At 38.1% G+C, this 261,717-nt stretch overlaps 1 protein-coding gene across 7 annotated transcripts; it reads right to left on the reverse strand.

Annotated features, from left to right (window-relative positions):
- Positions 1-17,185: 17,185 nt before the first annotated feature.
- Positions 17,186-236,706, reverse strand: LOC124171836 (serine/arginine repetitive matrix protein 1-like). 7 transcript variants are annotated; one of them, XM_046551189.1, is made up of 18 exons: positions 236,561-236,706; positions 213,301-213,415; positions 192,089-192,262; positions 143,417-143,553; positions 109,423-109,689; positions 100,819-101,080; positions 81,154-81,289; positions 69,134-69,416; positions 59,675-59,805; positions 57,172-57,298; positions 55,694-55,781; positions 53,808-53,933; positions 50,420-50,617; positions 42,144-42,326; positions 41,178-41,492; positions 35,773-35,799; positions 32,031-32,171; positions 17,186-23,235 (listed from the first exon to the last, which is right to left on the reverse strand). In XM_046551189.1, the coding sequence occupies exons 1-18, from the start codon at positions 236,615-236,617 to the stop codon at positions 22,724-22,726; spliced, it is 3,279 nt and encodes a 1,092-aa protein (XP_046407145.1). In that variant the 5' UTR covers positions 236,618-236,706; the 3' UTR covers positions 17,186-22,723. The 7 variants fall into 7 exon arrangements, with proteins under 7 accessions (XP_046407145.1, XP_046407147.1, XP_046407148.1 ...); XM_046551194.1 differs by having other exon boundaries at positions 23,095-23,235; positions 32,140-32,171; XM_046551191.1 differs by lacking the exon at positions 192,089-192,262.
- Between the last annotated feature and the right edge of the window lie 25,011 nt (positions 236,707-261,717).

The following is a 261,717-nucleotide window of genomic DNA, read 5'->3' on the forward strand; positions in this document are numbered from 1 at the left end:
AAAGAATAATCAATGAAGAAAAATATGTCCAATAAACTTGACAGACTATAAGGGAGCAGAAACGAAAAATACCCATCAGCCAGAAAAATAAGTAATTTTCGATTATTTGCTAAGGATTGATTAACTATTCTGGGATAAAGATGGACTCCAGTGTAATTTATTTCACGCTTTTATCCTGCAGTTTGAAATATTTTACAGCAGACCTCAGGATGAGGTCCGAGTCGATGCTCGAAACATTGGCAGAATGGGTGTTTTATAACCAGGTTGGAATCCCAAGAAAAGTTTACCCACGTTATTCGCCGAGAAAGCATCAAATTTCATTTCACTTAGACCCTTTACCCACTTAGCTACCGAGGCCTCCAAGTTTAACAGTAACGGTTACAGAAAAAAATAAAGGGGGGGGCGCAAAAGATGTTTTCAGCTCCCTATACTTTTATCGAAATGAAAAATAATCAAGTGAATAAAAAATTTAAGATAGTTTTATTGAAACTGATTACATGCATATACAATACATTCCTATCTCATGATACAATAAAGTAACAATAGTGGTTCTGCAATGTTCGGCAATGCGGGCAGCCCCGCAAGGGGGGGGGGCGCCCCCGCCGCCCCCCATATGTATCCGCCACTGAAGTTTACTACATTCAATATCAATAAATGCTGGTCGTAATAGATCGCATTGTTCTCCCGAGATTAATTTGTAAAACGATAGGTTTCATCAAGTATTTTGGCTTTAATTTTATGTATTTAGAGATAATATCTTGATGGAGGGCCGTCTTAATTTAACCCTCACCAAAACTTTTCAGGCTTGGTCCATGTTATACGGAGAGGTCAGCAAAATCAGAAATTCAGAGTTTGCTAAGTATCCACAAATATTTGAATTTGTGGCTGCTGAGTATTCCTTGCCTCTGCTTCCTTATTCTGTCAAGTCTACTGGGCATATTTTCCATTTTTTATTACTCTTTTCTGCCGCAAACTACTTCTAATTCAATTTTTATACTCCTGCGAAGTCAACACACATTTATATGTATGTACAGTGAAATTTATTTCACCATTTTATCCTTCAGTTTGAAAAAAATTACGGTCTAATTTCTCACCTTAGCCGTCAATTGTTATACCCATTGACATCCATTTTTTTAGACGCGTTTTCTTAACATGTTTCGTCTGTTTCTCTGTCTCATCCAAGGAATCTTATAATAGAATGTTTACCAACTTCCTATTGTTGGCTAGAAATTTTCATTATAGATCAGAACCCAGTGACAATGCATTGTTACACTATTCCTAGGTTATTAGAGGAAGTTTGTCTCACCTTTTTCGACAGTTAATTCGCATTTGTATTAATCGCTGATATTTAGGTTACCAATTATTTAATTAATCAGGTGTCATCTGGCGCAACAATCAACGAGTCTGCCTAACTATTAGAAGATTATAGGTTCGGTTCCCCGGAAAGTCGGAAAGTTTTCTTTAAAATATATTTTTAAATGCTGTTAAGAAGTTTACGCGTCTTCTATCGTTTTATGCTTTTCTATTTCGCACTTAAGTGCGAAATAGAATGTATATAATTTTATATGAAGAAGTATTTGGTAGCCTTAAAGACCTCACTTTTATTAAATAAAATTATGAAAATAATATTAAAATGGATTAAAAATAATTTAAAATTCTCATTTATCTTACAACTAAACGGAATAAAATGAAATTAAATAATGAATCTTTAAAAAACGCGCTTTTCCCTAAGACATCATCATTAGTCAACAATCCTAAGATTGGTTTGACGCAGCTCTCCATTTCTCTCTCCTATTCGCTAACCTTTTTATAGCGACGTATTTCTTCTCTTTTACATCCTTGATAACCTGTCCTATGTAACTCATTCGGGGCCGTCCCTTGCCCTTCTTCCCTTCCACCTGTCCTTCTACGATAGTCTTCATTAGGCCATTATGTCTCATAATATGGCCAACTAAGTAGTCCCGTCTTCTGCTTAAGGTTTTTAGGAGGCTTCTCCTTTCTCCCACTCTCCTTAGCACTTCCTCGTTACTTACACGGTCAATCCATTTTATCTTCATCATTCTTCGGTAGCACCACATTTCGAATGCTTCCACTCTTGAGTTTTCTGCTGCTGTCAACGTCCAAGCCTCGCTTCCATATGTAGCATCGTAAGATAGTAGATATAAAATGGACTAAAAAGTAAAAAATAAGTGTTCCATCACTAGTAGAATGAATCGTGAGTGCCAATCCTTACCTATCAGGCTATTCAACACTCATTTTTAATGAACCTACTCACCGAGTTAGTGACTTTAACTAGGAATATGCTTTGGGGGGACTCCCCCAGGCAACAGGAGGTCCGGGAAAATTATTGAAAAATGACATGCCTGGAAATACATTTTGCATCATTTTGGTACTAAAAATTTTGCTCTAATTAGATGCAGCCATTCTATATGAAAGCTAGACAATAATTTTAAATATTTTTTTTATTTCTCTGAGGATTTGGGGGGTCCTAGCCCCCCATCCTCAGTGTAGTTACTCCACTGCTCCGGGAGATGAAAAGCATATTTTTTTTACTTTTTAGTGCATTTTATACTGTTTTTATAAAAGGCGTGTCTTTTCAAATCTTCTTTTTTATTTTTATTTATAAAAAGTAGTTAATGTTTTTAGTCTCTCGCAATTTTTCTTTAGATCCAATAAAAATGGATATTTTCTGTCGTAAACAATAAAAGTTATTCATTTTTATGACATAAAGTAGATGTTGAAAACTAAATGCAATTTATATAACCCTGAAGATTTCAGCATGCTAGAGCAATCAAAAGTACTCTTGGGTAAGACATAAGCATAAATCAGTTTGCGAATCACCCTGGCCCTGCTCCCATCTTGAAATTCCCTGTTTAATTCACTATCTGGCCTAATCCCTCCCATTCTATATCCGAAACCCATTTTCTTCCTAACCGCTCACCCTTACATAATTTCCTTTAACGCAGTTTACTTATTTCAATTCCGCTTAATACTCCAGGAATGAAGACAAAATACGATTGAGAGTACGGCGAATATGTCCACTCTAAACGGATAAATACAGATGTAATCAGTGGTGGATAAAGAAAAAAACGCAAGAGGGCGCAAAAGATCTTTTATTTGAGATACTCCGAATAAGCTCAACTGATACAGGTTTATATGGTGGAAGTTCGAAATATTTAAATAAAAAATAATGGCACTTTTCCATAATATTTTAATGCGTAAGACGCGTTTCGGCTCACAGAGCCATCATCTGGTAGATGACACTGTCTTGCATTTAAACGTCACCTTTATACACATCTACTCTAATCTCTATATTCGCTCGCGAGGATGGGAATAGACGTAACTAGGGAATCTGTGGCATCACGTATGTACGTGTCAATTAATGAATTATTATGTATATTTTTAAATTTAAATTTATTTATGTACCATAATACAAATTATTTTTTAATTTGTAAGATAATACATAAAATTAATTTTTACGCATAATCTTACAAATTAATACTTACTGAATATGTTGTTTATATGAAAAATTATGCTATGGAGTTGAGATGAAATACACTGAAAATCTAGTTTCAAATTGTATTTTTGTTTTAATTCGCAACAGAAACCCTTAAGGGTACCAAGAAACAACAGAAAACCTTTCAAAGCTTCTTTTTTATTCTTATTTATAAAAAGTAGTTTATGTTTTCAGTCTCTCGCAATTTTTCTTTAGATCCAATAAAAATAGATATTTTTTGCCGTAAACAATAAAAGTTATTCATTTGATGATATGAAGTAGATGTTGAAAACTAAATGCAAATTATAAAATCCTGAAAATTTCAGCATGCTAGAGCAATTAAAATATATACTAAGTCCTGCTAGAATAAAAGCAATTAAGGATTGCAAAAAAACTTTGATTTAAGCTGCTAATATTTTCACAAAAAAAACTGTATTCCAAAATGTGTCTAGGTCCTCCCTAGTCTCCCCTACATTAGTGGAACGAACAGTTTTATTATTCATGATGGAACTGTTCCAGCAAATCTCGCTGAAAACAACCAGCTGGAGAATTCAGTTTGAGAACAATATCTATTTTCACTATGAAACTAATGTCTTTTTGCTAAGGAAATAAAAACTTAAAATTAGCTCCCTTTTATCGCATGATTTCTGCATCATATCCATCATCATACTCATAACTATAAACTCTCCCTGTGTAGTAAAAAACTGGGAAAGCATTCCACATGCTAGATTTTGATAAATTCTATACTCTTGCGCTACCTCTCTCACATTTTTACCATCATCACAACTTCCAGAATGGTACAATTTGGCACTGATACCATCTCTGGATATTTTACCCTCCACTGATGAGGCGTAATTACCTTAAAAAAATGACTTATAAAATAAAACTTAATAATAGTGATTGAGAATAGTGGGACACTGTCCCATTCCTTCCAAATATCTGATGTCCCAGGCCTTCCTTAGGCGCTATTTTGTATTTCATAAGTATTCATAGGCTTTAAGAAGCAACTAGATGTTATTAAAATTACCCAAAGGACATGCACTGTAACCAGTGCTTCCAGTGAGGGGGATTCATAATTAAAATAATAGAAATTTAACGTTAAAACATCTCACGAAAGTTACCAAAATTGGTGTGAAAACAAATATCCTCTTCTTTACTTACTTTCACAGAAGTGAACCAGGAGCCATTTTAGGAGGACTTGTAGCTGTTTATTCTCATGCATGTGAGAAAAGCAAGCTGAAAAAGTTAAATCGAGAGAGGGAAATTTGAACTGCCCCATACCTCCCACTGCCCCATTCCTCCCTTGCATCCTCAACCCTCTTTATGGCCCAGACCCAGCTTGACTACCTGTTCAGAATCACCAACCAATGGTAATGAGCATGGTCCTTATACACAGGCCTTATATAAGGACCATGGTTATGAGTTGGAAGTAGGGCTACGCGGGCGTAGAGATAAATGGACCTTTCCTTTAGCCTTTACGGACGCCATAAAATGTGTGCAGTTCCTATGCGACTCAATAGGCAATTCCGGATTAACACCCTTAAAGCGATGTAGTCAGCAAGGCCGAAGACCAAGGCCGTAGCCCGGTAACCCCATAACTACGCCAATGGTCCTTGATCAATAAGGCTAGCTTAAAAGGATTTTGCCTAAGACCTTAGATTGAAACGAACTCATCCGTATAGGTTTCCCTAAAGTAAACCTCATATATCGTCGTCATCTATCTTTCCTTCGTTTTATGATGGCGACATCCCCGTTTTCACCCCCTCCTCTTGGCACTGGGACGGCTTGGCATTTGGCACGGCTTCTCACACTGTGGGATCGGGTTCGAATCCCAGCGGTGGCAGAGAAGTTTCAGAAACTTCCCGATCCCTGCTTAAATGTTGAATGTAGGACCAAGGGCGTACCCAGGATCATAACTAGGGGGGGCATGCCATTGTCTAGGGGGGAGGGCAAGCCATGGGATTTATGAGATAATTTCCTTGAAAAATGGTTTTATTTTAGTTACATATCTTATACTAATATATGTCATTTTTCGTGAGTTTAAAGAAAATTTGTTGGATACTTTCGTTTCAATTCACTACTGATTTTGCTTAAAGACTTTGGCGATTTTTGCTTCTGGGGGGCAGATGCCCCCCCCCCTGCCCCTCGTTGGGTACGCCCATGTGGAGGACATTCCAAGCTTAACACTCCGTCCGTCGGTTGGGACATTACGCCCGCGCCGTGGTAACCTTAGTGCCTTTTGCTAAGAGCAGGCTAATGCCAAAGCCGTGTTATATTCTTTTTTTATTTGAAAGTTATTAATAAGAAATTAAATGATCGAGTTTCCTTAATACACAAAACAAAACGGACGTAATGATAACCGTATTAAAAATCTTGTCTATTTTTTTAAGCATCTTGGGAGAGGTCACGTGCCCACGTGCCCCTCCCCCAAATCCGCCTATTACCGTACCATACCTCTTGACCGTGTTTCTGAGCACTCACCCGTGACACGCATTTCTGACGGAGGGCGACAGAGTAGTTTTTTTAAAACTTATCCACCAGCATTTGCTCTAATCCAGCCCCAAGGTTTTGCAGCTTTTATATCATGGTGAAGCGTACAGACGTAGCCAGTCTCACCAGCCAGCACGCACTCAGGGGGCCTCAAAGTCGCAAATTCGCAGAAACCGATCTTTTAATTCGGATGTGTGTGAAAATGAAGGCTTCACATACAGCCCTCAAATAACAAGCAATTAATTTATTTCTGTTTCACAACGGGCCCATTTCCCATCCATTGAGGAATGTATCCTTCAGCTGCGTAACCATTCCCTTTATAGGTGAATATTATCTTCTTTTTCAGGAATATTTTCTTGAATACTCACCTACCCACCAGTCCTTCTTGAAGAGATACCCAACTGTTACCTTTTGAAGAGATGATCTCAAGGCAGTGAAAGATACCTTTAATTTCTGCGCCTTGAACGGTGCACTTTATTTTAGCCCACATTGGTGTGTTTTTTCGATGGGATGAGGTAGTGATAAATTCGGGTAAAGGCAATCGTTTGATGAAGGAAACAAAGTCTCCGCTCTGCTCTGAGTGATACCATAGAGTAATAGTAGTAATAATACTTTGTAGTGATACGCATCAATGGCTCTTTGCACTTGCCATTTAATCATGAACTTTAATTATTATCTTGCCATATTTTTATGAATCTGGGTGGGTGAACGATGTCTATTGGGAGCATCAGGGGCGCAGCTAGGAATTAAGGCTAGGGGGGGTTTCAGGTGCAACTAATACTGGGGTACTTAAGGTATAGCATACCCGCCAGGGTTAGCGGGAGGTACGGAGGCCTTCCGGCGGAAAAAAATTAAGATAAATGGTTCAAAATGGTGATTTTTATGGCCTTCTGAGGGATATTTTATTAATTCTCACACTATTCTATAAGCAATATTAATCCAATTAAGTAAAATAGATTTAACTTAAAAATTTCTGTGAGCTCTGGGGGGGGGGGTTATCCCCCAATACCCCCCCTCGCTGCGCCACTGGGGAGCATTACCTGCAAAGATGTTTCCCGGGACACTATAAGGGTATACTGAAAAAATAGGATAGGAGATGAAAGGGAAAATGGCGTGAAAGTCTAAGATGGAGCGAGTTTTGTCTATTTTTCCCCGAGCACAGCCACTGGTGGGCCGCCCCCGCGGTCAAAGCATGTTGTCGTCAGTCCTGCATATTAAAGTGGCTGTCCCTTCATTGAGAAGCACATGGCGAACGGCATAGGTAAAAGGACTTATAGGGTCAGTATAATGACCGTGTTGACCATGAGGAATTAATAAAAAATAAGCGTGCTGAAGAGATCTGGAGAACCGACAACTTAACAGTGCGTAACTCCCGCAGATTAATCATTTGCCTCCACCGGGATTGGCAAATATTTTTTCCTCTGATTGAATTCTCGCACTTCTAGTGCACTTGCGCGCCGCTGCCTATTGGTGATGCGTCTCGTCCACGGTCAATTCCTTGGGTAACGATTACTGAAGGTTCGGTGGGAGAGTTGGAAGCCGCGCAGCGGCGGCGGGACACCATCATGATGCCTTCACTCAATTTGTTTTCTTTCCTGAATGCTACGTAAACCCCGAAAAATATTTGAAAACTTGTTTCGGAGCATCGCTTCTACAACATATTTTTAAAAAAATAGAAAAATCAAGGCGTAGGTACATCGTCAAAAATCGATTTGAAAATTTAAATTTCTAATAAACTTCATTTTGGTTTTAAAATTTGAAATAAAAAGTAGGCATTAAATATCTTTGTTTTGGGATCTTCAAAAATGAGAAATTGCACACGTTTTTTACCTTACTTATTTCCAGGGATATAACAACTATTACGAGGACGCTTTCGTAAAATTCAAGATTCGTTACATTTCAAAAATTTTTAAACCGCCGCATATAATAGTGATATATTTTTTCCAGATTCGCTACACTTATAGTAATTGGTCAAATTATTATCTGGAGTTAGGTACCTCCATGGGAAGAAGTCCCGCTGTGAGGTCACAGACTAAAACATTTAAATATGAATACTGAATGAATAATGAATAAATGCAAAATACTTTCTTCTCTTACGAGAAAAATGAGATTACAATAAGGTCCGATAGTTGAAATTTACAGTTCTAAATTTGGAAGTTAATGTATGTTACATTAGAAAAAATCAGACAGTCATTGTAATAAGCTGGAAAATTTTAATTACCCAGTACTAGAAACAAACTCCAATGCGCGATACATGCTCGTAACGCAGCACGAAATATCCTTTATATCACTTAATATGGCTGGACTGAAGTAAATCTGGTTATGCCGTATCCCAGACAGATGTTTTTCTGTGCTTCCATTCATAGTCAATAGGCATAATATTGTCCGGCCCTTCCGACCATAGACGAGCCCTCCACGATCGGGGCCTTTAACAACAGAGAGGTCCATCTATTTTAATGGGAATAGAATTCAATGGAAACCAAGGTTATCATCGGAATAAACATAGTGAAAAAAATCGCTATCGCCGTAGCCGTCCAATCGGACCCGTTGCGTGATAAAGGATTTCGACATTTCAGTGTGATGCGCAGAAACCAACACATCGTGTTTGCTCATATTCATATACAGTTCACCATAAAATACGAAAAGGATTTATTTCCATTATTGTTCCCCTAAGGATAACTAATGATAATTAAATGGGAAATAATGGGGTCTTGTTTGGTTGACGGTAAAAATCCAATTTTGGTTCAGGGAATTTCTTGGGTCTCAAACCGGGTATACGAATATGAATACCTACCATTGTTACATTTTATCAGCAATTTTCTCATTGGGGTAGCCTCATCGCCCCCACAAATCTGCTGCTGAATATATTGGGTGAATTAATGCAAACCAACTAGCAAGAAAGCCATCCCTAGCTTTGTCCAGGGTTAATCCTTCAAAATATGCCTTGTCAAGGAATGCCTATATTCGTCATCGCGAACTAAAATTTGACGTAGGTACTTTCTAACTCATCGGTTGTTCGCCGAGCCAGGCGTTCTTTGCCGTGCACTCATAGCGCATTCTCTAAATAATGAATAAAGAGGAAAAAATGCGAGACATTTAGAGCGCCACGATAAGGGACATATTTATGTCAGTCTGGGGGCTAAAAACTCGGCGCAGCACAATCTTGTGCGTGAGTCATATTTCACCGCGTTATCATGAAAGCAGAGTTTGTTGCACGATCTATTCAAATGAGATAATTTTTACTCACGAATATTACAGAAGAGGATCCTCAAGTCTGCCGCTAAAAGTGTAGTCAACCACCACGCATTTAAATGCGTTTACAAAAGTCGCCATTAGCGTCGCTGCTGGACAGATTAATCCGAGAAATAAGTTATAATTAGCGGTTTTAACTGAAATTTATATGCATGATGATATGATACTTCAAATTTATTACTTATCAAAGCTATTCCTAGCGAATGAAAAACACTATAATGCAAAATATTGGATAAAAGTGGATCGCATTGCTCCCGTCGTGACCACGCCGCGGACATTTATGAAAACCGATTGAAATGGCAATGGCAACAAAGTGGCAACAGAAATCAGACTTCTATGGGATGGAATTGGGCCTCATTTATGTAGTCCCCTTGATTTTTACTTGTCAACAACAAGTACCAAGTAAACGCTGTAATTTGCCAAAAAGAAAATATATAGTAGTATGAAAAAAAAATCGTAAGTGCCATAATGAGGAAAATTAAAAGAAAGAAAAGCACAGGTCATTGAAAAAGCAGCAACAGCTGGCCAAAATCGCAATATTTTATTGTTTTTCGCGGTATTCCACCACCTAAATGTTCCTTTTTCATTACATTAGCCGAAAGGTATTAAAATACTCCTTCGAAATACATTTTTTTTGTGGCCCACTCAAAAATATTTTATGAAAACTAGCGTTTCAAATTTTCAAATCGACGCCATTTCTCCTTAAAAGTTGTGAAAAATTTTTTGCATTTGCTTCATTAAAAAAGTCATCAAATGGCGCAAACTGCATTGAAAAATATGATTCCTATCCCGAGATATTAAAAAAAAACTGTGGAAATCGAAATTTCGAGCTAGCTTAGAACTGGTGGGCCTCTAGCGGGCTCGAATTGTGGGGAGGTTAGTCCTTTTTGATCCCAAATCCTACGCTCAAAGTCCGAAAAAAAATTCCGGAGGGGGAACTTTTAAACCTCTTATTCGGCTATGCCCTTTCTAAAAATACCTTGTCCATTCTAAAAAGCGACGGGATTAACCGAATTCAGTCATTTAAAGAAGTAATCGATGAAATAAATAAAGAATAACGAAGCCGCGTTATTTTCGACTTAGATAATTTATATCTTAAATCCCGTAGTTGACAAATGGCGCTAAATGTTTTGATCGGACAAAATTAATTTCTCCCTACGAAATGAAAAATGACGAAGTCTTAATGTGATGCGTACGTTATAGTATATCGATGACATTGGATCAAATGGTCTCGAGAGATATAATTATTGTTATTGACTCACTGCCAGCTGCTAAAAAATTTGGCGTTGTGGAATTTAACAGAAATAACAGAAATCATGCCACTTTGTTCTCATACTTTCGTATTTTAGTGTTTTTTTACAGCTTAAAAAATATCGGCAAATTCAAACTGAAAAGGGGCATAACAGAAATGAAGTAGAATGCGCACATTAATCATAGCCTTCGATTTTTTCTAGGCATCAGAAGGGTAATTAATGAAAATATGGCTGAAGTTTTAAGTCATAATTAAATAAATAATATTCTTATATTGAGCCAACATAAAATTTAGTGGTGGCAAGAGACGCCTGATGACGCCCTCCACATTCATCTGCCTACTTATGCTACTTAATGAAATGCCCGCTGTATAGGGATACATATATTGACATGAAAAAGGTTTCCAACACCCTCGACGCAATTTAACCAAGATAGAGGTTTTCGCGCCCAAAATCGTCCTCATTGGCCTTCCCTTACATGGAGCTCTTTATCAGCACCTGAATGGGTCAGCTTTTGTGATTTTTGCATTTTTCTTTTCATTTCACCAGTCATTTTTGGACTGATTTTACAGTGGTTTGATTAGATAAACAAAAAAGTCTCAGCAATCAGGGCCGGATTTACCGTAAGGCAAAAGAGGCACGTGCCTAGGGGTGTCGCAGTCCAAGGGGCGCCTTCTGTCACTTCATGGGAGTGGCTATGCCTTATCATAAAAATCGGGGATAGGGGGGGGGTCAAGTGAGGAGGGGCGCTCAATGGAGAGGTCCCCATAGCTTAACTTTGGGTAAATCCGGCCCTGTCTGCAATAAGGTGGGAATTGAGAACAACTCCTGAAAATCACCACACACATTATCCCAGAGGTACGAAAAGCAGTACGCACTACCAATATCTGCATACAAATGGGCCCAGATAATCCACCAATGGTATGCTTCCTTATGGAAGTAGAAAGTAGGTGCGGTCTGGACAGGTCGGCTGATCGGCGAGGGTCCCGAGCTTGGGGGGGGGGGGGGGGCACAACGCTCGCTCGCATCTTTCGTGAAGCATGTAAGAAAGGTGTCATCAAAAAGACTCAAATTATTTTAACCAAATCTTCTTGCAATTATAACATTCTACGTTTTCATTAGTTGCTTTACACTGCATGCACACTCAGTGTAAAATGATTATATACGAAAAATAAAATAAAGTTATCAGAAGATTGAAGAGAACCTAATGCTTTATTGAAAGAAGCATTCGAAAAGATTATTTTACAGTTTTTTTGGATTTCAGCGCAGTTTCAGGGAACAAATTCAGTGAATAATAGTTAATAGAACGATAATGTATTATTAAATTTTATAAGCTTTGAAATTATTACTTACTATAGAATTTTTCTTTCGAAATGGCGATTTTTATTAAGTTTTATATGTTTTTTAAGAGCCAGAAGAGCCTCAAAATCTATTCCTAAGCATGCGGTTTCCTAAATTTTCCAAGATGAGTCTTTTTTATTTATCTTAAGCCGAGGGCTCCAAATCACGCCAAACCGTCCCTGGTGGAAAGGAATGAATTTTCCGACACTTATTGAACTTAAAGTTGTTACTCTCCCCGAAAGGCTCAGTGCTGCACCCTAAACTTGGTGATTGCACGGGAGAAACATGTAATAATAGAGGCTCAAGAGGCCAGCTTCTACGCTTGGCAGTGAGTCCCATAGGACGACAACACAGCTAGTCGTGGAAACGTCGGAGGAGATGGATATATTGACCCGGGAAGTTACCCTAGAGACCTTGATGATCATAATCCCCCGGGAAAGCCTGAAAAATTCATGTCTCGGAATATTTCGGAATTCCCTTCAAATTCACGGGCGCTCATAAACCCAGAAAACATCTCTAAAAACCAATACCGTCTTGTTTGTTATTCAATGGCTGGCAGAGGCGTAGCGAGGGGAGGGGCCCAGGGGGTCCGGAAACCCCCCAGAAATCTTAAGGCACATAAAAAATAAAATGCGTATGAAGCAAGAGAAAGTATACAAGTAATAAATTATCATTACGTTGTTAAGAAAGGTTTTTCTTTTGGTTAAATATTTAATCAAAACAAATAAAATGTTGAAAAATCATGAATTTACAAAATATTACTTTGGAAAATGATTTTTTTTCGACAAGGAAAATTTAAAAAAGGGGTCAGAAATTCTCTTCTTAATACCCTGTTTTTCTAAAAAATTTCCCCAGACGGTTTTGGACACTCGCCCCCCGAGCGAAATTCCTGGCTGCTTCACACATGGCTGGCTGGTGATGCCTTATCTTGATCTCAGCCACCAATTCCACATAAGGCGTCAGTACTTCAATATTCTATCATCAGGAAGTAAATTTTAGGGCATTTTTCAATAAGTAGGTTCTAATCAGTAGCGGATACAGAAAAAACTTAAGGGGGCCGCAAAAGATACCTTGAGTTACTTTTACTTTTATCGTAATAAAAAATAATCCAGTTACATGTAAATTTTAAGAAGGTTTCGATTAAAGTGATTATGTAAAATACAAGGCAATCTTATGATATAAAAAAGTTACAATCTTGGTTCTGCAATGTTTGGCAATACGGGCGGCCCCACAAAGTGGGGGGCGCGCCCCCTGTGCCCTCCATCTGTATCCGCCACTGGTTCTAATAATGTGAAATAGTACTTGCGGAATTATTATAGATCGCTAGTATCATTCCCCATTGTTTTTCCACATCCCCCCACTTATAACAATCAGTTGCAGCTTTTTGGACAAGTTTACCCTTTAGAATATCTGGATCACTTTAACGTGCCTTTTAATCATAAGTATATCCGTACACATGGATCCCTAGAACCCATCATGGCCATATTGATTATTGAGACTTTTCTAGCACCATGGCCGCTAGTTACCAGTATGGCGACAATAACCGGTGAGTTTAACAGAACCAAAGTACATGACACTTAAAATGCCTCTCTGGCCCGTTTATAAGATTGAAAAAATATTTTCTGTTGATCCCGTCCTGCTTTCCCAAAATGGGGGCCCGCGTGGTCATTCCGTAGTGTGCTTGGGTGATATCGACTCAATAGGTGAAAAAATGCATATTATAACCAAGCAATACTGCTTGCTGGTATGATAAGTTGTGACAGATTTCTTGTTTTTGTCTTGTAACCACAGATTTGAAGATAGAAGTTTGTTGAAGATAGTTTTCCGAGAATTGTAGTCTTAAAGAGATGAGTAATTCAACAATTGGTAGCAATATTAGGGAAAATACCTTTCCATATCTAGAAAATATCTTTGAGTTGGATGAGAATGGTTCGAATGAAAATTTAGCCATTCGCAGGAACTTTGAGTTTAAAAGATGATTTTGAAAGCGGGGAGGAGAATATTATTTAGCTTACAAAAAAATTTAACTGAGAACCACTACAAAAACAAGAGAGAATTAATTGAAGGAAATTAAAATATTGGAGGACCGTTTCTTGAAGTTCGCGGGGGATCCCGAAAGTAATCTTATTGGAACATACCCGCAATCGATATTTTGAAAGCTAGCTGATACTTCTGAATCTGAATCACTACTGAATCAATACGGTAAATTTTGCCTACGTTAACTGCAATTTAGCCCTACCATTTGTTTCTGTCATCAGGCCCTAGAGAGCAAGGAGGTATGGGAGATAGTCTTGTGCAGTGGCGTAACTAAGAATTTGCTTTGGGGGGGGGGGTATGGAGAGACATGGGAGAGGAACCCCCCCCAGGAAACGGGAGATCCGGGAAAATGTTTGAAAAATGTGCCTGAAAATATATTTTACATAATTTTGGCTGTTAAAATTTATCTTTCAGCAGATGACATTATTATATTTCAAAAATAGACAATGTCTTTAAATATTTTTCTTGCCTGAGGCTTTGATCTATCTCCTCATCCACCGTAGTAACGCCACTGGTCTTGCGTACTTCCCTTTCAAATAAACCTCCTAAATGTTCCTCTTCCCCTCAAAGACCTCCCTGATTTTTTTTTCTGGCAACTGCTTTGGTAAGCAGAGAAAGCCGTATAAGAGGCTCAAATATGGATACTCATACATGAACATTTATGAACCCCTTCCCAAGAATGTCGGTAAAAAGTGTACGATGCTGAAAGATTGTATTAACGATTGTATGGGCACCTAAAGAAAACAAACGTGAAATCGACGGTGTGAGGTGAGATAATGTGGAGCATACTAACGTATATTGAACACGTAAGGATGTTTTTATTGCAGGGGCGGTCTGGGATGATTGGGACCCTCGACTGGGGCTCATAATAGGGTCCTCCTTAATGGGGAATCCGGAGGTTCTTCCCCCGGAAATTTTTAGGAAATCGCATTCCCTAAACTGATATTAACAAAAAACAATTCTGATTCTTAAAAATCGGATAAAATTTGATTAAAAAAATAGCAATTTGGTAAGAAAAATACCATGAGCAGTCAGAATTTTACAGCTTATAACATTAGATAATGTATAGTGGTTCTATTATCTATTTTTAAGGAACCTCTAAAATAAACTTCTCGAATAAGCCTGTCTAAAATAGCAACTTGCTCTCTTTCATCTTCTAACACCTCGAATTCATTTATTTTTTATATAATTTTGTTCTCTGAGTACGTGGTAAACAAAGCAACAAATAAAAACTTAGAATTTTTTAATTACAAAAAATACATCACGCGAGCATTGCTGGGGCCCTCAGCGATCGCCGACAAGGCGGCCTGGCCAGACCGCCCTTGAGTATATAAAGTGGAGATACACTGCATCGTTTACGTATTTCATTTTAGCAATCATATTGTGTAAACAAGAAATAGTTTGCCGGCCGCAGAGCGATCGAAGAATTAATAATGAAAGATATGTTCCCCCAGGCGAGACACCACTTTGGTTTTGACACACTATCCTTAAATTCTAATTATAAAGGTATGCAGACAAGACTGGATGATAATAACGACTGCAAATTACGGTTTCGGATCAGATGAATGCACATGACCCAATTTCTCCATGCTAGCATTCTACTCGGAAGCTCTATCATCGGTTTCTCTTGAAGAATTACGACATAAAGAGGAGTCTGCCGAATTATATCAGACCATTGACTCCTCCAGCTCTCCCAGCTCTGAAATAATTTCTACTCGCTGTTTCAATTGGAATTAAATGTGAGAGAAATAGGGTGGTTTCCTATTATTTTTTATTGCCTAAATCGAAAGATTATTACTCCTGGAGTTCGTATTTCACGCTTTTAGATTTTTAAATGACCATATCCATTTTTCGCGATTAAATGAAAAGTGAAAATTTTCAAGCGCGCGAAAATGCGACGGGTAAGTATCAATGCCGGGAAAACTCCGTGTGACGTCGTTCTGGTTTCCGCTGCCGCAAGTGAGGTGACCTTGGGGCGAGACTCTGAGCGCTGATACGACGCAGGATGCTAGCAGGTAGTAGAGTACCCTACTAGTAGGTAACGCTTGGCTTAAATAAGGATTATCAATACCCTATCAAACGAAGGAAACTTTCTTACCATAGGCAATTATAGTAGGTGATTATTAAGAAATGTTTCCCTGAGCTCTGTGCCACATGCATGCATTGGTAATCTCAAACGATGTAAAACTCCTGACAACTCGTATAGAATCTAGGTCCCTGTGACGTCACGTGGAGCGGAATCGCATGGGCGCCAATCCGGCCTTTTTCAAATGAGAATAAAATTGACCATTAACAATGGTCTAAACTGGGATTTCTAAAACCAAATAATTTGTATATTATGAATACACTAATGTTGGGTAACGAATCGCAATCAATGCCTTTCGTTTTCTTTGATGAAGGAAACTACCATATTATAAAATTCTAAGTTTTCATTGGTTGCTTTATTAACAACATTCTCAGGGTAAAAAGATCATGCAAAAAATAAATAAAATAAAGGTATCAGAAGAATAAAGAGAATCTGATCCTTTTTTGAAAAGGTTATTCGAAAAGGTTAATTTAGAGGTTATTTTAGATATCAGTGCAGTTTCAAGGAAAAAATTCATTAAGTAGAGAATAGAACCATAATATATTATTAAATTTTACAAGCTATGAAATTCTTACTTTTCATAATATATTTTTCTTATGTAATTATTATTTTTTTATTTAATATAATCCTTTTTTTTCAGACTTTATAAATCCTTTTCCAGGCATGCAATTTTCTAAAATTTTCCTGGGGAGGACCCCCAAATCCTCCGGTAAGGAGAGCTCCATCATGGGCTCCAGCCGAGGGCCCCCAATCACACCAGACCGCCTGGTAATAATAGATCCCTTAATACAAGAGGAATTGAATAAAAATAATCAGACACAACGGCATTTTTCGTCATTCCATTCTTAAGCATTAATTGATCATCCTTCGCCCTAGCATGATTTTACATTGCAGCAGAATTACTCTCCTCAAAAATAGACACTAAATATTTTAGCCATCGTTATTGCGCTGGAGTTAATGATAGTGATCATTTTTACGAAGCTTATTGGACGTTTGTTCCTGGATGCCCATTCGTAGGTTTTGGTGTGAAAGTACAGCATTACGGGGTGAAGGAAACAAATATTTGGCAATTTTTTGAAGGGTATCCAAAACCCGAGGATAAGCTTTAAAGAAGAAACAGTCGATTTGATATCGATAAACCTTTATGAAGCTATCAGCAAGCGCTCGTCTCGTCCTAGGAGATGGTTTCAAAACATCATTCGTTTCACCCAAGGAGGTAATGAAAAAAGTTACTTTTTCATAACAGCTCATACGCCTTGAAGTGATGAAGGCCATTTAATCTTTTTCATTGAACAATACAGTTTTTTACAAAGACACCAATGGTGGTCGTTTATTTTTAGATAAAAATCTGTTATGGTCTATTCAATACATCTCACTGTAAAAAAAGCTCTTTACATTGTCAAATTTTCTTAGCATAGACACTAACCTTTATAAGAATATTTCAACATTACCCTTAAAATACAGACTGATCTGGGATCATATCCGACCAAAATTAGTTCGCAGGAGGTGAAATAAAAAGATAAGATTGCATCTGCAGATTGGAACATAGCGTTGCACCAAAATTGAATTCATCAAGTGGGCTCTTCTTTTCTAACCATATAACTCCCTTTACTTCAAGACCATTTATACTAATAATGCACTAGCATTTCACATAGGTTTTTAAACAATGGTAATTGAGTTCTCTTTTTTACACACGAATTACATACTCTTCAAGCTCTTTTCGATCAAATGTAATACATATACATCCATACACATGAAGCTGTACATTTATTTAAGTAAAATATGTCAATAAATACAGGAGCCATTATTCTGCGTGGCTGCGCTGGAAATGTATAATGTATACAGCACACAATTAAATAATACAGCACAAAATATATATATTCTGTGGAACAGAGAAATACTCTCAATTGCGACACAAAAATTTTAAATGGCATTACATTACTTCGAATAATTTCAAGGGCTGCAGACGTATTTTTAAAAGGATTAAACCAACAGAAGCAAGATCGAGACGAGTTTCTTCTTCTCCTTCGTACTAAATATGAAGGCGTTCTGAAACAGGAGTGAACCTAAGCGTTTGATAAGCACGTAGGATTTTTTCATCAAGAAAGAATAGGTGGAAAATTCATGCCAACGGCACCATATATTTGAAGGTGACATTTCTTCTGGAGTGTTCTATGAATACGCACGTATGTGCTCGTGTGCGTGGGAGTGCAAACCATTGATTCCTCTTTACGGGAAGGGTTGAGCGGTATTATAATTGAAGGAAAGATAATTATTTCTAGGAACTTGTTTTTTATCCTCGCCGCCACAATTCTGGAGAATCTAGCATGAGACTACAAACCTTTGGTTAACAAATTTAGGCATATTGTAGCTGAATCGAGAAAAGAGCTTGTCCTCGTGTTTACGCAAGTGGGCGTTACGATTCCAGCTAAGTATTCCATAGTGCCATTCACATTTGCACGCGTTCATTTTATATCCGCCGGAAGTGGCCTATCTCAAAGGTTATCGATTATACTTCGCAAATGAGTTCAACGCATGTGGTGTAAAATTCATGTGTTCGTATTTATGCACATTCAGAACAACGAAAAAACTTCCCGAGAACCGTTGATTTCCACAACGCAGGCGATTTCGCTGTAAAAATTAAGGTTGCCAATAGCAACCGCCAATGAATACATTAGACGCAATTCATTTGTTGAATGACAAAAAAAATACCATGCATCGCACAGTAAGCACAAAACACGTGTCATGCATAATGAGATTTACCAAAGCGAGAGTGTTTGGGTTAGCGGGAAATACGAGAAATTCCAAAGGAGTTGTAAATTGATCGATTGTAGCAAGTAAAATGTAATTCAGGGTAGTGATGGACGAAGGATTAAGTGAGTATTATTAAATAAAATGACACAGTCAATCGATTTGAATAACTGAAAAAGTTGAACAGAATTTTCCCCGCTATCCTCTCCATAGTCGACAAATTAAATTTACATGACAGCGGAGGAGTTAACACCATGATGAAGATCAGATACTTCGCATTGGAGAAAAGTATTAGAAATCATAGCTTTCGACGACACTTTGGTAAGGTCATATATTCCTGATGGGCATGATTAACGATAAAGGGTATTATAAATATTCTATATTTGTGGAATAGCCTGTTCAATGACGTGGAGCAAGATTTCATGCTTAGGAGTATGCCCTTAATTCAACACAGAGCCTTAAGCTTGGCAATGAATATAACTTTCAGCATCCTTGAGGTTTCTTTTTGACATTTTCTTACACCATGGGAGCAATAAATCACAAACTGCGGTAAGAGCGGGTGGGAGCCAGCAAGAATTTTATAATAAATATATTTGGCTATAATAGTGGAGGATATTAATTGAAACCTAACGGTATTGAAAGGTATGAACTCAGTTTCGCTGATGATGTAGTGCCTAGACTGCTTTTAAAGAATTTAATTTCAGAAAATCAAAAGTAGCAGTGAAAAATGGATGCGAATCAACCAACAAAATAGCTGCAGATGGAGGTTTGAATGAATTTGTTCCCTAGAGGTTTCTTTGGGGATTAAAAGTAATAAAAGGTGCTCGAAGGAACCTGGATGCGCTATGCCTAACTCATTTTTCTTCATCCCCGAGGTCGTCTAAAAACAGGATTCTATGGCTCAGCAAGAAAAATTTGATTAAATTTATTTTTATACAGCAAGGGACAAACTTGGATCGGTAAGAGCAGAACATCCCATTCACTTACCACGTAGCTTGCCATGGAAAAATCACTAACAATCGATGGCTTTTGCGCAAGTTTAAATTTTCAGCCACATTTTATCTGTAGTGATTAACTTGCGGTCTAAGATAACTTCGCCGTTTTTTTATAAAAATTTGCACCTCCCCCGGAAACAGCGCACATAAGTCTTTAAATTAGGGTGTTCTAGCATTCAACGAGGATGATTCAACACAAACGCTCAAACCCTGGATAGGGGTAATCTACCCAGGCGGGAATCGAACCCGCGACCATCAGTTTGTATAGCGAGGACGGAACCCCGCTGCTACCGAAGCCGGCAAATGTCTATTAACGGCTTTCTTTCCTCATAATCACGAAAACGTGGTAATATTTTGGTGTAGCAAACGCGAAAACATCACTTCCCTAGTCTCTTTAGTTAATAATCAGGTGAGTAAAAATTTATTTCGAAAGATTTGGGAAACCGCCCAACCCACCGAATCCTTATATAACCACAGACCCATTCTCTAAAGGCCTGTTTACACGATACATTTACACGAACGAGTTAATACCTGATTGCATGATCTATTTTTGTGGACCATAACGGAGCATATACAAATTCATGAATTGCATTTGGAACCGGTTCTTATTTTCCGCTCGTGCATTTACACAAGTTGTGTGGTTAGACGGTAAATTTTGGAGTTCATTCTCGCGTTCATTCATTTATATATTAACTCGAACGAGTTGATGTAAACAGGCCTTAACATTTGGAAACGGGAAAGGAAACATCATGTACATGCATTGGCAGGAAACACACCAAAATTCCTTTTTTATTATATACTGGCTGCAAGAGAATTGAAGAAGATGGTATCATCGCTGGTTATAATCGCTGTGAGGTATTATAGCCATAGGGATCCAGAAGAACAAGCCGAAAAAAGATGCGCAATTCTCATGCTTGCTAGCGAAGTTAAAACAATAGTTAAGGCGTGAAATGAGTTTAACAGATTCAGGCGTTACATGGTGGACGTTCGACAGATTTAAATAAAAGATGGTAGCACCTTTTCCACAATATTACAATGCGTACGGCTCGTTTCGGCTCACAGGGCCATCTATCGAACCATTCGTTCTTGTACCAGATGATGGCTCAATGAGCCGAAATGCGTCGTACGCATTAAAATATTGTGGAAGAGTGCTACCATCTTTTATTAAAAAAAACGTGAAATGCTACGATATTCTTTCATGCGATATCCAATATACCTTCGGCGAGAACTCCTCCAAGCATGTTTTGTAAAAATGTTCACCCTCATCTTCGTCAGAAATGACTATAATGACAATTTCCGACTTTCTCAAACTTAAATTCCTGGAATGAAAGCTATGAAAAAGCATTGCTCACTGGTCAAGAAAAGTGGAACCCTGTATTTCTTTGTTTATTCGCGAAACTTTTCAACTTCATTTCAGCTGTAAATTATTAGTACGGACTAATTATTCGCAAACCGCATGCAAAAAGCTAGCTGTATTTTGAAACATAAAAGTCGTGAAAAATTATATTTTCAAGACTTTATCAAGATAAACTCCTATCGTGACAAAAATTTAAAATAATAATATAATACCCACGCATCGATCAGACCTGGCCGGAGTAAATGGCCCATGAAATGGTTTTTAGATCAAGTCAAAAATAAAGTAATTGCAGTAGATTGCACATTTAGAAAGATGTTTTTGATTTTATGCGTATTATTTACTAATTTTGGACTGAAATAGAAGAAAATGAAAGGACGAATTCAATATAAATAAAGGACGAATTCAATGATAAAATATTCATGACATGGAAGCAAAATAATGCCACTTGCTATGGACGTCATTTAAATCAACGGCCTTCCTTCTACAGTCATCTATTTTATATGACTAGATGTACAAAATAAATTTTCGCTCAAATTTATTGGGCTTTGGGCGGATAAATATTCAGGCAGGAAAAGAAACTACTGTCACAAAGCAGACAAAATATGCGATAATCTCTCACACCCTTCTTAATATTAGCGAAGACCATGGGCCGCGCTTAGTTACCAATTAGAAAGGCCTTACAAATTGGATTTTTTCCCTTGTATAAATTGTTGGTGCTTTAATAAAGAGAAAGAACTTTAATGATTTGTCAAATCAAGTAATTACAAAAAAATTACTCCTGAAATCGTTCGATTTAAAAAATCAAAAGTTACCTACGTCAGGCAGTGTTTATCATATTTCCTCTCGTTTTAAGCAGATTTCATTGAGAGACTAAAGGAATACATTGGATATTACGCCCTTTCCCACCATCATTTCAAATACTACGGTTGTTAACCGACAGTAATAAATATATTTTTAATCACACAGGTCGTTCAATGAAGACATCACAACAGTAATACCTAATGAACAAGTCGCGTGAAAAATACACCGATGAAATAAGATGTAGTAAATTTAGTTAAATTATACGTATTTTCTTTCAATATAAACAGTAACTGTAATTGTAACGAGAACTATGTAAAAATTGCGGCTGGAGATTTAAGAAAAAGGTGACTTAGGTTCCTACTCTCGAAGCAGCTACACAGTCGTTCGGTGAGGCGTGGTGGGCGTTTGAACATAAGATTAATTTGAAGAACATTCATGATCTATTGAATTATTTACTTTTTAAATGCTTAGTTAAAATCCAAACAAAATTCTAGTTTAGTAGGAGTATCATTATATGTAAAACAACAGCTAAAAAAAGATTCTGCCGACATAATGAGATCTAAAATAACCCTTTTGCCACTTAAACTCCATTTGTACGCAAAAAATTAAAAATTCATTGTTCTCATTCAATTCAGGAGTTTAATATGGTATTCTTACAAGTACAACAATGATATTCAGTCTTTTAAACTATATAATATGCAAACATCCAGTGGCAAATCAAACAACACAGTCGATAACCCCGATACTAATTCGCATACAAAAAGTTTCCTTTTAATCATGATATCTCCTCAAAGGGCACTGTAAAATAAGTGAATTTTTAACTATTTCAATGGATTTTTTTGATGTCATCTCCGTCTCATTCCTTCTTTAAACTTTCCCTTCCGAATCCTTACCCTTACCCCAAAATTTGTCAAATCTGGTCCTTGCCTTTTCCAAGACATCAGAGGCTAAGGAACGACCAGAGGAGGGGGAAACTAGCGGAGGGAGTGCTTTCATGGGGGAATCTTCGCATTGTGGGGCCTCAAGGATCCTGTAAGGGCTGGCTGAGGCCTCGCCCACCGAAGAAGATGGCTGCTGCGCTGGTGGTGGTGTCGGCTCTTCTGTCTCCGCTCGAGGCTCGTCCTCAACCGCTTTCCCTTCCTCGTCCTCGGCGGGCGGTGGGGCCTCATCGGACGCCCGTCCTTCGCCCGGTGCTGTAGCGGGGGTAGGCGGTGGCAAAGGTTCGGTCTCCGCTTCGGATGATTTCGGGGTACTCTTCACTTCCTCTACGATCTCCGGCGTGGCAGCATCGTGCTCATTCATGTCTTCAAGGCGATTCGCTGTATCTATGTTAGGTGCTGCAGAGCTAGCAATGGGCTCACTATCTGGGGACTTCCATCCTGTAGAAATGAAAGCAGTTGGCGATAGAAACAAGCATGTATTCCCTTAGTTAAGCCATAAACTTTAGAGTGTTTTATGAAAGCTTGGTGAGGACTAGAGTGAAACGTTAAAATCATAACAAAATTCCAGGAATACGAAATATTTTTATCCCTGCAAATAACTATTCTTACAGGTGAGTGATTTCCGTATAGAAAAATGTACCTATTCTCTATCTGATTTTTATTTTAAATACTTATCGATCATTTCGCCACCCTTTGTGTTGGGAATATACAAATAAGGCACATAAATTCTACTCGGTAGGATTAAATAGGCACATAAGCATTATGCGTAAGTACGTGATTTCGACAAGCGGTTGCAAATCATGAAGCAAATAAAAATTTAAAAACTCAAATTAACCAATTTTATGGAGTCCATGCATTCATATCATTACTAAAAACGTCAATGGGTGTCATTTTTATGCTGCGCAGTTAAAACATGAAAGGCTCTACGGTGGCACAGGAAATAGCTAATCGGAGAAGCACAAATAAAGCGGGAAATTTGAAACGTATTTAATGATTTCATTTATTTTAGATTTAATCGTGAAGCCGGAATATTCTACTTTCAATCATGACATAGGAAGTAATAACCGCTAAAAATTAAACATTTTATTAATCATATGTTCGTATTTAATGAATTTAATGCAGTCGTGAGATTCCCTTTCAAAAAATCAATCAAGTTGAAGATGGCTTGTAAGCCAGAAAATATAAAGGAACTCTCATATAGTGAATGCCATATCAAATGCTTAATTTGACGACAGTTTATAGACTTTTGTCTGACAGTCGAAATCACACATTTAATCCTCTTTTCAGGAGCATTACTTAAAATTTGTTCTATTAATTCCTTTCAGCCAGATGGTTCACCAATCGCAACCTATTCATTGCACTTGTCTTTATGGCGTCCAGAGGCAGTTAGAAGGCCTTCATCTCATTCTGTAGATGGCAAACTCCTCCTGATTCCTAGATTTTTCTTCTTGGCTTTGTTATTAATTTTAATCCACTACAGCAATGATCTGACTCAATACTTTCTTCACTCTTATTATGCTCTTTTATCCAGTAAAATTGGACAGCCTTCTCATGATGATATAGGTGTACAGTAGATGCTTTGGAGAAATTATTGTTTGTGCTTCAGATATCAAGCAGTTGAATGCCTGACAATCATTATGGGAGATATAAAATTGATAAAATTGCTCAGGGACGACTTTATATTGCTGTCTCCTATGTAGTCCCTCAGAAACATCCATCAATAGTTATAATCATAGGCTTTTTGGTATAGACCATGGCTGACGTAGATCTGATGAGACATCCAACTTTTCAAGTATCATCAGTTATTGGAGGCAGGCGTGATTAGTGGGGCTGTGAGCCTTTCGAGAAACCCAGGAGCAGTTCACAGTAAGCCACATCTACTGCATCCTAGTTGACTCGCAGAAAGCCATAAAAGAAATTGTTCATCAACTATCTCTTCCACTAAGCACAAAAATTTTAGGTATGCCAGCCAAAACTTAAGTTAGATATTTGAAAAGTAGGATATTGTATGCTGATCATTCATGGTTTTGAAGTCTGTGGGAGAGGAGTTGTCTGTGGGAATAAAATTCATTTAGTAGTAATAATTTACTCTATTAACCATGGGTTTACAAAAAGGTAGGGCACGCTAAGCAACCCATGAGTGATAAGATGAAAGCTATCATGAGGAGCTGCTCATAAGGAAAATTGTCGTAAATGGCCTGCCATGGATTAATATTTCTCTCACACTCTTTTCTCTTCTCCTAAAGGCATAACGGGGTCTGAATTATACTCCGTATAGGGCTCCCTTGCAGATGATTCTCTCTTTGGAGCCCACAAGTTGATGACAAGATGATTTATGCAGTGAAGGAATCATCAGCACAGTTGTACAATATAGACTTACAAAATGACTTGATAGAGAATGGAAATATAGAAATAGAATTGTGACAAACCCGGTATCGTAGACAGGCCATGTAATTTGAAAAATGTGATGTGTAGCAAGTACCTCCATTCATCGCCACCAAGCATCAATAAAAGGATTAGATCTTGACTGCAAACGCACCAGAAGATGGAAATCCTACATAGGAATTTCAGCATATTTATCAGCAATTTTCGAGGTGCCCTGAAAACACTGTTTGAATCAGAAGTCTAAAATACTGTTGCCAACCATAGTCGATTTTGTCTGTATGGGTCACTGATGAGCACCATTAAGTGGGCTATTTTTGCATAAAACCAGCAATATAGATATAAAGCTACTTTGAACGTGATCTGAAAGCAAAATATTATAAAAGTGGCTGTGAGAGTTTAAAAGGAAGGGTAGAAAGAAAATCACAATTTGTAGCCTCCTGCCTTAACGAGATATGTAAAGGAGGCCACATTTAAGTGGTCCATCCAACAGAAGTTGCGCAGCACATAAGACCTGGAAATAATGCACCAAAGAAACACTTAGTTTAAATTGACAAACCTTTCCTGGCGTTATCACTGGAACACACGCCCAACAATGTGACTTTAGCACTTCATCCAGCTGGCTTCCCATGAACGGGAAATGACCACTCCAGTTATGTATATGTAATCCTGTCTAACTCCAGATTGCTTTCTCAAAGCAATTCAAAGTTCTCTTATACTTGCCATTCATGTGACATGTTTTGATGAGCATAGTAAACCCTGGTTGGGAGTTGAGTCCTAGGATCACCTGCTGTAGTTCACTTGAAGTAAGGCATTTTGCTTCATCCAGGTTGAAGTATACTGCCTGCCTAGTCAAATTTGGGGTCTCACTAAGCTTGGAGTACCAAGTTCTTGAAAAGTGGTGATCAAATAAATAAAAGGACTGAACCTTATCCGTGGAACAGCAGCCAACAGCATTAATAGTTTGATTTCTCTATGATCCTCCAAAACACTGCCTACATAGATTATGGAGGAACATCAGCAGCGGTTTCTAAAATTGGGTGTCCTCGGTTGTAATTAAGTTTGAGGCCCCTTATTTCATAGATCAAGGCAGCTGACGACATCTCCTTCAAGGGCCTCTTTAGTTGTCTCAGGTCAAGGTCCCTCTTCCACCGTTGACCAGCCGACCTAGCCACCATCGAGAAGTATGTTTTCCAGCATTCCATGACCACCACGCTTCTTATGTGGACAGATATTCTGATAATGATGGCCAAATATTTTCAGGAAATTTTTATTATGCAGGTTTACGTAGAAAGAGTGGGACATTAATTGGGACTAACGAGGGAAAATTTAAGCATGGAATCAGTCAAAGGGTATGGAGGAAAAACTTCCTACTCCAGCTTATGGATCCAAAAAATAACCAAAGGTGTGAAATATTAGGGAGAAAAAAATGACAAATTGTGAGAGTTAACCACTGCAGAAAGCTAATCAGAATCCGTTTCTAATTCTATATTCCCAATCGCCTGCCCAGAAAAATTCAGTTAAAGCTCTAAAAACTGGCGCTCATAGAAATTAATTTTCCAATCATCCCAAGTTCATCAGGTAAATAGTTCCTATGGATGCCCCAAATGTTCATTAAGCTTTTAAATGGTGGAGAGGATGCTATCTCATAAAATAATATATTTTTGGTTCCAATGCTGTGCCAATAACTCTGCCCATTTCCCCTTGGAAGATAGTAGAAACAAAATTGCCTTAAGGCAGAGAGAGAGGCAAGGTCCTTGAAGGTTTTTTGCTAAGCAGATACCTTACAGGTAATTAAAAGAAGCATTCAGAAATTAATACAATAGCAACAAGAGGCCATGAATTTCCCGACATGGGATGATAGGACCATAATAGGTAAGCTTGAAAATTTTGAACTGGGACAGAATAAATATAATATTGATATTTTGGAACTGTACAAGGTATGATCAGAGAATAGTAAGGCATAGATTAATATTTTCAGTAGTGGGTACGGAAGTTATGGAAGGTACCTACCTAGTTTTGATTTATGAAGGGAAGTTTGGTAAGAGGTTGTAGGCATAGATCAGCATAGGTACTAGGCACAGATATCAATTGGATTCTAGTGGAGAAAGATGAAACAAATCAAGCAAAGCCAAAGATATACAAGAGAATATGATAAGAATATGACTTAAATGATGGGAGTCCACAAAGGAGCTGTAAAGGATGGGGATAAAATTGGGTAAAATGGATTAGGAATGATAAACGACCAAAGGAGGGAGTTGAAGTAGACATTTGAAGAAGAGACAGATAGTTATATGCAACAAAAAAAATGTTCAGACCTCATCGTAGGCATAGTTACACATGGAATAGTCCAGGAAGTATGAGGAGATGTCAATCAGATCATATCATTGTAATTGTAATAAAGGTTCAGTGACAGCGTAAAAAACTTGTGTTGATTCCTGATGGCAGATGAGGATTTGGACCACAGTCTCGGGCTAGTGAGACGTAACGTAAGGTTTAAAAGACTTGAAAAAGCTAGAAGGGCCAGAAAGTAGAACATAAACATGCTCTAAATAGGACTAAGGAAAAGGAATACTGGGAAATAGTAGATATTAGTATACGGCAGAGATGGGAATGGGAATTGTAGAAGATGGGAGACAGCAGATCCAGGAGAGGGAGAGCTATTGATTAGATAGGTAGAGAGCAGAAAGATTCATACAACATAGATCATGGATGAAATGATTAGAAAATACATACATATGACCAAAGGGAGTGGAGGAAAGAAGGCACACAAGAAGGGAGAAGCAAAGAGAAATTAGCAAAAATTTACGGCAAGAAATGATAAAGGCTACGGAGGCTTGGTAGACATAGAATTGTGAAAATGGGTAAAAGTTTTGAGGGTTATATAGATGCACTCTATGTCTACTAGCAACAAGAAGACAAGCCATGAGAAAAAATAGGGGTTAATATAGGAGAAATAAACAGAATAGGAAAAGATGCAGAAAAGGTGGAAGGAATACCTACTCTAAGGTTTTGCATGACAGCAGGAATATGCCAAAGAGATTGAACATTGAGAAAAAAAATAGAAATGTAAGGAGCTCTCCAAAGCATACAAAGGAGAGAAATGGGAATTGAGCAGAAAGTTACCCCTCTAAGCTTATTAAGAATTTTGAAAAAAAAAATTGAGAGGAGAGGGTTTTTTGAACATGTCCACAGGAAAAATTATGAAAGGAATTGATCAAAGGATTTTGTGTCCAATGACTAACATGGACTTAAAGCTTAAATTTTGACAAGTTAAAAGCCGTTCTGACGGTTATAAATCAATACATTGATGCGAGGGCACATGAGGATCTGAGTGCCTAACAATTATTTGAGATTTACGAGCAGAAAGTCAAGCAGTGGTATGGTAGCAGTTGAGGGGACCTTAGAATGAGAGGAATTCAGATTTTAATCAGGACATGCTTATTTACTTTGTGGACTTGGAAAGAGTGGATCAAATAATGAACTGGGTAAAGCTGAGGGACATTATAAATAAAAAGGAGTGAAATGAAAGGATATGCGTAAGGCTTAATCTAAATTTTTACCTAGCCTAAATTTCACTGACTGCAGATGAAGGTAGCTGACAGGGATAAGGGTGAGTAAGCATTTCATTTCATTTGGTCAGTTGTCAATTGCCACCAGTTCTATTTCACAAGTATATGGGTCCCTAATGATTAATTTTTAATGTGGCAGGAAAATGCTATCAATTTACGGTCAATTCACAAAGGTAAACCATCCCAATAAAAATTCCAACATGAGAAAAAATAAAGTCTCAAGAAGCCGTTTCAAAATGGCCTCTTTTCATGAACACTCCATAGTAAAATTGCCATAAGAGACATATGTAAAGAATTAAATCCAGGGTTTATAATAGGTTGGTTGAAATTTTCTTCATTTTCGTTGATAATCTGATGCTGATTACCTAAGCAGCAAAGCATTTGCTGGCATTTATGGATACCTCAAGTAAACATGTTGAGGAATCATATAAATTTATGACATTGTTTCGAAATTCACTGAATTAGTTTGTGACAATTCACAACATTTTTATAAAATATGCCATGATGCATTCCCACGCTTGTGCTCAGATTGTTATCAGTCTGAAAAATATGATATTCATAACTTGAAAATAAAATGTCTAAATGTATACCGAAAATGTTTTCATCTCTCACGAAAATATTTACCAGCCTCCAAGACCACAAAATACACCAAGACATTCAATCAAAGAAATTTAGTACAAAATAAATAATACTTGTAGTATCACATTTTATAAAGTTTTTCAGCATTTTTCAGCAAAGTCTCATCTTAGATTCAAGTGATTAGTAATGAAGAAATTACAAGTAAATAAATGCCATTTAGAGAAAGAATATAATTTTGAAAGAAAGACACATAAGCTAAGACATATGCAAGCACCAGAAGGCCATAAATACCCATTTAAGTACTTTAATAAGGCTTAAACTAAGACAAGCATATTCACCACTACTATTCAGGCTGGAAATATAGCATAGCATTGTCGGCCCTTAACATAATAGAATTTCCTTTAAGTCACCCCTATCAATGTAATGAAATCATTTTGTTTGTAATTTTCCTACTTCAGAAGTTTTCATGATCCCTGAAATGACTAGATTGAGCACAAATTACATCATGCATATTAAATCGAAAATTCTTCATAAATCTCATCTATACACCTAGAACAGCAAATGTCTCTTTCTTCAACTAAATATGCTTAAGATTTTTAAAATTAACCATTTGTGACCCCTTCCCATTTACAAAATACTATGATCATTGACAATATTTCATATTATCTTCCTCAGCCTTCTACCTTTATTCTTCACTTGCACTCATTTCCATGCATCATCCATCATGCCTTCCACTCCTATTCTTCCATACACTAATCTTCCAAAGTCTCCAATTAGGCATTAGTTTCATTTTCCAACAAAACATAATTTCTGGAAATTATCAGAATTGGAAAATATCCATTGCAAGAGATTCAAACTATCTGAAAGTAATATATTTTTTGTAAAGGTTGCATAGAATACAGTTGCGAGTTCTTTTCTATGAGTCTCCGCCTCTTTACTAACGAGAAGCTATTGCAAACCTATAAAGCTATAAACACATGGAAGCCTAACCTCCACTTGGGGGTCTCCAACCCAACACCTTCCCCCCCTAGCACCCACTCCTTCCACCCTCTCTCCCCCATCCCCTTCAAGGAATATATGTGCTTGTTTAACATTCAAAATTGTTGTATGTACTTGATAATGACCTCTATGGACCTGAAACATGTCGTACCGAGGAAATAAATCAGTGAAAATCAATGAAGTATTCTTTTCATTTTCAAATATCAACTTCCATATAGTTGAGCTTGATACCATTGAACGAAAACATAAGTATTTATTGCCACAATCTTAATAGAGATGTTTGCCTATGGAAAGAAAACTTTATATGTACCAGGGAAGAACAATTTTTGTGTATTTTTTAAATAATTATTCAAAATAAATTCTCTATGGAAATATTTAGTTCAAAGTTATTGCTTGTTATGCAGGTAACGCTGTGGCTTAATATGACTTTTGGGATCTTCATTTTGGCACTTTGGGCATCACCATGTTCGCAGGTCTAAAAAAATCACTTAGAGTGCATTTCAAAACACTCGTAAAGCATTAAAACTTACAGTGGTCATTAAGAACTGAACATATTTAAAACTGCCCATACAGCACATAAAGGTGAAAACCTTCTGTTACTCAATGTGAAATATATCAGCAACTAAAGAAGTACTATTTTTATTTAATCCATAAATATGATCGTCTCAAGCAAAACTTATTCCTAGAATTGTCTTATATGACCAAATATTCATATATTTGCAGAAAATACTCATAGGCAGATCTAGGGGGGGGGGGGGCTTGGGGGCTACATTCCCCCCCCAGCACCTTAAAAAATTTGGAAAATTTTAATAAAGTCCCATTATCATTGTGTTCATTTTGTATTACGAGGTATCCTTGTGCCCCCCCAGAAAGAAATCCTGGATCCGCCTCTGAAAATACTTGTTTTTAGAATAATAAATAAATGTTCAATGCAATATTGTTTGTAATCAATTCCAGCCATATATTCTTTTTTTCCCCGTGTGAATTTTGATTGTGCTGCATGGGTTGTAAGTTGAGGGATGTGCCTGTGAAAGATTCACTGAACCAAGGACTCATAAAGGCAATAGCACAGCCACATTCATTGGTCAAGGCAACAGGTTAGTGCAAGCATTGTGATTTGTGTCATTTATTGCATTGTTTTCCGTGCAGTTCAATGAACACAGCAGTTCATCAAACAACATCAACCATAATATCAATTGTAAAAGCAGAGTTGGTGCCTTGAAATTAGGCATGTATATTAATTACGTAAATGGATAAATGAATGCCATACCAGCCATATGAACTACACTACAATGATCAGCATGATGAAATGAAGCTAGCCATCACAAAAAAATGGTCATTATGAACCAGGTAAGAAGCTACTTATGGGAGGAACAATGCGAAAAGTGATGAGATAAAAAGCAGAAATCAGTATTTATTCTTGCAGAGAAGCAAAAGCTGTACATTTCTTCAGTAGAACATATACATGAGATTTATTCTCAATTGGAATCAATGAACAAAGGAAAATGAAAAGTGACAGTCGATGAAAAGCTGATACACTGATTCAAAGAAAAATACAGTTTAAGTTACAATGTTGTGCATAATATGAGCGATTGAAAATGTTTCTGATGACACTAAGATAAATAAAATGGCCCTTTTGAAGACTGACAACTGTTATTTAACTCGCCATGGGCGCATTTTTTAATCCTACACCGAAGATACCTGGCATCTCATCTACTTGGGCAGGGCTGTCACAGGGCACTACGCTAGCTTGCTCTTTACTGGTTGGGATATCACCCGGCAGGGAAGACGGGCCCGGAGGTGTCCATACCTTCGTCTCACTGTGGGGCCGACTTAGCTCACCTGTGAAACAAAAGAAAATCAATTTAAATTTTCTTGCCAATTTTTTTTATATTTAAAAATTGGTGACATCCATGTAGATACCATCTAATTATGAGTACACTCAGGGGTACCGAGGTAAAATATGAAGTAAAGGGTTTGGAACCCAAAAAGAAATTGGCATTCTCATCCATTAGTATTGGAAGCCAGTGTTCATTCGTTGTAATTCAGGATGCATGTAAGGTTAAAATGGAAGCTTTGCTGTTGAAATATAGGAAAGGAATTGGATGACAGAATCATATTCTTAAATTAGAAAAATTGACAATAGTACAACCAGAGAGAACCAAACCTTAATATTTCCTGTGATAAAATAAAAAGTTAATAGCTCTAATATGTAAATGCACCAAAAACATATTTATAGGAAGTAGATTTTCATTATCATCACTGAGAGGCTGATGCAAAGTTAAGTCCACACACTTCATCATTTGCTTACAATGTATATTCAGGTACACGATTCAAGGCTTACATTTTCAAAAATGTATGCCAGTTAAAAAGGAAATACTGCCCCAGTAACTGTATGGCTAGTAAAAAAAGACACTTGAACACAAAAAATGAATTTGCGAATAAATAGAGGTGATTAATTGCCGAGTTCCATAAGTTTCATGCATACATCCTCCATGCAGAATATAAACTGTGATTTAAAAAATTATATAAACTTTCAGCTTGCTGAAAAGAAATTCTGTTGACAGAAGAAGCATTCCCATAAACGAAATATTCAAATGATGTCTGATGTATGCACTAAGGTGATTTCCATGTCCTCCTTAAGGCAAAACTTGAAGATAATAACAGAAAAGAAATGAAGGGAAGTTGAAAGGTCAGGTGTCTAAAAAAGCGTCATTGCCCATAGTGAAAGCAAGATTAAACAATCAAATAAGGCATTGACAATGTAAAAATGTATTTGAATATAAGTTTTATATAATGTTTGGGTTGCCATACAATTCAGGTAATGCAAATAAATCATGATGCATATTAAAATTTTATTACTCCACCATCATTCTCATGCTAGAAATCAGCCAGATATAATCATAAAATGGAGAAAAGTGCTAGTTCCCTAAACGCTTGGGAAATAGAATCATATCGAATTTTATGTCTGAAAAAAACACTCATTTAACCTAAGTTCCAAAAAATATCATACTGGAGAGTGAAAGACTCTCTAAGTTAAAAGTAAACTACAAAAGCCTATGAATATTCATATTGGATATAAATGCAATTCATTCTTATATCTTTAGAATAAAAATTAATATCACCATTTAGATCTTTCTTTTTAAATTTTGAGTTCCACTGCTGTGATGAGAACCTAAGGTAAATTCCAGCTTTTTAAGAATTGGAGAAAATTTGACAAGAATTAGACCAAACATCATATGTAGCCTAGAAAATCGTTAATGGTCCAAAAACTTAGATACCTAGAGAGTTGTAATGGCTAATTTATTTCAAATGGTCAATGGCACCCCTTAAAAGGTATGGCAATAAGCAAATAATGTCAGTATTATGGGTATATTTTGGTTCAAGGAGATACGGCGAAGGAATAGGTTATATTAACAGAAACAGACTCTGTTAGCAAATCTTCGATGGAGGGTCCGTTTTGCACCCAATTCAATCAACAAAGAACTGATAAGATATCACTGTCTATTCTAATGTTGTTTTTGCGCAGCTTTCTATTTAAAATTCTATATCTTTAGGGTAATCTTCTGGTAACATTTTTCTTCATCTGAAGTATGATTTCTCTGATGTTGCAGTTGGCATCCTTTAGTTTAATGAACCTTTGTCTTTCAGAAGCTGAAATAACCTTTGATGTGATTAGTTGCCATTTGTGGCTAGATATAATTTTTTCAAGAGCTGTCAACCTTATATCCTTCTTTTGAAGTGAAATTTATCATGTTTCTACGTATTTCAAAGGATTCTACCCAAATCATGCCTGCATAGTAACTGTCACCTCTCCTACTTTTGTCTTTATTTTTGGGTGTTTCTTGGAATCCAAGGTATTTTTTCAACCCACAATGTATTACAATATTCTAAATGATATTTCAGTGCATCAACCACTGTTAATAGTATAATGACTAATTGTAAGTATGGGCCCCTGGGTTCATCTGCGTATAGTCAAAGCTTGGTTTCTTATGAGTGACTGTGGAAAAGTTTGTTGGTTTCAGCAAAACATAACAAATAATATGGGCCCTTACCAGATGAATAAATCCTTAGTGTGACTTCATTATTTCTCCAAAGCTATATCAGCTCCAGTTTATGGCAAATATATACTTGTTATGAGCACTGATACTACTATTGTGGTCAGTGGTGCAGTGAGGGGGGGCTGGAGCTCTGGGGGGATGACCCTCCCCCCAGAGCTCAGAGAAATTTTTAAGTTTAATCCATTTCACTTAATTGGATTAATATTACTTACAGAATAGGGTAAAAATTGATAAAATATCCCTCAGAAGGCTGCATAAAACTCACCATTTTGTACCATTTATCTTAAAATTCCGCAATTTATTAATCTCGCATCTATTGATTATACAGAGTTGTTAGTTCTCATTCCTTCAAGTCTCATAATTTTTGACAAAATACTGGCAGTATCCCATAAAACTATTATTATTTCGCTTTTGGATCGGATTGAGGTAAAGTATCCTGGGGTGTCACCTACACCCCACGCACCCTTCTACGTTCCTCTTCCGAGCCATTGGGCTTCCCACGAGCATTTTTCTTGCATGAAAGCTAATCATTTTTTTTGCTTTTAGAAGGTAGAACATTATATTCAGCATATTTACTAAGATATTACATGCCTTGAAACCTAAAGATGTAAAGTATGTTACCGTATGTATCAAATATGTTACCGAACATCAAATTACCTACAGAGAAAACTTCAGTTGAATATTTTTCTCCCATTATCAATTATATGGTATAGTCGTAAAATTAAAAGTAGGTATCAATTGAACGTGGTGGATGTATTTAAAAAAATAACAGAACATAACTATATCATTCTAAGGAAAGAGAAAAAAAATATTTTCTTTGGGGTGACGATAACACCCCACGAGCCTTATACCATTATATTTCCCCCGCACGCCCTCTCCCACGTTAATAACCTCGTTGCTTTTAATAAGAAGCACATTTCTCCAATTAACTTATGAATTATCATACAAATTCAATTAGAGCTGGGCACTGAAGGAACCCATGTATCTCAATAGCAATGAGAAAATGATTGCCTTTTACATTATTTTTAATAACTACATACTTAATTGACAATTGCTGGTTAAATGAAAAGTCGAATGAGTTTATGCCAAATTGATAACCAAGGATTCATGTCAAATGAAAACAGCATTTCATTTCAGGTTTCCAGTGAAGCTTTTTTTCATCAATCAATACATTTGTTTTTACTCAATCTTCTTCCAAAATGCCCACCAAATATTCTTGTGACAATGCCGTTAGGACTCTCCGGAACTTAACCTCAAAAATTTGTCGCTAAAGTATTTCAGCGTTAAGTTGTGCTAAGCAGTAAAAGATATTCCGCCTAAAATGCACTAAAAGCAAACCAAAGTAAAAGCCAAAAATACATCAAAATTATCCAGTTTCATACCTCTGTATAGCTTCACATTTGGCATAGCTACAAGAAAATGATCACTCATGACAGCTCATATATGCACACCTTAAATGATCCATGCACTCAAAAGTCTTATTGTTTACCATAAATTAGTATTATATATACAAATTTTAGGGGCATAATAATCTAAACATACACATAAATCAACACAAGCCAATACTAAAGGAAGTTTGGTAGGTTATTCATCAATGAACATTTTTTAATAATTCGTACTCTTTGAGCAATTATTACCAAATTCTCAAAAATTTAATTAATTAGCTCTTAAATGAAAATATGACATTTTATAACAGCCATTTTACCAATAAAAAGTATCAGCAATCCAGATTCAAGCATACTTTTCTATTTTCACTCATTCAGATTCCTCTCATCAAGCTGTTTCACAGGATTTCATCAGAACAAATTAAGAGATCAATTCATTAATTTTTTTATCCAGTTAAATATATTTTTAGACTTATACAGATGCTCTATATTAAGTATGAGAGCTGTATTGAGAGAAAAATTTTCATGAACGGATGAAAATATTTCTTTCTTGATAAAATAAATGCTTTCCCTGGCTGTGGGAACAGGAATTTCTTTCCTTCCCAGAACTTAGGTAATCACACAACCCAACCACTTCCCCACCCAGTGGCGTAGCCAGAGGGGGTATCCGGGGGTTCCCCCCCCCCCCCCAAAATAGAAAAAAACAACCATTTTCCTTCATAAAAGAAAACAAAATATTGAAAAATCATGATTTACAAAACATTTCTTTAAGAAATTAAATTTTTCGATTATGAAAAGTGTTAAAATTAGTTTAAAACCCATTATTTAGTACCCTGTTTCCAAAAATTTCCTCCCCTAATTTTGGACCCCCCAAACAAAATTCCTGGCTACGCCACTGCCCCCACCCACCCTCCTGCTCTACCCCAACCTCCACTCTCCATAACCCATCTCCCTTGATCATAGCACATTTATATATTGTAGTTTGATTGTCCTGTAAACACTTTTTACGAGAGAATGATGTCTTAGCATCGAAATGCGTCTTGCCTGATAAAAAATCTGTGAATATGTATTTACAAAGGTTGTATACCTTCATTAACTGTGTATTTTCATCAAGTGGAAGCCAAATCCATTGAACTCTTTATGGTAGCTGTTTATTATGATAACTATATACTTCCGATGCCTGATAAAATTTAGCAAAAAATTTAATGTGACCAATAATCCTAAAGAAAATATTGACTATAATTATTATTCCGTCTGATGTATAAAAGAAAAGTTTGCACAAGTCCAATTCCTATGGGTACTGCAACAGCTTTTGTGCACCTTAAACTCTTGATTTTCCTGTCAGTACTGCCTTGACTTGACATATTCCCAATAAGTTGAACCGTCCACCTCTAGCATCGCAAAAGAGGATCGCTATTGGGTGGCTAAGTGAATGAAAATCTTATGTGCAGAGTTGTTATCAAAGTTTACTCCTTTCACCTGGATACTGCTGAATACTTTTTACTGGTGACTGGCTTCTGGTTTGGGCAATCTTAAGGCACAGTTACAGAATGCGGAAAGCTTTATCATAAGCTAATTTTTCCAAATATTATAGAAAGCAGATCTCTTGAATAAAATAGCACTTTGTAAATCCCACGACTACACTTTGAAGGCTACCGGTTCATAACAAAGTAAGAACATCAGGAACCAAAATCTGTAACAAGCCAATCGGCATTTAAATATTTTTTTCTCCTGCCATAGTTATTTTTTCATAAATGTAGCAACAGTTCACACAGCCGCAGGCTAAGATGAAATAAGCACAGTCTGAAAATCCAGCGGTAAAGCTGTGTTCTACTGCCGCTCTTTAGATAGTACAAAAATTAATTACTTAATGAAATGGAGATCAATTTATTCTAATCCTTACATTCAAAAAATGCAATAAAAATCAATACAAAATGTACAAAAAAATCACAAAAGTCTTATCTCTGCACAGTAATTGCAAGATGTAAGGGAAACTAAAAAGAAAGTAAGCATGACATAAAAATATTGAAACCTGCAATGCTCTATTTTTTTATAATACATGGTTTGTTTTCAATCAAAATTAACGAAAGCGAGAATTCTATCCTTAGAAAAAAGTTAAATTCCCATTAAGACAAATCGGATCACACCTCAAATAAAATGAGTACTTTTATGCTGGGATTGATTGCTTTTCATGATGTTTAAACAAATTGTTAATAAAATATTTCACCTTTTCAGAATAATAATTAAATTCTTACTTAATCATTAGGGTATGAAAATTAAGTCATATTAGCTGGCTCTCCAATCAAAATCTTCAGTGCAGATCTCATGTATTTTCGTGTTAGCATAAGCATATTGCTAATAATACAGATTGCAAATATTGGTAGCATTGATAGTTTTAAGTTGAAGCTTTAGGTTATATTAATATGGTCTGGGGTAGTTATCACATCCCCATAATTGTATTATAAACCTATGGTATGCATTTTTATGTATAAGTTGGAATGCCACATGGGAGAAAAATGCAGATGCAGAAAAAGTAGATGCATGATTATAAAAAAAATCCATTTCTTAGTTTTCATTTAATTTCATCACTGGCATGATTAGGTAGATGTAGCTACATTATAAAATTCAAGTTTGGGCCATTTATGATGAGGCATGTTTGACGAAAGTTAATTAAATTTAAAAAAATATTTAGGTATAAAAATAATAGGAAAAAGTATTAAATTAAAATTCAACATATTCACCGCCTCACGAAAATCTTTAGCTTAAAAATTAGCCTTAAAAGATAGCTCTGCTACAATTTTGTGGTGAAATAGAAGTAATTTTATGATTTAAGGCATATTTTTAGGCAAAAATGGGCAAAAATTAAAATGCACTCAAAACGGAAAATATTTTTTTTTGCAAAATAGTCTCAGGGTATTTCTCACTATAGGTCAATACAGATATTTTCATTGAAATCTCAGACCCCAAGGGACAAATGCTTGTTAATTTGACGTACGACCCATTGGTGAATTCGAAAAGTGTTATTTTATCCAAGTGAGATCAAGGAGGTGTTCCACAAGGTTGAGCATTGCATAATTTCTTATACTGAAAGAAGCTGTGATTCACATCTTATTTTTATTACGGTTGAAACACTCATCTTATTACGGTTGAAACACTAATAAACACTAAATGAATAGATAATTTTCGACAAGGCAGGGGCGGATCAACGATTTTTCTGAGTTTATGGCTCCAGCCCTTGACTGAGTGGGCACAGTCAGGATATTTTTTGGAGATAATGGATTTCGCTGTGGATGACATTGTGAGGATGACTCGTTTCCATTACGCTCACCTCACCCTACTGAGCACTGACCAGTTACCAGGGCGGAATTTCTCCGAGAAACGGCCGGAAATTATCCGTGTTGGCTAACGCGTATTAACTGGAAACGCGGTGTGTAAACCGTGAAAGGAGCCCTTGTTACAATCCAGACGGCTCTGGCGGCCCACTTTACCTCTCGTACTTTCTCAAATCGGCCCAAGAACTTATTTCGATATTTCTGATCGTCGCGGTCTTATCGAAAAAACAGTCCGGTTACGCGGGTTTATTTGACCCAATTTGGGACCTAAGTCGGGTTACCATCATCCCCTAACTGCTTCACAGCTCGCGTATTGGAAACAAGGGACGTGTGACAGTGGAGATGAGGGAGTGGTGAGCAAACTCTTCCCCCCCCCGGACAGGATCCGCCCCTGCCAAAATACCTGAAACGTATACAATAAAGTGACGAAGATTCAAGTCTTAAAGGAGTAGTGTGTCAAATGTACTGGAGTAGAGACATGTATTTGACTACCCAGACGGAAATCGATTTAGGCTTGGTTACGCGGTACATTAACATGTGCGAGTTAATGTCTTCTTGTATGAATGCTTTTTGTTGACCGGAACGGAACATGTACGAATGCATGCAGCAAATTAGAGCAGGTTCTATTTTCCGTTCATGCGTTCGCACGAGTTGGGTGGTTAGTGGTTACACGGTGCATTTCCGTGTTCATTCACGCGTTGATACATTTAGACATTTAGCTTGTACGTGTTAATGTATCGTGTAACCAGGCCTTTACAAGAGAACATATCTGAGAACTCGATCACCGACATAGGCCCTCGAGTACCTATTTATTCATCTGGGTAATCGTGAGCTCCGGTGAAAATGCAGATTAGCGGTGTTATTCGCCCAGATACTCGTGTTGTCTTTCTTGAGTGACCTCTGATACATTCAAGCAATGCTATCTGATTGAGAGGTTTTTATCTACTTATCTTGGCAATTGAGTACTCATTCTAATATATGAGTACAATAGTACTTGTTTGGGTAATCGATCACCTTTCTGGGGATTATTAATCTGTATTGAGAGCACTGTAGTATAGTGGGCTATTTAATTTCTGGCCTAGGGGTCCCGGGTTCAAATTCTTAGTGAAGCCTTCGATGATCCCCAATAACTCTTCGAATAGTGAGGGGATCCAGGTAATGGAAATGGCCCCCTAACTATTAACATGATTTATTCGCACGCCCGTAGCTTAGTTTGAGGCTCGTCTCAATCGCAGACTAACCCGCCAGTGGCGGACGCCCCCCCTTGCGGGGCTGCCTGCATTGCCGAACCGCTATGGTAACTGTTTTATGTCATAAGATAGCACTGACTTGAATGTGCGTAGAGTCAGTTTAAATAAGACTATCTTAAATTTTGCATATAACTTGATTATATTCACTGCGATAAAAGTATAGGTAGCTCAAAATATCTTTTGCCCCCACTTGAGTTTTTTTTGTATCCGTTATTGCAACCCACAGGCTTGTCCAGTTACCTTGTATGATATGCGGCACGATGTGGTGGAAGTTCTTAAATGAAACATGGCAATATTTCCACAGGATTTATTAAAACACGACGCGTTTCGTTGTTGCAACAACATTATCAAGTTGTATTATTATAAATCTGTAATAACGAAACGTGTCATGTTTGAATAAATCCTGTGGAAATATTGCAATATCATATGTAACTAGCGTCCGGTTACGTTGGTTTGGATAGGAGGGGTGCGGTGACCCTGACGTATCCAAATCAACCTTTGGGTTGGAACACGGGGTGAGTGATTTGAATCGCCTACGCACTGGAATATTTGTACGTGGGTACCATCTGGATACTCAAATACTTATCCTCGAACACACAAATGTAACACAATCACACAGGAAGGAACTCGATAACCCATTATGGTACTCGTTTACCGAAAAATTCATTCAAGTACTTGTACTCGAGTGCAAGTTTCTGAGTACCGAGGATAAGATTACCCTAATGGGTACTCGAGTACTAATAAGTGTGCAAGTAGAACGCTCCCAAACCCAAGCATTTTCAAACCAAATCAAGTGACTCAAGCCGAAACCTAGGCTCACCTTCGAGCACGTTCTGCGTGACCGTGAACGTCTTTCCCGTGTCCAGCGGCACGGTCCAATTCACTGGCTCCGGCGAGCGCATGAGGATCTGCTCGGGCGATTTGACGCGCGTGGGCTCAGGGGGCGATTTCACGAGCGGCTCATGGACGCCGGCCGCTGGGCCTTCCTCTTCCCCGGCCCACGGTCCCTCGCCGTTCACCTGCGATGCCTCGGCGGGCCCGTCAGAGGGCTTGCTCGGCTCTGCAACGTCCGACGCTGGGGCAACCTCTTCTTTCTCCGAAGGTTTCTCCTCCTGAGAGTCTGTAACATCCATAACTAAACGGCGGGAATAATGAGTGAAAACACTGGAAACTTCAAGTCACGTCATCAAGCCAATCATTCCTTAAACTATATATTTCTTTAGCAGAACATGCGGTGTATTAATAACTTTTCAATGAACAATATAATTTAGAGCATAATAGTAAGTCATTGTATTGCAATTTAAGGGTTATAAGTATGTAAAATAGGCAAAAAAGGAAGGGCTTTTGCTCTGATTACAAATGTTGCTACAAGCCAACTACTCTATGATGGAATTAAATTTTTTGAAGCAATGTAGCATAACTATAACTATTTCAATAAGAATATCTGAAAAAGAGGAATATACCTACTCTTATTATATACACATAAATGTTAATAATTTATGGAGTACCTATGGTAAACCTGTCATGAAAAGAAGTGATGAAAAACCACTAATAAATGTGGAATTTAGGAAAATTTTAATGGATTATGAGCAACTACTAAATTTTTCTAAAGAAAACTAATAAAGAAGAATAAAAATAAGCAAAAGGAAGGAAAAATCTTACAGTGAGTGTTAATTTCTCCTATGACTTCCCTTCATTCATATATCTCTCTTTTTCATTTTGCAGACATTCGGGTTTTAATTTCAGCTTTACATGAAATAGTTTTAATTCTAAGGCAACTACTTACTAGTATCCTTTTTCTCCTGATTTTTGCTTCTGTCCCCTTTCAATTTAGCAGTCTGCACTCCATTCACAGATTTGGCAGGTATAGTTTTAGGTTTCATAGCATGATGGGGTTTGCTTTCTTCGTTTCTCAAAGGAACAGAGCTACTTTTGGGGCGGGTTTGGGAAGTGTGAGTGGTCAGAGAGGCTAGAAGAGGTGAGAAGCAGTTATAACAAATTAGCTTTCAACTATAAAACATAGGTATGCTGACTATCTCAAATATTTAAGTAACCTACTTGAAAACTACCAATGTACTTCTCAGAAAGTATTCTATGAATAAAAAAGTGGTACACCCACAGGAATAAGATTCTTAAATAAAAAAATATGTAACCAAGGATTTCAGCAGTTCAGATGTTTGATAATAAAGAAAATGACCATTCCTGCGAAAAATGTAGCTTGAATTTAAACTACTCTATCATTGATTCTAAAAGCTATGTATTCATTAAACGATTTTAAAACCGTAAAACATGAAAAATGAGTACTCATTTTCTAGGTTAAATAAAATTCACATCTCCAGTAATGAGTAAGAATGTTGAGATGAAAAGCTACTTTTTAGTATTTCGTTACAATCAAAAACATAATTTCCTTAGTGTAAAACTACTTACAAAACAACAGGTAGAGACTTATATTTGAGACTTTTGCATTTAGTTATGAGCAATTTTTCAAGAACTAGCGAACAAAACCCATGGTGTAAGAAGGCGTTTAACGCCATCACGCAGGTTGTATCCCAGCAGAAACTTTTGAAACAATATCTATGATTTATTATTTATTGAAAATTCATACGATATAGGGGCAAAGGAAAACGCCAGATTCGCGATAGTCGATTTTTAATTTTTGGCAGCTGCTCGCATCATCATTAATTAATTTTAAGTTCTCCATACCTTACATCTACGTACGTGACAGTGAAACGAAAAATTAAGACATTTTTGAATGAACTTTTTTTCACCGCATTGATTAATTTTAATTTGAAATCGTCGCAAATTTGGTTTTATGACCTCAAAACCAATTCATCGTACAAAATGAACTTATCCTAAAAATATTTCATTGATGCGCAGACAAAAAGTACTTGCGAACGCTATAAACAATTTTGTTCGGCATTTCAACGAATAACCTCGTTGAAACGCCATCAAAATTGCCGTTGTTATAGTAAAAAAAGAAGTTATCGACAAGGAATTTTCTCCAACCGCATTAAACAATTATGTCTTTCGTAAATGGCTTAGCCACTTATTCGATAAACTTTCTGTGGCAAATTGAAACAGAACACCATTCATTCCAAAAAATTGTACGGCCTGTTTATGCCAATATTTAACACTCGTAATAGTGAGTGATTAATTTTCCACAAATAGTTTTATTAACAAGGTAGTTGGGAGTGCGATTGCTTTACAAGTGAGATGCGTACTATAGCCGAATTTCGTCGTATTAATAAATTATTTGAAAGATATAATTGTTTAAAACTTTTTAAGTAATCGGTAATGAATACTAGTAAAAATCGTTGATTTTTAGGTAAATAAAGTTATACTACCTAAAACCAAGAAGAAAACGCTCTTAAAATGATTAATTAATTTGTTTCTTTAATACCATACCAAATTTTACAAATAAACATAGTCTTCTGCACCAGAGCCTTCGTGGTTGGGAGATTTACTTCAGGAACCGTTACGGGGAGGGGATCTGAGGGATAATGTCTACGGCTCTTTAAATAGCCGCTCATATGTTCCTTTTATAGCTCACCTCGAGACATGCTCTCATTCATCCCTTATAAAAAATTGAGAAACAACAAGTTCAAATGTAGCCGATGCTGTGAACACACCAGCACGTTTTGGGGTGAGTGATGTTCACAACCAGACGGCTTTTCGTGCTGTCAATATGCTCCAGGACAATATGGGTACGATCACCAAAAGAAAGCATAAACGCAAAAAAACGACTCCTTCCTCTCTAGCCCCACAGGGTATTTTAAATACCGTAGTTTCTGTTAAAAATTTCCCCGACGCAGTAATAAAGATCGACTCTGTCACTGTATTGGAGAGTAATACTTAAAATTTCTTGTGAAAACATCAAAATCATCTAAGCTTTCGTTTTGGGAATTAGGATTTTGAGCGAAAAAACCTTTCTGGTAGCTACCTCCTGTTTGGAACAACCGGTTTGGTGGCCAATATTAATACCAAGGCCGAAAACAGCACGAAAGGCCTCTTGAGAGGATGGTCGAACTATTGACGATAAACAGCTCACGAAGCATCCTGAAATTCATTAGGCACGTCAGTCCATCGCGAATGAGATTATGGGATAAAAATTATGCGGAGCACTGACTCATCCGATATTTAAGGAAATCTCTCCTATGGAGGATGATTGAATAACAGGATTACACAACCATGTGTAAGTCAAAAGAGACCCGTGGGAGCAGTAATTGGATTGGAGGTTCTCCCGCAAGCGAGGCCGTTTCGTACGTGAGCGAGAACTGTCCTTGCAAGTGCGAGGTCTGCGTCACATGAATGTCCCAGCGATCACTTTATAATCCTTATCTTTCACCAGGATTAGGGAATTCAGCACAGGACGGGAAGAGCACCGTGAACATCAAAACTTATCGAGGTATTTTGCGATGACATTGACGTGGGATGGTAGCAGGCAGTGGCGTAACTATGGGGATCCGAGGGGGATAGATCCCCCCCCCCCCATAGTTTCAGAGAAATAAAAAAAATATTTAAAAATATTGTCTAGTTTTGAAACATAATAACTGCATCTGCTAACGGTTAAATTTTAAGAGCCAAAATGATGCGAAATGTATTTCCAGGCATGTAATTTTTCAAACGTTTTCCTGGACCCCACTGTCGCCTGTGGGGGGAGGGGTCGCCCCCCTTAGGCCGCTCCATCCCCCCTAAAGCATATTTCTAGTTACGCCACTGGTAGCGGGCATTCAAGAAAAACGGGTCCATGGATATTGATCAGACAAACCATGAAAGAGGTCGAGAGAATCATTTGATTAACAGTGAAAACCTTGAGGCATTTCAACGACGGACGGTAATGCTCTATTTATTCCAACCATTATTAATATTTAGCCCAGGTAGTTCCTGCTCCGAACATGGGATACGACCTATTTAAAGCCTCGTTGGTCATATGAATGTATTTTGGTTAAAATAAATATTTCATATGTTGGTGGAACTGTTATTTAGAGAAGCACGACTCAGGATGTGGGGAACAAACAAGAGTGTCTACTATTGAGTGGGCAAGAAGCTTCGAGGCTTTTACTACACTGAATAGCTTTAGATTATAAATTATAGTCATGCCTGTGATTGCTTCATAATCTTATAGCTCTTGTTCCGCTGTCCCATTTTTGAAGATACTGAAGGAAATATATCGTTGTTTCTAGGCATGGTCAGTGTTATTTTCAAATATGCATGGAAGAGGCGTCAATTTTCACTATTCAGGCACTCTTTAGGTTACTAAATAAATATGAAGAGCATAGAGAAAGTTGGAGAAAAATCCGGCGCCAAGTTCACCACGTTAATAATAGAAAACACTTCTAAAAAAAGGGGTCTACGGTTGACAATCAAATTAATCGGGCGAGTCTAAACAGTTTTCTTAAAAGGGAACTCAATATTGAGTGCGAATCTAATGACAGTGGTAAGGGAGTCGAAGCAGCGAAAGAAAAACATTATGAACAGACTAAAGGCTCCAATAAGCGAATTCTGACACCGTTCTGGCATCCACGCCTGGTCATCGCCTCCATCTGGTAAAGCATTGCAGCTGGTGTACACTTCCATATGATTTGCAGCGCCAGCTGGCTGGCTGGCGCTGCTACTGGCTGACCAAACTCCTCCTTTACTCCTTAAGGATAAACCGGATCAGACGCAATGGGAAGGCTTTCTTTTCAACGTTAACTTGACAGAGAGTAACAAGACCATAATATCAGACAAAGGTCGTGCCTGCCTAAGAGACAGAGGAAGACCAATATTGAAAATGCAATATGCAATTTTGGTTGAGCTGGAAATAAATCTACGGATTGTAGATCATGAAGAAGATACGACGCCCTAAAGGCCCAAACTTCTTGCAGATTCAGGAAATAGAGGGAAAAAGAAGGCAGAAGAGGCCATTATGCTGGCTGCTTCGCACGTTAAGGAAATTGGCTTCGAAAGCCAAGAGAGAATTTATTGAAACATTCAGTGCATTTAGTTCACGCTGAGAATCAAATAATTGATTTTTAAAGTTATAAAATTGTCCCAGAGGGTGAGTTAGGTACATCTCTCATCCAAGATGCCAAATCCTGGTTTCCTTGGTTTTCGTTTCCCGAAAAGTGATTAGGTTAAAGTGGCCTCAGACGTTATTACGCGGTTTTGCATAGCAATGAAGTAAAAAGCATTACTATCCTGGTATAAATTTGCACTCTGGTGAAAACCGTCGCGGTTAAAAGGCACGCAGGGAGTTTTTTCCATAATATATTTGTCTTTACCATTAAAGTTACCCTTCTTTCTTCGCCAGCACTGCTCCAAGGACCTCGACATGCCACACTGGCCGGAGGCGGATGAACCGGCCATGGAACAAACCTCCGGGAGCTTAAATAGTACACGATTAACGAGGAAGAGGTCACTCAATGACCAATTGCATATACAGGGAGTGTGAAAAAATTATTCATCGCGAAATTTAGGCTGGGCAAATTTTTAAAAATTTCATCCCGCAAAAAATATACCGACTCCAACACAATGTTTATCATGTCATGAGGAGGTTTTCTTTTATTTTTATTCATGTTGCTCAACTTAGCTTTTCTATATGCATGGGAAAATCTTGTTTGTAGCCTAACGCAAGTATTTTAGCGGCGGTAGTAAATTAAACGCAGCTTCCAATTTGATTCCATCGTGCTGATTATGAAGGCGGACAATTTTCAATTTCAACTACAATCGTCTTCATGGAATAAATCCCGTTAATCACTAATTGTTAGATATGTTAGAAATGATTATCTAGATAAAATTCAATACAGGGTTAATGAATCTGAATTTTCGGTCAAATTATGTGTCTAAGGAATTAAATTTGGCAGTCGTGAATTCCTTGAGAAAATTCTCCGACCGTTACAAATATTTCTCTCTCCGCTGGAATTTAGTCAGATATTAGTAAACATTTACGGCCTATTATATTGCCATTGTAAGTTTTAAATAATGAAATTTTATGGCTTCCAGGGATTACCTAATACATACCTTAACAAAATAACAGTGAGAGTTGGTAAGAGAGTTGAAGGGCTCACTTAATATTTTTGCAGATAATTTTTAAATACAATTAATCTAGATCGCATATGCTATACATGGCTCAACGCTGTTTTAAGTGCATTTAACGCAATTAAAACTGGAGTGCAAACGACGGCGGGTGTAAGTTTTATCAGCTCAATACGGTTGATCAGCTTACCATCAACACATGGGTCAACAGCATTAACCGTTATTTATGTGGTCACATAAACCGTAATACAGCCTTAAATTCTTGTTATTTTATTTACCGTTCTACATTTTAATTTAACAAAATAATGATTCGATTTTAAATTTCCACGTGCAGTAAAATCATTGATAGAATGCATCGTTCGTCAACCTTTCCATTTCTCTCTGAGTTAATAAGATATTTTGTTATTTTTTTCCGCCAAGCATTTTAATGTACTTGAGAGATATAGATCGTTTGGATATAAATTTCAAATTTTTAAGTTCCGAGACCTTACAAATCTTAGAATCACGTTAAATATAAGATGAAAGAAAGCTGCAAAAAGCTATCAAGTGATATTTAACTGTTCATAGTGATTTTAAGAGTAAGCAAATCGGGGAGAGGCTATCCAGGCGTTTTCCAATGAGCATAAAAGTAACGAATTTTATCTCAAAGCCTCTAGAATTAAATGGTTCATCAGTTTGAAGCAAAAAATTGAGATTTTCTCGACTGAAATGTCATGGAAATAAATCAAGCATTCTCCAATGCTGGATCCTAGCCTCCCGCGACAGTTACCAGAAAATGTAGAGATAAATTTAACTAACTCAGAACCCCAACTTTGGAACTCGAATTAAATGTCTTAATGAGAAAAATCAACAAAATGTAGTATGCATGAACCAAAACAGTAATAATAATGGAAATTATTTTCACCATGCTAAACGTAATTATGATGAAACTAAAGCCAAATACATAACATAAGAGATCACTGAGCATGGCAATGATGTCCTGTAATTTAAAATTAAATCTAAGCTCTAAAACCATCTATTTTCAGAAATGCTATATGTTGATTCAATTATAAGCACTAAAAGAGATCATGTTGACATTTTCCCAACTAAACGAATCGATGGAATTCAATTCGGATTAGGAAAAGATCACAAGATCCCATGTATTTTGATATTTTAATTTCTCTTACTGGCGTTTTTGTCTAATAGCTATCAAATAAAACACTATCGGGGATAAGTTGTATGATAATAATGTCATATTTATTTTAAATCGAACACAGATTTTGCCATGGCAAAACGACTATGTATTTTCGACATCAGCGTTAAGAGATCCTTAGTCCACAATTCTGCAGGATATGAATATGCAGCAAGAATAAAATTTTTGTGAAAGATATGCTAAGGAAACATGTTGAAAACAGATATTTTCAAGCAACGGTAGAAAAAAAAACTAGTTTCTTCCTTAAATTTAGAAATGTGTGCCAATATTTTTGCATTGTAGCATCAAATTTTCGGGCAAACCGAAAGAAGAGGCACAATCCAAAGAAAACGACAACAATAGAAACTTTTGAAAATTGTAATTTATTCCACTGGGTGTCATGAAGCAATTTATTAAAAAATCATGCATTTAACTTTATAACTTACGGAACAACATGACAACTTGATTTAGAATTTACCTTTGAAATGGAAAATCAAAAGGAACTGTAACTTTTGTTCTTTTATCGATTTTTGCTAAATTTAATTTTTCTCTGGTCCATTAATTTAAAATTCATGGGCTATATTCCCAGCAAAATTTAAACAATCACTGTATTCATGCTAATTTCTATCAGTTCCAGCACAATATATTCGTTTCACAGAAAACACAACAATAAAACTGAAAAAGCCCCCAAAATTTTCTGCTCATGACATTTCTATGTTGAACTAAAGTGAATGAATACATGTAAAAAAAACTATGCTGATATCTATCAAATCTAGCACAAAATATTTTTCACGCCTTTCTAGCACATTAAGAAAATTGAAAAAAAAAAACGCTCTCAATAATTGAAGTCTTGAATTCCGAAACAGAATATGCCCTTTTAGCAAAGTTTAGATATAGACCAATCTATTCATCTCCCGATCTACCAAAGATATTACTTCGAATACTCCAATAGATAAGATACCACACATGCAATCGATTGCGATAAATAAAACTTTTTGTAATGTCCACTGTTTTTAAAGGCGAAAATTAGTTGCAACGAGATTCAAATGTTTCTTTCACATTATTTAACCTGGGGATGACACAATGCACCGAAATGCGTTGCAACTAACTTTGCATGGAACAAAAAGTTTCATTCACCTCAATACCTCATGTTGCACCACCATAACTCACCCAGAACAATTGATCGCGATAGGGATTCACAGAAATAATGTGGAAGCAAAGGCTTATGTATCCAAAAATTTGGCCAAAAAAATTCAACCCAAATCACCGACAAAAGATGGAAATCTTCTCGGGCTTTCCATCAGAAGAGTTGCGCATAGGCCGATGTTTCGGCTATCGAAACTTTGGCCTACAAGCAACTCACCCGGAGGAAAACCCGAAAATATTTCACCGGTGTCATACCCAAACCGGGATGTAGCGAGCGAGAGCCGAGGCAGACAGTAGGATGGGGACCGGAAACTGACGTCACCATAGGGAATTTACATGGAGTTCTGGACTTAGAATCTTCAGAGATCTTTAAAAGTGAATTTTCCGGACGCTCATAAGCTATTCTAGTGAGCGTCCGGGCGAAAAATTTTTCTAAGTCCAGAGAATCCAAGATGGCGCTTGGCGTAATAACAAAAGACAACACGCTATGCGCATGGAAATGAAAGAATGATATAATGTAATACATTATTTATTAACCTTTAAAATAAAATTGTACATCACCAAACACACCAATGGAAGCTGCTAAAAGGACTGGTTCTATCGGAATTCATGACTTCAACGGCGGTTCATTACATAGCTATTTCCAAATAAAGTGAATGAATGGATATAAAACGACTCTATTGAATGAAATAGACCACGGGAGGATTGAAGCAGTGGGTTGTACTTACTAGGACGCGGTCTCCGCTCCGGCTGCGACGGCGCGGCGGCGGAGGATGGAGCCTTGGGCCCACTGGCAGCTGGGTGGCTGTTGGCAGCGCTCGGCCCCTGAGCTGGACTCGTCGACGACTGCGACCCCTGCGACACGACCCTCGGGTGGCGCTTCGGGGAGCGGCTCTCCGCCGCCGGGCCCACCGAGTGGGACCGCGCTGAGGAGAAAGACCGTTGACAGAGGCATTCAGAACCGTCAAAGCATGCGGCATAAGCCGGAAGACATGCTCTGCGGCTCCAGCGAAAGGTTACCCAGCGGACGATTTGAGAATGGATAAGTCTCTTCGCTACAGTCCAGCCGGCGAGAGGTGTCCGATGGAAGTTTAAAAAGAGGACTGGAGAACCTTGCGCCAGCACGGTTTGCAGCCAATCGCTATCCCCCAAACGCACCTTACATCCTCGCCTAGTCATACGGCGTTGTTACATGCATATGAAGTACTGAGATAAGCCTGAGCCACCAAAACAAGCCCTTTCATCGAATTACCGAAACAAGGGATTCTTCCTCTGGGTCCTTCACGCTCGTAGTCCCTCCCGGCTCCTTTATTCACGGAGCCCTTTTGTTTACATGTGATGTGGGCGTTTCCCTTTCTTACCTGGCAACCTTGCCACCTACTCAGAACTAGACCCTTCTAAAAGTCATCGGACAACTCTCGGCGGCCGGACTGTAAGTAAGCTATTTTGCGTAGAATGATATTACCTAGGAATTTACACTATGCTTTCAACGAATCGCATAGAGCGGTAGAGCGTTTGGCTGCTGATTGAAGTTTCTCGGATTCAAATCCAGGGGCCCAAAAACACTCCCAAATACATAATCCTCGAAGTAAGGTGGCCCAGTGAAGGATATTAACAAGAAATTTACTGTAGGATTTCAGCAAAGCCGTAGGGGCGCGTGGTAGTCCAATGGGTAGAGCGCATGGCTGCTGATTCAAGGCTCTCCGGTTCGAATCCAGGATGGAGCCTTCGGACACCCCCAAATATAAAATTCTCGAAGTAAGGTGGCCCAAGGAAGGATATTACCAATAAATTTACAGTATGCTTCCAATGAAGCCGCTGAGGAGTGTGGTAGCTTAGCCACTGACTGAAGGCTCTTGGGTTCGAATCCAGGATGAAGCCTTTGGACACCCCCAAATATAAAATCCTCGAAGTACGGTGGCCCAGGGAAGGATATTAACTAGAAATGTACTGTACGATTTCAGCAATGCCATAGGGGAGCGTGATAAGCTACTGGAATGCGCGATTGGCTCCTGATTGAAGGCTCTCATGCTGTGAAGCCTTCGGTCACCCACAAATATATAGTCCTCGAAGTAAGGTGCTTCAAAGTGACCAAAAGGGTGGAATGAAGAAAAACAAAATGATTCAACTTGCCCAGAGAAAAGCCCCTCTATCCCGAATGTGTGTTATTCACACGCCTATGAATTTATTTAGTGAGCTCTACCCTCAGCTTTCTAAAACAACTTTCGAATGGAATCACTGTTTGAGTGAGTGAACGAGGCCGCAGGCAGAAAAAAAATTCTGCGTGGGATTTGAAAGATTGTGTTTCAAGGGTATTGAAGGGTTCACTTGGAGGGAATACTTTTGAAAGCGTATCATTCCAGCATTGTGGTTGATATGGATAGGAAAATGACTAACTTTGAGCAAATTGACTCATTTTTTACACTTCCACTTCCTATATATTTTCTATGAAAGTACATCTCCGTTGACCATTTTCCTCGCGACTTTGGTATATTTGGATACTTATTTTACCATTGATACTAATTTTATAATGTCAATCCTTAATGGATACTGTACTTGACGGTAAAATAGTAATAAATTATCGCTTTCAGTATCGATTACCTGACATGGTGATTGATTCAGGCAATATTACTTGTAGGAAATCGATCAAGGGGGAGATGATTAGAAACGTTTCGTCTACGAACTCAATAATTTTATAAAATCTTCCATGGCATTGAATAATTGAATTACTAATTCGTATCAAAGCTTCATTTAGTTATTCGCTTCTGAATGCCCAACCCATTTTTTAATATGGATAATGAATTTGGAAGGAAATTTCATTCATGATGATCGCGTATGATACCTATGCACTACTTAATTAACTGGCACGATAGTTCTTGTAAGATTATGATCTAAGATAAAATTATCCAGTACCAATGTTTTCTAATCATTAATATCGCGGTACCTTTAATATTTATCTATGATCAATTATTAATCTGTGCCTGGTATTAAAAGAAATTTCATTTCAAGTAGCTAAGCGATAGAAGATTTTTCATCATTTCAAGAAAAAAATCCAAATTATCATTTAGAATACCCAACGTCGGCCCAACTCTTAGTGAATATTTAATAAGTACAACGTTATTTTAAAATGCGTTTGAAGCTGAAATCAACAAAATGACATACTGTAGACCTAGTTGAAGAATATATCAGAATTATGTCAATTAACCACTGTTAATTATTTGAATTTACAAACTTACATTGCTTATTAGGCTAGTTTAGTTTCACGATGATCATTATCGGTTAACTATTTCCTATTATCATAACCGACAGTTCCTTCAATTGGCATTTTAATATACCTTAAAATAGAGTTGGCCAAAAATATCTTTGAATCGAAATCAAATTATCCCTGTTAGAAAAAGTAGTGGACTGATTTCAGGGTCTAAGATTCGAAATTTCCTTGAAATTTTATAGCTGCTGCCAGAGTCCTAGAATTTTAAATTGTTTAAAAATCAGGCGGATTTCAGAAACAAACATCTATGGCGACAAAATCAAAATAACTACAGCCTCTTCATCTGTATCACACGATGCATTTAACTTTCTAGATTATGTAAACAATATTTATAGCTTTTATAATGAAATTTTTGTGTTTCCGATGTTCACGAATTGACTGGACATTATAACTACAGTCATCCCAACCAAGCCCCCAGAAGCGAATTTCTGGTTGGATACACTTGAGTGAGTCACAGTTGAACGTCCCGGCCATTGAAGGAAAGAATTGCTCACCAGAGTGTCAATAAAAACTAACCACGTGTGACTGATTCGCGTGGCCAAGAAGTAGATTCCAAGCGGTGAGCCACTCCGTAAGAGTTAGTGACGTCATCTCCTTATCTGCGAATAGGTTAAAACAGTCGATTTGTCGTTAATAGCCCGATAAACCGAAAAATTCTGTTTTTATTTACTTTTCAAACTCTATTACAATTGACAATCAAGAGAAATCGGTAAATCTCGTCAGTATCCATCTCTGGCAACAATTATTTATTTATCTTCAGCGTGTAACTATGTGACAAAACCTTTTCGCTCCGCGGCATCCTAACATTTACGCTTCATTTTGTCTTGGGTGCTAAAGAGCTCTCTCACCTGACCGTGGACTGCTCTTGGGGCTCGCTCTAGGAGGGCTCTTGATGGACATGTCTTCATCTTTCCGCCGTGGTAATATCGGCTCCAATTTCTCTCGCGTAGGAGACGGCAGCAAAGCTCCATCAACTGGAAGAGAGGCATTCACTGCTTTAGTTAGTCGTTTTGGCCAAGAGTTGTTAGTTCAATTAGATCGAGATGCTAGCATGGGCATACCCAACGAGGGGCAGGAGGGGGCAGCTGCCCCTCCTTCCCCCCAGAAGCAAAAATCGCAAAAGTCTTTAAGAAAAATCAGTAATGAATTGAAACGAAAGTATTCAAAAAATTTCTTTAAACCCACGAAAAATTATATATAATAGTATAAGATATGACTAAATAAACAAAATAAAACTATTTTTTCAAGGAAATAATCTCATAAATCCCTAGGCTTGCCCCTCCTTAGTTATGATCCTGTGTACGCCCTTCGATGCTAGCAGATCCCCCTGGGATACACTATAGGGCAAGGGTATTCAATCCGCGGCCCGCAGGCTAATTTCTTGCGGCCCCTTGAGGCTAAAGAAAATGTATCGCGCCACACAATATGAAATATATATCGGCACACTTATCAAAAATAAACGATGTCAAAATTCGCATTGATTGATTGATCTTTTTAACCAATTAAGGTTATTGCACTTTGAAATTGTTTTATTTTTAATTTTAATGATGAGTGACGTGGGGAATTATGGCCCTCCGGACGATGTCAAATCGATTTTTGGCCTTTGCATTAAAAAAGGTTGAAGGCCCCTGCTCTAGAGGCTGGGCTCACATCCCGCACCCCAATAGGAAGAGGGAAGAAAAGGAAAAACAAAGGGATCAAAGGAATTTATACACCAGCATCGACTTACAAAAGGTAATGAATCTCTCATTAACCGAACTCGAACAATTTCCCATTATATCGTTGAAGTATACTCATTGTATACTCGAAATTGACTTCAATTAAATGGAGATGGATCGATGTGTCCGTAATTGAGTGAATTAGGCAACTGGATATTCCCAAGGCAGTAGGAATTATCTCCTGGTGTATGTGCATCAAAAAGTTACCATTCTTCCTTATTTAAGGCATTACCACCATAAGAATCAAATTGGCAAAAATCCTCTTGGACGAGGGGCTGCCGTAATCTCCGAGGAAGTTTCTACCTCATTGGACCAAAATTGAGGTACTTTGAGGCCACGCCATTTCAAGCTGCGGGGGTTGTCTCAGATTACGAGAGATTTGGAGATATGACCCTTCCAAGACTCCCTACCCATATACGAGGTGGAGGCCTGGGCAGCCTCGCAATTTCATTTTGCATTGTCTGGGCGTTGTAAGTGAAATTCCTAATTACGGCACAAAAACACATTGCTTTCCTTGAAAACAATAAAAAAAAATTATTCGTCTCCACTGTATTCGTTTGCTCATTATTTTGCTAAATTATTTAGTCTCTCCACGTTGTTTATATTTTATTAAAAATATTCTTCGATTTTTTTCCTTTCGGAGAGAACGGTTGCTTGACTGTTATGACAATCAACAGCCCTCAATGATTAGAGGTTCAATTTGGAGGAGTGGAACTTTTTCGGTTATGCATTGAATTATAAAATTCTTAAGGTTATTCTTTACAAATACTATTGATTTTATTCCATTTTGATATTTATTTGTTACTGAATAGTGCTTTTCATTTAGAAAACCCTAATGATTAAAAACAATACAATTCAAAAACGTTACAAAGAGAATAGGTTGAGTTCAAAATATAGGATATTCATCTATCTCCAATAAATTCAAGACAATAATTAATTTAAAAATTGAGGAAATTTTCATCCTTCATATATTCGTGGGAAGAGTTTAATAAGAGGGATTAGTGGCATTTTCTTACTTGCTCCCGTTGTGCGTTCCAAGTGGTGCCTGATCAGATATTCTTTCCTGGAGCGAGGGAAATCCTTCTTCTCCTCGGACTTGTCCATCTTTTGGGAGAAAAAGCATTGTAAAAATTAGACACTCAATTTCAGCTTGATGTATGAATACAAATTGTTACACTCAATACATTTGTAACAATGGAGGGAAAATGATTCAAGCTTCACTATGCGGAGAAATATTTCATGCGGTATAGATTGTTTCAACATGATGTGATAACTGACTTAGTATTTGGTATTTCATGGGGGTCGGGTTGGTGTGTTGGCTTCCCTCCCCGTGGGCTCCAATTCAAATCCCGTCTGTGGCAGAGAATTTTCAGAGACTACCTGATCCCTGCTTGAGTGTAGTTTGGAGGATATTTCAAGCACAACACTCCATCCGTCAAATGGGACGTTAAGCCGTGGTCCCCTTGGTGCCTTTCATTAAGAGCAGTCTAATGCCTACGCTAGGTTTCCCTCCACCCTTCCTTACCTACCCTACCCTCATGGCGCAAATGACCTAAGGTGTCGGTCGCCTCCTCCAAATACCATACCTTGGTATTTCATACCATTAAAAACATTCTTTGTCTATGAAACCAAGATTTCAGCCCCGCATTTACAGTAGTAATATCGATTTATCATTGTGAGAAAAGTGATATACTCAAGAATTGTTCCATTAATTCAATGGCTTACTCCAAAATTTCCATATCCGTAGATGCTTTTAGTAAAGGTTGCTCGGGTGCTCCAACGGGTAATCTCCTCCATGGCTGCCGACGTTTCAGTGTACGAGTCGTACTCCATCATCAGGGCTGAATGATGTCCGGGTGGAGCAACACGAGCAAAATTCACTGGCAGTATACGCCGGGAAAGCATCATATCTTTTTTCCCATGCATGCTTTCATTTAGAATTGATATTTATAGTGATATTTAAGCACATTATCTATTTAAGTTTTAAGTATAAGCATATTTTTACTTCATCTAATTTAGCCTATTGTAGTCGCACTTTTTAGCAGTTTATTATTCAGGAGACATTCTAGTGCTTAAATCTTCCATATTCAGAGGCTAAGTAGTCATAAAAAGCTAACATTAAGCTTAACATAAGCCATAAAATAATATAATGAAATATAAAGTATATAATGAAAAAATAGTGTAAATCCATAGGTTCAAAGTGAAATGAGCACTACAATATGCATATTAATGAATAGGAGCCAGATTTATGCCATTTAAACGAGGCCAATATAAACATTAAGGGGAAAAAACTTCCCATTTGTAATTCAAGATATGTTGCCATTCATAATAGAAGTAAATTCCATTAGCGTTTGTGAAGAATGAAACCATGATTTATTTCATTTGTGAATATGTTAATCAATTCATTGCTCCACGTAACTACACCGATAACATTCAAGAAATTGCCGACTTTCAACTCCTTGCAAAGGAAATTGGGAGAAATTTGTGTCCTTACCTTCTTTTTATCCATCTCAGGATCAAAAGTTCCTATTGGCTGAATATTTGAGGCCATTGATGATATACCCTTCACTGGAGAGCTTTTCTTATTATTTTCCTTTTCCTTCTCCTCCTTGGAAATAGGTCTGGGAAAGCAATGAATTCAGCATTTTAATAAATCTTGTTACAAAATGGGCTTCACTGACAAAAGTAAGTGTCATTAGTAACCCGTTTCAAATTATTTTCTTTAAAAATTATTATAAACTATTCATAGTCTTCCAACCACATAAAGGTTTGTAGGATCATCACAAAATTTTTATCGTATAATCAGTATTATTTTTTCCTTTTCACATTCGATACATTCCGGATAATGGCAATGACTTTTTATTCGTAAAATTTCCCGTATAAACAGCCCATCAGACCTTAGGATAATAAGAGTTCATGTTTATAAAAATAAGAATCAAACCCAATCAGGATTTTAAAAAACATGCTTTTCTCTACAAAAAACTCTTTGAAAGACCTCGGAATGGGGTTTGCAATGTAAGACAATATAGTTTTCATTAAACCAATGGTCAGATTTATAGAAACTATTGTGGGCTACAGGTAAATTTTCCCCGCAAGAGTTGCGTAATATTAGGTGTCGCTAAGTAATTTGAAAAAGATCTAGTTACCATCAAATCAAAATTCTTTTTATCACACCCGTTCGTAAGAACTTAAAATAGGTCCTAACACAGGAAATCCAAATGCTAATTAAAGTCAGATGGAAAAATATCACCCCCGTGGATGATTGCCTTAGGTAATCGGAGATATTTTTCCTTTAAACTTTAATTGGCATTTATATTTCCTGTTTTTGGACTCGCCCAATCTTAGTCAATCAATTGCACAACTTAACTATTCCATAACCTTTCAAGATCCGAGGTCAATGCATTCTTTGAGTCTAGTAAACTATACAGAACGCTTACACAAACCGCACATTACTGAAATTGAAATAAGAAACATTGCGTTGGAAAATAAGAACGTTGACAAAAGTTGACAACATATTATCTATTAAGTTATTCCGTAAGGTTACACTTCACATGAACACCCAAAAAGAAGAGAAAAATATTTTTCCATAATTTTTGGACTGCTTTAAAGATATTAACGTCTTAAATTTAGGACTAGACCTAAGTTAAACTCCACAAAAACCATCTAAACCGCAATGCAATACGTAACTATCACTGAATTCTTTAGGATTCAGAACGAACAGCTTTTCACATACGATTGAACGACAAGTCGGCTTTTACGATAATACTAGAAGATGCATAGGAAAATATTTTTTGTCCTGGCTTCCAAAATTTTAACTCACTACCCAGAAGAAGGAGGAAAAGATTAAAATCTGGCGTAAACAGAAACAGGCAATCCATTTTTCGTTCACTTTCTGGCCTTATATTGCCAAAATAAACTACTTCCTTCATCCCGCTTCTTATTTACGTATTGATTGCCATTATATCTCCTTTAACATCTACTCCACAATCACTTTAGTCATCAACCTCTGTAAACGAATTCTCAAGTGATCTCAAGTCACAATGCTCATCCGACGAGTGAAACTAAATGGGCTTTTAGCACATTAATCAGCATTTTGTATACAGCAATTCTCAAATTCGTACGGATATTTTAAGTGAAAAATAACTTTATATTGAAGTAAATAAATGGCAAGAGTTTTAAAGCGATCGTTAATTGTAGCAGATAGTCAACATTTTCCCTTAAACACCAACTCTCCCTAGAATTCTCGAACGGATTCATTTACTGATCATGGCTTTGATCCTTTCCCCGTAGTGATGATTATTGACCTTTAAATACGCCTCGTTTCTCACATAAATATAGTTAAAGAACTTCTTTTGGAGAGTGTGGAAAATATTTTCACAGCACCAGTTTTGAAAGAGGAATACGGGGTGAAATTAGGAATCTAAGTGTATCATAAAGCAATGCCACTTTTTCGGTCGAGGCCAATGATACCAAACACTAATTTATTTTTATATTAACTATTAATTGCAATTTATTCGCCAGAAGATCTCTATAATAGGCTTGCGATGCACCGACATCTCCTCCACTTTTCGTCACCTTTATTCATATTCACCACATCGTGCCCTAATGCAGGGGCGCAGCCAAAAATTAAGGCTAGGGGTGTTTTAGGCACAACTAATACTTTGGGGTGTGGGGGTATTGCATACCCGTCAGGGTAAGTGGGAGTTGCGGCGGCCCTCCTCCAGAAAATATTTTAGATCAATGGTTCCAAATGGCGAGTTTTACGGATTTCTGAGGGATGTTTGATTAATCCTAACACTTTTCTATAAGTAATACTAATCCATTAAGTAAAATGGGTTAAATTTAAAAATTTCTCTGAGCTCTGGGGGGGGGTTTAAGCCCCAAAACCCCCCTCGCTGCGCCATTGCCCTAATTGATAAGTCACACAATTTTATTAGTACTTTTCACGTCAAATTATACACATTATTATTGGATAGTGAAGCAAGGATGCAACCTACCTGGGTGTAGTTGAAGCCAAGGAGAGGGCAGATAGAGAACTCCTTCGCGACACTTGCTCCCATAAGGCCATTTGCTTGTTGTAGAGTTGAGCAATATGCTGAGGAACTAGTTCGGTACCCCATCCTCTATGCTGAAAAAAAATATACAAACAAGTTCATTAGTATAAATAAATGTGTTGGTACGGAATACGATCTGATGTTATTCCGAAGGCAACATCAACCGAAATTTGGGCTTGAAATAATGTTAGGGAAGTTTCTGATGTAGGTTTTTGCGACTTTCATGTTCGCAGTAGGGCAGATTTTTGGGTTTCGTCTGCGTTTTCATTTCGATGGCGACGTTTCGCCTACTGTGCTGTAGGCATCCTCAGGCCAGGCTGAAGTGAAGAGTTCTTCTAACGCGTCCGATATTTATACGCTACCGTAGATTACCCATTTTTATACGTTTTATAAATATTAGACAAGGTGGAAGAACTCTTCCGCACTATGCGTTAACATATAAATATCGGACACGCAGGAAGTGCTCTCCACTTCAGCCTGGCCTGAGGACGCCGGCAGCACGGTAGGTGAAACGTCGCCAGCAATATGACAACACGGACGAAAACCCGGAAATCTGCCCCACTGCGAATGTTAAGGCCGTTTTACAAGGTACACGGAATTGCGCAATCTGACGTACGTGCGAAGGTGCAATCAAAATTGAGTCGTGTAAAGCGATGAATTGCTAGAACACATGCGAGAATGCGTGGATGCGAGACGGCAAAATAGCCCCTGTTCTAATTTCGTCCATGCATTCGCGCAATTCCACGCCATTTTAGAAATTAATGCAGCTCTAACCTGCGCAATTCCGTGTACCGTGTAAAACGGCCTTTAGGGAAGTTTCACCTGCTCATTTTGATGGATCAAGTAAGACCCGCAGTATACTGAAAGCCTCAAATCAAGAATCGCTCCATGGCAGAGGTGGCTTTTACTCTTCGGTATCGGAGCTCGAGCTCGCCGCTATATTAGCAGCATATTACCGAGGGGAGAATTGAAAATTTTCGCCATTAGCGCCATCAAGGTTTTGAAGGAATGAAATTACTAGTAATTGGCTGGGCACGATAAAAATACAGGAACAAGTCTTTGGCCTTGATGACCAAGGTAAGCTAACGGTGGCCTCCACTATAGATTGGAGCTCAACCGCTCCATTCCGAGATCTTTGTTCCAGCTAGATAAACAAAGGATGCAGACTAAAAAGAGTATGAGGAACAGGATACTTACTTTTATCATGAGCATAGACTCAAGAATACACATGACTGCTCACTGTCACAGAGAAATCGGGGTAATCATCCTTCTAAAATGTATTCTTTTGCTGTTTTATGGAAAATCATTCGAATACAGTGCTAAAGACGAACTAGTTATCGCGAGCCGCGTAAAGATGTTTGAACCAAGCGCGCCAGGTTCGTATTGGAAATTCTTTTTCAGCTCGTTTCCCTCGTTTTCGTTCAGTAAATTTTTTTTCAAGTAGGTATGTGTAGCTTACCGCGTACTAGTTCTAAAAATATTGCTTTATTGTAGGATTAATTAGGATTGAAATGCCTAATTATTAGAAACACAATGAGAAGCCCTCCTAGAGATCGACATTTAGTCATCATAAAATAGATTTATATCCTCCAAATCCTTCACTAAATACACGATCGCAAATTACGGAAAAAGATATTCAATATCAGGATGTGGCCAACTGTAGGCCATTTAACTTCCACCTAACAATAGATATTACAATTACCAAACTCAATTCTAATGCTTTTATTGCGTTTCGAAATTTATTAAAGCATTTTCATATCCCGGCACATGTTTTACGCTGCATCAGGATGCGATTTTTGAGAGCTAGCATACGATCTGCGGCAATTAATGAAAGAAAGAGTACCAGCAGATATCGAATATCACGTATTCGGTTCAAAAAGCTTTTCGTGGCACACTGTAGCTAATTTTCGACAGTGAGTTCGAATGCGCTGCCACCTTACAGCCATAATAATCATAGTTGGAGACCAAATTACCCGCAGGCAGGAAGTAGTCTAGAGTACTCCTTAGCCTGCGTTACAAGTTATATTCGATTACTCGACTAGCGCTTGGTGGTAGGGTGGAGAGATTCCCGGAAATTTAATGAACATGCAAGTCGCTGAACGCCGTATCCAGAAAAATTTCAGTGAGGGGTTCATCTGGGGGAGATTAAGTTGATGAGGGCTGGGCTATGCCCCTTATATCAGCCACAAATAACGTCCATTCTTTGGTACTGGCATAGCAGTTAGAGAACAACAAGGCTGAAGCAAAAACATCTTCACAAGTTTCACTGAAAACTGTACCTCCAAAAAGTTTCGGAAAGGTTTCGGTACCCTTCCCGAGATCACTATGGTCTTTTGCGCATTTTTACCAAAGTTTCTACAAACTTGCATCTGATCCGGTGAGCAGAGTAATGAGCTAGGTGAAATTACTGCATTCAATGCAGATAAATATTGCATTCAATAACATTTTATTATCGCCTGTCGTCTCGTAATCGTAAGTTATCACCAATGTATATTGCCTTTTGTCTATTAAAGGAATATTTTCGATGAGCCAAGTTTTTATTGATCAATTTTTCAATATCACTTGAATTTTATGAAACTACAAACAGCGGAAAGGTATTTTATTCAAAGTTTACTGAATAATAACCACAATTTTTCGTACAATCAATGTATAAACTAATACCTCTAATACCTACTCGTTTAGCAATCAAATTTGAGTCAACACTTACCTCCGATTGGTCAGATACTTGGCAGTCAAATGATCATAAATACATATTTATTTTACCGAAATAATTTCAAAATTCACAGCGAGCTATCAAGAAATTTTTCTTTATGGTAAAGGGAACAAAGGAGAAAATGAAGATCCCCACCCGACCTGAAGAAGAAGGTCGGAATGCCAGCGAGACTACCGTCGCGGAATATATTTAGACGCGGTGAAACCCAGAAGAAATGGAATCGGTTCAATACTCGTGGCTCGAGGGAAGAGAAGGGGAATTCAGGGAAGAAGGTTCACTTAGTAATGAGTTTTTTTTAGCCGTTGTTCTAGGCAGAAAAGTTGTGGGTCACAGGTAGCGAGTATTGTCCACAATAAATTTTACGCAATTGCGTAAGAAACAATTTTGGGATAGCAAGAGTTCATCTTCAAAAATCCTGCGGCCGCGGGTGGGTGTCCTCACGATTGACGTCGACAACTTCGAAATTTTTCATTTCAACGTATTTTAATTCCCCCAGTCAGGAGAGCATGGCAGCATCTAAGAGCAATGTTCTCCTGGATCATATGAATGGGAGAATAAAATTTTTTCCTGAACTCTGTTCTATATAAGGGGGCTTGGGGCGGGAGCTTCACCTTCTCCATTAAAAATTTTTCGCAGCGTTTAAAACCAGATCGGAGTCACTAGGGATGAAGGCGAGAATAATATTGCAAATCGGGTAGCGTCTATTAAAAGTGGGCCACTATTTCTGATTTCTGATAGCTCCACCCCACCAATCGTGCTTAGGGAAATGTTCCCCATGCCCCTGCCCCGTTGTTGCGCCCTTGTCCTAAGCTAATCGCTGCTTTTCTAAACCGAGCTGGCCTAGGGAGAAAAGGGGAAGAGCCGGTACCTACTCTATGCTGCAAGTGAGGAACTGTCCGATGCGGCACAGAATTCCCGTTCCACTCGAAGTTATGATGGACACTGCCTGCCATTTGCTCAAGTTCCCCTTCGTTCCTTTCCTATTTTTTCCGCACATTTCGACTCCCCCATTCTGAGCATTTGAGGTCAAAAGCTGTCGCCATAGAGTATATATGTTACGGCTATCGCTGAGATGAACGAAGGTCGGGGAAAATACAAGGCAAGGCCAACGGTAGTGAATAGAGGAAACCCCAACCCGTCCCGTAGAATTTTAATTTATACTACTTTGCTCGCTTTTCTTGATCTCGCCCGATCGGTTTCCAAAAATGACCGCTTGGCGTCGCTGGCTTCAGCGAGATGCAATTATTCTCAATATTAGCAATGAATCATTTGAAATAGCGAGGAATAGCATTAAAAATCTACGAATTTGATAGTTCATATAATCAAGAACATAAATGTCGGTGGACTGGCTTGATTACTGATTATTTCTTAGTGAATTTCGGATCGCTTTGCGGTCAGCGACGCCAGTGGCGTCTTTTATGAAACCATCTGAGTGCGCGGCGGATGGAATCACATCTACTGGCCGACTGGAGAACCCTCTATTGTGAAGTTCGTGACATGGGCAATGAACACAGAAAAGGTATCTGAAATCACTCGTGAAATGCGTCAGCGCACGGAGGATGATCAATTTTAGATCATTCTGCAAATTGACCCATGAAACGTAAGGTAAGTCAGGCAATGCACCAGCTGTTGTTTCACCCATAAAGCTTTACATGTTGCACGGTGCCCCTCCATAACTAACTTCTTCTTGGCCATAGGGTGGGCACAAAAAAACACTTGGTTAGATAGTAAAAAACTAAACAATAATTTAAAATATTAACGGGGTTACGGGGTAGAGTATGCTTTAATTTTCGATGGGACGCCTTTCTCAAGAGAGGGGAGGAGCCGCTAGAGAATTTTTTCCTCTGGCAGCTACACGTTTGCTAAGATGACTATTAGCCCAGAGGCAACCAACCTCTGACCCTCCATCTTTCGACATATAGATAAATTTCATAATGGCGACCAATAGCCCGCGATGAATTTAGCTTTAGGTGTTATTCAAGGGGAACATACAGCTGATTTGATGAAATATTTTTGTTTCCGAAAGGGCGCGAATCGACAACAAAATAACAGTATATTCAACGCGCATACCACACCGGTATCTCAAAGCATATTTTTAGAAGATTTATTGAGTGAATCTCGACCACCAAAAGATAAGATGATCTCCGAAAGAGATCTCCAAGAGCCGAGAGCAAAGAAAATTAAAAAAATCGCAAATATCACAGAAGAAGATCCACGGTGCTAATAATGCTGTTCAACTATACACGGAAAAGTTAATTTGAACATTATCCCACAAAAGATAAAGATAGCTCTGAGAGAATATATGAATATTATTGTATCTTGCCCCCAGCAGACATAGAAAAGTGGAGAAGTTGATAAATGTAATCCATTCCGATATCCACAGTCACTAATAAAAGGCTGCCGAACAAATGGCTAACGGTTAAAGAGACTAACATTTTCAAGTCACACAGAAGGAGAAACAGCCTGATCAGGCGGGAGTTGCTTCTAGAAAGCCTAGGTAACGGATTACAGAGCGGTAATTTTGCTAGTAGGGATAGCGGTAAGGGTATTGAGGAGAAGTAATGCTTAATTCGTCAGGAATATAAAAATGGGAGAGAGTGTCATTGGAGGATACTGTTAAAAGGAGGAAAGATAATTTTTTCTGAAGATAGGAGCAATGCCAAAGCCAATTTTAGCAGTAAATACAATATCCGAGACCGATTTCGGATATTTATATTCCTGCCTAATTTGACATAAGAATAATCACTTTCTTTAGAAGTGCATTTGCTTTCTTGATGCCAATAAGCAGCCTACCAATATTCCCAATACCAATAATACCAATATTCAATAAAATAAAATACATTAGGAAAGACTGACGACGCATAAATTAGTGATTTCATCCATCTAAATATGGCTATTGTAACACTATGAATTAGCCTAAACTCTTGAAAAGAAAGGTCAGTAGAGAAAAGTGGGGTTTAAGTTTGGAGGTAACTTCACGCATATGAAGGCTCGTGAGAAGTTTTTTTTATTCGTTTCAGTGAAACAAATGAAAACTATATTATAGCTATCAGTAAGTTTGTTACTTAGTTGAGCAATATGTATGTATTCACCATATTAAATGTTTATAATTGTTTGTAGACATATAAAACACTTTTTAACCACATGTTTCGACTGTTTGGAAGTGCGATCAACGTTGAACTGTATCGTGGGTAGTCGTCACTAAGGGAAATATTTCGGGCTGATATCCCAAAAGGCCTCTTCCTGGCTATGTGCCTGACCAAAGGGCAAAGTTATCCCTAATTAGTGAGTCCAAGATCGCAGTCTAGCAGCTAGCGCATTCATACAGTAAGACAAAATTCTGAATTCTTTCACACATGGCAAGCATTGGAATGTTTGAAAAAATGCCAGAAATTAATCAAAAGATGCGTACTCGGTTTATAGGAAATTTTAAAGACGGAAAATAGTAGTCTATAGTGGAACCACGTTCCCAGGAAATAAAAGGCAAAATATAATAGCAAGTAAAATTCCTTGATAGATATCTGCACAATTTCCCCAAAAATTTATGAAAAAATAGGGAGATGGTATGGTATACGTTTTAAATAGAAAAAGCTGTGATTGACGCATGGTTTTTTGTAAGGTGGAACAACAGCGCGCCTGCAAAAAATAGTTTAAATTTATCGAAAGAAACTTCTCATTACACATGCACCATAAATGGGGCCAAATTTCTTCTGTTACTTCTTGGCTAAAAAGGTCTAAATAGTCTAAGGTCTCTTGAAGGCTAGAATTATAATAATATTTCTTCTCAAACAGTAAATATTTGGGAAAATGTTACGTGATTGGGAGCTTCTTCTTACAAATCCAGATTCCTCTCGTCCAAGACAAGATATATTACACAATTTAATCCAGAGGTTAAAAAATAAGAACAAAATTGCAATTCAATGTTTTTGATTTCATCATTAAATACTGTTGGGAATAGACAAGCTGCTGACGTTGCAGATAAAATCGTCAATCAATAGATTAGAGGAAACAAAACGATTGATATGCCAATGCAGGGGCGCAGCTAGGAATTAAGGCTGGGGAGGTTTAGATACAACTAATACCGGGGTGTGTGGGGGTATGGAATACCCACAGGATAAGCGGTAGGTGCGAGATTAATAAATTGCGGAATTTTTAGATAAATGGTTCAAAATGGTGAGTTTTACGACTTTCTGAGGGATAATTTATTAATCCTTACACTATTCTATTAGTAATATCAATCCAATGAAGTAAAATGGATTTAACTTAAAAATTTGTCTGAGCACTGGGGGGGGGGGGGGGGGTTTATCCCCAAAACCCCCCTTCGCTGCGCCACTACTTTGCCAATGAGTATTCTCATACGGCACAGAGATGGATCCGTATAACTCAACGTCCCATTATCGTTAGACCTCACTTGTGCTGTAAAAAAATTAGCAAAATTTATGAAGACAAGAAAATTTTGCATTAGGAATTGAATTCTTGTTTTCATTGATCCCACAGGCAAGGTAGTGAATTCCATTTTTTTCTCGAAGAGACCTCACATATATCTGCTCTCCGCATACCCTCATTTCATCATTCACAGGCAATGATACAAATATCTCAACGGGACGAAGGCCTATTGACTTTCACTGCCATTATTGTGCATTGGTACCGTAATTATGGGAGAGCCTCTTTCTGTTAAGGAGGTAAAGTCATAAAGCGTCCTTGAAAACAAATACTGGAAATAAGTACAGTACAGTACTAATTTCCAGCGACACATGGATATTATATTCATTAGATACGTAGTGAAGCTACGTCGATGAAATTGAATACACAAGATAGGTGTCAGAATTTAAAAAAATCTTTACGATCACAGACCATACCCACCGTTGTACAAAACCAAAATAAAGCTTCACGCAATACAGATCATTCAATTTTTCTTAATTCTTCATACTCTTTCCAGTAATTAAAGCCGACCACATTTGGTTGCATATCCATGCAACCAACGTGATTTCACTTCAATAATGACACTCATTGTTCAACTACTCAAAAAGTGGTATGATGATGTATATCGTGACGTAAAATTTTCTAGTAGTCGAAATGGGCACTAGTTTCTAACGACACATGGATATTATATTTAATAGCTACGCTGTGAAGCTATGTCGATGAAATTGAATACACACGATAGGTATCAGGATTTTAATAAAATCTACTCGTTATTATTTCATTCACAAGCTATTACCATTTCCCTCAGCAATGCAGAATTTCCAGTTTCAACTTTGGCATCAGCTTTCGTTTCTGAGACGCCACTTTGAGCACTATAACCTATATTTAATCTGATGGTGAGGACAACATGTACTACGTGCTGAGTGGCAAAAAACACGGCATTTAAAACCTTGAGCCCCCTTGCTCGTTGAGGCGGAGGTAACAATGTCGTGAACGTAATGATTTGAGGTGCAGTATAAAAGGTGAATTGTTGAAATATGCCTCCTAAAATCTGACACACTTCTCCTTCACATTCAAGAGGTAATCCAGTCCAATTACACTTTAGGGGGTTATTCTTTATTGCCGACTTTGGGCTCAAATTCGGATGAAGTCAGAGTTAGCCAATTACGATCACTGTCTAGAAGTTCATGTGTGACCGTGTAGGGCGTGAGAGCAGCGGCTCACAAAATGCGAAAATCGTTACCGCAGCCGACTTAATGAGATTAGTATGTCTACCCGAGATAAATGGCAACAGAATTCCTGCAGCATTTGTTAGCATTCCGTAATCCTCGTATTTCATGAATACTCCTACTTATGCTCAGACCGTATTCATTGGTATTCCTCCAGTATTTATTGGTATTCCTACTGTATTAATTCAATATTTATCATTCAAAGAAAAATCATGCATGCAATATGTAGCTATTATATGCGTAGTATGGACTCAAGTTTTAATTTTTGATTTATTGTCATCAGGTAATCATCACGGCTAGGTTTTAAGTTACCCTGATTTCCACTAAAAAAATCAGATAGTAGTAATGCTAAGTAGGTGCTTGTTTTACAAGATTTGAAACTACCAAGTAGTATTTATATTAAAGACAAAATGATACAAACTAATGTAAATAACACCAAAGTAGGGAAAAGTAGAAGGAAAGATTTTGCATCGCAGTAGTCGGTGCTGGATGTAATTTGATAGGTGCACTTGCTCACGAAGAAAATATGAAAAACTAATGAAATATGAAAAATGAAATATTTAAAAAAACAAAATACATCTCATCTAACTCGAAAGCAACATCTATTGCAAATTCATGCGCATATATTCTAACACACTGGTGTAAATTACACTCTTTTCAGGGATTTTTTTACATTGCTTCATCTTGATGCAGCATATTGAATGCTCGGTGAATTTAAAGAAAAAATACTATTGTACTCAAGGATACGAAATTATTAAGCTCCAACCGAAATTCAGTGGTTAAATAAGTCACTTAAAATCCAGCGAGTCAAATAGATTCCGTGAAATAAATATGCATAGGAATACTCTCTACTTGACATAAAAAGCCATTGGTCAACTTACCAACCTTAAAATTCCAAAGTTTTCTTAACATGAAATGAGTTTCACATCATGCTTTAGTATTGAGAATAAACACTATGATTGAATCATATTTCCCGGCTTCTAGCACCTTCACACTTTTTGTCACACATTCCAACAGACTGTGTAGCTTGAGGGTTACCTTATATTCCCCAGCTTTCCTCCGAAGTTCTAGCACTTCCCGGTACCACGAATTTCCCTCACCATCTTGTAACGGAAGGATATGAGACGATATTGAACCTTCGGTCGGCATTGCTGCGGCTATTAACGGAGGAACTGGCTCTATTAGCGGTGAGGGTCCAACTACACCACAGCTAGTCCCAATATTATCCGTTCCATCTTTCTTTTTCTGGAATCGGCCTTCAACATATTCATACTGGGAGAATGGGCGGAATTTCTTCTTATATTCTGTCTTGTACTCCTTCCTGTTAAAAGAGTTAACAAGCACCACGTCAGGGATATAATTAGCACAACTTATATTTACCCCTTACAGCGAATATTTTGTCGAAGGTACGTGGTGCAAATTAATGCCATAGATTCAACGTAGATAAATATAAAACTATCCAAACTATTCTGAATTTCACTGGTGGCTTCTTGGCTAGTAATATATACTTGCTTTTGGGACTAAAATCATTTTCTTCCCATTGTGACACAATACCTTGTGAAAATTTTCAGCTGGATAAAATGTAATTTTGGAATAAAATATATTTTGTCCAACTGGTTTAATGAGAGTCATTAATAACATTATATTTAAGGCTTGATCTATTGTTAGACTTAATGGAATCAATAATTATCTCTTTTTGGGGAAATGTTTAAAATTATTCCAGAATCTAAGCCCTTAACTTCACCGCCTCCAAGCAGAATCAAGACCACCATTATCGTCTAAAAAATTGGTATTATGTATTTTTTTATTAGCCTGTAAGATTTCCTTCGGATATTTCCACCTAGCTAATTAGCTTCAGCATATTGACTGCGAGTGCTGATTTTAGGGGAGACAGATGCATCTATTGTACTTAAGAATACCAAATTTATAAGCACTAACACTAAAACTTCAGTAGTTAAATAGGTTACTTAAAATTTAGGAAATCAAGAGGATTCCGTGAAATATGTATGCATAGGGAAATATTCAATGCCATATCTCTCTGGTTGCTATGTTGTTGAAGCGAAAACAAATATTAAGTAAATAATACTATACGCATCATCGTAGTCTGTAAATGTAGATGCGACAATAAAAGTCTGTGTGATTCATCCGTATTGGCCGTATGCATTTATTGCTAAGTTTACTACACAGCTGCGCTGACTTTGCCGGCGGCACAAAGCTTTTTCTAGAGAAGGCAACAGCTGATTGGTAGATATGATTGAACCTCAGTTATATTGCGGTTTCTGGTAGTCATTGCAAATGGTTCATAGTGATATTGATACATAAATAAATAGTATAATCAAAAGATATTAGTTGTATTGCTATAAATCAAGAATTAATATCGTACTACGTGCAGCAAGTGTACTTTTTGTACATGCGCAAGTAACGCTACCGCTTTGCTGTCTTATAATTTCACTACATTTAAAACAGTTTCATCCATAATCAATATAATTTTTGTCATGGTGTGCTTTTTATGGAATGGATAATTATTTTAAATATTTGAATGCTTCGTAGTAGACCGAACATGAAAATTTTCTAAGAACCAAAACGCATACTTGCATAGTAAAATACATGGGAAATATCCGTACGTATTAAATTTACAAATGACATATTTCTAATGAAATTTTACGCATTACTTTTGCCAATAACGGTTTGCTATCGTAGTGGGCAGAATCGCGATTTCTTCCACAGATTTATATAATGCAAAAGTTCATGAATTCTTAATGAAATCCTATACCCCTGAAGTGGTTGCGCTCGCGTTCAAAAGACCAAATTTTATTAACAAAAGACCTGGCTAGTTCTCGGTTTACATCTATTCTGAGTGTCCTACGGGATTTTTACCGGCGGTTAATGCTATTTCAGGCAATTCTCATGGCGCTATCATCTCAAAGGTGATGAGCAAGGTTGCAGGTCTCTAATCAATTTCCACCATGACACACCGTATCCATTTGGTAATCCGAGTGCTAGACTTATATCATAACCCACTGACAGATTCTCGCCGAAGCTTCGTGGTGCAGTCATTATCTTCAATGAAATCATAGAGCATAAATAACCACCAACGATTAAAATAAAGTGCCTCTCTATCTTAATGAGTCGTTTCACTTCCACTCGACGAGTTTTTTTTTCAGGGGTATTAAGTTTTGTGAATTCAAGTTGCCATTTTGAACTTTCGATGGGGTTATGCGGTAAACCGTTTCCAATATTTGTCTACCCTTGTCAACCTGTTTTCACGGAGAAATATGCTATAATTAGGGCTGCCAACCGAAATTTATATTCTTTATGATATGTCCTACCAAATGCATAGATTTTCAATACTATTCTCCGCGATTTGAAATGCTTTATTGCAAATATTGTGTGTTTGGATCTCTCTGCAATCATCACCACCTAGCGGTCATTTTTGGAAACCGATTAAAAAGCGATCAAAGTGTTATCACCATAAATCTACGGGATGGGATGGGGCCTCCACTATCCATTCAAACAATTGAAGTTGTGAGATTTTTTTCATTGATGAGTTGTATGCAATGAAAATCTCCATGATAACCAGCATAGGAAATGTCCATGTCGCTAGCTAAAAATGAAGCTGTTTACACTGTCACATAAGTGCCAAGGCCGTACGCTTTTGTTCGTAAGCCTGTGGAATATCTGAAGCAAATCTGCATTTGCTACGTTTATTTACGCCCAAACAGAAACTGTCAAGCTAACAAGTAGGGTAACTTCAAGCGTGACTTACAGGGATTCACATATCGAATGGAATGCTTTTTAACTATCCACGCGAAATAATTGGCATAAATACTGCTACACATCGGAGCGAGATATATATTCCTACAAAAATGCGCGGAGAAATTCGTTGGTTTTAGGGCAAGAAAAATATTTATGGTTGAACAACGATCCACGAGTACTTCGTCACCACAAGTTCTCGCGCGTTTTCATGGCATTTTGCTTAATTTTGGGCTATGGTTAACAGAAATGCCAGCGCAATTTTTGCTGCAATTTATTTTCTTCTTTCTGGGTGGCTAGTAAAATGTCATTGACCGAAATGCTGATCCATTTCTTTGGTAGCACAGGGTATTTTACTATAAGGTCGAGGGTTTTCAAGAATCTATCATTTACCTTGATTCCAAACTAATTGGCACAGACTTTCTCTCATTGTCACCTTCATAATTATTTGAGAGGCAAATATTTTATTCCGAATTAACATTCATTCTTCCAACGTGAAAGAACTATCAGATAGCCATTCAGCCTTCCCATTCAATGGCTACGAAATATTAATACGCAAGCATCGCTACTCTGCCGAATGAATCTCCGCTACTGCGAGTTAAAGAAAAGCCCTCCTGAAGCCCTTCTATACATATATCTGATCTCTTCGTAGTAGGAGACCTTAATAAATAATCCATTAATATATAGCCTTCGGTTTTCAAAGAATAAACCCTTTAGATCCCCCTTTTCAACGGTTTATTAACCATTCCTTGTTTGCCTTTCTCTCCTCTCGGATCACAAATTTTCCTCTTTTACGTTTCCATATCAAAAAACACCTTTTTTGTCTGCTCTCATCCTTTGTATTCATTTCCAATGAGCACAAATTCGAATTCTTCAACCTTTTTTTGATCTTATTTGTGAGGAAAACTACCGACCAATTTAGAGGAAATATTTTGCGATGGTATGACATGGCAAAAGCATTAACCTTCTTAATTTATTCTTTCTCCATCATAAGTTTCACGTATCATACACTGAGCATTTCAGCAGGGTCAGTTGAACATTCGCACCTCGTATAACTGATCACCTTAGGCTTCGCTTCGGGAAAGATTATGGCACCCACAATGAGATATATTTGACCTCATTCCATGCTTAATTACAAACCCTTCAAGGTATCAAAACCACTCTAGTAGCATCTGTTTCCAGCCAGTAAAGTTACATTTCTAGACGTGAAAGGAGCATTAAAAAAACGGTAATAAGATTGGATTATGGGTTTTTAACTAAATATTTTCATGGAAAAAATACGCTGTCGAACCGTAGGACTACATCCCATATATGCACTGAAAAATCAGCCCTAGTCCATTTCCTAACCATTACCGCCTTAATAGCTTCTAAAATTATATCAGATATCTTCAACTCTTTACCATGAAAAATAAGTGAAATGTTTTGTACAGGTCCTTAAAACAAAGTACTTAAATGTCCATTCACAAATGTAAATTATCCTAACCCCCATGGCACAGTGACCGTGACCACAGTGATCGTCTAAAAAGAAACAATGAAATAAGATGACGACACAAATGATGCTTTAGTTTCATTTCTAAACTAAAAAAAGTAAATGCATCTAAAAGTTTTGACAGGGCCAGTTTCTACGTTTCAAGAATTTAGTGTTCAACTAAAGAGTAAATAAAAAAACCTTTAAAAAATTACATAAAGCTTTCCACCGGCTTATCTCAAAGTACGCCTTACGTTGAAATATCGTAGGCTATAAAATGGGGAAATTGGAATCCGCCCCTTTTCAACCTAAGCTTCCTGAGACTCAGATCAGAAACACTAGAACTCAAAAAGATCTAATTCTGAAAATTCCTAAAATAAAACTAAAACTTTTTATCCCGGAATTCCTTGCTACAATATTTCCAATTCGATGTTTTTCACTTTTTCGTCTCTGAGGGTCTCTATTTTATAGTCACAATCAGATTAATAAGTGTCAAAAGAAAATCATTATCCAATTTAGAACCGAAATCATAAGATAAGCTCTCACACACACTTATGTGAACGGTTACTATGAGAGGGATACAGAACGGACTCCAACGTACGTGTTTTAAGTGTAATGGCAACCTATAAATACATTACGTAACGTTGTGAAAAAATAAGATTTACCCTTTTGTAATTATGTGAAATGGCTTCCGCTACCGACCAACGTACTTCGACCGGAATATTGATTTAAACTACTAAAAAAGCAAGCATGTGAAAAGAGAAACATAATACCACCGTGGCATCAAAACGTGTATATTTATCTACCTTTCTGGTGCTGAAAACATTAAAGTTTTGTTTTTATATTCACGGGTACGTAGTTAAAAACAAATTCAAAGCATTAAAAGCAATCATGTTAACTGGCATATTTGACGAAATAGTTTTTCCGGCAAAGAAGCAGAATGATGTGCCAATAATTTTGGACTGCTAAAGACTTTACTTAGGGATATTTGCCATACACCAAAATTATGTAATCAGCTGCAGCTAAAACTCAATATACTACATTTCCAAGAAAATAGTTTCCCTATAAAATTGAAATATCAAATGAAATGTAAATTTTGTAGTGAACAGAACACCGGAATTTATTATTAATTTTTAATAATCATACTTTATATCGTCATGACTCCAACGAATTCAAATTATTTTCTGATTAAACTACGGTTATTAGAGCACGGTTCAATGAACAGTTATAATTAATAAAAGCAATAAAATTTTCAGGAAAATATTCCTCAAATTATTCGATTTAATCGATACCATGTTAAATTACTTTCAGACGCCGTGTACTGATCTTTCATGAGGCTTAAGTTGAAAATAATTTTTTTTTCATCAACCACTTTAAGTGATCACTAAAAAAATTTTATTCATTCGGCCTGGGATAGCATCAATCACTTTTATTAAGAGCTGAATGACACAGATTCTGCCAAATATTTCCACCCCATACCTAACAATGACTCGAAACTGTATATATCCGCATGGTCAACCAAGTCAAAAATTAATCTTGAGAGCCATAATGTTAAATGTAGCTCAATGCTAGTACCATCACATAGACTTCACATTGGCTCTATACTGGTTAACAAAATGTTTATCACATGGCCTCCTGATTTTTGTTACAAAGTTGCCCAACAGCCGGAATACTTGATTGGCCTTACGACGACTTGCTTTATACTCCTTAGCATGAAAAGTGGGAATATTAAAGGCATTTCATGGAGATCAAGGGGGTAAGTGAAGGCAACAGGTAATACAGAAACCTATTGCTTTAACGGCTACAATGTAGTGAAGTGTCAAAATATCTATCCTGTAATCACTTATTTCGATGAACTAATCACCTTCTTAAATCAATATCCTGCCATATTTTGAGACTCCTTTTGCATAAGACGTCACAAAGCAAAATGGGCTACAAAAAGATTTCAGATCACTTTTGTGATACATTTTTGTAAATTCAGGGCGACAAATGATCATAAAAAGAAAATTAGACAACACTTTTGCATCTTAATAGCGATAGCGAATTCCTGGCCAATATCAAGGAATTATCCATTATAGATATTGACGGGCTGCCTGAGTCACATGAAACATTCATTAACGAATGGAATATCTCATTTTGTTGATATTACTCATTCATGAAAAGAAATATCTCGAAGGGCCTGAAATACCGGCACTAAGGGAACTGGAGGCGTCTTTCCTAAGCTACACCCTAACTTTCTGAGTGCCAATCCTCGCTAGGGAGATCGCGCTCCATTTCCAAATTAAACAAAGAGTTTCAGAGCTCGGTTGCTAATAATTGAGTTACCGACTTGTGCAAATGCAATTTTTTTATTCTCATCGTTCCTGAAGTCAAACTCGTTGGCAGACTTTGATTCGGCATTAATTTCACTTAAGCAATATACATAACCAGTTCGAAACCTTTGATAGTTTCTTCACCATGCTTCAGAAGCTTCCTCTGCACAAAGAATTTTATGTTAGTGTCAAAAATATGTTTTTCTGATATTCACTTCTGACTCGTTTTTTTTTATTGTTCTTTCCGTACTAAATTCTTCATATGTATCATTCTACATAGAACCCCAAAATTCGGTCTCAATGGGCTAGTGGCGGGAGATATTGGGGTCGCGTGGTGTGAGTTTTAGCAACTTAAGTCCAATCTAAAATTTATTTTAAGTATTTCATTATTCGTGGGGGGGGGGGGGGGGGGACGAGTTCATGAACTAATTCGTTCGGCAAAATAACTTTCTAGTTTTATGGTTTCTGTCGGATCGTAAATTTTTAAATAACGTTTTATTTACCTTCACTGCCCCGAAAACAGCGAATTATAGGTCTTTACATCCAGGGGGAATCAAACGAGCAACAACGCGCGCCGATTTCAAACACACATGTTCTGGGTAGAGGCAACCTACCTGACCAGGGCTCGACCCCATGACCTTCGGTTTGTCAGGCCTTTACCCCACCACCACCGAGGCCGGAGATTCCCTTCGCATACTTTGAGGTGCGGAAATACAGTGAATAATAATGTACATACTACGATTGGTATAATATAGAGCGGCCCTAGGATGATGTTCTTCGTGTCACTCTGAAACGTTCTTGATCGCTTTAGCAATATAAGCTTGGCTTGTTTCAGGATTTTCGTGATATATTTCCAATTTCTTTTAGGTTCTTATAGTGATACTTGCTTACGAGAAGAGCAAATCCAAAGTGCAATTAAAGGACAGCAATTGTTAGGAGAAGATATTAGGTTCTCCAAAGAATGAAAGCCGTTACAAAAAAGGAAGCAGGCATTTTGAACGGTCGTCTGAGTTATTGCCACATTATTGCTTAAGCTGAAATTAGAATATATAACTTCAACAAAAATTGGGATTAGCTTAGAAAATTGTCGGGAAAAATATAAATTGTAAGGATGTTTTAAAAATTCATCTCCGCATGGAACGTGGTGGCCTCGTGGCAAGAGCATTGGATTACTGACCGAAGGGTTGGGGCCCCAAATCCCGGGTGAAGTCCTCGGACACGCCCATACAAAAATCCTCGAAGTGCGAGGTGGCCCAGAGAAAGGACTTTCCCCGTACCCAGAATATTTTAAATTCACAAAACTTTGGCTTACAATTAGTCAAGGGTGGACTCTTTCCTCACCTATCAAAAACCAAACTTCAGATTGAAGCACTGAGTGAGTGACGAAATGTGCAAGTTAACTAGATAGCCTAGCTAGTTATATCTCAATTCAACGGACCTCAGACCTGGAAAGGCGGAGTTTAAAAAAATAATTTTTACGAACAGTTAAGTTTGAGTATTTTTTTCAAATCGATTGATTGGTGCGGACTCAACTAAAGAAAGAACGTAATCAAGTAAGGAAACAGCCTCAAATCAGTTCTCCGGTCTCAACTCCACTAATCCCTTCCACAGTTCATCTTTACACCTCATTCACGCTCTTCTTTCTCATTTTTCATTTACACATTCAGATCATGCAAGCAGTAGTATCGTTTCTGGGGAAAAACATCACTCTCTTCATCAAAACTTTTCCATGCGGAGTTTGGATTGTACCGGGGAAGGCCCTAGCTCCTCAGGCACATCGGTTCCCGCAAGATCGCAAAAGTTTTGCAGCGTTGGACTTGGACTTTGGTTGATTTACCTTCCCTCGGTGCTCTTGCTTGCTATCTGCTAAAGATCAGCACAAAAACCCAAGAATGGTCTGGCAGCCAGACGCCTTATGAAGGCCCCCACGCAAGTAATCAACCAGTATTGGCCTCGGGCACTTGGGTCATATGCTTCATGAGTCGTGCAACGCATGCAGGACCCTGATAAACTAGCTAAAAACTGATTCATCTGGTTAATCGCGTGACACCAATTGTCCTGGTTGATATTAGGTTCAACTGCTTCAATGACGAAGTTGAAACTGGGCGTACGTTTACGTGGGTGATTGAATTCTCTTTACTTAGATCCAGCACGAAAACAAATTTCCCAATTTGTTCACTTCACCAAAGAGACAGCAGATCCAAACACCAACCCCAACGAGAGACGTCACACTGTTAACTTTTACACATGGGAAGCCTTTAAACCAGATATTTTCATAGGGTATTCAGTTAGTTGTTTAGTTTTTGCGCATGTCCAGCACGACTCCAAGGATTCGAAGCTCACTGATGTCGAGGACACATAAGGAATGTAACGTTAGGGTTCCTGTCCAAGCTTTCCATGACTACTCATGAAAAGGTTTTGTTTTTGGAACCAATGCCGCGTCTTAGCAACGTATCTGCTTCCATTACTATCGAGATCTTCACACCACCCCTCTTCTCAATGTTCTCCATGACAGCATCTAAGCATCCTTCACTCACTCATTCTGTAAATCAACCCAAAGGTTGGTTTCATAGGTGAGTGTAGAGCTCACTCCAAACTAAATCCACAGGTGTGTGACTATCACACATTCGTATTATTCCTGGCTAGTTCCTTTCCCTGGGCCAGGTCGCGCTTCGAGAATTTTTGTTTTTGCCTGTCCAAAGACCTCACCTGAGATTTGCCCGGTACCCAGCTCTACCCGCTCCGCTGTCACGCTCTATCACTTCACTCCCATTATCCACTTTCTTCTTACACAACAATTCGTTTTCACGTCTGTCAAATATTATGGCACAGAGTTTGGCTAAATATTAGATGTAATGACATTTAGATTTCATAAATTTTTTTTATCACGAGCTCTTATCTATAAAAAATTGATTTTTTTCTGGAGATATTGACCAACTATGATATATTTACATACTTATGTGAAATTACAGTGCTTTCTCTACTTTTCACTACGTGAAGTAGATTCCATAAAGTCACGCCCGAGACAACGAATTATATGTATGATGGTTTTACATAAAAAAGTATCCCTGAAGGCAGAATTTCTTCTATCAAGGCTTATATCACGTATGCAACAATTTTTCACGCATGATTTAAGCATGGAAGCATTTTTTGCGTTTCCACATGGATGTCAATCTTTTTCTGACAAGAGAAGCAAAATTTGAGCGCTAAAACCAACTGCAAAGTTTTAATTTGAAATCACATTACACGGTGACAGCTTATCAATGGACGCATGAGCCACTAGCGCCACAAAGTGTCAGTAAGCCTTTTGATAAGATTAAACAGACTGACAGAAGTTTTTCAGCCCAACTCAATATTGAGAAAAAATATTTTCCAATCATATCCCATAAAAATAAATAGTGCCAATTATTAAGCATTGAAATGTAAGGTGGTTAATTGGTGGTATATAAAATTAATTGCTCCTAAAATAGTCAAATCGGTTGAAATTATCCACAAAATTTCGGTTAAATAGCTGAGACATCTTACTCTGAAATGTTAATCTGAAAAAGTTTCACAGTAACTGAAATGCTTAAGTTGGAATAGTCATTAAAGCTTAGGGGGTAACGAAATTAACTATGCTTTAGCGTGGCAATAGATTCTGAAAAATACTGCGCAGTTTATTGCCTATTATAGAAAACAAGAAACGTCTACAATTATGTGCATTGTATCGCATTTAGTTAGGTGGTGAAATTGCAAATTAAACAGGAAATATTTGAGCTAGAATGGAGAGAAAATCCACATCCATCATTTACCAAAGTATTTTCGAGGGAGCCGTGACATTTGCTTTCCCTTCAAACGTTTATTTTGACACAAGATGCAGAGTTCGACATACATGCGTAGGTTTGGTAGAGTCTATTTATTGACTACATGAAGTTAGCAATGAGCAAATCTAGTCGGCTGTTTGAATTCGAGAGCTCAGAAACCCTAACAGTAATAAGGCCGTTGCGAGTGGGAGGGAGGCCAAGGAGATCAAATTTCCTCCCGAAATATTTGCGAGATATGTTATCATGAGAACATCCTCATAATGAACTCCCCATCTCCTGAAAAATCCCAACTTTTTTTATAGCCACGGAAAAATACTACACTCTTCGTGTACCACCATGGTCCTCTGCTACGGGATCAAGTACAAGGCAGTAAATAGCGAAAGCATTGTGTTATGTATTGAAATATCTGAAATTAGGGAAGTAAATCGTAAAAGAATGACGCGGCCTATCGTGAATGAAATCGAAAGGCAAATAAACTGTTAATGGTAATGAGTAATACAGATGGGTGTGTTGTCAATCTATCTTGCCGTAAGAGGATTATTATGCCTTTGTTAGGCAATAGGATTAAAAATCTCAAAGCGTACTCAAAATCCATCTAGATGGGCTAATATTCATCCTAGATAGGCTTAAAGATCAAAACACTAGCGCTTTTTTTGCTAGCCCTTGCTACTACTCTAATGTTTAGAATCTCACCAGACTTTTATTAGGAGAAGCTACGTCGCCAATGTATATCCTATAATAAAATACAATTGTAGTATTGAGCTGTTTGTGGAACCAGAGAGATATGCATTTTGCGTTTTGAAAGGGAATGATATACCTTTTTCCTAGTGATTGATATATCAGTATGTTTAGTAGCACCCACAGAATCAAAAAAAAATATAATACCTCCGAACCATGATAATACCTACGGCCGCAGAAAACAACCATTAGGAAGCTGCACACCCTCTTAGGAAAAATGATACAGGAAAGGCAAACCATATTCTAAAATTATTAGAAACATCGTTGAGCTTAATAATATTTACGTATTTATTTTTTAAATGCATTTCAATTATTTATTGAAAATATTGATTGAGTTTATGGATCATGTCTTGAATAAGTATGCAAGCATTTGATGCCACCTTTTAACGTTCGCTGATTATTAAATGCAATCAATAGATATCAAACCATGAAACCATAAAATTTATTATAAAACTATTATAGGAAAAAGTTACTATTAAAGAAGTCTTGATTAAGAAAAAAGTAGTTTTAAAGGATAATTGCAGCCATTGGTTCCCATATACTAGTTCGAGTTATGCTGAAAGTATGACTGTAGCAAATAAAAGTTACAATTTATCTCCAAATTTATCACTACCTTAACAATGGTAATAATAATAAGGGTCCAAATTTCTACTCAATTATTTTTATAACTAAAATGATAAGGATGACTTGATATTTGTTAATTCCATTCCCATACGAAATATTTGTTTTAGATATTGGAAAGTACATTTATCTTTATGACGAATGATGATGCCAATTCAGAGTTAAAGGAACCAATAAATTAGAAACCTCCCCATTAATTTTCACTGTCAACAAAATGTTGCCCTAAATCATTAAGCTTCTGAAAAGCCAAGGAAAATATATTGACATATGTCAAGGGCTCTGTTCAATGGTAAATTAACTGTCTATATGAATAGATGGCTTCCAGCTATGACTATATTTCCAGCCCCTATAAAGTTTTCTCACCTTCTACGAAACTTATCTTCTTTACTCAAGGCCTCCTCCAACTGTATCTTCTCCTCACCCCTGAGTTCATCACCTGGCAAATTCTCTCCTCCAGCCTCAGAGTCCGGACCCACCAGAGGTTCCAGCTCTGATGCTCCTAGGGACAGCAACAGGGACACATTTTATGCTTCTACATTGCTTTCCTATTCATACGCTGGCAAGGACACTTTATGATTGTTTTAAAAGTGCCAGTCCCAAGGTTGGATAGCAAGAGCAATTTTTAAAAGTGAAAAAACTTGTCCTCATGCTATTCCCTAATGTTTATACTATAGATTCAAAACACCTGCAGACATATTTTCCAATTATTTAGAGTAAAATACTGTCTAAAAATTGCTTGGGGATTACTTTCTTGTCTGAAATAACTTAAATATCTATTCATACACTATACTTAAACACACATAATAAAAATTTACAAACTGAGGATTTTCAAAATAATAATAATCATTAGTATTATAATAGGAAATAATTATCTCATAATAACATTTAAAACTACTTGTATAGTTAATTTTTATACATAAAATACATCGAAAACAAATAAAACTGCGACAATAATGGCAATAAATTAATTTCAGGTAATAATTCAAGTCAATCATTAGAAAGAAATATAAATCCCACTAGACCCCAAACAACAAGAAACTAAAATATATTTACATTCTACACGCTAACTTACAATTAATGTAATTATGAATGTGCTTAGAAAAAATTTCACTACTTATAAAAAATTGAAAGTAAACCCGAAAATACAGAACCAAATGAACATATATGCAACAAAAAAATTAATGTTTGTCTCGCACACTGCCAGGTTCGATGTCAAACAAGATTCCGTTCCCTGATTTAACTGTCAATAAAATTCATTGCAGATGCTCAAATCAGGAAATAAAGGTACAGGAAATGCTCAGATAATGGAAAGCCACCGATATGCAGACGTTATATTTCAGGGAAAAATTCGTAAGCTCTAAAACGCAGTAGAAATTACCAGAGTCACCATCCTCCAGTCCTCCAATATCTATGACCAGAAATTGCAACATGATAGTGATTGGCAACTTCGATGAGAAGCCTAAATTTTTTAGAACAAATAATTATTATCGACAAAAACCTCAACCCAGATCTGGTTACCGGTAGCACCATGCTGAACGCGTGGGCTACTTGAACTAGCTCCGAAGACGCCTTTCCTCGATGAAGAATTGTGTTGGTAGCAAAGAAGTTAGATGCTACTAGTAGAAAGCAACAAGGTGCCCACAGATGTCAGCTAAAAAGTAAACCTTTTTTTAATTTGTAGGATGACTGAAGCAGTAGGCGTGACACCAAAAGAACCTGAAACTTTCGAGTTGTATGGTTGATCATAAAGAATTTCATATGCCCTTATCTAGAGAAATTTATATTCATTCACGCATGATGCTACAGAGATAATACCACGACAGTTTTGCGGTATTATCAAAGCTCCAAATAAAAGGCATTGTAATAAATATTCAATACTTCAGAGGAAGCACCTAAAGTTCTTTCAACAATGGCTACCCTTTAACATCCAGGCATCAATGCAGGGAGTAGAGATGCGGGTTATACGATCGCTAAGATCGATTCAAATCGATCGAGCATTAACTTCACCGAAAAGAATGTTTCAACAAAAATACATTAATGGCATTTAATAAATAGACTGCATAAAATGATACAATATGATATTGGAAAGAAAACCTATTGCAAGGAAAGGTATTATTCGATGAACGCAAATAGGTTGCATGAAGCATTTGCGAATCACCTCAGCCTGTACCGCATCCCACATTGAGCTTTCAACTGGCTACCCTGGAACGGCATGGTATCAATGCAGGAAGTAGAGAATGCGGGTAACTCGACCGCCAAGATCAGTTTCCATAGCTCGAAGATTAACTTTCACTGAAGAGAACGCTTCATTCAAAATTAATCAATGATATTAAATAAATACACACATCATAGACTTCAATTCTCAATAAGACTCATGCCCTTTCTTTTCCTATACGCGTTCTATTCTCTTAATCTCCCTTCTCGCATTCCCAATCATTATTTGCTCTCCGGTTTATATCATGCCTTTAACATGCCTATAACATACCTTTCCGCTTGATACTTCTCAATACCGCCTCCAGCAGTTATCCAACCTCACTCATATAATTCCGAGAACTTCCATGTTCATTTTTCTCTGTCCATTACACCCTATCCATTCGTTCCCCCCCACTCTGTAACGCTTCCAGCCTTTTCTCAACTCTATTCTTCTGTATTCAATTTCCGGTCCGTGAAGCGCGGGACAACAGATCCGACTCTTATCGTTTATTTCTTTTTCGTATACAATCACCGATATAGTTCCGCAGATTCTTCACACAGAGGAACACCCCTCTTTCTCCACTGGCATTACACATTTCTTGCATCAAAACCTATAAGATTCATCTTGAAAAATACTGTTTTGCTCTTTACATTAAAAGAAGAATAGTATCAATATGATGGATATCTCATTTCTTTCCTGAATTATGATTTACAAGAAAAGCATCTTTTTGATGCTTCAAGGTATGACTGTGGATATAATGAATACAGGTTTACTGCGACATAATGACGTAAAATTTCTCATTCAGAAAGACGCATTCAGAATGACGTTAACTTTTTATCCAAATATATATCATCAATTACCTCCACATTTCCTGCAGCAGAGGGAAGAACAATTCTTGATTTGTTATAAATAAAATGGTCAGTATTGGTGACACAACTAAGACGCCGACTGTCATTCGTAATAAGATAAACGGTGACATGAAGCGGCGGAGTAAAAAAACGCCAAATTTCGGGTCATTCGGAATATATTTAGTCCACAGACCCTTATTCTGTGCATTTATGTCAATCTAGCTCTACTTCTTACGGCAGACACGAAGATTAGCGAAAACGTTCCACAAGTTATTGAAATGGAAATAGGTATCTTGCATGACATCCTTGTACAATACATGTACATAAAAATTATAATGTAGAATGTAAATTTCTTATTCAAAACTGTACTGGTAGTTCGGAGTGCGAATTTACAGCTTCAAATGTCGTAAATCGCATATAATAGCCTATATATGCCTAAGAGTTCCCTTAATTACCGGAGAAAAATAAAATCGTGCTATAATTCTTACGGAACTAACAATACAAATCTTCATATTTCATATTGTTGGGTATAAATGTATAAGTAGCGCAACTCGTTTTTTTGCAAAAACCCAAATAAACTCCATAACTTTTGATAAAAAAGGACTTCTACGAAAAAAAACGAAAAACTTATCCGAGAAGAAAAGAGGGGATATGTAAATAATTAGAGTAAGAGATTGCGCAAAGTTTAGGAAGAGAATTCTAACGTCGCAAGATGGCACAAAAAGCAAAGAATAGAAGCACTTTTCTTTATAGAAGCAGCTGTTATTTATACCGTAGAGGAATACGACGCAGGGTAAAAACTGTAAATATAAAAAATTAAAGGGTCGACCTTTTATTTAATAGACAGAGACCGGGTCAACGGTTACGGTAAGAATGTCCTACAACGGGTCACAATGATGCTCGGCGCCAACAAATAATTTAATAGCATGACTAGGGCTCAGAAAACTTATGAAGACGCATCACTTCCTCTATAATGATCTTGTCTCCTTCGATATAACTTATTTACCACGCTTACATCTCTAAATTCTCAGGATGCGAACGGAAGACCCTCGCCCACATTAAAATACCTCAAATATGAAATAAAAAATCCGTATTTTATCATAGGTGAACTTATATGTACATTTAATTAACCGGTGGTGCGGTCTGAGAGACCGTTGTGTATCTAAAATTATGAATATTTTCAAAATTGCTATTTCAATTGGAAAAACCAATAAACGTAATGCTGGTGGAAATAATTCAAAAAGTTGTTAACAAAAATTCATAGTGATTTTTCAAGAATAGTAATAATGATCAATAATGTGCTAGGAAGCATTTTTACTTTTATAACGTGTATAATTAAGTATTTAATTACGAAAAGTACGATAATAAAAAGAACTCAAGTGTTTTTGTTACCAGTTTTTTGATCCTCTTTCAAATAACAATTTTTACTGAAAAAGTTGGTTCGTATTGGGAATGCATAATATTAAATATAAGTTTTATATTAGTTGAGAAGTCAATGAAGCATTAAACTAAGCAATAAAAATGACTTTGCATCGTTTTATGAATTTTTGTTTTATCGCGGTCTCCCAGACCGCACGTCGCTGGTAGTGTAACAAGAATTGCTCGTCACTGGTTAAGGGTTAAATGCACATAGACTAGATTTCTCGTAGAACGGGCCGCCGATACGCATAGATAAATAAGTGCCTATTTAATTTATCACTAATTCCCTCTACCAGATAGGCTGCGTCTGCCAAGCCAAGCGTCAATCGTCGTGAGATATTGAGGACGGAAACTCCCGCGACTCAGCAGTTGCGCCAACTCAATGGGTTACAGGGGGCCCAAGCCCCCGCAAAATTTGTTTGAAGGGGGGAAGCCCCAATAATTAAATAAAATTAAATAATTTGAATGTAGCAATTTACTCTGTTAATGATAGTTTAGGATTTATTTAAATATAATTCCAGTCTTTTCAAAGCTACATATTCACTGTTCTGTAATAGTCTATTCTATATGGTAAAATTATTACGGTAAAATTATTACTATATTTTACATTAGCTTTTTATAAAAATACGGCGCTTGTTTATGATCTGTTTCTTTTTTAAAAGTCAAAAAATGTGTCAGCCTTGTCGAGTTTCCCTGAGTGTCGAGTTATAGAGAGTCAAGTTTTCGGGATTCTAATGCTGATCATATGACTCTTCTTAAATGGTGTTATAAAACATGAAAATTCACTATTAATATTTTTTAATAACTCGGCGTCCCTGGACTCAAGTACACGCTACGGAGACTGTAGTGAACTCTTCTAACCTCACCAGTGACCACTAGTCCTCAATGACCCTCATTACACCGGTAGTCGAGCTTGGATCAACCCTCACCTTCGAAGCTTTTAGTTACTGTTGGGAGTCCCTTAGTGCCTTCTTCCCCTACGTTCAGCGTGGTGCACTTTCAATGCATAACTTATGAAGGAATGATGGTCACAGAAATCGTTTTACCTGTGATAGTATAGTAAGAACAGTATATCGAAAAAGGATATTCTGCAATTTATTCCAAAGAGGCTACTCTTTTCAAACTCTTTCAGAATTTCTGTTTGATTTGAGAATAAAGAATATTCAAAGAATCTGTGATTAATTTAAATAACATTCCAAATCCTATATTTTGGTCAATGCAAGGTTAGAGATCTTATCATAACATTGAGCATGAAGTAAAATAATTATGATTTTTGCTGATACATATCTTGCGGCCCAGACCAACCAGAACAGCGCTTGATTATCTAAAGATGGGAATTATGTTTTCTTGCACATCTTATTTTCACTAAAAATTGTACTTCTTTACTAAATCTGAGAATGAGAGGGTTTCTCTCAGCAAAGGAAGTTGGTCGAACACACAGGAATGCTTTGTTATTGGATTCCACCAGAAACTCCAATTATTGATGGAGTATTTAATAAAAATTTTAATTGCTTTTTTATATAAAAAGATTTATGATAACTTATTGATTTTTTATGATCAACTATACGATAATAATCTAGGGCTAAGGTTAAAAATAAAGTTGTCAACAAATGCGACCCGAGGGTATTACAATGAAAAGGGTGGACTCAAAAATGTTTCTCTCATAGAGGGGCTCCAATCCACGACCCTGATATTAAGAGTTTCAAGCTCTACCGACTGAGGGAGCCGGCGCACTGATACTGTTTCGGATCCTAACTCTACAACTTCATATGTCCTACTCATACATATACTCCGCTACCGTAGAGCATTAAACAGAGTAATAGCCTTAGATAACTACTTAGTGCTAATGATGAGAAAAAACTTTAGATATACAAAAAGCGAATCATAAGTCATTCTGTATTCAAATGAACCATTAAAGTTCATACTGATGGCATACCACGTAGTATAAAAAGGATCCCCACTACGAAGCAGCACTGCATATCTACCTATGTTTCCTAGTAGTAAAAAAAAATCTTGATTTCAGTCCGCTTCAAATTTCATGGGAAAATAGTATACAGCAGCCGAAGAGATCCGTAGAGATTGGGCATCCCTTAAAAATAGCATTGATCATAACTATGCGTCAGACACCAGGTTCCCGACAAGAGTTTCGGATTACCCAAAGAATACCCAGTTCTCGCGCGCCTTAGGGTTCAGAATTAATTAATCCGCTGCTGATGGGGGCAAACTTCTGAAACAAGTGACATGACATTCCAAGTCTTCCTATACAAGACGAAGCATCTATTCCTTAGGCGTCTGGTATCGGATATGACGTAATTAATTTGACGGTAATTATGTTTTAGACTAATTTGGCGCTGAAAACATTAATACAAAAGACATCAAAGGGGAGGGGAAATAAAGAACTACTGCGAGGAAACAAGGTATGTTCTTCAGCATTTACAGGGATTATGTTCGGAGAAACTATAGGACCGGATGCTCCTTGCAGGGCATATATTATTTATAAAGTAAGAAGAAGAGTCAAGATAAATTATCAAGATCAAAAGTTGAATTAAAAAATCAAGATCTTTAAAAATGAAACAGTGGACGTCTCAGAGGATCTTATAATCGCTTAACCCTGAAGCCTATGATCATTTTCTTTTCATCCCTCAGAATGATAGCTCCAGCGATAGGTTTTCAGGGATCAAAAGAGTGATCCCTCAACGCTTTATTTTCTGAATCACACGGTCATTCCCAAGGTACCTTTTTCGATCACTAATTCCGTCATTTCGTATTAACAACAGCCGTTCTCCTAAAAGCCAAGCGTGGCGTTACAATCACTGTTAGCGGCCGTGCGTTAGAGGACTGAGTGTGTAGTGTAGTTAGAAATCACTGTTAGAGGACTAGAATCTTACATTTATATCCGACAGAAACAAAAGAGAGATACTTAGCCGAACGGATGGGTATAGGAATTCGGACAAATGACGTTTGAGAAGATGGATGAAGCCATGATTTAAAACCTATATTAAGGTTCTACTTTAATTTTCTCATTTTCCGTAGTATTATCGAAATTTACCCGGCGTCGTGTGATTTCGATGTTGATCTCAGCTGCACAGTCTCTTGGAGTGCTCTGAATATATTTTTTTCAGGGGTATAATGTACTAGAATTTTGCAGCAAAGTCATTTTAAATATAAGTGGCAATGTAATTTTAAATATAAGTGAGAGGCATGATAAAAAGTGGACAAATGTATCATAGTATTCTTCGTGACCGGTTGCCGTGAATGCATTTAGATGCCAATTATGTTATTTTGAAGCTATTGGAAAAATTGAAAATTGATGCGAAAATTTTGCGTCCTTACTCCTTAATGCAGAAATCCATTGAATACTCCATTGATAATAAGTTTTCCACGGGAGGGAATATTTTTCTGGAATACATTTTCCGACAGCTTTACCTTGAATATTCCTTTTTCGAAAAGTGCTATAGTTTTTTCTACCTTTTTTCCCCACGATCTATCAATTTTTGCTATCGAAACAATAAGATCAAGCCAGCGCACAGTGGTCCGAAATCGGAAAAAGCCGGACAAAATTCCAAAATAGCGTTTTTTAAGGTAGGACTTGAAATTTGACATATATGCTCAAAAATGATTGGTGATCATGAAACAATAAGTCGTTTTTCATAGATCTCATCCGTTGCTAAGATACAGAGGACCAAACACGACCGAATTTATAAAAACACGCCCGATCTCATTTTTCTTCGAAAAACTTAGAAGTTAAGCTGCTCGTAGAGTTTTGGAAGGATTTTAATGCAGTAAAAAACATTATATTCCAGTAATATGATACCTTATCTACATTTTCCATTATTTTTAAATATTTTGGTTGATATCGATGTGGTATAATGTCGCAAAATGGCGGCTCAATTTTTATGGCAAAACCTGACATAAAGTAGGCATTATCTTTAGTTTGAGAAGTAATAGTTCTCCAATTTTTACTGAGAGTATTAAGTAGAGATAGCTTAAGAGTATAAAGCAAACATCTTGGAAAAAAGTTTGCAGATGCGGAAATGAGCGCAACTTTTCTATCGCACTTCACGTCCCGGCTCAGGGGTGGGGACAAACTTTTCAACCCCCAGCCCAAAAATGTTTAACGAGCAGAGCATTAAGAAATTTGCTCAAAATCAATACAGCCCGAGCGTCCGTATTTTTCTTCATTTTCCGGGGTAATAATTATAAAAACAAAACGTTTACTTTAGATATGTTCACGGTATAGCACACCCTAATCTAGAGCCACCAGTATTTCAAGTGTGCAAATACATATACTGAGAAAAAAAATATTCTGTGATACAGTTCGGTGTTCAGTCTATCGCATTTACCATGAAGGTTTCAAGATGATGCAATTATTTATTTAAAGGAATAGGTTAGAAATCAAGGCCAGTCGAGTGTAAGTGATATAACTTTTGATGAGAATGGATCACTCCTGATCAATGGATGCTTTTTCAAACGCTAAATTTGCTTAAAAACAAACTGCTATCTTAAAAATGTCACTGTATTTTAAGTAGACCTTTGTTAAAATTTCCACGTTTTTCAAAAATGAAAATTTTAACTCGGTATAGACACGAAAAGTTTCGTACCTAAGATACACTGAATTTTCTACTTTTGACAGCTAATCTATTCTCTTACGCCATTTCAGGGCTCGTAATTTTCTCCATTCTACAAATTAAAATGTATTAACCAGGTAGTGCATCTCATAAGCAGTATGAATAGTTTGGTTCAAGTTAGGTTGTGGTCCAAATCCGCGTCTGCCATAGAAAAGCTTCGCAAGTTTTTCCTCCTGTTCCTACAGCTCTGTCTTAGCCGATGCAATCCACATAATTGGTATTTTCTTGTATCACACGAACTTTTCAAAATTAATCTACATCCGTAGTAAATACTGTACAAAGATACAATTTTACAATAGTAATTTGTCAATTTTCCCAAAAATATTGTAATTTTAATGGAGAACATGGTTTCTTTCAGTATTTTGTCGCAGTTCTCGTTCTAGCAGATGCGTCCGTCCGCGTCTCATCCTAACTTTTTCCCATGTGCAGCTGCAACCAAAATAGGAATGATAGGAAACTTAAACACATTCAAAGGAACCAAAATGATTAGTAGACATCTAGCACCTCTTGTCATTATTGAATTCCATACTCAAATGGAACTAATACACCAAGTGTTTTTACGTAAAAAATATCTTGATTGACACCAGGTAACTTAAACGGTTCAATTTTCAATGAGGAAAAATGGCGATGATATCTAAATGGAAATCATTGTTCAACAAAAATTATGTGCTTCCTATCACTTTGATTCCTACGAAAGAGAAATGAACTGCTGAGTGCAAGAGTGACCTATTCATAGGCGAATAATCTTTTTGCGTTAAAATGTCTAGCGCTCACGATATTCCGTATCACTTACAGTATTTTCTTTGATGTCGTGAAAATAAAACCGCACATAGGTATTTAAGTTTTTGTAAACAAATGGGAACTTATTTTAGCATGTATTTCCTTTTATTCTAGTGAAGATCACTTGAAAAATTAATTCGAACACAGGACAGAGTTTTTATTTGACGATTTGCAAAATATTCTGCGAATAACGTCCTTTAATGCACTTTGCAGAAGGTTTCTAGATAGGTTTTTAAACAAAATCCATCAGTGAATGAAATTATTTTAGATAGTTTTCCTAGAAAATTGGAGATTACATTGAAAAATACTTACAACGAATCTCTGCTTTCGCTAGGGTGATCGAAGAAAATTTTTCTCTTTCTTTTTTCGTTTGTGCTTTGTTTTTCTTTCGCATCCTTCCGGATTGCTCCCTTCTTTTGTTACTAACCTAGTATAGGTAAACTCATTGCCATTAATAGCCACCAGCTTGTAGTTTAGCTTTATAGAGAAGCGTTTACCTCCTTAATCTTATGTGATACGGATCAATTTATGCTTGCCTCGTAGAAGTTTACAAAAGGGTTGACCAATTAGAATTCATGAGATCTAGTCTTACAAAAAAACGATTATCTACAGAAACGATGTATTCAGTACAAGCAGCTTGGCTCTTAATTTATGGACACCACTGAGTTCAATAATCAATTTTAATATATTAGAAAATAAGATATAAATACTTTTCACATTAAAATAGTATCTTCGAAATAGACTCAATGTTATAGCATAGCAAAGGTTGTAAAAGCAATCAAATAGTTAAAGCGTCAGAGTCTATCTAAGTACGTCAAGCTCTTTCCTCTAATAACCTCTATATTTATTCTTATCGGTATACCCCATCCACAAACCCTGAAATTTTCATCACCAATCTAAACACGGATCAGCAAATACAGACAAATGCCATAGGATTCATCCACCACGTCTCTCTCTACCATTCACAGGGCCACGAGGAAAATCAACAACAAACACGCTCTCCCACTCACATTTGCTCATCATTGCGAATTTCACGAGCCACCGCCCTTTATACTCATGCTTGCAATGGCGGAGGAACATCCCGAAGCATTCTAGTAGAAATACTAGGCAAAAAATAGCCTAGAAATATGTGACTTTTTGTGCCTTTTTTGATTCCCTAGTATTAAAAAGAAACTGAGGCTGGGAATATATTGTGGATGGATACCCTGAGTTAATAAAACAGATAGGAGTTTTCCACAAATTTATTGTGTAACGTACGTCGCGTGCCGACCGTTAGGCCATTCTCAAGTGCCCTTGCATTAACTTATAGATAGAATTTTTAATGCAAAATTAATAATAACACTTTGACATGAAAGAGCTATACAAATGTATGGACCCGGTGCTGAATATGATGCTATGATATGACGATAGAAAAATTTATGCATTGTCCATAGATTTTTATTTACCGACCCAACTTTCAGCTATGTTCGCAGCTTGGCTACCGGATGGTCATATGCATCGATTCATCTTCGTACGACAAATAATTCAAACCTGAAGACGCCTGCTGCAACACTGACGAAACAGTCGTGCGAAGATGAATCGACGCGGAGGACAACCCGAAATCCAAGCTGCGCCTACCGCACCACTCCGCGAAAGTCTCCATCAACATTTCAACAATTTTATGTAAGCCATTGTCCAAATCTTAATATGTCAACATCCACTATGTCATTTTCAAGGTAACCTTAAAAATGACATTGCTTTTTGAAACCTGGGTCAGTTATTAAAAGTCTGTGGGCCATAGCAACTCTGTTCTGTCATTTTATTACCTGTTAAGCAGTTAAAAAAAATATCGCAATCTACTTAAAGTTCATGAGGCAATAAGTCATGATGAGAAATACCATTTTGGTTTTCCACTGTAATGCTAGTAACACTTCTTCGACCATTCGCGTAAAAAACTTCGTAGCAATCAGTTATTTAAAAGCTTGTTAAAATAGTGTATATAAGGAAATAAGAGAGGATCAACGCAAATAGGCCAAGGATTCGAATAATTTCAGATATAAAATCCATATAATTCGGAGGATTTGAAATATTGTGCGATGTTATCCTAACGGAAAGTGTGGAACAAGCCAATGAAGGGGAAGATTAAATGGTGATCAACGTCGAAGCAAATTATCAATACTCGCTGCCTGAAAGTTTCAGCAAGGATATCAAGTGAGCCATTGATAGTCAAAGTTTTTGTGGGAAGTTTTTCCTTAATTCTGATATTTTAAATTAGTGTCCCACCACTGCCTTTGCAAAGACAGCGCATGATGACAAAATCTCGAAACTTCAAACGAGAAGCCAGACATACTTTATTCATGAGACAAATTCATTGAACGTCATTTGTCTTTAACGCAGCGGCATAGCAGTAATCGGACATCCGACATGGAGTGAATAAAACAAGGAAGTGTAGCTTCAACGTAATTAAATTTCATTAAATTATGGGTTCTCGACTCAGATTTTAGCCAATTAACATATGAATATTATGGTACAACATGGAATTCATTGACATTCTACATAAGAAACTCAACGGAACGAAATCACCTTCATCAGTGATCAAACGTTGAGATTAGTTCGGCAAAGCTCTCCATTCTATTATCCTCGCCACTAATCTTAACATACTTAGAACATATGTCTTATCTTCCGTATGGAAATAATATCGTATAAAATTTTACCAATCAGGTTCCAATTACGAGATTTATTTATTATAAAACAACGAATACCTTTATCTTCAGAAGAAAGCGATCGAAATACTGGATCTTCAATCTTACGCAAAAAATTAGCTAAACTAATGGCATTGATATTGGCTGTTTTTTTATTAATCCATGATTTACCATATATTATGAACATTACATTCACTTATAACGGTAATTATGCCCAGAAGTCAGGAAAAATATCTCGTGGTGCAGATATCCCCGAAGTCCTGAAAAGTCCTGAATACTCAGGTGAATTCAGAATTTTTCAAGAAAGTGAAATAAAATATATATCATAAAATAACAACTCAGTCAACAAGTCATCGCATTAATTTCGAATTTTACAATAACCCTACCTTTAACTCAATGAATATCATGCCTACAGTTGATTCGATACTGAAATCATTCTCACGAAGCACTAGCGATGAAATTTATCTCGAAATGTAATTGAAAGTCAAGCAGACAATATGGCAGTTTAAGGAAAAAATATCCATTCAAGCAAACTATCTACACGTGATAGATAAAAAATGACCGCATACGGTGATCACAAGTAAAAAGGCTGTTGAAATTCCCAGCGTTTCATCTGTCCTAACCGGAGAACTCATCAGGTCTCATGATTACGCTCATGGAGCGAAAATAATTAACGATGGAAGAAAAACGTAAGTCCTGAACAGGTATTTGGCAGTACGAGAAAGGTTGGCTAATCTGTCAAAACCTGAGCATATATCGAAATATACTGTTGTACACATTTACATATTCTTTCTCATCAGAAAAATTTTAACCTGAGTGGACCTTGGTGCATGTCATTTCATTAGCAATGGTAAAAGCATATCATATTATTTCATCACCTTCAATTACATACTCTGTCCAAATTTATTAAGGCTTGCATATATAAAAAAAAATGGAGAACTAACAATTAGTCTCCTTCGATTTAAGAGCTCAGTGAGAATCCTTTCGATCCTGCACAAAATATTCATCAAAACTTATAAGAAGGTTCCACCATTCTACTGGATTCTTGATATCCAGCTGATCTTAACAAGATTTAAACTTCTGGGACGTAAAATCCAGTTCTAAGCAATATCATATTATGGAGGAGACGAATTCGCCTTGCTACGTCCCGAGTTAGTCGTGAATGCATGGATATGAAATAATAGTGAAGTTTAATGCTCTGAGGCTGCCGAAATATCAACCAAGCATAAATTATTTCATGACTCGTATGATACACGACCCCGATATCACAGCTAGGAATAGTCCCTTCACCGTGAACTGACCTACATTCGACGAACTGCATCGTGGACGGGATTCGCCCATCTCGGAATACACGGGGGAGAAGCACGTGATTGGAGGTAAAAAAATAACACAAAAACTCACTGCGCATGCTTGATGACGCATGTTATCCAAACATTCATTTCAATTTCCACTTCTCACGTAGCAACGTGAAAGATGTAATCCGCTGATTGTAATTAAAAAAGAAAACGATGCGTCTCTGAATTAAATAAAAGGACCATACAAATCAAACATTCCTCCATTTAAGAGATCAGTATAACATACAAATAGCAGATTTTTTTGTGAGAATCTATGCAATCCTCAACATATTTATCAAAGCAAATTTTAAGATTCCACCCTTCTACTTGATTCTTGATATCCAGCTGATCTGAACGAGAACTTATGGTAAGTAAAATCCAGTTCTAAGCAATGTCATATTATGGAGGAGACGAATCCGTCTGGCTACATCCCGAGAAGACCTTACACATCCAAAAAACATTTACCTGCCGAAGCAAAACTTATAGGTATCTTCTAGTAGATGGCATATAAATGTGGTATGGCATAGCATTGTGCAGAGAGAAATGATTCGGTGGCCGGATGCTGTAAATTTTTAACATTACTAAATATCCAAATAAGAAATAAGATCTAACCGACAAGTAATTTTTATTTTCCCTAAAATGACTCCACAGTAGGGAGATAGAGAGGCAATAAGAATTTCAGTTCTTTTACGTTAGATTTTCAGGCGTTCCTGTTATTATGTATTTCTGGATTTACTTCATATTCTGAAAGAGTTCTGCGTGGTATTTCTTAAACTTGTGAAAAGCCGTGAAATTCAAAGTGAAAGAATTATATACGTAAGTGTAGGTAGCCAATAAGTTTGGGGTCAAGCAGGTAATGCATGGACTTTTACAAACCTTACGCATCAGCTAAGATGCATTTATCTAACATACTTTTGTGGCGAAAACATTACTTTTTAGGTTATTTCTTCAAAATTTAAGGGTATATAATAATGGCTGGTCGGGAGAATAATAATTGAAACAATTAATCGTGCAATGAAGTTGTTTCCAAGCATCAGTGAAATTACAAATATCGCTTCATCATGTCTACTTGCTTGTTAATAACCAAAATATATAAGTAACAGCTTAATTTAAAGATATTTAAGCATAGGCTAAGCCAATCCGAAATGAAGGAGCAATGTATATGATTTATTCGAACTGCTCGAAGGTAGACACCTCCAAAAATATTGATTTAGACTTCTCAGAAATATTGCAAAATAGGACAGAGTTGAAATTCAAGTTACTTTTTAAACATTCTTCTCGCAAGATAATACTGTTTGTTTAAAAAAAAAACAATTAAAATTACTAGCTCTGCCTTATTCTCCAGCGTCTCAAAATGCAACCTCGACCATATTTTATGGTGATCAAATCAATGCGTTAGTAATCCATGTTCCCAAGGTTCATCTCTGTGAGCATTATGAACTTACTGATTCCAAAAAGCGGGTTCTTTCGAAAGTATGTTAGAATTTTTGGTAGTTATATTTTTTATAAATAAGGAGACCCCATTCGTACCCTTCTAAATTCGTCACCTAATTCTCGAGTTGTTCACCTTGAAACATCTATGGTCTTAACCCTTTCGCAGAAGAGCTTATTACGTCCCGAAATATTGCGGAACGGGTCTTCTCCGCTATTCCATCGCCTCCCGCATCGGCCTCTCGTAGTTTTGTGTTTTTTACTACCTTGCGAGAAATTTCTTTCCGCCATGGAATGTTTTCCATGCTCCGAAGGCGTCTCCAACTACTTTCCCTCCTACCTACCGATTGCTTTTAATCCACTGCAATTTCAATAAAGAATGACTGCAATGGCGCGAAAATCCCACAGTGAAGAAAATCATTCGCCCTGTCCGAGATTCGAACCCGGATCCTACGATTTCCAGTCGAGCGCTTTCAGCTAGTTTAGCAACCAAGGCGTCGATTCCCGAAAATGTTTCCGCAGAGGGGAATGACGCCTCGGTAGCTTCAATGCCTAAAAGCACTAGACCGAAATTCGGGGACCCGGCTTCCAATCCCGATCAAGGCTAATGATTTCACTCCCAGAGGAATTTACGCACAATTTACGCAGTGCGGGTGACTCCGTAAATGTATCACCGTGGCATGCTTAAAATGACTACAACAGTTTCTAAAAGCCGAGAACATAAATTCCGCACACTAACTAACGAGGATATTTTCAATCAATGATTAAGGCAATCATTATTACATGATAATTATTCGTTTCAATGCATAGTTTGGCCTTTCTGGATAATATCTCATTTTTTAAAAGGATCGCATCAGTATTCTGTCAACAGGCCGTTCCCATGACCACCCTAATTACACCTCAAAGCAATTGCACGTGCTGTGAATTTGGATCATAAATTCATAATAGCAAGTAATCCAAAGGGAACCCCTATCTGCAATAATTTAGAAGCTAGTAATTATAATAATAATGAATATGTAACAGAACTTAAGGTAATTAACATAAATAATTATAATTAATACCAGATTTATTCTATTTTACAAGTAAACTGACATTCAATAGATATCATGGGCGTGAATAGTGCCACATTAGCTAATCATTAACCAGAGAGAGAGAGATAAATTACTTTTGAGTAAGTTCTAGACAGCATCACCTCTTGTTCCATTTGTTCCAATATCCTGTTCTTACCAATTCATCTGCACACAGGTTTACAAAGACGAGACTCAATAAACATTCTCACACACGCGACAAATACAGCCAAGCAAATCCGAGGTGAAAAGCACACAAATAAGAAAGACTGAACATTGAGCAAAATTATTGGTAGTCACTGGGACTCGAATCTGGATATTGGGAGGAAAATTTGGGGTAAAAGCATAGAATTAAGTTGACCTTTGAGTTGAAAAAGAGAGGTCTACCCTAATTAATTGCCTCAGGCAAATGTGCATCTCAACGTCAGTTATGAATGTATTCCATCGCGATCCAAGTTCTGCTTGCCCAGAGATACGATTTGGTTTACTAATTTCCACAGACAATGGGCTTCCTTCATGATCATCAAAAATTATGATAGGCAATGGCTGTTCCTTAGCACCTATTTACTGTAACTTAGCCAGTATAAAACTGCGCCTTCGCGGTATGTGGTTTTACTCATTTAAAATAGAAAATAGATGCATTGGCAACAGGTATGCATTAGTATATGTGCACGATTTCTTTGCAGAAATTCTTGGAGAACCCCTGCCTCAATTAATGTCGTCACGGAAAGTTTTGTACCTACTGTCATACGAAATGAATGAGCTATCATAATAACGCAGAAATAGTAGCGCTGGGGACGTCATTGTCTGATTTAATATGATAGTATACCATAAAGAAAGCAAAAAACAATCAAAATAATTCAAAAGTGATTTATTTCAATTGTCCCAAAGAATAGATATTGATATGTTTGGTTGGTATCATTAAGTGGTTTCGTTACTTCGATGGTGACTTAAATGCATGATAGAATCAGAACTTGATCAATAAAAAGAAAGTCAGAGGTTTTTGATTATTTAAAATATATTCGGAAATGAGTCAGTATCACGCCTCTCAAACGCGGACATAAAAGCCAACTGGAATTGGGTATATCATATACGCCAATTTATTGCGCAAGTATCATTACTTTTCATAAATACTCTGCTTTCTTAGAGAAGTAGAACCCACGTCTAAAATTTGAAAAAGTAGCTCCCAAACTTGAATAAAATGATATCATTCGATGCGATAAAACATGAGTTATTGAAGACACGAGGAAATAATATTTAAGTCCATGTAGGACAGTTCTCTAATAGTTGAATAGTAGATGAATCAAAAGGTATATTGTATTTCTGAAATGAAGTCATTTTCATGTTTAAGGTGATCCTTAAAGATGCAGTATAAAATGCCACATGGTAAAGGAAAAAATGTTCCCTAAAAATTGCGGCATTTGATCTTAAAGTGGTTATCTTAAAGTTTGTCACACTTCTCAATGTAAAGATCTTATAGGTTTTCACACTTCTCAATGTTTTATAATGGTTGGCCAGTGAGGGTGAACTTTCCACTCACTTAACTTCATATCACGCATGCTTACACCAAATATACTTTGTCATTTTTCTCTAATTTTTTTCTCGCTTAACAGAAAAAACGGAGTCTAAATGGGTAATCAGTAACCACACATGGCGAAGTCAAAAAGCAACCAGAAACCAGCTAAGCAATGTTGTGCGGCTGAAAGTAGCACAATATTTGCTGCAATTATTCCTCGGGAAGCTTTTGGTAATGTGGTGGAGATCCTGATCCGAGTCCCAGAAACCCATTGATGACCTTTGCTAGCAAAGCACATAAATGGGCGGAGATATGGGTAAGTAAAGGAGTACACCAAAAGCCAGGGTTATTCGAGGAGGAGAAGCCAAGGGACATGAGGCCCAGGAAAAGCCTTATGGCGAGGCAGGGTTCTGATAGCTGCGACTGGTAGTTTAGGTGAACTGAGGCCACCTTCACTACTGGGACAAAAACTTGTGAAATGGTGATCACATCTGAATGAGAACACGTAAGATTTGATAGCACATTGACAGGAATCAATTAACACCAGAATAGCTACTGGAATTATACAGTAAAAGCAAGCGCCTAAAGTCTATTTCCATGCAGATTACAACATACTACGTAGAAGAGGACCATACTACTACGGGCTTGAAAAAGTGGATATTCTCTGAAGCCACGGAGAATATAGGACGGTAATCTTTTTGACGAAGTGGCTGGAAATGTTTCACCACACAATATAAGAAATAATTGACATTAATATCGGTGAAACAACATGTCTCGCTTAAGCCCAAGTTATTCATCCGTCATCAGTGTTTTGACAGGATTTGTTTATCAGACAGGAAGGAGGAGAACTCGAGGAAGAAACTAAGTTGCCAGCTTAAGTATCCCGAGGTGAGGAGCTAAACCAAATTTTCTATGGCTCTTATTCACGGATTTTTACTTGCTTTAATGCATACGGTATTCTAACTCCAAGGCCTTACCGTCTACAAAAATGACGCAAGAAAGCTATCAGGAAAGCCTTTATAGGCTAGAGAAACGTCAAAATATTTGCAGAAATGAGACGAGAAAAAGTTTTGCCTGCTGAACTAAAAATCGCGATCTATGTAACTTAAATTGGTGCCTAAGGTAACATATTTTAGTCTCTCAAGGCATATTGGATGTTTAAGAATAGAATTCATCAAATGAAGCTATGAAAATAAGAATTATCAAGCGTCTTCAAAAATTACAGGAATATACAAAAATATCTCACGTGAAAGCAGACTGTAGAGTTCTCGAGAGAGTGGAGATCTCTTACGAATAGCAATAACTGGAAATTTGTGCTAGAAAGCGCACCCTTGACTTATTAGTTCTAATGGTTCTAGACTCTAATGTAGGAGAGTTAACAAAGGCTACGCTCATAACTATGATCATGAGATTTTTCAAATAGTATATGTGCTCTCTCTACTTTCGATGCCAGCAAAACTTTGTTATTTACTGTAATGAACCGGTTTAATGAGACCTTGGTTAACAATTCTCATAAATAAATAGCCTGCCAAAATGGAATAGAGTCGGATTTTAGGAGACACATGGAGTCTGACAATCGGAGGACGCATGATTCCCGATAGACTGGTCTGATTTCATAACGAATTAATAGATTAAAATTTAGACTTTCACGTTGAAATTTCCAGGATATATAGAATGCCCTGTAGACTGGGCCGAAGTCAAACTAATGTCAGAGAGCGGATTACTCGGATAGGGATGCATTACGGGGGCGCCTCAGTTTGGCGACCGTAACTTCAGCATATCTCGGAGGAGGGTAACACCAAGATACTACTGCTCACTGCCATCAAGCCAGTAGAATAATACAGAGGTAATTCTTTATATGAAGGATTTAAATCTTGTAGGGGTCTATACTATACACCCAAAAACATTCAATGCTACTGCGTAACTTTGAGAAAGTAAAAGGTCGGGAAAGGATAAAAAATACGATTGGAGACTAATAACTGAAACGTTTACTGGGGAATGCAATGCAAGGGAAGCAGGAAGGCCGGGGATAGAAGGCTCCAAAGCTACTGTGCTGGCACGACTGGTTCACGATGGGGCGTGGGAGGGTTGTGCATGCGGAGGGAACAGCGGCTGGGCACTGGGACCCACCTTCGTCGTCGGCGCGGTGGTCCGGCCGCTTCTTGTGCGCCGGGTGCACGGCGGGCCGGATCGCTCCCATGGAAAGCGACTTTCGTGGCGGAGGGGGCCCGTCCGCGGCAGCGGCGGCGGCGGCGGCCGCCTCGGCTGCGGGGCCCCTTTTGCCAGCGGCCCCCCGGCCGGAAGCCTCCCGCGGCCAAGCAAACTGCAGCCGGTACTCGGTGCTGATACGCGTAGGGTGGCCGGGTGCGGCAGGAGGGTAGCTGGCGGTCATCTGTGCACACAACAAGTGGCCCGCCTCTGGTTATGCCGGTGCGCGGGGAAAGCGCGGGCCGCACCCGCGGGTGTGGCGGAGAGAAGCAGCTCACCACGGAGGACCCTCGACTCCGTTAGGATACTCTTCCGTGCTTATCAATACTAGTGTCTATGCTTAACTGTATTTTTCTTTGAATCACTATTTTTTCAAGTATCTTTTTGTCTGAGAGAGTGGCTACGGATTTTTGAGGTTAGGGAAGAAAAATTCTACGGGCATATGTCTACACAAAGATCAACTAGAATCTAAGATTGGCACTACGTACCATTCGTATTTATCTAAAATATTAATGTATCATGTACTACTTATTGAGGGGTTCTCCCTTTCTGTTACATCATTAACTACCAGGATTCGCAAGATATAACATAATGCCTCTGACACTCTACCAGTGAAATGTAGCTTCGGTATCTCAAAATGCTGGCACCCACTATGTACGGCTGGGCGACACCAGATCCAGGCGATGGTATCCACACAAGAACTAGAGTTCTTTACCATGATGTATTACTGAGTATATATTACTGAAATAAGTGTAAATCTAGTGGATTCTTCTTTAAGGTAAGGAATGACTCTATCTCCAGTTTTACTGATTTTACAGTGAACAAAATTATCGAACTGAGTGAGCTGGTTGATTCTTGATTTCTTAAGGTATAAGCCTTTCAAGGCCTCGTTGCACGACACATTACAACGCGCGAATTAATGTGCTATTGCATTGACCGCAGGGTTGAACACCATAGGACACCACATAATCGCCCAGTTTGAACGAATCCATGAACATAAAATAGAACATGTTTAAATTTGGTTCATCTATTCATACACGTCCCATTTCGAGACACCAATATTATTTATGCATTCATAAATTTATTCATGCATCATCAGATCACCGTCAGGGCGTGACAAATAGATCTTCTTCCTTGATACGGTCAAGAAAGCACAGAGCATGCGAGAAAAAATGTTCAAATTCGTAAATCAGGTACAAGCCACCTTTTAACGTCAAACAGAACTCTCGCAACAACCTACCTCACGTATTAGTGTCACGGAAGTAGCTCGCGGCGCCCCTATCACGTTCTCTCTTCCCCACCCTTCCTCACCTATCCTACCCCCCAAGGGATTTGTCGTACTCGTCGCGTCGATACCCCTGAACCGTGTTGCCTTTCCCAATCCCAGCCTCATCAGAAAATGCAGGGAAAAGAGAATGGGAGTCCCGGCTTCTGTGCCTCTGAGATTGTAAGATTTCGGATTCCACTCTCGTTTACATTCTAGTTAATTTCTGCGAAGTTATGCACCGGAATACTTTCCTCTTACATGAAAATCCTAACATCTCTCTCAGATGAAAATATATTTGAAAAAAATGCGTAATATCCTAAAAATTTAAACTTGATTCTATATCATCAAACGAGTAGCCAGTCCATTTTACTTCTTGAATCCTAGACCATCGCGCTAAAACGTTTGGGGCTACCATTAAAAATAATTATCTTATTTTACACGCCTTTGATATCAATTGTTATCATAGAGTCCCGACAATACTTGTCGACCGCTCTAATCTCTTACGGAGTACACTTCCACTTTTACATAGCTGCCTCAGACTGGTCGCCTGGCAATGGGCCATCTACTGGTAATGTCACAATAAGATAATTTTTTTTAATAAAACCAGAGATATACGTTTATTTTTGATAATCCAGAACCTGCTCAGTTACTAACACTGCATTCACATTTAAAATTTACCTCAAATAATGACCTTTTACATTGCCAACAAGTAACCTCGAGTATGTCATCTTGGGCCTTGAGATGCTAGAATGTCGGTCTCTATTAAACTCGGACCAACTGGTGGCACAAATGTAATTAAGAAACTCAATGAACCCCTTAATTATCACTTTGGAAAACGTTTTTACGCCGATGCCTAAACGATTCTGAAATATTTACCCATGACGACTTTTAAAAAATGCTAATGAAATTATGAAACTGATCTTGCCAATTTGTAGAGTATAAAAGCTAAGATATTTTGAACGCAGAAATAATTCGTTTTAGATATGTAGGAAATGCAAAAATATTATGAAAAAGTCATCATAAGCTTAAGGCATTACTAATTTCAATAAATAAATTCCTCCATATGATCTAAATACATTGTTTCATCACGGAAGTTACAGATGGATCGTTACCAAACGATTGGCAGCACATACAACGATAGTGACGTGTTAATTCAGTGCTAACATGAACGACCATATTATTAAAAAATTGTAAAAATTTAGATATTATTCTAGAAAATTTATAACAAGCATCTTCCACAGCAAATACCGCTTCTTGGAATACGCTTATATATTTTAAGATTCCTCGTCTATTTATGGATGGCGGATGATAAAATCTTCATTGATACCAATTATTGAAATTTGTTGTGGCTTATTAACTAATTCAAAGAGGAAAATGTCCAAATGGAGGCTGATTATGAAACCTTATTGTTAAGGAGTTAATCATTTACCCAACTTAAATGGCACCTATGAGCGTTAAACCCTTGATTCCGTACAAACGCCATGGGTCTAAGTCATTTTTCCTTATATTTTTCCTTATATTTTCCCTTATTTTAACCCGTATTTAATCTCATTCACCTTTGCACAATTTGATTTAAACCGCATGGAATTATCTATCCAAGATAGAGCAATCAGACGTAATGATTAATTATTCATGATTGAATACAAACTATAGCATGCGATTTGCTCAAGGAATTATCAATAACTCTAATGGCCATTCAATTTACCCTTAATGATTAATTAGGGAGGCGTTTTTTGCGGCAAACTCGCATAAGCAAACAGCCGATGGTGGTAAAGAGGGTAAAATTATATTTTTGCAGCCGTAAGTTACACATTTTAACGTCATATGACATCTGCATGCTCTTATGGATTCTTCTTAACAATTAAAAGTATTTCAGAACCAATTAGTCCTTAGCAAAATGGGAAATCTAATTTTTAAAATTCTGGTACTCGTTTTTAGAAAAAAAAACAAAAATAGATTTTTACATTTTGAATATAGCTTTCTTCGAAATATATACAGAATGTATGATTTTCATGATTACCTCCATAGGTAAAATTTAATTTAATTCTGGAACCAGGGTGCATAGTGTTCTTAGTTTTACAAATTAGTGATTCGCGAACATTCACACACTATTGAATACGTGCCACGAAAATAGAGTAATTTTTATGTGAAAACTATTAAAACACCTCAAAGCTAAACATAACCATTATTTGGTAAAGATATGAATAACTAATACATTGAAAGAGCTATAGCTACAACTTTTGATTTGTATTCGAGGCTGTTTCGTGCCAGGAAACTCGTGTCTTGAATACAACAATTACATATTTTTAACATTTTTGTTACAACAAAGTTATTACTTGATTAATAATTGAATAATATCTCTAAAACTGAAATAAAATCTTAAACACATGTGCATAAAAACACGATCAACGAAGGATAAGAAGAGATGAGTACTAAAATTAAATATCCTATTGACTGTAAAAACAAGTGCATTTAACGGGAATATATATAAATCGGCTAATGATCAGATAAAGAAATAAATTTTTAGTTTTAAATTCCAATAAATACAAGTTAATAACATTTTCAAGCATAGAGCTTGTTATATTTTCTGTAAAAGTATGTATTTATGTTCAATAATTGCATGATAAATGAGTTGGGTTTTTTCATAAGAACTGATGGTTCGAGGAAATTAAAATTTGACTCAAAGAAAAGCACATCTGGCGCAACAAAGAGGCAATATAATTCGAAAAAAGCCGCTTTATTTTTTTTTGAAGCTATACGAACATAAAACATCCATGCGGCCTATAACATTAGGGTAGGAATATGATAAGATGATTTTAAGCACTTTACATCCTCCATCGAGATATGTTTTTCGTGAATGAGTAATCGTTAGCTGCCATGCATGCTATAACTAAAAGAGTTCGTATACATAGACAAAGGGCTACAGACGCAACTTTAAGCAACAAATATGCAAATTATTTCCCACCAAAACATTAATTAGGATTGAAATATAGAATTCAAATGGTAAATCTACGCATCATATTAAATCAAATCAAATCTAGGCATAAAGAGCAGACAAAAAAGAAACAAAATGACAATTATTGCAAATTACAATCATGTCTGTCATGATTCTTGCGGGGATAAATATGCACATCTCTAAATATGGCAAGAATGATGAGCATCTGGTGTTTGCAATGTTCTAATAAATCTTGGGCCGAAGTAGGAATTGGGCAGTATAATAGTGGTCAGAAATAAGAAAAAGCTGGACAAAAGTCTAAAATTGATTGTTTTCCTTAAAATACAGACTCCAAACCTATCAAATTTACACAACACAACTGCTTATATTATATAAATTACAAGCTAGTTTTCACATTGCTTATCCGTTATTTAGAAACTGAGGATTACGAGAGACCAAATTTCCAAAATGGCGTACGATTTTGTTTTCTTCTAGACTACCCGCAGCTAGCATGATGGCCGAGACCAAGATGGATTTTAATGAAATAATGCACGATTTATTCGGTCATTATCGTCGTTCGGACATGGAATCCTAAGTTTTACAAGATTTCCCCACTGTTGATTTGTATCACTGATTGGAAGATACATACTTCATACATATCTCGGGAAAAAGTTGGTATGAGGTAGAAAACATTTTCCATTTATGAATACGTGACCCAAAAAAAGCTTATAATATTATCATTAAAACATATCGTAATAAGAAAAACCATAGTTTTCAGAAAAAAATTGAGAGCGATTTTTGATCGCGTATCAAGGCCTTGCCACACACATCAAATCTAATAAATACAGTGACTTCGTGGGACTGATGCAGTTTTGACTACAACTCTTGGAAATGGCCGATTTTTGCTAAATGCTCCAGAAATGATATATTCAGATATGTAACCATCTGGTACTAGAGTACACAGGTATTCGTCGGAGTAGTGCAGTAATCAAGTACCCTTGAATGTTGTTCCGAGTACTGAAGTAGGAATACATGAATACCCAGACAACTTCAGTTTCCCAAATTGAGTCGGATACTTTAATATGTTTATGAGTATCGATAATCGCGGCGTATACAACACGGATATCTGAATGAATAACGCCGTGTATCCATACTTTTGTCTCGGCACTCAAGTGTCCAGACAAATTTATGGGTACACGAGTACCTATCTGGATAATGAACTATTATGAGTATAATTGAAGTGTAGCAAAAACTTAAATACATAGACTGGAGTGCATTAGTAAGCCTCGAATTCAGATCATTACTTAGTCCAGACTTGATCTGGTTCAATATGCTGAACAGAAATTTTAAGCACTTCCCCTGGCAGGCAAAAATCGAGAAAAGTCGAAAATATTACAAGTTCTTCTACCACTGCTGACCTCGCACCTCAGTCAGTTCAAGAGTGGGACGGAATAAAGCGGTTGCTAACTTATGACTGATGACCATTCCAAGCTGTGGACTATTTCATAATGAATACAGAAAATGTCATGAGATTCTGGTGGAGATACCACTCAATCTCAACACTTAATGATGAACACGGAGCCTTAGCGATGAATCTTAAGGTTATACTGATAGGCTCCGGCATTATTTATGGTCATTATTTGCATCCAAAGATGACTGAGTATTAAAACCAAAAATCGCAACATAACAAGGATGCAGTCAAAGGGGTGTCCAGGATACGATATCTCCCAATTGTTTCGTAGGGTTAGAATCATTTGACCCCCCCACTCGCTACGGCCTTGTTGCAAATATACAACGGTTTGACAAGCAAGATAAAGGGGTAGTCAATGAAGTCTGGAGGCCATTTAGATCTTTAGTATCGGGATTACTGTCACGTGCCGCCGTCGCTCCAAACTCCGGCAATTATGTAAGCGTAAATAGTGAGCATGCAATATTGAAATTTAATGGGAGCACATAATTACGAACTAGATCTATTTTATAAGGATTGTAAAGGCCATTATGCGTGTAAAAAGAACTATAAGAAATGAGAAGTATAACAAAACAGTAAATTTTCGAAATTTAGACGCTTGGGTAGAGTAAATATTGTTATTTGCTTCATTCGATTCATTGCGCCATTCTCACTTCAACATATTTCCAAAGTCTCTAGAAGAAAGATGAAATCGGAGGCGATGAGGAAATTTGGTCATTAATAAGCCTGAATAACTAATTAATACTATAACTCTGTGAAAAATGACATACCATTAATAATAAATTATTTTTGTATATACATAACTGTTTTCCACCCAATATTTAAAGAATAATAATTTAGCACTTAAGTCCAACATATTTCGATTTTCAGCCACTATGCGTAGTTGATAGGGAATCTGTATGTAATGAGAGTACTCCGCTATAAGTGGCCCCATGGTCATTTTGTTAACTTGTCATCTTTGGTGAGGTAGGCAATTTTTATTATAACTGATTGAAGTAGTATCCTACAGCATTACCCGCTTGAATCGGTGGGAATATATAATGCTACTACACGAGTGGTGAGAAATACAAGCGTGCGTGAAAACAGATGCGATCACACACAGACAGACAGTGTTTGAAGGACCTCGCCTTGTTAACATGAGAAGCAGCCGAAAGTACTGTGACCAGTCGCTCCATGCAGCTCATCTGATTGAGTTCTGACAGAGAGTGCATTGCTCACTTCTGTTCCGTCCCACAAAATTCTGTCGAAAGGTGGAATCGATTACCGACACGCACGAATTGGCGATATATCGACAGAGGATATAATAGTTGCCTACAAGATGGACGGGCTCCAGGGGAGATTCACGTGAGAGAATTCCGGTAAATATGGTGGTGCTGGCTAAAATAATAATTACACACTGCCTGATGTGGCATGAAATTGAGACAACATCGGCCTACTTACACGGGATGCACAAAAAATTAAGGTCCTTTCGTGACATCTTGAATATACGCAGTCAGTTACCTGGCGGACGAATAAAGAGCAAGTGATCAGGAAAGCTTCGAGGGAAATATTTACTTCACTGAACATTTTAAGAGGTATATTCCACTAGTTCTTCTCGTCGTCATCTATAGTTAACTTTATCACAAGTTCCACTGGTTTTACCAAGTAGACACACACGATGAGAATTAAAGCCCTATCTAATAGCGTTGAATGGATGCAGATGCTATTAGTTGTGTCTCCATTTCCACAAACATATTTTCAGCTAAGCTGCCTGACCTGAAACCTGTGCTTGGCAGGAAGAATGCTACGCAAGAAAAAGGCCGTTGTAATCTATTTCCTTCAATTTACAGTTCCTGAGAAGGTCTTACCTCGTAAAATTTTCAGGTACTCATTAATTTAATGTTCTCTGTTATCAACACAACGTTTTGAATTTAACTCGTACTATTAAACATCATTATTATTTTTTCAAGCTCACTGACGAAATATTGTACTCTAGCAAGCGACAGCTTAGCTACAGAAAACTGTATAATATCTCAATTTTGGGTAATAATATCTTCTCACACGGATGCATTGCTTTAATTTCAGCAACTACCAAGAGAATCGATTTTATTTTCTCATGGTTTGATGATTAACTTCTCGCCACGAAATTATTAAATTTGGAACAAGAAATAAATCTGTTTTGATCTAAAACGAGTTTTATATTTGAGCAAAAACCTTACGTTATACCAAGGATGTCCTGTAGGTAGTGACTATAGAGCTCCACTGCTTCAGTATAGGAATGCAGTTGAATGAAAAGGTCTCCTCTAACAATCTACTCTTCCGAACTGGCTCACATGAAAGCTCCGAAATTGCACGCTTTCATATTCACATGCCACATAATCCTACACATGCGTCCAGAATCCTACGCTACATGCGTCCAGAAAATACAATATTCAACCTACTGTACGTCAGGCTTTGAGCTACATGAAACTGGATGTAGTGTCGACATTAGATTGCGTCAACATCTAAAGGTCATCTTTGGCACTCCTTACTTTGGAAAATGTAAAGCATATGAATGTGCTAGCTAAGTAAAAGTTCGAAATACGCGTTGAGACGTCAAGGCGCAACTGAAGAGTCTCCTGTTATTTACGACTGAACATTCATCTCTTCGAGTAGCAATATCGCCTAAAAATGAGATCGGAGAACATAACTATCTCGCACAGTTCGATTTTGCTAGACCTAGCTAGTTCTTTTTCTCTCTAGTGAAAATCTCGGAGAATAAAACTATCACGCTCGGTTCGATAATGTCAGATCTATCAAGTTCTTTTTCTCTCCAGTGAATCGCCCGTGGACGGCCGCCAATGTAATTGCCGAGGGTGTGACCGGTTAGTTGCGTACCATTTCGTCGTCGTGGCACTCGTCGGGTGCGGCGGCGGGTGCGGCGGGAGCGGCGCGTGGCTTACGGAGCGCCGGGGGCGGGTGTGGTGCGGGCCGGGGGTGCGCGGCCCCCCCGCCCGCCCACTCACCCACGAGGTGCGCCGCGCCCGGCCCGCACCTCCAGTACCGCACGCGGCACTCGGATTGGACTAGCAGGCGGCGCGCGGGCGGGGGACCCTCTGACTTGCTGCGCCGCGCGGGAGCCAGGCGTCGTCGCCGCTCCTCGGGCTGCAAGGAGAGAATGGCGCGGCGCCGTTGAAATTTGAGCCGCGGCGCGGAGAGGGCACACCTTTTGAAGGAGTGCGGCCGAGGCGCGGGGTGTGTGGTGCGAATCTCGTGGTGGTGGGAATGTAAGGGTGCTTAGAGATTGTCGGCTGAAGGATTTGATTCTTTTCTACTTGAAGATTTCACGGCTCTGGATGGCAATTCTCTCCATAGTTTCCGGGTTAGCTGCATCGAAGCTGATTTCAGATGACGTAACGTTCACTCAGACTGAACTGAAGATACGGCCAGCAAAGACCACGAAACGTTATCTGAAATCTACGTTCTTTATGGTTTTATTTCAGCTAACCCGAAAACTATGGAGACAACAGGTGATTTGATTCTTACCCGGCGAATGGAAGCTCTGAAAATTTCTCGGGCTTCCCACCGGGTTATGCACTCCATTTCTACCGACGTTTCGATGAAATTCTTCTTCATCTTACTCAGGGGGTCAGGTCGAGGGCTTATGCACAATCTAAGTCAGTTGAGGCCGGTTCTGATAGGAGGAGCCAGAGCTGGTATTTCCCGCCATTTTTATGATGGGATTCCAGGTGTTGTTGATGCTGAGCCTTTTTCCCCTGTTGAAATTATTATTGGCTAGTGATAATACTATTGCCTCCTTGGTGATTTTATCCCTCAACCCTTAAAAGTAGTAGAGCAGTTTTGTCTCGTCCCATCTTATGGCATGACCTAGGTCAATGGAATGGTCGGGACTGCTGACTTAGTACCCGGGATCAACTAGTCCTGAGGACAATGAAAAGTATTTCATTGAAACGTTGGCAGAAATGGAGTGCCTAACCCGGTGGGAATCCCGAGAGACATTAACAGCCAGATTGCCGGCTGCGCTATATCAAAGCGAAACTGAATGGAATTTGAGCTCAGAATATGCACGTCTTGAGAATGCATGATTGGGTATTACTTTAGGTGGAAGAGCTTCTGGGCTGTATTTGTAATGTAGAGCTCCATCTTGCAGCCAAAAAATAAATTTAGGGTTTGAAATCAATGATGGTTTAATAAAAATGAGCGCGTAGAATCAAGGGATCTGTGTTGAGGCCCATACATGAATGTGGGTGTTGAGAGCAAGTGGGAACTAAGACTAATGGAAGCGGGTCACTGACCAAGATATACAATCTCGTCCAGTTTGGCTTGGTAGATTTCATGGTTGGATAGTATGTCAAGATGGCGAGTTGGACTTTGGTTGGTGGACGTGGTTTCAGTGTGTGCTCATTTTGTTAATACATGCTGGCTCAAAAGGCTAGCTGCCAAGGGTGCATATCGAGTTAATATTTAAGTAAAATTGCTGGCCCGGATTTAAGAAACCGGGAAAGACTACGTGAGGTCTAAAAGTATGTGTAGTAAAGATGTCGGCTTCAATTTGTCGGTGGCTGGGGGGTTGAGTTACCGCATAAAAATGGGCCATTTGTTGTTTTCAGCTCGACTCGCTGGCTTGAGGTGTGTAACTTTTAGAGGAAATAGATACCCCTTCGTTTACGAATGTCTATTTCTACTAAAAATTTCTGAATTTCAGACAAAAATGTAAAACCCTGGCATTATTAATACCCCATTAAGATAGCTACGCATTTAGAGTACATAGGACTCATATCCCTTGCAAGCTACCCTGGGCCCAAATATCCCAGTTAAGAAAGGTTTCACTGAACTAGCCTCTTATTCTTAGCAGGAGTGAATGATTTGATTTCGGGAATATATATAATGAGATAAAACGCGTATAAAGCTTGTGTTTAAGTATTGTAAGGTGCAAATTTAAAGAGTACGAATATTATTTGGAATTGGAGAATCATTATTGGGAGTGGTTTACAATGCATTAGAATGATGTGTGTTCTGGTGAAGTATAGTGTTTTAATTCGAGTCATTGAAGGGGTTTTGGTGGAGCCATGAATATATTTTTCGGTACACAAGCGGAAGGGGTGGAGTGATAAGACGAAGGATTGGGGTGTCAGTAAACGGGTTTTTGCTTTCAATTAAGAATGATGGGAAGTTGAGTTTCTGCGTAGCGCAATTATTTAGAATTGAACTCAGGATTTGTAGAAGGACCGTGTGTAGTTGTGTTGGGATAACATGGAACACGGTATTTAAGCTGCATATGAATGTTTTCAGGTTGGGAATTAAATATAGCGTCACGTCGTATAAAGGATCAAGGGATGGAAGGGATCGATCCAGGTGTACGGCGAAAGTTTTATATAAAATGGAGGATGAAGGGAGGTACAGTTGCAGAGTACCGCTGGGTAGGTAAGGATTTCGTAAAACTTAAGACTGTTTAGAGAGGAATGAGAGCGATTGAGCTGCGATTTTAAGCATTCAAAATTGCATTAATTAATAACTCATGATTAAAGCACCGAAGTTCTTGTCGTTCAAACAGCTTAAAGCCAAAAGAACTACCCAGGCATATGGCCATTTAGCCGCCATTTAAAATCATATTCCCATACCATTGATTATCATATTTTATCACAGGCAGAAATATCGAGATTTAAATCTCATACCTCTGTGAGCCTTTTGTGCCTACTCTGTGAGCATTTTTATTACTCTTTGAGTCTCTATACTGGAAGTGACTAGTTTTTTATAACGTAGAAGAAAACTAATTTTTCCTGAACTGGATCCTCGATGCCAGGTAAAGACGAGAAAATTTATTCACTATGGAGAATTGATACTCCACCGGAAAATGGTTTCGAAAAGACTTAAGGCCAGTGTTCATCACCTATACTTTGCGTATAACTTCATCGTTTAGTTACCGGCAACAATCAAGAGAAACTTTAGTTTTCTTTTCGAGTAGAAGTGACGCGGAACTGAATTCAAGAAGCGAAATTCGTACCAATCCTATACCATGACTGTCGGTTCATTTCATGGACATGAAAGCTCAGGATGGAGCGGTGGTACTAGAAGTGACAATCCCCGGACGCGGTATCCATGAGGAAAGGCTGATCTGACTGGTATTCCGTGCGCTCTCGCCTTCCCTATGAAGGTGGAAACGGCAGTGAGGAAGCGTCGACAGCCGTTAGGGAGCATAACGCGTAAGAAAATTTTATCCATTTTTGACCCCCTAATCCCCCCTTGCAATATAAAATAAACATTTGCCGAACCTATATCCTTCCTATACTTTGTCTCGTAAGATTTTTCAATTTTATATTTGCATCACATGAAGAAAAGTAAACATTTTATTCTATTTTTGAACCATTTCTATATCAATTTTACATTAATACTATAAAAACTCGTGCTGTCCATGCCCTGTGTATGTAATTATTAGTGAATTGTTATTGCTACGCGTAAAGCAGTATACCTACTATCTGAGCGCTTTGAGTACCGTGCGATATGCTCTACTCGTCACCCCTCATCCCTAGGGGTGCTTACGTAATTCTTTAACGACTACTTAAATTGCGCATCGAATGGCAAGGAAACAATGAAACCAAATTTAACATTAGCGGGTCAGAGATACTCCACCCGCGGTCACGTTATCGGAAGAACCCGGTATTATTGTGGGACTGATATAATTCATGCTTCACCAGTCATTTCAGAGTTTGTAGCACAAATGCTTGTCAGCATTTACCTATCTTTCGACCATGAAATTTTATCAGTATTTTCTTCAGGGAAAATTTCTCACCCTTGAAATACAATTTGAAAAGGGTGTACTCTATTTCCCATAACCTTGATAGATTAATATTAAAACAAGAAAAACGTTCGATAAAATAAGGAAACAAAGCAAAAGGATACCGGTCAAGCAGGAGATAAGTCCCATCTTAGCTCCACGTAAGTAGACCCTATTGATGATACAGGAATAATTTCTTCCGCTACATACTTATAAAACAGAATTGTTGTATACCCAAGGAGAAATTCTTGCGGAGAAAATACAGACCAACAGATTTTCAGAATGGCTATCTTTAAAAGAATCTAAAGCCCAAGATACATGCGCTTGAACTGAAATAAGGCTCTCTTTTTCATGGGCAACGACTGGCATAGCCTCTTTCACTCCACCCTATCATCGCCGACACGAGCTGTGGATGGCTGAGAGGAAGAAATATTTGATGAAGCTGGATGAAAGGGGGGACGAGTGAATGGCTAATGGGAGTCACGGGTTGAAGGGGGCGCGAGGATGACCTCCACAGTCGAGATCCAGAGAAAAAGACACCGGTGAGTTGGGTGCTCCAACCACGCACACGCGTACAGGAACAGTTTCGAACCGTGTATCCCAGACTTTTCTGCGATTATATTCAATGCATTCTCGTCATCACATTGAATACACTCAATTTTTTCCACATATTCTAAAAGATACCCCTGCGCCTGAGTGCATAATTTGAATTCATTAGCTGAGTTGAAATATGGGGACTAAATTTTGAAATATTGAAAACCTAGCTTCTTTAATAGGCAATAAAACATTATGCCATATTTTAATGTTAGTACCGTGCTTCATATCACGTAATCCGTGAAACCCCAGTTTCACAATAAATTATTGCGACGGAATTTTTTCAATTTCCAGAAGTATTTTTGCATGCGTGCCACAAAACGCACTTATATTAGCGCTGTTAAAATCTTTACGAATGCAAACGGTTTATTTCCACGTCTTGTCGGTTCTAAATTTTCAGTTCTACATACTCAAAATTTCCACAATCAGCTCACTATACCATAAATTGCCGTTCAATACCCCTCACTGAAGGCAAGACAATGTTTGTATATTCTCTATGTAAGAAATGGCTCCAAGATGTAATTTAGGAAGCCCACCTCAATCCTCACTGTGTTTAGTATGAATAATCATCATGAATGGCTTAAGACGGAAGCAACAATAGGTCACTAACTCAGGTGGATACATTAGTAATGTCTCTTTAATTCATTTAATCGTTAGTATTTACTGTCATAGAGGTTTTATAATTTTAACACCTTCCGTGAAACATTTCCGCGAAGCTAATTTTTAAACTCGTGTGCCAAAGGAAGAAAAACTTGCAAAGCTCTTTCTCAGCCATTAGTATGGTTGGGCTCCAGTTGACATATCCATCACTATAGACATCGACATTTTCAATGAATGCATCGATAAATTAAACGAAGTGGGAAGTCAGTTAAAACCTATCGAGATGAAACCCAGAGCATTTTTATATAACCCGGATATATAGTTCAAATTCCATCAATGATTTTACACTATGCAATTATTACAGAATTAGTGATTTTAGGAGCATAAACTCTTTTTAAACTAACCAAACAGGGCAGCGGGGTAGAGTCATCCCCTGTTCAAATGATTTACGATGAGAGAGCGGTGACTACTTAAAATATTTTTCAAAACCTTTCAAGCATTGCAATTTGATTGAATTGGAAACTACTTCCGGATCAGAGTGTTATACAAATGCGAGACCATCTACTCAAATATTCTACGAATCCTCGAATGGACCACGAAATTATTTTACGTATTTTCCTGCTTTTTCTAGAGTGGTTTCATCATTTACATTTCCACCGTATCTCTTATCCGGATTATCTTAAGAGAATTACCAGTATTTTATTACTAGCTTGTCGAACTTGAAAAATACCACTTGGCTCTACTTGCGTATTGCTACTAAAAATTCTAGTACGAACACTTTTCCGACTGATTACCTGCAAATATTAATATTGAAGGGATATGAAACTTGTCACTAAAACCATTATGAAAATAGATATGAAACGCAGGCATTTCTTAAGTTTTATGCCGTAGTTCTCCTTTAGGACACTTTTTATGCCCATCGATCCCATATCCATTTTTCCCCTTCAGCTTCTTTGAAGTAACCCTCACTTGAGCGCATTTTTTGTAGAAAACTTTTCCAAAGTTGAATGATACTTATAAAGTTTTATTGGATCATATTCCTATAATATGTTTTAAAAATTTGATACCTAATTTCCTCTAGAGGACGCTGTCTTTGCAAATCCATGTGATAATTTGATGGCGCAGAAGAAATTACACTTGCAATAAATGAAGAATCACAGCTTAATAAATATTATAAGAGGCTACTCAAAACAAAACTGTCAGCTTTCATGCTGTTCGTGTGTCACAATCATGATAGTTACGGTGACTAAGAAAGAAAAAACGAGTTTAAAAAAATCTGAGTTAAATATCTTATCTTGGCTGAAATTTGGTTCGCAGTTAAGAATGATGGATCAACCCTACGTGTAAGTGATTCGATGGGATGCGTATATCAAGCTCATTCCACATATATACCGTATGATTATTTTCTTTATAGTTTTCTTCTAGGTAACTGAAGGAAATATCATCTTCAGTGGTCTGTGAGCGAAATATCTGGGTATGGTGCGATCGTTTTGAAAGCAAAAAGAAAGAGGTGGCTCACAAAAAAATTAGCGTGGAAGCTACATTGAACACACATAATTGCTGTGTGAAGTAGATTGTGAGGGCAGTTATTGGGTGATGAGGACAAGGATAATGGGAGCACTAAAGAGAAAGCAGAGGAAAGAATTGTATATAGTCCTAAATTTGGTGAGCAAACTTTGAAAACTTTAGTTATTCATCGGTTAGGCGCCGCTAGATACGTATTCAAATCACAACATGGCAAAACATACTACTAGGAGAACGAGTACAGAATATAATTCCGGAGTAATCATACTTCGGTTATAAATTGGATTCCAAGTAGAATTGGAGAAAATTTGGCACCATACATATTCTCTGTTCTCTTCATGATATCATATTCTCTTGGATATTATTTATATGGCTATTTGATTAAGGTGCGGGTGATTTTGATCTTGTTGACAGGAGACTCGAGTCAGTTTAGAGTCTGAGGTATTGCCACATGATTTCCCATGCTAAAATTTCAATAAATTTCCACCCAGAATCACTCTATTACTTGTATTTGTCCTATTCATTGCTTTAAGTGAACCAAAAATTCCCCCAAGCAAAACGAAGTCAATATTACTATGTTCGTTCCTAAAGATAGAAAAATGTTGTGCCAAGTACATTATATATCTAATATGAATGCCATTTCTAGAACAATTGTCTAAAAGGGTTAACTCTTCTGGCAGATTAAAGACGTCCATTTAAAACTTTTCTACGGCCTAGAAAGTGTCGAGAATTTGTAAAACTCTTTCATTGTTTATAAGGATTTCCTCAGAACGGTACTATACCACTGAAAGAGCGGGAATGGTAGCACTATTAGTCCTATTGAAAAGGATTTTTTTGGAAACTTAATAGAAATGAGGATTAGTTCGGCAGCCAATTATTGAAGATATCCTGAAGTTTTGATATTAAGATATTTCCTAATATCAAAGAATCTCACATTGAGGATCATGGCTCAACGATTCAAGGGATGGTTTAATTCAAGACAAGGTAAACTGTTCTGGCGTCGACATACTGAGATAATATAAGTTAGCTTTATGTTCTGGTTAATGCTTATGAAGGCACAAAAACGGAGATATTATGAACGAATGAGCCTGCAAGTTGGCATATAATTATTAATTGTAAGTATAGATAGCTCTTCTTAAGTAAAAGCAGAGGCAGACGTGATGATAGTAATTTCATTCACAGGTGGATAGCATCGATATGATCCCAGTATCTGTATTTCGAGGGTAATTAGCAGGAAATGACAGCCCTAGGATTTCCCTGCGATGAGAAAGCAGTAAGCATAAAAACCTATGGTTCGCCATTTAATTTCACACCGAGATCACTCTCCACCCCACCGTGATTGTAGTATTTATATTCTTGGAAGTCTGTTGCACCCCAAGGGCGCATGTTACTTTTATCTCGGCCAAATTCCGACACATCAATGTGTAAATCTATATTCTGTATGCTCCATGATTTAAGCTTCTTATAAAACTGATCCCTAAAGCGTGAATGTTCATTTTATGGAAATATTCCCAGTGGATGGTGTGGGCTAGCTATGAGTTAATGGACGTTGTACAACAGGAAAAATGATTTTTATTCCGTGCTCTTCTTGGTAACCAGAGCGTAAAAAAGCATGAGCTATTTCAGAAACAGTACTTAATCTTCATGAAATCACAACCAGCCAAAGCAAATCAAAGTGTAAAATGCGGCTGGGACCGACGGCAGAAATCAAAAAAGGGCAAAGAATGCGCCAAATAACCAGAGCAACAAAGAGGGAAACCAAGATGGCTCGCGAAACAACTGGTCCCAACGGAACACACGATGATGTTGCGCGCACCGAAGCCGCTGCGCACTTGTCACGGAGTTCGTGCGCTGCGCGACGGTGGCTGCGCAGCGAGGTACCTGCTGCAGGTCGGCCCGGCGTCGCGAGTGGATTTACCGCGTCCCCGGGTGGGGCTGAGCCGCCGTACTTACGTGTTCCAGAGTCGCACCAGGCCTCACGTCCGCCAATCACCTGTTTCTCTAGCCATGCGTCTATGCAATCGAATGGGGCGAGGTCAGTGACTACGCTTACGTGCCCTCGGCAGCGCGGAGGGAGGGCGGGAAAGTGCTCCGGCAGTGAATTCATGCGAGGGAGCAGGGTACAACGGGTTTGCTATGATCGCGATATCCGAATGAAATGTTATACACTGAAATTTCGCCAGGACTAAGTATCCATGGACGGCTTGATATCAAACTTAAATTCGTCATCACAAAATGGAGTTGAGAATGTCCTGAGTTTTTATGCTATGGTGCGTGTTTGAGAAAAATGGGATGTAGAGCTTATTTGAAAATCAATCGTCATTAATGGACCCATATTTTAAAATTAAGTTCGGGTACGCGTATCTGAAATTACTTTAAGAACGGCCACGAGAAAAAAGTAACACGCTGTGATAAGATTTACGCCTACCCTCAGGCAATTTCCCGGAGAGCAAACTTTTGAGACGCATAACGCACATTTTGAGATTGGATATTGTGAAATATGAAAAATGCACCAGAACAGGAAGTGAAACGAAAAACCAGTCGACAAAAATGAACGCGATTCTACAAAAGCCGAGGCACTCACGCTTAGATTGAAGAGAGAGCTCCTTTGAGAGACAGAAAAAAGTGCTGCATTTCACAAAGACCAAGTTACAAATGATAGCCTCCGTGCTCCTAAATTTTAAGCGATATGAAGAATATTATTTCCATTTTTACAATGAATTCTCGAGATTTTGAGTGCAAAAATGGAATGAAACATGGTCGAAACGCATAGTATTCTTCCCTTCCGTGCCTCGAATAAGCTTTTTTTTCTTTCCACCACGCTTCTGCCGAATTTTCGAGTTAATCTCGAGAGAGTTGGCAACAATGATACTGCGCTGGGTATCCCATTTAAAGGGATAATAAAACACAAGCAAATGCGGGATGTGGACATTGGGCATCCCGACCAAATCGACGACAATCCGCAGCAGGAAGGGAAGAACACGGGGAGCGCCCTGGACACTGAGAGTGGGAGGCTCGGGCTCGAGGCGCACGTAAACGTAGCTGAGTGGTGAGGGTGAAAGCAGAATTGGGGTAGGGGCGGGCAGGGATTTCGGCGGTGCGGCGTCGCGGCCGGGCGCGGCAGATTTCCGCCGCACCCACCGCCCAATGAGGGCGACCTCTAATACAGCGTGATGCGTGCAAGGTATGGGCGGGACACGGGGGGCTCTTATCCGGGGGACTAGTGAATCTTCTAGCGGGTCATTTAACGCAGCCGGAGGAATTACCCAAGCGAAAGAACACAAGTTTAGCAGAATCTCAGTTACGTTTTCTCAACACAACACAGGGAATGCAAGAACTACGTTTAATCGCTCAATAGCAAGTCTCATTCTCCATGAGTATGGTTTTGAAATGAACAAATGACTTCGGGTAGAATGAAGGCAGTTGTTGCAACAAAATCATGATCAAGGCAGCAAAACCCTGACTTCGGAATGAAACATAATACCTGGAATGAAACCAAAATCTTGGCGTCGAAACCACGAATTTGGAAGCAAATATGGGTCTGATTAGCGGTCTTGATCCAGCGGGCACGTTGACCGGGTTATGGCTCAGTCAAAAAATGAGTAAACGACAGTTTCCTCTCTAAATTCAAGTTTCAGGAGCAATGCCAAGACGCAATAAGCAAAACTATGGACATGGCAATGAAGCCTGATGAAATGCGATTTCTGCCGCGAAAATTTTTAGTGATATTTCTTTGAAATGCCAATGCATGAATTTTTACGAAGCTAGTCTCGATGCCACTGTCTTTCCCTTTCCCTAAAGGAGACATAAAAATAGCGAGGCTTGGCTGATGAGGGAACCTAAAAGACTAAATTTATCCCATGAAATTTCGTTAAATGGTGATGCCATGTTTGTATCTCATTTGAATGACCCTGAGCGTTAATGCAGTTACTATAGCATAGCTCATTTTCCGAGCATATCTAAAACAGGCCATCACATCAATAGAATGATTTTCAAATGTCCCACTTCTGCTGGTTCACATTTCTTATTTCGTTAAATGGAAGCCTCATTTCTTTCAGTTATCTCGTCATGAAAAACGCACAAAGTGTACGCATCAATGGCCGACAAACAGCAGTATCGATTTTGAATTGTGCCTGCCTTGTCCAACTTCAGTAAGCGGGGAGAGAACTCCAACTCAAAGAATTACCGTACACAGTTACATACTCAGGGAGAAATTTTAAGATAATAGCATGTTTGCATCAACTTCTCCAGTATTATTGTGGGTGAGATAGATGAAAAACTGGTAGAACTCAATAAAACATTTATTGCATTGTCATGCCAAAGATTTTTTACCCTACCAAGAATAGTGGTGTCCTAACAGGCAATTGTCTCAAATTATTAACGACAACTGGTCCTAAGAAACAACATTATTGACTAACTGTCTCAGCCCCTCAATGCAAACAACGAGTTTAATTGCTTTGCCCAATTTTCCCTCACGGGTCGCATACCAATCGATCGAGCTATGTCATTTGAGTGAGCTGTGACGCTGCCCTGGAAATCCCAGTAACGAAGGGTAATCATCCATTCAACGACTCCTTTCGGCTGTTAAAACTTAAGTATTGCTCGGTTGAGTTGAGCTAAAATATTCAAGTTTATTCGGATTCAAAACAGCGAGTTTAAAAATGATTGGGCCTTGCATTTTTACCGCTCCAAATTGCTTTACATAAATATCAGCCTAAGGGACGTCTATCTTTCGCTCAATTGGATTTTTTCATAACAGATGAATGGCTAAAAAAAAGAAATCATCTTGAAATTTTCATGGTAAAGAGAATAACCGTAATGAAAATCTGCCTGAATCTCAAAATAGAAGATTTTACTTCAGTAGTTTCACGGATGGAATTCTTCTGCATTAGGGAAACGGAAAATTTTGGCATAGGCTTACTTCAAATACACTGAAAAATTCAAGTTGATAGTGCAAGTATTAAGGGAGAACTGGATTACCGAAAAAAGACAAAATACGACTGATTGATATGGAAATATGTCCTTCAACGAGAGGATTAACCCGTATATTTTTCTCAAAAGCCTTGAATTGGATTTTAAATGACCTAAAAAGGGAGTTCATTATTCAATATCTCCCAAATAAGGATTAAAGTAGGCATATGTATTATTTAGTTAGCCAGCTCCATTTTTACAGCAAGCCATATACCGATGGCTGGGTGTGAAGTTCAAGTCCTACTTCCCCCTGCCTTCAGATGCTGGGCAGAAATTACCCCTTAAAGCGGCAGAGGCACAGTGGTCAGTGGGATGCTGACCACTTGCCAAACAGCACGCATAAGAAGGCAAGCAGTTAACTTGTTGCACTGCAGGAAACAAATTTTGGGCTTGGTTCCAGCAATCTCTGTCGCTTATCCAGGGTTCCAGCCAAAATGGATTTGAAAAATAATATGAAACGACTGCTACGGATTTTCTCAGCCCGGCTTTCTCAAAATGGAACTCCCTAGGAAATAATGGTGGAGTGCTGATACGATATTTCCATCGGTTCATACACAGATTGCATTTAACGCTTTACAAAACCGTTTTGCCCTTTTGATGCAAGAAAACTGGCTGACAATACGCTATTGAGTTCTCGTCTGGGGAAGCCGGGAATAAAGATTCCATAATAGGTGGATATTTTTTTGATATAGCTATCCCAGCCACAACTTCGCATCGCGAAAGTATGTTTGATGCAACTATTAATAGCTAATATAAACTCTCTTAGGTGACTTCAAAGATTCAAGTCATCACATTAAAACTCATTGCTGTCGCGCCGTACGATTTAACTAAGAAAACCTTCCATTATCCGATTTGAAATTCAATTAGAGCCGAATCTAGAAGACGCCGAAGTTATCCCAATTTCCCACATCTTTGGGGATATAACCTACCTTTTAACTTATATTAATGAGAAAATTTTCAAAGCAATAACTTAATTTAGAAAGGGAGTAAAATTATCCAACTATGAGAACATGCAAAGTGCCGAAGTAACCTATGATAAGTATGAAGCAGTATGAAATTATATTCGAATAGTCCCCAGCCGACACGACCACTTTCGAGAAAGTTTCAACCAATCTAAAGAGCTGGCTCCAATACTATCTTCCTCTTGTTGACTAACTTCCGTGTAGTAAATAACTTGAACGAAAACAGCCTGGACATCGAGATAAACTGGGATTTTACCCTTTCACCCTTCAAAATAAAAGCTAATATTTCGTGTTCGTAAGAAGAACGTTTCGTGTAAACAACTTTATGTTTTTTACGCTCTCAATTGTTTGATAGCTCGCAACCAAGCGTCGCATACTGAAAATATGTAGTAACCATAAAGCATATTGACGCAGTTGCATGACTAGCCACCGCATCTACAGCTTATGATACAGTATTGGAAATCCAGTTTTTTCATTCGATTCTCATTACATGATACAGGAAAGTTGCTATAATCGATATGCACCATTTTTTATTTAAATTTTCTCAAGGTTGATGAAAACCTCCAGCGCCAAATCATATATTGTACTATAAGGAATGAAGTGCAATAGTTCTCCATCGAGAGCTTGCTAAAAAAATTTCATTTCTTTGCAGTACATAACTTCGTTTGGGATTAAGCTCAATGCCAGAACATGGAACATTCAGCAATATTCACTCTGGATACTACTATCAAATCTTGTACACTACTGAGTCATCCATTTGAAAATTACAAACAGCTGGATGCTGATTCTTTCGTTTTAGAGACTCCAGGTATCTTCCTTGAGCGTAAACAATAATATTTAATATTAGTCGTTGATGTGAACAAATTGCCGCCTATTATCTAGGAATAAATTAATCTCCAATTATTTTCTATTTTAACTACTTCCAAAACATATTTCCCCCAATTTTGGGTGGACACAATTACCTCAAATATTTGCCGCGTTTCGAAGTAATGAATTTGAATGTATGAATTTATCTCCGTTCTACCCTCCTGCGCCGAACAAAGGGTCCATGACCTGGAATAAGGCAGTACTTCGTTCACGGCTAATCTGCATCGATCCTCCTCACTTCTCGTCACCATTTTCGAAAATTTTATTAAATTTTCAAGATAAAATCACTTAAGCCTCATAATTCATCAGTTCGTCACCTTTCCATATTTCAAGAAATAAAAGTTTTTAAATTGATCGTATCCAAATACCAAAAGTCTACTACATTTTTCTTTCACTTTTGATGCTATCTCACTTGGGCTCATTCACCTTATCCCTTTCCATTAAAATAATCTCTTGAATTTACTTGCTATGTTTTTTTTTTGCTGAAAAGGCCCCTCTCAAACTGGAAATTAATTTCATTCATTCTTTCAAAACCCATTACTTTCAGAAATAAGATACTTGGAGCTCCAGCGAAGGAGTCCATTCATCTCTTGAAACGAGACTCTCAGTGTCCCATTGCCATCCGAAATTGAAACTTCAAAAGTTACCTTCAAGCAACTACGCCTCATAATTTTTTCTCATTAAATTGAAATCCATTAATTGTATTTATCGCATAACACAGGTTATCATAATGGAATGCGGCAGTTCCAGCTAAGGTAGCTGGGAAACCACATAATGTTGCATTTATATCCCTGACAGCTAAAATTAAAAATAAATTAAAGATAAATAAAGGACCTTAACCACTTAATGAACTAGATTAATGAAACTATGGCAACTATTAACGAAGAAATGACGACTAATGCTTGGACAGAAGTTGATTGTCTAAAGGCGTACATATATATATATATATATATTTATTACTTTAGTAAAAAATCTATCTGAGACGACAAATAAAAAAATGTAGAACTTTAACTCTGAGTAGTTCAGTTTTTTAAACCACATTCAATGCCTCATCATTCTTTTACAAAACTTCAGTAAAATAGTTGCGGGACAGGTTAAGCGATTGCTAAACCATTGAATTTTTGTCGTATCATTTAACTCCCAAATTAGGTATTGCATAATGGTAAATATGGAATGGTGAATTTCTGGCGAATTTTTAAATCGCAGGGAGCGATTAAATTTATGATAATAACGGCGCCTTTTGTAAAAGCTTCACATAGAGCAGTGATTTTAAACTTCGAAAAAAACTTTCTTGAGATTTTCTTCACCTCTCTTAACACCCAGAAATACAAGACACAGCTATACAACACACTAATGGCTTCCTAAAATGGTGTTTTACGTGTTCTTTGAAAGCCTCTTTACCAATAATTACGCCCAAAAATGCGTAGCTGGAAGCGACCGTTAGGGTGAAAATTATTTGGTTGCAGAATAATAGCGAAGTCTTGACAAACAATTTTATACAGTATATTGCTATTCCGGCCCATAGTCATTTTTTCCCTCTTAAAGGAATGTGACCATCAAAAAGCAGATGGGAATTCGACTGTTTTAATTGTTCCACGGTCTGATGACAACGGCCACATCTCTATGTCGTAAAAACATTTTTGTAACGATGGGATGAAAACTTTCATCAAAGTCAAAATTCTTTACCTCTAAACCACAATATGGTCGATTACTCAGATCGAAATCTCAATGAATCGCAATTCAATTAAAAAAAGCCGATATACGGAAGGAAAAGATAAGCTACAATGGAAAAATCTTTGCTATCTACTTATTTATTCGCAAATATAGATTCAGGCAACACGAAATTTACTGCTCCTTTTCTGTAGTTGGCGACGTCATCAGAGTCTTGGTTCATTTACTCGATCAGGGAAAAACTCTCGCGGGGCAAAGAATTGCTAGCAAGAGTGCACGCAACAACGAACCGCACTAGACCCCATAGACCCACGCACAATGTCGAGGAGTATTTCAGAAGCGTTGAAACGCTTGCTATGACTTAGCGACGTCAGCAAATTATCTGCGAAAGGTAAAGGCCATAGATTTTTTACCGGGAACACTCCTGAAGTGGGCGAAGGATAGAAAATCGGAGAGACACGGATCTATTTATTTTTTAACTACAACACAAGACACGATAAAAGATGAGCTAACGAGCCCCTTGCCGCACCTCTCACTCCGTTTCCAAAGGTAAATGTCCACAGATGAGAATGAATGGGTCGCTCAATCATCTCACCATGGGCGTACCCAGACACAAAAATAGGGGGGGCAGGCCATGATCGTTAAATTTGTAACATTTTTATCGCGAAAAGGTGAATGAAACCAGAATTTTACGAAAATTATAACAGCGCTTTTATTATTTTTTTAAATTATTTGCTTGAAAAAATTATTTTTATTTCAGCTACATGTCTTATGCCAATATCATTTTTCGTGGGTTTACATAAAATTTGTTCAAGACTTCCGCTTCGATCCAGTCCTGAGTTTGCTTAAAGAATTTCGCGATATTTGCTTCTTGGGGGAGGGGGCAGCTACCCCCTCCTGCCTCCCGCTGAGTACGCCCGTGTATCTCACCCTTCCTCTGACCCCCTAATTCCCTCTTCTTTCAATGTTCTTTATTTCTCATGATCAAAGATTCTTTAAAGGTTTTAACTCTAAATGAAAACCTTAACCGCACCGTGCCTTTCCACAAGCTATTACACCGTAATTTACATTGAGTACGTGAGAAAAAAATCAACTTTGCATGGTTTTCCAGAAAACTTAAATCGTTTCTTATGACATTTTGCTCTGAGAAGGCTTATCTAACTTCCGCTCGATCTTTATCGCCTTTCGTGCTTCTTTCTTCGAAAATTCCTTTTCTTTCAGGTGCCCCTTTACTATTATTATTTATGCTGGCTTTACTATCCTTTCACCATTCAGTATCGAATATTTTTTGGCTTCCTCCCTCAGCCATATCTCATTCAACGCTATCCATGTTACCTCATTTATTAATCTACGATTCCATTCCTTCAAAAAAACATTCAAGAATCAAAATTGATCCCTCTCATCAGTGAATTCATAAATCTTGCAATGCATCCCTGGGTTATATATAATACTGAGGTTTTTTCAATCCCTATCACTCTTAACCGTATTTAATGGATTCATCTTCTCCAATCGGAGAATCTATGGTTCCCACAAAGGGATCATTTTTGACTTGACAACGGCCCCCTCTATGGTTCAGTCAGCTCCCCACATGAGATGATATTTCAAGGTTTTAATTCGAAATGCTTTTGTCAAAAACAAAAAGGGAAAATTTTAGTGTGACGAGGGACAATTAGTACACAATGTTGCCACCGAAAATATGATAAGTGTAATTAATACTTTGTACAACGAGTTATGACTACGCGCATGCCTTTGACAGTAAAGGAATAAAAATAGCAAATATCATGAGCAGGAATGGAGAAATGAGAGAGGATCTAGTCAGTCACTTGACAATTTCATGCACAAACTTTAAATGAAAAGTTAGTCAATTTGTATCTCTGCTTCATATTTAGACCTATATATCATATATGATTCATAAACCCTGGGAACCAAATGAGCTGATGATTTGTTTTCCTGTACCTCAGGAGCAGCGGCGCAGCGAGGGGGTGGTTATGGGGGATAAACCCCCCCCCAGAGGTCAGAGGAATTTTAAAGTTTAATCAATTTAACTTAATTGGATTAATATTGCCTACAGAATAGTGTAAGAATCATTGAAATATATCTCATAAAGCCGTAAAACTCACCATTTTCAACCATTTATCTTAATTTTTTCTGGGGCAGGGCCCCCGCACTTCCCACTTACCCTGGCGGGTATTCCACACCCCCAAACCCTTCAGTATTGATTGTGCCTAAAACCCCCCTAGCCTTAATTCCTAGCTGCTCAGGTGCACAAATCACCCCATTGTTATAAACACCCTAGCCTTATGCCGAAAGAGCCTCATGCGAAACTCTTACCCGCGACCCCAGATTAACCCTTCGCTGAATTTTGCATCATATATGATACACTACACTCATTACCGGTTATTTCTAAAGGGTACAATTCTTCCTCACTAATGCATGGTGTATTAGATATGATACATCCCGTCGCTATACTATGCGGTTCTCGAAGCAGTCAGTACGTGCCAAAGGTGATCAGCTTCTAATAATGTAGAAGGAAGTCAGTTCCCCGCTTGAGAAACTAGTAAGAGGGCTTACCCGAGTGATATCTATACATGTATTTAGTAAAGGTACGGGCGCCAATGAGAAGTTTTCGATGAGTATGTGAAATGATAACCTTTTGTGGAACATTGACAAATCTGTGATACGCATCCATTTAACACTTTCAGCCCGAAGGTAAAAATTTTAACTTTGCCGTGATCCGAAAACTTTTTTTTGTTATTTAGACTTAGAAGAGTTACATTTTTTCAAAAATGATCGAAATAAGTTGGTATTTCAAAAAATGTATACATTATTTAAGATTTTTTGCCGTCATTTATAGATGACGCTCCGATCTGGCGGAAGGAAAAGGCTGCAGCGCTTGCAGTAATTTTACTTAGATCGCTCGTGTAAAATTTTTGAAGTCTATTTTCATAACTATTTAAATTTTTTATCCCTATGGTTGATTTATAAGGTTAAAAGTTATAAATTTAGTCATTTTTTTGTTTTAAGGTTTGCATTTTTTATTTTTCATACTGATCTATTATGCCCTTTTATTATAATATAAAATAAAATATAAAATAAATATATGTAAAAGTTGTCTATAACCATAATGTATCATATGAAATTCATATTAAAATATTTCCTTAAAAATTAAAAAAAAAGCAGAAAAGGTTGTTAAAATGTAGCAATTGAAGCGTTTCTCGATATATTTTATACATAAAATTTTTTGGCACGTATCTAGAAATTCATACAGCTAAGGGTTAAGAATATACTGACTGCCCCAACGCACCGAGAACAAAGTCTCTCTTATATGATCACTCAAAATGGTGATTATGAGACACATGATGTTAAACGAAAAGTGAACACATTGGGTTCTTTGAGTCGCTGAATCGTTGTTGAAATCTAATCAGTCTTCAATTCAAAGGCAAAAACGAGATCGATGACAACATCTGCGGCTTTGGCTTCGCTCCGAAACATATATAAATCACTTTCCCAATGATACAACCAAAGGATATTTGTGGGTTACCGTGACCCCCTCACTAGGAGAAGTTTCTTGGACGAGTTATTTAGTAGTTAAGGTGTATAATATGGCCCCATGAATAGTAAAAATATGTTTGCAGGATAATTTTAAACAAAAAGGTTAGGTTACCCGCTATTTTTGCTGCCTTTCGAGTAGTCTTCGCTTACTGTCGCACATGGCGGGCTTCTATGTACAAATCCTGCTTTACATGAGTGAAATGCCACCATCCATAGTGAATTAGCAATTAATCGTGACGGACTGACCACTGAGGAACCAATTAAGGTATCTGCCCATTGCGAAAATTAAATTTCAACACATATCATCCACTCACTCATGGCTTCAACACCAAGGCTAGTCTGGATATGTGAGGGAAGAGCTCGCCCCTTTCTAAGCTACAGACGTGTGAACAACTTGAATTCAGAGTAGTAGGACCGTTGCTTTCTCTAAGCCACCTCGCAATTCAAGGTTTAATTTGGAGGCGTCTGAAAGCTGACGAGAGTTTTGAACCCGGGAATCTTCCGCCAGAAGCCAAACCATAAACCCAGTAGGCTACCATGCTCCAAAACAGATTCAGAAATTAAAAAATACTTGATAGATCTATTGTTGGATGAAATCCAATTCTTCTTATACACTTTTTAGATCATCCTTCAATGTAGAATAATCTAAAAAGTGTAAAATTGATTTCATTCACCAATAGATGGCGGAACAGTTCCACCATATCGAATTCAGTACCTTTACATATTCTTGAGAGATTTTAAGAACCGTCTGCCCTAATAAACCCTAAATGAATGATTATGAGTCCCTCGCTCTGCCTCTACACGAAATATTTACTTTGAACTCATTCAATAAACTCACATCATCTCCTCCTAAATCGATCGTTATTAGTTCAAAACAATAGCTGCAATCGTCTTCAGGGCGAAGATGATGGCAGAGAAGGCCATTGAAACGTTGGCAGCAATGTCCATCCTTACCCGGCTGACTTCCCGTGAAGACTTTATCAACAGCATTCGCCGGGAAAGCACCAAACCCGTCATCAATGACACTCAGGTTATATCATCTTAAGTAAATACAAGGTACTTCGTTATAACTGCGCCACTCGGCCGTCGCCTCAAATCTTTGCTACAACTTCAATAAATACGATGCTAACTTTCCTGAGCCACTCATCTCGAGCATATAATCTTCAATGTTTCACGCTTTTCTGATGTTTTTTCAGCTCCTTCACGCACCCGTGTTTGGGTAGTTCATTAACCACTAACAAGCCGAGTAAGTGGAAATGAGATGCAGTCGCCAACTGAGGTCCTTTTCCTTGAGGAGTTTAAGGCCCAGTTAGTACTCCCTACCCCAGATATTACCCACTTTACTTCCACTCGAGTGCGGACGAGTGGAGTTTAAAATGTAACCGCCAGCCTCTCACAGGAGCATTTAAATTATCCCAGTCCGGTCGCTGATGGGCATTTACCCCGAGTACGAAGCAAGTTTTTTTTCACTACTTTACGGCAGAAACGAGGAAAGTTCCACTCCTGCTCTTTCCATAGAAAATAATTAAAATGGAAAGCCTACATTAAAAAATAAATCAGGTGAGGGGGAAATAAATAAATAAATGAGTCTCCCTCCATATACATATAAATATGTTAGCTATTGCTATAATATTTTTTCCCGTGTGAGTTTTTCTTTCTATAATTTTGTCTCTGTTTTAAAGATATATATAGATAAATATATAACAGTTCAACACATATTTAATAATATATGTTTATGCAGGGACACTTACTGTTTTAAAAATCGTCACGAATTCCGCATACTTAGAATGATACATATGTCTACATGGGGTAAATACTAGGACGAGTCTTCAGATAGACGACAACCCAGATGAGGCATTCATCGCAGCTATTCACACGCTGCCGAGCCGCGGATGACTCTGCCCGCCCCTCCCCTCTCGTACCCCGCCGGCTCCGCGGAGAGCTGTCCCCTTAAATCCCACTTGAACGAATCGGCCGCTGAGCACGGCGCGGCGCTGCTGTCGCCTTCAAGTGAGCAGACAAAGGGTCGGCGCCCCTCGAGTCGGCCCCATTGTACGCCTCTTTGGAGCGCTCACTCTTGAGTGGGCTGCGTCCCCGCCGTTGCCCTCGAAGGGGCAGCCGCCCCGAGCACTGGACCAACCCTGTCGCCCCAGATCGACGCGAATTCTTCCGTGATTTCTGATGAACGAGTTATGCACATTTCGGCTCTTTCAATGTGTTATTTCTTCAAATGAATTTTTACGTAAGTTTTAGTGCATATTCAATAATCTGAAGGAAACAAATCATGTTCCGAGGAATAGGGTATAATTTTGGAAGGGAAATATCAGAATCGATCTTTTTAAATGGGATAAAACACTTCGACTTCAGAAACTTTACGTATACGGGATACATTTTAAGAATTGTTTACCCCAGAGAACACTCAATAAAATTAGTATGGGTACCTCACGATAAGTGTCATCGAAACATTTAAATTGAACAATATGAATCGTAACATTTCAATCGAAACATTTACTTCGAATTTATTGATAACACTCACACCATCTCTTCCCACATCGATCGCTATTAGCGCAAAATAATTGCCACAATTTATTTGCACAATTAACCGACGTCAACGTATCTGTCAAATGAATGACACTCAGATTATGTTATCTTAAAAAATTACATAAAGGCGTAAAGTGGGGCATAGTGGGTCTCTCTAATGATTGACTTTAGAAGCAAGACACCCTAGACATTCCCTGGACTTGGGAGATGGATGACTTGATCACCAGAATATACGAAAGAATGGAATCGTGAGAGGGCGAGAGCTTTGGCTCCTGCCCCGGGCCGCTGGCAGCTCTAGGGCATCGGCGGGGACGTAGTCATCAAAAGACTCATCGCTCCCAAGAGACGCACGACTAAAATGTGAGAGCTAAGAGTCAACTATAGATGAGTAGATGAGTCTAGATGGCTCAGAGGCACAATTTTCTCGAATGTTAAAAATGTTCTTGACTTGAGCCGAAAAAGCCTCAACCTACTGTCTGTAAAGAGACTGGTTTCGAAGTTAGCAGAGGTTTGCGTTGTTTACAACAACTCCGTTAATTTAAGTGGTGTGACCAATTCGTTTTCGGCAAACTGCTAATAATAGATGTGGCTTCTTTATATCAAAATTGCAAGTTACAGGAACGACGGGAATTCCAAACGCTCAAAGTCGGGCATCTTGATTTTACGCGCAAAAATCGGGTACCTTTTTGAGCAAAAATTAAGTATAGGAAATACTTTTAAGCCGAAGATTTTTTAAGTACATGATACAACGTACAAATAAATTCTCTTTCATATGATTTTTGTTGCATTGAAATTGATTGATTCGTTTAGACGCTAGAGCTCCTCAAACTCGGTTATCTTGCTTTTTTTTACAGACAGTAGATTCGATGGGATCGGGTTGGTATGGTGGCTAAAGTTTTGGCTTCCCACCCCGTGGGCTCTGGTTCAAATCTCGGTGGTAGCAGAGAATTTTCAGAGACTGCCCAATCCCTTCTTGAATGTTATGGAGAGATTTCAAGCGCAACACATTGTCCGACGGATCCCCTCGGCGCCTTTCGTTAAAGGTAGGTAAATTCGTACGCCCGGTTTCTCTCCAACCATCATTCAATATCCTTTCCTCATGGCTCAAGTGACCTCAGCTGTCAGTCGACTCCCCAAAAACTATACCACCTAGATTAGCCAATCTTATGCCTATTCAAATATATTCTTGGATTTAACCGAAAAAGCTTCAACCAGGATACGAACAGTCGACCCCAGGATGGGAGACGATACCTCCTGCCCTACGATCACCGAGTCCTGAATATCTCATGCAAAATGGTGAAATGATGATATCGTTCGGGACATCTAAAGCCTGAATCACACGATCATTTGAAAAAGAAAAGAAGACATCGCTGACTTCCACTGATTTATTTCCTCGGTACGACATTTTTCGATCCATAGAGATCATTATGAAGTGCCTGATAATAAAAAGTACCTAATAAGAGGTCAGTAATAAGTACTTGATATTGACCTCTGTGGATCGAAACATGTCGTACCGAGGAAATAAACCAGTGGAAGTCAACGAAATCTTCATTTTCGAATATCAACTTCCACATAGTTGAGCCTGATACCATTGAACGAATTAAACACGATAATTTTTTTCATTCCTTTGGAGGGACAGCTCCAGCGATGGCTGAAAAGGTGACCGTTCCTCGCGATCATTTTCCGCGATGGCTCGAGAGATGGGATTTACATCCCTTTTGCGATCACTCGGCACGTCCCTATAACCATAGCTGAAACGATAGCTGGCGCCATCCTTCAGCCAATCAGAACGCAAGGCCGCTGAGAGCGATTGTGACACCACGCTTGGCTTTTAATTGAATGACAGTTTTAAATACGGAAAGTGATTTAAATAGCAATGGAAAATGGGACGGTGGGGAAGACCGAGTGATTCAGAAAATGATGGTTCAAGCAATCTCTCGTTTGGTCCCTGAAAACCTAACGCTGCGCTCTCAGGGACGGAAAAAATGATCGTGAGATGAAGGCTAAATCGATCTCTAATTCCAAGGCAATGACGTGATCAATGGCAAAATCCGCAGGTTTTAAATCCGCTCCGAAACTGACCCCAATTATTTCCTCGATGTTACAAAGGGTAATGTGGGTTTGCACGATTCGCCAACTAGGAGAAATTTCTTGAGCGATTGATTTAATAATCTTGACGTAAAATATTTCCCCATTTATAATACTCCAGCGTAATTAAGTAATTTTTGAAGTAATTTTACATTATTTAAATGTAAAAGCAGCAATTTTCTGTCATATAGTTGTAAAAAAAGCTTATTTCAGGAGTTCTTATTTCAGCCGTCTCACCAGCGCCGTCCTCTAACGGTTGTTTTTCTCAATTCTCAATACAACCTCCACAAAGGTTTTCCAACCCAACACCTTCCCCTCCCCCTCCTGACACCCACTCCTTCCACCCTCTCCCCCATCCCCCTCAAGGAGTATATATGTTTGCTTACCATTCAAATTTGTTGTACTTGATCATGACCTCTATGGTTCGAAACATGTCGTACGGACGAAAAAAATCAGTGGAAGTCAACGAAGTCTCCTTTTCATTTTCATGCAATATTTCAATGTGTTATTTCTTCAAATGATTTTTTACGTAATTTTTACTGCTTATTCAATAATGTGAAGGAAAAAAATCATGTTCCGAGGAATAGGGTATAATTTGGAAGGGAAATATCAGAATCTATCTTTTTAAATGGGATAAAACACATAGACTTCAGAAACTTTACATAAACTGGACAAATTTTAATAATTGTTTACCCCAGTGAACACTCAATAAAATTTTAAAAATCAAAAACATCAACTCTTATTTCAGGAGATGATACTTCCGTGATAGTCATGACTCTGTTAACAAAAATTACGATCAATGCACGGGGGCTAGCGGGCTGCTCCCTTTCCATGAGCGACTGTCACATCGAGGGCATCGCAGAGCACGCTACGTTCTCAATAGTGAGATAAAATGTGTGGGAATGAAGGAGAGGCAAGAGTACTCTCCGCAATTATTAGGTTGAATGTTCGTAAAAAAATAAATGAATGCGCTTCTTGACCACCAATTATTATTTTCTATGCCGACGTTGCGACAACTTTATTCGTCATCCTCGGGGCTATAAAATTCGTTGTAAAACTCGCAGATAAGGAACGATCTTTCAGTAATTCAGAAATATGTAAAGTTATAACGTTATTATTCATGATTTTTTGTTGCATAATTTTTGAGTTACTAAATGAAGAGTCACAAGTTTCGACAAATTTATTTGGCATTCTCAGGGCTTCGAACTTCATTTACCAACTCAACATTTATGCAACAAAAATATATAAATTGATAATGAATAATCATGCATGTTTGTTAATTACTGGATGGTCGTCTCTCATCGGCGAGTTTCCCAATGAAATATCAAGCCTTCAGGATAACAAATAAATTGTTCGATGCGTGGGAAAAGGACTGAAGACTAACTTTTATTGACCAAACCTCAAAATAAAACGAAGCAATCCTATAAAAAAGAACTTTCGACGTCGGGGAATAAATGATGGACCACGCCTCTAATCCGTGCCGTGAAAATTTATTGAAAATCGGATTACTCCTTGAGCGCCTCGTGTAGAGAACCGGAAACGTTGAGACCTCCCCTTGGGATAAAGTGGCCCCGCCGTCTAGCCGCAGTTTATGGTCTGCCCCAAGGGCCCTGTCCCATCGCCCCTTGCTCTCAGCCCATTCCACCCAACCGTCGACTCCCTTCCAAGAACCCTTTCTCCCACAGACTCCAACAGGACTTGATTACATGAATTAAATATATACTCAACGTTTGCCGAGTCTCCGGTGCTCCAAGGACAACCCTAGAACGTTGCGTATGATGCATGTTAAACCGTTCCAACGTGAAAAGATGTTTTTTGGCTCTGAAGTTGGCCGATTCAAAATTTCATTACATTGCCATAAAAAGTTTTCTTTCTACTTCAACAATCAACCTCAACTAGAAAAATTCAGCATTCCCTCCTGTATCTTCTGGGCGTTTAAAAATTCAATGTAAAAGGTCATCTAAACTGTTTTTGGATTTAATGCAAATAAATGAATATTGCACATAAAATTTAGAATTTTATCATAAGCTCATGGCAATGCTGGCAGTGAAAGTCATAATAAAATGGTGATTAAAACTCCGATATATTTGCTGCGTGCTGAATCCACTTTTTTCGCGGTAGGTCGCCAGTATCCTTTATTTAGCCACGTATTAAGTTTTTATGCCATAATTATCGTCATGAACTAAAATTCCTATAAGTCACCATATTGTCTTGAGGGTTGTAAGTAACTGAAAGCGAAAATTGAAACCAAGTGACATTAGTTTCATAAAAATGCCTATGCTCCACTCATACTCCTACAGTATGCATGGTCTAAATAGAGAAGCAATTAATTGGCCTCACACTTGAATTCATTATTCTCAATATAGTTTTCTTTCACAAAACATTAGAAAAAACGTTTGAGTTTTTCAGTGGCGAAGAAGCTTCCGTAACGCATCACATTATGTTGAATATTTAAGTAAATAATCATTCAATAAAGATCTAAAAGCGATGGTGGCAACTTCCATTATGAGACAAAAAAACTTATGACCACTCATGGCTCCTCTATAGAGCAAGAAATGAGGAAAATGTACTGAAAAAATGAAATGTACTGTCGGAATAAAATATGGCAAGATTGTGCACTTTTCCTTATCGTTTTTTCAAGTTCATATCTAATCGAAATATCGTTAAAATTATTGAGAAGGCTATTGGATCAGATGTGACAGCGAAAAATTAGCACCCGTTAATTTCCTTATGACATCAGAATCATAGCAAAGACCGGGAAAGATTTGAAGAGAGCTATGACAGTTATGATAAGAAAAATGCCCAGATATTGAATGAACATAAAAAAAGGAAATTAAAATGCTTCAAAACTATTAGCGTTATTCAAGAGGCTAAAACAAATAGAAAACTAGAAAAACAAAACCTGTTCGTTTACAAAGTCAGCGATGGGCGAGGCAGGAAAAAATAGTCAGTGAATAGCCAATTATAACTAGTCCGTGGAATTCGCCGTACTTTTACTGTAAATTGTACGCAATATTAAGGTCCGAAAGCAGCGTGAGAATACATCACTCGTGCTCGACCAGTCTTTCAGTTACGAATGAATCGTCTAAAACTTAACTGTCATCAAAATTTTTATATCTAAGTTAGAGGCAAGTTTCAATAAAGGTCTACTCGTACACCTTGAAACTTAAATGATGATAGTTATATTTTAAATAAGTAATTAGCAAAGGGAAACAACCAATCGAACCTGAGTTCTAAGTCCTCTACACTCCTCCAAGAATTAATTCATGTAAAGCCAAAGTTGTGACTCGCTACCCCATTTAAAAAGGATAAACTGGCTAGGTCAGAAATTTTGAAATTTAAATCAAATTTAGTGCCTCCAGAGCAGTCGTGATATTTCTTATTTATTAAAGAATCGGGCTTGCATCCCTGATTTGCCTATTGCTGACAATACCTTTGCAGGATTGCATCATAAATACCCCCCTAATAGAGGACGAAAATAAAATGTAAATATCCTTTGGGTTTTAGGGTAGAAAATACTTTTAAAATAGGCAATGCCGGCCTCGGTGGCAGCGGGGTAACGTTCTCTCCTGCCAATTAAGAGGTCGCGGGTTCGAGTCACGCCTGGGTAGGTTTCCCCGGTCCAGGGCATGGTTGTTTCTGTACGTTTACTTGGTACATTTTTTTAACACCCCGGTGTAAAATGGCCAGTAAGAGCTGTATCCGGTGGTTTGAGAATAAAATAAAATAAAACAATTCATCATGAAATAAACATCCATTGAGCTGAGGCATCAACTGATCGGGAGGAACCTATAAATATTTAAAATATGGAAAAGTCGTAACTGCTGCCCCCCCCCCCCACCTTAGCATCATCTCGGCCTGTTTCACGCCATCACGCTCATCTGGTTGTTAGGTGGAGAGTGATCCGGATATTCATGTCGACGACGGTCGTCGACCGGTTAGGTCGCACGCGATGATCGCTTGAGGCTGTCTGCTCACCAAGAGCTTCACGAAGCCCGAGGAAAGGGGAGCAGGGGATTTGCAGCCGCAGCAAAGTTTTATGGTTGCCACGCCGGGAGCAAATTGATGGCACGTTCCGCGGACCGAGAGAGAGGCTAATCCCGGCCGAAGTGACGGTGGTCGTCCACCAATAGCACGAGTCCCCTCGCGCGAGCATCGGCCAATCGCCGACGCCCCATGAGAAGCCGCGCGGGAAACAGCCTTGCCAGCGCTATGCGTGTCTCTTCATGCTCATTTTTTTACTGCGCCGAGGCAAAAGATTGTCTGGGTATAATAAATGGATGTGGAATGGTATCCTGTCGATGATAGGGTTCATGTTTGCGAGCTGGTTGCACCTCTGGCTTCCATTCTGAGGTTTCAAATTACGACAGTTGTGGAGATGTGCCAAGGTAGACCGATCCAGGATGTTTCTATAGAGTATTTCAAGCATAAAAAAGATAAAATTTCCAGTGAATTTCATTTTTCGTGGGGTTTTCTGAGAATAAGATCATATTGGGTAGATTTAATTTAGTCGAAAACGAATTGCTAATTTTAGTAGTAAGTATTACCGCACTTCCAGGACAGTTGGCCAATAAAATAAATTGTTTACAATATGCCTTAATGAAATCGCTTCATATTTAAGTTTTAATCATTCTAAATATTATATAAATAACGTTAGTAAGACGAGTTTCGCCGCCCAGTCACATCCTCAGGATACATATTCTCGGAACGAATACTAACCGAATAAGTGTTGCTCATTGGAATGCTACATAGCTACGAAATTTATAGCAGTATATTCAAGTGAAATTCACAACGTTTCTCTTCAAAATGTATTGAAATAGTGGTTTTTGATTCTCCCGTCCCATTCTAACCATATTTCTCTTTTTACGTTACATATAGTTTTGACATGGAATAAATAATCACATCAGTCAACGATTCTCCTAAATAATCAAAAAGGTAGCGCGTAAATTATTTTCAAGTAGTATATTTTAAAGGTCCGAATTAATTCACTCGTGTCACCCTTGTTAAGCACCATAACATTTAAGTAATCCATAGGGTTTTGAGTTGTATTTTGCCTTGGTTCTAAGAGTTTTAAAGAAATCAAGTAACTGTAAACACGTTATGCACCGCAAAAATAGTCTAAATAAGAAATGAAATTTTATTCTGCGATTTTTATGATCCCAAAGTAATTAACTGAGCCTGAAAGATACAAAATAATAGGTTAAGATTTTAAAATATACCACCTCTGGGTTCTACTAAGAATAATTCTGTTAATGGTCACTGAGCATTAACTCTTCGGGCTGGATCTTTAATTACTTGTATTCACGGCTAAATTTATACCTGGGACTTCTCTTAAAATATTTTCAATACATGGTATTTAAGATGCATCGCAACTACACTGATTGGAAAGAAAGAATGCATAACACATAGTTGGTTGTCGCAGCTAGCTAAAACGGATATTGGACATCTTTTCATTTTCAAAACTGAGACCATAACTATAAATGAATGCCTCAGCCATCAGGAAACCATAATTTTTAAACCAAAAATTTTATCGCTCCAAAATTTATATCAAAATATCACTTCATAGATACTTGTTACCATTAGTATCGTAACCAACTTGTAGCGGGTCAATCAGTTAGTTATTCAGTATACATTTTGTTCTTTTCTCTCTCACGTTTTCAGTTACATTAATGGAATTCGGTGCATTTAAACTGGAGTCTTTGTCTTCATAATTTGGCTTTAGTTTTGATATTTTTTATCGGTTGCTGCAAAATGTAAAAACCATGGCATATAAAGGCCTGGTTACACGGTGCATTAACCCGTACGGGTTAATGTCTAAATGTATGAACGCGAGAATGAACGGAAAAATTCACCGTGTAACCACCCCAAAATGTACAAATGCATGAACGCGTGAACGGAAAATAGAACATGTTCTAATTTCGTTCATGCATTCGCACAAGTTGATAACAGAGCCACCTGGTGGGAAACGACACATTTAGTTGTCATCTGCAGGGCTATTCCACGGCCGTCTTGGCTATTCAGTAACTCTTTACGCGTATTTGTTCATTTGTACTGTATCGTAAGTGCTTGAATCCTACCACAAACTCACCATTTGCATCTACACTAATATTCGCATAGATTATCCCTGTATGTATTCCGGACATACCTAGTTTATGCCTATGGTATCTTATTGGTTGTATTATGCCGGAACAAAACAATCGATGAGGTTGTCATAGAGTTTTCAATACAACATTTGTGAAATACAACGGCTATCATACGACTTATAGAACACATTTAAACATAATTAATATCATACGAATTAACGACAATTCTACCTTTTATTCGTCCGAGGTGGGAATGCGCTGGCCCACCACAAAAATACGACTCACATTACGCAAGTTCATAAATCGACAAGACCTCTATACCAACATCTTTTCCATCAACAGCAAATATCTTCTTAACTTTATAACCGTCCCGGACAAAAGTAGAACACAGTATTAAAAATATCTACTCTCATACATCATCTACACTCAGTGAAATAAAAATGGCAGAAAAATGTCTAGTGAACACGGCTTAAAAACAAGATGCGTCTACAAATTTTCAGCCTAAGTATTAACTTTGATAACGGTTTGAAATAAATAGAGTACTATTGAGATATAGCATTAAGCGAGCGTTAACGATAAATATTAAATATAAATAAATATTACTGGCACGAAATGAAACAACATCGGCAACTACAATGAAAACCACTGTTTACACGGCAGCGCAAATATATTACCAGTATGTGTAATTTCCTGGTCCTACAGGAAACAACGAAAAGGGAATTATTTTCTGGTAGGTATCGTCTGCTTCCTACCTAATGATACTGTTTTCACATTTAAATTTTGCGCACTGTAAAGGGAATAAACAAAAACTAAACGCCTCGCGTTACGAGAAAATGTGTGAAAACTTGTGCGAACGCATGTACCGTGTAACCGCTCATTCATGCTCCTCGTTCACGCAAACGTCCATGAATTCAGACATGCAAACAGACACGCATTCATACATTAACCCGTACGGGTTAATGCACCGTGTAACCAGGCCTTTACAGTGGGAGATACTGTGGCTGCCTTCATGGTATGCACCAGTCACACACATATGCGTACCGGGCAACAGACACTCCGGGCGTTCCTAAATCTCTATGTGTATTACATTTTTGGGGTAAAATTTACATTGCCAAAAACATTTACCCACTTCCTCCGATTGCTCATGCTCAAAAACTAGGTTCAATTGATAGCACACAAGGTGCAGTTTGCCTGAATAGCAGACAGCCGGTCTACCAGTGGAACTGTAAAATGTTTCTTAAATTTTACAGTTCCACTGGCAAGCTGCATGAAGCAGAATCACACCTCCGCAGTTCCTCCATTATACCAAATTTCGTGACAGGATTTTCTATTTCCTCGATCGCTTGAGAAATAGCGGTGAAACATGAGATTTTCAACATTTGGATAGGAGCGAAAGGCATGAGTGGTGCAAACAACCAAACTTAATTCATAGTCCAATCCACGCAAAACTTTAAAGGATTAAGGAGTAAAACAAGTTCAGCGCTCAATATTAAATGCAATCCCGTTATTTACATATATTCGTATGAGGCACTTGAATGGTATGCCGTTTCTCCCAATTATTGATTAAACAATCCTTAGTTCAACTTTTCTGTTGCATCTGCAGCAAAAGCTAAAAAGAAGCGTTGCAGACAAAGGATTTCCACCGAAAAGTTATCAAATATGTCGTTGTCTTCCAGCACCTAGATGGTACTTGAGCACTCAGCAATGTAACCGAGCACACAAGCATTCATCAGGGTACTTAAGTAGCCAAACGAGTATACGAAAATCCAAATAAGTACATTAATTCCTTCTAATCTGACGTGGATACTTTTTTGTCTGAGTAACTCGACGAATACAACAAGTGTGTCCAGGTAAATACCACAACTTGTCCATATATTCCTCTGGGTAAAAAAACAAATAAACAGAGAATTGAATATTTGTCATAGTACTCGAGTAAGTAAAAGGTTACACGAATATTACATGTATACTCCTGCTCCGGAATTTATATCGGTTAAATGACCTATCCCATCCCGTTTCGCTGCCAAGAGGGTATCCAGAGCTATTCATTGCTTATTTTTTCACGTAAAACAATCAGTTACATTGATGAACACTACAATTTTATCCAAATCCATAAACACCTCAAGGTTATGGACCGATCTTTCATCTAGTTTTAAGCATGAAAAGGGAAGTTTCCGACTCATTCTCTAATACTAATAGTTCAAATGTACAATAATTATATCGGATTTATATTCATTCAGTTTCAGACATTGAATGAGTCATTTCTACGCCGTAAGTGAGACAATAATCTTGTCAATAAATACTGATGGAACTAGTCCACTTTGCGAATATCATTGAAACTCACGTCTTTGCCCATGTTTAGGTCACAAAAATACAACCAACTTCACTTTTCAAATCAAATGAGCGGTCTTTACAGTAATTCCGTCATCTGTTGGGAAATGAATGTGACGGCACTATCGCGCTCATTATGATTTTTTGCCACCCTAAATGTTTCAGCTATAATTAAGACTGCTACCATAGTTTTTCAAGAAAGGGCGATTCCTATTGGTTAGAATGATTTCAACCGTAGAAGGCAAGATTCGGTAGAGAATTCTTCAAATAAATATCTGAAGGCAACTTTTCTGACATATTCAGGAGTGAATGCTTTCATTGGGCTCAAATTCAAAAGCCACTGTTCCCGGTATCCTTCCGTATTCTTGTTGCATTGACGACAAAACAACAAGAATGGGGGAAGAATTCCAAGAAGAATGCAGTTTGTACTGTGACAGACCACTTGATGGATATCGCAGTCCTCTAATATGGTGGAGTGGAGTAGGAAAACGTTTTTCTTGACATCAATAAAAACATTTATTATATATAATCTACGCCATGAAAACTTCGTAGCTTTGTGCTGTTCACAAACCTATCACTTGGAAACAAACTACTCTTGTTTCAAAACTATCGGGTCATCGCCAGTTCTAAAGAACGCATAGCTCTGGAGAAAGTATAACGTTTGAAACATTTTGCTGTTTGCTTCCGCGTAGTAAAATAGTGACCAGTATAACGCTGAGAGGTTTCGGTATGCATTGATTCTTTCGGATTTTCTTCCGCGTTTATTTATTTTTCTGGGCAATATTTCGCTAACGTTCCAGTTGTCTTCTTCAGGCCTATTGAAGTTCGGACCAGAGTAAGTCAACTGGAACGTTGGCGAAATATTGTCCAGAAAAATGGATAAATGCGGAAGGAAACCCGGAAATATCACTGCCTACAGTCAATATCTCCGCGGAAGCCTACATGGAAGATTAAAAGGAAACTTTTTTCGTATTCTACACAGTATTTATTAAAAGACTCAACCGGTTTCAACCTTTTCAGGTTATTATCAAGAGGTGTTCACCTCGTGACAATAACCTGAAAATCGGTTTCTTTTTTTCATAAATACTGTAAGTAATACAAAAAAGTTTAATTTTTAATCTATCATATCTCGATTCCCCAAAGGGAACTCGTAAACTGTTGACTTCCCAAATGGAAACTCTAAGAGATTTCACTTAATGTGAACATATTACATAATGTTTCAACATATCTTAGCTGACAAGAGTGATTAAACTATAATATCCTGTTGGTTCTACAAGGCCCGTAACTTAAAATAATTTACACGAGCCATTCTTGAGAATTCATTCGATCCCGAACTTAAAATTTATGACAACGGTGATAGCCGTCAAGCATATGTAGTTTGCTTACAGGTTGTAAAATTGTGAACATAATAACTCTAAGAGGTTTTACTTATTGTGAATTATTGAGAATTCTGTGTCAATATCTCTTGGCTTACAATAGTGATTAAAATATAATATTCCATTGATAATCCTGTTGGTTCCACAGGCCCGCATCTTGAACTCTCCACTATTTCTCACGACACATTCTTTAGAATTGATACGATCCCGAACTTATAGAGGACGACAACGCTAACAGCCGTCTCGCACTGCATGAAACAAGTTACTTTATACGCAGCGCACGGGTGCAAATTTATGTACACCAAGGATGTTATTCGTCATGAAAAAATATTTGACTAGCCGGGATTCGTAACTGAATTTCCCGATTCCCAGTGTGTTAGCCAGTTACACCATCAAGCCATCTTCCCAGAGTGGATTTCTGGGTGGGTTATACAGGCAATAGGGAAATCTGGGTGCGAATCCCGAACTTGATTTTCCGATTGCCAGTCAGGTGTGTTAGCCAGTTACACCACCAATCCATCTTCTCAAAGTGAACTCACGGATGGGTTTTTACCGGCAATCGGTAAATTCGGATTGGAATCCCGAACTCGATTTCCCGATTACCGGTCAGGTGTGTCGGCAAGTTACACCACCGAGCCATCTTCTCTCCCGGGATGGGTTTTAACGGAAATCGGGAAATTCAGGCTCGAATTGAATCAAATATGTTTCCATTGCGAATTTCATCCTCGGCCGTCTCGAGGTCCGAGGAAGCTCCCCCTCCCATCAACCTACGGCCCACCAACGCAACGACGCCGCTCTGCTCTCCCTTCCTCCGGGAAGCGGGTGATGGTGGTAGTGGTGGTGGTGGTGCCAGGGTTTGGAAAAGAAGGGTATAGGGTTGTGTGGTGCGGGGCGCTGTGGTGCTCGGGGTTGGTGCTGCGGGGGGTGCTCCGCACTCACCCTGGCGCGCTCCAGGCCGGCCGTGGAGTCGAGAGAGTCGTCCGATCCGCCGTCGGACATGGCGAGGAACTCGTGCGTCTTGTACGCCAGCTCGGGGTGCTTCTTCTTTCGCGGCAGGGCCGGCTCGAGCAGCAGCCCTGCGGGAGAGAGAGGGCGGCGTGGAGAGCGCTGGGGGCCGGCCGGCCTCCCAAGCCTCGCTCACACTATGGCATGCATGCGGACGAGGTGACAAAAGCGACTCGCTACGAACCGCGATTATCTACATACAAATCTGAGGAATGTTTTTATTCATAAAATACTAGCAGGCCACCCGGCGTTGCTCGGGAAGAATAGTACACAGAGAAGTGGGAAACTTGACATTCATGGTCACGTAGCAGGATTTTTATGTTTTATCTTAGAGCGTGTCAAGAGGTGTGCCTACCCGGCAGGATGTCAAACCACAGATGTTGTATGGCGTGACGAAAAAAACTATAATGAGAAAACAACGCAAAGGACGCGCCGGACGCAACCGAAATTAGCACTGCGAGGCTTGGAAGCATGAGATCCACCTATGAAATAACTTAAGACGCACTCCATACAGGCGTATGGAAATGCATAGTGGACAAACAAACATACAACATATACATAATAAGAAGGATTCTTCCGTTTCTGTAGAAACATCAAGTCATGGTTTCGCTAGTGGTGGCCCACAACGCCCGGATGACGTGATTTCCCCACCTCTTCCGTCCCAATCCTTACCCTGGAAGCGTCGTCGGGCTCACTTTGCGGCGGCGCTTCCGTTCTTTTTTCACCTTCTTCTCCCAAGGATGACGGGGCGAATAAGTTTTCGGTACTTTGTTTCCGGCTCTCATGTGATGTACCCTTCTAAGGACCCACCCTGTCTTCAATGACTGCGAACCGCGATCGAGTCGCTCATTCATACTATGGCAATTCTAAGATTGATACACTAAATCCCTCCATATCCAAAGCCAATTCCTTTAATCCCTACCGTCCGTCTGCCCTAAGCAGTTCTTAATAAGTACTTATTTGAAAAACTCGCTCATCAATTTAGTTTTACCACGGCAATTCTATCATTTATTCATTCCAGCCCTCCGTATCCCATCCCCACTATCCCTACTATCCCACTATTTGTTTCCCCACTATCAGTCTGACTTGTGCACTTCTTAATCAGTACTTATTTAAAATACTCGATCATTAATTCACACTACGGCTATTCTAAGATTGATACACTCCAGCCCTACGTGTCAAAAGCCAATTCCTTTATTTCCCTACTGTCCGTCTGCCTTGCGCACTTCTCGATCAGTACTTAATTGAAAGATAAAAAATTACTTATGTGACTTGGCATGGTCGTCTAATTTTCCCGACTAGCTCCTGGGGTGGGTCGTACTTCCATGACACTAACGGCAATATGCACCATAAAAGCGGATTATTCGACGTTTTGGTATCGAAGATGAGTCGCTTAAACTGGTGCAGGACGAAAAACCGTGTGGGAGGAAATCGTCTGAGCTTAATTAATTTCCTCGCCGGAAACGTTCATGATGAAGGGAATGCCCGCCTACACTTGAGTGGGGAAGTAGGTTGGGTAAGAAAGGATTTCCTAATCGTAATTACCTCAGTAATATTCTCAGCAGACGAGTGTAATGAGCCACGTCCCGTCACTGAGAATTACGAGTATGGAGGGAACAGACAATTAAAAGAAAGTTTTTTGAGGATAACATAAAGGTAAAGAAAAGTTACCTCCAAATGCAACAAAATAAAACCTTTTTCCTTCACAAAGTAACTCCGAAATATTTGCGAACAAACAGCAAATATTTACGAACTTGGCGCGAGAAAATGATGCAGCAAGCAAATGTCGCAGCATACATCCCTAAGCCGATCATGAGTGGCCATCAGCGGAGCGACGGCTTGGTTGACAATCTAAGATTTAAAAAAGTAGTAGTAACTGTCAAATTCCAAATCACTACTTCCTACTCCTTGGTACTCAAGCTTTTTAATACCGGAAAGTGTTTGACACTCGATAACTACTCATATCACTGACTCTTTTAATGATCGCGGAGAACAAGTCTACTCCGTACCTCAGCACTCAAAATTTACGGAAAAAGTTTAGCGCTGCCCAGATGGAAGCTGAGAAAAAAGTCCATACAGCGCTTAAAGAAAAGACAGCTAATATCCTCTCATAACAAATGAAAAATTCATGCTATAGTTTTGATTTCATATGAAATATCCCTTACAATGCTCCAAAAGCATGAGAGAAAGTGACTTCGTGCAAAACATGCTATCACAAAACATATTAATTTTTATTTTCAAGTACAACAGTAAAAAATAAATAAAAAGTTCTATTTTTACAGTATGGCACAGAAAATAAACATTTTAAGCTATTCAAGCCGTTAAAATTAAAACACTATTAGAGAGAAAAGCCAACCAGCTTTCAGCAAAAAAGAATAAATAAGCGAAACAGAGAGCTATGAATTTCTCGAGCATAATACTCAGTAATGTTCAGAAAAACTTAGTTCTGCTCTGGGTTCAGTAATTCAAACAATACCCAACTTTTTCCACTGGAATTTGTGAGCTCAATATTGTCTAACAAAGCAATGAAAATGTTCTTTGAACGTGGAAGAATAAACAAGCATTGAAAATCCATTTTTTTACTTAGTTTTTCCATTCGTTTAAAAGAGTTAAATCGTCAAGAAGACACAATTAAAATTTCGATATACTTTACTCAATGGGATTAAAATTTGATTTCCTTATTGGTTCATTATCAAAACTCGTTGCTTACAATAATATGATTAAGCTTGATTGGGCATAAGTAAAATTTTACTCACGATGCATTTCGGATGGTGCCCGGACGTGACCTCACGTTTCGCAGGCGACCTATAACTGGGCTCACGTTCCTCTCCTCTTAATTCGGGCACTCATTTGGTACATGTATTCTATGAGACCCCGATACGGTGCATGACCTCGCCCTAAACACGCATATTAAAATTCGTTAAGACGATTAAACTTGGGTTGATGGCTTCTTTCGATTAAATTTAGACAACATCAGAGAATATTTCGTGGGGTGAATATAGCCTCGGAGGAAAGTTCATTGTATTCTCTACAATGTTTCATTCATGAATCCGACCACACAATATATGTAAACACTATGATCACCAGAATTGACATGGTTACATATCACTCTCGTTACCTCAGAAAAATAAAAATGACAAATAAACACCCCACCGTATTCGCAGAATAGTTTGATTAAAGGTTTCACAGTACGTGACGGCTACCCGCAATGATGACTCTAATTCAATTGATCGTAAGCTTGAATCGGTGATCATTTACCCCAAGCATATGGTTATCCATGACTGGATACTGCATTTTCCACGCCGCGTTAACTCGTCACGGATTCGGAATCAAGATGGCTTTCACGAAGCCGATTTATCGCACAATTTGGACAGTAATTTCGATTCATGAGGCCGGTCTTGAGTGGCAAGAGTCCAACACTTCACTCAAGAAGAGTTTTTTTTGCTCAGAATATTTGAAGCATGGGTTTCCAAAATACCTCAGACAATATGAAAACATTTTCGGAGGTATCAAGGGGAGTGAGGTTATGACAGATCATCCAATAAAAAGGAAAAATGATAGCGGCCCGCATAAAACGAAGGCGTTCGTAGACAGAAAGGTAAAAGGATTGCACTCTAAGAGATACCACAACACTGGCGACGTTTCCACACACGCCCCGGACGTCTTCTGCGCCCTCCGCACGAGCGGCCCGTCGCCAATCATGCCCCGACGGATTGATTGGGGTGATCGCAGCCGCCGCCCCGCGATCGATGCCCGCCCTCCGCCGACACTCACCTGGACGCCGTACGCCCTGCCCGCTGGCCCGCCTCGCCGCAACTGCCGCTCATGCCAACCGTGGACCGAGCCGAGGGGAAACGAGGGGGCCGAGGAGGGCCGAGGGGAGCCGAGCGGAGCCGAAGATACCCGAACCTACCCGAACCGCCCTCGTCTCGCCGGCTGCAATGTGGAGCGCGAGCGATTTCGTTGGCGAGGGGCCGGGGGGAGCGGGCTTACGCAACGGAAAACTACAATCGCATTCCATTCGTTCAACGAGGAATGGGTGCCGAGCAAAGCCAATGAATCCCAACGTGTGTACGAGTCTCGCGATGTGAGACAATAAGCAATGTGGCGAGGCACGGCCATTCACGACTGGGACGGACGTCGGAAACGTAACTTCCGCTCGAACAAGGCTCTTAGTGGACTAGACTTGGTTAGTGGAGCTAATGACGGTTGCCAGAGCGGTAGTTGCTTTAACGAGCAAGTTTACCATTCTTTATCGCGAGTGAATGCACCAAGTTCTTTAGGATGACAAGTAAACAGTATCTGAAAGTTTTAAATGGTAGCCTTTGCTACCGATTTTGCTATTTATAACTGTTTTACTTACAAATCAATTCTCTCTCAGATGTACGCTTACTTCCAGTATTCTATACTTGCGGTACGAAGGTGATATTCAATAAAGAAAAAAATAAAATAAATAATGTACTTGAGAAATTTATATTAGTTCGAACCTACGATTGCCTGAACTTATTAAATTCATATTCTAGACACTCATGAATTTTCAATATTTGCTATAAAAACAACAATTATTTCGTTCAATTAAAAACTATTTAAAACATGTAATCATAAAAAATTTTTGCTCCTTATAGCTTGTTGCATTATTTATGAAAAGAATGTTTCGGGCAAAGAAAAGTTTTATGCTTAATATTAATGCTATTTTGCCTAAAAACTACCAAAATCGTCCATCATAATTTGAATTTTGATTTTAACTCTGATTGGACGAAATAGTAATTATATCCTAGGTTACAAAATTCAACACATCATTATTTGTGGGCCTTCATCTTTCTTGTACTGGTAAAAATTTCCTCAAAAACTCTTTTTGAGAAAATAGATATTTTAGTTTCATTTATGTATCTACATTACGATGCACTCAGTTCAACATCACGAATCAAAATGCTTATTGTGAAAATGAATGAGGGTACTCTGACATTGGCAATAAATTTTCAATTTTTTAACTTCGATTATTTTTTCGGTGTAGCACTCATTTAGTTATTCGTCAAGGAAGTGTAAACATTAGCGTATGGGCAAAATCGAAAGCAATGATTGGGAATGGAATATTTGAAATATTTATACGCAGTGAAAAGTGAAAGATTACCGGGAATTACTGAAAATTTATGAACACTAGCACCCGACACTAAATTTGAAATTAAACAAAAAAACAAAACAATGAATACCTCATTTCCTCGGTCGCTCTGGGACGGATTGACTTTAGTGCTGGGCTCTCTCAGACGCGATTTAACTTTGCATTTACTCAGACAATTAGCAGCACCACATATAGCAACTTCTTCTCGCCTCCAGAAGGTATGGCAGCGGAAAATCATTTTCCATTCGAAGCATCGAGATAATATGTTAAGCAATATCAATGCCCACATTCGGTAAACACGCTGTTTAGATCATCAGTATGAAAGTGCACCAATCATTTACTTTGAAGGTATCACAGCTCTTCCCCATTCATTTTCTGGCACTATAGTGTCGCCCGTCCTGGAGTCCACCTGGAGCGGAAAAACTATAAAAAAAGCCCGATGCATCATTTGAGCTAAATACCTGTCTATTTTTCTTCGCCACCTTGAGCCAATTATTTTCCCAGTTAAGAAAAGCTATCTTTAAGAGGGTTTCTTTTCATACAACCGAATTCGAATGCCCCTGCTTGTGTTGAATGGGTAGTAAAAACGAACCGACCACGTTCTCTAACGTATATTGAGTTAAAACAATAATACTGCCCTGAAAGGAACATGGAAGGGATATTACCATACTACCAGAGTCATTGTCACCCCATATATCTCTTGAAATTTCCAAATCCGCAAAAATACCTCGTATATGTGCTGCATAAAAAACGTTTGTCGTAGGTAAGAGATGCGCTTCACGTGTATTGCCTTATGAATAGGTTTCCCTCGACCGGGAGTCAAACCACGGATCTAAAGCTTTCCGGGCCTTTACGCAGATCCCTACGCTACCAGGTGAATGATATACCATAGAAATTGTACTAAGGCTCATTGTATTATATGTAAGGCCCCTGCGGTCCATACAATAGTAATGACAACGCGAGGGAGAAAGGACTTCCAAAAAGCCACAACTAGTAGAGAACCTCAGACCTGCGCCAAAGGCACACATGGCAGTTATGTGGATCGTTTCAAATCCACCCAGCAGGACCGAAATGTTACATAAGAGATGCAGAGTTGAAATTTATTCGTTAATTTAGAGAAGCCCGCTAATTTTTCTCGATAAAAATCGTCGTGCATTTTTTCGCCCCCTAGTTTCCGGTAATAAACTGCGAAAATGTTTGGGGGCTTAGTGAACCTTGGAGACCGATAATTTCAAGATGCAAACCGTTCTCAATCGTCCAAAACTGATCAATCTACTCTGATAACATCAGTTAAACCTCATGTTACTACGAGAAAGCCTCCAGTAAGGTAGGAGAAACGCAATGAATTAATTTAAAAGACACGGACACCACCCAATAAAAAGAGAATAAATTCAGCACGTAATTCGGAGGCAACAATTTGGGTTTCCCATTATTCACTCACAAGGGAATTCGCGAGCGAACGCTCCCCTCCTCAGCGCTGCCTACCCTTTATTTTAAGCTGGGATAGTTCCAGCGACGAGATAGGTCTCAGCCCCGTTAAAGCAGATGAATTATGAATGGTAACTTGATCCCAACTCAATCAGCGGCTTTTAACGCACATACTTGCCTGTTTATCGAATTAAAAAGTGATTCCATGGATTTGAGGAATGTTGATCCAATGTGGTGCAAACTTAATTTCGGGCAAACTTGATTTCGAATTTTTGATTTCGATCCTTCGACCAACCTTTCCTTTAGCTGGAATATTAACCCATTTCCACGCACCGTAGGAATATGGCTATATCCTACCATTCTGAGCATATGAGACTATGAGATAACCTGCGGTTATTTTGCTATCGAATTTTCACAAACATTGTGTTGAAGCTCGCTATGTTAGCCTATGTATTAGTTCATTTTTAAGGCGGTGGAAATAATCCCACAGACGGACAGAGACGGGTGCGAAACGGAGATTCAATATGGACGTCTACTGTTCATAAATTATATGCAAGTATCGTAAAAGTTAACATGAAATGCCATTGTATAGATTATTTTATCTTTTCTCCGTACAAAAATATTCTTTTTTGAACATTTATCCTAGAATTGCGATCAATCTTAGGAGTTGAACAACATTAGATTCTGATCTCGTTTCCCGGTGTGATGATATAGCTACGGGCCATTCTTAGGAAAAAAGTTGGTGTATCAACAATATATTTCACTGAATTACCAAAGACAACATACGTAAATATGTTCAATATCGTAAGCAGAATGTTTTCTGGGCGAAAAGGATTACGGCATCTAGTTAAACATCTGAGTAAATATTATAAATGCTCAACCCAGTTTTACGTCACTCGGTTTTCTCCTTCATCGTTCTCTACAATGACATCTACGAAGCCTTTAGGCCCATTATTCCCTTATCCTATCTTTTCGCAGTACCAAATGCATTAATCTCTTCTACTTATGCATGGATTCATCTAAATTGTTCCTACCCTGCGCTAGGTTTTCACTAATTTGCTGAATTGCAGCTCAAAATACAATGAAAAGAGATAATTTTCCAACGGTAATACACATAAAAACATGCTAATAAGACGCGCAGAACTTTTCGTAAACTTAAATTTCTTATTTTTTTACATTGCACATTCACTCTGGCCAAAAGTCTAGGAACTTCTTAATAGCCTCACTTAAGATTAGCGCTGCATAATTCAATGAGACGGGAATCAAACCCGTGATTCTAGATGTGCCTAGTCTGCATGCAACCAACCTAGCCCTGCCTGGAAAGGACAACTATTGACGATTAAATACATACCTCCATCGTAATTATGAGTTAATTATGTGTTCTTACGATTAGTTTCTCTACAAATTTAAATAATATCATAAAAAGAAACTCAAAACGATTGACGGTTTCATGGCAATGTACAAAGGCATGATCATGAATCTCCAGGACCCAAATAATTTCTTGGACTAATGTCGTAATAGAGTTACCCTGCTTCCTGCTCTCTGTTACTACTCTGTCTCCTGTGGAAGACCTACACATCATAATCGTATTTTTTTCGAATAATGGAAGAAATATAAAGGAAAAAAGTCTCTTATTATAGAAACCAGTTTTATCTCATATACTGCTTTGGTGCATGCACAGAGCTTTTGTGATCCAACTAAGCGAGATTCGATAAAGGAACTAGGCATGCAATCTAATAGACCCGTGATATATTCCGTATAAATTTCAAATAAAAATCATTAATCAGGCAGGGTGTCAATATTATGAAAAAGTACTGAACAGAGATAATGGCTTCTATAAAGTGTATAATAACGAAATCAAATCACTCTTTGAACTGTAATTTATATTTTAAAAGTATGTCCTTGGTTTTCCATGATAGTTTCAAATTATAATATCTCCTCGTATTACCAATACCTCAAAGAGCATTGCTACCGGTCTACCTTCCTTCAAACACCCTACGCTCATTATTCATCGTCCACTCTATCTTCTGCAGTTGCATTAAATATTCTCCTCATTATTCCCCGAATAGATGCAGAGCAATTGTCGTTGAAACTGGTAGAATAGAAAAAATTCGGGGAATACTACGAATAGATCATAATTAAAAAGTGACGTACTAGTGTAGGTAACGCGGTATATCGGATATTGCCGTTTTGACGTTTCGTGACCGACTGTTGTTCGCTTCTTCAAGGGAATGGCGGGGGTGTTTGGCGCTCTACTATTTCTTGAAATGAAACAAATAAAAAGTCAGCATTGCCAAAAAAACACCACCTTTCCCTTGAAGAATTGTCCAGCAGTCGGTCACAAAACGTCGGGGCAAAAGTCGATGGCAAGTGGCACACACCCTTTTGTCACTTTTTAATCATCATGAGCCGCGAAAGTTTTTACCAAGATATGTTTTGATCATGTTTTCATTCATCATGTTAGCACAAGTCGCGCTAAAAGTATCGTCTGAGTCTTTTTATGTGATCATTCATCAATAAGTCTATTTTCAAGAAATTAAGAATGCAGACATTTTACTGTTTAACCATTTTTTCACACTCAACGATCGATCAATGCCAAACCTGGTAACTCAGGGTAATGTCGGAGGGGAATAGGTCCGAAGTCCTACGTCATTTTTGGGTCGTGTTTCATTTCATGTCGCGGGCATCAATTCAGAAAGTCAAAGCCTCGTTAATGCTCTGGTTGTATCCTTTTGAATCAACCAAAATGGATGCTGCTGAAGTGAAGGGATGTCTAGTTGGCGGCCACGTTGCCGCTAAAAGCACTCCCGTTCACCGCCCCTCAAACCGTCACCTGCGTCTGCTAGCCATTAAGAAAACAGAAGACGACAGCAAGCCGCCTTACCCTTGATTTTAAGCACAGGGTGAGCATTTTGTACTAAATTCGAGGCCTTTACGCTAGAAAATCTTGTTCAGACATTAACGGCAACGTTAGTCTTAAAATGTCAGTGTTTTTGTTCATGTGTCAGTAATCTACTTTCCAAAGTTAAATTTAAAAAAGTCAATCAACAAACCAATCTAAGAGATTTTATGCGTTATTTTATATTACAACTACTACGTGCGAGCTCTTGAAACAACGGCGACCACAATATCGGAGTTTGCACCAATAAGTAGAATGATAATCGTTAATAATGTAAGCATCAAAACGAAGGAAATTCTTACGTGTATATTATCGGGAGAACATATAATAATGAACGCTAATAAAAACCGCCAATCAAATTAGTTCGGAATAAAAAACGAGGATGTATACTACACCGAAAAATGATATAAAACTCATTGTTTGCTTTTTATTTTTAATATGCGATACGGCACACTTTTCTGAGACGAAGGAAGGAATTCATAATCGAGACTATTAGCTACACTTCACCTTTTATGAGGCATTTAAAGTTTAAACTATATAACTCTAACTTTAAGCTTTTCATCTTATGCATTACAAATTACGCTTACTGTTAATGATTTTCAACGAATTTAATGCTGAGGAAAATTTTATTCGATTCGGGATAGTATAATTTGGTCGAAACGTATGGTTGAAACTCATGAATCATGTGATTCACCCTCATCACTTCAGCATTCGCATATGTTTTGAGGAGGGTAAAACGGTGCAGCGAGGCTTCAATATTTGTCGCAGAGGGAATCTGTACCGTTGTAAGACCAGGGCGAACTGAAAGGTAGCAAGCCTTTCAGACACATTTATTTTCCCCTAAAACCGCTGAGATTTGTCATCCGCAGTCCCTAGCTATATCAGAGCTTGATGAAAACAAGCGAGCACCTAGAAAGGCCTTTTGCTCTAGATGTATGGTATTTTTGAATGTGTTACTAAAAGAAAATCCTGTGTTCATTGACTGCAAAGATAGGATTTCTGTATCTTCATTGAAGGAGAAGCATAGGCCTCCTCCATTTGACCGCGAGTAGTTTATCTTATTTCTTGTCGTGTTATTAGTTTCAAACTTAACCTTTCATGTTAGACTATGTATAGAGGAACATATCGAGACGGTTTCCCGAAAATTCTGTTAACATGGATCATATGAGTCTTGCTAAAGGAGGCCTCATATACCGTTCTCTCACTTTATAGGTCCTGCCTGTGTCTTACAGCTGTCATCTCCATTTTCACCAGCCTCTCCTATCAGGAACAATTGAATCAATTACAACTTACTCCTCCTTTCTCTTCCTTTTTAAACGCTTTTTCTCAACGTGACTCGTCTGTTTCATCGATGGAATCTTGCATTTGATTTTTAATCCACTTCTCATTGCCGGATCAGCTTGAAACTTTGTAAACGTGCTTGCCTCTGATGAAAATACCATATTCAATAAGCCGACATTAGATATGCTGTTCGGTTGTTCTCTAATTAATTAAATATATGTTTATATGGAAATATAGTTTTTAAATTTCTCAACAGAAGTCGTTGGTTTAATTTTTGGCAGAAATTTCTTTAGAAGCTCAGGCTAAATCGATTACATGATTCACCAATAAAAAGTATAGAATAAAAATAAAATTATTAAAATAATTCACTAAGCAGTATGAAATGCACTAAAAAGTAATTAATTTAACCCTTTAAGACTCGGAGAACGAAGCCTGGGTACTGATTAGGTTTAAATATAAATATTACGAGCCAATCCTTACTCAGCAATAAATATCTTCAACACTTATTTCTAATAAACCTAATCAATACCCTTGCTTTACTCTCCGAATGAAGAAAAGTTATCTTTTTTACTTTTTAGGGCATTTTATACTCTTCTTGAAAAAGTCTGTTTTTTAATTTTTTATTTTATTTTTATCCCCCTGTTATTTCAGGTATACCAGGTTAAATCTACTCGTTTGCGGAGTCCAACCCCCATTATTTTTTACATTGCTTCTTTTTCTCGTACCTGGTATCCTCGTCCTTGTACCTCGCGAACATTCTATTAGGATTTATTTTCTTTCCTTAGATTTGATTAAATAATATATTTTTTCAGATACATTTTCATCCTGCAGCAGTCTACACCATCTATCAAACGAAATACTAACAATAATCGAAAATTAAAAATTAATTCGAAGGATCCTAAAATAAAATCCCCGACATTTGAGTTTGAGGAATAGCGAACTTCGAACGGGAGGTATAATGATGTAGCCACCACTGCTTAACTTTTAATGCATTTACTATGATACATTATAAATTACGGCGATTTTTAAAACCCCTTCTTCCCCGGAGAAGTAATCAATCACAACTTCAGATGCTTAGTGAAAGTGAATAACGGAATTTTACAAGAAAAATGGAAATTTGTGGCGTGAAAAATCGTCTCAATCAGCAAACCCAATGGTATGTATTTCAGACAACCATTTTCAAAATGATTTACATTGCAATATGGAGGTCAAAGTGACTATTTAGAGAAATGGATGAAGACAGAATATTGAAGAAGAAAGGATGAATGAAAGATGATGGAAGCTTAAAATTCTTTGTTTATGTTATCAGACAAAATACTTTCAGCAAAACCCTCCTTGAAAGGGAAATTGCTGAGAAATAGAGGAGAAGGGTGGCCTAAGAAGAAGTACTTGGAAGACATTGAGATAAGGATTACAGATTGATAACTACATGGAGCTAAAACGAATTGCTAATGAAAAAGCTGGGTATTTGATCGAAAAGGCATTATTATTTATAACACAGACTGCGACATTAATGGTGTGACTAATTTTAGATATTAAAATACGTGCAATGTTTATGAAATTTGGCACATAAATCATAAAAAGCTGTTTCCTTTGGTAACTGCAAGTAAAATTTTACATTTTTGACCATTTTACCCTGTAATGTGGTTCCAAACGCAAAATCTTATTCTGACTTACAGGGATGATTGGGCTTAGGTAAAGCTACATAACTACACATATCATACGTAACTATGTCTCGAGTAATTTGTGTTTTCAAAAACAATACCTGCTTTTCGTTTTTCAAAGATTGAACATTAAATAAATTTTAAAGGAGTTTTATTTATACTTTAGTTTTAATAGAACTGACGATTAAGTTACTTTAAATCTGGAACAGCGTATTATACGAATTAACGAGGTAACTAAGGGATGGAATAATTTAGAGCTATAGCAGCACTCAACTAGGAGATTCATATCCCCAACAGATGCTATACCTATTAACTTAAACCACCTGAAGGTGTGGAATATTTTAACCCTGCCTCCTGAACGGCGGTAAAATGCACATGCAATTCTATGGAAAAAATTCCCCACGGTCGAGCAACGAGCCATAACATATCCTGGCGTCTGCGCAGGCCATTACGCTAACCACGTTCCTTATATCACCACGGAATTTACCAATACTTACGATAACAGGTCCTTTTGATCGATAAAGGATGTTAACGTATGGAAGGCAAAGGTCCATAATTTGATACCCAGTTTTGGGGTATTTTTCCCATCACAATTATTGTAACCTCCTCTAGTAATTTCTCTTTTTTTAATGTAACATGTTTTCTTTCGAGAAATGTGTACTCCACCTCGTACTTTCTAAGTAGTTTCATGCTCATTTTTAAGGCATTTTTGAACCTTCTGGCTACTCGGCAAGGATATTCTTGATTTAGAAAGAAAACTTAGGAAACAATAAAGTAGCAATCAATCCTAACTATGTAAAATCGGTGCTGAGATTACCATCATTGTTAAATCCATCGAATTGGGAAAAATTAAATCGGAATTGTAATTGGAGAATGCTTCTTTATAATAGTACGGAATGGGAGATTATAACATTAGATACGTCGAGATTGGAAGTATTTGATATGTGGTGTTAAAAAAATTGATGATGATAGAATGGACTGTGTGAAATGAGAGAAAGATTAAGGTATAAGGAGTTCAAGAAAAAATTAACGTATTTGAAAACCTTACGAAGAAGATGGGACAACTATATCGGGCACATCATTTTAGAGGATTATCTGATACAGACAATAGCCGAAATCCAAATTAAATGAAAGAACGTAAAAGGAAGCTTTAAAATGAGCTAGATGGAACGAGTGGTGAATAAATTTAAACGAGGATACTGTAAAAATAAAAATGTATCTTAATGCGAAGATGTAGTGACGAGCTGCTTCAATAAATACAATGAAAAGGGGCTCGTCTCATACGAAATTATCATGAAGTAACTGAGAGCGTTGCATAGGTTTGGCACAGAATATGTTGAATGCCGATAGAAACAACGGGATAGGCTTCAACTGCATGAACAATATAGGACAGATATCTTTCAAGGTGACATGGAGGACAAAATCTTAGATCCGCACCATTTTTCAATGTGCTACAGCAACTATAAATCAGTAGGGGTACTTAGGCGAACAGATGGGTTTACAGGAATTCGTTTTTTTTCGCCGATAATGAATGAATTTGATAAAAATTAGGCCATATTCAAAAGACTGGCAACGCCCAATTACATTTCTCTTCCCGGTAAACGGGTGGTTTTCCATAATCCCTTGCCATAGACCTATTGAAGCAGTTCTCAGGGAACTATGCAGAGGTAGATGAGACCAATCCCAGATTTGATGACTAATGATGATACCTCGAGGCCTTTCATCGTTTTCAGCCTCTAAATATAGCCCCAACGGGCCGTGTGCATCGAGCGACTGCCGCAATCTACAGCGCCAGAGGAGGACGGGGGGTCGTGAGGTACCGCACCTCTCAAACGAGTGTCACCCAAGGTAGCCGCTGTGCCGCGCCTCCTGCACCCACCCGGATGGCGCGCGTCAGAAGCAGACCTCTTTGCCGCATACTCGTTGCATCGGTGCACTTCCGCACAGACGAATTTTGAAGGATTTTAAAACTAATATCATTTTATAAGATGTACCAGCAACTTTCAATCGTTTTATGTGTGAATCTGTCAAGAGGAATCATTCACTCCCAATATACCGGTCTGATTCCAGACGTATTACTTCACAACTTCACATGAGAAAAAATTCCGCCGCACCGGGAAACTAAACACGGACTTTTGGATTTCCGGGCCAATGGGTAGACCACTACGCTACCAAGTTTCTGAGTGGTAATTGTATGGAGGCTCATGGTACTTGATATTTGACAAATACTCGTGATTCGATTCCCGGTCCAGGGGAATTTTATCTCGTGGCAATTTATGTGAATTTTACCTCCGTTCACACGGCAGGATCGAAAAAACCACAGACGTAGTAGGTGCTTGTTTAAAACTCATGCCATTACCTTCAAATTTTCAGAGTTCATTGAGTGGGCCCTATTAAAAAAATTATAAACAGGCACCTGAAGTATGGCAGTTTAACCTCATGGAAAGTATTAAGGTAAAATATTTTCATATTTTAGACATTTGAATTTTGGAAATTCATTTTCTAGGTACCCTTACAACTTCGAGATACATGCGTCAGTTTAAAATTATATCAGAAAACCGTGCTGGTTGAGCATGAGTGATGCGTATTCTTAAAAAATAGAAGTTGACAGATCACCTATGTGGAGCATACTATTTCATTCTAACGACAATGTAATGTGGTCACGATTAGAGTAACGAAGGTTAATGGCCAGGATAGGCAGTTAAAAAAATTGAGAAGTAAATATAAGATTACCCTTCGCTTCACGGAAGTCAAATTTCCATTTTGTGCATAGTCGATGTCCTTTGGCTTTCAGGCATTTAAAAATCTGTCAGGCACGATTGAGACCATGAAGGTAATTTGCTTCTATAGTAGAATAATTACGGAAAGAAATAAAACTCAACTGAAGAACAAATATGTGTAATACAAAATAACTTGTTGACCCTGTTACACAATATAAAACGCGGTAAACGTACATGGCAACACATGAATAACTTACTTATGACAGTTTCTAATTAAGACATTCATTTATCATTGTATAAACAAGTTTATTTAATTTTCGCCAGCAATTTCTTAAGGTTAAGTTGGGTATTTATAAATTTTTCTTTCGAAATAGATCAGTTTTCAACTCCATATTCAAAATTTGTGAAAGCTGAACATTAAAAGGGAATAAAGAACACCTTTGGAGTATTTTGCATTCATTATTAGAGGTTTAATATTTTGAGAGGCCAGAGAAATATATTTTAGGAGGTTTTAAAGTGAAGCTTCCAAATTCACTTTGAAACCTCTTAAAACTAAATCTTTTCCCGAAGAACCACAAGGTATAAATTGGTATGAACAATTCATTGTTTATAATTTTTGGTTTTTTCCCTGCGAACAATTGCAATAAAGTTTTCTCGGGTTTCACACCGGGTCAGGTCCTCCATTTCTCCTTCCAACGTTTCGATGAACTACTCGCTCATCGTCTTCAGGGATTCAGGAATCCAATCATTGGATTCCTGAATCCCTGAAGACGATGAGCGAGTAGTTAATCGAAGCGTTGGAAGGAGAAATGGAGGACCTGACCCGGTGTGAAACCCGAGAAAAATTCACTGCAATTCATTGTTTATTGCTTTTTCAAAAAGTGAACGAAAAGCCTAACCCAACTAATCAGCCATGCAGCTTTGAAGAACAACTCGACACGGTCACAGTGACTAAGAGAGAGAAGAGTGTCGTAAAAGTACTTATGGAAATGCTCAATATCTCTCACCATTGTAAAAGATTTCGTTGCTAAAATATAAGCCGATACAAGCGAAGGGATAAGACAGGGAGAAGAGTTTATAAAGCTTTAATAGAGCTATAATAATAGCCACATTCTATACGCATCATTGCAGTGCAAATCAGTGATTGCGTTCGTCGCAATATTTTTCCAGTGACCACGATAAAAATATTTCCAGTCCATTTAGACTTTTTAAATTATCTGAAGGTCCCACTTAAACTTAAAGCGGGATAACACTTTTAATGGAAGAATATAAAGTACGTGTTAAACTTTCCGTATTAAATTTTTACCAACTACAAGGTTTCGGAATCACATGCCTGAAGATAACGTGATATGCCGAAACCTAGGTAGTCCATTTAAATCAAGCATGGAATCTTGACCGAATACTCTCATTATTAAGGAGTTTCACCGAATAACACTTTTTTTGTTAAATATATTTACTAACATACATGCAATGGTCTTGGTTTTGAGAGAGTAATAGGTTTCAAAGTTGTCGCGCGTTGTTCCTTTGACCTCTGTCCCATGGATTCAGTGGAAAAAATACAATTGATGATTTTAAAAAATTGGACTGTTAAATGTCTGATCAAAAATTTCTTGAAAATTAAGATTGCCATTGAAGTGTTTTTAGGATGACTGGAATAAGACGGGAAAAAGTACTTCAATGAAAAAATTTCATTGGTATTCAAGTATTCTCATTTGCTTCGTTGGGAACAGCAAAGGCATTCTTCGCACTGAAGGTAAATTCATTTCTTGTTACACGAGAAGCTTTTTTTTCCTTTTAAACACGTTCGGTACAAGTTCTTCAAAGACGAAGTGAAGCACACGCTGCATTTTCCACGTAATTTCGTTGCTTACACTCAAGAAAATTATCTCTTGGCGTAGATTGAATCATTCCATTGCCCTACCCAGGCCTTTCACTCAACGTTTTCACGAAATGCACCTAATTTATAGACAAGGGGATACACTATCTTTCATCGTCACTTAATGGGTGAGATGGGATACATGCGTCAATTGCAATCAAATCACATCAGCGTTTCCAAATTTCCGTTCAGCGTAAAAAAGGGTAGGCAGGATGGGAATAAATAGAGGAACAGCCCTAAGAAAAATGAGTTCTGACAATTGAGGTAAACATCATCTATATTTGCATACTATCCCGCAAGCTGACTCAATAGGCCTGTGACGGGGGTGTTAGTCAACCAGCTGATAACAAATAAAAAGGTAATGCTCTAATGCTGTTCCGTCTCGTTGTACCTAACATTTATTAAAGTCCTTTATTTTTTGGGGAAAACGAATTCCCATATATATCCGTTCATAAAAATATCTCTCTTAATTTATCGTTTCTGTCGGACCTGGAAACATAGTTAGGTTTTAATATGATGTTCCCAGTGTCACTCTTAACTATATCTATTCTCAATTTTTCAAGCAATCTAAGCCTATCGCGCAACCTTCGACTCTTTCACGGCTCCCAGCTTCTTTCGCTTAGCATCTGCATTACGCTTTCTGTTCACCCGTAGCAGTTTTTGACGAATCGCATTGCTTTCCTTTGTATTTTATTATGCTAACGGATTTAGTCACTCTGCGTCGGATTCCAAATGCTCACTGCATATTCTGTGTTGGAGGTCACAAACAACAGAAAGTCTTCCTACAATACGGGCGACATATCCGAATCCTTAGCTTCTTCAGGGCTCTGCCGCAAATATTTCTTATGGGTGTTCCCCACGATAGGTTTTTAACTATCGTAACTCCTATATACTTCACTTCATCTATCGCGTTTGTTCACGCCATCCACAACATATGAATGGGGATAGTTGGACGACCTACACGAGAAATCTAACGCCGTGAATTTTCTCAGATCAAGTTCTAGTCACCACACTTGGTTTCACACATGAATGTAATAATAATATAATAATATAAATTTATTCAACTTACATTCAAATATATTACATTAGAAAAACAATTAAATAATTATGGAATATATAGGTACCCCTTATTGAATAGTTATGGTTATCTTACACTTTTTGCACAGGTCTGGTGCTAACATACATGAGAAGTAAATTTATTTCTTTTGCATTCAGTTATTTCTTATCTTACCGATTGCATTCATTATTATAATATGATATTTCAAATATTTACCCAAGGATAACTATCTTTCTTATATAAACGCATAATTACATACATAGAATACACGAATGTTGTTTAAATCCGTTGATAGAAAGTCAGAGTGATCACTAATTTCGCGATACATGACAGGGTTGCCATCAAATAAACGTATTTTACTGATGATTCGGGAGCAGAGGTCATTTATGTACATAATGAACGAAAAGGGGTTGTTTAAGCTTCCTTGTAGGACATCTGACGCTATTCTAACCACATCAGGGCTAGTTCCATCAACAACTACTTTTTGCTTACGATCACTCATAAAGTCGCATGCCTAGCTTACGAATATTTCGTTTAACCAGATTGGCTACAATTTGCATGAGATTTAACTGTGAGGTACCGTGTCGAGAGCTTTCTTAAAACCTATAAATAATGAGGCAACTGGTCCTTAAGATTCACCATTCGTAGGGACGTCATGAATAAAGAGCGCAAGCTGTGTTTCGCATGTACAAACACCCTAGATGCCCAATTCCTCTGCCAAACACCCTAGAGGTGGCTCTCAGGGTGTTTTTTAGATACCCGGAAATAGTGCCTATAGTCATGTAGGAAGTTACGACTGTTCAGGAAAATAATGATATTGCTGACAACGATATGTTCGAGAATCTTGCCAATAATCGATGTCACTGAAATGGTTTCCTGGGTCTTTTCTTGTTCCCTTTTTGAATATCGGTGTAACGTAAGCAATTTCCCAGTCTATGGGTATCTTTCCTTCAGACAATGACTTCATGAATATCTTCCTGAACATGAATTAAACGGTGCGATCTGTGTTGCTAACAAAATGCTAAACATGAACTTGCGAGGCAATGACACTAGACCTACTTATATGCACCACCAATATACATTCGGTATCGCTGTCAATTATTATGAAATAATTCCTTTGATTAAAAAATTGCTCATGCTCTGGCATCTCAAAGGGCATTCATCAACTCTATTGGCTGCAAATAGGGCTTACCGTTATTCAGAACGACCTATATGCGTTATTCATTGCCACCTGTACGAGTATAGCCTATTGGCTAGCGTGTTTGCTATCATTAGTGCAACGTATTCCAAGGATTATTACCGCCAATCTTGCTCAACGCGCTCAGCATCGATTATGGCACGCAATTTTTGCTGATGAGTATCAGAAATTACTTTCTGGTAAAGAATCAAGGTCAAATTATTACGTGAGCATTCAAAAGATACGAGGGAAATATAATAAACGTGTAATTAGCCTTAAAAGGAAATTGGTGATTTTCGTATTTTTCGGCGAACGGTACCATGCATTAACCAAAAGATTTTTCATTGTGTCACACTGAAAAACGTGTAATTGTATGATTCAAAAAATAAACTCATGAGTACTCAACGCATAACGTAATTAGCAAAGTTTTATGAAAACGAAGCAAGAATGTATGGGCTACGCTACGTCACTAGAAGTTTGCAAATACTACCACCAATGTCACAAAAGTTTTGCGCATATATTTCCCCTACTTCTTAACTCAAGGTCCAAACTGCTCTGCATATCCCAGCCCTAGCAAAAATAGGTCGTGAACTTGAGGTCAATGCGTAAAATATATGCGGAGGTAGGTGGACGAAATTTAAAATCTGAAATTATAATCAGATTATTTCTTCACAGCCAAATTCGCTCAGTTTAGCCCTCACGGTATTCCATGTATAACTATTATTAAGAAAATACACTATGGTATATGGTGCTTTCTTTAGCCATATTCATTTTTGCTAGAAAATTTCCTTCCGTGATCATACAATTATTTTATATATTCTGCTCTGTTGTTCCACCTAAAAAAATCCTGCTTCGCCCGTTTGTTTAAACGCAATTTCTGACGTAATGTTGGCCAGGTTTATATCATTTTGATACATAAGTAAAAAGTAAAAGAGTTTTTCATTCTTTGGATGCAGTACTTCCGCCCAAAGTTTTTACTTCTTTCGTGGCGAAGTTAACTTTCCCTAGGATTAAATATTGATGAAAATGTTCCCCTCACTTTTTCTACGTTGTCACGTGTTGTCCTTTTCATCTCAATCATACACGGGCATGGATATTCTTAAATTTATGCAATTTATATGACTATGAATACAAATATGACTTAAGTGGAAATAAATTTAATTTTTGTTTTCTTAAATACCGTTCCACAACATTTCCGTGGAAATAATAAATTTACATTATAATAAATTCTGAATAGATGCAGCCTCATTTATAGGATGGATATTTCAAAATAAAATAACATTTTCAAACACATTATTCGTTGAATGAAACAACGATTACTCTAAGGAAAATTAAGTTACCGACTGTATCAGGAGTTACAAGCTACAGCTTGCTGAAATATGTATGCAATTCTCAGAAGCCAAGGTGAAAAATCCGGAAATCAGCATCTACATTTTTTAGAAAAATTTTTGCTCAAATGGAGTTGGAAAAATTTATAAATTTAACTTAAGCCGTTAGTGGGAGCATACGTTGAGCCAATTATAAGAAACTAAGCGTTTTTATAAAAAGCGTTAAAAATAACTATGAAACCATTTCAGTGCGCGATCATTTCTTTTAAATTATGCACCCATCTGCTGTAAAAGAAAATCTGCGAGGCTACCCTCAGAGTACAAATAAACAAGGGCGATTATCGGATTCAATCCGATGCTATGGCTCTGAATTATAAGAACGAAAATTAAAGCGTTTATTATTGAAGCCCACATCGCTAGTACCATGCTCATATGGAAAGGGTAAACCTCTATTCGCAATAGTTGGAGTTGAGGACATTGGATTGCTGAATGTCACTGAATAGTGATCAATTCCTGTTATAGGGCGTGAATAGATGAAGGTACTCCAATTAGTTATAAATGCTAGCGAGCAGTGTTTACTGCGACAAAAAATAAAGTTAAAACCGTGCATATTCCATATTATGAATCATTATTTCAACGGCAACGATTTAAAGATTTTTCGTATGAACTGATACGCTTAAATTTTGCCATTGCTGACAGAGAAATTATGGCTATGATGAAGAGCCTGTTTACCTCATATCGATGAAAAACTTTACTCTGAAGTATAAATAAACCTCGAGCTTCTGCTGAAATTCAAAGGAAACGAATATGGAGCACAAATTACATACATCAATATGAGATTGTCACAGGTGGCGATTTTGGTGTGTGTGGGCTAATAAAATATAGGCGAATCAATATAATTGAAAATTTTAAAATTTCTTTAAATCTTTTAATGGCGGATAAATCAATTGTCCCGTCCCAAGGATAGAGGAGCTATTTTTTCTCCTAAAAATAGTGAAGCCTTCCCTAATATACCTGCTAATTAATTTAATGCAAAGAAGTTCTCCTTCTTGACCAAAACAATACGGGACTAGAACGATCTGCCGGCCAAAATATTTGAGCCCTTCCCGAAAAAAGTTACGTGTTTTTAAAAATTGATTAAAGAAGTAGGCTTCAAGGGAATCTTATAATGTTTTCAATTGCTTTCATTGCATTTTCATGTTACCACCAGATCAATGCCCTTCTCATACTAATTCAATATTTATAAAAATTATGCACCCTTATTGAATATGATGATGAATTAAAGACGTATTAAACCATAATCGAAAAGTATTGACTACACGAATATTATACCACTTCATGCGTCACGTCTTCGAATCCTAAACGATGAAGAAATATTTATCACCCAAAAGGTGCACCCTGCGTAATTTCTTTTCTATTTACAATTTAGTGACGATGAAGGATGCAACTAAGCACTTAATCATAATTAAGAATATTTGTGTGATACTGGATCAGAATTATGAATGAATGAGTAAATGTCAATTAATTCCTAAAGCTCTCAATAACTAGGATGTAGAAATAGCAAAAAATAACTATGAACTTCACCGAGTAGAATCTCTAAAAATTCTCTGTCTCAAAAAAGCCCCTCGATTATAGAATATTTATGATGGGCTACCTATTATGCGATGTTAGTACCCAATCAGTCTAATAACTTTGACTAATGTAAGTGCTTTAAGATTTCTACAGTAATACATTAGCTAATAATAATATAACGCTCCTCTAAGCTTCTGAGACAGTACAGGAATTTAAATTAGCTCCCATTGAAGCTTACCACTAGGAATATTTTGTGCTCTTGTTGCGATTAACAGCAATAAGCCAAAAATATTGATTTCATTTACCTAGAGAACGTTATCAGAAGTTGTCTCTTGGCTATTCCGTCACTGATGAAGTAGCTTTAACAATGTTGTCTGATTTTAAGAAATTCTAGGGTTCATTCTCTATAAACTTTGCGGAAATTTTGAATTACCTTTACTGTAGTCATTGAAATAAATCTTTAAATTAATTTCATATGATCGCCTCAAAATCATATTAATCGGCAGCAATTAAAATATAAATAAAAAGATGCTAAATGTCTCAATATTGTCCATTATTCTCTAAAATGCATGATTTTTTTTAGTTTTCCAGCGAGATCCAAAGAGTCATGTCCTTGTATCCGTGATATTTCATGCCACCGTCTATTCACAAAATTCTACCCCGTTGCGAGGAAACTATCGGCATCACTACCGAACGAAATATTTTTCACGGAATCGCAGCAATCAATAAATAGAATAATTATTTATTTTGTGATGACTTTACTCCTGAAGGTCCAAGAATATTTGTGCCTATTTGTCCTCCAAAAATTTACTACACAGTCGTCTCAGTCATTCCAAGCTTCTCATCGTGCCTTTTTGAAATCTTGCTCTAATCTGTGTAGAATTGATCTCTGAAAATTGAAAAGGCTCCTTTTCTTTCAAAATGGAAATTCTACACACTTATACATGGATAGTTAAAAATCCAATAGTAAAATTTAATCAATAAATCTCAAACGTTCAATAGCACCTGATTATGGGCTGCGTATGTAAGAGTGTTTGACCGTTTTTAATTCTATGTGAATAACCAATATTTAAAGCAAAATCGTGTTCATATAAGGAAATTTAGTCGTTTACAAGTTCAATAGGACAATAATGGGAACTATCTACGTTTCACTGAAAATGGGCGACCATTAGGGCAAAGGTACGTTTGATCACTAGCGTTAATTATTCAGTAAAATTAAATGCATGTTATTTTTTCAGTTTAACCCAAATATGTCAATATAAACATGTGAAGACAGCTTATTGAGGTAAAATAATTTTAATACGTCAATAAATTCAGGAATTGACTTTGACCGGATAAAACCACTCCCCATACCACTGTGTGCCGGAACCAGGTAGTTAAACCATACTACGACAAAAAATGATATTATTCAAAAGTAAAGAATAATTTTTCTACTATTGGCAAACGCTACCTCATGGGTAGACAATCTGAGGAACTGCAGTCACCTTATTTTTAAGTCAAGCATTTGATATAAAAGTTTTCGTTCCAATGACAACGTTTTTTTAATGTTTATTGAAAATATTTTTATTGTCATTGTTTATTAGAGAGATTATTATTTTATCTTCCAATATTTTATCCCTCTAAATCCCTAATATTTTGATGAAGATTTTTTTTACCTTTTTATTTTATTTACGTATATTATGTGGGCATTTTAATGATTTTTGAAGTGAAATAAACTAATCATCATTCATGAAGACGTTTACTATCATAGTTTACAGCACAGTTTCATCTACTGTACTGATTCGATTCATATGATATTTCTATATATTGTAGATCCATATAAATGAGAATTATTTCAACTTATTTCTTTTAGAGAAAATCATTTGCATATTCCCTCGGGCCTTTCATGTAGTAAAATACATACTACAGCATAGCGCAAGCAAATATGAACAGGAAGGATCATACCTTAAGGACAAGATCAAGATAGCAAAATCCGAAATGGGTCTGCTGCACCTAATTGGCCTTATCCAACGATAGCATATACTTCTATGTTTTAAACTTAGATTTGAATTTATATTTAATATAACACTCACTTAAGATAGAATATTTGGTTATCGGAAGAGATAAAATACCAGATCAACCATTATAACACTGATCGCAATAATCGCAAATGAAGTAACCTAAGAAAAGTACTTCATATAATATAATATGGTGATATTTAATAACAGCGGAAGTAGTAACCAAGAGATCAACAACAGAATTACGAATAGTAGTATTATTATAAAATCTCTAAATTCTATTTTATGGGACCAACATATTAGCAGAAAAACGAATGTAAGTAGATTGAAACCAATTGCAGAAAAAGTTTCCATTACATATAAATATGGAGAATTAAAGATATGAAACAGAGGTATGCGGTATTAAGGAAAGAAATAAAAATATGTAAGAGGAGTTTTATGGCAGAGATAAAAGGAAGCCACGTGCAGGTAAACGACGACAGTCGTAAACAACCCGCTGTTTGTCTATATATGTGCCTCTCCACTCTTGAGAAATATGGGCTGCGTTCCATCCAAAATTAGAGCAAACCTTCCCATGTAAGCCCCATCTGCTTATTTTTTTACTGCCTTATTTAGTGTTTTATGCGCCCGCCGAGGGGCAATAGAGGATTAACTAGTAAAATTAATTAAATTATCTTTATCCATCAGGTTACGCACCACGCAGTACACATATGTTTAAACGTGTGCGTATACTCTAGGATAAAAAACTGCTTTAAGCCTGATCTTCGTCACTTGATAAGAGGTACACCCTCGTAAACTGATTTGAGCCTTCCAACTTCCCCGAAAAAAATTAGAATGGGATGTTACACCAATCGCATTCAAGTTTTTTCGCATCCGTTGGCACAATTTGTTACAACACACCACGTTTGTTAAAACATGCTATTTTCACTGCGCCTCAGCACGTTTATGAGAATGTACATTCCAACGCCATTCGTGAACAAGACCTTAACAAGCGAGACGGGAGCGAAGCATTCTGCGAGATTTACGATCTCTTATGCTCTCCAGACAAAAAAAAAGGTTCTCACCTACCTTTCTCCATTTGAATAACTTCAATCGGCCTTTTTAAAAACTCTACAGTCTCTATCAGATTGTGTACCTCCTAAAAAATAGTGCAAATAATTAACACGAGTGCAAATATTCCCTGTCCATGAACAGTGAGAGGCAATGTAAGATGAGGCTCATGAGTCCTCTTCAATACCCAAGGCTTATAAGATATTATTTAAAATGCTATTGAAAAGAAGTTATGTAAAAATAACGTGTTGGTATCCGTTAGCCCAAAATACTGATAGACTGAATAAAATAATTTAGCAAATTTTTTTACATTGTTTTCATTGATGCCAGGCAATGAGCCACCAACAAGAATGTATTTATTCTAATATTACGACCGTATCGAAATTTATGAATTTTGAATTCCAGAAATTTATAAAAAAATTTTTTTTAATGATTTCTATCCAATGGAGTGAAATTTATGATTCAAAACTACATTGGCTTAGCAAAAATCCTTGATGTTTCATGAGTTGGAACCTCAATACGTAGGATACAAAAGAGTCCGAACTCAATAGCCTAAGTTTCAATTTACTTTGCTTTTACGAGCTTCTTTGGCTATTGAAGCACTTCTGGGAGTTCAAAGATCCATCGCGTCTCCTTTAACTCGTTAACACTGCCAACAGATCTTTTCTTAGAGACCATAAATGTTCACGCAATGGCCCGTAAACTCGAGCACAGGAGATACAGCTGAGCGTAAAATCAAAGAATGCATAAAATAGAATAGGCTTTTCAACTCTTCCTACGGGGCAGAATTTAAGCTCCAGATGCTAACACCATGAGGCTTCGGAAAAATACGCTAGCGGCAAGGATAGCGAAATAAAAATTGCATTACTCAGATGCTGATATCCAGAACATAAAATTGTCAAGCAACCAAAAGAAATTTACAAAATAAAATCTTATTAGCATGGAAAAAAACATACTCTACAATATATGTCTAAAAGTATGTCATGGAAATCACAGAGGCACTCATTATTTGCTAGTTTTTGGTAGTGTCAGCTTTATCAGTTAGCTCGCGGTATACCTGAGTCAAATTCAACCAAAATATGACGTCAATATATACTGCTAATAATACGACGTGGTTCTTACGTTAATGTGGATACATGTGCTCCGAGTTAATTTCAAACCCACCGACTATTCGATCATAAAATCTGTAAGGCTTTTCCTCCTTGAGCAATTACGCAAGTTTTAAAAGAACATGCCTAAATGCGGCATGAAACAAAATTCAATGCTTAAACGATGGATGCCGCTATATTGCCGCTATATTGCAATTGCCGCAAAGGACTAACGTAAATAAATTCTCGTACCTCAACAGGACGATTACGGAATGGAATAGACTCCCTGCAGAACCGTTTAAGCCCTACCCTAACAACGTAAGGATTTTCAAGAAGAGGTGTAGAGGATTTATATTGGAAAATTAATGTCATTGAATTTTAAATATTCACTATCTAGTTTCATTTTGGTAATGTATTTCTCATTTGCAATATTTTTGTTTTTCTTTTTATTTTGTATAAACTGTTACCACCTGGCAAATAGCCAACTTGTAACTTGTACAATATAATAATAATAATAATAATAATATGAGTAATACTTAAAATGGAAGCGCCAGATTGACCACCCGCCTCGATGTCGACCAAAGAAAAACACGACCGCAACGAAGCCGCTGCCTCGAGATCGATAGATGGATGGAGCTATCGCTCTTGAGCGCTCTATATCTGATTGAATAAAATTTGAGTTTCCAGCCGAGCGCTAATTCTACCACGAGTGACAAAAGATAAAATTTTCCCTCGACACAAGGAGGCACTTAACCGAGACTGCGGCTGACCCTTGGGTGAGGTAGTGCTTCGATGGGGCGGCCGATACGAGACTCATTGTCTGCTCAGCACCAAGATTCAATAGAGGACGGTCCACTTGGGAGCCCCACCCACTCTCCGTTCCATCTTACAGCTGGTTCGCTCAGTCCGCCGCTAGGGGCGCTGCCCTCCACTCCTCCCGACGAGTCGATATCCAATATTCCAAATACCACATAGATATAAGCTGAGCCCAATTTCCTAAGGAATCGGCTTGGGAAAGAACTCCATTGGTCATCCAAGAAAGGTTAACGAATTTTGTTTACTCTGAAGTGAGCATTTCTGCCATAATTGGGACAAAGAATAGCCACTTTATGAAAAAATCATAGAAGTAGCATAACTCGTCATTCTTGTCAACGTTTCTCTGCTATTAGCTCATAAAACTATAGTTTATTCAGTCTTCATTAATAATCCATGGATTACTAATTGCAAAAGAGAAACTTTTTCCTGAAACTCGTCAATAAAAGTGTCTACTGAGGATAATTATCAATCGCTAATGCATTGTTTAGAATATATTCATCACTCGCATTCTTCCTTCTAATTTATTTAATTTCACATCACTATGATGCAATTATTTTCAAAAGGACCACAGTAAAATGAAGATGAGTTGTACTATACCATTTAAATGAAAATATACCTACTGTATCCGCTATTCTTGGGACGGGAGGAGGGGACGTTTCAGTCAAGGTGCTTCCTGCCTTTTATGCACTTTCCTTCTTTCATGCAAAAACTGCCTTTCACGCCTATTTCTGGGAACTAAGTAGGTTTGAAACCAAGTATAAATGAGACAATGCAAAAAAGGTTGCGGGGTGCAGAATGCATGTCATAACTTGAGTTAAAAGCGCTTGAATCTTGGTTAATTCTTTGAGGCTCTTTTATCACCAATCACTGGAAACTTGTCAATGAGAAGTCCTATCGGCAGTATAGATTTAGTGTGAAAAATTTAATCCTCCGTTCGTAATACTGACAGATGGTTTACTTCCAATTTCCTTGCAATTCTTTATTGATACCATCCTCTGATCATATGTTATGCTGCTCTGAGGCTTATGACCCATTAGCCTCAGAACTCTAAGATTTAATAGCCCTGATAGAAACCACCGATTTCATCAAATTCCCTGCTTAACCTTATCCCGTCACACTTGATTGGGTCACTTGCTGTTCAGCGTGTGATGATGATGATAAATGATGGTGTATTTTGCCAAAAGAAAGTCTGCATAGATATTCTATACCATTTAACGCCGACTAATTTTGCCAAATTCCACGAAACTCTTCCCCTCACATGCTCATTTGAAAAGCTTTACAACTAGCATAATCATGAAATGCCAAAATCGAAGCTAGTTTACACGTGGTAGAATGCGTTAAACGGAAAACAAAATTGTTAGGGATCAGGAAAATGTTTCTTATTGTAAAATTTGGCTTGCAATCAAATAGCTGGGACTCGTTGCATACCATAATACATAAGCTTTTAAGATGATATCAGGGTATGATTCAAAAATTGGAAGCATGGACAACTTTTGAAAAAAGTAGAAACAGTAAAAAATTACTTCTGAAGTGCTAGAAACAAATGCAGAAGTAGAATGGAGCAACGCATGAATTATCCATTACCATCTAGGCGTAAATCAGTAATTAACTAAATTTCCCATCAGACGAGTAATCAGAAGAGTGAATGACAAACATGTGATGGTGGGCGTGGATAAAAGGCACGCTCATAACTAAAATTAGTGTACTTAAACACTTTCAATACTCTGATAGAGCAATTTAATCCCTGTTTCATTTTACTAGTCAAAATCCTATTCAAAGACGGCGTATTCAGCAATCATGTTTAATAAACATTTTACAAGAAATTTTAAAAAATAGGAGAAATCGGAGGCCAGCCTAATGGAAAGAATCAATTCATTTGGAGAGGCCACGCCCTGAATTACGATGAATCTGATGGTCAAAGATGACGATTTTTAAGATGAGAACTTAAGGGATCGACGTAAATTCAGCTAAAATGAGAATCTGAGGAGTTGCTTTGGTATAAAAGATATCCCGGAACGTAATAAGACGACAGGACCGAGTAAACAACTGGTAAGACTGAAAGATCCACAGAAGCACTATGTTATCAACTATCGACATTATCATTGCATCTATTTTAAGGATACTGGCCCATAAATTTAACAATTTTGATGTGACATGTCACCATTCCTTTTTTCAACCATCGCAGAGGAACAACAAAACATGAATAATGACAAAATCACCCTTTTTCCGCATTTTTAATGCCGTCATATAACCAGTGTCCGCATTTTATTCATTTCCAAACAATATTATGTAATATTTCAGCATTAAAATGATTTAGTACTAATAATAGCGTTAATCACATAAGTCCTCAAGAAAAAGTTGCGACAATTATTGATTCGTTTCCCTGTATCCTTGAATTCACCCTAAAAGAACAGCGCTTACGTCAACTCCATGAAAAACCAGTGAATGGATAAGAAATATGAGTGAAAAACGAAAAATCAAAATAATGCACCGAGATGAGTTGGAGCGACTGCACTGCAACGTAGTTTAGGTAAAAGGATGCATCATTTCCACTGCAGTGCTGAATGGCCAGGGAAAGATACGCCCGATGGCTGCGAGAGATATAAAAACCCCCGCATAATAGCGGTAAATGCATTGTGCGCTTGCTATTGGGCATTCAAGGACTGCAACGTTTTGATCGGAACTTGGAAAAATATGCCTACCAGAATAAACGAACATGTTTGGCAGGGCACTGTTGATAAAATGGAAAAATGAATGAAAATAACGATGATTTAGATACAATGAATTAAACATAGTAGTTAGAATATCGATAGCTAAAACTTGATAAGAAGGTTACTAACTAAATTTGCGGAAGCTATTCTGTCGCATTAAGTTCTTCAATATTCATCCGACGAAAAAATTACACTGTGCTTAAAATATATATTTGAACTTAATCTCTATTCGATACATTTCAGTGTCGTGAATTTTATTCCATAAAATAAATTTCTTCGTTAGCAGAAAAAACATTTTACCCTAATATGTACCCATTTTTGCCATTACGTGAAAAGCGTTCTTTTGGCATGTAAGTATCTATTTAATTTGATTCAAGAAGCTTCCTTGACAATCATAGGCATGGTAAATAATAATGAAACATGGTTATCCGCTCTTTTCTATACCATGGTCATCGGGATGCAAAGTCCACCCATCATTGCTAGTTTCGCTTTAATTGTCTCTAACTTTCCTTTCATTGTAACTGAAGATATAACCCTGCACATTACACTTAACCCCGCTCTATGGTCATGCTGTTTAGGTACTCGTTTACCTTATGATACACTTATCACTTGCACTTACTTACTTACTTACTTACACGTGCACTACACTAGCACTTGAACCGTTTTCTTCAAGCAAGTGATAAAATTCAGAGTATATTTTATTTTTGAGAGCAATTTTCACTCATAAAGGGTATATTTAATGCCATAGCTTTACGTAAATAAATTCTTATAAAAATATTTGAGGCTTTCCCGGTAACAATTTAGTCGATTGACAACCCGAGAAAAATGTCTAAAATTCTTGCACATTTAAAATTGAAAATTTAATTAAGATTGAATATCAGTCGCTGTCTGAGACCAAAGTCATACGTGCCCAATGACCTCGCTTCCTTTAACGGCATTATCTATGACTCGGTGAATTTAGCCTGCTGTTGACGATTTCCGTTTCTTATGTACATCTACGTACAACCTCGCAAGCCCTCTCAATAGGCGTGTGGCAGGGGCTGTAAGGAAACCAGCCGTTCAATAAAAAAATTCTCTTTCAACGAAATTTCGTCCAGCATTTATTTAAGTCTTTCACTGCTCGAGGGAAAATCGAATTACCATGCCTATCCGTTAGGAAAAATATATCTCTTCATTTATCGTTTCTGTCGGGCCTAGAAATATTATGGGGTTCAAATAGAATGTTCTCCGTGTCGCTCTTAAAGATATCTAATCTCAATTACTCAAGCAAACCCTAGGGCGTAGCCTCCGAGTCTCTAGCGGCTCCCAGCCTAATTCGTTTAAAAGGTATCCCAGCAAAGTTATCCCTCCCCAGGTATCCATTTACAGTTTAATTCCGAGCAGTACTACACTACTAAAGCATAAGCCGGGGGTCGAGTATCTTCCACATCATAGCATTTGCAATTACACGGAAATTTTAAATGTGAAGATAAATGACCAAGTATTTTCGAGCCATTGGGCATCATTACAACCTGAATGCACGATTTAATATTTCAGTGTTATTTTTTAAGTAAATATAATCAGGCATATTGCCAGAAAATAAGAATTACCATAGGCAAGAATGAACTAGTTCGAGTCCGTCAATTTGATCTGCTGCTACGTTACCAATAACTCTTGAATCTTTACTCTAATTGAATGAAAATTAAACTTTTTTTCCACATAAAATGTTTATTAGATCACTACCATGGTTTCGACGCTCAGTGTCATCCTCAGGCGTGCATGACTCAGAGCGTCGAAACCATGGTAGTGATCTAATAAATATTTTATGTTGAAAAATATAGTTTAATTTTCATTCGATATTAATAAATTCCATAAAGTAACGCCTCGAACTATCGACTTTCTTAACTCTAATTCCCAAGAATTAATAAGGAAAATAAGTATAGATGTAGCATAATGATTTCAATGAAAAATTTAGTAAATTTTATCCATTGAGAATCGTGAATGCTAAAAACTTTCAGTGACATATTTTAAGAACAGCTAGATAAAACATTATATTCCAAACACTAAATTACCTACTTAGTCTACCCCTCATTAGCATGCGAATGTGAAGTATAATGAAGGATTGGGATTAAATTCACCAATTAAAAGACTTGCTTATAATTTCTCATAATCGAGTCCGGAAATATACCTGATAGCTTTCATTATAGAGATCTGGAGTCTACCTTAGGCCGATCAATGCGAGAGATAACAATTTAAACATATCCCCTGACACTCGATATTCTGCACCGTTCTATCAACCCACATAGCTTTGGGGAATAGGTTTTCATTTAGAGAACCCTACAACGCCTCGAATGCAAACAGAGGACCCCAGAGAGAGAGAGAGAAGTTGGAAACATATCCACCGAACCAAACCGCTTATTCGAAGAAAAAAGGTCTTTACACTCGCAAAACCGGAACTAGATGCAGTCGGGATATGACGACGGAGTTTGGAAGTGAGCCAAAAGTGAAGGGTGGGGGAGAAGAGGAGAGGGAGGGGAAAAATGCAGACAGATGGGGATTACGCGTCAGGAGCGATGGGAGAGCAGATGAGAGTGCAATAATGAGACCGTAAGCGGTGGGACGGAGTTTGCGGAATGCAGGAGAAGAATGAACCGGAGGGTGCGATGACTCGACACCCGCATCCGAATCAGCCTCACAGTAAACTTCCGCGATGCCTATTACAACTATTTTTTTACTGTAAACTAACGCTTAAGGATAGATTGAAGTGGTTGGCTTGCCCCCTTTCCCACGATTCATTCACGCGTTCATGTTTATTGTCTGTTCCTAATACTCTCCACACATTGTACTACCTAATGCTCCTGTCATTAGCTCTCTCCAATTCATAAATTCTATGATAAGGGTTACTATTAGCTAAGACCCTGATAGCATAAAGAATTGTCATGATGATAAGAATGACATTGTTTACAATATTTATTACGCTAATAATATGTTAATATTTTTTTCAGTAAATTCAATCATAGTATCTCCTCTATTTACTATAACTCTATTCATGCGTCAAAAATTCAAACTTTAATTGATTATTACGAAAATAATAATGATGACAATTACACAATGACAATTAAGGGATGGGAAACGATTGAAATCATAGTCGGATTTCAGACGAATGTGTTGAGCATGTGGTAAATACTGATTAATAAATAATCAAAGGCGAATCTATGCATCCAGAGAAATTTAAAATATTTCGGTACTTTAAAATCACTAACTCATTATTAACTTTGTGGTATTCCATTATAAGTTTTGTCTGAAGCAATTTGCTTCAATTTCTTTCTTAACGGTTATTCCCAAAGTTTAATAGACGAATTGATTTTTTAAAAACATAGAAGATTGGCTATCGACCAAATGTTTTCGGCGGACGAGAATAAAAAGAAGCAGTGGTGCACAGTGACGTACCTCGATGCACTTACTATGAAAATGGCTCATCTTTTACCTAGAGACAAATTCCGGATGGCTTTTAAACCTAATGCCACTGTGAGCAGACTGATTGTTAAATGCAAGGATCAAATAGACCAATTGGATAGATGTGGAGTGTATTCATTGAAATGCAGCGCTTGCATTGGTGTCTACGTGGGGCAGATAGGAAGAAGCTTCGAAGTCAGGAAGAAAGAGCATTTAGGTGCTTACAAAAATAGCAAAGATGATAAAAGAAATTTTGCTAAACATTTAATGTACAACTGCCATTGGAGCGATTTTAAGATGAATATTTTAAAATTATTCAACAGCCGCCGTGAATTGTACTCTAGAGAGCAGTTGGAAATTTTAAACATTATTGAGAATAAGGAGAGTACACTGATAAACGAATATCTTTACCCATCCTTTTCTCCTATTCTGGCGTATGTTTTAAAATTCATCCCTTCCTCCGTTAGGTAACTAGGTAACAATTATAAGATAACCAGATCATAATTTAAGCCTGAAGATGATGACAATTCATCGGAACCCGGGTCGCATTATGTAAATAAGCAGTGGTATAAGTAATCGTTTAATATCCAAGAAAACTTATTCAGTACTTGTTTACATTTCACAAGTTAGACTCTAAAAATCGCATCGAGGTGGGATTCAAACCTCGGCCTCCAGGTTGTCAAGGGAGGGCGTTACCCCTCCACCGCCGAAACCGACTCCGGCACATGTGAGCGAGGACCCGCCCTCAATGCACCCGACCACAGTGCTGAGCGTCGCGAAGACAGGGAGCCGTGATAGGGGTGCCGAGTACTTGGGGAGGGAGCGGGCGAGGGGTGCGGCGCCCGGGGTGCGGAGATGCTGCACCCCGGCGACACACAGGCGCGCATGCAAGACGGCTCCGCGTGGAGTGCAGGGCGGCGAAGGAATGATGAGAGTCGCTGTGACCCAATACTTTATCAATCCCGGATTACAATTTTTCAACCTAAAATGTACAACGCCGTATATCAGGGTCTCCAATCGAAGGGATATCGGGGGAAAATAATTTCAAATGGATGCAGAAATGAGTTCTCGCGGATTATTGTCTCTCTTTCACCTCAGACTTAATTTAGTGGAATTTTACGATATTCATACTGAAACAAGTAACCATATCAAAATTACTCAATTACATAAATGATAATGCACCAAACAACGAAAATGTCGGAACTAAAAAGAAAATGTAAGAAGCTCCCACTAGAAAATCGAGTATAACCTAATGAAATTTTAATAGATTGTAAAACTTGAGTACCTTATATATGTTATTGCTATGTGCTATGCTAATGCGTTTCCCTCTGCTAAACTATATCTGTTTAAGCAAGCACTTCCTGACGAGCCATGTGGCTCAGGAGGCTTATGTTGTTAACATCTATAATTTATCATTTTTATGTAATGGAATTGCATAATTTACCTTATTTGTTAAATTGTAAAATTTACATAAAAGTTTTGTGTAAAGAGAGTTGCTAAGATGGCTATTATTTTTGTGCGCAATTGTATAATACAAAATTTTAAGATCAAAAAAATTGTTTCGTCGTCCATAAAGATTTATCTGGGTCTCAGATGATGGCACATTTATGTTAAAATCCGGATAAAATATTCATAAATAACTGCGAATTTAACCCAAGAAACTGCTCTTTATAAATTTGCTTTTCTTCATTTTTTAATTCAAGTGTCCACTATCAAGAATAAATAATTGTTCCCAACTGATCTTAAGTTCATTATTTCTTGTTTTTAGCATTAATTTTATTTTACCTTCAGATATTTTATATTAATGCAAGAATTTTGAGGATAAGCTAATAAAAATGCACGAGGTTTTTGATGTTAATCATGACTTTAATTCATTGATACTCTAAAAATATGGAGGGTACATACCGAAATAAATATGACAAAAATATAATTTATTCTTAGCGTAACCTGAAATTTCTGTAATAATTCATAGTTTGATGAATGAATAAGCTTAAGTAAGAATAGGAATGGATTCCTTCGAGTACATCAATTTCTTATCGTTTCGCCAACCCAATGTGAAAGATAGCTTCTAGTCGACGATGTTCTGTATCGACTAAGACATCACCAGGCCGTGTGCCAAGTATTCAGTGAACTAACTCGATAAAAGAACAGAGTGAGTTTTACTGATGCTCATGGAGATGACTTTGGTCGTTTACAACAACCGAGGGGAATATATTTAGGAATCCTTCAGAGACATGTCCGCAACCAGTAAAGGCGTATTGCAGTCCATCATGTAAAAACGTAGCGACGGGACGAGGGTAAAACATTTGAAGAAATTAAAATGATTCTTGGTAAATTGCATTATTATTATTAATTACATACTCTTTACCAGTTGCATTCCATGGGCTGCAACATAAATAAAACTTGATTATCAAAAGACAGCCGTTAATTGTGGAGTAGAAAGAAAGAATAATTTTGCACTAAAACAGAACAGGGATGATAATTCGGCAGAGGATTGAATAAAGGAACAACGTCTTGTTTAACAGAGTGATGTCGGAATAATTGGAGCTGCTAAAAGAAGAGTAGTAAAAAATATGATTGCTCGCATAAAGAGAAACAGCACAAAGAGAGACTTGAAAAGGGTTTTGAAAGGAAAAATCAGATACCAACACGCAGACTGCTCAAAAGAAAACCTTTCGACGCTTTGGAAATCACGAGCAACGTACTTTATTGTGCCATTCATTTGGCAGAATGCCTATGAATATGAGTAGTACTTCAGCGTGAATTCATTTGCATTCATCACTTCTTCCCGGAAATCATTGATTTTGAAGGCGTGCCTTGTTACATCGATGTTTGAAGGAGTGGTCGCGTCGGCGAACGACTTCTTGCTCCTCTAACGAGTTCTTTCTCTCTACTTCAAACGGAAAACTCAGGCAAACTTTCAACTGACAGAGCAAAAAAATAAAGTGAACCTTTCTTCGGAATTTTCCAAAGAAAGCATAAGTACATTGCACTCCAAAATATAAAAAAGTTGCCATTCTCCATTACAGAAATCGAAAGACAACTTTATTTTAAAGATAAGCCAACCAAAAAGAAAAACTATAATGATAAGAAGTTAATGCAATTCAAACAATGAATAACTGTTTAAAAAATAATTAAATATCATAAAACCAAATAGAAAACAGTGCTTTCTCAAAGATGAGGTGAAATGATCAACAGGATTAATTGTTCCATATCCAAACTAGCTTTGCAATGTTCAACCTTAACTGGTAAAAAGAAAAAGAAATAAAATCCTACATAAAACCAGAATACTGTCTCACTAACAAAAGAAAATGTGTATCACCAAAAATGGTTTTAGGCATATGACAGTGTGAGATCCTCTGGGTGCATGCTTTTACCGCAATGCGCAAACCTGGACACTGATAAAAATCACAGTTATTTTAGTTCATAGGAATCAATCTAATTAGTAAAATATAGAATAAAATGGGAAAGTTCAATTTCTGTGCTCCTTTTAAGGATAGCACTAATAATATATTGATGTTGAGGTAACAATGCCGAAGAGAGAGAAAAATCTCGAGGGATAAAACAAAATTAAAATATTATAATCGAAGGGAAAGCGTCGAAGCATTTCCTCTTACTTTTCTCCCCCTATTGGGGTAAAATACAGAATAAGTTAGCATTTTATCAATAATATGCAATTTTTAATTCTAATACTGTTTATAATCTACTTAAACTCCTCAATTCGCCTGCCTACCTAGAACATGTAAGTGATCATTTTAACTACAGTCGATACGTCATGAGAAAGCTGTATATTTTTATTCTAATAGAACTTTAATGTAGGTATAATATTCTAAGGAGGGTTAACAGCCATACTGAAAGCATTACTTTAAACTTGAACCATTTCCTGTAGCTCGAGTGAAGATATTGATAAGACCATAGTCGTGAGTAAGAGCTATCATGTTGTAACAAATATTTGACGACTGATAAAAGCCGGGATGCTAGAGAAAAGGATTCTTTAATGAAAAGTTGAGGAATCCATTGTGCGCAATAATTAAATAAATAATTATATTAAAAAAACCAACGAAACTTTTAAATTGATAAAAATAGCTGGATTTCATAAAAGTATACTAGAGATAGAGAAGATGAAGGAATCGTCCACAGTAAGCACAGCATTGGTCACGCCTTTAAAGTAAGTAAGATGCTCCACTCCCCATTTCTACATACCAGTTATTAGAATTGCAATTCATTCCCTAATTCATCCATCGAAAAATGACGCTCATTATGAACTCCAAAAAATTTTCTCTGACATCAGTATAAGCTATACATTTCCCTTAACTGCTGAAAATACGTTCACATTCACTGTGAAGGTGAGCCACAAGTACAAGTCTACGTTAATGCCTACTATGATGAGTATCACGCCGTAAAACTTTACGATAACACTAGGGTGAAAATCCAATGACTTCACTGAAATGCCGGTGCCTTTTCATCACCTCCATTGAACGAACATCACATTACCTTAAGTAAGGGGAATTCACAAATAGCGGATGTTTCAAATGAATAGCCAGATTTTAACGCTTTATAATACTTATTACACTTAATATACAGCTGTAAATGATGCGTCAAATGGTAGAGCACCACAAATAGCTTTGTTTGTTGGCAACATGTGCATGTGCATCCATTAGAAAGCGTTTAAAATAAAATAAGTGTTTTAAATACTCGAGAGATACTAATCAACGTTTAAGAAGAACTCGCAGACTGTCTTGACGTGTGCCGTGTAACGAATGGTGGTAACATCGAACATTAGTAGGATTTAATACAAATATTTTAGTTCATCTTTAATTTGATACACGATTTAAAGCTGTAATTTTACTGCAATAAATATTAGAAAGTGTTAAAACCCCGCCATTCATTTTGAAACACCCGGCATAATCTATCTACATATATAAAAAAGGATATCCGTTTGTCTGTCCGCTATGCATTTCCAAACGACTGCACGGATTACAACCAAAGTTAGTACATAGATGCATCTCATCCTCATTGTTACGTCACGTCATACAACTTCTGCGGTTCGACATCCTGCCGGGTAGGCACACCTCTTGACAGGCTCAAAGGGAAAATAAAACTCAAAGGATTCTAAACTTGACTATTAACCCTTTTACTTCCTCCGGGCCGATATATCGGCCCTCGATGGTTGAGTGAAAACTGCCAGGGGCCGATTTATCGGCCCGAATTATTTCACTTGTTTTCGTGATTGTGGCCTTTTCGACGGCTGTAATTTATGTAAACCCCCATAATCTATCTATGTTTATAAGATCTCAATATATCGTAAGAATTGGGAAAAAATCTAGACGTATTAAATAAAATCAAGTAGCTGAAAAAATTTTAAATCTGAAATGTTGCTAATTCCGGAAAATAGCCTTGGCAGTCTTCGTACATCCCACCTGAAATGGGCTAGCAGTAAAGGGGTTAATGCACTCGGTGCAAACATTTTTGCTGGGGCACGCTCTCTCTCGATGATTTTCGTCTACTCACGTACAGACACACAAAACGATCACGGTCGTGGAGTGGGGCATAAGCTGATCCCGTTCGCGGTACACGGAAATCGCTTTTTCGATTTTTTTTTGCTGTTGAACGTCTTCCGCTCACCATCTTATTTCAATTTTGAGTCAACCGTGGGATGCGTTTGGGGGAGAGGGCTGGGTAAATCATCTAACCATCTTTCTCGAGCGTCGCCGGGTGGCCTGCTAGTTGTATATACAGTGAAAAACCTCGAATCCGGATATGCTTTTTCTCCCAAGCGACGCAAATTTCCAGGAAAAGCTACACTTTTTCATGGAAAACGTGGCACCTGGATGAGATTTACCCCTACGCTTTAGTTGAAATTCTCCACGAAGTTGCACTCTATTTTATGCACATTACCCTCGAAGGTATACCGCAGGGATGCAAATAACTGCGCGCAAGAGCTGAAGTGGGAATCCTCGAGATTAAGGTAAATTCAGTGCACAAACGAGGTAAATTATGTACCCAATCTCGCTGGGATTCTAGCAGGTGAAACAGCTTCCTCTTTTGGAGAGGGCATAATAATTAGAAAATACTTTCAAAGATTACGCAGAGATATTCGCCTCATTCTTTCACATTTTAAAGAAAAACGTTGCCCCAAGATTACTCGTCCAATGGAAGAAATTACTTTCATGATTAAAGCACAAATGGTAATATCCACACTATTTTAATAATTAATAAATAAAATGAAAAATAAAATAGTGTGGACATTACCATTTGCGCTTTAATCATGTATATATCATTATTCCACAAAATTAAGCCGGAAACGATTTTATAGAAATTACTTTCACAATGATTAAAATAAATATCTAAAAAATCAAACAGTTCGTAAATTTTACAGTACAAGTCGATTGTAATGTAGATAATTTAAATCCCTAGAAAGTTTATATTTTCTCCTATTAAGACAGCATTTCGATTTTTTTACACTTCTCTCAGAGTCTGTAAGAATATCTAAACCTACGGCCTCAGAGGCGGAAGAACAAAGGTTAATTTATCTCGCGCCCAGATCAAAGGTATTTACGAATGTGAGAATGAGGTTATTGTGCAAATGGGCTTAAAGAACCCATTATGGACGGATAATTTGTATCATTGGCAAATTTCATAATAATTATAAAACTCTGAGCTCCCCCAGCTCCTCGATTTTTCACCGCGTTTCCCCTAAGTAACCACTAACTTACTTCGCAGAGACAAAGGAGATTTGGAGCATAGCCAGAGAAATCGCCACAGCAATTATTTTTAACGCGAGTGTGAGAGAAATAATTACGATTGAGCAGAGACAAACCATGCGTCTCCACAGTGATTGAAATCTAATGCTAATGGTCCAACAGATGCATTTACACCTACATCTTTCCTTCTATTACTAACGCCTAAAAAGATAAAATTGCATAAAGTTTTTGGGATCTTATCATTCCTCTCTATCGACGGACACTAGCACTTGACGAGCAACTCAAAAGTCATCCAACCAGATGTAAATTATTCATTTTTATGATTTCCAAAAGAAGGTTCTATGCAGATCTGGTTTGCTTCTAAACCAAACAATCAGAATGGTATGTCACCTGACCCCAGGTCATCTAATGGCTGAGCCCATAATAGCGCAGGATATTCGAAAGACGCATTTGAACAGGGAAGTCGGACAACGTTGGACAAAGTCGAAAATTTTACTGTTATTTAAATAACTATACGTTATGTCTGTAGAGGAACTGAGATCCTTTTCGGATGAAAATGAATCAGTATTAAAACGTGGGGCTAAATTTCTCTCGTAATATCCACTAAAATCTCTTTTCTCGTGAAAACAAAGGTAGAAGTCAACTATTTCATAATCACAAACTGTAATTGGCCAAGATTGATACTATAATGGGCAAGTATTCGCAATATTCCAGTTCTCTTCTTCCGGGAGAAGACTCCTTTGCTACAGATATATGAGCATCTTATTTGTGGCGATTTGCAATTTTCGTAAGCTAGGACCCATGATTTCAAGAGGTAAAAATATCTTTCCTACGACCCCAACAGATTAAGCTCTAGCAATATTTGATACTCCTTAAATATCTGAGTATTAAGTCAATCTGTGATACATTCTTTTTAAAACAATCGTTAGATTTTAGCGGAATGGCCTTTGCATCTAATAGAAAAAATTGTTATTAAAAACTTGCACTGATGAAAAAATAATTTATAATAATTAAAAACATCCAGAAAACACTATGACCAATGATTTTGACAAATATGTGATTTCTGCATTGGCCCATGAAAGGAAAATCATGAGGAGACAGCAATTATATCGTGTGTGATTAAGGTTAAGTTGGGTGATCCCAACGGGAGGTAAATCTTTGAACGAAATCAGCCCGAGCTACACTTTGAGTGACCGCCGCGAGGAGCGTTCCAGTCCAATATCCGTGACAAGCTCGTTCGATGCACGTTTAGTGTGGCCGCTGTCAGTCACGCACCGCAAGCCGTCGGCGTCGCCACGCCCGAGCAGAGCCGGGTTCTCGGGACACGTCACCGCATAATTGTGGCAGCTGGGCGTCTCTTCCGCCAGTGCTGCGGCTCATAACTCAGCGGCCGAGCCACCCACCAATAGCATCTGAGATGAGGCATATGGGAGGTTCGGAGAATTCTCTTCAGAAAGTGCTATCGCATGCTACACGCAGGGTGACGGTGAAATCTACGATACCATAGAAAGCTTACATTATTTCCCAGCAGACCGTTTTAGGACGGGAAGTCTTGTTTCTTTAGAACCAGTTGTCGCAAATAGTAGGGTAACATCGGAAGGAGTATCTGAATTATTTTCGCAACCAACTTTATTCGGAATGAACAACAAAATTCATCATCTGACCCCAGTGAACTTGATAGCGCTCCAGTTTTCCACCTCAGAAGATTTTAGGCATCGCCCCTTCCGTGATAGAGTCGGCTACATATTAGCTCCATACTCCACACGCGTTAGATTGTCCAATTGTGCACGGAATTCCGTTTCTATGCCGACTCTATTTCCATGCAAGTTTTCGCGAACATCGTTTGTGCTGAACCTTACTGTGCCGGACAGTGCTGTAAGGTTCTTTCGAAGATTGGTGATACGGGATTGACTATATTGGTGTACTGGTGAATAATGGGATATTAACTCTGTACGCCGGATGCAACTCAGTCCTGGAGCTCCGATGATCGAAATTCAGTTGCAAGCAATGCTCTCAGTGGTGTCTACAGTGTAGATAGGCGCCATTTAGGACTATGTTGAACTAGTGAGTTGTGGCCTTGTGGTTAGAGAGTTTGAATACTAGCCAATGGCTTCGGGTTCACATCCCGGCTGGAGTATCTGGGTACCCCATGTAAGAATGACCCAGAGAAAGAAACTGGCTTCCAATAACTGAAAGTGTAAATGTCACTCGCCAGCAGCTTAGCCTTCAGTAAATTTTAACTTTACCTATTCAAACCAACCTTTAGGTTGAAGCACTAAAAGAGTGAAAACTGTAGTCAAATTCCTATACCTTGCATAAAATTTTATTTCAAATTAAGGTTTTCCAATATGTTTTAAAAAAATAAGGATACATCTTAAATTAATCCTAATATAGTCTTCCGTCTCCAGAAATAATGATAGATACAACAGATCTCTCTTACTAGAGTACTCCTCTAACTTTTACCTGTCTGTGACAACAGCCATGAGACAATTCATGGGATGTTTCCTATACGTTTTTTTATTCCCTTTGCAAATATTACCATTTGTATCGTCTTCCGAAGAACTTGTGAAGGTTAAAGGATAGGGCGGAAATAATATGAGAGAAAGTGTTCTTGCTAAGCATGAGCGGCCTTGTGAGACGGCGGTAGGGCCAAGGTTGAAGAACATTCCAATCATAAGATAAGAGTTTTTGTTCCAGTGGTCACGCATGACCAACCTTCCACTAAATGAGACCACGTAACGCATGAATGGTAGACAGCGAATGCTACACTTGACACAACATGCTCCAGAGATTAAGCGGATTATCTTAGCCTTCTTCAGAAACTTTGATCACTAAGCCTCGGTAAACTTCTCGTCCTTCAAACCGAAGGTCGCGGCTTGAATTCCCTCCTTGTTTTGTTTTTCCCATCCAGAGCATGAGTTTTTGTGATTGCCATCGTTGATAGATAGATACACCCGCTTTAACACGCCCAATTAGTCTATTTTTAGAGTAGCTGAATATCATTTATTAAATTAGCTGAAACGCATGCCGTATTACGACCCCATCGTGCCATCTAGCATGTCAAAGCAGCTACTACGGGAAAGGGGCCGTTTCCTTACATTGCGCCATGACTGAGCTGAGTTTTATTGATTTGGTTTTATTTAAATACTCACGAAGGCAGACAAGTCAAGTATTTCAAGTCAGACATTTGAAACCATTGAGGGAACGTCACACCCTCTTGACTGCTCGATTTATTTCGTGACTACTTTCTAACTCAATTCTTACGCCGTAGTCTTAAAATTTTCAAACAACATATAATACAAACTACCCTTGTTAACATTAACATTTATTTCGAGCATAAAAATTTTACCTCCGAGAACATACAGGGGTAACATTTTCATACTTTATATACACACAAGGTGTTCTCTATACGACGTGAAAACATCGAGAAGACAGCGTAAGTTTTAGGTATGGAATAAGTGACGATAAACTACCGGTAGAGGGGAAGCGATGAATCCTAAAGACGGTCAGAAACATCCATGCCCACATAAAAACCTATTCAGGTGGGACTCGAAGCTGCGAACTTTGGATTGGCAAACTTTTTCAGATCACAGAATTGAATTCACGGCCTAAGAGGTCGGTACGGCCGATTCGTGGATAGTGTGCTCAACACAGTGTGTTTATTTTTTTTAATGCTACCTTGTAGGGAAAAGCTTTATGCGATCGCGTTGGTGAAGCTTATTGTCTACCATTAAAATTCACTTCGTTTATTTGTGTCACAAAATGGCCCCTTGAAGAAAAGCCTCGGTACAAAATATAAAACTATGTTTCAAATCAGGTAGGAAAGTTAGGATAAGGAAATTAGACTTCGGTACCTCCCGCTGAAGTTGAAGGAAACTAAGAAGAGCCTAAATAATGAACACTAAATGCATGAGGAGAGACTACCAATTTGTTGAAAACTGGGACCTCGTGTCTTGCTAAAAAAAAAAGACGTCGCAGGTTGCAAATGTCATTTTTCCTATAAACCAAGAAACGATTCCAAAAACACGGTAGGAAAACGATGAGAAGCACTAAAAAGTTATAAAAATAAATGGACAAAAATGCCCAGTTATTAATGCAATTCCGTGAAATAACCAGGTCAATTGGATCAAACGTGATGTATCCTCGGGGAGGGATCAAAGAAAACCCTTCCGTTTTGAAATCGAAGCTATCAATCACGGGCAACATCTTCCACACTCCAAGATGAGCTTCGCTTCCCATTCAACCACGTCCACTATAACTCGGATCGTCAGCTCTCCTGTGGTCGTTCATTGTGAGCAGAGAGAGCGGCAATGAGGCTCAAGTGGCCCCGTGTATGTGGAGCAGGCCACTCGGCGTCAATTGGCCGCCACATGGATGTGCCACAGGCGGAGTGGAGGGGTGAACGACCCCCCGCCCGCCGTGGCCCAGGTCAGTGGCGACCGGAGCGCCAAGGGCGGCGGTGCGCTGCTATTGATCGGAGGGAAAGCGCGCGGCAGGGCTTCGCCATGTCCGCAGTAGACGGGCGAATCTAATGCCGCAAATGAAGAGGCCACGTTGCCGTTTAGTCCGAATACCAGCTGGATCACCTGATACGTTGGGGTTCGAGAGCCAGTTTGGAGAATTTTCACCCATCAGATGTCACGTAATCCTGTTAAAGGTCGGTGAAATGATAGATATCTCATTACTCACGGAGATGACAAAATATACCCTTCTAATTGCCACGTTGCCGTTTAGTCCGAGTCCCGGCTGGATCACCTGACACACATGGGTTCGAGCACTAGTTCGGGGAATTTTCATCTATCGGATGTTACGTATTCCTGTTTCACATCAGGTCGGTGAAATGATAGATATTTCATTTCCACAGAAATCCACAAATATGCCCTTCTAAACGCAAGCCTCACTGATGGACGGTAAAAAATTGTCTTTCGTGCAGTATATCCTGAAATCTAATTTTCTGGATCTGAATTTTCACCCAGGCTATTAAAACGATGTTCCGCGATGCTTATGAAAAACGCCGATTAACATTAGTACTTACATACATTTTTGATTGATAAAAAGCTGGTATAAAGTTCGCCGTAACGTAATAATTGCAATGAAAATAAAAGGCACCTCACTCTTCTACCTTTTCAGCTAGAGGTAAGTAAATTCTTAAATTCAAGTCGAATCACTCAATTTTCATGAAAATGGCGCCAGAGCCCGCCCATGAAGCTCGAAAAAGCATAAGCTATTTAAAAAATATAACCTATGAATTGTTTACATTCACAGTAACTTTACATTGTTTTATGACATCATTTGATGTCATCAACAATAGCCAAACGTTTAGCAAGAAAATATTCTAACAGTATTAGTTATCCTAGGCGAAATCTCTTAAAATCGACGATAAAGTAGTCCTTTGAATTTAAAATCGTCGATTTTTATGGGTGCATCCCAGTCTAGCATTATACATTTATATTACATAACATATTTTGCATTAATTTCAGAACTACTGACATTTTTATATGAGGCTTATATACCGAAATTTTTCCGTCACATATATTATGCTTTTGTGCTTATAAATTAGGAATACCGCGATGAAATAATAAGAGGGAGTAGCCATAAACGCCAATCACCTTGTTCGCCTCGTAGCCAAGAGAAACGGGATGCGTAATACGAGAAAAGTCTACTGCTAAAAGATTTTAAATTCATGTTCCCCCGTTTCAAAAGGAAGCATTGACGAAATATATTCCTCGCGATATCAGATTAAAAACGATAGCTATTAAAAAATTGGTCTTCCAGAAGAAGCGATGGTATTAATCCATGCTAATAATTTTTATTCATTAACGAGTATAATATCATTACGCATGCATACTTCCATTTGTCAACCGGTTGCATAGAAGACGGTCGATAATTAATCCAGTAGCCAAAAATCTCTCATTTCCTACGGATATTTCTGGTTAACCAACCTTAGAGTTAAGAGACGGAAATACTCTTACTTTTCTACGTAAGGTAGTTTGAAGTGCGAATTCAACTGGTTAGGACAAAAATGCCTTTCACCTGTCAAAATCAATGACGCTACATTAATCTGAACATGCCTTTCCACTGAAGATAAATATCGTCACCAAATTTCAATCATAATATAGCTTCTAGGAGTGCCAGCACCAACTTTCACAGAAGCAACAAAGGCGTCCCTCATAATTCTGGTCTCCCTGATTACAATCTTATCCACCAAAAATGCTTGGGAAATATGTTAAACAAATTTCTCTCTAAACGGAAATTCTTCAGCAGGCCAATTGTCTTGAATTTCGAGAATAATAATCATGATTGAAAAAATTTCATTACTAAGTTTGATTTCATTTTCTGTCGTCAACGGGCTTATATTAATCTATTACGTAATTTCAACGGATGCTGCAATCGTCCCGCTAAAGTAAGCTTTAATAAAAAATAGAATAATATAAAATCATATACGAAGATCTTTTCTTTCAATTCTTCATGTAATCTTGGAATAGAATCTTCCAGATGATATACACGTTAGACTTTAGACTACAGAACTTTAGGCTTCGCTACCCTAATGTTGATGGTTTCATGAAAATGTGTGCTATATGTACGAGAAATTTCATACTTCGTTCATTCTATAACCTATATATATTCTCTCTACGCAGATATTTCCTCATTTAAAAAATGCATGTACACTCGAGAAATAGTCTTTTTTCAGGATAAGAGCAACTAAAAAGACGCAAAATCAAAAAGATAAAACGAAACTTTCCGCAAGAAAATTACATTTAGTAGCTACGGTTCAGCTTAGCTGTTACTTAGAATAACTCAGAAAATCTTTTACCTAACACCGCTTTCGCTATCAATTTACCGAAAATGTTCGAAAAAATATTTCAACCATCCATTGACTTAAACCAAATAGGCTAATAAATAAAAATGCATTTTATCATACTTGGCTTCTCTCTGCGTTTTTTATGACAAAAAAGGTGAATTTTACGACCACTGCAGCGTCGTATTCATGGTATAAGATAAATGTAATGAAAATGACCAATGGAAGCGGTCGGCAGTTGGATGGTACTATACTCCGTTTCCATCACGATCAATATCTCGTCATTAGCTAGCATAATTCTGCAATCTCTTGACCCGGTTTTTATGTTGGTCATTAGAGAATATCTCAGTCAATAGGACGATGAACTCTGGCAAAAAATGACTTCAAGAGCGCTGAAATAAGTAGGAGTGAGTCACGAAAGGTCGATTACGATAAAATAAACTGCTCTGGCGTGCAGTCACGTTACGTCACATTTTGACCATTTTCGTGGTTGAGTGCACACACTCTTGGCATACGCATGATTCTATGAGAAACCTATTTATTTCCCGTATGCATAATGCATACAGCATGCATAACACACATCTTAGTGCTTTTGGTAGAAGCAGAAAACTTATTTTTATCAGTTTGCGTGTAGCAGCAAAATATTTTTTTAAATATAACCTCCGCGGTATTCATAATTTCAGATTTTTCAATCTTTTCTTGCGTGAATAAAGTTCGAATGACTTGCATAAAAATAGGTACAAACTCTGAAGTGCAACAAACTCGTGGCTCCTGAACAAACTCATGAATGAATAACAAATAAGTTAGTGAATTCATTCATTCAGGAATAGATAGTGTGTTAAGAAACTTGCATAAAATTACGATTTGGAAAGTCAAAAAAGTGCTGGGGTTCGGTTTTTTCGAAAAAAAACAGACTATAAATCATATTTCACCCTACGGAAGAGATAATAAGATTCATGACGCATGATGCCTATTCATATCACATCAACAGTGGCATTAACAGCGCCGTTAGTTTTATTTGGTCCGTTTCCCAGTTTGCCTTTCGACGGTCCCGACACGACCGTTTGTGTATGCGGTAAATTTGGATCGGTGTGCCTCCATTTCAGCCACACCCAGTTCCCCAGGGTACGGAAGAGAAAAGCCTTACCCATCTGCCACCAGCAATAAGCTTCACTGACATAATCCGGAACGAGTGGACAATTTGAATGCCTATCACGTCCACTCCGGATGCTGGTATCGTGCAATGATAGAGCCAGGGTTGAAAATACAAATGGAGGATCTGCATGCACTATGCAACGGTGTCCTATATATTCGTAAAGTTTAATTAAAACAAATTTTCGTACCACTGTTCACGACAATTTTTATATTTTTAGCGATTTTATAACAGCTTCTCACATCTGTAGAGCTCCTTGATTTTAACGAATAAATATTCGTGCGACTTCTTATTTATGGCGTTTTTAAACGATATATAGTATATTTGATGCTATTTTCAATTTATTCAACGATTCTGGATGGTTTTCCGACCGTATCAACACATAAATATAAAACTGCGAGCGATAATGAGATCAAACACAAATTTGCATCCGCAAAAATCAAGAAGCCGTACATATAGGTGGCATAAGCGAAATTCGTTCGATAACTTCAAAAAAAAAAAGAAACGTCGTTTGGCGCTTAGCAGCAGCACCCAGTCTTCAAAGCATATGAGCATCGGAGCAGGCAATGCTTCGCATGTTCCAGCAAAGCATCTTCACGTTCCAAATCTGCGACGGATGGATGATAATTTTTGCAACCATTTCCCTAGCATACGTCTGCATATCGGTGGCGCTTTCCGCTGAGAGCAAAATAATGCTACCGGAAGACCAGGAGTAGCGAGTGTCGTACGTACCATCCAGCTCCTGCCGTTGGGCGCTGGAGGCTGGTGCTTCGTCATCCGCACCAAGGGCATTCGCATGTTGGTCCCTCGACAATTGGTGGTGCGACTTCGAGGTAGGCGGGTGCATGGGCGGAGTGTTACCAGAGACGACACCAGTCACCGCACCACCACCACTACCCCCTATGCCTGCGAAGCATAAGGATGGGCAACAATTGAATTTAAGCTAGCCTTCATGGAATGAAAAATTCAAAGCACATGAAAAGCAATCATAAGCTTCGCAGTACAAGTATGATCGGACAAAGAGTCCGATTTCTATCACAGCAACTCATCAAGTTTGACGATACGATCTGCGTATCTGATGATTACATGAGTTTCATTTAGTGGCGCTAGTCACCCCACAGCTAAAACTGCTCGCTATTACTTCGAAGCACAAGGGTTTCCAACTGTTCAAGCTGGCTTCCGAGAGATCAAATGCAAAGCACATTTAATTTCAAATTGTAAGCTTCGTTGCACAATTTTTTCGCACAGGAATCCCCTTATACTTCGAATACAAAAATTAGCTAGCATTAAGACAAAATCCACTAATTTCATCCTACGATTGTATTCAATAAAGTGGAGAAACATAAGACTAAATCACTACGTACTTAAAGTAAATATTTTCTGATTTCGACATTTTTGCCACATATACCACCATAATTAAATGTATTTCCATCTCGGAAATAATCCCTCGGTTAGAGTGTGGTCATAATCAGTGCTCACATAGGAGCTGAGAAGGAGCAAAAAAATATTGCTACAAGAGTAAAAAGCGATAATTGCTTTCACTGGCACCTTTAATACGTGGTAATGCATATATCTCTTCTACGGTCACTCTTGGTTCCACGAATATAGTCCCAACTCCCCCGGAAGGAGCCGGGTTGGTGTGGCCAGGCTAGCATGTTGATTTCGCAACGGATTCAAATCCCAGCTCTGGCAGTGAATTTTTAGGGGTCGCTAGATCCCTACGTGAGAGCCTTTTGGATGGTACTTCAAATTTAGCACTCCATCCGTCGGATGTGATGATGAGTCGTGGCAGACTTACGTAAAGAGGCTGAGTTAGGCACCGGGTTTCTCTCCACCCTTCCTTCCCTACCCCTCCTAATGACGCAAAGAACCCGAGCAGTCGATTGATTCCTCTAAATAACACATCATACCTTTCCATACCATAATTCTGGATAAGTGAAAGGTACTCCCACTCCTCCACTCTGTTGAGAAAGCAGGAATAGTAGTGGCCACCTCTCTCCTCCAAAAACAACGAACGCAGTGAAGGAGCATTACCGAACAAAGTCGCTCGTGTTAACCGTATTGTTTATTCATTCACTCACAACAGCGTAGTCAGTAGTAACGATTCTGCCAATAGCGTTCCCGAACTCCCTCCGAAGGAGCTGTTCTCTAAGACCCGAAATCGTAATTTATTGAAGAATTCGGTACATGAAATGGAAAGATATATTGCGGCGAAAAAAGAATTTTCCTCCTTCAATTCTCTTATAGTTAAAAAAAACGCGAAATGTGCCGCACCCTTATCGTGGGTTGGTGACGTCATATAAGTTCCGGTTCGATAACTCGTTCACGTTGCGAGATAGAATTGTTCACACTAGTGTAAACAGGAGCGAATCAATTGCGATGGACGAGGAAGCGGATAAGCGGTGGTACGCTCTGCAGGAGCTCGTGACGTCATCAACTTATCTCAGGAAGGGGTCATCGATAGCTTCATAATTAGGGTACGGATTGAATCACGGAAAATAAGAGTTTTTTGTTAGTAAAACTCTATCGGAATCGAAAATAAAAATGAATTGTCGAATTTGTTGTTAGTTGCCCATTTTCTCTACCATGGAGCACAGCAACGCCCCACAGGAGGCGCTATCACCCACTTCGGGAACTACGGTTCCCAACACATTTCCTGGTCATAGACAAACTTACTTCAAGAAAAGGATGCTTCTAAACTTCGTCTGTGATATATTTGAATGGAAAACAAACTCGGACAAGAAGAATTTCATCATCTATGAGTAAACATGGATTGCGCTAAGGGCAATACGTAAATAAATAAACTAGCTACAGGTGTCCAATACCATTCAAATCTGTGATGCATGGTGGCTACTATTTAAACGTCATTGATTCATTTCCTGTGTTCTTCCGGAGTCGCAATTATATTTACGAATAGTAACCACTCAGTTAGGACTCCCACGTTTTGTTTCAAATAAACTAACCTTATTGAAAATGAACTGCACGGCGAAGGCTATTTGACATTGAAGCCTTATAAACTACATAAAAGAGTAGATTTCAATCAGTAGATACATGAATTATTGTCATACATTGTCAATTTAAGTCCTTCCAGAATACTTTTTGATTCTCCAAAACTAAAGTTTTGAAGACAAAAATTAATACCAAATGGGCTCTTCTAATATAAGAATTTTTAAGAACTCTACATCAACAAATGAATAACACTTTGTCAGTACCTAAAGAGACGAAATCTCGACGAGCCTTTTGAATCTTAGAATGAGTGGCAATAATACTTCAAAATCAACCTAATGATTACATTACTTCCATATGAGTTTAGGTATTCCTGACTTGCAAGCACTTGCTACAGAAGTTTTTTCCATTTATGATCGAGACTCCTATGGGGACTCTAAAAAAGCTAATTTTAACGTTTAAATTATCTTTATCAAACGTTTTCACCCATATTTTAAACCATAAAAGGAGCCTAAAGCACAATCCACCTCGTTTTTTTAACAAAAGGGTAAAATAAGAAATAGTAGTGATAATTAACTAATCTACTTCACTCGAAGGAGAAACGATAGAGAGGTTTGGGAAGTGTTTTCCACGATATACTGGGAATCCATTGCATCAAGAGTCTTCAATTATTTCTAATAAGATGATGCTCAAGCGTGAATAAAATATAATGCTTTACAGCATGGAGATTTTTATTTCAACTTAACGTTCTTGAGTAATAATCAAATATGAAGTAGCAACTAGAAGTAGAAATTTAGAATTATTAAGACACTTTATGTTTACACTTTTTATTCTTACTTTGTGGAAGCGTTGAATATTATGCTCCTAAAATGAACGTGAATACGCCCTTATTTAAAAGGCACTGAATCATATTTCTTGCGTTTTTTCATGTTTCGATGTCTCGAAAATTTTCACAACATCCGCAAACAATGTGATTTTTTTTTACTTATCATATGCATCGAACGGTGTCACGAAATGTCACGAGAAAAATGGCGCGACAACGCCCTTCCTGTCACAAATAAGAATTGGAATCAGAATACGAGATGAGACGTTGAACTGCCGGCTGATGTCCTATGGAGAGGGCTTGAAGGGATGCCAAAAATCATCACGATCGGAATGTGGTGGAAAGCGAGATGTTTGCCGCCAAGTGAAGGACCATGTGAGCTCTCCGCCACCAGAGAAACCAGAAAGGGACAAAAGAAAAACTTGATGTAAGGCAAGGAGATGGAAATGGGGAGGGTGAAAGTTCAATGGCCTTGTGCAATGGAAGCAAAACAATATCGTTCACCGCAAAGTAGCATGCCGGAGCCGAGTGGAAATAATATCTAAATGTTAAAATTCATAAAAATAGCATAACGTTTTGTTATACTTGAGAAAAATAAAATCAAGGAATCGAATACTATCCGAATAACGAATACCATGTCATTACTATTGCTTTATAACATCATTATTGATTGCCTTGGTGACGGCACGGTGAAATCCTTAACTACCAAACAGGAGACCGCTGCGCTGGTTCGAGTCCAGCCTAGGTACGTTACCCTAATTCACGGCATGATTGTTACTGCAGATGTGATTGTTAAGTTTTTAAAACACCCCGATGTAAAATACCAAATGTGCTATTTTCGGTGGTGTGGGAATAAATAAATGATTTTTTTTAATATTCTAAGGGAGGCTTGAGAGCCGTAATGAGAGGATTCCTGAAAACTTGAGCTATCTCCTGCAGTTCGAGTAAAGATATTGATAAGGCTAGAGTTTTTAGCAGGATATTTCTTGTTTAGTGAACTTCTGACGACTGATAAAAGCAGGGGTTAACAATTTTTAATGAAAAGTTGTGAACGACATTTGTGCACGACAATTTATCAAATAATCAAATGAAAAATCAGCGATGAAATAATTTATTCAGTAAAAATAGTAGAATGTTTTTTATTCTTGAGATGAATTATGAAGGAATTGAATACTATGAGCACAGCATTGGTCACGCCTCCTAAGTAAGGAAGATTCTTGATCTCTCTTCTCTCCATTTCTACTTCACAGCTCATAGAATCGCAATTCAATTACTAATTCATCCATCGAAAAGTGACCTCTCTATGAATTCCACAAAACATTCCTTTATCGTCAGTTTAATCTATTTATTCCTCATAACTGCTGAAAATACCTTTTGCATTCACTGTGAAGACGATAAAATCCTACGTTAATCCTATTAAGATAATCCCCATGACGGCAAAATGAACGATAGTACTTGGTTGAAATACTTTATAGTGGAATGGTATGGTATTGGAGGAAGCGACCGATAGCTGAGGTCATTTGCGCCATGAGGGAAGGGTATGGAAGGAAGGGTGGAGAGAAACCCGGCGTCGGCATTAGTCTGCTCTTAACGAAAGGCGCCAATGGGACCACGGCTTAACGTCCCATCCGATGGACGGAGTATTGCGCTTGAAATGTCCTCCACACAACATTCAAGCAGGGATCGGGCAGTCACTGAAAATTCTCTGCCAACGCCGGGATTTGAACCCGAGCCCGCCGAGTGGGAAGCCAACACTCTAACCACCACACCAACCCGATCCCCCTTTACAGTGGAGAACTCCAAATTTGGAGTAACTGATCTTATTCTGCCGCCCTTTAATATTTATGTATATACTAACTTCAAAATCTACTGTTCCCCAACGCTAGAATTCTCCAATACTTGAAGTTAATTAAACTTTTGCAAAAGAACATAGCAGCAATAATATAGGGAGGTTGAGTTTATACTCCCTCTTCGTAATTTAGAACTTGCCACTCACCCATGACGGATTTAAGAATTAGTGCGGATGGTAATTTTCATTGTTTTACCAGTTTATATTATTTTACTGTACATTTTGCACCTCGATGAATCCGTGGCCCGAAAATTACTTTGTGCCCGAAATGGGGTGCCTAAAAATTTACTAAATGCGTCAAATAGAATACATTGAACACTTCTGAGATTGCTACACCTGGAGAGTGAGTAATCGTTGCATCTCTTTGTAAATATACGTGGAATTCTTTTTCTGATTGAGATTTTATTCGAAAATTTTCTAAAAATTCGCCAGCAATGTACAGTTTCGAAAGAAAGCAAATGAAGAAGAACTTGTAAAGACAACAAATAATAGGCGCTAAACGAATATGATGAACATTGCAGCAACAGTGCATATTCGGGTATGAACGCTTAAAATGAATATTATTCTCTGGTAGTTCGCATTTAAGCTAATATTAGGGAAAAAGAAAATTTTACAGCTCATGTACGTCATGAGGTGTAACTCATAACTTTTTCCAAACAAGGTTTTAACTGTAAGGTGGAAATTTATTCGGAAAACTATATTTGTTTCAAATTCATTCCATAATAACAAGCGTCCTCTTCAAGGATTTTACCCGGCCTTTCTACTGTTTTCTCGTCTAATAACAAAACGGACTAAAGCCCACTCATAACCTGACAGTGCACGCATTTTAATACTCGACTGTATATGATATTTTTGCTCAGTTTCAGTCCTATTTATGATGTTAACGGTAAAGCTAAAAATATCTCATGGCCACTAATTGTAAAAATAATAATCGGTATCTAATGTTTAATCAACAATTATTACTATGGCAGGGTGCAAAATGTAGAAAATCATTGACGTGGCTTCTCCAGATCAAGGTAAAACTCGTAAGATGATCTATTCAGACTGGGGTCATCCTCTGGAAACTATAAAAGCATCAAGATAACAGGGGAGCCGTCACCCGTCATAATAACACAAAGGAAGAAATGCCTGGACCGAGTAAAACAAGAGATTCTATGGGAAGAAAAATGTGCTAATTTCCGAGATCACGAGTCTTAGACCCATAAAGCATCTCTATTCACAATACTGAGATGTGAACAATGGATTCGGCATAAAGGTAATGGTTGGAAATTTTATAAATAAGGAAAAACAGGAAGATGATGGAGACCAAGAAGATGGCACCCTCGTTCAATGAAGTGGTGTTGAGAAGAGAAGAATAGCGCAGAATTGCCATAAAAATTCCTCCGGAAGGGACCAAGCACCCTATTTTGAGTCGTGTATAGAAAATAGCGCCCAATAAAGGCACACGTTTCAAGAAGAATGCCTGGAAAAAACTCAAAGGGGGGTACATTTACCAATGATGAACGACGCAGAGATAAATCTATGGTGGTTTGGAGATAAGCTGACATGAATAAATGAAAATCTGGGAAAAACCATCCCCTGGGCTAATGTGATGTCCTCTTAAAGTTTTAGAACTTTAAACTTAATGTTTACACAGGTTGAAAATTCTCAAGAGAAGAAGACAAATGATAATTATGTTTTATTGGGGCAGTGTTTAAGTAGTGGCGTTTGTAGTAAGTGTAGTATTTAAAGAATTTGTAATGGGGTTAGGAATAAAATGTTACATAAAATTGAGAGGAGAGATTTACTCGAAAAAATTCGTAAAAAGTGATCAGAAAGAAAGTTCATTCGCTGAAATTAAGAGAGAACGAGGAGATGAAGCCGTTACAGGAGTTGGAGAGTTCAAATAAATCTTGCGCGGGGGCAAAGTAAAGATTCTTGCGAGATTGAAATGGGTATGTGGGGTAAGAATGGGACAAATGGCACTGATGTAACACTTATGCTGATGCTGATGACAACAAATGAGGCACCTAAAGTATATATGAAGTGCGACCGAATCCGATACGACAAAGCTGGATGTTCACTCAGGTAGCTTCGAGTAATCTCAAGAACCAAAGAGAGACACTGAATCATCAATAATGTAGGTACAGAAATCCAATCAAAATTACATAAGCATAGCTTTTAGGTTTTTTTCAATCAATCAGATTCGATGGGGAAGTTCAGTATCGTTGTCACGTACGATGGAGAGATGCACTGCAATTTTACGAATGAGGGATACATTTTATGTAAAGGATGAAACAGCAAATTTAAAAGTGGAACAAGGAAATATTCTGAATAAGAAACTTGAGATAGAATTTCTTTATCATTTAATAGCACAGATATTGTTCCTTTATTTTCTATGGGGAATCAGATTTACTCGGTGTCCCAAGAAATTTTTGACTTGACTGAATACGAAATAACCGAGTTAAATAATTCAGGTTGAGATCAAATACCGATATTGAAGCTATTATATTATTTATATTATTATTTATGCTCTTTAAATTGTAGTGAAGTAATACCAATTCAAAAAATGAGGGTGAACATTACAAACTGTCTATCAATTATTCAAAACTATTCTTGTGAAATTTAATGGGCATCACGATGCAAAATTAAGCATTTATTGTCACCGGCAGGTAAATACCACGAGATTTCACCCGTGATCCATTTTAACTCTAATTCAGGTATATTTTGGAGAAAATTCAAAAATAATTATATATAGATAGGATTTTTAACAAATGTAAGTAAATTGTAATCGGCACTCAGACCTGATCTGAAGATGCGGCCAGCATAGGCCACGAAACGTCATCAGAACTCAATTTCAACGCAGTTAACCCAAAAAGAAATGGAGAGAAAATGAAATTTTATAAAAGTGAACGTTAGCCTAAGATCCCACAATTAGAGTAACATAGTTTTAAGGTAATTTTTCAGATCAATCAGATTCGATGGGGAACTTCAGTACCATGCACGATAGTAACTCGCAACTTCGTGAAGTACCACGGGACTATTTTTAGTGTGATCATTTCGAGATTAAACTTTACTACAAAATGCTTCCGTGTAAAAAGCAATGAGTTTTCTTTGGATTTAGAGAGCATTTATTATTCACATCGGATATTTTAAGAAATTTTAACTACCAGCAATGAATACATTAACGTTATTCAACAATTTTCATCGTGGAATCGTGGCCGGAAGGGTAATTAATTCTCATTTTGTCCCAACGTGACAGTATTGAATTTCTAATTGGTCGTTTAGCAAATCGCTCTGGGCAATAAATGACTCGTGAAAATCTGAAACAGATTGATTCCTCAAAATCGCATTTAACATTGATTTAAAAAGTTAACGGCGTAATTTTGAGAAATGTTTTCTAAATAAAAAACAAAATAACTTTGTGATTTCAGTTTTACACTGAAGTGGTATCGTTGTTAATGAGGAGCCTCAATATATTTCTAATTCTGTAATTTTTCATTTTCATCGCAATTTTTTGGAGAAACTACTCTCTGTTTTCAGTTTATTTTGATGGTCAGTGCACGTATGCTAGCCAATATTCGCTTTATGTCATCAGCTTCCTTCTTGAAAGCTCATTAATTTCAAACAGGAGCTATAAAATGCATTTCCTTTACTGTTTCATGGCTAACCTTACCGGTTTCTGCCCGTGAAGGCCGATTCATTTTTAACGAATCCACAATTCAGTTGCGTCGCTTGGAAACAATTTCCCTGAAGCATGTTACATTTGCCACGGGCGCCCCGTGTCTTCCATGCGAAATGAATAACCAAACAGCTGGGAAATGAGAAAACGTAGCCCAGAGTTTTCAATTATTAACTCGGTATGGAATACATTTTGATGAATCGTAATTTAATGACGTAGCTATAACTTCTTCGGAAAATAAAAATCGCTTTACGAACCTGGCATTTGAGAGAAATCTTAACTTTCCTTGGCAGAAGACCATTTTAACATGAGTTCTACAACTTAAGTATTCATCGAGAAATTGAAATTTACCACGGTACGTAAAAAGATTAAAAACTATATTTTATGAGTACAGACTCCAATATTAGCTTCTGAGAAGCACATTAAAATACGAAGTTAAGTACTTGGTAAGGTAACGTGACATAAGCTACACTATAAACAGTTTAGACATTACACACGATTAATTTACAACTTGTGTAAAATAATGAAAGGCACTAAATGGAGATGAAATTACTACCCATCAAAATCCATAGTATTTTGCACGAAAAGGACAAAATTTCCAAGACATTAATTTAAGACCTAATATCAAAGGGAATAATTGAGTTCGACTAAAATTGCCACGTTTTTGCATTTTTACGAGAAATGGCTGGAATAACATGGAAAAACATTTTTCTACTGAGGAGAAAAAATTACGATAAGCTTATCCCAAGTGATAGAGTAAAAATATTTCCCAACGGATTTCAAAATAGTATTCGAGCGTAGTTCATTAACAACCTGTCATAGCTACGGTGGGTCGAAAAAACAATAGAACTATATTACAAGTTTAACTAACTCGTGTAAAAGGTAACTGAAAGCCCCTTTTTGAGCCCGCAAATAAAGTAAGATATATTGAGTGATTTCGAAGACTATCAATCACATTTTGACCCATAATTTCAGGCGTAAGAAGAGCTTAATACATAATACAGCTAGGATTTTTCAACAAAATGAATTTATTCAATAATAATGATAATAAACTAATCGAATTCACTCTATAGTACAATAGAGAGTGGAATGTAAGAAGTTTTTCAGACAAAATCCACTATTAAGTTTTTCTAAATAATGGTAGGGACCCGAAAACCTGAAACTATTTTACTGATGCATTGAAGATATTACTAAATGATAAACGGAGCATTTATGCTTTCATATTCCAGGGTGGAGAAATCACAAGTGCATAGAAAAAATATTTTTAGCAAGCGCGGCGCAGAAAATAGCTGACAAGGTAAATAAGAACGATACAAAGAAATAAATGCGAGTAATCAGCTCAACCTTCCGAAACGCAAAACCACATGCTCATATAAAAAAAGCTCTAATTCAGATCATCCTTTCCAATTTACATCTGCAAAAAACACTTCTCCATCATTTTACCGAGGTAGCTTTTAAAATGTGCCCTTTGGCAAGCACGTAATATGACGCTCAGCTTCACTAAGTAGGTCACGAGAGTATAACAATGCACGTTGCAATCCAAGTATCGTTTTTCGAAGGCATCATCAAGAGAAACTAAATACCCTGTTTCTCTAGCCGGAGGAACTTCACTGCCTCCAGTAATTATAAAGAAGAAAAAGTCATTGGAATTTTGCACAATGAAGTTCTAATTTAATCATTATCATGCCCTTGAAAAAGAAGCTTGGAAACTATGTTAAGACTTACGTGATAGAACAAATTTCGTTATCATCCAAATCTTTAGGCAGATAAAATATTTTGATGCCTGTAATTACAGGTGTATTTTATCTGAAATACTAAAATAATTCGTGGCTAATTACTAATTGGTTGTGAGTGCACAGTGTCTTCGGTTAGCCACCCACTTCTATACCGGATATAAAGGCCTTAAGCCACTTATTTGCAAACAATTAAGCAACGTGACAGCATTAACTTTCTTTGTACAGCCGAAGTAAAAACCATCTCTTGCCAGCAGTTGGGTACGTACGGTTGAAGGTCAATAACAATTTAGGTAGATAAAATAAGCTATTCTATAGGTTAGTCAATCACACCAGCATTTCCTTAACTACCACTTTAAATCATATATGAGGGTAAGCTAATAAGCCTATTATCAGTTGAAACTTCTCTGATTTTATGGCTCAGCCACTTACGCGAAATTAAGGAATACACATATTTACGTACTTAAAAGACCTCGGGAAACAGAATGTAAACAGCATCACCCGCTGGCGTCCACATAAATATTTCAAAGTCGCAGTGAGGAATCCATTTTTTAATTGGAAATTCCACTCATATATGAGGTCAACACCGAGTTACATAATTGGTGAGGTAATGTTAGCAAAATGGGTAGAGAGTTAAATTTGTTAATTGATAAACTGTCGAAGGGTACATCTACATACTATCCTACAAGCCGCCTCAGAGGGCGTTTGGCTGGGGGTATCAGATAAAAAGGAAATGCTCTAACGAAGCTCCGCCTAGCCTTTATTGAAGCCATTTATTATTCGGGGAAAAAGAAACTCCTTTACGTTCGGCTAAATATATCAATTAATTTATCGTTTCCGTTGAATCTGAAAATGAAGACAGATTCTTATATCATGTTCTCCGCGTCGCTTTGAAAGATGTCTATTCCCAATTGCTCAAGCAAGCTAAGCCTAGTGCGCAGCCTCTGAGTCTCCAGCGGCTCCCAACCTAATTCGTTTAACATCTGTGTAACGCTTTCTGTAAATCATAGCAGATTCTGAGGAATCGTGCAGCTTTCCATTGGATTTTATTAACTTCACGGATAATGTCTTTCTACGCCGGATCCCATATGCTCGCTGTATATTTAAGGTGTGGCCGGGCGAGTACGAAATAGCACCTCTGTTTTACTACATCCTCCAAAATTCTTCCCACAACACGCTTGACGAAGAAGTTCACGTTGGCCTCAAGGTATTTCATATGTCGTTTCAACGAAACTCATTCTTCATGCAGTGCTATTATAGAAGCCCATCAAGCTGAATGCCTCATGAAGAGGCCACGGAAAAATATCCCTGAGGGGCAACACTTCTCAGAGGCAGTATTTTCTCTTTATATCCCAGTGTCCGGCCCCACCCGCAGTTTGGGAGTGAGAAATGCTGATATGATTATTGGCTGGAAAGGGACGAGCTTCATCTCAGTTCAGAGCGAGAGAAGTTTCATTCGAAGGTAAACAAAGAGCCCAAAGAAAAGCGAGCGTGGCAGCAAACTTTAAATGTTTCCCTGAACCCCGATAAAAATCTCTTTTCTTAAACAGCCAATAAATTCCCTTTTCTTGTAACATAATATTTTATCTACATTAAGTTACTCTCGCTGGTGAATGGTAGATAAATTTCTCTTGAGTAAAAGATTACAAACTTTTTCTGTAACCAGCTAAGTCTTTTTCTTGCACGCCGCGGACCAATTCATGTATTCCTGTATTCAACAGGTGGGCTTGGATAATCAACTTCATTTTTACAGCAACTTTGTCGGCCGTTTTCGCCTTGATTCTATTAATCAATGGTTTCACTCAGCGGGCAGGAGTAATTCAATCTGCAAATGTCACCGAAAGCGGAATTCTTTTTTGCCATAAATGCACTCCTTTTTTTCCACTAATACAGCTCGCGCTCAGGTCTGGAGGAAAACCAGACGCAAAAAACCACCCGAAAGAGTTCATTATTTACTGCGGCAGACTCGATCGCATTTATTCGGGCAATATGCATCAACTCCTTCATCGTTCCTCAACGAGGTTCATTAAAAGCAACAATCCCGTCGGTCTTCGAGGTTAATACTCCGCTAAAGTGAATCACGCTCGATTCTTTGTCTTCTAAATCCTCTTTCGAAAACTCTCATTATTCACCCTCGAATGAAACTTCCAGTACAAATGGCTACCATTAAGGCTCAGAATCTTGAAATCGCTACGAGCCTGATACGCATAATGACCAAACTAAAAGGAAAAAATTAGCAGGGACTTCACGAAGTCGGCAGGAGGAATAAAGATTGAATCTAACATAAACTATACACCACTGGCGATGAGTTTCATCTGGATATTCTGAGCTAATAAATTATCGTCCCAACTACTATACTTTTTCGTATGAAAATGCAATAAATTCATTATTTCAGGAATAAAATTCTAATTGCGTACAAATTCAATTTAATCTAGATCAATTTGAGCATCTTAATGCCGACCTCAATATGCCTCTCATTAATATCCCAAGGCACTGAAATCGCAGCCATTCTTCCACGAATTTTATAGTTTCTTCCTTATTCTTTATCGTGTTGGTTGAATCCAAAGCAAGCAGTTTCACCACCAATCTAGTGCAATGCCCGCGAAAGCTTACGGCACAGCGCCGTAGATTAAATCGGTACTGCATGTGGCTCTTCTTTGTAAATAGCATGTGGTACCCGTAGCATAATATTTATGATTTTCGCCTCTATCCACGAAATTTGCCATATGTTTTCAATGAATTTAGATTACTTCAACAAATCACCATTTTGGGTTATTATTAGGTTACTACTCCAATCGTCCCTCCCCTCAACCGATCGTATTTTGTCTTTTTTGTTGACGCATTGGCCGTAACAAACTTACGCTATCCGAATACATTTTACCGATTCAGACGTGATATAGTGGAAGTTTTGACATATTGAAATATAAGGTAGTTGCAAATTTCCACGATTATTTTAATTCGTACGACACCATTGTACCACATTATGGCTCGTACGCATTAAAATAATTGTGGAAAGGTGCATCAACCTTTTATTTCTATACTTACGCTATCCCTTGGAAATGCCAGCGTGTATAGAATAGGCCTGTGCCAGCATTTACCTGTTTCTTAAATATAAAAAATAGCAGATACAGACAAATGTGAAACAGGGTCTACGCTAAATACTCCAAAATTTCCCATCGGATAGCTTTAGTTTTAAGCGAGCAATCAGTTTGCAAAAGAATTCGGCTGTGCGAGAGGTATGCGTCTCTGTAAGGGGGCGTGGTCTCATCCTCGGCGTCGGGATTATGTCACTAATATTACAATAGGGGATTCTCTAGTTGGCTACAAAATATCTTGTCACCTACTGCGCATTTAAATGGGTGCTCAAAAGTCCCCACTCCCGTCGCTAACGGGCAGAGCGATCCGAATTTCGAGGAGAATTAAGCTATTATAATTGGGGCTGTTAACCTATTATTATGAATGGCAGCATCTGTTGGGGATTCCAACCGTTTTCGTTGTTTATTGAGGCAATAAACAACGTAAATGGTGACCATAAACACTTTTGAAACCCCAGAAGATGATGCCATTCATTGTGCAACACCGTTGATGTCTTCTCACCAACCTAGCATTATGTTCGCGATGATTGATCCATCAAATTCATAAGTCTTTAATTATAATTCTTGAGATTGTGAATACTAAATTGAAATAATTTTGAATATATTGATCGCGCTACACTCATCGCCGCACAACGGATTTTTTGAAGAATTGATAAAAACCCTCCCAAATTGGCAGCTTGAATCAAGCTTCTATGGGACGGACTGGGGCTCCCTCTACGTAGTCTGCTTGATGACGGGGAAGGGCTGGCAACCTAATCGATGTTCTATGGCGAGTCGTATAGACTAATGGGTCTTGAAATGCTATTTCTACGCAAGGAAGGTGTTTGAAAATTCTCCCCTGACGCACTCATTGAAGTACGAACAGCATAAAATTGATGCATCAGTTTTTGCTGACTCCACTGTTTAAGAGGAAGGTCAAATAAAAGCATAAAAGTGAGGGAACCGGTCGCTGAGGGGAGTAATCGCTCACGAGAGAAAAAATAAACCAATTGATGCCGACGCGTGAGGCCAAGGAGCAGGGGAGCAACTTTAGCACGCCTGGCAGGAGTTTGTGACGTCATCTATGTATACCCAAAAAGGCTAAGGATGTTGACTTATCATCGCGGATAGGTCGAAAGTTAGGTAATGGATCTAAAGATGGAAAATTTCGCGTCTCTTTATTTTACAAATTCTATCGCAATTAACAGTAAAAACATTTTGTGAATTAGCCCATTACGGTCATTTGTATACAGAGATAATGAAGTATCACAAGTAGTTGACTTTTATCTGGCTTCTAAGGGCGGCAAAAGCAGAAAATTATTTCCGAATTGTTCAATTGCACACCATATCATGGTTATTTATTTATCATGGTTATCAATTTTTATGGCAGTTTCAGTGGTTAATTTCGGCGTTCCGGCACCTTTCAGGGATGATTGGGAACTATTATTTGACGCTACGAAGTGAGCACGTTTATAATGAAGACAATATCTTTCCTAATTCAAGTTCGACTCAAGACAGTTTTTTTTAAGCGAATGGTTGAAGTAAAGTTGATGCGATTCGTCTTCATTGGTCAGTACAATGTATAAAAAAGTTTTCTAAATGTCGTTTGTTTACATTTCGTAAAACATTAGTCCTCATTGTAACTTTAATCACAAGTTTTAAAAAAGTGGATGTTTTGGGAGGCTGATAATGTTATATACCTAATCATGTGCGGATTAATGCATGGGTATGCGTTCTGGTACCTAAAATGTTAGAAATTGAGCAGTGTAGTGGCTGTGGCCCCCAAGCGTGGAAAATCAAATCAAGAAAGAGGTATGGTGTAGAACAGCAGGTAAGGCAGGCTTCTGGGAAATCTCCATCTTAATCCTCTAGGTACGTATTTTCTCTAACCAAAACCTACGCAGTGTTTTCTAAGTGAAGAAAAGAAAGAGCAATATTGATAAACCTTGGATGGACATGCACTATTAGTAAAACACACTATCATGCAATAATGAAAAATTCTGCTAAGTACAGTTTAAGGGAGAAACACAAATCGAAGGGTATGACACATGCAGTATTCAACAGCGGTGCACCGAAAGAGAAATATTTTTAAACTATTCGCTTGACTATTCATTAATTAATTACGGTGGAAGTGACGTATGTTAGACGTAAATAAATTGAGCATGGGCCCCCACCTAAGCAAGAACAAGATTACAACACTAAAATTGAGCTGCTGTCAATCTGCCTTTGCTAAATTACAATTATGAAGAAAATTTTCTGATCGCGCCTATGCAATTGAATTCTATTTCAACCTTTACAGCCATTAAAAAAAATCACATATAATAATTACCCTTGTTTCCCGAGAAATAATATTGGCATGGACGTTGAGCCGAATTTCATTAAAGTATACATGATATACATTCGATTTATTTGCGTCTTAGAAGTTAATCGTGAGGAAAATCATTTTTTTCACTAACATCATCTTATAAAATACTTATATATGCGTTTTCCTCGAATATTTTTGAGATAATAAGAGAAAATAAGACTTTGTACTTTCCTGGTCCACGATGTGGATGAATTCTTCAAGAGATTACCATCAAGTCAGCTAGTCTGTCAGAGCCGGCGCTTCAAAGTATAACTCTACCGCTACTCAACGCCCAGAGGGCGATGGAAGAGTTAGCCGTTGAAACGTCGGCTCTGACTGAACAGCTCACCTCGTGGGGATTCCGTGAAGAATTCATCCAGAATAAGAGAAATATGTGGAAAAATTTTATGTAGCTGTAGCCCTAGAATGGTCCTTAGTGCCATTTAACTCAATTAAAAATCGTAAGCCGTTAAAACTATTCGGTAGATGAAGGTGAATTTTCGGTGGAAGGAACTATTCAGACCCAACGGAAAAATTCTCCTCGTGCAATTACTCTCTCATATTTTGAAATTAAAAAAAAAACGTGAAAGTTTCCGTCCACTTTTCATGAGTTGGTGACGTCATCAGTCCATTCATTCCTTCGGATAGAACCGCTCATGGAGGGAATGAGTCTCTCACAAGAGTGTAAACAATCACAAAGCACGCGAGACCGAGGATTCGGTAATGAGCGGTGACGCGCTCAGCAGTATTGCGTGACGCAATCAACTTATCTGCGAAAGGGTTTAGGCAGTCTTTTATTGCCGCGAATAAATCGAGAAGTGGATGACAGATAGGAATATGGAAAAATATGTGTCCCTACATTTTAAATCACCATCACGATGAACAATGAAACAAATTAGTGAACGATCCCACGTCGGTAAATTGGGCAAGTGAAGCAAATCAATAAGCTTTTACAAAAGATAAAAAGCTGCCTCGTCCTTTTTTCATGCATATTTCAACTTCCTCAGTGAAACAAAATACTTCAGCAAAAGCAAAATAGATTTTTCAGCAACCTTTGAAGAAGACATTGATGCTCAAACAATGATGTACTAATTTTCTTGAAATCTACGACTCATCCATAAATACTTAGGTAAACTACAAAATATTCCTGAGGCGATGGGAGTTGGATTGAGGGGAATTGCTCATTATGATGGTAAAATTAGGCTGAATGGTTAGAATAAATCAAACAACAGCAATGCATCAAACGATTCTATTATCAGTTGATGCTCGCGCTGCAGCTACTAAGTCCAACAAGAAGACTGATGATTCTGACCCAAATGGCATTAAAAATTACGCGATATAAGCTTTCATGTTTTTCAGCTTGAAACGAAACTGTAAAGTCAGCTTGATTATAATTTCCCGGGTATAACTACGGGTAGGAACAGGAATGGAACATACATTTTTCCGGAATTTTGTTCAAATTAAAGTTAGTAGGACTCGGCTTCGATTTTTCGTTCCGGGAAAAGCACTTTATAATTTTATTTCTTATCCATACAGGCATCAAAATGGGTGATGGAAGGATAAGCAGTTCAGTATTCCAAAGTAAAACACCTGGACGTAGGAATTAAATAAAAATTCTTCGAATCCATTGAAGAATAGGGAGAACTGAACTATTCATCCTTCAAACTGAACTCAGTACGACTTCATTTCGTTCCTTCGACATTTTTTCCGAAATATCACGAATATTACCGCAGAGGATCCTCATGTTGCCCTCTTAATGTGTTTTCAACCACTGCGAATTTACATGTTTTTACAAAAGTCGCCACTCGCGTCGCTGATGGGCATATTGACCCGAGTTTCACGGGGAAATGAGGTATAAGTAGGGGTGTTAACCGAAATTTATATGCATGATGATGTGATCTATCAAATTCGTAATTTTTCACTGCTATTCCTCGCAATTGTAGACAATATTATGCAAAATGTTGGAAAAAATCGGATCGCATTGCACTCTTCACCGCACCACGGACATTTTTGAAAACTGATTAAAATGCGACCGAAGTGGCAAAAGAAATCAGCCTTCTGTGGGATTGAATTGAACCTGCCCTATGCAGTCCCTTGCAAAATATTATCGTCCTATTTTCGTTCTCAGATTTCCATTTCTCTTTCGCTTCGGTCCCGTGAACAGAAACCATATCTGAAACCAGCCAACCTTTCGCAACGAAGAGATTTTCGTTTACAATCCTAACAGACTCTGCGCTTTCAAAGCGGTTACAAATGGACGCAAGAAGCAACAAGCCTTAGATATAAAAATTGTTGATATTTGGCCAACGCCCTCTGATGGGAACATAATACGACTGCACGCCGTCTTCTATTTCTCTTACATCGATCGCTACCCCTACTCCAATAGCAAGACTTGGTTCCGATTGGCTAATTTTACAAATCGGTGAATCGTAATCTTTTTATCGTATAAAAATGCTTTAAAATACGGATATTTATTCTATTTTATTACTCTATCATGCCATTCAGAGGGAATCCAAGGATTGTGTAGCAACATGGATGGGTAAAGTAGAAATTCCTTCCCATCCAACATAGCACGTAAAAAAGGAGCTGAAAGTTGAACATCTGTTATTTAATTGCCTTTAAAACAATATTCCTCCAGATAAAATATGTAACAAGGACCTAACGGATACGAAAAATATTGCATATGTGCACTGATTATTTAGTTTTTTCCAATCATAAACAATTCCTCTGAGAAGGACAGAGGAAAAATTCTATACCTTGACCTGGATTCACATTTAGGTCTCATGAATTCACACCGATTATTTTAACCATTAAAGCTTTCTGGATCGATTACAAGTCGAAGAAAACGGTATTTACATGGAGGAATTTTCGTACTTCAAATGCACTATTGGTTTTATCGGAAAACAGCTGGGTAGTCCATGATGGTTTCCCCCGTATGGAGATATTATGATCCCTTTATCCATCTCATTACCTAATCGTATGACTAATTACCCGTGACAAATATTCTACATTATTTAATAAGACGCATACAATATCAATTTTAACAAAGGCATTAATTACTAAATTGGCATTATACTCGATATAAACGTTGCCCATGTGTCCAATTTTTTCTTCCGTAAGCCATACTCAAAGAAGGTATTCGCTATGACTTAGAATAATTATATCACCCGTAAAATTGGAGAGACAGTACATTAAATAATTTTGATGATCTTATGATAGAAAACATAAGTTGAGGCATAATACGTCATGGGATAAAATTGCCGGAAGGCATTTTCGTAAAGTTGCCTATCATATAAAACATGCCTGCATTGACCTAATTTTCTCTCAAGCCACATTTTTTCGTCATAAAGTCTCTTAATATTTCCGTTTTCCATCCAACCCCACGGCTTTCACCTCGAGTTTTACAAAGGTTCGCACTATTACGTCTGCAATGAGTGGTGTCTTCCCATTTTGAACTATTCACGACTTGATTGTCACCCCGCCATTTTCCATATAGCTAGCGTTAACTCCCATCTCCGATTCAGAGAGTTTCAAAATGAAAACGGTGCACTGATTACGTTCTCTTTTGCTTTGTAATACTTGGTCATCCGTAAGGATTGCACGCTTCAGTAGCGAGGACGCTATTTTTACGAATTTTCTCTCTCCCAGCACGTCCTTCAAAACTTTTTAGAGGTATAACGCTGCAAAGAGCTTTTTAGCACATTTCCACGGCCATCGATCGAATAGAGAGCAAAAAAAAAGAATCGTACTTATGTTTCTTGGCTCCGTCGGAAAAGCAATACGCCGAAGTGGTGACCAAAAATTAAATGAATCTTCTTTCATATTTACTAAGATGGATCTCAGTTTTAATGCGAAATCGTGAGTATGTACGTGGTATACGGCTATAAAGTACGCCTAATTCACAAGAATTATCAATATTTATGGATCTGAAGCTAACGAAACGTGGCTAATTTTGTCACCCTTCCAGGCCGCAGTATCTCGGTTTCCATTCCCTCGTTGATGACATTAGTATCTGTTAAAATCAAAAATAAAATTTGTTATATTCCACTCAATATTTATTAAAAATCTAAGTTTCGACCGATTCAGATCATTATCAAAAGTTAACAGAATCGTTTAAAGGTCGAATCTGGTAGAGTTTTTAATAAATATTGTATGGAACATGAATAGTTTTTTATTATTCTATCATGTCACCACTCCACGAAGTGAGCTCGCAAAGCATTGATTTTATCAGTGTATCCTGTTTTAATCAATTTACCTGCCCTTAACTGCCCTAATCTTCTCTTAAATTGCCGATACATACTCACCCAATAAGTTAATATTTTAAGTATCACGTAATTTGATACTACTTTATTATTAGCGTGTATATCTACAACAAACTATTGACATCTTCCTTCCTTAATGGCTAGAAGCAATAATTTGCCAGCATCCACTCCATGCCAACCCCTTGCCAATACGCTGGACCCTTAAATTGGCTTCAAAAGTTCGCCTATAAGACTGCCACTAAGTTCTGCCACCACTGTTTATTCTCAGGTTTCACATCTTTCGTCGCACATTAACATATTTAGTACGTTGACTTTATTGGTGCATCCCAGATGAGTATTTTTAATGATGCAGTTGTCCACCCTACTCTAGCTCCTAAATACAGGGTGAGGAATAATTATATTATAAAATTTTAACCATTGATAGCTGATTCCAGAGGGAACCAAAATCACTTATGATATTTTGGTTGAAAACACACTATTTTGAAACTACAGAAACTTTGAGCCAAGCGTTCCGATTGGCCGCTACTTTGCCATGCTGCCGGATGCTCTACACAAATCATGACTTGGAGTGCTTTTTCTGTATTTGTCTTACTGTTTGTCTAGAGGATTCGGCAACAGAGCAAACTCGCTGCCAATCGGAGCGCTTGCGTCAAAGTTTCTGTAGTTTAAAAATGGTGTTTTTACGGTGATACTAATGATGTTTTCAACAAAACATCATTAGTAATTTTGGACCCCACTGACATCAGTTATCCAGGGTTAAAATTTCGTGATATAATTTTTCTCCACACTGTATATGCGACTTCATCAACTTTTAAACAACACAACACTAATAATGGCTTGATGAAGCTTTCGATGGCCCCCGAAGGCATTTGTATCATCATGGGGAAACATTAATCTGAACGTCACTTGTAGTATTAAGGCCTGTTTACGCAGTATATTAACCTGTACGATTTAATGTCTTAATGTATGAACGCGTGAATGAATACGAAAATGCGCCGTGTAACCATCCAACTTGTGCGAATGCACGTACATAAAATATAACCTATGTTAATTTGATGTATGCATTCGTATAATTTCCGTTCCGGTCCACAAAAGTCGTTCATGCAAACAGACATTAACTCGCACGGGTTAATATATCGTGTGAACATGCCTTTAGAATTAAATTGCAATCAATAAAATTAAATTAGCGACCAATCTGTGCACCGAGGGATTTATTTCCATGGACCAAGTCGTATGCCACAGCTAGGCTTACCTCCTCCTCCAGATCCGGCGGCGGCGGCTACCGGTTGCGGAGGCCGCCGGATCACCTCCTGCCGCGGTCCAGTGTACTCATGCCATCTGTACGTGCTTCGGTACTCCGAATGTAACTGCAAAGAGAGGAAAAAAATCATCAGCAGTCAGCTCTCTTAACATTCTCTGTACTAGCCTTCTTCCTAGGTATAGTCAACTTTTTCCAGAGAGATATCAAGGAACAGCATATTGGATGATAAACAAAGATATCGTGCTGCCCATTATTTTTACTTAACAGCAAACAACACGTGTTTCGATTGTCCTGCAATCATCATCAATATCAGTATCCCCCAAAAAATCATCAGTGGTCGGTACGATATATTTTTTATCATTCTTCTTCATAAGGTAAAAACGAAAAATGCGGAGGGCAATTTAATATTATGCAGCACCCTAGGAAAAAAAATTGTGAAACATAACTGATGATTTCAGGCTATCTGTGTGAAACCTTTCCAATATGTAAATTAACAGAACGAACTTTTTTAGGTTCACTTATATTAACAGCAGCTAGTTGTCTACAACATTTAAGGGAGAAATGAAATGAATGTTTGTGAGGTGAAAAAGCAGCGTATTTGAATATTAAATTTATCCCATGGTCTTCAATTTCACTAAGTCCTTTTCTAAGCTACATCAAAACACTATCAGTCTCAAAGGGTTATCCAACAAAATAACAGTTCATAATAATCAATGGAAAATATACCTCAAATATTTTCTCTTTCGAAGAAATAAAAGTGGAATCTCCAAAGATAAGAAAGACAACCCTCATTGCGGAGCACGGTATTTGGCTCGGGAATAGCTTTAGTGAGCAGCAAACTATCAGAGTAACGCTTAAGTTTTTCACGTGTAGTCATTAAGGATAAAGCCGGGGAGAAACCTTATTTGCGGCCAATGATTTTCTACGGTGGAAATTTAGCATTAATCAGGAATTCCGAATAATCAATTTTCATTGATTTAACTTCAATTAATTTTTTATCTCCGTTCACTATGACTTGTATGGTTAATATCAGAGGTTTTACCCACATACGCCTGAGGCTTTACTTAATTTCACGCAATTATAGCTACCTACAGCTGCCTAACATGAGAACAAAAGACAGTGATTCGATTCGACATGAGAACATATCGATTAAGCCTGAGCAAAACCTGAGGCACGTCAAGTGCCTCGTGAATCTAATCCTATTTCATTGTCCCAAACCAACCGTCTCCCCTAACCTTGATTCCGCGCGTTCGAGGAGCTATGGTTCCCCAAAAAATTCCCCTTACACAAACAGTCGTCGAAAAGAGTGGAGACCCCCGCCCCTTTGGAGAGATCATGCGATGTGATCGCGTCACAAGTTAATCCAATCTCTTCGGTTCGATGACCGAGCTACAGGTGCGGTCGCACTGACGTGCCTCGAGCGGAAAATCCCACAGAACCCTGTCTCCACCCAATCGCAGTCCGCTTAAGAAGAAAAAATTTTATTTCGTAAAACCTCTCTTCGATTTATAAAACTGACTGGTGATTCACCATTAAAATTTTAGGTACGCAAACGGTATCAATACATTTCGTCAGTAGCGTAGCCAGGGGGGGTCCAGGTGGTCCGGACCCCCCCTCCCCCCCCACCCCCCGAAATAAAAAAACTCAACAATTTTTCTTCATAAATGAAAACAAAATACTGAAAAATCATGAATTTACAAAATATTTCTTTAACGAATGAAGTTTTTTCGATGATGAAAAGTGTTGAAATTAGTTTAAAACCCAATACTTAGTACCCCGTTTTTTCAAAAATTTTCCCCCTGGTTTTGGACCTCCCCCAAACGAAATTCCTGGCTACGCCTCTGCATTTCGTATCACCTTTTGGTCTTAAAACATCTTGTTAAACTACCCTTTAGCAAGTAGGGGAGGAGACGAAGGGTAAAGGGTGAGTTGAAGAAAAAAGAAGGGATAGGGTAGGACATGGAAAGGGTAAGTAAGGGGAAAAGAGATACCTAACAATTTTACTCAGTGCACTCAATCCCGTTGTGCTATTAAACTTTTAGAGACGAGTTACCTGTCAGTTTTATCATGGAACGTAGGCTATCGCAGCGACATTCATTGATGTCGACGACTTTCGAGTGCAGCGGCGAATTGCGCGTTGTCATGCAAGCTAATTTCATCGCCTCATGATACGGCCTGCAATGACCGCGAAAGCTTGCATGACCATGTGCAATACGCCGCTGCACCCAAAAGTCGTCGATATCAATGTCGGTTCTATCAACTCGTTCTTCAACAATATAAAGCCTGAGAACACTCTCTGTAGTCTCCTTCAAATTATAGAAAAACACCATCAGCCGCAAATGTTAAGCTGAAAACAACAGTTGATAATAAATTCTAGTTTCGTCGTTGAACATCGGATATGCGTGTTCCGATCCGATTACGTAATCGAACCTTTGCGTGCATCAATTCACCGAATACAAAAGGAATCTGATATCGAGTTATGATATTTCTTTTTTTAATCTTTAAGCTAATTTGGCAACAACTTTACGGTATTTTCACAGAACAAAATGATATTGCATATAATCTCATAGATAACGAGGGGATTAGAGCTTATATTTCATAGAGATGGTATGGGATATCACATCAATGCTTGGGGTTAGTCGTAGATAGATTTGCCTCATCTAACGTCACTGGTGACGTGAATGCCCTTTGCTGCGGCTACATGTTTAGAATTGGTGAAATCTCAATTGGAGTTCCACAGAAAACAGTCGGAAATTTCACCTTCACTAAAGGTATTGGTATTGCGGATGACGTAAGAGAAGGTAGTTTGCTCTGTGGACACTTTCCTGCTCAAATAGGCTCTCAACGTAATGCTTGCTCTAAAAGGCACATGCCCACATTGATAAAACTGAACTTTCATTGAAATTTAACGGGGCATATAAATTGAGACAAGATACATGGAATGCAAAAGAACAAAAAAATGTATAGGAATAAAACTGGCTCCTCATGAACTCAAATTTTGATGATCTCAGAAAGACTTAATGCCACGAAGAGCAAAATCTGAGTTTTACTTTTGAGATTTATTGCCCTGGCAATCCCTTAACATAAAACAAAGTTAATTCCCATCCCCCTCACATTTAAAGTTAAAATCGATTTTATTCAACATTTGGATACAACGTAATTATTATACTAAGCGTGAATAATACAATGACTTTTTTCACAATGATTCAACGATTCAATTCAGTCAACTCTTTGATTATTTATTCCAGCATGAGTGTTCATAAAACCCTATCGCACGCAGTAAATACGTATCTTAAATAGCCTGAGAAAGAAAAAGGCTACCTTTACACAGCTGCAAGAAACGCACAAACAAAATATGGCTCTACACTGTGCAAGGCACTCATCGTCAACATCGGACTTAGTGCGTAATGGCTAGGAATATATATCACGTCACAATTTCCAGTGAATTTGCATTCAATTTGCGTCGGTGATGGACGAAATATAACTATCTGGCAGGTTATTATATTATGCAAAGATGCAGTTGTCCATTAAAGTCTCCCGCAAAAAAATTGCCCACGACAGTGAGGGGCTGTCTCTCCAGGTCGGTTGGTCGGCAATCGCCGAGGGCCCCGAGCTTATGGGGCTCCCACAAAGCTCGCGTCTATCGCGAAGCGTATATGAAAGGCGTATAAAAAAGACTCAGATTACTTGAGAAAAGTTGATTTTTCATTTGATTGAGAAAATGTCTTTAGTTGCTTTATTTACAATATACTAAGTGTAAAAATATCATATGAAAAATTAATAAAATAAAGATATCAGAAGATATAAGAGAACCTGATACTTTTTTGACGGGGTTATTCGAAAAGGTTACTTTAGAGGTCTTTTAAATTTCGGTATAGTTTCAAGGAAGAAATTCAATAAATAGAGAATTAAAACATAACACATTTTTTAATTGTGTGAGCTGTGAAATTCTCACTTTTCATCGCATTTTTCCTGACGAAATTACTGTTTTTAACTTTTACCTAGTTTTTTTGAGTCAGAATAGTGTCAAAATCCATTTCCAGGCATGAAATTTCCTGAAAATTTCCGAGGGAGAAACTCCAAATCCCCGGTTCCAAAATCCAAATCCTTGGTTCATAATGGCTCCTCCCCGTCAGGGGAGGCGCCATTATGAACCAAGCCGAGGGCCCCCAATCACCCCAGACCACCCCTGGTTAAAATGTTCATTTCCTTCCTCGAATGATCACAATCGCGCCACCAGTACCTCATCGGAACATTGGCGAAGCGTTTTCCGGTCCGATGCCGTGATTGAACTCTTGCGTGCACCGATTCACCGAGTACAAAATGGATCGGGATAAGGAATTTTTTTCCTATCTTCAATTATATTCGGCAGCAATTTTGAAGAAATATTCATCGAAGATAGGGTATTACTAATAATCTCAAATATAGACAGTCCATAGTGCAAGGTAAAATCTTTTCAAGGTGATACAATTAATGGAGAAGGAAACAAAATTGATTTCCCATTGAGGAAAACTTCCCGCGATATATCAAGGAAACTAGGAATTGCTTAGCTTGTAGGAGGATATTATATTTATTGGAATGAATCATTTAGGTAGTAGCAATGAAATCATTAGTAAACAGCTTTAATTTTCATTAATACGGCCTGCCATTTACGCTTAAGTGCATAATCTTAAGCTTTCTTTGGTAAAAAATGAAAAGTAAGGGAATTTACTCGTGACTACGCTAGCAATTTCATGTACCGGCAAAGCACATATAGAGTACTTTGGATCTTTTGTGGAACTCTTTTTCGACAAGTTCCCTAATTTTTAGTCATAGGCAGAATTTCCGTATCCATAACTGAAATAATAAGCACCTCTTGCAACATGACCCTAACGAACTCCGTAGCAAAACTTTTATTCAGAATATAAGTTTGTTATTCAAATATTGATGAAAGCCATAATATTTGATCCTTAAACGTCCATTTACCAATGAGGACTAGTCAGTAGGTTCCTTTCAATGGATCCACAATAATCGATCAACTTTCTATCAGCAACAAAAGACTAAGTCTGATACTCCTGACATAATTGTGACAGTATAATATATTTCCTAAATATGGATGCTAACACAGCGAAAATAATCTTAGACGCTTTAGATGGTTTTTTTTTTCTTCCACAAACTTAGAATTTCTCTTTGTCAGCTCCCCTCGATATTTAGTAAGAAGAGCACGTGTGGCGTGGATTCTGTATTCTTCGAAATGAGTAATGCATATACTTAAGCCAACAGAATGAACTCTGTAATCAGTACTTATTTTACGAACAGCGCGATTAAAAAGTATTGAAAAAATATAAACATATCAAATATTCTTCAAGGAAAACTCTCTTTAAGAAAAATTACAAATAATTGCTCATTTCGTTTATGTCGAGAACAGAATGAATGCTACTTGTAACGTATGATAAAAATTCGAAAATGAACACACAAATCACATTATTAAAATACCCGTAATAAGATGATAGAAATTTTTAAAATATGTATTTGATAGGTACTTCATTCTTTACATAGCCATTTAAGGCAAAAATAAATGCCAAAGGAAGTAAGATAATCACGATTGATATATTGATAAAATAAATTTTGAGTTTCAAAGCCAGCGTGACGAGTTTCCACCCGCAAATATAATTCCATGAGTAGTATACCCGCAAATGCCATAACCGATAATGTCATATCACCTTGAGGGACATAATTATCGAACTAACAATATCTTATTTTGACCTTAATCCTAGCAGTAATTTGCCAAGGTAGAAAAACCTAATATGTCCTTTCATCATATCTTAAGAGATATATTCATGTGTTTAGCCTGTTTCCATTTTTTTCCCATGGTCCTCATTTTCCCATTACCAAGTTATTCCCCTCAATTATTATTCTCATGGTCCGAATGCAAGGATTTAAAATTTGTATTTCAAGAAACTTATGTAACGTTACCCTTATTCATTCATCGCATGAAACCAAGATCCATTTTATTTTTCAAACGACTTAAAGACAATTTTCCAGAGCATAAAACCAAAAACAGACAGCACGAAAATTCCGACTGTGATCCCGAATTGCCCGCATCTTCCCGCGGTCTCATTATATTCGTCCTCATTGCCCTTACAGCCGCCTAGAACGTTTACATTAATGCATCGCTCTATATAAAGCAATGCTCTCAGCCCGCCAACATGCTGTCGCGGTGGATTAAACAGAGTGACTCTTCATTAAAGTGAGTGCTTTCCTCGGTTTGTTCCTCGTTTCCAAAACGGGCAAGTTATATAACATATCAGTGAGGTATGGTACAGATGATTCGTTTTCTACGTATATACGACGTAATACTTTTACACTCACACTGCGCAAGATGAGATATCAAGTGATGTAAACTATTTACCAGCGATAAATGCGCCATCTCTAACTTAAATCACGAGCTTCTCATTAATCATGTGCGCAGTCCGCAGAATTTTTTCCGAGAGCGAAAAATGGGATGCCAGCGATATATTCGATGAATTACTGCCTATGAAATATTCAAGAGTGTTTCCAATTAATGATATTCCTTCAGCAAAGAGCTCTAGAGCGGATGAAATGAACTTGAAGTGCTGGCGAGGAGGAAATTGAAGTATGTGCAACTTATGGGAATTGAGAAAAAGCTGCGAGCGTGGACAGAGAAGGCGGTAAAAGGAAGTAAAGATATTGATCTGAGCGCAACGGTGGATCCAAGAAGTATTTATTTAAAAAGACCTTGAATACTCACGATAGCTAAGCAGCATAGTGATATCTTTTTTACATCATTTTATCATTCCATTAACTTTACAAAACATAATAACGGAATACATTTTGACAACGCCAAATAACTTGGCCGACCCAAAGACTATTGGGAGCGAATAATGAAGGGGTCCGAAGATCGAGATCCGAATGGAAACAATAAAACTTCAAACCGTGACACAGGCTACGCTTTAAGCGCTGCCTGGTCCGCAGCACTACGAAAAATCAAGGAAGAAAGACAAAAAAGTAGCTTGAGCCAAACAGAAGGAAACTGGCGAATTTAGGCGCGTGACAGACCATTACATAAGAAGGCACCATTTTCGGATTGTCATGCTTCAGGACGATGAGAGCGGCTGCCATCAAAACGTCGGCCTGCAAACAACTCCCCCGGTGGGAAACAAGAGAAGATTTCGCCGGTATCATACGCCAGGAAAGAAAAACATCATATAATGACTTAATATCAGCTAAAAATCAACGTAAATAAAACATAAGTATTGGTTTGCTGTAGAAGAGAGGAGGCGAAGATCAACCTGAAACTAAGAAACCATAAACTTGAGGAGATGAAAGAGTACTGCTGCTTACGTAGCTGAGTGACCAACTATGGAAGAATCAAGACGAAAATAGCCAGCAGAATATCCCTAACGAAAAAGAACTTTCTTCTAGAAGGGGCAATGAGGGAGTTTCTCAAAATAATAATAATATATTACCCCAAGTGAAAAGGGCTCATCTTGAAACCGTAATTTAAATTTATTACTCCCCTTAATTTAGCGAAAGGGCATTATTCTTCTTGAGGAATGCTCATTTCGCTTAGTAGATCTGAAAATATAGGCCTTGAAATTAGAAAACAATTAATAGGACTTGCAATTGGAGCATGCCTTTTCATCGTAGCGAGGCATGGATGCTGACAGCGACGGAGAAAGTACAGCAGGAAACTTTCTAGGTGTAGTGTTGCAGAAAAATGATGAAGATGAATTGGTTATTAGATATAATTAATGCGGAATTTCTAAGAAGAAAAGGAGAAATCTATTGAAAACCTTTGGAAGAAGACGTGAGCATTGAATCGGCCGCGACATGAGACATGATGGATTAATGAATATTATCGTTGAAAGACAGGTGGAATTGAAATATGTCATAGGTATGTCTCGGATTGAATACATGGAGCAGAGGATGAAAAATGTAAATCAGGGATTGTAAGGGTATTACGAAAATAGCCAGCAGAATATCCCTAACGAAAAAGGACGTTCCTCTAGAAGAGGCAATGAGGGCATTTCTCAAAATAATAATATATTACCCCAAGTGATAAGGGCTCATCTTGAAAAGTAATTCAAATTTATTATTCCCCTTAATTTGGCGAAAGGGCATTCTTCCACGCCATTATTTTAAATTGTTTTTATCTTCGATTGCATACACTTAACCAATGAAGCAGTTGGTCCCAAAAATAACAAGGATAGCTAAGGTGAAACTGTTTACATTTACACCTGATGATCCCATTTATTCCATGGTTTTCAGCTAGTTATTTCGGGTTACAACTCATAAAGTGAGTCCGGTTCGTAGTCCAAGTGGTCCGGAGCAAGCTCCTTGTGGCTCCTCATGTAAAAGTTTTCATTTTGGGACCAATATTTTCAATGATTTTCGTTAAGCAAATGTATCACGTGGTTGAAGATCATAATGAAGCAAAGCATAATACCCGCATCGGTGTTTCCTTCTAAGCTGCATGTATACTCCCACAACGAGCGAAGAAAATGTGAAATGAGTTTCCCATATTCGGCAAAACTGCTATTTCCTTCTCTAATCAAAATAGAGAAGGGAATAGCAGCAGCAGAAAATAGAGATGCGTATATATACAATAAAACTCGCTTATAATGAATTTCAGGGGACCATCATTCTATGTTGCTATAAACGGGATTTCATTATATCCATTGTAAAGGATTCTGCCCTGTACATCAAAGGATTTTCGGCTAATATTCAAAGGATGTTAAGATCAACAGTAAGAACTATGTGGTGATGACCACACGTAAGAATAACTGATAATTAGATAAGGAACTGTGAAGTAGTAAAGATGATCGTAATGTTTTATAAAAAAAGATATAATTCCCCAAGGGGCCAAGGAATAGTTCGTAATAGCGGGGATTTTGCATCAATAGGGTGGTTTCCTTTTGTTTTTTTATTTCCTAAATCGAAAGATTATTACTCCTGGAGTACGTATTTCACGCTTTTAGATTTTTAAATGACCATATCTATTTTTCGCGATTAAATGAAAAGTGAAAATTTTCAAGCGCGCGAAAACGCGACGGCTAAGTATGACTGCCGGGAAATCTCCGTGTGACGTCGTTCTGGTTCCCGCTGCCGCAAGTGAGGTGACCTTGGGGCGAGGCTCTGAGCGCTGATACGACGCAGGATGCTAGCAGGTAGCAGAGTACCATGCTATCTGGTAGCCCTTGGCTTAAATTAGGATTATTAATACCTTATCAAACGAAGGAAACTTTCCCAACTTAGGCAATTTTAATAGGTGATTATTAAGACATGTTTCCCTGAGCTCTGTGCCTCATGCATGCATTGGTAACCTCAGACAATGTAAATCTCCTATCTACTCGTATAGATACTAGGTCCCTGTGACGTCACGTGGAGTGGCATCGCATGGGCGCCAATCTGGCCTTTTTCAAATGAGGTTTAAAATTGACCATTAACTTTCGTCTAAACCGGTATTTCTAAAACCAAATAATTTGTATATTATGAATACTCTAATGGTGGGTTACATATCGCAATCAATGCCTTTCGTTTTCTTTGATGAAGGAAACCACCCTATTGAACTCGTTACATGCGGGGAAATTAACGTTGGTGATAATAGGGAGTCCGAGGGAACTTTCCTCGTTATAGGCAGGATTTCGTTACATGCGTGATTTTTACTGTAATATTTTACTAGACCCTGTTGGCACATGCATCTACAGTGATATGCAGTGGCACACTGCAAATTAAAGCCGGTCGTAAGAGCCTGGGGTGTCCTTAAAACAACGGACCAAAGCGAGCGATGTCTCATCTCCGTTTTGGCGCAAGTAGCCCCGCGGGACTTCCTTGAGGCTTTTGAATAGCGGACGGGAACGACCTCATTCAATCTTTAATGGACTCCGCCCGGACCCGCGGCGTCACGACCCTGCGACCTTGAACTCTCCAGACAAGTCTGCGACCGCAAAGCGCTCAGATTGGCCCAAACGCAGCATTTATCCTTCGCATCACTATCAAGCTCAACTCCCACCGCCGTTTTATCGGTCACATAATTCACGCACAAGTCTGGGGTGATTGGGAGCCCTCGGCTGGGACTCATGATGGGGCCATACCGTCTTTATCAGGGGATTCGGTGGTCCTCCCCGAAAATGTTTAGGAAATGGCATGCCCGGAAATGGATTTTGACGCTAGTATAGCTCCTAAACACTTGATGAAAGTTTATAAAAAATGGAAATTTCGTGAGAAAAAAAATTCTACGTAAAGTTAGAATTTTACAGCTTATAAATTTAATGTTTTACGTATCATAGTTCAATTATCTATTTAGGGAATTTGTTCCCTGAAAATGCGCTGAAATCTAAAAAAATTCTAAAATAACCTCTTCGAATAACCCTTTCAAAAAAGCAACAGGTTCTCTTTTATCTTCTGACATTTATATATTATTTATAATTTGACATGTATTTTTACACTGAGTATGTTTTAAATAAGGTAAATAATGAAAACGTAGAATTTTATGATTGAAAAATAACTTTGATTCAAGTAATCTGAGTCTTTTTATTACGTCTTTCATATTTACGCTTTACAATAGACGGGAGTGTTGCGGGGGCCCCCTAAGCTCGGGGCCCACGGCGATCACCGACGGGCCGACATAGCCAAACCGCCCCTGTCTCCGCATCTAACAAAGCTCTGTCCTCATGTCCGCTCAATAATGCTGAGTAGACGCGAACATTCCACCGTGGAAAAATCATTTGTGTCGATCGGGTCCCGAGCCCGGATCCTGGGAATTCGCGCCGGGAGCTCCGCCATCGTATATTTGAGAGAAATAACTGTTTATGGAGAACATGAGACGTTTTCTGCAAATATCAGTCCGCTGTTTCGAACAATATAGTTAAGAGTTGGGTTAGCCGCCACACAACTTTGATGAGAAAGGATAGATAAGAAACTTAGAATGCGAAGGAGGACATAGTAATAGGTAAATAATGACTTCCCTCTCCCATAATACCAACTGCATTGATAAACAGTCCATTTGAAAGCAATAACGTAAGATGCGTTTATCTACCGCCGTCCATTACAATACAAATCGGGTACTTTTTTGATAAAAATACACGCTACATGACACATGAACCTACAAGATCTCATTAATGGATCGTTATTATTTAATTCATCTCCACCAACCCGAAAATAATACAATGTCTATGACATTAAGAGGAAAGGGATAAAAATAAAAGTTAAGTGGGAATTTACGGTAAATACCTAACACCAATACCAAGACTCGAACCCAAGACCTTTTTTTGACATGCGAGGACTAGCCCGCAACCTCAGAGGCGCAAGTAAAGTCAATTTTTGACGTAAGCAGCTATTACGATAGTCTACAATCATGGACACATATTTACTTCTATTATGTACGCCAAACATTGACATGGTTTGGGCATAGGCTTGAGCAAGAGACAGTTCGGATAGTTGCGAACAGTTCGGATGAGTGGGGAGAGGAAGGAGCTTTATAAATACAGCTCCTGATTTCAACAATTTTACATTGTACTTAGCACTAACCTGACGGTCAAAACGCGTCGTACATTACTAAATAAATTCGTGGGCAATTGCCATCTCTCTTTTTCATGAAATCAGGATCCCATTCCACTAAATCTCTCCTACCACAGTTAATTAATTCTATTACATTTTTTAATCGGAAGTTTTGGGTGGGCGAGGGTTATATCTGACAATAATGCGTGGAATAATTATGGGTATGCGTTCCGGAACCTAAAATTTTACGAATTGAGCACTGTTTTGTGGCATTAAACTTCCACCTAGTTTAGCCCGATATTATTGAACGAAGGAGCATTCACTTGGGACACGCTGTGAGGAAAGCAGCTGCCAAGCAAAGGTGACCGGGCTAGACGCTTCGTCACGAAGGCTGGAGAGCACCACCCCTCCCCCTAACAAAGGATCGAAAGCCTGAGTGGGCCGTAAAAGAGGTGATGCGGATTGATTTGGATGCGGGGCACAGCGGCGCCATCCTGGGCGCGGGGAGCGACGTTGCGTCACCGCCCACCGCACACCCTAACTCTTTTCTCGCTCAAGTGCCCCGATTCAACCACACATTTTATGACCAATATCTGGGACAACTCGTAAACCTTGATGAGTGACGACGTATGCTATCTTGTGATATGCGCTCATTCACTATTGCTGCCAAGACAAGTTTGTTTTGAAAACAATGATTATCAAGTAATAGCCACGCACGTATATATTTAAAAGAAAAAGTCGTATTACTATCATCATCACTAGTCAACAATCCCAGGATTGGTTTGACGTAGCCCTCTAATTAATTTCCCAATCAGCTAATATTTCCACACCTACTTAATTGTGTTATCCATCTAAATAAATGCATCCGTTTTTCTAATGTGAGGTGATCAGAATAACGATTTTTGGAGATAACACTGACTGACTTGTCCGCTTAATAACATCTTTGAAGGACATAAATATCTTTGATACGATTAAATTTCATATGCTTACTTAATTCCTCTATTTTAAAGAAGGGAAAGTCATGACAGCATGGACTGTAAAATTGCGCTAAAACTATGAATTCCAGAGAGAGAGGTAAAAGCACAGCAGAGATTGAATCGTTTACAGGCAGAAATAACTTCTGCCATCGACAGACCCTGAACTTCAAATACTACTCGTTTTAAGGCGTTAATGGCGTTTGCAATCATCTGCGATTTGATAGGATAGCCATGCGGGTGGATAAATGATCGAGGCACGGTATTAAAAACATCCAGCACCGGAAATACCAACTCTCTACGGTAAAATTCCAGGGAGACAACTAATTTAATCTCAAATGATGGTGCAGGATATCTGATTCTTTTCCTACCCAGCATCTGAAATTGAAAACAGTTATTCTCATTTATTTCGCCATAACTTATTCCTAAACATGAACTCTATGTTAGAGAATCTGCCATCATTGCCATCACATCAACACTTAAATATTTACTATTCCACCGATTTCGATATTTTAAAGGATCTGAAACAGATACTGTACTACACATAAATTCAGTGGCGTATCTAGGAATATGCTTCAGTGGCGTATCTAGGAATATGCTGGGGGTTGGCGACCCCCCTCCCAGGCAACGTGGTCCGGGAAAATTTTTCAAAAATGACATGCCTGGAAATACATTTTACATAATTTTGGCACTAAAAATTTAACGTTAAGCAGATGCAGTTATTATATATAAAAACTAGAAAATAGTTTTAAATATTTTTTTAATTCTCTGAGGCTTTGTGGGGGCTCCATCCTCTTGTCCCCCCCCCCCTAGTTAAGCCAATGTATAAATTCATGATGATGCAATGACTGCCATTATAGTGTACTATTTTAAGTAAGTTCCGCTCTTTTAGTCACCTTTAACCTTATATAACACGTAAGCTCACAACTATTAAATTTGTCCAACCGCATTGGTAACTAGACAGGCATTTAAACATCGATTTTATTTTTTGCATGAAATTTTGCGAGGTATTTAATTTTAGCTCTACCCACTATCAGGGACACGGATGGCAAAAGATCATGTACCCTAATTATAAACCAACAGTAATGGTAAATAAAAAGGGTGCTCTCCTTTTCCTATTTCTCACGGCAATAATATTCGCGATACGGAAAATACCTACGCGCGGAAAAAGGTAATTAGGAACCAGAACTCCTATCTCTCCATGAAAAAAAAGAATGCGAATATAATACCGCTCACGCTGCTAAATACTGGAAGTAATTTCTGTGTATTTAAGGATATCAGGTGAACTTTACTTGCTTTTCAATACTAGAAATGAGAGGAGGGTTTCGCAAAGGTAATAGCGTCTCTACTTTGTCTCAAAATAAATTCATTTTTATTTTAGGACGATATAGCAGACAAAAATAGCCCAAAACCAACGTTTAATTAGTAAACAAAAAACTGGAGAAGGTGAAGTTGTCCTACTACCGGGATAGCCAAGTAAATAGCGATGAACAAAGCGGAAAACGCAATAGTGAAGGTTTTTCTCAATAAGAGGACTGCATGATAAAAAGAAGAGCACAATGGTAATTTCCACACTTTTAATATTACAACTCAGCACCGACCATGGTTTCAACACATAAATGTCATTATCAAGGTTATGGGCTTACTCACACTTATGTGTTGAAACCATGGTCGGTGCTGAGTTGTAATATTAAAAGTGTGGAAATTACCATTTTGCTCTTCTTTTTATCATGGATATTAAGAAATTCCACAAAATCGAGCCGGATACGATTTTATAAGAGGACTGCAGTAACAGTTGGGAATGTTAGCGTTGAAGCCACAAAGAAATTTATCACGACTTACATTTAGAACATTTTTATTTATGGTAGTGAGGCATTGACGATAACAGCAGCAGAGAAGTCATGGTTGGACGCGTTGACAAAGTGGTTTCACAGAAGAATTTTTAAGATTAAATGAATAGATCGTGAGGGTAATAAGGAAGTTCTAAGAAGATCAGGAGAGAAGTTTTTTTGAATACTTTGAGAAGAAGATAGGGCAACTTACTCCGCAACATTATTGATTGATACAATCGTTGAAGAACGGGCGGAAGGGAAGGAGAACTAAGGACGGCCTCGGATGAAATATATGGAGCAAGAGAGGAAGGCTCTAAAATAGGATTGGCGGAAGTGTTAAAAGATAAAGTGGTAGGATATGCGAGTGGATAGCTGCGTCAAAGCCGTCTACGGATCGATTGCTGTTGATAATGATGATGGCTGCAATATTAGGTTCAAATCTTTCCCTTCGCCTGGATTTAAATCACTCCAGCTACCCCAACTTTAGGGTATACTGGCAAGGCACTCTCGGACTCTATTCCTATCACGAATACAATTTAATACTTACGTCGGAATTTCACCTCTGTTTAGCAGCAAAGTGACTGCGTAGCTGCTAGCCTAATTTAAATGAGAAAATGGTAGCGAAAAATCAGAATATAGACGGGATAAGAAGGTATTGAGTGATCTAATGAATTTAGAAGTGGTTGAGTTCTAGAAGTAGAAGTGAATGGTGATAGAATAAGCACACTCCCCAGGCGCAGGCTGTTCGTGAAGGCTTTATGAGTGGCGAGGTTATTAAGCTAAGAGGCATGCGAGGTGGCCAGAGGGAAAAGAACTAATTCCCCTGTCTCGTACATTTGTAATTCGCACGCCGGTGCCTTGGGCTGGGTGAGCTCAGAGACGGCTTTTAACCGCAGTTTTCTGGCCCATAGTTAAAAATGTATAACTATTACCAAACAATCTTGTATAAGGCTTATACGTACGACGCTGAGAATGTAGGGATATACCTTTCATTAATTATAGCTCACAAAATTGCAAAACAAACACGGAATTGCTTTGATCAATAATGACAGAAATGTTAGTATTACGAATTATCTACGAGTCCAAAAGGATATTTGGTTTTTAGTTTTCCTCACGAAGAAGCCACAGTAGGTTTAATGGAGAAACTGAGATGGCGAGTTCTATGAAGAAAGGTTTCCATTCCTTACCTACCGTGGTGTATACGTAAATAACAGATGATAAGATAGGGCTTCTAATAAGCAAATGCCTCATTATGTGACGACATATTCGACTAAACCGGCTGTACTGCTCGGCTATGCTGATATAATTGAGTAATAAGTGTACTAGAACTTCCGTAGACTTCATTGAATGGTTGCACTACGTCACATATAACCCCTCATTCAATCACTTCAGGATCAGCGTTAAAACTGCTTCCCGTCAGCCATCAACTTCTCTATCATCTCGTAGACAGATACCCTTGCTTTATTTTCTTCTATAGCATTCCCACTACTCTTGGATTTCTTCGTTGCCATGAGTTACTTATAAGGAGGAATAATTCATTGGTATTTCCGCATTTTGTTCTCAGCAGGCAACAAACTTTTTTCACTTCAAGATCTGCTGCCTTCATTACGAAATAAAAATCAAGTCCTCATGAAATTATTTGAACCGTGAACTCCAAAACAAAACAAGCCTAAATAATTTACTTCTGAGGCAAAAAACTTTTCGCAAACACATTAAAGGAATATAATCCTCTTTTTTGACGTTTAATTTGGCTTTGGCTACATACATTACTAAAGGCAATATCCAATCGAAGAAAAAAAACTAAGCTACAAATAAAGTAGCCGCAAACATTGCATGAACAAAAAATTTCAATGATAAAACGGTGTATCCTATCAAGTGGCCTTGTGGCGTCTTGGAATGCATGGCTTCGATTAGTTTACTAAAGCTATTTGTTAAAAAATCTCAATTATCATCGTAATAGAAAGCCGTCACATTAAAAATTCATGAGGCTTAATTCAGACATTCTTTGCAGATTCGAACATGATTTATGTTCAATACATTCTCTGATTATGTCAACGCACAAAAAAGAGCAAGCTCAGTGCTTTGACCGAGATTTATCATAGAGGAGACGGTCGAGGCGAAGTTTAGATCCCCACCACTTCATTCAACTCAAAAATGAGGTTGAGTTGCAAAACGTAAACCTCCCTACTATGACAGAACAAAAACGAATACGGAAAGCAAACATTCACATGAATTTCACAAACTAGTAGTAAACTGCGATGTAATAAGACCGTAAACCCAGTGTCGGATCCAGAATAGGGACCAGGGGGAGGCTAAGTAAGTTAACCTACCAGCAGTAGTGAGGGTCCGAAAAAATTACAATTCTATCTAGTGTAAATTGGATACCCTAGGGGGGAGACTATTGTCCTCTTAGCCCCCTCATAGATCCGCCACTACGTAAACCCATGCACCAAGTTTACCTGATAACACATCTGAAGAGAGTCGAGTAAAAGATTTTTTTGTTTTTCTTGTGGCGGTGTTAGATACTCGCTAATTTATACTTTCAGTTGATATTTGGATGATATTCTGCACAAATATAAGCAATTTATTTTTTTAAATTGTGTTATTCCGAGCAGGGATACCGTAGTATCTGGTGCCAAATAGCAGGTTTGTTTACGTTACTCGTAAACAAGCCTCTTTTTACAGTTTTGTCAATTTTATATCCGAATCCACTTCCAAAAATATTTGTACCATGTACTGGAGCCAATCAGCATAACTATACCTACTACATGTGGATAAAATTGTCAACCACGAAGGTACCAATTGCGCGCAAGCATAAAGACAGCTTTGCGGCTGTTCTCTGGATATTTGCCATGAAGACTGAAATTTCTCCAGGAAAATCTTTATCTCGACTAAAAAACCAGAATGGACAATGGAACTAATTTTTCCCTGTTATTCCACGACAGAGCCTCAATTTCACTAAGTTTTTATCCTGCCATAGCGAATGAACTCCGACAAAATGAGAAATAGCCGTCAATATTAATGGCCAAAATTTACAATGAAAGAATCATTCTTTTAGAGCAGAGAATTTTCAAGAGTAAATCTAATAGAATGGACTTTAATCACTACGAAACATCAATACACGAAATAAGAATGAGCTAACAAGGAATGAGGAGTAAAAGTAATAGGAAGAAGATTAAGTTGAAGTGTCTAATAATTGAAAAGGATTAGAGTATTACGTAATACAAAGGAAAAAGAAGAAAGAATAAGTAAGAGCGTTGGAAAAGGGTGTTTTTATCGCTATATTTCATGAATTTAATGGCACCTATAATTGTATACGGAAAAAGGAGAGAAGCAGGGACAGATCCAGGAAATAATGCAAGCGTGTAGAGTGCGATTAAGCTTACAGCCGTTGGTGATAAGTATGGCTGCATTAGCAGAGAGAAAGGAAGATCTACAAAGAACTTAACTCAATAAAAAGGAGATTGAGAGATTGTCACGACATGAAAATTGACAAATTTACGACAAAATCTCTGAAATGCGATGAAAACGGAAATATATCGTCAATTGTAAAATTTGAAAATGCTACCTTTCGGTGAGTGAGAGCGTTTAACTATTTGGGGAGCAAATAGTAGAATGAACCATACAAAAATAGAATGAAAAACTCTCCTAACGTGATAAAGCATTATTTGGAGGCATAGGAAAACTTCATGAATATTACTGCTTGGAATATCGCGCTATTGGGCAGCGAATTGTAAACATTGAAAATTGTTGAATAAAATGAAAAAAAATCCTTTGAAGAATGGCTTTACAGGGAATGTTGGAAATCACTTGGACGGAGCAGAAAACAAATGAAGTGATCTTTAATACCAACAGTTAGCGAGTTTACTGGAAGGAATGCTGACCGCATAATGACAATGAAAACACTCTGTAGAACATAATGTCTACAACAAATTTCAGGCCATTCCAGCCATTTCAAGAGTACAAAGAACTGCAATGCAATACAAAAAATTAAATTAAAAGAATTATGATAAGAATCATCAAATGAAGGTTATCCAAACTTATTAGGCACTTACAACCGCGGGGTGGTTAAATTAAAATAATTAAAAAATAATTATTGAAAATAGCTGAGAAAGGCCCCGCTAACCCAAAATGATCAAATTAATGCAAGGCAGAACATGCTACGACATAAGGCAGATTGCTGAGGACAGGGACTTTGAATGGAGGTCTGCTGAACGCAGAAGTATTTAAGGTAGAAGAGATAGAAGACGCTACCTAGAGTCGGAAATAAAATTTCTCCCTTCGATATGAAATTAGTGGCATCCATTTTCACCCAATATACGAGGGAACAACAACACCTCGTAATAGGGAAAGGTCCTGTTTGAGTACCAAGCGAACATTTCATTGAAGAATAGTAGGTCGAACCTTAGGAATCGAACTCTCAATTTCATTCTACTCTCAGCTACGTTCCCAGATCTGGTTTAGAACGATAGACACCCTCCATTCGCCATCTTGTCTAGCGGAACTAGGAGTTTTTAAGCCCAAATTCGAGTCATTATGGGTATCAAATCGCTTATGTTCACTCCTTTCACACGGTACAGTGAAGTAGAACACAACGTAACACTATACTTCCTGGAGAGACTGCATTATTTCTCAATTAAGGCTCAAGACCGTATTTTCTCATTGTTCTCTAGGGATACACTGAAAATACAGCGCTGCTTCTTCATTGACTTGAGAGGCACACGATTGGTGGTCGTAGAATAATCATTGGGAGAATACACCAGTTTTTCATGGATGCTCCTAAAATAGGGTAGGGTAATGAACGTTTTGCCTCCTTTTATAGGAGAAAATGTAAGCTGGATACACGTTTCAGATTTAAGATTTTGTAAAACTAAAGACTAAGCTACTGGTAATTTGAGTTAGTTTCCCAAGAAACCATACCACGCACCTATAACCGTAAAGCAAAATACTACCAAAGCAGAATTATAAGATAAGGCACGGTCTCAGGCGTTATTTTGTGGAATTGCTTTCATTCAGAATTATAAGATTCATACAAAACAAAATTACGTCATTGCAAAATCCAATCGATTTTTTAACTACCAAGTATATAACAAAAACCAATTTATAAAGTAAGTACTACTATATTACTCGGTCGTTACTAGAGTTTTCACATTTTGTACGACAAATCATGAAGTAAAGCAATGTAATACGGAGGAAAGAAGAGAAAAAATATTAAAGAACACTCGTTCATGTATTTTTTCTTCGTATCTGCATAATATTTGGAAATGGATTTCCATAGCGTAATTGCATAGAGATGTATAATGTTTTTAATTGTAATGAAGGATTTGACAAATTAAAAACTTTTCAGCACCGTTTACATTGGAATATCTATTTCAAACTGCATTGAACTAATTCCTAATACATTTCTCTCATTTATCACAACCACCGGGATAAAGTCATACCTACATTCGGGGTATGGATCATACTAAATCTCTGAAAGACCCCTTGGGTGAGTGTGCCTTCGCGTAGCTTTCCGCTAATATTGTTTATTTTATCGTTTACAATACTAACATCAAATCACAGAGCGAAACCCGAATTCGTTGGGGCATGCGAATAAATCAATGCTCGCGCACACCAATTGCGGATTCCACGGAGGCCAAGGAAGCACCTTAGCTCATCGTTGCGAGCTGCACCTCAGCTGCGAGGGTTGGGTCGTGACCAGCACATTAAGATCCAATTTATTTTAACGGTTGCAACCGAAAAATTTCGTGCACTAGCCTGAGAAATACCCATTTATGAGCATGCACTACACTGATCCTGAGTTGTGGTCAATTATCGAACAGAAAAATATTACCAAATGAAGGATATAGTCAGATAAAGATATGAGCATTCTCCTCTCGTGCATCAATAATGGCAATCGAATACGCATGCGAGACACATAACCATTAAAATGGGGCTCACTTTCCTCAGCGACCCTTTCCTGAGTCCCTTACCCCATTTCCCTACCTTTGCCGCAAGGGAAATCCTGCAAAAGGCAAAAGCTCACTCGAGCACTTAAGGGCGCACATAAAGAATAACAATCCTCCACTCACAGAAGTAACCGTGGAGAGATTTCGCGCTTAATTGGAGACCCTTTCATCGACTGATAATGATGGCACAGGTAACGAAATGGTGCATGAAAATTAGTCGTAGTCGCTTTCCAAACCATTCAGAAAGTCCCCACGACACGAAACCCTGCGAGTAGACTGAATTGTGGGCCATGCTTGCGATAGAGGGGAATGAAATTTGTGACGCGCCGAGTCTACTTTTCCGAAGAAACAGTGTCTCCCCACTTGGCGCAGACCTAACACCTAATCAATGCCGCAACACGACGGTTTCCCTTTCACTTGAACATCCAGGGAGAACGGTCGATGCGGAACGTGGGACATGAACCCACACAAACGACTGTAGATTAAGCAACACAATGCCCCTGGAAACATCAGATATGACGGAAAATGTGGGGGGGAAACATTGGCAACTTGAAGTTGTAAAAATATCGCGAAAATCATTCCGTAATTGCAATGTCTACAGCTCATGATTTGAAAAGGGCTCGATTCTTTAAGTTTCGATGTGTTGCTTGACGTTCAGAAGTTATTCCAACCCAAAAAAGGGTCCTAGCAACAGTGTTCATCTTTATGTGCATTATAAGTGTGTAATGACTAGGCGTAATCGAGGTTCTCTTCGAGTATTTGATCTTATTCCTCTTCCCACTTCTACCCTGTTCTCTCAAATGATAATTTTCGACCCATATTTCATTGCGTAGATTATGTTATAAGTCAATTATATTTTTCAACTAACGCGAAAGCCATTATTTGTCACTGCCCAGTAATGCGGAAAAGTCAGCCAGAGGAAAAACGGAGCCGTTTGAAGAACCGAAGTGAATGGAAAGTTGGGAATCGAAATTGATCCAAATTCATTAGTGGTCTTCAGGTGATCATAAGGTACACGGTATCATGTCGATTCATCTTGAAAAGCAGCTACTCAACATCGTGAAGAGGAAATTCTAATTTCCTTCAATAAGTGAGATATTACAGCGTGGTTCCACTTAGTAATTCTTCTTCCTTCTGGTAATAATCCACCAATTATTATTCTGTGGCAATCGAGTCCAATTACGTGTCAGCTCATGAAAAATCACAAGAATATTAATCAAAATAGACTAATTGAATTTTCATTGCATACTCCATCTTCGTGATACATTGGTACCTCGTTAAACACGTGCATGATTAAATAAGCAATCTCTGCAAGAAACCTGGCGAAAAGATCTCATCAACCTTCGGTGAAAACCATTATGAATGCACAGAGTTTCATCTTTTCCTAACAATGTAAGCACTAATGACGCTTTTCCTTCCTTTGACAACCATACGAATGCAGCAGATTTAGTGCTACCCCCTCTCCTCAACCTCCTTTTCAAACTAGGTAACGTCCCTGTATAATACACAGAAAAGGAAGGTATGGTTTCAAAGAATAGCTACGATACATGAGTAGCCTTAACAGAAAACTTCGCAACCGCTTGGAGAAATAATTCGACTAAGAACACACATCTTCCGTCGACATTAAACATTCAATTTACAAGTAAAAAATTCTTCAATAAAATACATTCATGAGCCACTTATACCATGATTGTGATGCCATCGTCATTTTAATGAGTAAACTGAGACGCGAACTTTCCGGGAGACATCGAAGCAAATTTGGGAGGCACATCCCTAGGATCAAACGTTTTTGCAAAAACTTACAGTTAATTTCCGCAGATAATAAACGAAATAAAAAGGTTTCTTTAGTCTATCTTGGAAATGAGGAACCTAATCATAGGAAGAATGCATTCATGAGATTGATCAGGCATTGCTTCAAATTGACCGAGTACTATTAACGAAATGAATTCATACTGGAGAAGAGACACTTGTAATAGCATCCAATTTCTCAGAACGTGTATCATGTTGAGGATTCATTGTTTAGTAAGCCCAAGGATTAATTTTCCTGCGCCTTACCTCAGGAATAAAACTCTTCGAAAGCATATTCCATTGCTCATTGCAGTCATTGATTGTATATTATTTCCATAGGAGCTTTTCATGATCAAATCAAAGCATTTTAAGATCTGTTTTGAGGACAACACATCGACGTAAACAATAGCGTAATCTATCAAACACTATATCATTTCTCATCGCAATCGACCATAATGATTACACCAAGGTGATTCAGGAGTATCTGAAGTTGAACTGACTCGAAGATTGCATTGTAAGGGACAATGTTGACACAGAGAAGACTAATGTGAATGAAAATGTTACATCAGACAGGTTATATTGATTACTTCCTGGAAATAAAGTCGCATTCTGTTCTCAGACACAGAAAAACGAACGCTCGTGGTCCGCAGGGGAAGACAGCGCTTAAAGGCGAACGACAGTTGAGCGTCGAGCGAGCGCACGCAGACCACAGACGGCGAGCGCCGATTCCCCCATCACGGCCTCCGATGCGGCTGCAGGCGGCGGTCGCCCCCAAGGCCGTCCCCTTGAATCGACAATGGCGTGCTGCAGTGCGCAGACCCCCCGACCACCAGGCACGAGGGGCGAGCCACACCAGCCAGGGATCAAATACACCCCAACGTTCGAACGTGTTCCGCGGTGACAAACACTGCTTCTTTTCACCGTAGAACACTCAAACCAAAACAATTAGAATCCCGCGTGTACAACACGAACCTCCCACCCCGCCCCCTCCACCCCCCGCCCCCAAAAACTGTACACATCGGAGCAAAACAAACAAGCTAGATATACCTTTGACGATTACACCTTGGCCATCAATTGTAATTTCAATATGTAAATCGCCATACTAGGGTGAAACATGGGTTCCTCACGAGGCCTGGCAATCGATATGCGGAACACTGCGGCCGAGTGGCAGTCCACGGACAACGCCTCCGGCCGCTTCTACACTCACCTTGTCCACTGGCATCGACGGGCAAGCTCGGCACAAGTTCCAGAATGAACCAATCATGAGAGGAGGTTGTTGAGTGTCAACGCGCGGCTGTTCTGACGTCCCGGGGGCCGCTGTCGGGGGCACTCTCGCTGCCGGTCCTGCTTCTCGGCGACTCTGTCGGCAATGGCGGCGGAGGTGGCGGCGGGGGGCGGAGGAGGCGCGCAGGCGCCGGGAGGGGGTGGAGGTGCTGCAATCGGCGGGGGGAGGCGGGGGCGGGAGGCCCGCTGCGGCGTCCGCCCAGATCGATAGCCACGCCGCCGCCGCCGGGGGCAGGGGACGGGGGAGGAAGTGGGGGACGCGAGAATCCACATCTCCCCCCCATACGGGGGTGGGGCCGGGCGAGAAGAACAAGACACCGTGCGGGGAGTGTGACGGCCTACTTGACGGATGGGATGATGTACCCGAGACGGCTTGCTGACAGCAGCAATGGGCCTCACAATTGCCAGCGCCTCTTCCGCCGTCCGTTGCGGCTCTTATTCATGGGTGCGGATAACGGTGTCTACATTTACGTACCAACCCGCAAGCCGCCTAAAAAGGCGAGTGGCAGGGGGTGTTAGGACATCAGCCGTTTAATAAAAAAGCAAATACTCAAACAAATTCAAGTATACCGGGACTAGCCACGGTGATAACTTTTATGGAGTCACCCGCAATGCACAAATTGTGCGAAAAATCCACAGAGGAAAAATCATTCGCCTTGACCGACATCCCGATCAAGGCGAATGATTTTTCCTCTGTGGATTTTTCGCACAATTTGCTCAAACAAAATTACGACTAGCATTTATTGAAGTCCTATATGGTTCGGGGGAAAACGAATTCCCATATCTATCCGTTCGGCAAAATATCTCTCTAAATTAATCGGTTCTGTCGGACCTGGAAATATTGTGGGGCTCTAATTTGATGATCTCAGTGTCGCTCCTATTCTGAATTGCTCAAGCAATCTAAGCCTATCACGCAGCATCCAAATCTCTAACGGAAATAGCGGAGCGGTATGTTTTCCTACGATGGGCTTCATCCTCGTCAAATCACAAACATCTGTAAAGACCTGTTTACACGATATATTAGCACGTGAATGTGTGAATGCTAGAACGATTTTGGTGAACAGGAACATGTGCGAATTCATGAACATAATTAGAACAGGTTCTATTTTCTGTCCATGCATCCGCAATAGAGGTGTTGTTGCACTGTTACAATTTTGCGTTCATTCACGCGTTCATGCATTTAGAAATGAACTCGTAAGGGTTAATGGACCGTGTAAACAGGCCTTAAGGACTGCTGCTTAGTATTGAAGACAATTGTCGGGCCACAAAGAGTGTTATGATCGGAAAATAATGACCTGGGATGGATATAATATGGATCAGTTAATAAATAAAATAATAAAGGAAGTGAAATGAATATGGATCAGTTTATAAATAAGTAATGACGGATGTTAAGTAGAAGAACTGCGTATAGTGTGAACGGATTAGTGGAAAGGAGAACTGAGTGGATTACCATTAGAGATTACCGTGGAGAGCGCTAGTATTAACTAAGAGTTGTTGACGAATGGTGGTGAATACATTACTTGAAAAGGGAGATCTCTATAGCCCAATGGGCATAATGCTTGGCTCTTGATAGAAAGGCCTTGTGTTCTAATCCCGGGAGATGACCATTAAAACCAAAATCCTTGAATTTCGATATGAAGACAATCACCGACGTTGCAGGAAAAAAACAAGGTTAACAAAAAGCCTTCATTTTTAATTCACGGGCAAACCTTGATGCCTATCCCTCATCCAGATGAATAATAAGTATTTTTTATATCGCTCCCTCAGTGCATCAACTTGATGGTGGTGCGATTAGGTAAGGGTAGAGCTCACTCCGGACTTAGCGACAGGTTTTTTTAAAGTTCATACATTCAGGGTAGGCGGGCCAGTGCTTTTCCCTGGGTCACCTCGCACTTGGAGTTTTAATTGGGGGTGTCTGATGTATCATACAAGAATTGAACCTGGAACATTCGATCGGAAGCCACACGCTCAAGCCACTAGACCACTACGTAACCCCACCCCAAAGGAATACCCCCCCCCCCCCGATATATACGGGGGGGATACGGTCTTGAGTGTACCTCTCTAATTGTACCCCTTCGAAATGGACTTCTCTTCAAATGAAATATACCCCCAAAAACTTTTCGTGGAAACAGCTTTTATGGTTGGGGGATACGGTCTTGAGTGCACCCCCTCTAATTGTACCCCTCCGAAATGGATTTCCCCTCCAAATGAAACCATACCCCCGAAACTTTTTCATGGAAACGGCCTTGATGGGAACTCAGATAGGGTTGTACTACTATCAGAGATATGTAAAATAAGCCAGTCAACACTTTGATGAAAATAGGGTACCCAATGCATTAATGGAGGTCGATATTTTTGTATGCTGGTAGAGCGAATACGGTAACAATTCCAGATTTGAAACTCATCATGTTTCCTTGCAGTCCTTTATATTTTGATTGATCTATCTTAAGGGGTGACATCACTCAAAATCATAGACTATTTAGAGTCGAGACCATCTCCATAAATTGAAATATGTGATAGCATTTTAATTATTTTCTTCGCCTTTCCGCAACCTTATTGCTCTATTTATCGTTTCTAACCATTATTGAGGCAACTATTAAACTTGAGAGCATTTTTAAGCTTAAAATATAGGTTTCCAAGTTTACCGCGAATGATCTAACTATATATTTAGTGGTTTGACCCCTAGTTTAGTCAATATTTAACTTTAAATGTGATAATAGGAAAATATGTAAACTGTGGCTAAAATAGCCAATAATGAAGTAATAAAAACAGGTTGTTCCTTTTGGCTTCAAATTTTATTCAATTAAATGTTTTACAACTTCAGTAATAGAGTCATGTCTCACAAAATGCATGGTATGAGAGTAAATGGAAAAATGGAAAAATCCAAAAGCTGCGAAAACTACGTTTTATTTACGTGGTACCTACTGCACTCCCTCGAGCTCTTCCATGCCTTTCTGAGTGGCCAATTCGGAGTGCTGCCGCAGGTAGTTGTGTCCAAACACCAAACAACATATTGAAATATCGAAACTACGTGATATAATCTGGTTCTCTCCCGGGGAGCAATTGCATAGAAGATTTCTAGCACCAGGTACGGTCCTCCATATTTCCTTCCAACGTTTCGACAAGCAATTCTTCCATCATCTTCAAGGATTCAGGAAAACACGATGAAGGCAATGAGCGAGTTGCTTGTCGAAACATTGGAAGGAGATATTGAGCACCTTACACGGTGCAAAACTCGAGAAAGCTTCTCTGCTACGTGATATATCTCACGTAAGTTTCGACTTGCCTAGCATTGGAGAATTTCGACGTTAATGTATCGATATGGGGTTGGACAGTGAATGCCTAATACCGGGCATATACTCGCAGTGGCGAAGCGAGGGGGGGGGGTTTGGGGGATATAACCCCCCAGAGCTCAGAGAAATTTTTAAATTTAATCCATTTTACTTAATGGATTAGTATTAAGTATAGAATAGTGTTAGGATTAATACAATATTTCTCATTAAGCGGTAAAACTAGTGCAGTGAAGTTTTCTTCGGGTTTCACACCGGGTCAGGTCCTCCATTTCTCCTTCCAACGTTTCGATGAACAACTCGCCCATCGTCTTCAGGGATTCAGGAAACGATGGGCGAGTTGTTCATCGAAACGTTGGAAGGAGAAATGGAGGACCTGACCCAGTGTGAAACCCGAGAAAACTTCACTGCAATTGTTCGCCGGGAAAAAACCAAAAATGGTAAAACTAGTCATTTTGAACCATTAATCTTAAAATTTTCTGGAGGAGGGCCTCCGCAAATCCCACTTATCCTGGCGGATATGCAATGTCCCACCCCAAAGTATTATTTGCGCCTAAAACCCCCCTAGCCTTAATTCTTAGCTACGCCCGTGTATACTCCAATTCATAGGATCCCTAGACAGCGAATTGGCGTTGGCCAGTAAAGCCAAACATCCGTGGTGAGATTAAAGGGACAGGAAACCTTAGAAGGGACGGGTTTTGGGGTTCGTTGGCTGTCTATAGCCTCCGAAGAAGGGGGAACACGGGGAGGCGGGCTTCAAGCGAATTTCCGTTGAGACGTATGCGAGGAACAGCACAAACGGCAAATTTTTCATTCAATATGCAGATATTTAATTTGCATGGAATATTAGCACTTTGCTTATAGTTGAAGCATTTTCGCGATATATGTAAGATATACACGGCGAACATAATAATTATAAAAATTTATTACAGAATAACTGTTTGACATAGTAACTTTTTTCTGGGGCTATATCAAGGGCAGAGTCTTCACCAGACCAGTTGCTGACGTCGACGAACTGAAGGCTAGGATACAAGCAGTTAAGGGTACTATGATAGCACACATGTCACAAAACACCTGGCGGGAACTGGAATACCGCTTCGACTTTCCCCGAGCTACCAAGGTGGCACACGTTGAAGTTTACTAATGTAAGTGGTCTTAAAAAACTAGTATTACTGGCCTATGTAACAGCATCAAATATAAATTATTATCTCAAACGGTTATTCTGTAATAAATTTTTATAGTCAGGGAAATATTTAATGCTCACCCTGTATTTTTTTTGCCAAACATGATAAAGAATGTTTTGTATTAATTATATTTAATTTGGTTCATTGCAAAACTATTGTAAACGTACTTTAGAATTAAAACTGTTTTTATTGTTCTGTTAGAGAGAATAAGCAGCAACAAAATTCTGTGATGTCCTCACCACAGATATTTCATAGAGGCTACCCAAAACTTCCCTTTGATGAAAAAAAGCTTGTGAATTAATTATGGAGATTATTTTTCTATTTTGGGAAGTAATAAAAACTTATAACGTACATCACATAGGCTAGGCAACTAAATTAAAGGCGACTTCAATAAAAAACATTTATGCATTAACTCATTCTCCATGGCGAATGGCGATTAATCCGGTTTCTTGATCGAAGTTCTATGGTTAATTTAAGCGATTTAATGTATTTTAAGAGCCATCTTAATTACGGAAACTGAATCTTAAACGCGAAATGAAGACAGGAAATACAGCAAAACTTGAAAATTAAGTTTCCCTAGCTGCTTGACAATTTCCAACAGTGGAGCCGGAACGCCGCGCGGGATACAAATGTATGAGTTTAAAAACTTTCTAAAAATCCATTTATGATTTGTCACTTCAGTTTATTTTTCCAATAATGATTTAGACGTGTCTGAATTATAAAATAAAAAATTTAGGCCTAAGCTGAGATTGAGTACTTGATTAAAGTATTGGACTATTTTTTAAAATGTTTAAATATAAAAATAGAAGGAAAAGGAATTTAATGAATATTTTACAAAGTCAGTGTGTTACGGAAAGTCTTAGCTTTACTAAAAGTCCATAAATTTTAGCTCCAGAATTATTTGGCGCTGAAATAGAAGGAATTATATGATTCCAGACGATTTTTTCGCAAATATACGAAAAAATTTAAATGCTCTAAAAACCCACAATTTTTTTCGCAAAAGAGCCTCGAAATGCATAAAAGTTTCTCGGGTTTTCCACCGATTGATGTTTTCCATGTCTCCCGACGTTTCGAGCAGCGACTTGCTGATCACCCTCAGGGGATCTTCGGAAGAAATATTCGGAGACATGGACAACATCAACCGGTGTATAACCCGAGAAACTTTTCTGCACCTGATACGACAGGAAAACTAAGATCATACGAGAAAAATAGTGAAATTTAAAGTTTTTTAAGGAAAACTCAACTCTCGATAACTCGATAAGCCTGATACATTTTTAGCTTTAAGAAAAGAAACAAAACATAAGCAAGCACGGTATTTTCGTAAAAAGCTAATTTAGGCCTCAGGTCCCATGGTGTCGGCGCCACTGAGGTACAGTCATCTTGAAAATTTCAAGGCGCATAGAGACGACAATTTTCAACAATGACCTCTATCTCACACACAGAAATTGTACACCGAGAACAACTCAAGGTTAAACTTTCAAATTTGAAACACAGGGAAATATTTCCAATGGACTATTTTCCTTGCCCAAGAAATTTCAAGATGATGCCATCAGTTTCATAGGAGTGATAACTCTCGAATATAGACCAGCCCAACGGAAGTGATGCGTCCCCTTAACAAATAAATAAGTAAATTTAACGAAAAGCATTGTACCCGGACTGAGTCGCAGGTGATAAGGGAAAAATCTCCAATACTCCCTTAAAACTTAAGAATTCTCTTCCATCATTCACTCCAAATGTTTCAAAGGTGAATCAAGTCTTCATGAGGACTATTTGAACTCTGAATTCCAAAACATATTAATACATTCGCACCCTTCATTAAATAGTTGCACTATGTCACACCTGACGCCTCAATCAATCACTCTGGAATCATTATCAAAACTGCTTACCATCAACCATCGACTTTTCTATTATCTCATAGGCAGACACGCAGATTCCTTCGTTACCATTAGTTGCTTATTAAGTGGATTAATGGATAGGTTTTTCCGTATTTTTTTCTTTGCAGGCAACAAACTTTTATCACGTTATGTTCTACTGCTTCCATTACAAAAGCTAAATCAACTCTTCATGGATACTATTTGAACCGTGAATGCCAAAACAAACCAAGCCTACAGAATTTAGTTTTGAGGTAAACCGCTCTTCGTTTACATATTGAAAGCTAAATAAAATCCACTTTCTAACATTTCCCCTTGACTATATACTTTAAAATAGGCAATATCCATTCGCATAAAAACCTTAAGCAAAAAATCAAGTAGCCACAAAGTCTGCATAAATAAAAAATTTCGATGATAAAACGGGGCTTTCCAAATTCAAGTAGTTTTGTGCCGTCTTAGAATATATAGCTTCAAGTATTTACTGTAGCTAAAACTTAAAAAAAAAAACCTAAATCATATTCGTAATAGTCGAAAAGCTTAGAATTCGTGTAAAACTAAGACAAGTAATATCAGTGAAAGTGAAACATAATTTACTTGGTAATCATAATTAACTTGATTCGAAAAATTGTAACGTTTCGATTACCATACGAGACTAGCATATTTGCATACAAATTTATGCGTCTTCTCAAAGTTGTAGAATATTCAGTAGGTTCATCAAGAGCAAGCTGACATTTTGATACCTGCATGACGAATACGAAAGGACTATGATCCATCTACCAATATGAGAAGCTAGCCTAAGACAAGAGTTTGGAATCAGCTTGAAAGCTACCGAATCTCCTTTTCAACTGGAGTCATTCGGAATTGAGAGGACAAAACATTAATAGTAAAATTACGAATTATGATGCGTAATTGATAAACGGCTATGAAAGTACGAATAAAGAGACCAAATTAGATTTGAAATACCAGTGCCGTAGTAAAACCACATTCAACCATCTTTTAAAATGAGTCATTACTTGTGAGAATATGAAACAAAGTATCATCATCACTGGTCAACAATCCTAGGATTGTTTTGACGCAGCTCTCCACTCAGTTCTCCTATCAGCTAATCTTTTCACACCTACGTATTTCTTCAACGTATGAAACAAAGTATACCTAAGAAAATTAGAATAACTTAGAAACTTCCTCCGGATATTGTACATTAAAGACATCAAATTCTCATTCATCACTAATTATATATTTAAAAACGTAATGTCATATCGTAAAAATTAATTCGAGCCCTAGGCTTTCATGTACAACCTAAGGAGCCACGTTACTCTTAGACCCATAGCAAGGGGGAACGACAAATACTTGAGAAGAAAATACGGGCTTTGCGAAGTTAAACATACAGATATGATTTTGTCTCCACATATTTTAAAACTCAGTGTTTCTTCTTTTCTACTATGATCACGCTATTCAATTGTTTTTCAAAATATATTCCATATAATGAACAACACTTTATAATTTTAAATAGTCTAAATATGCTTAACATCATTTTCATGAGGAGAAAAATATGTCATCCAGTCCCCTATGCATGAAAACGTGATATCATAGGCGAAAAAAAATGTATTTTATCATTCGGTGCAGTTTTGTTGTCCTTTGCACGAATGTGGATCATAAGTTATACCGAGAGGTCATATTTTCAGCAATAATCAGTGGTGTCATGGCAAAATTAACAGTGCCGGAACGCACTTCCGTTAAATTTTTTACAAGTGAAATATCACTCTGTGTGTTGTTTTATTACAAGTTATCATACACATTTTATTACAAACTTTCATTATCCTTTGCACGAATGTGGATTATTAAGCTATACCAAGTGGTCATAGTTTCAGCAATAATCAGTGGTGTCATGGCAAAATTAAAAATGCCGGAACGCACTTCCCTTAAATTTTTTACAAGTAAAACATTATTGCATGTGTAGTTTTATTACAAGTTATCATTTACATTTTATTACAAACATTTTTGTTTTCATTACGAACGTATATATTAGAAATTTTGAGGAACCAAAATTGATAAAAGTGTTATTTGACTATTGTGTCTTTTCTTAACCAGTGTCGTAACGGCGTTCTGGCGCGCTTCGGCACCATGACACCACTGGCAATAATACACTATTTTGCCTACTTATGAAATAAATGAAGCTTGCCTTCCCCGAGCGTAATCAACCCTGGTCACCAGAATGGTGGCGCATAAGATAGTTCTTACTTCGCGCCGTAAAAACGCTCTATTTCACGTTAAAGGGTCTGTAGTGCCATTACTCTGAGTGAAACGTTGAGCCTAGCCCGAGTGCAAGAGAAAGTGCCTGATCAGGAGAAAAAGAGGGATAGTTGAAAAGTACGGGACATGTTGGGCAAGGGAGTTGAATACATCATTTGATAGGCATGAAATAAGCATTATCTGTTGTGCAATATGAGGACCACCACGAAAAACTCTGGGACGTAGCCAAGCCGCCGATGTGCCGACTCCGAATTATGCGATGAAAAAATGAAGACGAAGCGGCGTCTCTGTATTTCCCATATCGGAATTCTGCCTAAGAGTGAGATGCCATCAGTGCGGAAGTCGGTTTTCTCACGGATCGATTATGACGAAAAGAATTTTAAGATTTTTTTTGCATATATTTCCTTATTTTAGCACAATAAAACCATGAATGGCATGAGAAACCTAATTTGAGAAGTTGGCCATCCCATACAGAAAAGTAAAGTGGCTGCCATGAAAAGACACTGCACTGCAAACACTTTTGGCGAATGTATCTTTATTTTATACGCAAGTTTCTCATTTTACATTCCATACCGAATCTCCTTATATTTAACGAAAACTATAAACTAAATTCGATTTGGAATTTCCGGGGAAAAGATGTGGAAAAACTGGAGTATTCTTCGAATAAAATCGAAACAGAAGCCGGGCCAATTTTTTGTTGCCCTCCTAAAAAAGATATTTCGTTCATGAAAACCTTTAGAAATGACGTTGAGATTGATTACGCGAGAAGCTTTTCATGTATTTCTTTTAATATGGTCAAAAATTAAATTTGAAAGTTATTTAAGTTGATTGATTAGTTTTATCCGTTTGAAACTATTTTGATTAAGAATGTAGTCTGGGGCGGTCTGGCCAGGTCGGCTGGTCGGCGATCGCCGAGGGCCCCGAGATTAGGGAGCCCCCGCAACGCTCGTGTCCATAGTGAATCGTATAAGAAAGGCGTAGTCAAAAAAGACTCCAAAGTACTTTAACCAAATTTTTTTGGCGTCATAAAATTCTGTTTTCATTGGCTGCTTCATTTACAACATACTCTGTGCAATAAGATTAGTTAAAAAAATAAAATAAAGGTGTCAGAAGATAAAAGAGAACTTGATGCTCTTTTGAAAGGGTTATTCGAAAAGGTTGTTTTAGATTTTTTTTTTAGATGTCAGTGCGGTATAAAGGAAAAAATACAGTTAATAATAGATAATAGAATCATAATACATTATCAAATTTTATAAGCTGTGAATATTTCACTTCTCATCATATTTTTTTCTTAGGAAATTGCTACTTTTATTAACTTTTATTTGGATTTAAAGTCTCTGAATATCCATTTCCGGGCATGGAACTTCGTAAACATTTTCCGGGGAAGGACCCCCAGGGTAAGGGGGGCCCCGTCATGAGCCCCAGCCGAGGGCCCCCAATCACCCCAGACCGCCCCTGAATGTAGTTAGTTACTTATTGACTGTGGCATGACTACTAGAAATCTAAAGTATGGGTATCGATTCAGGGGGACAATTAAATGTCATTATCATGGCAGAAAAAGACGCCAATATCAAATATTTGGAAATGGTAAGGCTTGCGCGCGCGGTCGATTTCGTGTGCCCGACATTGTGCCCAAACATATCGACTCTCTAGAGGCGCACTAGATCGTAGATCACAGACTGCGCCGTATTGATCCACCAAGATCTGCAGTATAACGGGGCCATGAAAAGGTTAAAGTTTCTGCATCAACTTCAAGATACTAATTACTACTTCGTGATTAAGGAGGTAGCTTGCGACGGCAAGATTCAACACGAATACTGCAAGCATACGTTAATATTAAATACTTTTACCACCATAGGCGTAATCCAACTGGGCAAAAACGGCAATTTTTTATTTACTTATATATTCAATACTAGAACTAAGACATTTAAATTGGGCTAGTAACAATTATAAATAGAGAATAAAGTATGTTCTTAAGTTAAACTTTTTCCGGCTAATTGAGCTAAGAAGTGCTATTTTCATGTAACTGACGTGATTTGACTTCAATTACAGCATTCATTTGTTATTAGCTCAAAAGGAAGTCCGGTGATTATACCTATGTGTGAAACGTACTTATCAGTGGAATTAATTCACTCCACAATTACAATCAGTTCATACAGAATATGAATACAAGAAAATGGAGCTAAAATCATTTTCCCAGAAAGGTAAATGAGATTCGTTGTGTGAATAAATAGTTTGCTTGCTGAAGGAATTGTACGTGATGCTCAATAGCCTCCGCATTTCCAGATAATTCCGCGGGTCTACCAGACCACAAAGGTTGCATTTGACCCTTTATTTACTTTTTATTTTTCTCCACTTGCTGTATCTACGTGAATATGAATCGAACAAACTGTCTTTGAAAATGAATTCAAGAGTGATTTCCCCAAGCCCTGACACCAATTCAAACAGAAAACAGCAAAATCTTCTAACTAATTATTAATATCCTGGGATCTCTGTCCGCCAGGGTACTGATTGAAGGATCCCAGGTTCAAATATCGGGTGAAGTGCATGTTCCTTAATTCATGATTCTGAATTTTCCTAGTATTTTTAACAGCATGTTCTAGCTTCATGGGCAGATTGCCTTCATTAGTAGGATTTAAATTAACCCCATAGTTTATGTATCATTTGTAGCGCAGAGCATGTTATTGGAAGTAAATTTTAATCCTATGGTGGATGTTGGTAACGGTTTACCCCCTCCCAAACACCTTTGTATGTGGCTTGCAGGGTAATATGTTAATGTAGATTTACTACATTAACGTACTACCCTGTCTTCGGGAAATCCCAAGCCAAAACCATGCAATTGCGAGGAGGCCCATGGAAAGTAGCTGACCACCTGTGTGAAATTCATACGCCTTCGGCTTAATCTGGGGCGAGCTCTAAATTCTCCCATTCGAATCTAACCTTCGGGTTGAATCGCTGAATGAGTAAGTGAGTATTCCTGTCAAGACGATTACATCAAAGGAGGCCCAAGAACATGGTGGTTAAGGTGCCCCACCAGAAGCAAAAGTTAATTTAGTTTAAAGGGTAAGTTTTGAACAAATTTTCTTTAAATCCGAGAAAATTGATATTAGTATGAAAATGCAATTAAAATGAAAAATATTTTATTTTCGATCAAATAATTTTCAAAGCTGTTAAAGAGCAATTCAAATTTTCTTGAAATTTTGGTTTCCTCAACCTTTTCTGTGATTCTGGGTACGCCATCGAGGCAGCTGTATCTCCTTCAGTGTGACTTTCGCCATTAACCGCTGTGGAAGTGGTCTTTTTTAGTTGGCAATCGTCTCGCATTAGTTTAATGCGTGATTTATATACTTTATTCCGGCTAACTCTGAGAGTAAAACCTATTTGAATGCGTAATCTTTGACGAATTGTCTCCACGATAGCTCCGCTATAATTCCCAGACGCATAAAGTTCCAATGGTAGAGAGCGCTTAGTTTAGAACCAAACCGTTGTGAAAGAAATGACGCTCCGCGGATATAATATGGATCAAACGATGGGATCACTCAGAACCGAAATAGGGTGATTTCATATTATTTTTTTATTCCCTAAATCGAAAGCTTATTACTCCTTGAACATGTATTTCACGCTTTTAGATTTTAAAATAACGATACCCATTTTCCGCGTCTGCATTTTCTAAACGAAAAGTGAAATTTTTCAAGCAGGCGAAAACGCGACGGCTAAGTATGAATGCTGGGAAAAGCCCGTGTGACGTATTTCTGGTCCCAGCTGCCGCCGTTTCAGGCCTCCTCGGTGCGAGGCTATGAGCGCCGCTACCATGCAGGCTTCTAGCAGGTAGCACAGTACCCAGCTAGCAGGTAGCGCTTGGCTTAAATAAGGATTATTACTACCCTATCAAACGAAGGAAACTTTCCGACCTTAGCCAGTTTTAGTAGGTGATTATTAAGAGATGTTTCCCTGAGCTCTGTGCTTCATGCATGCATTGGTAATCTCAGACGATATAAAACTCCTATCTACTCGTATAGCATGCATCTATGTCCCTGTGACGTCACGCGGAGTGTCATCGCATGGGCGCCAATCTGGCATTTTTCAAAGGTTGAAGAGGTTAAAATTGACCATTAACATTCGTCTAAAATGGAATTTCTACAACCAAATAATTTTTACATTATGAATACACTAATGGTGGGTAACGAATCGCTATCAATGCTTTCCGTTTTCTTTGATGAAGGAAACTACCCTATTGGAATTTATCAAAAGAATTGGTTGATGGAACGAAAAGACAAGGTAAGAGGGAAACATTTCTCACTCATTAAAATGCAATACTCTAATAAATTAAAACAAGTAAAATAAGAAGATATTTTAAAATACGCCTTTTCCAAAAAAAAAACAAGGTAAAATGCGCTAGATAAAAAAAAATAAGTTTTTCATCACTTTAAAAAGAAATGGTGGGTGTCGATTAGTTTTATTATAAATGAGTGTAGAGGAGTTTGATTGTTGAGTGAGGATTGGCATGCAAGATCAGTGTCGGATACAGATGGGGGGCGCAGGGGGCGTGCCCCCTCCCTTGCGGGTCCGCCCATATTGCCGAACATTGCAAAACCACAATTGTAACTTTTTTATATCATAAGATGGCATTGTCTTTTACATGTATATAATCATTTTAAATAAAATTTTCTTATACTCTGCCTGTGACTTGATCATTTTTTATTACGATATAAGTGAAGGCAACTCAAGATATACATTGCGCCTCCCCTTGAGTTTTTTCTGTATCCGCAACATTAATATCTAAACCCAATCAGTGCCCACGCTCTATACCCCGAGTGATAAAAAGCATTTTTACCTTTTATTTTACCTTTTAATGCATTCTATGGGAAAATGGGAAGTGGGTAAAAATCAATTACAAGATTCCATTGATGAAATAGACAGACGAAACAAGTCAAGAGAAAAGCGTTTAAAAAAGGAGAGCAAAGGATCTCAGATCGTTCACGGTTCGAATCTTCGCTCACTATAAAATGTTTTCAGGCTAAATCTTAGGAATATTTTAATAACGCTCATCACATGTCATAGGCAATTCCCGACAAATAGCACGACCTAACGACCGGTTTCAATACATTTTGTATTATCTTTCGGTGGAATAAGGTAATCTGTATTTGAAGATATGAATAATAAGCTGAATGCAATTAAAAGGTACTAAATCCGATCATTAGATAATAATAAATGTGAAAATTTTCCATCAATTTTATTTTATCAATACATTAGTTTCCTCACTGATTGGTCATCAGAGGCCATATGGACGCCATCACTGGTACACTGATAATGAGTGGTGAAATTGTGTTCTACTTTTTAATGCGTTTAATACTTTTATTTAAAAAAAGTATTTTTTAAATGTCTCTTTACTATATTTTGATTTTGAACTTTTTAGCGGTGAATCGCGTTATCGATTTGACTAGAGCTGTTTAAGAAATTTCTGCCAAAATATTAATAACCAGCGCTATTTAAAACAACTTAGGAAATTTTAAAACTATTCTTCCATATGGTGATTTAGTTGATTAATTAGAGCTCAATGGAACAAAATTTCAAGTGTATGATTATTGAATGTAGCACTAACATCAGAAGCAAGTGTGCAACACTTCAAGCCGATCCGACAATGGAAAATGAGCTAAAAATTAATTTCAAGATTCCATCGATGAAACAGACAAATAGACCAAGCAAGTTCAGAAAAAGAGTTTAAAAATAGCAACAGTGTGCCACTAAAAGCTAATTGAGCCTCACGAGTGTGATTCGTAATCTGCTAGTGTCCTTTATTTAATAAATTGCGGCTGATCATGTCCTGGCTTTCGATAATCATATCCTCTCGCGGCGTTAAGAATACGCTGCGGTATGAAAATACTTCAAATTGCTCGAAACACAATAGAAAGCATTATAATTTTAATTAAACGATACCAATATCCATTATAAGATTTAAGGAAAATGTCCGACAGTTTGCCGCATTGTAATGAAGAAACGCGGAAGTTGCCGCCCACTTTTCATGAGTTAGTGACATAATTTGAGTTTGTACGGCTTATTAACACGGTAAAAGGGAACCGCTAATTAATGGAAGGGATATCTCACTCTGGTGTAGACAACGACGAACCACAGGAGGCCCTCGCACGAGGCTGAGAAGAAACTGATTATGAGGCGCGGTGATCTGCTCATCTGAAGTGCGCGACTTGTTATTTTTTAATCCATCACAATCGATATTTGAAAATTTGGTAAAAGATATCCACATGATGAGTAAATACGCAAAAAAAATTCTGGTTGCAGTGGCAATGAAAACAGTTTCGCTGACACTACTGCCAGCGACTTCAGGTCGAAGTTTCCGGTTCACAATTTTCACCCACATTTATATAGGGCCCCATAGCCGCCAGTTCTTAGAAAATTTAACATATAATATATAAATTTCATAAATTTTACATGCAATATAAGCAATAACACGGGGCCCAAAATGATGAGGGTGAAAATAGTGAACCAGAAACTTCAATCTGAAGACGCTGGCAGTTGTGCCAGCGAAACAGTTGTCTTCGCTACAGCAACTGACGCGATAGTAATCGGAAATTAAGAACCTGAACGCATACCGCGGAAATCTCCGTTCTTTCATTTCAATCGGTCCTTATATACGTATTGATCAAAAAGTAGAAAGAGTGAGGAATCTTAGCAATTACCCTTCCATGCAGAGTGTTTTTTTAATAATTTCCCCGCTAAGGAAAGGAGATAACTATTCCCAGGGTAAGAAATTTAAAATTTTTGCCATGAAGTTTAATTTTCTTATATTTTTCAATAAAATTCATAAACGCAGCACGGAGCAATAACGAAATCTTATTAACAACTATCTAAACTCTAACCCCTTCATCGAAAAAAACGAAAGTTTGCTTTTCAAAGAGGACTTCGAATACTCCGTGACCTAAGGTGAGTAAACATGATATTCGTCTCATTTCTTAGTTCGTCATCAAGTTTTTTCTAATGATCACACAGATGAATTTTGTGACTTATTATTCCAGACAGTTCTTCAAATGATTATTCTCCGAAATTACTAAATCACTTTCCGATTCTGCACGCCATCCATAAAAGAATACTTAGATAAAATAGGAAGTGAGCCATCACACCAGTACAGGGTGCCGTTTGAGGTATCTCAGGCTCCATCGATGGGTAACTAACAGGGCGGTCTGGTCACATCGGCTGGTCGGCAATCGTTAAGGGTCCCGAATGGGGCCCCCACAACACTCGCGTCAATAGTGAAGCATATAAAAGGTGTAGTAAAAAATGACTCAGATTACTTGAACCGAAGTTTTTTTGCAGCCACAAAATTCTACGTTTTCATTAATTTGCTTTATTCATAACATACTCATTGTCAGTGTAAAAAGAACGCATAAAAATAAATATGTCAGAAGAAAAAAGAGAACTCGATGCTTTTTTTAAAGGGGTATTCGAAAAGGATATTTTAGATGTTTTTTACATTTCATTTCAGTTTCAAGGAAAAAACTCACTATAAGGATAATAGAACCATAATAGTGCGAAAGATCCACAGAGAAAAAATTTATCATAATATGTTATCATAATAAAAGAACCATAATATGTTATCAAATTTTTATAAGCTGTGAATTTCTCACTTTTTATGGTATTTTTTACGACAAAGTTATTTTTTATTAATTTTTATCTGGTTTTTAAGAGCCAGAATGGCGTCAAAATCAATTTCTGGGTATGCAATCTCCAAAAATTTTCCGGGGGAGGACACTCGAATACCCCGGTTAGGAGGGCTCCATCATGAACCCCGGCCGAGGGCCCCCAATCACCCCAGACCGCCCCTGGCAACTGCTAACCAGACAATCACAAGAAGTCGTTTGATCAGAATAATGCTTTAGCGGCACCTGCCCCCGTGATGTCTTCTGCGAACCTGCTGTTTCCTTCATCTCCCAAGGGAACCAAATTTGAGCAGTCGAGGCACAATTTCTTTTTCTAACAGACATAAACCTTTTAGGGAGCCCCACGCGCACGGCTTCCGAGCTGTCTACACGCAGGCTTAGTCAATCAATCGTCCATGCATGGAAAAGAATTTTCCAGGGAGAGGGATTAACTTCGCATTTCAATAAAAGAAACTATATAGTTGAAGTACTAATGCTTCCTGGTGTTTTACGCCTAGTAAGTCCATTTTATAGGGCTACAGTTTCGCCGACGCTGCCGTCGGATTCATCACTTCAGTAAAGTCGATGAGCAGAATTCATTTTCAGCTTAGATAATTCATTCGTCGGGGGTTCCGTGATTGAATGAATGCAATTATAGCGCAAGACGCGCTTCTTCAGTAGTGTTGCCGCGAGACTCGAGACTTTCTCGTCTCGTCTCGAGTCTCGTCTCGTTTTCGAGACGAGCGTTGGGTAGAATTCGAGACGAGACCACTTATTGACGAGAGGAGACGAGACCACGTCCACGAGACTCTCGAAATGCAGTTATATGTCCTTAATTGGTATTTGGTATAGCTTTATCCCTAAAACTATGTCCTTCTGTAAAGAGGGGTAACCTTTACGTTATTATTAAGTATTAAATTTTAAATATAATTCGATAATAACTTTTCGGTAAATTATCTAGCTATAAAAAATTTTTTTGCCGAAAGATCAATTTCTGAATGCGTAAGCGTGACTTCTGGATCCATAGTTAGGATGGTTAGGGAGTGTTAATGGCTGACTACATTTCCTTGTTTCCTGCGATGACAACCTTGGAAAATTCATCCGGGTGCGGAGAGGCAGATTGCAGATGAGATACGGAGGAGACAGAAGATATGGATGGGGCGAGTACTTAGCGGGGAGGGGATGTTGAAAACAGTGTTAGTGGGTAGAATGTTAGGTAAACGAGGGATAGGAAGGAAAAAAGGAGGAGAGAGATAGGGAGAGAGGATCCCAGAATTCTTCTCGAGTACTCCATGGAAACCTACCATAATCGGTAGAATACTTTATTAACAAGCGCATTATTACGCATGTTTACAAAATAAATCAACGATACCGATCATGTGTCATGAAAATTATAGACTATTGAATGATAGCATGCCAAAAAGGCGAAGTCATCTAAATCTCATCCGGCCGTTGGGATAGGATTTAATTAAATGCCCGCTGCGCTTGAGGGGTAAACATTATATTTACGTTTATTTTCTTAAGCCTTCTGTGGATTTCTCTGTATTAAATTTATGTCTACATTCCCTTTTTAGAAATGTTTCGTTTAAAGCAGGGGCGGTCTGTCCAGGTCGGCTGGTCGGCGATCGCCGAGGGCCCCCGAAGTCCTCTCGATTGTTGATAATACACTACATAGTGCATAAAATTCAGAACGATATGAGGGAGTTGTGTAGAGAACTGCCATTCAGAGGACTTAGGCCCCCCCAAGGTTTTTAGATTGTAAGAACCTTGGGGGCCCCCACAATGCCTACGAATACCATGAAGCGGCCGGCGTTCTCTGGGGCGCTGGTGGCGTCTCTTCTCTCTCTTTCCTGTCCCACGCTTGGGCCCAATTCGACGAGTTCGTGTGAATATCCCTTGTGAGATGAGACCACGGTGGCAACCGCAAGTGTGACCTTGAATATTTCAGTATGTATTGGGGACAACGACGGATCATTCGACATGCTATTTTTTCCCACGTCCACTCTTCCCAAACTCTCAGTTCCGTAGCGAAACCCGATATGCCCGCAGGTAGTGGATGCCGTATTTCATTCACCCAGAAAAAATATCAGATAATATGTCTGGGTACAGTTACACATCTCACTTGTCTGATTTTTTTTACTATCAGTATGGGGTATCTATTACCGTGGGAATCAGCGCCAAGTAGTTCTCCCAGGACTGGAAGTAGGGAAGGAAGGGAAGGAAGCGTTATTGGAGGGGGAAAGTTGCGCGCGCACAGCACAGATATTATCTTTCTTGCGCTCGCGTAGACGTCGAAATCCTTATGAATCCTTAGTTGTTCAGTTGAGTTCAGTGAATGCCAATGGTGAATGCTGGTGTGACAAGTGAGAGGGTTTCATGCTCAATTGAAGTGTTAATATGAAACGTGTTCATAAAAGCGGTGCGCAGAAAAGAAATGAGAAGAAGGAAAAACTCTTGTGTGTTAATAATATCTCAAAAACGTCAGTGCTTGGCTGAACAAGAACAGTGGTTCCTGTATCCATTTACTACACAATGAGAGTATATATACAGATTCAGGTACGTTGGAATATTCGTATTTTCATTTTAATAGTTTGAAGAATACCGTCTTGTGACGCGCTTCGAGTCAACTTCCGTGCGGTTCTTTCTTCCCTCAACAGTTGCGTTTATTTTTTAGTTCGTTTTGTACATGTAATTTAATTATTTGTGCGCTTAGTTTCTATTTTCAATAAGTATACATCACGCAAACAAAGGAAAGAAACGATCTACCATAGCGAAACCTGCCGTGATACACCTGACACCAGAGGCGGATCTAAGCTTGGACCAAAGGGGGGGAACCGGGGGTCTGCCGTAGGGGGGTTCGGGAATATAGGATATATAGGATTTTCAAGACTCAAAAACGGCGGGTTTTCGCTAATTCTTTGATTAATAAAGACTACTATGCACACGTAGTAAGCCGATTCATTAGTAAAAGTTTCATGGTGGTCATAAAAATCTACATACTACCACGCAAGCTGCCTCAATAAGCGAGTGGCGGGGGGTGTTAGGACACCCGCCGAATCCATTTATAAAGGAAATGCTCTAACGAAATTACGCCTAGCATGTATTTAAGTCCTTTATCGTGCGGGGGAGATAACGAATTCCCGCATCCATCCGTTCGCCTAAATAGCTCTCTTATTTTATCGTTTTGGTCGTACCTGGAAATGCAATGGGGTTCTAATATGATGATCTCCGTGTCGCTCTTTCAATTAAAGATATCCATTCTCAATTTCTCTAGCAATCTAAGCCTAGTGCGCAGCCTCCTAGTCTCTAGCGGCTCCCAACCCAATTCGCTTCACATCTGTGTAACGGTTTCTGTACGCCAGCAGCAGTTTTTGACGAGTCCCGAATCTTGATAGTTTGAAGGGAATGACGCCTTCAAGAGGACGGGCTCCACGGAAACCTCTGCGGTCTATTTTAAATCTATCTTTGAAATAAAATGATCCGAAAAAGTTAGGAAATTGATCTCGTGAACAATACTTCTGGATTTTCTGCGGGCGCGTTGCTTCCCGTTTCTTTGACGTATGCATGTTCTAAGTGTTGATATTCCGAACCCTAATTCATCTGCCACTTGAAGGGAGTTTTCGGATAGACTTTTGAATTCAAGTTCGGTATCGAGTCGAATATCAGCAATATTTAAAGAATGTCAATAGTGTAGAATTGACCTTAATTGCTATTGTTTTATTTCTTACCTTAAGTGTGTAGAAGTTGGTTGTATTACTACAGTTATTTATATTGTGAGTATTTTTCTGAGTCTCTGAAAACATAATCACTTAGAAAGGAAAGCACAAAAAATAATTGAATTATGATTGGGTCCATTTATATTTGACAGTTACTGACGAAATAGATTTTTTTTAATACAGCTTCTCTAATATAAAGATCAAAAGAAATGAAAATATTAAAAATATATATTTTTCCCATTATTTTCTTCTCTACCCAACAGTTTTAATATGCCAGATGATTTATATGGACTAAAATAATTGTTACATATTTTCCTTAAAGAAAATAGTTTGAGATATGTTTGTTAATTCAGGCTTAAATTTTTCTACGAAATTAGTACCTCAATTTTTGCACAAGTTTTTATCTACACTCTGAAACAATTATAGCCAACGAGTATGGATAAAAGCTACGTACTTGTGACTACATCTATATGCTATGCAAAAATTAATTATACCTAGTTATACATAACAATCAAAAGTCTTTATCTGGCGCCAAAATGTCCTTTGTAATATTTTACATTTTTACTTATGTTGTTTGAAAGGATTATTCGATAAGATTATTTTAGAGGTTAATTAATTTCAGGGCATTTTCAAGAAACAAATTTACTAAATATGTAGATAATAGAACCATAATACATAATTAAATTACATAAGCTGTGAAGTTCCTACTTTTTATACTATTGTTTTTCACAAAATTTTATTTTTTAAATTTTATCATGTTTTCTAGAGCCAGAATAGCGTCAAAATTCATTTCCGGGCATGCGAAATCCTAACATTTTCCGGGGGGGGGGGGGGGGGGAGGGAGTGGAAGTGGTCGAATCCTCCGGATAGGGGGTCCCCATCATGAGGTCCAGTCGAGGGCCCCCAATCACCCCAGACCACCCCTGGTTTAAGCTACGAGTTTATTCATTGAGTATTAATAAAATAAATAATTTTACAAGCACTGACGTGATTGGTGTCCTGATCAATACATATTTTAAATTTATATTAATAGCTTTCTTATTTCGAGGTACCGATTTAGCGATTAAGTACGCAAAGGAAATGGTTTTTTTATGGCGATAAATTTATTTTGGGGGTAACGAGACGAGAGTCTCGTCCGAGACTAGACTGGGGTTCACGAGGCGATACCCGAAGTCAGAAAACGAGACTGACAATGAGAGAGACGAAACTGGCGCAAGCGCGGCAACACTATTCTTCAGCATTCATTCACGGGAAGCATAATCCCATAAGGAAGGCATGAATAAGTTGACTAAATATGCTACATTTCCATTTAATAGACCTAAAAGAGACGAAATTGTTATCCAAGAAAATGGATACACCCCGAGTAAAACTCGACATAAAACCTACTTTGCTTACATCGTACCGAGTAAGCTCACTCTATGATATCTTTTTATATTCACTGCCATGGGACGAAATTCCCCTGGGCAGGGAATCAAACCACGGACCTTTGGCTTTACAGGCGACTGCGTAGACTACAACGCTATCCAGGTTCTTTAATTCCAATGGGAACTTATGGGCGTAATAGAACCGTTTAACCTCAGTAAAATTGTCATGGGAATTAAAGAATCTGCATGACGTAGTGGTCTGCGCAGTGACCCGGAAAGTAAATGGCTCGTGCTTCCATTCCCGCCCCAGAGGATTTTTTTTTCTCATGGCACTTACTGTGAACTTCGCCGTTCACGCGGCAGGTTTGAAATAAGCCATATCACAATTTCTAGCTGATGTTGGTTCCAAAGGCCATTTCACATCAGTGGCGGATACAGATGGGGGGCGTAGGGGGCGCGCGCCCCCCCCTTGCGGGTCCGCCCGTATTGCCGAACATTGCAAAACCACAATTGTAACTTTTTTATATCATAAGATGGCATTATCTTTTACATGTTTACAATCATTTTAAGTAAAATTTTCTCATACTTTGGCAGTGACTTGACTGTGATCTTTTATTACGATAAAAGTAAAGACAACTCAAGATATGTTGCGCCCCCCCCCCCCTTGAGTTTTTTCTGTATCCGCCACTGTTTCACATTCGTAATTTATCATCAATCATGCAAAACTTCATAAGGAATTCTTTTTTAAATCAATAGATCTTATAAAATTCTATGAGAATTCCGAAATTTCTAATAAGATTTTCAAAGTCTTTTCAACTTCGTACCCAGGATCATAACTAAATGTGGGGGAAGCCATGGTCTAGGGGCGGGCAAGCCATGGTCTCAACCAAGTTGTGGCATTAGTTTATGAGATTATTTCCTTGAAAAAATATAGTTTTATTTTAGTTACATATCTTGTACTAATACCTATCATTTTTCGTGGATTTAAAGAAAATTTGTTGAATGCTTTCGTTTCAATTCAGTACTGATTTTTCTTAAAGACTTTTCCGATTTTTGCTTCAAGGGGGGCAGCTGCCCCCCCCCCCCTGCCCCTCGCTGGGTACGCCCATGCTTCAGGCCACGTAGAAGTAGGCATTGAAATCACCATCACTTACTTTACCTTTCGTACAAACTTAAAAATATATTAAAAGTTCAATAGATTTTCAAACGTTAGTAAAACAAAATTTTTTTTAAAGTACCAAGTGAAAATTCCAAAGAAATGCTGTATTTCTAAATCCAAGGGGAACGGTACACGCCGTAATCGCATGGATACGGTACATGTTACCTTTCACCGCCTCCCATCGCGAATCTCCAACTGGCATCTCCTACTTCCATCTTGGAGCCGCAGCAATATATCATGCACGTAGTTGACAATCGCGTAACTTCCAAATAACTGCATATGTACTCCACATAATCCCTCCTGTTGACACGCATGTGGTAAATTACCGCATAGTTAAGCTTTTGATCTCTACGCTGGTGGCGTTTTTATTTAATGGCTGTGTGCCCACGTATTCCATGTCCATGATAAGAGGCAGTGTTTCCGATATCAAAATCAATTATTAACCGAAACCCTCAATAGTGTATGACATCGAAGAGTGTGACGAATCAGAGAAAAGAGGACGCAAATCACTTGTTTTTCAACAGATACCACGATAAATGGGAGAATTAGATGCGAAGATATGGAAGATCCAGGGGCGCAGCTAGGAATTAAGGCTAGGGGTGGTTTCAGGTGCAACTAATACTGGGTTGCTTGGGGTATTGCATACCCGCCAGGGTTAGCGGGAGGTGCGGAGGCCTTTCGCCGGTAAAAAATTAAGATAAATGGTTCAAAATGTTGATTTTTACGGCCTTCTGAGGGATACTTTATTAATCCTCACACTATTCTATAAGCAATATTAATCCAATTAAGTAAAATAGATTTAACTTAAAAATTTCTGTGAGCTCTGGGGGGGGGGGTTTATCCCCCAAACCCCCCCCCCTTCGCTGGGCCACTGAGAAGACCTAGACATGAACTGAAATGATTAGCAATATACTTTCAGTGTTACATAATGAAATTTGCAACTGTTAAGTCTTTTTTCATCAGGAAATTATCTTGACCTTAACGACAGGAAAGAAATTTATGCTCATAGTAGCATTATCTCAGCACGCCCACTCGGGGAATTGAATCTGGCTCACCTAGCTCCCTCTTGCCTAAAAGCATTTAAATATCCGTCTACAGGCGGTTTGGAGTGATTGGGGGCCCTAGGCTGTAGCTCATGATGGGGCCCTCCTTACCGGGAGATGCCCCCGGAGAGGGTACTCCCACGGAAAATTTTAGGAAATTGCATGCCAGGAATTGCATTTATGATGCTATTTCGGCTTTAAAAATTATATAAAAGTTATTAACAAGTAGCAATTCAGTATTAAAAACAGTGTGAAAAGTGAGAATTTCACATCTTATAAAAATTGAATTACCTATGTATAATAGTTCTATTATCTCAATATAGTGATTTTGTTTCTTTAAACTGCACTGAAAGTAATAAACCTCTAAAATTATCTTTTCGAATAGCCCTTTCAAAAAAGCATCAGGTTCTCTTTTATCTTCGGATATCATTAATTTATTCAAGTTTTATGTAAGTTTTTCACTTAGTATGCCATATATAAAGCAACTAATGAAAAATTAAATTCACAACAGATGCGAGCATTGTGGAGGCCCCCTTAGCATGGGGACCGGGGCGATTGACGACCAGCCGACCTGGCCAGACCACCCCGATATCCGTCACTAACAATAAGTTAATAGTGCAAACATGGTCGTGGCAAGGTAAAATTGCCAATAATATGAAACTTACAGAATTTCTCTTCACGAGCTGATTGGATGAGGGTCAAATTTGCTCTTGGTGAGAAATACTTTTGCACACACAAAAATCGATACAGAAATGTGGAACATCGTTTTCTATCCATTTTTTACCATAAATTTTTTCCTTGGGCAAAAAAACTTGACTCGAAGGTATACCATACTCTAGGAAGTGCTCCGACTTGGCTCTGTGCCTCAGGGTCGTATTAAGGCCATTGATTTGTGGGGTGGTTCACTATCTTCCGTTGTGCCAACGTATTCAAACAGGGGTAAAATTAACTTCGAAATTCTTTATGCAACAGGGATGCATCACATCTTGAAATAAAAATGAAGGAATAGGAGTCACTCCGAAAGATATTTATTACGTGACATCTTGTTTTCTGTCCTTCCACATCCCACTAATATTAGGGTTCCCACTCTAACTACATTATAAAATTCAGGGTTTTTTCCAGGTTTTCACGATCTAAATGTCACCAAATTCACGGTTTATAGACAAGGCATTTTAGGCAGAAATATTGATCACGTAACAATCACCGGCCACACACTAACTAAAAATGTAACAAAAACAACAGATGCCTTGAATGCAAACGCAGCAATGAAAGTGCTACCTAATTACTTCACCTATCGTTAGCAAAATTCAGGTCCAGCTAATAAAGGGTGTGAGTGGGAAAATGGAGAGAGCAGGGTGGCAGGGAAGTGAAGAAGTGCCTGATTTTTTGCCAGTGTTGATGTCTTCCAATCGCAGGCTTAAGGTCAATGTGTTGTGATGGCACATGGACCAATTAATAATTGCGCTTTGAATATACGTGTGCAGATAAATGCATGGACAGTATCTGCACGTGACTTGGCCTTGAAACATGATCTAAATATCGATTTTTCTT

This window comes from Ischnura elegans, chromosome X (assembly GCF_921293095.1).
Source record: "Ischnura elegans chromosome X, ioIscEleg1.1, whole genome shotgun sequence".
NCBI lineage: Eukaryota > Metazoa > Arthropoda > Insecta > Odonata > Coenagrionidae > Ischnura > Ischnura elegans.

Excerpts from the sequence above, each read along its gene's own strand:
- LOC124171836 (XM_046551189.1), bottom strand. The coding sequence starts at position 236,617 with ATGATTGGTTCATTCTGGAACTTGTGCCGAGCTTGCCCGTCGATGCCA. Across the intron at positions 101,081-109,422 it reads AGTGCCACGACGACGAAATG|ATGACCGCCAGCTACCCTCC; the intron begins GTACGCAACTAA and ends TTGTGTGCACAG. Across the intron at positions 50,618-53,807 it reads CAAGAGCAGTCCACGGTCAG|CGCGGTCCCACTCGGTGGGC; the intron begins GTGAGAGAGCTC and ends CTTTCTCCTCAG.